The sequence below is a fragment of the Hemitrygon akajei genome, chromosome 4 (genome assembly GCF_048418815.1).
Source record: "Hemitrygon akajei chromosome 4, sHemAka1.3, whole genome shotgun sequence".
Lineage (NCBI taxonomy): Eukaryota > Metazoa > Chordata > Chondrichthyes > Myliobatiformes > Dasyatidae > Hemitrygon > Hemitrygon akajei.
Genome location: NC_133127.1, coordinates 138917093 through 139160885, shown reverse-complemented (window position 1 = coordinate 139160885; position 243793 = coordinate 138917093). Strand labels below are relative to the sequence as shown.

The 243793-nt window shown below is 40.8% G+C and overlaps 3 protein-coding genes across 6 annotated transcripts; 2 read left to right on the top strand and 1 right to left on the bottom strand.

Moving 5' to 3' along the window:
- Positions 1-357: 357 nt before the first annotated feature.
- Positions 358-28936, top strand: pcf11 (PCF11 cleavage and polyadenylation factor subunit). Its single transcript, XM_073043447.1, has 16 exons — positions 358-739; positions 5362-5487; positions 7182-7370; positions 7601-7798; positions 12918-14074; positions 15241-15421; positions 15929-16757; positions 17467-19139; positions 19599-19701; positions 20982-21098; positions 21212-21314; positions 23599-23782; positions 24068-24223; positions 25800-25892; positions 27789-27824; positions 28017-28936. Exons 1-16 carry the CDS (start codon positions 569-571, stop codon positions 28224-28226), a joined length of 5526 nt encoding a protein of 1841 aa, XP_072899548.1. The 5' UTR covers positions 358-568; the 3' UTR covers positions 28227-28936.
- A 15663-nt stretch (positions 28937-44599) lies between these two features.
- On the top strand, positions 44600-84085 carry LOC140726700 (ankyrin repeat domain-containing protein 42-like). Of its 2 annotated transcripts, XM_073043441.1 has the most exons (12): positions 44600-44687; positions 46698-46858; positions 48595-48702; positions 50456-50575; positions 51707-51842; positions 56870-57070; positions 57341-57466; positions 61816-61921; positions 67304-67473; positions 68866-68992; positions 74135-74276; positions 80141-84085. In XM_073043441.1, exons 1-12 carry the CDS (start codon positions 44660-44662, stop codon positions 80333-80335), a joined length of 1620 nt encoding a protein of 539 aa, XP_072899542.1. In that variant the 5' UTR covers positions 44600-44659; the 3' UTR covers positions 80336-84085. The 2 variants fall into 2 exon arrangements, with proteins under 2 accessions (XP_072899542.1, XP_072899543.1); XM_073043442.1 differs by lacking the exons at positions 67304-67473; positions 74135-74276; positions 80141-84085 and having other exon boundaries at positions 68866-68987.
- Positions 84086-87862: 3777 nt separating this feature from the next.
- Positions 87863-130977, bottom strand: ccdc90b (coiled-coil domain containing 90B). 3 transcript variants are annotated; one of them, XM_073043444.1, is made up of 9 exons: positions 130712-130977; positions 118584-118700; positions 112684-112787; positions 109830-109931; positions 109020-109061; positions 108863-108934; positions 104645-104698; positions 95781-95895; positions 87863-90426 (listed from the first exon to the last, which is right to left on the bottom strand). In XM_073043444.1, exons 1-9 carry the CDS (start codon positions 130815-130817, stop codon positions 90368-90370), a joined length of 771 nt encoding a protein of 256 aa, XP_072899545.1. In that variant the 5' UTR covers positions 130818-130977; the 3' UTR covers positions 87863-90367. The 3 variants fall into 3 exon arrangements, with proteins under 3 accessions (XP_072899545.1, XP_072899546.1, XP_072899547.1); XM_073043445.1 differs by lacking the exon at positions 104645-104698; XM_073043446.1 differs by lacking the exon at positions 108863-108934.
- Between the last annotated feature and the right edge of the window lie 112816 nt (positions 130978-243793).

Genomic DNA, 243793 nt, shown 5'->3' with positions numbered 1-243793 from the left:
ATGTAGTGTTTGAAAATAAACAAAGAGAACACAGTAACTTCCTGAATTCACAACGAAGATAATCACACCGAATTCCATTCTTGCAGCCGTGTTCCGGTAATCCACGTGGCCACATGATATAAACGTCAGAACACGTTCCTGTGCAAACCAGCAGCGAATCACGAGTCGAGGAATACAGCAAGACGCAGTCTTCCCGAGCAGGCACCAATCAGCTGTCGTACTTTGTGGATCGTCATAATGGTTATGCAAATTATATTGAGTCAACAAATGAAATATCACCGGTTTACGTCCGTCACGATAGCAACCAATGAATTCTGGCTGTGATCACGCCCGATTGTGACGCTTTGAATAAGTTAACTGTCCCCGCCGCCATTTTGTATTAGGAGAGGGAAAGGAGTGGATGTGTAGAGCTGTTGAGGAGAGTTACCTGTAGTTTTTGACTTGGTTTTAGAAAGGACTTCCTTACTATGCGTTCGTTTAGAGAGTAAATACGTATTTTTAAAAGGGGAGGCTTTTTTTGATATCCGTGAGGTATTAGTGAACGGAAGGAGCTTTCATTTAAAACGCAATGATGGCGGAAGACGCGGCGAAGGCGGACGCCTGTAAAGAATACCAGTCGTCGCTAGAAGATCTGACTTTCAACAGCAAACCGCACATCAACAACCTCACCATCCTGGCCGAAGAGAACCTGAAGTACTCGCCGGAAATCGTCAAGTTAATCGAAGCACAAATATTCAAGGTTTTTAAATCAGTTTTGTTTTAATTTAAAAATTTTTCGAAGAAAATTCCGAGTTTTTTAAAAAGTCTGGCTAGGAGAAGGGGCGAGACATCCGGCGGCTCGACTCGCCTCCCCGTTGCTGTTGTTGATCAAGATGGCGGCCCGGCTGTAATGCGGATTTCAGCCTCCGCCCGGTCCCTTCCAGCCGTGGCGTCGGCGGCTTTCCATTCCGCCATGTTTTTACTCCTAACCCTTCTGAATGTGTGTTTTTTATTTCTGGCTAGATCAGCGAGAGTTAGTTTTATTTTCTCGATCCGGCAGCCGCCGTGTGTCCTATCCGACATTCGCCGAAGCCTGCCCTCCCCTTCCCTCTCCCGTGTCATCCGGGTGTGACTGGCTTTGGTGGAGGGAGGGAGGGACGGCTCGCTTAACTGGTTCTGTTGCACCCGAACCGCTGTGTCGGCTACGAAATTACTTACTACCTGTTAATATATCGTGTTTTAAGTCCATATTTTCAGTGTTAGTTTATTGATTGTGTAGATTACGTATTAATAGCCGCTCAGATTACATATTGCTAGATCCTTAAATTAATTGTCTATCGTTAGATTTAGTTAAGTGGTTGGAGTTTCCTTGCCTTTTTAGTTCGCGTTAATATTTCTGACGTAGTGAGATAGTTAAGCGAAAACAAGTACGTATGTGTGGTTGGGTGCGGGTGGTTTTCTCTGTAACTGGGCCAGATCGAATATGCTTCCCTTTTTTAAAAAAAAATAAAGGATGCTAGTGATATCTTTTATCTAATGTTCTTAATGGCCTGACCTGTTTAAATGGTTATGAAAAATTGCCAATAAAGAAAATGAAATACTTTCTTTTGTCTTATTTCTTTCAGACTTACAAGGTTTTTGATTACTGTTTCAGTCATTGGTATTCTATTCAGGGGCACACTAATCACAAAACTGAATGTTGAAGGCTTAAGTATTGGGATGGCTGCCTAAAACCAAGATTAAATAAGCAATGACGGTTTCTTGTATTAGTTAATTAAAATGGGGTATATAGTTCAACTTCAGGTGGTTGAGGGGAATTCAAAATGATTTAAGCTATATACTATATAGTAATAAACATGCAAGTTCCATCCTTTAGGACAATCTTATAACACCGACGCATTAAATGAAGTCTAAATTTTAACTTGTATTGTTCTATAGTCCTGTTTTGTGACTTGAGAATGTGGAATTTCCACTTGATGAGAAAGCAAGCTTTGATAATTTATTGAAATCGCTTTGAACAGTTGCATGGATGGTGTCCGTGTGAATAATTACCATTGGCAATCAAAAGCCCATTAGGGACGTTGAAGGTCTCCAGTTTGCTCCATAATTACACAGGTTTTGGAAGAAATATATACAATCTGCTTACCAATAGTACAGCTCTATTGTAATCCAATGTAGTCAAATCACCTTAATATGGCCAAGTTAAGCATTCAGTTTCGTGACCTCCGTTATTAAGCATGTTGCTGGGTAAAATTCAGTAATGTCTGCTACTTGTACTGTTGCAGATACATTGGTAGATGCTGAAGATCTACAGTTCACACAGGTGTTCATTTTCACACGTCATTTAATGACCTCGATACCGATGGCCTGACTACCATCTCTGGTTTATTTTTGGATATTATCAGCGTTAAATTTTAGCTGCTTAAAGCCCTGATGATGTGAAGATGCTGTCTGGTCCTAATTGGAATAGCATGGCTTCTTGGAGCAAGAACTGGTGCAGCTTCCATGCTCTCAGCATAGATCACATGATCTTTTTTATTCACCCTTGTACTAAATTTAAATCTTACTGAATGAGGGAGCAGGCTCGACAGGCCAGATGCCCTCCCTACTCCTTTTGTTCTTAACTAAATTTCCACTTTTTTGAGTTGACTTGCGATCAGTGTCCTAACTATTTCTAAAAATTGCTGGTATCTTATTTGCAGCTTTGATACCAATGTTTTCTGCTTTCATATGTTCCTGCTCTCTGTTGGTCTCAGAACGCCTTGATTATTTTATTCCTCTCAACTATTCATCGATTGTGGAAACGAAATAGCCTGGCTTCCATATAAATGAATAATTTCTTTCTAGGTAGAAGAACAGCATTATCGCTGAAATTCACATGTTTTATGTTGGATGGAATTGGAGCAGATTACAATTTACAATGTAATAGTGATACTGGAATTATGATTTCCAGTAATCTGATAAAATCCACACCAAATGAAACATTGAACCAATTTATACAAGTAGCTTGGTGAATTCCAGGGTTAAAAAATGAAAATTATTTTCATTGATATTTAATAAATGAATTTCTTGGACATGAATCAAGTATGGCCTGTTCAAGAGCTGATGAAAGTAGTGTTAGTTTAAGAAGCTTCATGTCATGAAAGCAATTAAATTACATGATTGCTTTTTGAGCTCCAGATTTTCCATTTGTATAGTGTACAGCTTACTTTGATCAGATTCTGGAAAGACTTGGAGCATAAAATCTAGGTTGAAATCCTATTATTGGCTGTAACTTCAAATTCTTTTAAGGATGTCATTGCCTTTGAGTACAACTTAACAGTTCCCATAATTTACATAGCATGTTGTCCAGAACTTTATGGAACTTACATTACTCCAGGATCTGATTCCTAGAGTAATGTTGCTATAGAAATGATGCCACCTCAATTAAGCACATAATTTGTACAGTTTTATTCAGTCTGAAGTTTAACGATTGGTCAGCAATTTGAAGGCTGTCTAAATGTAAAGATGGCCTTCAATATTTAATTTGTATTCAAGTATAATTGGAATGTTCAGTTCAAACCCAAACAAAAGCAAATCCTTGTGTACTATATATATCTATTACTTTGGGAATATTATAATTACCTGTCTCCAACATTTGTTAAACCACATTTTAGCCATTAAGTGTAATAGAGATTGTTCTAATGGAGTTTCATAACGGGTTAAATGCTTCTAAGAAGTGACTAATCAATAAGATCTTTACCTTTATGTATTTGTATCTCATACAAAACACAGCTTAAAAGTGTAAACCTAAGGTTTGAATTGTGAATTGGGATAATGCTTTAGTCTTGAAGTAGTGCACTGTACATGGTTTTAAGGCATTTCAAGCAGAAGGTGACAAAATTCAATGCAATTGAGAGTACATTGAGTGGATGTAGGCTAGCATCTGTCAACAAGGATTTTGTTTTTCTAATCAATGCGGGCAAATTTGCAAAAAAAAACTGAAGCCAAACTGGCTCTGTATTTAAATTTCACGTGGCATCCATCGAATGACAATTCAACTACCACTTTGATCACAGCAGATCTAAGTATTAGCAAGTATAATGTTACCTACTGATTAAATCCATCATGTGGTGTCATCAAGTACACAGGTTTAAATTGGTATCCTGGTGTGCACTGGTGTCCATTTTCTCGTGATTTTTGATGTTTGGTGGGGAAGGCTGGAATTGCATTTAATTCTGATGTGCAAGAGTAATTTGAGTTCTACATCAAATATCAATGCTTTTTGCACAATTCAAATATATATGCTTAATGTGGTTTTGTTAAAACATTGATTTATGGTAGTAAATGGGCAGCGGGGAGACATTCAGTGTCTGTTCAGTTTAATAGGCATAGTTGAAAGTTGAATGAAATCTGGTCTTAAAGTTGACGTGATTGCAAGGAAAATGGATAAAGTTGGTTTTAAAAAATCAAGTTGGATCTTTATGCCATCACTAATGCCATGTAGTTAGCTGTGTTGATTGGCATACATTGGTATGTTCCTAAGGGAAAACAGCTGGCATTCTGTCAATTGAGAATGACATTGATATCCTAAACACTCAGATGCAATTTGACAAAGTTAAGTGCTTTCAGAATAGTCCCCAAATGTGAACAGAATAAATGGTATGTTAAACACTCACCCAAAAAATTAACTTTCTTGGTTTGGAATTGGTAATGAGTGCATTAAAAGATTGTTTTATTGTTTATAGTGCTAGTAAATGTGTATCATTAAAGTCATACCTTCGCAATTAATTCATGTATTTCCATTATCACTATTTTATGGGATTTATTAAATCCAAATATTTCATTTAACATTTAAGTTAATGTGTAATTGTTGGCTATTTGGCATTGAATTGCATCAGCGAGATGCTTAGCCTGATTTGGGTGCATAGTGTAATGTATAGAAATAGTTGGAAAATGGCCAGCTTTGCAAGCAGTTACAGTCTAAAACAATTTCTATATAAATTCATAATTAGGTTATTGAATTATAACAGGTAATTAATCTTGGAACTGCATTTTGCTGCAGTAGTTGAAGAATGACTGGCAGCTTGTATTCCATTTCCTCGCCAATGTTTCTGATGATTGGAAAACATGGAAGATCTTTGAAGCTACGTACATGGAAGCAAACAGTAAAAGGGCTATGTACACATGAATATAAATGTAGCACTCACAGACGCCATGGAACTGTTCTGAGACTGAAGAATTCCTTTTCGTGTTGACAACAACCAAATCCTAAAAAAGCTGCATTCTGGAACAGTTTACTCTTAACTGCAAATGAACCTTCCTGTGTTTGTATGTCATTGACTTTAAAAAAATTTGCTTTTATCTGTTTTCCTAATATTCTGAGTTTTCCTATTGCTGCAGGCACCAGTTTCAGAGAAGCTTCCAGTAATGTATCTCATGGATTCCATTGTGAAGAATGTTGGAGGAAGTTATATCACACTCTTTGCTCAAAACTTAGGTGTTACATTTTCTAGTGTATTTGAAAAGGTACCTATAATTTTGTCACTACTGTATATATGTATATATTTGCTTCTGTTTTGTAACTAGATAGCATTGAAGTAGCTGATGAAAGGTATGTATGTTTATGAAGCTGGAATGCATGTATGGTTTAACTTCAGATCAAGATTTACATTGTGTTGATTCACATCAGAATTGAGCTGCATTTAAAATTGTTCAGTGGCATGAAACTGGATTTGCTATAATTTGAAGGGGAATATGTAGAAATACAAGATTAGATTTTAAACATGGACAGTCTGAGATGCAATCTCTGACTGCATTGCTGAATTTCTGGTTCTGAGCACCCCCCCCCCCCCCCCAACACAAACACATTTTTTGAGTGTCCAATAATAGGCAGGTAGCCTCATGCTTACACTTGATAAGAAAAAAGACAAATTTGAATATTTCGAGGGTGTAACTTAAATGGCTTATGATACAAATAAAATTATTGTGCTTAAATTGTCTAAATTATTAACTGCAAATAAGTGTGGAATAGGGCACTCATCTATTTTTGAAAAAGTATTTGCAGATTTTAAGTGTCCGTATTTTAGAGGCTCCACATCATTGAAAAGCTGGCTGATGGTGTAGTGGCATCCACACTGAACTTTGAGGCGAATGGTTCCGGGTTTGAATCCGGCCAGCTTCTTGCACACACTCCATCTGTGCTGGGTTGAGCATCAAGCTAGCAGCTCTGCCTGTTTTTTAAAAAAAAACAGACCCATGCTAAAGAAATGGCAGATTGCTGCCTGATGTGCCACAAAGGTGCGGAGAAGGCTAAAAAGCATTGAAATTTACAGCACATTTTGGTACTTTTCCTTCATGCCATGACAGAAGGAATCTCCTTTAGTAATAGAACTAGAATTTTCCTTTTTGAGGCTGATTAAGAATTCACATTCCCTGATCATTGATAGTCTTCCCTTTCAAATCCAACCTGCAAATATACTGACATCGCCATTTCCTAAGAATTTGTTCTGAATGCAATTGCTTTTTCATGTTGAATATTATTTCTCTTGACACATTTTTGATCGTACAACTGGAAGTGGAGGTTTTTATTTTGTATTTTAAGCGGATTTTGATTTTGGTCGCAGAAATAGATCACAATTTAACAATTTAATCACTGCCAGATTTGGCATTCTGCGAGCAGTAACTGAAATTCAAATGGTGAGAAATTAACTTCCACCTCACTAATAACACTTTTGAGTGATGTCAGCAGAAACCATTGGTGTGGAATCCAATTTGAAAATTACTTTGATTATAGATGTTATTCGAATGGACAGCTTTACAAATAAAATGTTTAAAGTTTTGTACTGCAGTGTTGTCCTCGGCATTCTTCATGTGACCAAATGAAAAATGTAGTTACTAAGATTTATATTTTTGACTCTGAAGCATGTGCTTAAATTGTATAGTTTGATTTGTTGAGGCAGTGAATGATCATTGTTGTGTACCTTAGACAAAATAGCATGTTTTTGAAATAGTAATTGAGTCATTCAACAGACACCATATTAACTAAGTAACGGTGTACAAATATCCCAAGACTTGCGTCTGCTTCAGAAAGTTCATTAAAAGAAATCTCACTTTTAATGCAGCTTCCTTTAATCATTCTTTCTGATTTATTCTGATAGGTATGTTTGTAAGATTATAAAAGCCATAACACTCATAAAGTTGGATAATTATTTTGTTCTTAGGTGGATGAGAGCACTAGAAAAAGTTTGTTTAAATTGCGTTCTACGTGGGATGATATGTTTCAACTGACGAAACTTTATGCCTTAGACGTCAAAGTCAACAAAATAGATCCTGCATGGCCTATTAAGCCTTTACCACCAAATGTGAACAGTTCAAGTATTCATGTAAATCCCAAGTTTTTAAATAGATCGGTAAGTGTTAAAGGAATCTCGCCTCTTTCATAAGGAAAGCATAACATATGTTGGTCAACTTCAAGTTGGATTAATGTCCTTGGCACTATTAAACTTAATGAGCATAAATAAAGAAAATTTGCAAAATGTTTGTTGTGGTGTTTCTCTTATTTGCCAACGTTTCTTGTACCAGCTTCCTTGGAGAATTGTAGAATACCCTGGTCGTAACTTGAATTTTTCCTTCCTTGTAGCTTGAAGAACCCAGCACCTCAAGTTCCACAGTTGCTCCTGTTAATTCAGCCAAACAAAACATAGCTGAGTCACAGAAAAACATTACACAGGAGCAAGAGCAGTTTATAAGACAACAACTATTAGCAAAACAAAAGCAGTTACTTGAGTTGCAACAGAAGAAATTGGAACTGGAATTAGAACAGACAAAGGCACAACTGGTAAGTTAAAGTACTAATCACTAAATATTACATTTCAGTGGTAAATATCCATAGGGAGTGAAGGTAAGTGGAGATTACCTTTTCCACATTATGGAATTTACACTTGAAAATCTGGATATAACAACAGAAAAATCTTGGACCAGAATTTTAAAGCCTGGGATTTTAGCAGTAATGTCAGTTTTCATTGGCTGATAGCATTTAGATTTGATACTGGTCTGAGGGATTGCTAAATCTTAACAATGTCTTAAACATTGTTAGTTCTTTGTTGCATTCATTAACTGAAGGTGTGCATAGCCAAATCAGTGTTAATAATTGCATTTGGAAATTATTGATTACTTGTCTGAGATTTAGCTATCTTGTGTTGCATTACTAAGGCAGTTACCACATTCTACCAGCTCATGGGGAATGCATTGACAGTACTTCAGGTCATACATAAACAAGTTCAGTTGTGTAAATAGGCCTTGGAAAGTAATGTTGCTATTTAGCAATACAGCGTGGAGTAGGCTCTTTAAGCCTGCAACTTAATGACTCTACAACCCCGATTAACTAACCTAATCACAGGACAATTCTAAATGGCTAATTAACCTACCCTGTACGTCTTTGGACTGTCGGAGGAAGCAGGAGCACCTGGAGAAAACCCACACTTAACACAGAAGGGTGTATTGGCTCCTTAAAGTGGCACTGCAATTGAACTCCCAGCTGTAACAGTGTCACAGTAGCTATGCTTCTGTTGGCTAACATTTGGTCAAGTGAGCTTCACTATCAACAACATGAGCAATATCTTAAGGCTGTTACATCATTCATATGAATATATAAATCTTGCCATATCGGCTAAGATCCATTCTTTATCTTAGATAAATAATGGGCTGGTTTGCATCTCCCCCTCAAAGACTTGTGCATTGGGAAAAGCATGTATGCATTTAATGAGAATAATGAAAATCAAGACCCACAAAGGCACATTTAGATATAGTTTGGGGAATGATTTCACCCAGGGGCAATATTGGATGATGGGCCAATCTCCTTGCCCCAAAACAGAGTGACGGTTGACAGTTGTGCCTTAAGTGTTGATAAAATTTGTGTTATGATTTGCAAACAGTATACTATTTCATTCTACAAAATTAAATCTGGATTTTGCAGAAACTTTGTTTAAAAAAAAAATAAAGAACTTGATAAAATGAAAGCAAAACATTCTGGTAAATGAGCTGACAAATACTTGCTATACCTGGATCAAAAACATTTCTAGATATGATTTCAGGTCAATCATGAGAAAGGGTTTAAATTTTGATTCACTAAATATGACGTAGTTTAGAATGTCTAGATTTACTGGGTTATCTGGATTTCAGGATGCTTTCTAGTTATCCAATTAATGTACTAAGAAATTGAGGTGTGCTTTTTAAAAAAGAAATGCCAGGTTCTTGCAATGCTGGATATTTTGGCGCTCATCTCATTTTATTTTTAAGTACATCAATTGGATAACCAGAAAGCATCCTGAAATCTGGATACCCTGACTGTATGAGGGGCAAATAATTATACAGTTCAAGCAGATCTTGGACTATTTTAATGTTTTCTCTGCTTACAATGACTTGGTGTATTTTCCAAATAGTTGTAGCAATGTGGCAGGATTTTATCAGTTGGGAGTTGGAAAGGGATTAGTACTCAAGGATAGCATATTATAATTGGAGCAGAAGGCAAGTCATCCATTGTATGCAGTTGCAAGAAAAAGTTTGTGAACGCTTTGCAATTATCTGGTTTTCTGCATTACTCAGTGTGGACTGATCTAAGTCACAATACATAAACTAATAACATAAACAGCTGTAATTTTCATTCAATACAGTGCTTAATCATTCAGTCCAGGCTCGAAACAGTATGTATAGGTATGTGTTGCTTACCATCCACGATACATTCTGTGAAATTGGACGTTGTGCGAACATCATATTATATACTTAGCAAACCTATATGGAGTACTGTAGTGTACCTGTATTGACTAAATAGCCAAGAACTTACATTAAAACTATACTGTACACTATAATACATACACTAATTATTTATTTCATTTTAAACTTTTTAATTTTTTCACTTTTTAAACTTTTATGTAAACACTACTTGGCCTATATCACACAATTTATCAGAGGATTGGGATCATCCACATTACTGTTCTCAACTTCCTCAGTGTTCTACTTCAGGAGGTGTTGGCTTCTTCAGGAATATGTCCAGTGTTTTTTGCCAATTTTTCTTTTTCTTCATAAATTCCACCTTCATATTGTTTAATAACCTTCTGTTTCACTTCCAAATCAATACTTTTCCTTTGCCTCTTGCTGCTGCTATCACTAGGAGTGGTTTTGCTGTGTCTCGAAGTCATGATGCACTTTAATATCTTTGAAAGAAAATTAAACAGATAATGCTACTACACTTGAGATGCAATACACAAGATTGGTTACGTCTGCTATGTCATGTTCTCCGATCGGGACTACAGATGTATGTGCAATTTGATGTCCAAATGGATGTTAAGCAGTGCACACCTGTATTTCATAACTGGTAGACACCTACTTTAGCAGCAATAACTTCCATCAAATGTTTCCTGTAACTGCTGATCAGACTTGCACAATTACAAAGAAGATTTTTAGATCATCTCCATACAAAACTGTTCCAGTTAATCCATATTCCTGGATACTTGAACAGCTCTCTTCAGGTCATGCCACAGCATCTCAATTGGGTTAAAATTTGGACTGTGGTCATTCTTTAACCATGCAGTTGATTTACTTTTGTTTTGGATTATTGTCTTGTTGCATCATCAAACTTCTGTTAAGCTTCAGGTGACAGACCACTACCCTTACATCCTATAAAATGTCTTGATACAATTTTTAATTCTTTGTTCCCCCCAAACATAGTTCACTTGTGTCATCTGTCCAGAAATTGTCCCCAAAGTGTGGCACATCCAGGTGGTCTTTCGCAAACTTGAAACATGCAGCAGTGGTTTCTGGTGTTCTTCCATGAACTGATTTTAGCAAGTTCTAGAGATTTCTGCAGGTCTTCACCTTAAGTATTGCAAGTTGTGCTCTTGGTGTGATCTTTGCAGGATGGCCACTCCCAGGGAGAGTTGTGACAGTACTGAGTTTCCTTTAGTAGGTAATTTCTCCTACTGTGGTTTGAACACTCAAGTCTTTAGGAATGGTTTTGTAACTTTTTTCCACCTTCATGTGTATCTACAGTTCTTCCAAGGTCCTGAAAGTTGTTTAGATCGAGGCATGGTGCACGTAAACATCTATCTTGAAGAGCAGGCTCTGTCAGTAACCTGACTTTGTGTGTCTTCTACAACCCACGCCCCCAATCTTATCTAATTGATTGGAACACCTGACTCCAAATAGGTTTTGTAGAAGGCATCAGACCTCCAGTGGTTCATACTTTTTGGAACCTAGACCGCGATTGTTTAAATGGTGTACAATGTATTGGCTAAGTGACTTAGATGAAGATCAGATCACATTTTGAGTAATTCAGGAAACCAGGTAATCGCAAAGGGTTCACAAACATTTTCTTGCTGTACCTTGAGATCCAAGTCGGGTGTAGTTTGACCTTAACAGTTTTAATGAAGAAAGATATTAAATATACAAATTAAACTTGTATATTTAATTAAATTAAATATTATGTCAAATTGGCAGTCAGTAATTTCTCAGATACTTGTTTTCCAGTGGGATATGAGCTTGATTTCCCTCATATGCATATTTCAGAATGTACTATTGTTGAATTTGAGCATGCTACCTTGGTTACTAGTCCCTTGTTATTACATGACTGATACAAATATGGCATGATAGTGTAGAATTTGCGAGAAGATTGAATGCTTTCTCAGCCTGTCAGTTAGAAGTCCCAGTAAAATTCTGGTTATTAATATTAATTTGAGGGATATTTTTCTGAACCACCATGAAAGATTTGCACCTGAGACCATTTGTTACAGAAATAAGTGGTTGAAGTTCTTGGAAAGTGTCTTTGGGTGTCAAAGATTACAAGAATCTCTTCCTTTCAGAAAACATGGTTTCCCTTTGGCTGCACTTTCTGAGCAGAAACTTTTTATAGGCAACCCTACTTTATTTTCAATAACTAGTGTTGGATCAATGAGGCAACTATTGATCAATATAAAGTTAATTTCTCCAACATTTCAAAAACATCAGCTCAGTAAACTACCTTGCTCTCAAAAGTTATATTCATGTTTGTATTTGAAGTGTTGAGCAGTTTTTAAAGTGTGGCCAATTGTGGTGTAGCTAGTAGAGGTACCTCACTCTGGATGTCTGAAGTTTTCATGTTCCTGTGGTTGAGTGGATTTCAGGAAAGCCACATTTTCCTTCCACGTCCCAGAAAATGAGGGTTCTTGTGTAAATTACTCCATTAGAGTGGATGTGTATCATATTTGGGAGTAGTTTAATGAGAATGTGGAGGGAATGAATTCTTTAGGATAGAGTTAGTATGAAAGTTCTTGTTCATTGGTGCAGACTCAATAGTCTGCAGAGTTGAATGTTCTTGTGTCTGACTAGTCCAAGTAAAAAGTTATGATGGGAATGCTTGAGTCATCTGAAGAAAGGTTTGTCTTAAATGATTACCTGTTCAGAATACTTGCTGGATGTAACGGGCAGAACCAGTTCGTCACAAGTCTATTTTCATATGCTTCTGTTAGATTCATTTAATGTGATGCAAACTGTTAGAAAGAAACTGACATTTCCTGGACAGTTTCCTATGCAATAGGGCAATCTTAATTGTTCTAGTGAATATTTTGAATCTTGAGTTCAATACCTTTCTTGAAATTGAACACTCTTTTAAAAAGAAATTGAAATACTACATTATAGGAGTCAATGACACGGAAGCTGAAATAAGAGAATGCATGCTAAACTAGTGAGGTGGAAACAAGCTAAAATTTGAGGAAAAACTAAAATTATTTTAAAGTACTTTTTTAGAGTACATCAGTTTCTATAGTTAAAGTTAGAAGCAACCTTGGTAAAGGTTTAAGAAAAATTGTTTTAGAAACTATAAAAACACAATTACTTAATTCCATATTTTAGTTTGAAGACATAGTCTGTTACGCATGTTGATGCTCTTTTTACTTATTTCGTAATGGTACCTAATTTTATTTCAGATTGCTTCACTTGCTTCTCAACACCCCATTCCTGATTCAATGGTAAACCTTGGACATTCCAAACAACATGTACCAATTACAAAAGTTTCTCCCATGCTTGCAACGGGGTCAGCAAAGCCAACTCCAGCTGCAGTCAGACCTTTGCAACAAGAATCGGCTCAACAAGAAAGATCTCAGGCAGCACATGCCAGTGATACCAAAGCATCAAATAGAGATCCTCGCATAAATAGGCCCAGTCACCAGACAAAAGATCCTGCTAAGAAGGAAGGGCCAATGCAAACAATGAAATGTGAAAAAAATGTAAGCAAAAAAAATAGCCCAGCTAGGGTATCCTCTGAGAAGTCAGCAAATCAGGCCAGTGTATCAAAACCAGACAAAGATAAGGTCAATGACAGATCGGCCAGAAGGGAATCCAAAGTGTCGGAAGGAAAATCTAAAATGGTTTCACCAGTGAAAAATAAGTTGCCTGTTAAAAATGCTAGAAAAACGGACACTGATAAGGTAAAAGTAGAAGCTGCCAAGAGAGATCCAAGATTGCGAAAGTCTTCTCAGGATAAGACTGATGGCAAAGTAGAATCCAAAGAAAGGAGGGAAAGTACTGAGAAAAAGGTGGAGGAAGATCAAAATAAAGGAACTGAACGTAAGCCTTCAGTAAACAGAAACAGACCAATCAATGGCATTCTAGGAAATGAAAAGGATGGCAAAGAGATGGAAAGAGATAGTAAATCTGGAGGATTTAATTTTAGGTCACATCCAAGATCTTCAAGGTCACGGTCCCCAAGATCACGGTCACCTATATCACGTTCAACAAGACAAAGAAGTAGGTTGTCACCCAAAAGGCGACGTATAAGTGTTTCACCGCTTTCCAAAGTGCAAGACAAAGAAAAACTGGCAAAAAGGCCCTTGTCTGATGAGTATAAACAAAGTAGTAACTGGGAACATCGAGATCTTAGAAAGAAAGCTAATGCCAAACCAGAAGCCAGAGATTCACGGAAGCCCAAGAGGACACGAGATGAGAGGGGTCAGGAATCACAAGCTGTACGTCCTGAAAACAGAAATTCCCCCAGACGCTCCCCTGAACCAAAGGAAAATGTTGAAAACTGGCATGACCCTCCATCTGCCAAAAGGTGGAAATCTGGATGGGAGGAAGCTAAAAGGTAAGTTTGGAATGCACAGGCCCAGACTATAATCTTATTTTGATCTGTACTTTTGTTCCAGAGTTTAAATTGAAATACAAACTTCTGACCTGAACTTCACAATATGCAAAGGATACTCTTTTCACCTCTGCCCAAACTGAAGTTCTGCTCAGATTTGGAAAAATGTTACAGATATTGCTATGGTCTGTAATGTCCATCCAGACTCTGTGACTATTTTAATTGTGGCTTCTATTTCATAGTTTGTAGAACCCTTGATTATATCTGATCTTGCTCCTGAGTACCGGGACAGTCTTACACCTCACTAGCTTCCACATTGAACTGATTATCCTTAGTGATTTTTGCCATTCTCAATGAATTCTACCTTGAGATAAATGTCCCCTTCTCCCCTTTCAGAAGAATCTTAAGATTTCATTTTATGTTCACTTTCAACTGAAGATGTAGTACCTCTTTTACTGTTTACTACCATGCAATTATATGTTGGAGAAACCAAATGCACGTTTCATTGACCATTATATGGGGCAGGGCAGCTTCATTCAATTTGCAGTATGCCTGACTGCTTTTTCAACCCATACCTACTGTGACGTGTTTGGTTTCCAGCACTGTTCCATTATAGTTAAATGTCACCTTGACAGAACAGCAGCTGACCTTCCATCAGAATTGTTGCCAGGTTAAATACCAAATTTAACAATTTAGGATAATGTGCTTTCTTTGCATGTTGTAGAATGGATATACAGCTGTCCTCCCCAGGTGATGGTGTTTCAATTCCACAGATGATGCCCATGTCCAATTTTCTGGTGTTTTTCCGGAATTGTTAAAATTAAATACAAGTCAGTTTCCTTCAGATGCTATTAAACACTCTTCACCTTCACTCTTCCATTACTTAGTAGTGATACAAGATTTGGGATTGTTCTTATACATAAATTTGGGATTTTGTGTACAACCAGATTGTGCAAAATATTGGAGATACTGATGCTAGCAGGTGCCTGAAAAACTGTCATTGCTAGGCATTCACAAATTAATCTTGGTCTATTTTACAAAATGTTCCAGAGAGGGGCTTCAAATGCCTAATAAGGGGCAGAGATTGAGTTCTGTTAAAACTAGAACCAGTAAATTATTTGACATAATGTGGTTGATAATGAAGACTAATGAAAATGTTTACATTTTAGCTTGAAGCAAAAACAGGATACTCAAGTACATACAAAATATCCACATCAGAAGGAAGTTTATCCTGGAAGTAAAGGAATTCTGTCTCCTCGAACACCACGCCAGCAAAGAATGAGTGTTGATGCAAACTTACAAATCCCCAAAGAATTGACAAATGCTAGCAAGAGAGATTTACTGAAAAAAGTAAGAGTTTATTAGAAAAGTAAGAGCTGGGGTTGAGAAGCATTTTGTGGTAGAGTTATGAAGAATTAGTATCGTATAATGAGATTATGTTAGAGATTATTACTAATTCTCTTGCACATGAAAATTGAACTAGAGGAAAAAAACATTTGTAGCAGAAGCATTTATATGAAGAAAAAGTTCTTTGCTTAAAAAGATTTTGGAATGCTTAAAAAATTGGAGATCTAAATTATTTGGATCTGAAATTGGAATATTCCTTGTACCAATTGGTAACACATATTTGCGCTAGGTGCTGTTTTCTTCTCGTTTCTAAAACGTCACAATTGAATTGTAACTTCATGATAGCTTTTTTTTCATCTGATGTCAATGTTTTCACTTGCACTGAGATCTCATTTGTTCGGACAAGTTTAGTAGTAACTAAGTTTGACTGTTATTTTCATTCTTCTGATAAAATATGTTAAATGTTTTATCTAGATATTTGCACCTAATACTGTTTATTACTGGTTTTAGGCAAATCAACGACTAGCAGCTGCAGAGATAAGTTATGATGAGTTTCTTGTTGTTGCTCATCAAATCAATCAATTGTTCCAGTACCAAGAGGAAAAGAACAGGTCTGGTGATTGGCAAGCCTCCCATGTTTCTCCAAGGGGTTTTAAAACTGAACTTAAGGGAGAATCTCCAGTTAGAACCCAAGGTAAAGGTGGATCTTTATCTGAAGCAGAACTGAGCTATTTTGAGCATATGTCTAAATTAAAACGAACCAGGGTTCAATCAGAACAACTGCATGATGCAGAACCTCGTTGGAAAACAAGAGAGAGCCGTAAGGATGTATCTAGTGATCTTTCTCTTGATGTGAGAGAAGATGCCGATCAAGGAAGCAAGTCCCCAATTGTGAACAGCTACAGACATGACAATAGAGGCACTTTTCAGGAAAGGAGGCTTGGGGAGAAAAGAGAAGCAAGTGAGAGTATGCATCACACTGAAGGAAGGCATTCAGAAAGAAGAAAACCTTGCGATAAAACTATGAGACATTCTCCTATTGGTGATAATAGACAGTCACATGACAAACATTGTGACCGTGTGTCACCGCCACATCAACGCATGAGTCCTTTAGTAGATGAGCGAAACCAAAGTAACATTCGTGACAGCAAAAAACAGGTAGATGATCCTTTGCCAACTAAAAGAAATTCACCAAATCCTGAAGATCGATACAAAACCGATTCTAGCCATGGAATGAGACAGCTAGAACCAGCACGGAGCGAACATCTTAAGGATCAGCGGCAAGGAGCACATCAACCTGAAAGAGATCTCAAAGAACTTGGTCCAAGAGAAAGACCAGGTAAATTTAGAAGTGTAATTAATTGATAATCTTATTCTTGGTCACGATGTACATGTCTAGTTACTGGCAAATAATTTTAAAGTAAGCAATGGGCATCCTTCCACATGGATTTTTAAAAAATCCATCTGATACCATGGTTTTCCCTGTTGAGGTTTTTACCCTAACATTTGGGTACATGTTAAACTACATTTACTGTTTGCAACAGATTTCATGGGAGATAAAGTTGCCTCTTGTTATGTATTTCAGTGACTCTTCTGTAAATGTTTTCCTACTTGAGTCACTGGGCACGTCCAGTATATCCACAGCATCATCACACCATTATCATTCTTGAGACCAGTTGTTAACCACTGTCTACTTGTACTTATTCACTAGATGTTTGGGATGCTTATGTAAATTTGACAAAGTGTGAAGTATCAACTGGTGTACATTTTGTTATTTGAAAATTCCTGAATTTCAATTTATGTAGCACTCAATTCAACTATAGTTGGTTTGCAGTTGCACAGACATACTTGAATGACCATGAATGCTAAATAGTCAAAGCTGTGTACTGAAGTTAATCTTGCCTCAAATATAATAACTTTGAAATATATTACAAATATTAGGTTTGTAGAAGTATTTTGAATATAATTTTGACAGATGATCAATTTCACCCTGCTCTGTGATTTGTATATTAATTTGATCCAAAGTAATTTCTTATTTGTTTTATCAGATTCCAAAAGAGATGAGCCAAGGCAACGTGACCGTCATTCAGAAGAGAAATCTGCTTATGATGCACCATTGAGGGCTGCTGGACTAGTTGAAAATCAACGCACAAGATCTAGTGTACCTGAAATACCACAGAGATTTAGAGAACTAAGTGACAGACCAGGGCCAGGAAAATCTTCGTCTCTAAGAAATGTGGATAAAATTAGAAATGAACCCATTGAATCAGACAGGACATGGGTTCGTGGTCGGGATGGATCTCCAAGCTGTGACATGCACATTACTGGATCTAGGATGAGGTTGCAGGATCTCCCGGAGCAACTTGTCCAACCTGTTAATAGCTCTGACCACTCTGGTCTTTGGATTGAGGGCATTCCGGGGCAACCCGGTAAACATTTTGACGGACAGACTGGTGCATGTTTTGATGGTCCCCACAGGGGGCACCCTGCTGCATGCTTTGAATGTCCAGGTAACCTGCGTCTAGAGCAGCCCTGTGTACGCTTTGATGGTCCTGGTGGCCCACGCTCTGGGCTCCGTTTTGAAGGTGCTCGTCCAAGGCAACTCGGGCCACATTTTGATGGCCCCCGCATGGCACAGCATGGGCCACGTTTTGATGGCCCCCGCATGGGACAGCATGGGCCACGATTTGATGGCCCACACCTTGTTCAGCCTGGGGTGCGTTTTAATGGTCCACATATAGTGCAGCCTGGGGTACGGTTTGAAAATGCAGGTGGTCAGCCAGGGGTTCTGTTTGAGGGTCCACAGCCTGGTGCTCGCATTGATGGTTCACATCCTGGTCATTTTGACAACCCAGGTCGTCATCCAGGCCAGCCAAGCTCACGCTTTGGACTGCCTGCAGTTCAGCCAGGCACACAGTTGGACAATCCTGGAGGTCATCTAGGGCACCCTCGTTTTGATCCACATCCTGGGCAGCCAGCCATGCACTTTGATGTCCCACATCCAGGACAATCGTGCATACGCTTTGATAACCCTGATGGTCTTGTAGGGCAGCCACATTTGCGTTTTGATGGTCCACAATCTGGACCACCCCATATGCACTTTGATGGTCCAGGTTCACGCCTAGGGCCACCAGTTGCACGCTTTGATGGCCCACGTCCAGGTCAACTAGGTGCACGTTTCGATGGCCCTGGTGGTCATGCAGCACCATGTGGTATGCGCTTTGATGGCCCACAGATTGGGCAGCAAGGTGCACATTTTGATGGTTCAGGCAGTCATCCAGGGCAACCTGCCATTCGTTTTGATGGACCTACTGGGAGTCGTTTTGACATAATAGCTGCACAACAAGGGACACATTTTGAAAGTTCTCGTGGGCCACAGTTTGATGGAGCTCCAGTGCATCCTGATCCTAGAAACAGTGTTGTTGGTCATTTGTTTAACAGTCATCCACCAAGCTCTCAATTTCAGGGAAGAGGCCTTGATGGACAATCTGGACCCAGATTTAACATGCCTCAAGGATCTCATTTTAATGAATCTGGCATACATGGAACAACAACTTTGGCCAATCCAACCTTCATGCCAGCAGCTGGTCCTTGCTTCGATGGTCAGACACCATTACCCCGAGTGGAAGGACCACACGATCAGTACGAATCAACACGCGGGACCTTTTATAACAATAACCTTTCTTCATTACCTGAAAACTTGCCTCGCCAACAACAGCCTGTAAGTACTGGCAAATTATTATTTTTAGCTCCATTAGTTTGTGGATGAGTAAATGTATTGGGACATGTAGGTCAGAAGATCCTTGCAACATTTCTGGGTCCATATAGTGAAATTAGTTTTGAGCTGGTTTAACTTTGAGATGATTTTGGTATAGCTATGTTAGTTTATATATGTAAAGCACTAGATAACCACTGCCTATGATGCATCTGTAGATACATGAGGTGCAAACACTAAAGAGAAACTTAATAATGAGATTCTGCAGATACTGGAAATCCGAGGTCCCATGGATCTTTGGAAGTCGGGCAGCATGTATGGAAATTAGTAAATAGTTGCTTTCATGTCAAGACCTTCATCACTCAAGAAGGGGGAGGATGCCAGAAACTTGATGTTAGGCATTTTTATTCTTGATGTTCAAAGTTTTGGATAATCTAGTTTTCATCATGTGTTTTTGTTTTATAGGTTAATGCCATGACTAGTTTTCCCAGCAGTCAGATTTCATTCAGTCAAGGGCAACAGTACTTGCCATCTCAATCTTCTGTTCCGGTTACACAGATACCGCAAGGTAACACATTTTCTGCTAATAAATTAGTGACTTCAGTTTTCGATTAAATTATCATCAAATTTCTGCCTGATCTTGTACCTTGTCCTGATGTAATCAGTCTTGATCTCTATTTTGCTTTTCTCTAGTACATAGAATTGTCTTAGAATCTTGTCTGCTTGATGCACCTTTTACTATTTTTTTTGTAAGTCATTTGACTGTCTTTCTCTTTAGCTGTCAGGATATGCTGCAGTTCGCTCATTTTATTCCTATCAAATCATGCCTAGAAAACCAGTTTCGTTTCTGTTTTTTGTAGAGTGGAGAAACTTGGTGCTTCTATCACATCTTTATTTCTCAATGATAAATACAGATTCCATGTATGAGCTGGCCTGATTTATCATAATCCAACATCGGATTTTGTGCAGGAATGTTTTCAAATGTATTTATTAGAATGGACTCAATGCTGATTCTCCTGCATAATTCCATCTATTTGATTTTTTTAATGTCAGGTAGTTTCCATTAATTCCATCTTATTGACACTTTCAATTCTGTGTCCAAGTCATCAAGCCTGCCTTAGTTCATTGCAGGTCTCTGTCTTGCCTCAGGCTATTTGTTGCAAGTCCCATCCACACTTTTGACATGACAATTCTGCGTGACTGTTCTATTTCCTCTTACATTGTGCCCTCCATAAATGTTAACCTGTGGTTTTTGATGGCATACTTTTAAAATCATTTGTCTACATTGAATTACTGATTATAATTCTGTAACTCTTCAGCCTAGTGACATCTGTTCTTCTACTTTGGCCTTTGTGCTTACCAAATTTTCAATGTCCCCTGATCTGGAGAATGCCTTATGCCCAGATCTTAAGAGTATGTGTCCTATTAGTAAGTTCAGGCATGTTAAGAAAGGCAGAAGATGGACTTCCACTCGAGGAAGAAACTTTATTTAACAGGGTTGAGGAATTTGGAGGAAGTATTTAAATTGTATAACAATTAATATGCAAATAATTGTCTTGGGTTCAAGACTTGTGAATTAGAAATCTGCCTTTTGGTAACTACCGGTAGATGGAAGAAAATGTTTACATTTTAATTGCAATAAGCTCTTCAGTAAGAGAAATGAGTAACTTTAGCTTTATAGCATGAAACCTTGTACTTGAAATGACCGGTAATATTTGGCATTAATCTTATAGCAATATAAAACGTCAACTTAGTCTTTGGTTTGTCACTGTTAGATAAGTATAACAATATCTGAGGCTATTCTGTTAGCAATTACTTATTGTGTAATTAAGTGTTATACAATTGTAGGATCATCTTTTGCACCTTTGGAGAATCATTTGGGACAACTGGATGTGAATGAGCTGTTTTCAAAGCTGATTTCTACAGGAATTTTGAAGTCAAATCTAGTGGAATCCACACCAACACGTGAGTTTTTTTTTTGAACAACTGTTTTTACCTGCAAAACCTAAATTAAACCAGTAGCAAATAACTCAAAATATTGTGAATTATTTAATTAATTTGGAGTCTGATGTTTCCAGAGGGTGATTCTCAAGCTTCTGCTATTGGTGAAGATGATGAGGAGGAAGAAAATGAGGAAAACATTCCAGATCTTACCAACTTCCAGGTTGAGGAGCTGAAACAGTAAGTGATTTCTCTCTACTGATGTTGATTATAACTTTAATATCTGTAGCATCCAGTTTCTCAAAAGGATCAAAGCAATGTCTGCCAGACTCTTCAGCTAATAGTTAGATTCCTGTAAATTTCACTCATTTATTCACTGGCATTTTGGAAGGGAAGGGAGGAACTCTTAACGTAAGCAAAATGTTTGATTGGTAGACTGTTACTTGTGGATTTTACTATATTGAGCTTTTTCAGGAAGTAAGTCTTAAATTTCTTCATTATGCAATGTTTTTAATCTAGGAAAGGCTTACATCCTATTATTCCATTTAGTATTCACCATTTAAAATGGCTTTATTGTATGAGTTTTTAAACTTTGGATCTGGTGACTTCATAGAATAAATCACTATATACTGCAAGCATTTGACTATTGGTACATTGCTGCTTGAAAGTGCTTTCCAATTACTTTATACAATGTGTTGATTAGTAAAGGCCTGCATTTGTTTTAATGAGTCAGTTTAATTGAAGTGCTATGACCAAAGACCAGAAAGTGCATTGCTGTAAGCTAATACGCAGAGCAAGAACATCAGTTGCCTACAGGTTAATTAATAGGTTATTTGGCCACTGTTAACCTGTATTCCTTTGGGAGTGGAAGGAAGCACAGGGTCATAGAGATTGTGCAAATTTCACACAGATAACTCATGCAGTCAGGGTTGAACCCAGACCTCTGGCACTGCACCATTGTGCAGCCCACTAAGTAATCTCTGCATAGCATAAAACTGGAAGCAGTGTATGGTCATGAAAATATAATTGATATCAGAAATAAAGGCTAAAGGAAAATAGAGGAATCTAGGGAAGAAGTGGATAGAAGCTGTAGCTACTGGTTAAAATGTTCAGTACTATTAGCAGTTCTGGGAAACAGCTATGGGAATATTTTTTCTGAAAGTATAGGTTTGCTGGAGTGATCGCTAAACTTTCATGGATAAAATGACGTGGAAAAATTAGTCGAAGCAATCTGGTATTCTCTGAAATTAGGGTTAAAGATTGAGGAAAATGAGCACAGACTGTTCTGTTAAATGGGGCATTTAGGAATAGAGACAGGCCTTTTAGGTCTTAAATTAGGAAACAGTGATAGAAGTTTAGAACTCTTCCACGATAGGTACATAATGTAATTTCAATTGCTAATAAAGCTTAGTTGAAATGAATTAAAGGTGCATTATCATTGCACTTTCTGAAGAGGAAGGTATTGAAGAATCTTGAAGCTGTTGAACATTATCTAAAATTTAACCATTTTCTTCAGTTTCTTAACTGAATGAACAAAGATTGATACCCAACCCATTGTCCATTGTGCAGAGTAGTTTTCAAGTTGTTGCTTCCAAAATAGCTTCTGTCTTCCTACATTGTAATCGTTTAAATTTGTATATCAACTGCACTTCAGAAGGGAATCTTAGAACTGTACTGTGCAGAAGTCTTAAGGTGCATGTAAAAAAAAAATAGTAGTGAAGATTATTTCAAAAATGAAATGAAAAGTTTCTAAGTATCGGGGAAATCTTGAGCGATAAACAGGGAAAATATTATATCTATTTGATATGACCACCCTTTGCCTTTCAAACTGCATCAACTGTCATGCAGTTTTTTTAAGAATCAGTGGGTAGATTGTTCCAGGTGTCTGGGAGAACTTGCTACAGTTCCACAGACTTTGGCTGTCTTAATTTTCTTTTGTCTCCAGGTAATCTCAAACTGTCTTGATATTGAGATCAGTGCTCTGACTAGGTTGACTAAAGCTTTCCCCATACTTTAGTATGGGTATGAAGTGCTTCTGTATTTGGATATACTGTATTGTTCAGTGTAAAGTTCTCAACTTCCACTCTATTAGGAGAGGGTCTCTGGAAATGGGGTGTATGTATAGGACGTGGCTCCTTATGTTAGCATGAAAATTACATCCATGAGACACTGGACTTCTCACAAAAATGCACACATTTATAATGGATTCAGTGCTGTTGCATGAAAATATCCATAGGAATGAATTAATTTATAAACTTGACTAGTTATCCTTTGTTCTTTATGACTCATAGGAGCATTCTGATTTCTTGCTTTGTACCAGTTTAAAATACTATCAATAATCTGTGGCCCAAGTTTAAACAGGATTGGAGTGAAACAGATGCATTTGTGGATCCTACTGAAGAGTGAATGTTTAAAGTGTATATCATGTAAAAGAATTGAGCATTTGTCCCTCTATCTTTGAAAGAACTTTAAAAATCCATTTAAATATTTATTTTACATCAGTTTATTTTGCTTCCTAAAACAGACGGTATGATGGTGTTATCAGTCGCCTATACACAGGCATTCAGTGCTACTCTTGTGGAATGCGGTTCACGGCATCGCAGACTGATGTTTACGCAGACCATTTGGACTGGCATTATCGTATGAATAGAATGGAAAAGGATGTAACTAAGAAAGTAACTTACAGAAAGTGGTACTACAGTTTAACGGTAAGTTTGTTAAACAAGCAGAACCTTTCCACATTGTTTTTTTTCCATATTTGTTGATTTGCTCTTGCACTGTGGTAGTGAGGATAACTGGATCCACCCAGGCACTGAGCAGGTAGCCGGTATTGGTAATAGAGATTGAAATAAAGAACATGGTGCACAAGGTACAACCATGAAGAGAATGAACAGCTTGGAATTTCCAGGAGTTTATGGGGGGGATGGTTGGATGAAGAGAGCAGTTGAGATTTCGGGATGGTTTTTTGAAAAAAATTATTTTTACATCCACAGGACTGGATAGAATTTGAGGAAATTGCTGACCTGGAAGAACGTGCTAAAAGTCAATTCTTCGAGAAGGCCCATGAAGAAGTTGTACAAAGAACACAAGAAGCTGCAAAGGAAAAGGAATTTCAAAGTGTTCCTGCTGGACCTGCTGGAGTACATGAGGTAGGATTGGTATTGAGATGTATCTGATTAAACATAACAATTATGTCAGACTTAAATCTTTCGTAACTTGTATGAAAGCTAGGTTTTACATTTATTAATGTAACTTGAACTAAAAGCAAAACGAAATTTTAAGTGCATTACAATCTTTTACTTGATTTTTGTTGTTTTGATGACTGAAGAAATGCAGGCAAAGTTTTGAATACTGGGCCAAATGTGATGTCCCAAAAATGTCAGTTAAGTTGGTTATGTTAATTCTCTTTTTGAGAAACGTAGGCTTACCTGAAACAAGCCAGGTAAAATCTTGGCTCAGATTAATGGAGATCTGTTGGGTGTTCATTATTTGCGGTATAGAAGTGAATGTGGACAACCAGTTGCAAGACTTCCTATATATTTAACAAAAAAGGACGAAGCTTGACAAGTCGGGTAGCATCTGTGGAGGAAAATAGAATGTCACTGTTTTGGGTTGAGATCCTTCATTTAGGCTGAGAGAGATGGGGAAGATGGCCGGTATAAAGAGAGGGGAAGGGGTGGAGCAAGAGCTGGCAAGTGATGAGTCTAGGTGAGGGGTGATGAGCAGATGAAGGGAAGTGTGGACATAGGAACAGGCTGGAAGGTGATGGGTAGGGCTGCAGATAGTTGGATAAGGTAATGTGGAGCATGGTGGGAGAAGTTTAGTGATGGGGCAAATGGAGTGGCTGGATGGTGTCAAGAAATAGGATGAAGGGGGCTGGTGAAGTACAGGAGGAACTGGGTAGATCAGGAAAAGGAGGGCATCTGAAAATGGCAAATTTGGTATTCATGTTTTTAGGATGTAGACTTCCAAGGTAAAATGAGATTTTGTCCTTGTTCATGTTCAGCTTTACCATGGGAGCATAGGTCAAGAACGGGTCCAGGTGGGAATGGGAATTAAAATTAAAGGTGATCAGGACATGGGTGTATGGCAAAGCAGGCACCTTGTTTGTGTTTGGTCTCACTGAAGTTGAGAGCTGCAAGATATTTTAAATTTAAAAGATATATAAAACAGGAAAGAACAAATGAACAATTGTAATGTTTATTTGGTGGCACATTGATTGCAAATAGATGCAATTCTGTGCAGACCTAGATTCATTGGAATGAATAAAGGTGTACCCAGAATCAGAGCAACCAAGGAATTGGCATGGACCACGTCACTCCAGGGCAATGTGCCCTCTGTAAAAGTAAATATCTTGACCTGATTCTGGTGTTCAAGGTCTCTGAATTTATTCAGTCATAATGTGGCTTTCCCAATAACCCTTTTACTATAACATCAGCATTAATCCATCAGATCTAAATTACTGATTATGATTATTTCTTTTCAGTGCTTTTAGGATTCCTTTAGTTTAAATCAAATTAAAGTGATCTGAACATATTTCATTACACAAATCAAAATGTTGACAATGATCCAACCTTTCAATGGGAACATGGCCAATTGTATTCTTGCAAACCATCCCAGTTAACGTCAGGAGGTCTTTGAAAGTTTAAGCCTATCTTAATCTGAAGTTGTATTTATAAATCCTAATTTAAATAAATACTTGACAACTTTAATCTATTTTTGTAGGTCTGTGAAATTTGTCAAGAAGCTTTTGAGCAGTATTGGGATGAAGATGAAGAAGAGTGGCATCTGAAAAATGCAGTTCGTGTGGATAATACTGTAAGTTTCATTTTTTATCCACCTAACATGAATAAATGGGTAGTTATAACCATTCATACCTAATATCACTTGAAAGTAAGTTAAGGTTCCACTCTATTGATTCTGGTAGTTAATCCTACAAATTAATTGCTTTCAACACACACAAAATGCTGGTGGAACACAGCAGGCCAGGCAGCATCTACAAGGAGAAACACTGTTGACGTTTCGGGCTGAGACCCTTCGTCAGGACTAACTGAAAGGAGAGATACTAAGAGATTTGAAAGTAGTGGGGGGGGGGGGGGGGGAGGGAAAAATGCGAAATGATAGGAGAAGACCGGAGGGGGTGGGATGAAGCTAAGAGCTGGAAGGGTGATTGGCGAAAGTGATACAGAGCTGGAGATGGGAAAGGATCATGGGACGGGCGGCCTCAGGAGAAAGAAAGGTGGGGGGAGCACCAGAGATGGAGAACAGACAGAGTGATGGGCACAGAGAGAGAGAAAACAAACAACTAAATGTCAGGGATGGTATAAGAAGGGGAGGAGGGGCATTAACAGAAGTTAGAGAAGTCAATGTTCATGCCATCAGGTTGGAGGCTACCCAGCCGGTATATAAGGTGTTGTTCCTCCAACCTGAGTTTGGATTCATTTTGATAGTACAGGAGGCCATGGATAGACATATCAGAATGGGAATGGGACGTGGAATTAAAATGTGTGGCCACTGGGAGATCCTGCTTTTTCTGGCAGACCGAGCGTAGGTGTTCAGCGAAACGGTCTCCCAGTCTGCGTCGGGTCTCACCAATATACAAAAGACCACACCGAGAGCACCAGACGCAGTATACCACACCAGCTGACTCACAGGTGAAGTGTCGCCTCACCTGGAAGGACTGTCTGGGGCCCTGAATGGTGGTGAGGGAGGAAGTGTAAGGGCAGGTGTAGCACTTGTTCTGCTTACAAGGATAAGTGCCAGGAGGGAGATTGGTGGGAAGGGATGGGGAGGATGAGTGGACAAGGGAGTCGCGTAGGGAGTGATCCCTGCAGAAAGCAGAAAGGGGGCGAGGGAAAGATGTGCTTGGTGGTGGGATCCCGTTGGAAGTGGCAGAAGTTACGGAGAATTATACATTGGACCTGGAGGCTGGTGGAGTGGTAGGTGAGGACAAAGGGAACCCTATCCCCTAGTGGGGTGGTGGGCAGATGGGGTGAGGGCAGATGTGCGGGAAATGGGAGATACGCGTTTGAGAGCAGAGTTGATGGTGGAAGCCCCTTTATTATTGCCTTAGTTTATTGGATGCCTTAGAGTACTTAACTATTGGAATAATTTTGAAAAGGTAGCAGCCAATAGAAACATGTCTAGAAGTAAGAAAGCTGGGCACCTTGGATCACTGAGAAAATGTAGTTTGAAGTTTCATTTGAGAGGAAAAACTCTTGTGGGTGGAATAAAGTTCAGAACAGATATGTACTGGAGGAGAGAAAATAAAAGATCAGATTGAAAAGAGGGGAAATAATTGATAATTCCTGAAGGAATAACAGTTCGTTCAGTTTTTAAGACCAGAAAGTTTGATTATATTGCAGCTCATTACATCTTGAAGTAAATTTCTTTCCATTTTCTAATTTAATGGATGGCTATTATGTTACTTCAGTTTATAGAAATCTGAATAATATTTATGTGATGCAAATAAGTGTAAAACTAACCAATTCTGGGAATAAAGGACTTTGTAAATTTCACACCCTTGAACTTGTTTGATCTCATGATGGGTTTACACTTTTTACAAGGTCCAGCCCATCAGTGCTAATTTTGAGTGTTACATTGTCAATGATCTCAGTTCAAAATAAGTTTACTTTTGCATAGCAAGTAGCATTTATATCCGGGTAACATTTCCTAACATTTGAAATAACTAATACTTATTTCACTTCCTTTTAGACATATCATCCAGCATGTTATGAAGATTATAAAAATGTAAGTGCAGTATTTTAAGTTTATTCCATTGTACACAAATACTGTGTTTGTCTTGTGTCTTGTGCTTGATTAGAGCCTCAATAGTAAGATATTTTTAAAGTCCATGGAGTTGTTTGGTGCTGTTAATTTACAATTGATTTTTTTAAATGTTTCAGGTGAGATAAAATTAACTAATGAAAACTTCTTCTTTAGGCTTCATTTACAGATTCAACTCCATCTCCAAGTGAAGCTCCTTTAGAAAACCCACTACATTCAGTTATTAAACAGGAACAGTTGGATGGTAATAGCAAGACCTCAGATCCAGCCAACAGCTGCAAAAATACTGAGGCTGAAGGCAGCTGTGTGTTAACAGACATGAAAAATGAAAAAGATACTGCAACTGTGAAAGTGGAATCTGCCTAAGTTTTTTATGAAGTGATCTTTTTCACTTCACAGACTTATTAGAGGACAAAAGAATGGTTGGATTTGATGTATCCATTCATATGAGAGACTTACAATAGTGAAGTAATACTACCTCGTGTTACATTTAAAATCATTGGGGAAACATGCAAAACAGCAATAGTTGATTCTATCTTCAAGGAACGTCAAATTTAAACCCTCCCCATTTATTTTATATTTTATTTGAGGCAGGGATCTCAGTTGAAGTTAACTATTGAATACATTTTGGTATTTGTATGTTCAACTGCATGTGCAGTTCAGGTGTGCATTACTGTGTGAGTGCTGCATATGTGTGAATGCACTTGTGGAATGAAAATGTTGCTTTTTTGTAAGAATGTAAATTCTAATAAAATAAAATATTTTTGAAATGTTTTGTGTACAGCTGAGACAGTGTTTAAGTTAAGTTTTAAATATTTATGGTGCAATGAAAATGAATACTTTGGTTCATTTAAGAAATTTGTTAAAATTACAGGATCTGAACCATTGAGAAGGAAATAAAATTATTGATATTTACCTGACAAGGTATTTTGTTTTTTTTTATGTGGGCTCCTGCATTACAAATTGCTCTTGATTAGTAAATCTTAATTCTGCGCACCTGAAAATGAACAATGCAGTGTTGGAACTATTTGAATTAACCTTGTATGTACTAAACTAAATAAAAGAGCTGGACACAATATGTGTTTATTTATTTATGTAAATTTGAATTAAAAATCAACTAGTTAGAAAACTATTTGTTAAACTGTTCATTAATGACCAATTTGGAAAGAATATATACTGCAGTTTCCCTAATTAGTAATAGTACAATTGTCTACACCGCAATTTAATTCTGCTGTGGACTGCAGAATATTAGCGAAAATTGCCTGCCTTGAAAGTTAAGTTCATGTGGCTTAACAAAGAGGCTGGTAGTGCTGGTATTCAATACCTGATGGCATACTAATGCCATCTTTGTTTCTAAAATAGTTTTAATACTCATGTCTTCAAAAATTATTTCATTATAAATTAATGTTTGAGCAAAGTGACATTTCTACCAGCCTTTGAGAGAGGAAAAAGCTGTCTTAATGATAAGACTGTCCTAGAATTTTCTAGATCTTCATTAAATTTATTTACTGTTGGGAGACTCTGCCTGCTGTCTAATGGGGTAACACACAGATCTGTGTGGCTGCAATTAATTCTTCCTTTTCCCCAGTTTAAACTTTGTATTTTTAACTTTTATTTGTCGGATCTTGGAAATAGTTGTTACTATGTCACAATCTTTAAGAAGTAGAAAGCAGCTCCCTGAATCCAGCAATGGAAAGGGGAAAAAGTCAGAGGAAACACCAGCTTGGGCGGAGCATCTAGAAAATTTGCTGATGGCTCTCGATAAGAAGATAGACAACAACACAGTAAAACTTGATTCTGCCTCTTCTGAGATGAAGTTGTTACGAGACAGTTTTCAATTTGTGCAGGAAAACATTATTTTCCTGAATTCTGAATTTAGAGGTTGAAGTGGCAAATCGTGAAGATTTCAGCTTGCTTGGAAAAGTCCCAACGTATTGAAAGCAAGATCTCGTCAGAATAATATTCGAATTGTTGGATTGAAGGAAGGATCTGAGACGGGAGATTTATTAACTTGTTTCAATCTCTTTACGGATATTTTACCTCAACCTCCGACATCGAAAGAGCACATAGAATTTTCACTGCAACATTTTGAGATAAACCAAGGTCAGTTTTGGTTTCCTTCGTTCATTTTAAAGTTAGACCAAATCATAAAATATGCAAGGAAACGAACCTTTTAAATTTAAAGGTTCTGAGGTTTGTGTTTATGAAGATTATCCATGGGAAGTCATGGACCTGTGGTCTAAATTCGTTCCAACCATGAAGATAGCCTATGATAAGGGATTATTCCCATCACTTCAATATCCAGCCCGATTCAAAATTATTTTCCAAAGATTTGACTCCACGTGTTTTTCTGGACCCCAAAGAAGCATTGGACTATGTTAACTCTATTCCAGTTGTAGCTGAGGTTTGAATGGTTTTAGGTCTGCTGAATATTTGTTCTTTTGGAAAGAAGATGAGCTCTGAATATTTCTGATTTGCTTCATATGTCTTTTGATCGATGGACCATTTAAAGATGATGTGATGAATGACTTTTATGAAATCTGATCTACTGAGCGAATTAAGACAACGGACAGATTATTTATTTGTTTTTATCCTTTTTTTCATAAGGATAGTTTCCATAGTTCATAAGGCCTTATATAGAGTTTGGGAGTGCTTAGTCGATAGATAATTAGTTAATTAAAAAAAAGCTTTTCATTGGGCATGTCAGTTAAATGGAAAATGGTGCTGATTTTTCTTCATTAGAGATTACATAGGTATTTTTTTCCTTTGTTTAATTTTATTGTTTTGGCGTCCTTGGAGATCGTTCTTGCATTCCTCAGCTGCTTTTAAGGATTAAGTATAAATATTTCTTTCTCTGAACTTTTATGCTGGATATGGGGAGCTAAATGTTGTAGAGAAAAACTGAATAGTGCTGGCCTTTTGGCCCATGTTTTTCCTTTGCAGGGCTTTTCTATTTTAGGGCCTTACGTTGTCTTTTTTTGTAATGGGAGTAATTAAGGAAAGCTTTTTAAAACCACTGCTATAAAATGGGCAGCTCTTTTACTCTATGGGGTGGCATTTCGGCCTTTTGCCAAATTTTGGGGTGGTGGAAGGATTGGGGTTTTGATTTATAGGATTAATTGTAAGATAAATTTTAATTTTTTGTATTTTTTTCCCATTACGGAGTTCCAGAGCATGCATATTTTGTATATGGTTATACTTATCACCACCAGTTTTGATTAGTCTGCGCCGGTACGTGTGTATCTATGTGTTTTTTAAAAAAAAAAAAGGCAAACAGATAAATGTTATAAGTTGGAATGTACGTGGTTGGAATCATCCTATTAAGCGAAAGAAAATTTTTATAATCATTAATCGATTCCAACCCGATATAATTTTTGTTCAAGAAACGCATATCAAAACAGGTGCTCAAAATAGATTTTTTTAAATGTGGAAAGGCCTTCACTTTCACGCTACCTGTCAAAATAAAACAAAGGGAGTATCTAATTAAATCTAATATTATTTATCCAAGAAGTCATTGTGTCAGATATTAATGGTAGATTTTTAGTTGTTAAAAGGAACAATTTGTAATAGAAAAATTGTTCTGGTTAACCTATATGGATCTAATGTAGATGATCCTTTTTTTAAAATGTATTTGCTTTATTGCTGGATTTAAATGAATGTATGTTGTTAATGGGTGGTGATTTCAACTATTGGTTTAAATCCTTTGACAAGAGTTCAACCAATCAGCGGCTTCCGAGTCATTCTGCATCACTTAATAACTTTTTTTAATTGATTTTGGCCTGGTTGAAATTTGGAGACATTTACATCCTAATGATAGAGATTATTATTTTATTTCACATGTTAATAAAAAATATTAAAGAATCGATTGCTTTATAGTTGATTCCTGATTTTTGTCCAAAGTCCAGAAATGTGAATATGATGGTATAGCTCTCTCAGATCATGCGCCTTTTAAGTTTAGCTTTTGAATTGAGTGATGTCGCTATTACAAATTTGCCTTGGCTTTTTCCAGAAAATTTATTACAAAGTCCGAACTTTGTCAAATTTATTGAGACTCAGATAATTCTAAGATTTTTTTCTTTTTAATAATACTGGAGATGTGTCGAAATTGATTATATGGGATACATTTAAAGCATATTTGCGCGGTCAGATAATCTCCTATTCAGCTAAGCTTAAGAAACAGACAAAAATAGAGTTAGATAAGATTTCCAAACAAATTAAAGACTTGGATAATATTTATGCAGTCTCTCCTGACATTGATTTATTCACAATATAATTTATTAACTTAATCTATTGAAATAAATTTGCTTAAATTAAAAAGTCAATTTAATGTGTTTGGAGATAAAAATAATAAGCTATTAGTATCTCAATTAAAAGCAGCTAGAGCTAAAAGATAAAATTTAAAAATTCATAAGGGAGATGGTAGTTTAGCATGTAATTATGAAGGTATTAATAAAATTTCTCAAGACTTTTATATTGAGCTTTATAAATATCAGTTTCCAGTTGATTCTTCTAAAATGAATGCCTTTTTACAAAAGATCGATTTTCCTCAAATTTCTGTTGAAGATCAACAAATCCTTGACACAAAAATACAACTGCAGATGCTGTGGATCAAAGAATACGTACATGACGTATTGAATGTTGTGAAACAGTTTCACTTAACCTCATTATTAGGGGCTTCTTTACCTGTACAACTGGCCAAAATTAATTTAACTTTATATCCTGTGATTAAGCAGTCATTACGAATTTGGTTCCAGTTTTGTAACTTTTTTAATCTTAAATTTAAACTTGTTAGTTCAATTTATCAAAGTTATTTATTTAAACCTTCATTAAGAGATCCTACCTTTCTTTTTTGGAGGAATAAAGGGGTTTATTTCTTCATGGATCTCTTCCAAGATGGCCGATTGATGTCTTTTGAGAAATTAGTAACTAAATACTCTCTCATATTCACATTTTCTGCAAAATCTTCAGGTCAGATGCTGCTTACAAAAATACTTAAGTAATTTTCCATATATTCAAGATTCTGACCTGTTAAAATATTATTTTAAAAATAAATCCTTTAGTGAAGGGTTTTATTGGGAAAATTTATAATTTTATTGTTACAACAGCACAATTACTCTTCACTTAAGATTAAGCAAGATTGGGAGAGACATCTTAACATGACCCTGATAATAGATTGGTTGCAGATTTTGAAGTTGGTTGCCTTTTCTTCAATCTGTGCCAATCACTCTTTAATTCAATTTAAAATTGTACATCGTTACTATTTGACAAAGGAGAGACTGTCTAAAATGTTTCCTAATGTTGATAGTGTGACACGTAAAACTGAGACAGCCACATTGTAACATGTTTTGGTCGTGTTCTGTACTGAAACATTTCTGGAAGTCTATTTTCTCTACAATTTCTAAAGTTTTAAAAATTAATTTACAACCTAATAAATTGACAGTTTTATTTGGTTATAGTCCCTCAATATATTCATGGTAATTCTCCATCAGACCAACATGTAATTGCATTTGTTACATTATTGGCCAGAAGGGCTATTTTGTTGAAATGGAAAGATGTTTCTGCCCCTACTTTGATACAATGGTTTTCTCAGATGATGTTATGTCTTAGTTTGGAGAAAATTAGAAGTTGAACTTTCGATCCTCAATTTGATTTTTGAGAAAAGGTGGGTTTCATTCACCCACTACTATCATTTGATTTGAGTTAATATGGTCTCCTTCTGATTTTTCTTTAAGTGGATTTGAGTTGGCAGATTGATTTTTTTTTTAATGGAAGCTTGTATGATGTATAGCTCCGGGGTTGTGCTCCCAATGGGTTTTTGGTTTTTTTCAGTTAGTAGGGGTGTTTTTTTTAGTTAGTGGGGGTTCTTTATTTCCTCGTTTTTCTTTCAAAAAAATATTCTTAACACTTTTTCTCTTCTTATTGATGTATTGCTTAGCTTTGTAAATCAGTTATTTGCTAATTTAATTCCTTATTGTATATAATGACATATTGACTTAATGTATCTTTGTTAATCTACAATAATAATAATAAAAATATATTAAAATGAATAAATGTATTTACTGTCAATTTCTTTATCCCAAAAAATCTGTTGCATTTTAATCCAGTATATTCTGAAAAAAGTTGGTTAACATTAACATTTTCCTCTTCTGACATTCTGGAGAATTTGTGGTTATTCTTTGCACAAATATACTGTTAAAATAATGATATCCAGTGCTCTTAGTTCATGGAGGGCTTTACAAGACCAGCAAGCAGTATTTTAAAAGTAGCGGCATGTTCTTTTTGACTATTAGAGGAATTTAGAAATTTGTCAGAAACCTACTGGTATATAAATGCCATGAAAGCACCACAGTACACTACAAACGTGACAGACACACATTGGGTAGCCACTTTATTAGGAACACCTGCACACCTCATTTATGCGAAGTAGATAAAAGCATGCAGACGTGGCAAAAACTTAAGATATTATTCAGATCAAACATAAGAATGGGGAAGAAATGTGATCTAAGTGACTGATGGAATGATTATTGGTGCCAGACAGGATGGTTTGAGCATCTCAAACTACTGATTTTTGTGCAGAATGGTCTCGAGAGTTTGGGGAGAATGGTGTGGGAAAAACATAAAATGGTGGTTCTGTGACTGAAAGTGCCTTATTAATGAGAGGTTGAACCAGTTCAACCTGACATGAAGGTGACTGACCAAAATAGCCATAATGTTACAACAATGGTGTACAGAGCATCACTGAATGAAGAATGTCAAACTCCTCTACTAGCAGCTTGTTTGCCCTCTGAGTGAATAAGGTCCCCTTTTCAGTCTTAACACACTACCTCCAGTTCTAGTCCTGCTAAATCTCAGTTGGGGGGGGGGGGGGAAGCCTCCTTGCATTTACCCTATCCATCTATCCCTCATAATTAGGTCTTCCACTTGTCAAGCACACCGTTGCCAGAAAACAACCCATCCGATGCCAGGCTTTTTTTGATGCCATCTAAATCAGCCTTTCTCTAATTTAGAATCTCAACCCGTGGACCAGACCTGTCCTACTCTGTAATTACTTTGAAACTAATGGAATTATGATCATAGATCCAAAGCTTTTCCCTATATACACTTGTATCAACTACCCTGTCTCATTTCCCAAATAGGAGATCATGTATCACACTTACCTGTACTAATATTGATTAAGGAAACTTCCCTGAATGCATTTGACAAACTAACCCATCCAGCACTTTTACAGTATGGGAGTCCCAGTCAATATGTGAAAAGTCAAAATTACTTACTATCACAACCTTGCAAACAGCTATCTACAAATTTGCTTCTCTCAATCCTGACTATCGGGTAGTCTTTAATAAAAGAACATCAATGTGGTCATCCTGTTCTTATTCTTCAGTTCCACCCACACAGCCTCAGTAGTGAGCATTCCAGTCCATGTATGAGCACTGCTAGGACACCTTTTCCCGAATAGTAATGCAACCCCTTACAGTTTAATCCCACTGTTCTATTTTTAAAACAAAGAAACCCCAGAACATTGAGTTGCCAGTCGTGCTCCTGCAACCAAGTCTCACTAATTGCTACAATATCATAATTCAATGCGTTGCTCCATGCTCAAAGCTCATCAGCATTACCTATAATACTCACTGCATTGAAATAGAGGTAAGACAACATTATTTCCACCAAGCTCAACTTTTTGATTACTGTATTTTTTTAAATGTAGGTTTGACAACATCTTTCCCCACAACCACACCAGTATCTGCCCTGGCATTCTGGTAACTATTCCCTGTAACTCTAAACACCCATGAGCAGCACTAGCAAACCTTCCCACAAGGGTATCGATCTCTCTCCAGTTCAGGTGCAAAACCGTCCTATTTGTATAGGTCCCACCTTTCCTGGAAGAGTCTAAAGGTCCAAAAAATCTGAAGCCATCCCCCCTGCATCATCATCTTAGCCATGTGTTAAACTGTATTGCCTCACCTCATGTGGCATGGTTAGCAATCCTGAGATCACATCCTTAAAGTCCAGTCCTTTAACTTAGCATGTCCTTTAACTTAACTTAAACTCCCTGAACTCAACTTGCAGGATCTCATCACTCTTCCTATCTATGTCATTGGTATCTACATGGACCACCACCTCTGGCTGCTCACCCTCTCACTTAAGAATACTATGGACTTGATCCAAAATGTCCCTCACCCTGGCACCTGGAATACAACGTACCATCCTGGAATCTCATTCTTGTCCACAGAAACTCCTGTCTGTTCCCATAACCAACCACCTGGTTTTCTCATCTAATTCACAGGCAGATGATAGTGCTGAAGATGTGGTAACTGGTTTACAAAGAGAGGCCATGTGTAGTGTTGATAGGGCAAAACTGCAGTCAGCAGGATGAGTTGCAAAGTAAATGGCAGACAAAATTGAAAATGGTGAATACAAGCCTGAAGCTATTATATTTGAATGTGCACATTATACATAATTAATATGTAGATGAACTTGTAGCACAGTTGCAGATTGGCCTGCATGATGTTGTAGGCATTACTGAATCATGGCTGAAAGAAGGTTACAGCTGGGAGCTTAACGTCCAAGTATACATATTGTATTAAGGACAGGCAGGAAGGTAGAGGAGCCAGCATTGCTCTGTTGGTAAAAAGTGAAATCAAATCATTAGAAAGATGTGACATAGGGCCAGAAGGTGTTGAACCATTGTGGGTAGAGCTAAGGAACTGCAAAGGGTAAAAAGTTCTTGATGGAAGTTTTATACAGAGCCCCCAAACAGTAGTAAGGATGTTGCCTATAAATTACAATGGGAGGTAGAAAATGCATGCTGAAGGGGCAATGTTACAATAGTCATAGGGGATTTTAATATGCAGGTAGATTGGGAAAATTATGTTGGTGTTGGATTCCAGGCGGGGAACTTTCTAGAATGCCTATGAGCTGGCTTTTTAGAGCAGGTTGTGGTTGAGTCCGCTAGGGGACCAGCTATTTTGGATTGAGCATTGTGCAATGAACCAGAATTGTTTAGAGAGCATAAGGTAAAAGAACTCTTAGGGGAAAGTAATCATAATATGATCTAATTCATCCTGCAATTTGAGAAGAAGCTAAAGTCAGATGTATCAGTATTACAGTGGAGTAAAGGGAATTACAGAGGCATGGAAAAGGAATTGGCCAGAATTGACTGGAAGGGAACACTGGCAGGGCTGACGTTAGAACAGCAATGGTTGAAATTTCTGGAAGCAATTTGGAAGGCACAGGATATATACATCCCAAAGAGGAAGAAGTATTCTAAAGGCAAGATGATATAACAGTGGCTACCAAGAAAAGTAGAATGTAGAAGACAGAGAAGGGCATATAATAGACCAAAAATTAGTGGGAAGTTAGAGGACTGGGAAGCTTTTAAAGATCAACATACAGCAACAAAAAATGTCATCCAGGTATAGCTGGAATACGAAAGTAAGCCAGCTAATAATAGTAAAGAGGATACCAAAAGTTTCTTCAGAGACATAAAATGTACAAGAGAAGCAAGAGTGGGAATTGATGCTGGAGATGTAGTAATGGAGGCAAGGAAATGGTGGACAAACTGAATGAGTATTTTGTATCAGTCTTCATTGTGGAAGGCACTAACAGTAAAGACAAAGATCCAGATGTCAGGGGTTTATAAAGTATGTGAAGTTACCATTACTTGAGGGAAGGTTCTCTGGAAACTGAAAGGTCTGAAAGTAGATAAGTCACTTGGACTAGATGCTGTACACCCCAGAGTTCTGAAAGAGGTGGCTGAAGAGATCACGGAGGCATGAGTAATGATGTTTCAAGAATCACTAGGTTCTGGAATGGTTCCAGAAGACTGGAAAATTGCAAATGTCACACCACTCTTCAAGAAGGGAGAAAGAAGAAGAAAGGAAACTATAGGCCAGTTAGTCTGACCTCAGTGATTGGGAAGATGAAGGATGAGGTCTCAGGGTACTTGGAGGCACATGTTAAAATCGGCCATAGTCTGTATGGTTCCCTCAAGGGAAAATCTTGCCTGACAGATCTGTTGGAATTCTTTGAAGAAATAACAAGCAGGATAAACAAAGGGGAATCAGTTGATGTGTACTTGGATTTTCTGAGGGCGTTGACAAGGTGCCACACATGAGGCTGCTTAACAAGCTACGAGTCCATGGTATTACAGGAAGATTCTAGCATGGCTAAAGCAGTGGCTGATTAGTAGGATGTGAAGATTGGGAATGAAAGGAGCCTTTTCTGGTTGACTTGCAGTGTTCCCTAGTTGTGTTGGGACCAGTTTGATATATGTCAATGATTTGGATGATGGAATTGATGGCTTTGTTACAAAGTTTACAGACAATATGAAGATAGGTGGAGGAGCAGGTAATTTTGTGGAAGAAGGGAGTCCACAAGAGGACTTAAACAGATTAGTAGAATGGCAAAGAAATAGCAGATGGATTACAGTGTCAGGAAGTATATAGTCATGCACTTTGGGAGAAGAAATGAAAGGATTGACCATTTTCTAAATGGAAATAAACTGAGGTGCAAAGGGACTTGGGAGTCCTTGTGCAGGATTCCCTAAAGGTTAATTTGCAAGTTGTGTCTGTGGTGAGTAAAGCAAATGCGACGTCAGACTAGATTATAAAAGCATAGATGTAATGTTGAGACTTTGTAAAGCACTGGTGAGGTATCATCGGAAGTATTGGGAGCAGTTTTTGGTCTCTTAGAAAAGATGTGTTGAAACTTGAGAGGGTGCAAAAGAGGTTCACAAAAAATGATTCCAGGATTGAATGACTTGTTTATTATGAAGAGCATTTGATGGTTCTGGTCCTGTATTCACTAGAATTCAGAAGATTGAGAGGTGACCTCATTGAAACCTATCGACTAATGAATGGCCTTGATGGAGTGGATGTTTCCTATGGTGGGAGAGTACAAGACTAGAGGACACAGCCTGAGAATAGAGGGGCAGAGAACTGAGATGAAGAGGAATTTCTTTATACAGAGAGTGAATTTGTGGAATTCTTTGACACAGACAGTTGTGGAGCTCAAGTCTTTATGTATATTTAAGGTAGAGGTTGATAGATTCTTGGTTGGTTAGGGCATGAAGGGATACAGGAAGAAGGCAGGAGATTGGGGCTGACAGGAAAATTAGATCAGTCATGATGAAATGCTGGAGCAGGCTTGAGGGCCAAATTCTGCTCCTATATCTTATGGTCTTAAGTTCTTATACCTTGCTACATATATCACAAGTCCCTGGTATCACAAAGGTGTTTGTGGATTTACTCATGCTTTGCTTTCCTGATGGCATGGGAGAGCGTGGTTCTTGCTGACCGTAGAGTTGCCCTGAATGTTGCTTGACTGCTTGAGTTTTTCCAGATTTCTGGGAACAGGCCAGGCGGCATCTATATGGAGAAGCACTGTTGACGTTTCGGGCCGAGACCTTTACGGAGAATTATACATTGGACCTGGAGGCTGGTGGGGTGGTAGGTGAGGACAAGGGGAACCCTATCCTGAGTGGGGTGGCGGGCGGATGGGTGAGGGCAGATGAGCGGGAAATGGGAGAGTTGCATTTGAGAGCAGAGTTGATGGTGGAAGGGAAGCCCCTAAAAAAGGAAGACATCTCCTTCGTCCTGGAATGAAAAGCCTCATCCTGAGAGCAGATACGGCGGAGATGGAGGAATTGTCAGAAGGGGATAGCATTTTTGCAAGATACAGGGTGGGAAGTGGAATAGTCCAGGTAGCTGTGAGAGTCTGTAGGCTTATAGTAGCTATCAGTAGATAAACCATCTCCAGAGATGGAGACAGAAAGATCAAGAAAAGGGAGGGAGGTGTCAGAAATGGACCAGGTAAATTTGAGGGCAGGGTGAAAGTTGGAGGCAAAGTCAATGAAGTCAACGAGCTCAGCATGCTTGCAGGAGGCAGCGCCAATGCAGTCGTCGATGTAGCGAAGGAAAAGAGGGGGACAGATACCCGTATAGACTTGGAACATGGACTGTTCCACAAAGCCAACAAAAAGGCAGGCATAACTGGGACCCATACGGGTGCCCATGGCTACACCCTTGGTTTGGAGGAAGTGGGAGGAGCTAAAGGAGAAATTATTGAGAGTAAGAACTAATTCCGCTAGACGGAGGAGGGTGGTGGTAAAGGGGAATTGGTTAGGTCTGGAATCCAAAAAGAGGCAAAGAGCTTTGAGACCATCTCGGTGGGGGGTGGAGGTATATAGAGACTGAACGTCCATGGTGAAAAGAAGGTGGTGGGGGCCAGGGAACTTAAAATCATTGAAAAAATTCAAAGCGTGAGAAGTGTCACGAACATGGGTAGGAAGAGATTGAACAAGGGGGGATAAGACAGTGTCAAGGTATGCAGAAATGAGTTCAGTGGGGCAGGAGCTAGCTGAGACAATAGGTCTACCTGGACAGGCAGGTTTGTGGATCTTGGGTAGGAGGTAGAAACGGGAAGTGCGGGGTGTGGGAACTATGAGGTTGGTGGCAGTGGATGGGAGATCCCCAGAGCTGATAAGGTTGGTGATGGTATAGGAGACAATGGCCTGGTGCTCCTTAGTGGGGTCATGATCAAGGGGTAAATAAGAGGAGGTATCAGAGAGTTGGCACTGTGCCTCGGCCAGGTAGAGGTCAGTACGCCAGACAACAACAGCTCCCCCCTTATCAGCGGGTTTTATAGTGAGGTTGGGATTGGTGCGAAGGGAGCGGAGAGCAGAGCGTTCGGAAGGAGTGAGGTTGGAATTGGAACAGGGTGTGGTGAAGTCGAGATGGTTGATGTCCCGTCGGCAATTAGCAATAAAGAGATCCAGAGCAGGCAGAAGAGCAGAGCAGGTTGTCCATGAAGAGGAGGAGGGTTGAAGATGGGAGAAGGGGTCATCGCTGGGGGTAGGAGAGTCCTTGCCAAAGAAGTAAGCTCGGAGACGGAGCCGGCGGAAGAAGAGTTCAGTGTCATGGCGTTTGCAGAACTCGCTGAGGTGTGGGCGAAGGGGGACAAAGCTGAGGCCCTTACTGAGGACAGAGCGCTCTGCCTCAGAGAGTTGAAGGTCGGAGGGAATGGTAAAGACCCGGCATGGATGAGAGATGGGATCAGAGGGGGGAGGGAGGCTGGTAGTGTCGGTGGAGAGGGAAGGGTTGGGGTGAGAGGAAGAAGGATGAGGGCCCAGGAGCTGACGATGGGATCTGAGGGAAAGGGGATTGCAGAGTGGTGGTGGGGGAAGGGGAGACGGGAGACACAATCACAGCATGTGAAGACCCGGCCCAGAGTTCAAGGCTGGAGACCACTCGTCCCCCCAATCCCTTCCCAATGATCTCCCTCCTGGCACTTATCCTTGTAAATGGAACAAGTGCTACACCTGCCCTTACACTTCCTCCCTCACCACCATTCAGGGCCCCAGACAGTCCTTCCAAGTGAGGCGACATTCCACCTGTGAGTCGGCTGGTGTGATATACTGCATCCGGTGCTCCCAGTGAGTCTTTTGTATATTGGAGAGACCCGACGCAGACTGGGAGACTGTTTCGCTGAACACCTATGCTCGGTCCACCAGAGAAAGCAGGATCTCCCAGTGGCCACACATTTTAATTCCACGTCCCATTCCCATTCTGATATGTCAATCCATGGCCTCCTCTGCTGTCAAAATGAATTCAAACTCAGGTTGGAGGAACAACACCTTATATACCAGCTGGGTAGCCTCCAACCTGATGGCATGAACATTGACTTCTCTAATTTCCGTTAATGCCCCTCCTCCCCTTCTTACCCCATCCCTGACATATTTAGTTGTTTTTTCTCTCTCTCTGCCCATCACTCTGCCTGTTCTCCATCTCCCTCTGGTGCTTCCTCCCCTCCCCCTTTCTTTCTCCCGAGGCCTCCCGTCCCATGATCCTTCCCTTCTCCAGCTCTGTATCACTTTCCCCAATCACCCTTCCAGCTCTTAGCTTCATCCCACCCCCTCCCCTCTTCTCCTATCATTTCGTATTTCCCCCTCCCCCCATTACTTTCAAATCTCTTAGTATCTCTCCTTTCAGTTAGTCCTGACGAAGGGTCTTGGCCCGAAACGTTGACAGTGCTTCTCCTTATAGATGTTACCTGTCCTGCTGCGTTCCACCAGCATTTTGTGTGTGTTGTTTGAATTTCCAGCATCTGCAGATTTCCTCGTGTTTGCTCCAGATTTCTGGTTTTGCTTTAGATTTCAGCATCTGCATGGTTTTTTTTCCATCTCTCTGCTCAATGTTTTCACCCTTCAAAATTCCAAATCTATCTGGTCTATTCCCTTTCTCTCCATTTTTCACTGCAAGTGATGTAAACCACTTACTTCCCACTCTCCTTGCAAATGTTAAGCTTCCCTGAAACCAGAAATGCTGTTGTAAGGTGATTAAGCCCCAACCTTGTAGAAAATTCTTTGACAACCTTTCATACGGTGATCTCACTGTACTACATCAGTCCGTGGTTTCGCAAGCAGTCGGTGATCTCAATTCTTCAGATGCTTCTCCCTTCAGGTTCCCCAACCTCATAGACCTCATCACAAACAATCACCTCCTTTGTCAAATCCACAAGCAGGACTTGCCCTGTTGGGATATGGTCTTGGTGCTCACAAAACTCATTTCTTCTTATTTTAACTCTACCCACTGTGGTCCAGCCTCTTCCCACTTATATTTACAGTACTTTTATATCTTCTACTACATTGAATTTTTATAGATCCCTGGTCCCAGCTGGTTCACTTTCATCATGGTTGTTCAATCCCTCTGCACTTCCATCCCACACATAGAGAGCTTGAGTGGTTTCTTTCTTGAGGCTGAACTAGTTCACCATTTATACTACCCCCTACCTGGTTGAAGTTGTTCCAATGTTGAACATTTCTCCTTTGATATCATTCACTTCTTCCAAGTAAATAAGTAGTCTTTGTTACAAATAGGGGTTCTAGCTGTGCTTTTCTCTTTGTGGGATATTACAGAACATTACTTTCACTTCTACTCACACCATCAACTTCATCTCTTCTCACGTGCATTACTGATGCTTCCTGCTCGCAAGAAAATCAGTTACCAATTCCCAGCCTGCTCTCACTTTCACATACACCATCCATATCCAATCCTTCCTTAGATTTTGTCAGCTCTTTTACCTCCATTTCAGTAAATGGCTTAATAATAAGAAAACACTACAAGCCCATAAACTGCCACAACTAACTTGACAATTCTCTGTCCTTTTGACATTGCCAACTATCTGGATTCTGATAACTCACACTTGTTCCTCAATCACATTTTATTCACACGTGCACAAAGAGAACAGCATGGTCTTTGTCAGCAAACTGTTTTGAAGTTTAACACAGCAATATCATTTCTATACAAGAAATCGACTACTGGATCCAGTGGAAACTCTGTGCACGTCTGAGTCCCATCATTTGCATATTTAAGTACCAAAATAATACATAATGTATTTCAGATGCTAATAACCAACTAAATCTATGCGTTTATGGCCTGTAATACCTGTACAGTTCTGGTCACCACATTACAGAAGGATGTGATTGCATTGGAGTGTACAGAGGAGACTTGCCTGGGTGGTATATTTCAGGTAAGTGACAATCTGGATAGTCCTTGCAGTGGAGGAGGCAGAGAGATGACTTTGTAGATAAATAAATAAATAAATATTTATATTGTCTCTGCCATTTTGTTTCACAATCACACATGCCCTTCAAACTCTTTACTCACTCCCTCTCCCTGAACCCATATTCTCTTTCCCTTCTACTGGCCTCCCATTTGCTATTGTTCTTCCCCACTTTTTCCCAGGGAAAATTAACAGTCTGTCGACAAACGTTGCTCCCCTGTTCTCCCACTCCTCTTCTTCTGACTTTTAATGGCAGTTGGCAGTCCAACTTAAAGGTGCATTACCACCACCAACTGGACTGGAGTGTGGAGAGTTGGAAAATAAAACTTTAAAGTCACTTCCAAAACTTTTGAGTGAAAGTTATCAACCTCCAAAGACAGTGGTGCAGCCTCCATTTGATCTCTTTTAACCTCACATGCTCCACATTGTAACAGAATTTCTTCAGCTGTTTCATAATGACAAAACCTACAGAGTGATGTTTTCCAACAAAATACAAGGAATAATTGAGCACAGTATGCCCAAATCAAAGTCACGTCAATATAATTCCTTCCCTTCTTGTTTCACCCATTCTCCCATCAATCCAACTGTTTTATATATTCTGTAAAGGTGTCTCCCCTTATCCCAATATCCCACAAGTCTTATCCTCTAATTCTTAGCCGCACCAACTCCTTAGCTTCTGATTTGCTAAGTGGAAGATCGATATCCACAGCTGAGCTTTTTTAGCCGAACAATCAACCTGCTCATTCCCATTCACACCTCTATGTACTGGGACCCATAAGAAGAGACAAGTAAACTAATACTTTGAATATGAAATAAAGTAAATCTGCCCTACTGCTGGAACGACCCGTTTTAAGACTAATAAAACCGGGAAAGAATCTGAACAAATTACAACTTTGCAACGACAAATTTCCTCCACCCACTCTAAGACCAAAATGGTGCCAACCAAATCTGCTGTTTTTATTGATAAATGGTTAGTAAGACGTTTCTTTATCATTACCTGTATTTCAGGCACTAAAACAGCCACACCAACATTCCCAGTTAAATGATCTTTTAATCCATCAATAAAGATGGTTAACCTATCATAATAATTTTCCTTCACACAACAAAGTCAATTCAAAGGCCGTTTCCTCCGGAAATTAAAGCGTTATTTTTCGTAATTGAGCTGAGTAACACCGGAAGTTTATCCCGTTGCTAATCAATCTCCGTCTCCGCCTGGTTCATCAGGGTTGAGCACAGCAATGCCGGTAGATTCCGGCACCGCTCTAGGTAAAGTTACCCAGGGGAAATCATAGGGGTATCCGTGCGAAGTGAGGCATTGCGTTCTCTAATGCTACTGACTGGAAGCAATGTGTCCTAAATATGTTTTATGATTTGTAACGCGACGCTGTACTGGTGAAGCAACTTGCTTTTTCTTACAAGTTATTTCTTTAAGTCTCTGTTTGGACAAAGGAGGACTGAAATTACTTAATTCTCATTATCGCCGCTCATTAAAAAATTGCGTCTTTGATTAATGGTGTGATACTTTTTAAATAGCTCACTTTGCGACTTGATGTTAGATGTGGTTTATGATACACCCTTGTTGAGTTCCTCTCTTGCGTCTCGCTGCAGTTATGGATCAATGAAAATACGGGCTATTAGTATTTTAAAAACAGAAAATTCAAAAAGTGTACACGAAAGAAATAAATTGGCGGGTCCGCAGAGGGTCCTGATGAGATTTTCCAGAATGCGATGCTGAACTTCAGTTTAAAATGCGACAGTAACCACGACAGGCTTCAGAGTGCAATTTATGCGAAACGTAAAATTAATTGAATCTTCAGAGCTGTGAGACCCCGGTACAAACGGCTGCACCACTATGCAACCCTCGGATATGCGCTGGTTCAATATTGTACCTTATTTGAATATTCCCCTCTGTCTATTTTTCATATGGATTTCGTAATCCTTAACTTTAAAACCTGACTTTTGACCCAACTTCTCCAACTCAAATTAGGTTTCAAATTCAGCCCAGTTCACAGCTTGTTTCTTGCGGATGACTTAACAATTCATTCCTTCTTTTCTTACTAAATCAAGCATGACGTTATTGTTTGTTGTTTTTGAAACTAATTATTCCAGGATACTGCTAAATTGATCAATAAACTGAATGGATTTGTTACTTGAGTTAATTTCTTTTCTCCCACCTCATTTATTTCTGTGAAAATTAATAAAATCTCACTGTTGATTTGGATTTACTGCTGAATGTTTCCCTGATCTCTACATTAATATCTCTCTGCCGAATTCGGCAAGTCGGGCAGCGTTTATGGAAGGGAATGAACAGTTGGCATTTCTGGTTTAGACCCTTCAACAGGACTGGAAAGGAATGGGACAGAAGCCAAAATTTGAAGGTGGGGGAGGAAGGAGTGCAAGCTGGTAGGCGAACCCAAGTGGATGGCTGGGGGAGAGGGGTTGAAGTAAGAAAATGGGAGGCGGCAAGTGGAAGATCTAAAATGTTGACAATGAAGGAATCGAATAGGCAATTATTTTACATATAATCTGTGTTTTATAAATGCAAAGGAAATCAGTGATGTTGAAATTCTCAGTTGTTCTACTGGTGTACCAGTAGTAACACATGGTGCTCTGTTTGGGTTCCCTCCAACCTGGCTTAGCCTCTAACTTCTGGGAGATTCTGCCCTTTGCCCTTTTTATATTCCCCTGTCTGGTTTTCCCTCTCCCCTCTCACCCCTTCTCGTCTCCTTTCATCTCCTCTCCTCCTTCCCTTTCTTCCATGATCCACTGTCCTCTCCTATTACATTCCTCCTTCCTCAGCTCTTTGTGTCTTTCGCCTTTCATTCATCCCATCTACCCCCTCTCCTGGTCTCACCTATCACCTGCCAGCTGGTGTTCCTTACCTTCCCCCTCACCCTCTTCATCATCTTATTCTGGTTTCTGCCCCCTCCCCTCTGGTGATCTCAGCCCAAAACATTGCTCGTTTATTCCCCTCCATGGACGCTGCCTGACTTGCTGAGTCCCTCTTGCATTTTGTGTGTGTGTTGCTTAATATATCTCTTGTTGCGTTACTACTGCTAAAAATCCATGAGTGCCTTTACATCCTCTGCTGTTCCTCAATTATTTTCAAGCTGTTTCTGGTGCTCGTCCACCCTTCCTGAAAAGTTCTAAAGAAATGAGAGAGGCACTTGTTATTTCCTATATTTTATACGTGCCAAGGAGCCCAGTAATATTGAAATGATGTTGTTATTCTCAATTGCCATTGTGTTAATTTTATCTTCACATGTTGTTTAACAGATGCCAGGAAGAGGTGCTTCACCAGTATTCATGATGCAGTTAAAGCTGGCAACGTGGCAGAACTTGAGTCGATGGTGAAAAATGGAGCCGGCATAAATGAAGTGGATCCCATTCACAAATTTACTCCATTGCAATGGGCAGCACTCTCTGATAGTTTAGAGGTGAAACATTATTTGCCAGTGTATCAACAGATAAATGTGTGTTGAGGAGAAAATAAATCAGCCATAATTGAATAGCGCAGCATTCAGATGGGCTGAATAGTCTAATTCTGCGCCTGTGTCCTATGGCTTTAATTGAGGCACCATATAACAGCTTAGCAACAGTTTGTATATAATGGTTATGGGCTCATTTTCCTGGGTTCAGGTAAGCAGGTAATTAGATGGAGAGAGTTGCTGCCAGATGCAGGGAGTAATTGTTTTGCTGTTAATGACGGCCGGCATTGTTTAGCAGGATTGTTTCCCAGGGATACAAGAGTGTTCCATGGTCTGCTGCTCTGCATTTGGCTGACAGCAAGTTGTTTTAATCTTTCTCAAGCTGCAGTGACCTGGATGCCCTTGATTTTCAGTCCCCCTCCCCCTTCATTGTGTTCCAGAAAATCCTGTGTACCATGTTTTTATGTTTTGTAACTTCAAAACATTAAACCAATTCAAAGGAAGATATGGGAGTCTGAAATGTGAGGCTAACTTTGTGTGTTTACTTTAAGTGACACGTGCATGTATCATGTGGTAGAGTGATGATGTACCGACCGGTATGTAATTCACATATTTATACATGTAACACATAACAAATTACTTAAACAAGAATGCTTAATCAAACACTATATATAGACAGGATTACTCAAACATTATTGAAGTATTAAATACACAGCATTCCTCTCTGCTTGGCTTTAAACTCTAACTTAATGTAGCATGCATCTCAACTATATACAGAGTGTACTATATAATACAATATCATACAGGCATCCACAGCATAGTAAATTTTAAATGGTCCTATTCAGGCCTAAAAATTTAATTGCTGTGGAGGCTTTCTTACTGTTAATGCCTTTCTTGACAAAGGATGTCACTCTCAGATTCTGGGCCCTCCTCCATGGTGGTTGTAGGAGTTGACTCTGAGACTGCAGGAAGTGGTTCTGACAGCTCTGGACTCCTTTCTTCTAGTTTGTGCATCTTGATCTTGGGAAAGTGCATTTAGTTCATTCTCGAATATTCTTGGAATATTAAATGCACAACATATGGTCAGAAAGAAACTGACAGAAGTTTCAGTGAAGCCATGTGAAGATCATAAATGAAAACAAAAGAAAATGCAGAGATTGTGACTAAATGGCTAGAGATTTGGAGCTATTTAAAGTTGTCCTAAATAAGGTTAACAGTCCCATTACTACCTAGTATTACCACTCCTTATATATTTCATTCTCATCTGCCTTCTGTTATATTTATTTCTTCTCTTTTTGTCCATCTTAAAACTTATTTCAGGTCATTGTAGAAGAAATAAACATTAACTCTTCACAGATGCTGCCAGTTTTATTACTGCCACATAACCCGTTTCTTACCATATTTCACAGTAAAAGCAAGCTGATAAACTAATAGTACTTATTCTAGTATCTTGCTCATTTCCAATTACTGAGTGCCTTCTGTTTTCAGTGTTTCTGCCTAACATTGTTAAAAAGTGGAAATAAAAGCTAGTGTTACATATGTTAAATGCATTCACTGAGAAGCTGAAGATGAGTAAGAAAGTGAAAGCTTTGAGATACAGTATGATATAGAAGGTCCTGCAATAATACTTTATTTTCTCTTCAGCCAGCTTGGTATTTGTAATTAATTGTAATAATTATTCAGATCTTTGTAAATTGGTACTGTTAAAGGAGCAGGATATTTATGATCTATTTGGTATGTTGCAGTGCCTGCATTGGTTGCTGTGGCATGGTGCGGATATGACAAATGTAACTCCCAGGGGCTGGACCGCAGCCCACATTGCAGCCATTAGGGGCCATGATGCCTGTATGCAGGTAAAGTAGCTCAATTGTTTATATTCTTCGGAACTAAAATAAATAATTAAATAATTTTGGTGTTTTACAGTACTAGAGGGAGGTGACAGGTGACTAAATAGTGCAGTAGTCTTCACATTAAAATTTTCATTTCAAAATTCAACAGACTGAGGGAATGAAGGTAATATTCCTGGTCTGAATTCACGGTGGTCAGCAGCACAGGAGCGCCGCAGGGAACCGTACTCTCTCCGGTCCTGTTCACCCTGTACACATCAGACTTCCAATATAACTCGGAGTCCTGCCATTTGCAGAAGTTCGCTGATGACACGGCCATAGTGGGGTGTGTCAGGAATGGACAGGAGGAGGAGTATAGGAAACTGATACAGGACTTTGTGATATGGTGCAACTCAAACTACCTGCGTCTCAATATCACCAAGACCAAGGAGATGGTGGTGGACTTTAGGAGATCTAGGCCTCATATGGAGCCAGTGATCATTAATGGAGAATGTGTGGAGCAGGTTAAGACCTACAAGTATCTGGGAGTACAGTTAGACGAGAAGCTAGACTGGACTGCCAACACAGATGCCTTGTGCAGGAAGGCACAGAGTCGACTGTACTTCCTTAGAAGGTTGGCGTCATTCAATGTCTGTAGTGAGATGCTGAAGATGTTCTATAGGTCAGTTGTGGAGAGCGCCCTCTTCTTTGTGGTGGCGTGTTGGGGAGGAAGCATTAAGAAGAGGGACGCCTCACGTCTTAATAAGCTGGTAAGGAAGGCGGGCTCTGTCGTGGGCAAAGTACTGGAGAGTTTAACATCGGTAGCTGAGCGAAGGGCGCTGAGTAGGCTACGGTCAATTATGGATAACTCTGAACATCCTCTACATAGCACCATCCAGAGACAGAGAAGCAGTTTCAGCGACAGGTTACTATTGATGCAATGCTCCTCAGACAGGATGAAGAGGTCAATACTCCCCAATGCCATTAGGCTTTACAATTCTACCGCCAGGACTTAAGAACTTTTTAAAAGCTATTATTAATGCTTTTTGAGATAGTGATTTAGATGCATATCATATTTTTTACTGAGTTAAGTATTGTATGTAATTAGTTTTGCTACAACAAGTGTATGGGACATTGGAAAAAAGTTGAATTTCCCCATGGGGATGAATAAAGTATCTATCTATCTATCTATCTATCTATCTATCTATCTATCTATCTATCTATCTATCTATCTATCTATCTATCTATCTATCTATCTATCTATCTATCTATCTATCTATCTATCTATCTATCTATCTATCTATCTATCTATCTATCTATCTATCTATCTATCTATCTATCTATCTATCTATCTATCTATCTATCTATCTATCTATCTATCATAATAGTGCAGCATCCCTGATCTTTAAACATTGTTTATAAACAGCAACGTGGAAGATCATATAGATGCTGATAAACTTGACTTAATAGTCCTCTGTTCTTTTCCCCAGGAGGCAAATCTGGGTAACTGCAGTTATCAATACATCTTATCAGAATGAATGGTGGTCAGTGTGAAAATCCATAAATACCCACAAAATCCATCTTTTGAAATTTGGATTATGGTTTATCATTCTGAAGGATGTTCATCAAGAGTTTAACTTGCAACTCTTTGTTACCTCTCTGAGTTAGCCTCACTCCCAGAAGTGATGTTTCTCAACATTGTATCTGCGTTGTGAAGTCTGAAGATGATTTCAGGTTTTATCATGAAAGCAGTCTAAGCTGACTCTGATTTTCTCCTCAGGCCTTGATAATAAATGGTGCAAACTTAACAGTGAAGGATGATAGAGGCTGTACGCCACTGCACCTGGCTGCTTCACATGGACACTCATTCACTCTTCAGATGATTCTTCGCAGCGGTGTGGTAATTACCTGTCAGGATTGATCAATATGTTTATATTGTCATATGTATTGTCATATTGTTATATGACTGTCATATGTTGAAAGATTGGAGTGACTGGGCTTGTATACACTGGAATTTAGAAGGATGAGAGGGGATCTGATTGAAACATATAAGATTATTAAGGGATTGGACGCACTGGAGGCAGGAAGCATGTTCCCGCTGATGGGTGAGTCCAGAACTAGAGGCCACAGTTTAAGAATAAGGGGTAGGCCATTTCGAACAGAGATGCAGAAAAACTTTTTCACCCAGAGAGTGGTGGATATGTGGAATGCTCTGCCCCAGAAGGAGTGGAGGCCAAGTCTCTGGATGCATTCAAGAGAGAGTTAGATAGAGCTCTTATAGATAGCGGGGTCAAGGGATATAGGGAGAGGGCAGGAATGGGGTACTGATTGTGTATGATCAGCCGTGATCACAGTGAATGGCGGTGCTGGCTAGAAGGGCCGAATGGCCTACTCCTGCACCTACTGTCTATTGTCTATAATATTCATGTCTCAAGAGGAGGATGGGAATTTTTGGAAACTCAGTAGCATGATGGTTACATGATTGGTCTGGTTGCCTGAGGCATTCGTTTGTACCTTTGATCTAGAGATGCGAATTTGAATTCCACCATATTAATCATCAATAAATGTGAGATAATTATACATAAAACTGTGTAAAGGTGACCATGAGACAGGAACAGGTTATCATTAAAAACCCATCTTGTTGGCTATTCATTTTCAAACCTTCAGCAGGTCTCGGTGAAGTGTGGTGTTAAATCCACGGTAAGGTAGCAAGCCTCTCAGTCCGCTTGCAGTTAAGGATGGATAACAAATGTATCCTGTGAATATCAAAAATCTGAATGGAAAGACAAATTTACAGCTTAGCGATAATAATAAAAGCAGATGAAATTATTTGCTTTTGTTATTGCTGAATTCAATTTACATTGTTGAGACATTAAAATGATTGGATAATTTGAATGCTGAACAAAGTGGAAAGGCCTATATAATTTTATTTTATCATGAATTTGGGATATGAATACTCATACAACACACAGTCTGCATTTACTGATTTCGGAGCTGTAAGTCAACTTTTTTTCTATTTGTTTATACTCAGGATACTAATCCGGCCGATAAAAACAGTTGGAGAGGAGTCCACTACGCTGCCTTCCATGGAAGGCTGGGCTGCTTGCAGCTTCTGGCCAGGTGGGGAGCAGATGTGAATGAAGTGGATCAGGATGGGAACTTACCAGGTATGCAGCTGCTCTAATCTCTCAGTTGCCACTGGTAAGAAATGCTCAATTCTCACAAGTACCAATCAAATATGAAGTTATTCGACTACAATTTAATCTGTAAGGCTTTTGTTAAAAGCACATTATTTTTTATTGAGATACAGCACGGATTATGTCCTTCAAGCTGTGTCTCCCAGCAATCCCCAGATTTAATCCTAGCCTAATCATGGGACAATTTCCAATGACCAATTAACCTACCATTTGGTACATTGTTGGACTGTGACAATCTCCATTAGGAGAATCCAGCTTTTTCTATTTGATGTTCAGTGATGTGATACAGACCCTACAGCCCAGCATGAAAGTGAGCTGAAACTTAACCGGACCAGCTGCACAGGAAGTGTGGATAAGAGAGCTGGTCAAAGAATGGTAATGCTATGGGTGATTGATTCATCTCCCTCTTCTATTTGAACTGTCATTAAGTACATCACTGGCATGTACAAGTCAGAAATTATAATATCTAGCAGCAGTCAAAAATATTGATACCATATAGAACAAAATAGCTGGCTCGATAGCCTACATATTCATTTCCTCCATCACCAAGGCACTGTGACTACATCTAAAATGTACAGCGACAATTCTCCAAAGCTTCTTGACAGCGCAGCCAGACCAGTGACTTCAACCACACCTGCAGGACCTTTCCACTAGCCAGATTGCAACCACTTGGTTAGCAATGTCTAGGCAAACTGAGAGGCAAAATACAGAGAAACCAGACTAAGGAAATTTACAGCAGTCAAGAAGTAACTTTCTAACAAAATGGAATGTTGTGATTTTATTTTTTGGCATTATATTTTGTGAAAGAAGGTAAGGGGTGAGACTGTTGGTGAATGGGAGCTCCAGGTATAGCAAATTGTCTTTTATTTCATGAGTTCTTCATGAACAGTTCGGGCAGAAATGATCTGTCTACTTTCCGCCTTCTTCCTCTTTCCCTTATTCCTGCTCTTAGAGTCGTACAGTAACATAGCAAAGAAAAAGACACGTTGACCCCACTTGTCTGTACCAACATAAAGTAGTCCGTTTGGCTAATATCCCTCTATGCCCTTCCTGTCCACATACTTGTCCTATTAATATTATTATTGCACCTGTTTCCACTTCGTTTTCTGGCATCTTATTCTATGTAGGCACTACCCTCTGAATGAAGTCGGCCCATGTCCTTTTTAAGACTTTCTCTTCTCTTAAACCTTTGCCTTCTAGTTTCTGATTCAAGTTCCCTGGGAAAGAGGACAATGTGCAATCACTCTCTCTAGGTTCTTCATGATTTTATTCACCTCTATGAGATCTCCTTTCAATCTCCCACGTACCAGGTAATATAGCCCGGCCAGCCTTTCCCTCGAGTCCTCACAGCGTTCTTCTAAGCCTTCTTTGCACTTGTCTTATAATTTTAACATCAGTGGCTGATTATAGTCCATTGGACCTATTGGGACACTGAAGCCAAATTGCAGCGTTCAGATTAGGATTTGGGTACAGTACAATTGGCCTCTGCATTGCGGGGTAAGGAGGGGCATGGAAATTCAGACAGACCCTGATTAGATTTATTACAATCCACTGACCGCCACAAGTTCAAAAGAGAAGCAGTGGGCCAAACCCTCATCCAGCCATGCTTAAATCACATTAACCTAATTGCTTTGGACACACATTTACAGAGCAATCGCTCAGGCCAGGTGCAGTTTCAATTAATTTGCCATTACGTCCCACCAGTGTGCACCACCTACATATGATGTCATTATTGAGCACGTCTTTCGATTGTCAGCAAAGGGAGGGTGGGGGTGCTGAGTGACTGGAATAGAAGAGGACAAAGATCAACGTAAAAGCAGTTTGAGGTGTGAGAAAGATGGCAGTCAAGGGACCGAGAGCCAGCTTTGAAACAGAGCAGAACAAGGTGTTCATGATGAGAACAGTCCAGCCTTCGTAATGGTCAGGCTGTACAGCATTTGGTAGACCTCCATTAATCTTAACACCTGTGGTATTGAATTCTTAAGTGGCCCACCAGGGCAGTTCAACCAGACAGAGATTTTGCAGTATTAGATTAGTCATATGTACATTAAAACATAAGTGAAATGCATCGTTTGCACAAATAACCAAAACAGTCTGTGGATGTGCTGAGGGCAGCCCGCAAGTGTTGCCATGCTTCCTGTGCCAATATAACATGCCCACAGTGTTACACAGCCAATGTATGAGACAGTCACAGCAACAGCAAAACAAACCCCTTCCTAACCCCCAACCCCATCGGGGACCCCAGGTCTTCATCCTTGGGGCCTGCCGACCCAATTTCCATCCTCGGGGGTCACTGGATTGTAACATCAGGATCTGCTGACCATCCACGTGCCTCCTGACCTGCCGACTGACCTTTGGCTTCTGGACCTGTTCTGCACTGACCTCTGACTCCTGGACCCACTGAACATGGGGGGGGGGGGGTGGTGGTCAGAGACCTTTATCCTTTGGGCCCAATGATGTCTGTCCTTGTCCACGGGGATCGTTGGACCATGTTCAGCACCTGTCACCCTGACCGCCTTTCTCTGCCAGCGGTGTACTTACTCACACATCGTGTGCTGGCATGGCTTTCATCCTGTACATCAGTTTATGGGTTTATAACATTGATATAAGCTGTTTTTGTCACCCAGTAGCCACTGTTTGGATTGCCTGATTACTTCAAACATAACTGGGAGAACTCACTAACACTAAATGAAGGCTGGCAGGGCATTGTGTAATGATCTGCGTGAATCACTGCCAATATTTGCACACAGCGTTGACGGGAGTGTGACACCTGTTACTTTTGGCATTAAACTGTGCTGACATGCCACACCTGCGAAGTAGTGTGTGGGTAGAGCATAGAACATGGGAATCTACACAACATTACAGGCCCTTCGGCCCACAATGTTGTGCCAACCGTGTAACCTACTCTAGAAACTGCCTAGAATTTCCCTAGCACGTAGCCCTCTATTTTTCTAAGCTCCATGTACCTATCTAACAGGCTCGTAAAAAAAAAAAGCTATTGTATCCGCCTCCACCACCGTCGCCAACAGTGCATTCCACACACCTCCCACTCTCTGTGTGGAAAAACTTACCCCTGACATCTCCCCAGTTCCAAGCACCTTAAAACTGTGCCCCCTCGTGTTAGCCATTTCAGCTAAGGGGAAGAAGCCTTTGACTATCCACACGGTCAATGCCCCTTATCATCTTAAACACCTCTAGCAGGTCACCTCTCATCCTCCATCGCTCCAAGGAGAAAAGGCCAAGTTCACTCAATCTGTTCTCATAAGATACACCCTCCAATCCAGGCAACATCCTTGTAAATCTCCTCTGCACTCTCTCTATCATATCCACATCCTTCCTGTAGTGAGGTGACCAGAACTGAACACAATACTCCAAGTGGGGTCTGACCAGGGTCCTATATAGCTGTAACATTGCCTCCCGACTCTTGCACTCAATCCCATGGTTGATGAATGCTAACACATGCCTTCTTAACAACACTGTCCACCTGCGCAGCAGCTTTGAGTGTCCCATGGACACATATCCCAAGATCTCTCAGATTCTCCACACTGTCCAGAATCTTACCATTAATATTATATCCTGTCTTCAAATTTGACCTACCAAAGTGAACCACTTGCACTTATCTGGGATGAACTCCATCTGCCATTTCTCAGCCCAGTTGTGCATCCTATCGGTGTCCCGCTGTAAACTCTGACAGCCCTCCACACTATCCACAACAACCTTTGTGTCATCAGCAAACTTACTAACCCACCCTTCTACTTCTTCATCCAGGTTATTTATAAAAATCACAAAGAGAAGGGGTCCCAGAACAGATCCCTGTAGAACACCACTGGTCACTGAACTCCATGCAGAATATGAACCTTCTACAACCACTCTTTGGGCAAGCCAATTCTGGATCCACAAAGCAAGGTCTCCTTGCATCCCATGCCTCCTTATTTTCTGAAGGAGCCTTGCATGAGGAACCTTATCAGATACCTTACTGAAATCCATATGTACAAACGTTTGTACTGCATCCACTGCTCTACCTTCATCAATGTGTTTTGTTACATCCTCAAAGAATTCAGTCAGACTCATAAGGCATGACCTACCCTTGACAAAGCCATGCTGACTTTCGCTAATCTAATTATGTCTTTCTAAATGCTCATAAATCCTGCACCTCAGGATCTTCAACAACTTGCCCACCACTGAAGTCAGACTCACTGGTCTATAATTTCCTGGATTATCTCTACTCCCTCTCTTGAACAAGGGAACAACATTGGGGGGGGGGGGGAGTGGGAGTGTGTGTGTGTGTGTGTGTGTGTGTGTGTGTGTGTGTGTGTGTGTGTGTGTGTGTGTGTGTCTGTCTGTCTGTCTGTCTGTCTGTCTGTCTGTCTGTCTGTCTACATACGTACGTACATACTGGCACCATGAAGACAAATTCAGTCCTAGCACACAATCTGTCTCTACCTGTTTCCCTTTGATAGGAGATGCAATAGTGGATGGCAGACCAGAAACTAAAACATAACTAGTTAATGATCCCTACAAATGGTGCTGGTCCTTTGTGCTGCTGAACATGCGAGGTTTGAGAGCAAGTGTGTTGAAGTTTAAAATGTCAATGGGGGCACTGGATTTCCTTTGCTTTCCAACTGATACCAGGATGGGCCTACTCTGCAAGTTCACCTTTTTTGGTGAGGAAATGCCTCATTAATGTGGCCCTGTCAGAATTTTAAAAGATGCTATTGTTGAGGTTCAAGCCACTAAAGGCACAAAGAGGAAAAGAACTAAGAATCTGAATTTCATTGTGTAAGGCAGACAGAACTCCTGAGTGACTCACATCAGCTTTCTCAGAAAATCTCTGCCACAACCGATCCAAGTTAAATTTTGCCAAACAAAAACAACTACAGGGTTAAAATACAAAGGATCATTGCACACTTTATTACATACAGAATTGTTTCTACAATAATTTCTATCCAGTCAATAAAGTTATCTAGCTATAATGTATCTTTCTTTGCCTGTTGTAGCTCATCTTGCAGCGATGGAGGGGCATCTGCACTGCTTTAAGTTTCTGATCTGTCAAGGAGTTAGCACGACACATGTGTTGACAGCGAGGAATGACCAAGGTGAAACCCCCAACGACCTTGCAAAGAGGTTCTACAAGGACAACATAGTACAGTACATCGCAGCTGTGGAACACGAGCGGGATCACTCGGACGATGCAGAAAGTATGCAAAGCGAATGATTGATAGTAACAGTAGGCATGTGTTGCACAACGTGAGCAGAGGAAGTGTGTGTTGAGGTACTGGAACAGTGGGCGAGAGTTTGGGGATGCAGGAGCAGCTGAAGTGTGTGGATGGCTTGAGAAGGAGGAAAGTGTATGTTCTTCAGAGGAAAAAAAATCCAAACGGTAGTTGCTAAGTGGGGAAGGTGATATTTTCTGTAATGTTTAAAATCATGTTTGCAGGTAATCTTTTCCTTTTTGCTACCATTTTCAGATCTTGCATTTCCAGCTCATGTGAGTGCTTTCAAAGGAGATCTCGAGGCTCTGCGACAGCTAGTGGAATCCGGAGTTATTAACATCAATGAGCGAGATGATAAAGGCTCCACCCCCATGCATAAAGGTCAGCTTCCATCCTTTGTCCAACAATGTGATTTGTCAATAAAAATCGTTTTGGTCAATTGGTGCTTACTGCACATCATTATCACAGGGCTTTTAGTTCTGCAACCTTTATTTTGGTGCTGATTGGTGAAGGTACAAGCCTTCCAAAATACTAAACTGATCGAGAAAGTCTATTCGGCTAAAATTTGCCCACCGTTCAACAAAGTTGTCACCGAAGTAATTTGAAGGCAGCTGAGGTTGGCTGAAGTGAAAATTTTTACATGATTCTGAATGTGTGCTCTTTGAGCTTTGGGGATGTTGCTGAGGCAGAAATAATTTTGGGAGCAAGATGAAAATGATCGAAACATTACTTTGCAAACTTATTCATTTTAATTTTATCCTTTGTATCAAATAATACATGATTATTGCAGGAAGGTGCTGCTGAGATAAAAGAACAGTGTAAGTACTGAATAGAGGGGTAGGCAAAGGGGTCTGAGCAGCCCATCACATTCTCTCTCTTGTATTAGTCATTATTTTTAAGATACTAGATCATTTTTAAATTCACCTGTGGCCTAGTCATTTTCCATATCTGTAGGTATTCTAACCCTATAGACCTCCAAAGACATACATGTCTTCCTAATTTTGCGTATCACTAAATTTAATCGGTCAGCAAGTTATATTTATTAAGGCATCGTGCTTGGGTATTCCCTCTCTAAGTTCTCTTTTATAGCTTTTAAGATGTTTCCTAAAAGATATAAACAGCATAATTGATGTGAACAGGAGCATGTGCCCTACCATCCCTTCTGAAGCTAATGACCAGCTCTTTTATTTTGCTGCTATTGATGCTGTTGTCATGACACCATGTCAGTAGACTGTCTGTCTGCTTCCTGTACTCCAACTCATCGTTATTTGAGATATGTCTACTATGGAGGCATTACCTGAAAGTAGTACATAAAGTTAAATCCAGTCACGAGTGGGAAGCTGAGGGCACAGCATTCTGGGATGCCGGTGCTGAAAATAATCATGGTGGAGGTGTTACTGCCTATCCTCACTAATTACCGTCTGTTGGTCAGGAAGTCAAAGGTCCATTTGAAAAGGGAAACATTGAGTCCCAGGTCTAGGAGTTTGGAAACAAGTTTGCTTGGAATTATTGAACTGAAGGTGGAGCTGTAGTTAATAAACAGTCCAGATGCACCAAAGATGAGTGTGGGGTGCAGGAGGTGGCATCTGCTGTAGACCTGTTTCAGTATTAGTTGAAATGCAATGGGTTGTGGCTCAGAGTTCACAGTAAATTTATTTTCAAGGTACATATATGTCACCATATACTGCCCTGAGATTTATTTTCTTGCCGGCATTTGCAGTAGAACAAAGAAATGCAATAAAATCAGTGAAAAATTACACTCAAACGCCGACAAACACCCAATGTGCCAGAGGGCAAACTGTGAAAATAAAAAAGAATAATAAAAAAGTAAATAATACAGAGAATGTGAGTTGTAGAGTCCTTGAACATGGGTTGTGGAAGCAATTCATTGTTGAGGTGAATGAAGTTATCCACACTGGTTCAGGACTTATTGGCTGAAGGGCAATAACTGTTCCTGAACCTGGTGGTGTGGGACTTAAGGCCCCTGTACCTCCTTCCCAATGGCAGCAGCGAGAAGAGAGCATGACCTTGATGGTGGGGGTCTGGGAGGTTGCAGTTAAGGCATGTCATGACCAGCTTCTTGAAGCATAATATGATGGTGGGTGTAAGAGCCGATAGGTGGTAGCAATTATCTTGTTTTTTTAGTTGTCTTCTTAAAGCAGGTGGGAACCTCAGATCGAAGCAAGGAGAGGTTAGAAATATCCCTAAATACCCTTGCCAGCTGATCTGCGTAGATTCTAAGGACACAGTCAGAGATAGGGTATGTGTCATGGTTGGAGCTCTGGAGGTGGGATCCAAGAAGCAAGAATTTACCATTTCAACAGACATCATCAGCATCTCGCATTCCTTGGATAGAAGTAGTGTAGGTTAATTCTTAATTCTCTGAGATGAATTCTTCCACTATCTTTATAACAGGAGCATTTGGTTCATGTAGTAGAGTAATAACAATTTATATTTTGAAATATTTTTATTTTGATTTTGTTCAATGGAACTGATACAATGATAAAGTAAGAACAAGGTATTTTTAGCACTGCCTGACTAAAATAACTTGCAGGAACTCCATACATTTTATTACCTAACTACATGCTTCACTAATTCTTAAGAGTGATCTTAACAGAAGAAAAGACTTGCTGCTATTTGTTGCTTAAACTATTCTATACTAAATACTGAAGCGAGACGTGTATATTAATGCACAGAGACGTATATTCTTAGTGTGTGGCGTTTCAGGGTATCTGGTAAAAAAGTTGCTTGTTCTAGTAAGAAAATGAAGTATCTAAGGTCTCCTTGCAGTTGCAGAGGACCCACAGGGAAATATTTCAGAGTTTATAATTGTGGGAATAATCTGGATGTTTGTTCCATTTGGATGAACAGACAGACATACATGTTAATGATTGACGTCGATCGAGTTAAATGTGAATTACTTCCCACAGCAGCGTGAATGCTTACTTTCAGGGCTTGTGTGGCTTTTCACAAAAACTTGCTGAGAAATTCCTTCATTGGTATTGTGACCGCTGCAGAAATTAATATGATGCCATAAACATAAAGTAGGTATGCTATCAGAATTAAAAAGTGACTAAGTTATCCTTCAGTTGTACTGACCATTGGTCAACTGGCAACTCAGCAGTATGCATAGTTTTAGCCGCTGAAGCTCGGGAAAGATAGACTGGTCCTGGAGTGGATACTGTACAAATTCACAAGGATAGAGGGTTAAAAGTATCTGGGTTCTAAGTGGGCCACCAGCATTATGACAGTTTATGACTAGCACTCCCTATTGGTTGAAAGATTGAATGTTGGTATGATTGAAGTGGTTAACTAATTTGAAATGGTAGATACAAAAAAATTATTTCTTCCAGTGGGCCCATCAATGACAAGAACTAATTTCTTACGTTAGAACAAAATTACTGAGGAATTAAATCAGGTAACATAATCTCAGATGTAGGGTTACTGAAGATTTAGAATTTAGTCACATAGATGGCTGCAGGTGGTGGGTCAGTTGGAAGGTCCAAGTCTGTTTTAGATATTTCTTATGTGGAATTACTGAGGAACGTGGAATAATGGAGTTAAGGTACAGATCAGCTTTGTCAGATCCAAGCAAAGAGTACAGTTGATGTTTCAGGCCAAGACCCTTCATCAGGACTCATGAAGGTTCTCAGCCCAAAACATTGACTGTACTCTTTTCCATAGATACTACCTGGCATGCTGAGTTCCTCCAGCGTTTTGTGTGTGTTGCTTGGATTTCCACCATCTGCAGATTTTCTTTCGTTTGTCAGCTATGTGACAGAGTAGACTTGAGGGTCTGATGGGCCATTTCTTATTCCTGTACAAATTTGAGTGTGTGAGGGTGTTGTTAGAACAATTCTCTCCTCAGGTAAGTAATAGAAAGTTGAAACAAGCAGTCTATTATTTTTTGGTGCAATCATGTAACCTATCAGCATTCATACTAAACCAGATATAAATTAATTCATTTACAAAATGTACAAAGGAGGAATTTTAATTCCTGGATGAAGATCCAGTTGGATATTTGAGCTGCTGTAGGAGATTTAGTTTTTCCATTTAAGTGAACAGACCTTATTAATATGTATCAGTTATGGATATTCGGAGGCAGTTTGCTGGCTTTAGAATTACTGAGAACATGTGCTGAGAGGGTATCAGCCAGCAGGTTTATCAATAGGGATGGTTAATTAGAAAAGCATGCTGGATGAGGAAGATGGGTAGTGGGGTGGGGTAGAAAAATGTGCCTATTCTGCTAGGCCATACACAGGTAAGGTTTACTACATGACAGGGCCTCTGTGTAAATGGTAGAACCACTCATGGCTGTTCAGTAAATAGTTTAATTGGGGTTATTCCTATTTAGCAGACAGTACCATTTTATTTGCATTTTCATAATATTTTAGCTGGATATTGGGAGGCTTCACAGCTGCATGTGGAAACAGCTGGTTTTTAAAATAATTACCAGGCAGCAAAAGCAACCTTGCAAGTTTTTTGTTTTAAGTTCAACTTCTGTTGGAGTTTCTCCAAAAACTTTGCTGAAAGAGTTTTCATCTGCAGGCTATGAACAATGGGTTTCTTTATTGCTGATTTGAAAACGAATGATGTAATATACAAGAGAAAGCTGCAATAATGAAAGTATCACGAGCAACAAATAATCCTGTAACCAATTGAAATGTTTCTTTTTTCTTATTGGCTGGACTGAAATATTTCTGACTGCCACTTGCAATTCTAATTCTTAGCTGCTGGGCAAGGTCACCTTGGCTGCCTGCAATGGCTTATAGAAATGGGAGGAGACCACCATATTAAAAATGATGCTGGAGAGACACCGCTGGATGTGGCTAAGAGGTAATGAGGACAGAAACTGTACAGACAACAGTAGAGCAAACAATTAATGTTTAGAGTCAGTGACCTTTCCTCAACGTTTAAAAATTCAAAACTTACATCAAAGTTTAAGATGCAGGGGAAGTGCAGAAGGGAGGAAAGAATAAAGGGTAGAAAACAGAAGAAATTAGATGTCAATAAAGGTTCTAAGTCATCCAGGTCATTGTCTATCAAGCAGTAGTAAATCAAGGCAACTGGACTTGCTGTGTTGTCTGTGAGTTGCTCAAAGGTATAGCAATCACATGAGGGTCATTAAGAGTTGTAGAGGTAAAGAGAGGGTCATTAGTCTTATCTTTGCATGATGGAGGTGTGAACTGTTGTGGAAACACCGGGGTGGAGATGTTAGGTCTGCATTGCAAGTCTGATGGGTGGTGTCGTACCCCACTCCTCTGTTCAGGGATGGGTTTTCCAGTTTGACATAGATGGCTTCTTTAACCTCTCTTTCAAACCATCTAAGAAATTAGGTGAAAAATGTTAGTGCAAGCAATGGGAGAAGTAAAAAAACCCACAAAAATTGGGTTAGAGGAGATGTAAATGGCCATAGCAGAATCCTTAGCTGTAGTTGTTGAACTTGGTGTGGAGGATGGATGCCGTAATGTTCCTAAGGTAAGGATCAGGGGTAGTTCCTTCTTTGGAATAGCATAGGATGTGAAGGGGAGGTAAAGTGGTGTAGAGAATTGAAGTTGCAGCAAGTTTTGTTTAACTCTTGTTGGATGAGCATAGATGACCTGCATTTAATTCTCCCTAATTAGAAGAGGCCATATAGTGAGAAACAAATATTATGTAGTAAACAAATACAAATACAAATAATTTGGGAAGTGATCTTCTGGGATCGTTAAGAGTGAGGTACAGTATGAAAAGAGTGACTGTGAGAAGTCTGAATCTGCTCTGCCTCGAGGCAGCAACAGGACGAGCAGCAGCTGTGGCATTGCTGAGAGTGGGTATAAATGGAGCATCGGGTACATTGAGAATGGTCACCTTGGGAATGGCCATGTTATCCAACATGGTTTTGCTGTGGAGGATGAGTAGTGCTCAGGTAAATTTTATTATCTCTTCATATTAAACTGGCAGTGAAGGATCTGGGAGTTAGGGTAGTAGAATATAATTCCTGCACAATGTGAGAGAAGAGGGACATTTCCAATGTCCGTAACGACAATTCCTGACAGAAGTGTATCCAGCTGCAACTTCTGTCTAACAGCAGCAATTGGAGCTGTGGGTGGACTTGCAAATGGAGCATCCATATTGCAGAAGGTATCACAGATGGGATATTTAGTCAGTTTGATTTATTAGTGTGTTGTATTTTATTATGTTCAAAATTTCAAAGGAAATGTGGTATATTGCAGTCTGCTAACATACCGCATTGACGGTAGTTATAGAGCAAGCACAATCTGCTACATAGTTAAAATGGAAATGAGAAAATACACAAATGGTGTGTGGAATTATTTGTTACCACATGAAGCACATTTCAAAATTTTGTCCTGATGAAGGGCCTCAGCCCTATACGTTGACTGTTTATTCATTTCCATAGATGCCATCTGACCTGAGTCCCTCCAGCATTTTGTGTGTGTTGCTTTCAATATTTTTGTTTTACACCAGTATTTTTGCAAATTAATAGAAAAACTTTCACCATGAAAGACAACATTGTAAAAAGTGGCTTGAGTTATATCTGGAAAAATTATACATAATTAAAATTATACATAAGTACTGTCTTTGTAAATGGGATTTCAAATGATTGTAGACCTTAACTCTGAAAATCCATGGTTAATACCGTAAGATTCTAGCATAATGTAAAGAGGGGGATATAGAAATAGTTAAAACTTGTGCTTTCAGGAAACGTTAAGGGAATGGAACCTCTGCTTTACCAAACACAGCCATTTTAAGGGAACAACATGATGCTGAGAATGGAAATGCGTGTGGCTTGTAGCCTTCACTATAACCCATCATATGTTCAGCGGAGACCAAACCTGGCCAGTAGTTATGTAGATGTAGATCCTGGAAACAGGCCCTTTGGCCCACTGAATCTGTGCCAGCCATCAACCATGCATTTACACTAATCCAACCTTAGTTCCTTTTTTTCATTCTGCCCATGTTCTCATCATTTCCCCTCATATTTTACCACTCAGCTTATGCAGTAGGGACAATTTCCCTATCAACCTGCATTCTTTGAGATGCTGAAGGAAACAAGAGCACACAGAGGAAACCCATGCAGCCACAGAGTGGATGTTTAAACTCCACACAGAAAGTACCCAATGTCGGGGTCGAAAGAGTCTCTGCTGCAGCACTATGCTTTCCTCTGCACCCCAACAACACTCTGCCGCCCAGCGGCTGGGGTGTTCATTCAGTAAGACGTTGCTCTGGATCCCAGATGTATTTTTAAATGTATGGCCAAACAGAACAGGGAATGACACCTGGTCTCCAGGGAAACACTCCCCTTTTCTACCTGGAAAAAGCCACTTTCAGGTAGACCTTTCCAGACGCTGACAGTGGCAGGTGCTCATTGCAGACAAGATAATTAAGGGTTGTTATTTTGAACTGGGATTTCTGGCAGGGCCCCAGGTTGTTAGCCTCATGGTGCTTATGCTAAGGTGTGCTGCTAAATGGATTGTTACCCTGGATACAGTCAATGAAAGAAACAGCTGAGGTTACGCACAGGGAATGGGCTGCTCATTAAGCGTGTGTTTTTATGTAAAACAAATAACCATCCCCTTACTGCCAGTCTTCTGATGCAAGTTGAGCCTATGTGGATTTCCCTCTAATATAAAATCCATTTAAAAGCACTCACAGTAAACTTCTTTTGTTCCAGCAACTGTTTTGTGAAATGTAAATTGAATTGATCTGGAGGTAAAAGGAGAATATCCCAAATCCGAACATCTACCTTGTTGGAAAAAAAATTTCTGAATATTTCAGACAGCCAACTGAAATTAGAAACAGATTTTATGGTTCTACTGACCTTAAATCTGTTCTTGGTCCTTATTTTAAAAGTGTGTATCTAATAACAGATTTATGTTGCATTCGGATGTACATTTACTGCAGGTGAAATTCTCTAAAACGCAGGGATTCGTCAGATACTGGAAATCCAGAGCAACACACACAGAATGTTGGAGGAGCTCAGTGGGACAGGCAGCATCTATGGAAATGAATAAACAAATGCCAGGGCATTTCATTAGGACTGGAAGGGGGAAGACAACAGTATATAAGGGTAGGGCTGGAAGAGGGGAAGGAGCACAAGCTAGAAGTGATAGGTGAAGTCAGGTGGGTGGGAAAGGTAAAGGGCTGGAACAGAAGGAAACTGATAGGAGAGGACAGTGAATCACAGAAGAAGGAGGGGCATTAGGGGGCAGCTGAGGAGAGAGGTAAGAGGCCAAAGTGTGGAATAAAAGAAGAGGGAAGGGAGAGGAGAAAAAAAGAAAAGAAAATACCGGAAGGAGAAATCAATATACATGCTATCAGGTGGAAGCTATCCAAATGGAATACGAGGAACGGAGATAGAAATTAAAATGATTGGCCACCAGCAAATTCTGTTTTTTTTTGGAGGATGGAGCAGAGGTGCTCGACAAAGCAGTCCCGCAATTTACAATGGGTCTTACCAATATAGAGGAGGCTGCATCAGGAGTACTGGATACAGTAGACAACACCAACAGATTTTCAGGTGGAGTGTTGCCTCACCTGGAAGGATTGTTTAGGGCCCTCAATGGAGGTGAGGGAGGAGGTGAATGGGCAGGTGCAGTAGGTCTGTCATTTGAAGGGATATGTGCCAGGATGGAGATTAGTGGGGAGAGATGAATGGATAAGGGAATCACAGAGAGAGTGATCCCTGCAGAAAGCTGAGAGTGGGGGGAGGGGTAAGTAAGGCTACGTTTGCTGGTCACCTACCACCACACCAGCCCCCGTGTCCAGCACATAATTCTCCAAACTTCCACCACCTCCAACAGGATCCCACCATCAAGCACATCTTCCTCTCCAATTCCCCCACTTTCTGCTTTCTGCAGGGATCGCTCCCTATGCGACTCCCTTGTCCATTCATTTCCCCTCCCACCCACTGATCACCTCCGGTACTTACCTTTGCAAGCAGAACAAGTGCTACACCTGCCCTAAACCTCCCTCACTACCATCCAGTGCCCTAAACAGTCCTTCCAGGTGAGGTGACACTTCACCTGTGAGTCTGTCGGGGTCATTTTCGGTGCTCCTGGTGTGGCCTCCTGTACATCGGTAAGACTGGCGTAGATTAGGAGACCACTTCACTAAGCATCTGCGCTTTATCCACCAGAACAAGCGGGATCTCCCAGTCGCCACCCATTTTAATTCCACTTCCCATTCCCATTCCGATATGTCCATCCTCCTCCACTGTTGTGTTGAGGCCACACTTGGGTTGGAGGAACAACACCTTGTATTCCGTTTCGGTAGCCTCCAACCTGATGGCATGAACATCAATTTCTCAAACTTCTGTTAATGCCCTCCAACCCCCACCCCCGACTTCTCCATTTCCCATCCCCTTTTCCCTCTCTCACCTCATCTCCTTGCCCGCCCATCACCTCCCTCTGGTGCTCCTTCTCCCTTTTCTTTCTTCCACAGTCTTCTGTCCCTTTCACCAATCAGCTCCCCAGCTCTTTACTTCATCCCTCCCCCTCCAGGTTTCGCCTACCACCTGGTGGTTCTCTATCCTCTCCCCCCACCTTTTAAATCCACTCCTCAGCTTTATTTTCTGCAGTCCTGCTGAAGGATCTTGGCCTAAAACATCGACTGTACTCTTTTCCCATAGATGCTGCCTGGCCTGCTGAGTTCCTCCAGCATTTTGTGTGTATTGCTCGGATTTCAAGCATCTGCAGATTTTCTCTTGCCTGTGGTTTGGTGGTTGGATCCTATTAAAGATGGCGAAAGTTGCAGAGAATGATGTGTTGGATGTGGAGGCTCAGGAGGTGGTAGGTGAGGACAAGGGGAACTCTATCCCTGTTAAGGAGGACTTCTGTAATCCCTGTTTCCTGTACGAATGTTACTGCCTTTTCTCAGTTCCTTTGTCTCCACCTCATCCTGGGAACAGATTCAGCAAAGACGAGGGAACTGAGAAAAGGAGTAGCACTTTTTTTCAGGAAAAAAATGGGAAAAGGTATAGTTAAGATATCCATGGGAATCAGTAGGTTATAACAGATGCTAGTCAATCAGAGATGGAGACAGAGAGATCGAGAAAGGGGTAAGAGATGTCAGAGATGGACCTAGAGAATTTAAAGGGAGGGTGGAAGTTGGAGGCAAAGTTGATAAATTTGGCGAGCTTAGCATGGCACATGAAATTCACTCCTGTCTACTGGGGCCAGTTCAGCACAAACTAACCATTTAACTTGAACATTGTAGATTTTCCCAACTGGCTGCTGTTAAACTCTTGGGAGGAGGCATAGACGATGTCTCAGATGAAGAGCTGAATAAAGACAATCCCAGTTTCTTTGACCAACATGGTAGTGAGAGGAGTACGGATAATCAAGACAGCATTAACCACTGTCCTTCTCAGAGAAGGGAAGCTCGAAGTAAGTTTGTGTGTTTTGTATTAAGCAGTGGATAAATCTGCACAGTGCATGGCAACAAGAACAGAAGGAGATACAGTTCTGCACAGATTGTTGTTCTCCAAGTTCTGTGGAGGAGGTAGACAGTAGCTAAAATGAGTGTTAAACAGGGAGAAAATAAAAAAAAGTGTATAAGCAGTTTTGCCCAACTTTGTAACAAAGACCACAAAATACTTTCTGCAGGTTATATATCCTCCTCTACCTTCTTCTCATACCCACTTCTTGTCTTAGATCCTGAAATAGCTCCAGCAAGATCCAGTTTAACTCTCCACAGAGCAAACACCCAGGTGATGAGGACCCTGATTATTTTTACTCATTCCTGCGACTTGGACATCACCATCAAGCTTAGCATTGAGTTCCCATCTCTAGTTGCCCTGGAGTAACTTGTTAGGCGACTTCAGAATGAATTTAAGAGTCACCCACTTTGGTCTGAAGATTTGAATCATATACTGAAGTGGGTGAACAAAATCAGTTGCTCTGACAGCAACTTCATGGTCCCAGTTTTCATCTTAATTTTCTCCTTCAAGACCTGTTTAATTAACTGAATTTAAACTTCCAAACTATCATGAGATTTGAGTTCTTTCAGTTAGCATCTTCTGTCCATGTTTGTGGGTACTGGTGCGGTTAATTCAATGCTATTTTAATGTAACACAAGAGCGTTGAATTGACTGTCAACATGATGCACATCCCTGTTTTGGTTCAAGCAGAAGAAACATGAGAAGAGCAGTAAAACAGCATCACACAATACACAGTGGCACTAATGAACTCCTCACTGTGCCATTTCTTTCCTGTACTGAGAAATCCCAATAGCGAAAATAAAGTTTATAAGGGTCAGACACTTGAGCGCTGGGTGGAAGGTGCTGATGCTTTTTTGCTGGTGGGGGTGGTGGATCATTGCCCTGCTGTTGTTTCTGCATGGGGAGGGGGCTGTGGGGTTCTAACATCTTAACTCATTCATTCTTTGGGGCACTCCTTTGTTTTCCTGGATGTTTGTGGAGAAAAGGAATTTCAGGATGTATATTGTATACGTTTCTCTGACATTAAATATACCTATTGAAACAGATCCTTAGTAGAATACACTGAAAATGTGCCACATTAATGTATGTTTTTTGAGCTTTGCCATTAGAATCTGGCTCTGTTATCTTTTAATAGAAATTAATTTTGGTAGCTGAGTGTAATATGTAGCCTTCAATATATTATATTTGAAGTGCTAAAAGCACAGGATGAAATCTATTTATTTTTCTTAAATATTTTAAGCTCTATTTCCAATGTCGTCCCATTTTATATTCCTGCAGTAAAACACTCTAGAAAAATATTGTTCTTTCTAATAATCAATAACTCATGTTTATAATGCAGTGAGGGCATACAAGAAGATTGAGAAATTTGAGCAGTTATTGCAAATCGCCAAAAGTAACTACAAGCAACTTGGAGGTATGCTGGAAGAGGATCAGCTCCAACAAAAGGAAAAGAAAGAAGCTGAAAGGTACTTGTGTTAGTATTAATATTTGAACTGCCACTGTCAGTGGATAATGTCACTCAGTATCAGTACCAGAAAGCTATGCTGGATCTGAATTGCCTAATTAAATTACTATTTGGAAAATTTAATACTGGTTGAGCAACCCTTATTTGAAATGCTTGGGGCAGGAAATTTTTCAGATTTTGGTATATTTGTATCTGTAATGAGATACCGTGGGGATGGGACCCAAGTCTTAGCACAACATCCATTTTCATTACATATACAGCATATACGTGCATTCTGAAGGTACTTTTATATAATTGAAACCCGTTGGTTTCCTTGGCTGCGTAAGTCTAAGGAAGACAACCTCCGGCATTGGTGCCACAAAATAACAGACAGTACACTGCATACTATTAAAAGATTATATTTATGAATCTTAATTTGACTAAATGGTTAGTAAAGAAAAGAACCAAAAAAAAGGCCCATTTTAATGAAACAGTGAAATAGATTCTCCCTGATTCTCAGTCGATCTTGCCCCTGACTTCGTTAAATCATGGTCCAGCTCCAGGTTGAATCCTACAACCTCTTCTGTGTCTACCCTCTTCATCTCCTCTCAAACAAAAGCCCCAAGCCCAGTCTTGGTATCCCCTCACCAGAGAAACCTCCCCTTAACCCGACCATCCTAACTGGATGGCACACGTTTCTCCTCATCCCTTATCTTCAACAATAACCAGACAAGCTGAAAACAGAACAGACTGCTCTTACAGAGCTGCTAAATGAAATACATACAGCATAACAGTAAACATATGGACCAGGGCATTACATAATATTTTAAATAATTTTGTGCATGAAGCAGTAATGTGTACATTGAACCATCAGAAAGGTAAGCTATCACTACCTCGGCTGCCCAGGTGGACATCAGTGGCTGTTTGGCATCACCGTCATTCCTGGTACGAAATTTATGTGCTACTGGTGAACGGTCTTTGGCTTGCACTTGTCCAGCACACATATGTACTGATGCAGCTGTACAGCATGTCAGATTTATCAGCAATGATCGTGGCAAACCTATCAATGAATTTCCCTGCTGCTTCATGATCAGCATACGCTTTATCACCACAAATATTTAAAAAATTAATGCTGTGCTTTCTCCTAAATTTCTGCAGCAGCCTGCTTAATATTCACAATTACATTCAATTTCAGTTCATCATGATAGATCTTTGCCTGTTTCATGATCAGCATACTGTTAAGCAGCTTATGTTCACTCCAATGCTGATGAAACCACTTTTTCAATACACGATTGAGAGCTTCACTTTTCGCTTTATGCAGTGTTCTTCTATTTTCCCCTTGAGTTTTGTTCTTTGCATATGTGAGGTCACTTCTCAGAACTTCCCAGTGCCTTGTGGAATTTTCCACTTGTGACACTATGACAGTGCTCAAAAAGACTTCAGATTTTGTAGGTTTTTGGATTTTGGAAAACCTGCAGTGAGGTTTTCTGTCCACAGAATCTAACCAGAAGTACTGTAGATCTTAAGCAATAATTGAGTTAATGATTATTCTGGAAAGAATGAAACCTTTGTTTTAGGATTTTTAGAAACAAAGTGTCAGCTACTGTTATTTTGGCAACAGACAATTGTAATTTACTAGATTAATTTTAAACCAAAATACGAGAGGTGATTGATAAGTTTGTGGCCTAAGGTAGAAGGAGTCAATTTTAGAAAACCTAGCACATTTATTTTTCAGCATAGACCCCTCCTATATTTACACACTTAGTCCAGCGGTCGTGGAGCATACGGATCCCTTCTTTGTAGAAGTGGTCCACAGCATTCTTGCATTATGAATTTATACTTAAGTGAATTCAATTTAGCATTTTAAATAGTATGGGATTATCTGATGACTAACGTAGTTCTGTCCAACAGAAATGTGATAATAATGTTTCCCAGCCTCTTTACACAGCAGTGATTTGTAGCACTGCCAAATGACACTAACTGGGTCCAGTTTCCGCTAAAGCACTTTTTAAACACGTTAATGACTAAATGATCTGTCTTTAACTAAAAAGATGTTGATTGGGACAATTAAGTCTTCCACAAAGTGAGATCATATTGTACCAGAGGGTCCACACTGTCATACCTTAAGCACTTAGGCCACGTCAAATGTTAGTTTAGGTTACTTTGAAGAACAGAGGCACCATTTCCACACATTACGATACGAGGGGTGATTGATAAGTTCGTGGCCTCGGGTAGAAGGAGTCAATTTTAGAAAACCTAGCACATTTATTTTTCCTACATTTACACACTTAGTCCAGCAGTCGTGGAGCATACAGATCCCTTCTTTGTAGAAGTCGGTGTTTAGAACCTTCAGATTTGGTCCATGGCATGGGGTGATTGATAAGTTTGTGGCCTACGGTAGAAGGAGATGAGTTATTAACTTCAAACTTTCTGCAATGTCACTCAGAGTTGAACTGCATGTGTACGTAATGAGAGCGTCTTGGACCTCCAGGTGGTCCATAGCAGGGGTGATTGATAAGTTAATGGCCTAAGGTGGAGGGAGATGAGTCATACAGCTCTCGTTACATGCACATGCAGTTCAACTCTTTGAGTGAAAATGCAGAAAGTTTAAAGTTAATAACTCATCTCCTTCTACCGTAGGCCACAAACTTATCAATCACCCCATGCCATGGACCAAATCTGAAGGTTCTAAACACCGACTTCTACAAAGAAGGGATCTGTATGCTCCACGACTGCTGGACTAAGTGTGTAAATGTAGGAAAAATAAATGTGCTAGGTTTTCTAAAATTGACTCCTTCTACCCGAGGCCACGAACTTATCAATCACCCCTCGTATCGTAATGTGTGGAAATGGTGCCTCTGTTCTTCAAAGTAACCTAAACTAACATTTGACGTGGCCTAAGTGCTTAAGGTATGACAGTGTGGACCCTCTGGTACAATATGATCTCACTTTGTGGAAGACTTAATTGTCCCAATCAACATCTTTTTAGTTAAAGACAGATCATTTAGTCATTAACGTGTTTAAAAAGTGCTTTAGCGGAAACTGGACCCAGTTAGTGTCATTTGGCAGTGCTACAAATCACTGCTGTGTAAAGAGGCTGGGAAACATTATTATCACATTTCTGTTGGACAGAACTACGTTAGTCATCAGATAATCCCATACTATTTAAAATGCTAAATTGAATTCACTTAAGTATAAATTCATAATGCAAGAATGCTGTTCTTAGGGTTATGGGAAGATTACAATCTAGCCCTGTTTTCAAAACAAGGTTCATTTTGATGTTTTCTTAGAGTGAGCAATTAAACTGATTTATGACCTCTTTTATAAACCTACCAATTCCCACGGCTGTCTTGACTGTAGCTCTTTCCACACTGTCTCCTGTGAAAATGCTATTCCCTTTTCTCAGTTCCTTTGTCTCCGCTGCATTGTTCTCGGGATTCGGCTTTGCATTCCAGATCATCAGAGATGACCGCTTCCTTCAAAGAATGGTGTTTCCCTTCCTCCACTATTGATACTGCCCTCACCCATATCTCCTCCGTTCCCTGCACGTCCACGCTCACCCCATCTTCCCTCTGCCTTAACAGTGATAGAGGTCCTCTTGTTCTTACCTACCACCCCATGAGCCTCAGCATTCACCACGTCACCCTCCGCCATAACCAAAGGGATCCAACCACCAAACATCACCTTTACCTGCCCTCCCCCAACATTCCACAGGGATCGCTCCCTCCACGATTCCCTTGTCCATTCACCCTTCCCCACTAATCTCCCTAGCAGCACTTATCCCTGCAAGTGGCCCAAGTACTACACCTGCCAAGTCACCTCCTCCCTCACCTCCGTTCAGGGCCCAAAACGGTCCTTCCAGGTGAGTCAGAACTTCCCTTGCGAGTCTGCTAGGGTCATCAGTTGCATCCTGCACTCCCGCTGCTGCTTCCTCTACATTGGTGAGACCTATCGTAAATTGGGGGGGGCTGCTTCACTGAGCACCTCCTCTCCACCTGCCAAAGGCAGAATTTCCTGGTGGCAAAGCATTCTAATTCCGATTCCCATTCTTGTTTCGACATGTTGGTCCATGGCTTCCTCATGTGCCAAGATGAGGCCATCCTCTGGGTGGGTAGCATCCAACCGGATGGCATGAATATTGATTTGTGCTTCCAGTGAATATTTCCCTCCTCCCTTCTTCTATTCTGCTCTCTGGCTTCTTATCTCTTCTCATATGGCTATCACCTCTCCCTGGGTCTACTCTTTCTCCTACTCCTATGGTCCACACTCCTATTGGATTCCTTACACTCCAGCCCTTGACCCCTCCTATCCACCTGGATTCACCTCTCACCTTTGTGTTTCACCCCCCCCCCCCCCTCAACCTCAGCCCAAAACATCAACTTTTGTGTGTGTTGCTTTGGACTTCCAGTATCTGCAGACTTTCTCTAACTTCCGTTATTGCCCCTTCTCCCCTTCTTACACCATCCCTGATTTATTTCTCCCCCTCCTTTTTTTTCTCTTTCTGCCCATCACTCCTTGCCTGTTCTCCATCTCCCTCTTGTGCTCCCCTCCTCCTTTCTTTCTCCCTAGGTCTCCCATCCCATGATCCTTTCCCTTCTCCAGCTCTGTATCACTTTTGCCAATCACCTTTCCAGCTCTTAGCTTCACCTCACCCCCTCCGGTCTTTTCCTATCATTTTGGATTTCCCCCTCCCCCTCCTACTTTCAAATCTCTTACAATCTTTCAGTTAGTCCTGACGAAAGGTCTCAGCCCAAAATGTCGACAGTGCTTCTTCCTATAGATGCTGCCTGGCCTGCTGCATTCCACCAGCATTTTGTGTGTGATCTGCAGACTTTCTTGTGTTTGTAATCTATGACCAGTTGTAGTTGGGGTCTTGGATTTGAGATTCGTCCACACTTCCCATTCTTCCTGTCATCATTTTCCTCTACAAGGCACGGATGTTTTGTGCTGTGTTAGATGACATCAATAAGGAAAATCAGTCAGGCCTTCTGCCCACGATTGCACAGCGACACTTGCTTAGAGTTTACAGTTCACACGGTTGTTGTGGGCTTTTCAGCAGAGTTACTTCTCCCGTAACTCTAAGGATGTGCCAGAACACACTCCCGGATGTTGGGTGTGGAGCAGCACTTTAAATGGTGTGTTGGTGTAACTTGCCTTTGTCCAGGCTACTGCAGGAACTGCGGGCACAACTGGAGTATGAACGTCTACGACGCGAGAAGTTGGAGTATCAACTTGACGACTGCCACACTGAAATCTGTCATTTGAATCGATGTTTGGAGAAGATGAAGATTGCCAGCAGTTCTGTGGTGAGTGGGTTGATTGACTCATCATGATTGAAGAATCCTGGATTTTCGATTTTTGGCAAAGTACATTTAATTTTAGCAGTGAACCCAGGGAATATTCTACAATCACTCTCATCTCTTCTCTAGCACTCAGTACTTCCATTCACTTCTGAACTGAGGCTGTCATGAGACAGGGAGGCAAGTGGTTTAGGCAGAACCTAAGCCAACAGAGGAACTGAGAAGGAAAAGATTGCAGGTCTTGGAAATCTGAAATCAAAAGCAGAAAATGCTGGGGATGCTCAGCAAGTTGGGCACCATCTGTAGGGAGGGTGGAGGAATGGGAGGGAGGGGGAAGGGAGAGGGACAGTTTACGTTTCAGGTTGATGACCATTTGAACTGGAAATGCAACTAAACACCCACATTTTAAGGAGCAGAGAGAGCAAAGGGAGCTGCAGTGCTCTGCTTTTCACAACTCAAGCATGTTCTTGTGATCCCCCCCCCCCCCTTTATTTTAGGCAGATTAGTTATGGAGGTGATGAAAAACATTTCTGTCACCTGGACAAAGTTGTCATCCAAGTTGTATGCTTGGGTTCATCGTGAATGATAATGGTTTTGTTACTTTCTTCCTGCTGTTACCTTGTTCATTTCCATTCTCACCAGATGTGTAAGAACTTCATAATATAGTCATGAGAATTTGTATCATAGAGACTATTTAACTCCTATATCCATGTTGGTCAAAAGAGCTCTTCAGCCTAACAAGTTGGCCTGTAGCCTTTTCATTCCAACACAGGAAGTACACTTTCAAATACTTTCTAATGCAGTATGTTCTTTTTCCTCTACCACCCTTTTAGGCAGCAAGTTCCAGATAACCTTCACTTATGGGTGAAATACCTTCTCAACGTGTCTCTGTTCTCTGAGCCAAAGCCTGGAACTGCTGACATTGTCTGCTTAGTGTAAGCAGATTCAGATTTGTATATCTCATGTATATTGAAACATACACTGAAATGTGACATTTGTGTTAACAACCAAAACACCCAAGGATGTACTGGGGCAGCCCCACTTTGTCCCAAAAGCGATCCCTATGAACAAAAAAAGAAACCACCTAAGACTGAGCTGTGACCATGATGGAGACTGCAGCTTTCACCATCTCTGATCCTCCCCATTCACTTTAACCAGGTGCCTTATAATTTGACACAACTTAATCTCTCCTCAGCCTCCTCATTTTAGAGAAAGCAACCTTAGACTAAGTAAATATTTGTCGCTATAATATTTCAGACTGATAACATCTTTGAAAATCTCTGTACTTTTTCCAGTGCTGATTTTCCTCTCTATATTCTTTTCCAAAAGTATACTTCATGTTTTTATCCATAAAATCTATAATGATACCCCTGGGGCATGTCTACACCGATAATTCAATAGGTTCACTGACAAAATGTCAATGTCCCTAATGCTTCATCCCCAACCCTCCCATCAGTGAAAAGTGTGAAGCGCTGTTGCACTGGGTATAGCCTCTCACTTCCCATGGAGATATCGAGTTATAAAGCATGGTGGGCCTTCATCCCTCTGAGTCAGTACCAACAGTGAAGCTCCGATTTTATATCAATTCTACATTTAATTTTTCTCCACACATTCCCAAAGGCTCCCCAAATTCTGGGGCTATTTACAGTGAACAGTCTGCATGGCTTTAGGATGTGGGAGGAAAATGAAGCAGCAGGAAGAAACCCACACTGACACAGGGAGAAAGTGTAAACTCCATACCAATGGCTGCAGGTCTGGATGGAACTCTGGTCACTGGAACTGCTTCACCACTGGTGCCACTGTTTTCTCACAGAGATATTTTTCAGGGAATGGCGGTGTGCCGTGGTCTAGCAGATTGAAATTTTCAGTGGCCCATCCCTTTCAACACTGAGCACGAGTCAAATTTGGTACATTGTGACACTTTTCCTGGCCTTCAGCCCATCTGGATGCAGCCTCACACACAAGTGGCCACCAAAATGAGGGCTGAGTTTGGTAAGCTTCTTCCCTCTTTCTCTGGAGGTATGTACCCTACCTACCTACAGAAAAGATACATTTTGGATCGCCAGATGAAATGGAGGATAGCTTGGATGAATGCCGTGCTGCAGGAGTGGGGTTTGGGCCTCACCTGTGCCATGTGCAGCAACACTGACAGCACCTTACTCCTGATAATCAAGTTCCTCCTAGCATCCTGCCTCCAACACATTCCAAACTTTTGTTTCACCTTGATTATCTGCTCCAGCTAATTCTTGCTGCATGTCCCAACTCCTCCAAGCTGACTTCCCAGCACCCACAGGTAATCAAAGAGCTGGGCCTGCTGTGAAGGGACGTGGCCTCACTCAAGTTATGATTGACTCTGATTCACTGAGGCTGCTTCAAGCTGGACACATATACCAACCATCTGTGGACCCACCATGCTCTCAGCAAAATGCAGTGCTGTCGTCCGTGTGCAGGGAGGATTTGACTAAAGTGGACCTGCAACCAGGAATTGTCACTCCGCTTATTTTCATGTCTTTCTCACGATAACACATAATTTTAAAAAAACACAAGCCTTGTTTGATTCCAAATTTGATTGGTAAGCTCCCTGCTTCTCACCTCTTTTAGATCTTATAATCCACCAGTACAATGGCTGTGCTACACCTACAGTATGTAATACTATGCTTTTCCATGCCTACATAGCACTGATCCTTTTCCACAGCACTCATGGAAATAGTGGTTAGTGAATCTATTGTCTCTTTCCTTGCTTGATATATGTTTCATCTGGGGCTGGTAACTTATTTACTTCCAAGATGCTGTTTACCTCACAATCTACTTTGATACCACAAATCTGCCCATTGTCTCTGCCTGCTCCTGCCCCACTGAACTCGTCTGCATACCTCGATGTAGGTGGTTCGCCCCTTCCTGCCAACATCTATGACACTTAACATGCTCTTGATCTCCTCAAAAACTTTCAATTCCCTGGAACTGACCACTTCATCTTCACCATGGATGTCCAGTCCCTATACATTTCTATCCCTATCAAGTAAGCTTTAAAGCTTTCCACTTCTTTCTCAACTAAAGAACAAGCCAGTTCCACTCCAACACCACCCTCTGCCATCTAGCAGAAATGGTCCTCCCTCTGAATGATTTCTCCTTGGGCATCTCCAGCTTTCTCCAAACTCAAGATGTATCCGCGGGCATTTCTTCCCTTTTCAATGGCTGTGCGGAACAGTCCATGATCCAAGCCTTCCCTGGTAATGCTCCCCAATTCTTCCTGTGCTACATCGACGACTGCATTGGTGCTGCTTCATGCGCCCATGCTGAGCTTGTCAATTTCATCAGCTTTGCCTCCAACTTTCACCCTGTCGTTAAATTCACTTGTTCCATTTATGTTCCCTCCCTTCCCTTTCTCAACCTCTCTGATTTCATCTCTGAAGACAAACTGTCTACTGACAACTTTTATGAACCTACTGATTTCCACGGCTATCTTGATTATACCTCTTCCCATCCTGTCTTCTCTAGAATATTCTCTAGGCATGTTTATTTAATTTGTTAAGGAGTTGTGAAATGAATGGAGAGTAGTGCGATCATTACTGGACATCCTGGTTCTGAACTTGTGATGGAAGGAACATGTAGTGACGAAGCTGATGATAGTTAGGCCTAGGACATCACTTTAAGGGATCCTTGAGCGATGTCTTTGGGCTAAGGTAATTGACCTCCAACACCCACATGACTCGATGTACAAGTTCAGCCAGTGTTTTCTCAATGCCTATTGTTACTAGGGCCACCAACCACACTACCATACTCTTCCCATCTATTTTTGCCTTCATTGTCTTTTTGTTTGTGACGGTCTCTATTATTGTCCTCTTGCTCTCCCATATATTTATGACGTCTTTAGGATTTCCATTATTTCATTTCTTTATGCCTTCTCTTTGTAAATTTCAACTCCCGCACAGTCCATGTTTCTCTAAATCTTTTGCTGTATCAATACCTGGTAAAATTCCAATTATCACCAGACCTCTGCTTTACTAAGGTGAGAAATACCTACCGTTGCTTGCCCAGACTGCATTTTGGTAACTAGAATCACTTAGATGACCTCCTCCTACCTGTATACAGGCAGAGGCTAAAGAGCAAGGCTTCTGAGATGAGGACAACTGAGAGGTGGTCTTGGGAGGCAGAGGAGCGATTATGGGATGGCTTTGAGTCAGTGGACTGGGCCATGTTCAAGCACTCAGCTGGAGATCTTAATGCAGGGATGGCCAACCTATGGCGCATGTGCCAAAAGTGGCACATTGGATGATTAGAAGTGGCGCATTGCACCCAGTGATAATAATAAAAAAGTAAGCCTACTCATGCAAAAAGTATTAACCAAAAACCGATTTGCAGAAAAAAAAATCTAACAGGAATTCAAGTAGCTTAGAGCTAGAAATGGGTTTTACTGAGAATAAATCTAAAACTTAGCAATTATTTTTTAGCAATTTTATTATTTCGTGCACATCTTTTGGCGAATGTTATCTTTCACATTAATCTGTTTTCAATTCTAAAAAAACATTCAATGAGTCAAACTAGGAAAGAAGGACTTTTGTTCTGCAGTCGTTCCATAACTGTTCAATACATGTCTGATACTTGTTTGATCCTGAGGCGCCAGGCGTCTGCACCAGCGGTGCACCGCAGGTTTTTGCCAGTCAGTTTACAATTGACACTCGTGTGCTATGGAGTTGTGCTTTGTTCGTCCTTTGTGAACATTTGCAGTTCTGTACTTTTCGAAAATTAAGCTTTGTTTTTAAATTCAGTTACCCATCACAATGCAAAAGAAAAGCAGAAAGTGATAGTAAGCGTAAATTCAATGAACAGTGGGAAAATGAGTTCTTATTTATAGTGGGTCTGTCAGGAAAACCGTTGTGCATCGTTTGTGAAAACACTTTCTCACATAATAGAAGACATGATCTTAATAGACACTATAAAACACAACATCAGACTGAAATAGAAGGAAAACTGAAGCTAGTGCTTGGATCTGAGTTATGAAAAGAATATGTGATTAAGAAAAAGGAAGAAATCAAAAGACAAAATATATTTGTTAAAAGTCTTGTTAAGGTAAGTAATGTTTATCTTGTTTTTATATTAAATCAATATATCATGTAAAATACTAAATAATATCTACATTAACATATTTTTACAAGAATTGAATGGGGGTACAGGAGTTGTATGGCGCATCTGAACTCGTGTGAAAAAATTGACGCACGGAATGTAAAAGGTTGGCCACCCCTGTCTTAATGGATACACAGTGGTTGTAACAAACTTCATTGAAACAGCTGTAGATGAGCGTGTCCCACTAGATCATTGAGTCTTAATCAATCGCATGCCCTGGATGAACCATGAGATCTGAAATCTGCTAAGGGCCAGATCAGAGGCATTCAAGTCTGGAGACCAAGAAAGCAACAAGAGGTGCAGGTATGGTCTCTGGAAAGCCATCTTACAGGTGAAGTGGAAATTCTGGACCAAACTGGAATTGACAAGGGATGCTCGACAGCTGTGGCAGGGCTTGAATGTTATCACCTCCAACAAATTTAAATCAAGTGAGATGAGTGAGCTTCACTTCCAGATGAGCTCAATGCCTTCTGTGCTCACTTTGACCACTAGAACTAATGGTCTGATTTTAAGGACTCTTTATCTCATTATTGCTATTTATTTATATTTGCATTTGCAGTTTTTTGTCTTCTGCACTCTGGTTGATCATGATTATATTCTATAGATTTGCTGAGTATACCCTCAAGAAAATCTGTTGATGAGTTCTTTGTCTTTACTTTCTTCACCAATATTTATTAGAAATGATCATTACAAATTATACCATGTTATCTATGTCCAGCTTGAATCATTTCCTTTTGCTTCTGTAGGAAGAAAATTTTGAAGAACCATTTAAAGGGAGAAAAGCATTAAAGAATAAACAGATGCTGAGCAGTGGAGGCGTGTTTGTGCGATGCATTCCTGATAGGAGCGGCTTAAACCACAGACAGCAACACCCCAGCAAGCACTCCCCTTCCACCCAATTATCTTCCATAGGCTCGAGGTTATCGTCAACTCCAGATTAAAGGCTGGATTAAATTACACCCTATTTTTCACCTCAGAAATGACTAAATCCTGAATTTTACCATGGCTTGGATAATTTATATTAGAGTTTAAAAATAATTGAAGCATTATTTCTGTGTCAGGCTACACAATTGTTGTGTGAACATAATGAGTCAGCACTGTGAATTGTGGTAAATATTAACTTTTCAATTTGGATACAGAATAAATGGCGTAATTTCAGATTTATATATGCATAATATAACAATGATGAAAATAGCTAAATCTACACTTTTACCAATTTAATGATCATATCTACTGTAATGTTTTACTTCATAACTTCAATGCTGCAATTTTAAATGCATCTTCAAAATATTCTGTTTGGGCTGAATGTTTCTGGTTGGTTCTCATGTACAGATTCTACTGGTAAGATGAGGAAACAAACAGGGAGAATGGATACAAGGAAGAGTAAAAGTGCAGCAATGGGGGAGGAAGAGATGGAGAAGGGAGAATGAAGGGGTCTTGGGAGGAGAACTGAAAGAGGAATATTGTGACGCTTTCATAGTCACAATATTAACGTTTTTAGAAAGAGACGCAGGTGCCTTGTACCCTAACTGCAGACAGCTCGAGACAGAAGGGATTGCTTTAACAGTCACCTCAGGGACTGATCCATGAACTCAGCTGGCTGAGGGTGCGGAGGAAAATTATGCAACAGGTAAGGTTACACAAACAGGTTAAATATGTACCGGTAATTGGAAATTCAGAACTTTTAATCTGTTCTACAGTGACACCTGTTGACCAGTACTTGCTTCTGCATGCAGTCTCAGAGTCTCAGAGAAGCCCTTGAGATTTGCTGAGGCTGTTCAAAATCAAATTTTAACACTGACACCTTCAGGACTAGCACTTACAGTGGCATGCAAAAGTTTGGGCACCCCTGGTCAAAATTTCTGTACTGTGAATAGCTAAGCGAGTAAAAGATGTCCTGATTTCCAAAAGGCATTAAGTTAAAGATGACACATTTCTTTAATATTTTAAGCAAGATTACTTTTTTATTTCCATTTTTTTACAGTTTCAAAATAACACAAAAGGAAAAGAGCCTGAAGCAAAAGTTTGGGCACCCTGCATGGTCAGTACTTAGTAACACCCCCTTTGGCAAGTATCACAGCTTGTAAACACTTTCTGTAGCCAGCTAAGAGTCTTTCAATTCTTGTTTGGGGGAGTTTTGCCCATTTTTCCTTGCAAAAGGCTTCTAGTTCTGTGAGATTCTTGGGCCGTCTTGCATGCACTGCTCTTTGAGGTCTATCCAGATTTTCAATGTCGGGGGACTGTGAGGCCCATGGCAAAACCTTCAGCTTGCGCCTTTTGAGGTAGTCCATTGTGGATTTTGAGGTGTGTTTAAGATCATTATCCTTTTGTAGAAGCCATCCTCTTTTCATTGTCAGCTTTTTTTTCAGACAGTGTGATGTTTGCTTCCAGAATTTGCTGGTATTTAATTGAATTCATTCTTCCCTCTACCAGTGAAATGTTCCTCGTGCCACTGGCTGCAACACAAGCTCAAAGCATGATCAATCCACTCCTGTGCATAACAGTTGGAGAGGTGTTCTTTTCATGAAATTCTGCACCCTTTTTTCTCCAAACATACCTTTGCTCATTGCAGCCAAAAAGTTCTATTTTAACTTCATCAATCCACAGTACTTGTTTCCAAAATGCACCAGGCTTATTTAGATGTTCCTTTGCAAACTTCTGATGCTGAATTTTGTGGTGAGGACACTGGAAAGGTTTTCTTCTGATGACTCTTCCATGAAGGTCATATTTGTGCAGGTGTTGCTGCACAGTAGAACAGTGCACCACCACTCCGGAGTCTGCTAAATCTTCCTGAAGGTCTTTTGCAATCAGACAGGGGGTTTTGATTGGCCTTTCTAGCAATCCTACGAGCAGTTCTCTCAGTAAGTTTTCTTGGTCTTCCAGACCTCAACTTGACCTCCACCATTCCTGTTAACTGCCATTTCTTAATTACATTACAAACGGAGGAAACAGCTACCTGAAAATGCTTTGCTATCTTCTTATAGCCTTCTCCTGCTTTGTGGGCATCGTTTATTTTAATTTTCAGAGTGTTAGGCAGCTGCTGATTGTTGAGACAAGGTTTGAGGGGTCAGGGTGTTTATAAAGCTTTGAAATTTGCATCACCTGGCCTTTCCTAACGATGACTGTGAACAAGCCATAGCCCTAACAAGCTAATTAAGGTCTGAGACCTTGGTAAAAGTTATCTGAGAGCTCAAATCTCTTGGGGTGCCCAAACTTTTGCATGGTGCTCCTTTCCTTTTTTTCCACTCTAAAATTGTACAAAACAAAAATAATACACTAATCTTGCTTAAAATGTTGAAAAGAATGTTTCATCTTTAACTTTATGACTTTTGGAGATCAGTTCATCTTCTACTCACTTAACTATTCACAATAACAAATTTTGACCGGGGTGCCCGAATATTTGCATGCCACTAAGTACAGAACCAAGTGCATCTGGAGTGGGACAGAATCTTACAATCTTTTGGCATAGGTAAAATTTCTAGCAATAAATCACATATATTGACAATTTTCCAAAAGCTGTCTGTGAGGGACAATAAAGAGAGGGATTGAAAAAGAATATTCTATTGAATGAATGATTATTCTGTTAGTCAGTTGAGGAGCAGGGGCATGCTTTTTCCACAAGCTGATAATCCAGGTCATGAGTTAATGCAGCTCTTGTGAAAGCTATTCTACTTTAACTAATTCCAAATTATAATTTTAGACACAAACATTGGCAATACATTTATTTACAGCCTAAGTTATTTTAAGATGCTACCAAACAACAAGTACTATGGTGTCCTTATTTAAAACATAGTGTATGGTTGCCAGAGTTCTAGGCCTCATATGGAGCCAGTGATCATTAATGGAGAATGTGTGGAGCAGGTTAAGACCTACAAGTATCTGGGAGTACAGTTAGACGAGAAGCTAGACTGGACTGCCAACACAGATGCCTTGTGCAGGAAGGCACAGAGTCGACTGTACTTCCTTAGAAGGTTGGCGTCATTCAATGTCTGTAGTGAGATGCTGAAGATGTTCTATAGGTCAGTTGTGGAGAGCGCCCTCTTCTTTGTGGTGGCGTGTTGGGGAGGAAGCATTAAGAAGAGGGACGCCTCATGTCTTAATAAGCTGGTAAGGAAGGCGGGCTCTGTCGTGGGCAAAGTACTGGAGAGTATAACATCGGTAGCAGAGCGAAGGGAGCTGAGTAGGCTACGGTCAATTATGGAAAACCCTGAACATCCTCTACATAGCACCATCCAGAGACAGAGAAGCAGTTTCAGTGACAGGTTGCTATCGATGCAATGCTCCTCAGACAGGATGAAGAGATCAATACTCCCCATTGCCATTCGGCTTTACAATTCAACCGCCAGGAGTAAGATATGTTAAAGTGCCGGGGTTAGGACTCAATGTATTTAAGTAAACTACTTAAGAACTTTTTAAAAGCTATTATTAATGCTTTTTGAGAGGGTGATTTTAGATGCATATCATATTTTTACTGAGTTAAGTATTGTATGTAATTAGTTTTGCTACAATAAGTGTATGGGACATTGGAAAAAATGTTGAATTTCCCCATGGGGATGAATAAAGTATCTATCTACTTATTTGACGGGATAATTAGACAAATTTTTAAAGTCCTTACCAGTTCAGAGATTCTTTAGCAATCTGCTTTTGAACTATTAACTCTACTTTTTATTAAATAAACACACCTTTATGGATATTATGTTGGCATTGTTTATTTATTTTTTGTATCTAGAAGCTTGCTCTAATTTCTTCCACATACCTGTATTAATGTTATGCATTTTACAACAGAGATACGCTTTTCATTAGGATCAGCTTTTAGGATGTCTGTTCCAAATACACTCAGAGACCAGTTTATTAGGTACACTTTCTCATTTAATGCAAATATCTAACCAGCCAATCACATCGCAGCAACTCAATGCATAAAAGCATGCAGATATGGTCAAGAGGTTCTGTTGTTCAGACCAAGCTTCAGAATAGGGAAGAAATGTGACCTAAGTGACTTTGACCATGGAATGATTGTTGGTGCCAAACAGAGGATTTTGACAATCTTTAGAAACTGCTGATACCTGGGAATTTTACAGAGAATGTTGTGAAAAAATAAAGCATCCAGTGAGGGGCAGTTCTGTGAGTGAAAATGACTTGTTAATGAGAGAGGTCAAAGGAGAATGGCCAGACTAGTTCAAGCTGACAGGAAGATGGCAGTAACCACGTGTTATAACAGTGGTGCGCAGAAGAGCATCTCTGAATTCACAACACATTAAACCTTGAAGTGCATGGCCAGCAGCAGCAGAAGTCCAAGAATGTACTCCCGGAGGCCACTTTTAGGTACAGGAGCTACCTAATAAAGTTGCTACTGACTGTACAGACCATTGCATATTGGAGTACGAGAGGCTTCAGTTCCAAGAAAAGCTTAAAAAATTTCAAAGAAAAATGTTCTTCCCTCTTTAAGATATGATAAAACTTAAAGGAAATTATTGTTGCATGAAATATAATTTAAAATCCAAAAAATGCATTAAAAATAGTGCAAAATACAGATGTGCAATGAAAGCATATACCGGTACTTTATACTTCAAGAGGAGGATTTGTAGAGTCTTAAGCCACAGGGAGAAAGGATCTCCTGTGACATTCAGTGGAATCAGTCTGTTACTAAAGGTTCTCTGCTTGTCCCATATGTCATGGAGGGGATGAGAGGGATTGTCCATAATGTTTTGTGGCTTCTGCCCCATCCTCCTCTCAGACACAACCACCAGGGAATCCAGTTCCACCCCCAGAGCAGAACCAGCCTTCCCGATGAGCTTATCGATCTTCTTGTGTCAGCTGCTCTCACCCTGCTGCCCCAGCAGACCACAGCATAGAACAGAATACTAGCCACCACTGAGTCGTAGAACATCTGCAGCACAGTACTACAGACATTGCATCACTGGAGCCTCCCCAGGAAGTACACTTGGCTCTGTCCCTTTTTGTACTGAGCCTGTAATTTTAGTCCAGTCCAATTTATCGTCCAAGTGAGTTCCCAGGTGTTCGTAGTCCGAGACGATTTCCACATCCGTTCCTTTGATAGAGATGGGAATGCCGGGTGTTTTCACCTTCCTGAAGCCCACCACCAACTCCTTGGTCTTAGTGATGTTAAGGTGATTCACCCCACACCCCTCAATAAAGTTGTACACCACTCTCCTGTACTCAGCCTCTTGACCCCGGCTGATACAGCTCACAATGCCCAATCATCTGAAAACTCCTGCAGGTGTTAGGACTCTTGAGTTGTATCTGAACTCCGAGGTGTGGATGGGGGACAGGACAGTCCCCTGAGGTGCCCCTGTGCTGCTAACCAGAGTGTTTGATACACAGCTCTGCAGTCTCACGACTGGACAGATAGTCTGCAATCCAGGACACTAGTGGAGCATCCACCTGCATCTCTGTGAGCTTACTCCCTAGTAACATAGGTTGTATGGTGTTTAAAGCACTTTCAGTTCTTTGTTAGAATCTCTAGATAATTTTTATATGAGTTATATATTTATAAGCTTGTTTGCAACTTTGTAGGAAGAGTTTTAAAATGAATTATGGCTCTGATATTGGGCAGGTATTTTTGAAGGTGTATATATGCAGTAAGACTCCAGAAAAGCTACTTTACATCCTGACCACTGGCATTCGTTTTTTTTTGCTTTTATCAGGCCAATTGTCTGAACACAGAAAAAACACCACCTTTGTTTCCAAATGAAGTCACTGAACAGATCCCAAACAAGAGAAAATCTGCAGATGCTGGAAATCCGAGCAACACACACAAATTGCTGGAGGAACTCAGCAGGCCAGGCAGCATCTATGGAAAAGAGTACAGCTGACATTTTGGTCCGAAACCCTTCGGCAGGACTGTGTGTGTTATGTTAAACAGATCCAACCAGTTCATTTGTTTACGTGTACTTTCCCCACAAACTTTGGTTCTGTCAAGTCACAGAAAAATTTGCAAGTAAAATACTGCAGCAACCTTAAATCCAAAATAAAAACAATAAAAGGTGGAAAACACAAGAAAGGCTGCAGATGCTGGAAATCCAGAGCGATACAAACTGCTGGAGGAACTCAGCAGGCCAGGCAACATCTATGGAAATAAATAAACAGCCAATGTTTAAGGCAGAGACCCTTCATCAGGACTGAGAAGGAAAGGGGAAGATGCCAGAATAAAGATGTGGGGGGAGGGGAAAGAGGCTAGCTGGAAGGTGGTAAGTGAAGCCAAGTGGGAGGGGAAGGTCAAGGGCTGGAGAAGAAAGAATCTGAAAGGAGAGGGGAGCAGACCGTAGGAGAAAGGGAAGGAGGAGAGGACCCAGGGAAAAGTAATAGGCAGATGAGAAGTAAAAGGATGAAATACTTGGCAAATCAGGCAGCATCTAATGAGTGAGCTAAACAGATTTTCAGGTCGGGCACCCTGAGGGGAAAGGCTATTGACCTGAAGTATTAATTCTATTTCTCTCTCCACAGATTGAATTTTTTCAGAGTGTTTCCACCACTTTCAAATCTCACTAGAAAAAAATTCTCCAATCAAGTTTATGTGTTGGTTAAAAGAGATCAAGTATGCACAAGGCTGCTCTGTTTAACTATCTCAAACAACACAGCTTTCCACACAGGAACAGGGTAAACTGCATGCCAGTAGACCATTGGGATGATCTGTTTACCCAGCCTTGGTTTCCAGGGCAACTGGATGTGACCCATGGGTTATATGTCGTGCCAGCCTGGCCTACAGCTTGCCTGGATTGAAAAGTGATAGACCCTACATAGTATAACTAACAGGTGGCAGGGAAAATCAAGATAGCCCTGAAATAAAATCCACTCATATACTGAAATACTCATGTGATGACATTGATACACTTGAGCTTACAGTATTATATAAAAACTACTTGGTAAGCCTGTGATGTAGAGCCACCTGGTGGTAAGGCAGTAGAACTGTAATGTCCAATCACAACAGGGCAAGCCAGCAGTCGCAGCATTGAAAATCCTATCACTGCACATAAGTACAATGGATATCAAAGTTAATTTGAATGGAAGGATGTTACAGAGATAACGTATGGGTTTTCAAAGGTGGGGAGTTCCAGTGACTAGCCACGCACACAGCCTTACAGAATATAAATGTATATTTCTTCATTGTTTCTGAATTTGGCTGCAACACCAATGCTGATAAACTAGGATTGAATACATTAGCAAATGTGTTATGGCAGGCAGCCAATATTCCTCAAAGTTGAGAACTGAAACCATAATTATGTGTTTATATCCTAGGACATAGTGGAAAATGAATGAGAATCATGTGTGAATGTGTTACAAACCATCTCCATAGGTATAATGGCAATGACCTAAATCTCGTTATGAGAGTTTACGTACTGAGACGGAATTTACTTTGTCTATAAATGTTACAGCACACAGCTGCTCTTAGGTTCATTCATAATAATGCAAAACCATGCAACTTCAGTAAACATCTTAACAGCAGCAAATTTGAATGGAAATTCCTGTTAAATATTTGTTCTTGAATTTAGTACAGTGCACATTTTAGAACATTTTAAAGGAATATGTTGTGAAGCACTTCAGTTTATACAGTACACTATTTTTGCAAATAAAATCCCAGGAGAGAAAGCATCACAAACAATGAGAGGCAGGTGCAGAGGAACAAGGATTCTGGGAGATGTAGTGAAGAGCTTTGATGAACGCTGATCTGTGATAACTTTTCTTCATTAGCCTGAGCTCTTTAGACCTTCAGATCAATTTGAGTGAAGCTGCCTACCATTGGTCCTTGCTGAATAGAAATAAATTACATGAAAGAAATTCAGCTTCATTATGATCCTTGAGACAAGTTCATTCAAACAGGTTAAGTTGAAAATACAGAAATGCAAAAGGAGGCATTAGTAGTTTCTGTCAATCAATTGTAACAGTGGAGGCAAGGAAGCATTCAAATGTGTACTTTTCGTAAAAGAGTCTAATTAACACAATTTTGTCAGTTCCTGCCTTGGAGTGTCCAGACAATATAGCTTATCTTAGCTAGGACTGTTGTGTCATTTACAGGTCATTCTATGCCATTCTATGCACATTCACTGCACTGTCCAAATGAATAGAAATAGTGGCAGACCTGGAAATTGTGGTCTTCAATTGCTTCCTTTAATTCTTCTTCAGAGTCTGGTTTTCCTGACATTTACTATGTAAAAGGACGTGTTCAAAAGCAGCATTTATCTTGGGTGTCAAAAGTAAACGTAGTGATATGACTAACAAGAAAATCTGCAGATCCTGGGTATCTGAGCAACACACGCCTGTAATGTGCTGCAAATCTCAATGTTCTGTGTTCACACACAAAATCCTGCAGGAACTCAGCATCTAGGAAAAGAGTACAGTCAACGTTTCAGGCCGAAACTCTTCGGCAGGACTCGGTGGTATGACTGAAATACCTTCTCCACAGTGAGATGAAGATGAATCTCAGAGTTTTATACACACTTTGATAATAAAATGAGCCTTTGAAATAATTATTCCAGAAGATATTTACCGTGATAGTTTCTCCACAAACATTACTGACTTTGTTCTAAACTGTCCATTCTCTGAAGAATACAGTTTAATTGTTGCCATTTCTCAAGAGTATTACAAGTCCATTTAATAAACAAATGTCTTGCAGCAAGATAACTGGTTGTTTCAACCCATGCTGTAGTCGTTTCCATGGTTACATGGCAACTGTTGCTACATACTGGCCTATCCGTTCTTGTTATTTTCTAGTACTTTTGAAACAAAATACAAAAAAAAAATTTCTAGCTTCAGCATCACAGCTGTGCAAGATAAAACATACACAAATACCAAGGTATCCAGCCTTAATACAGCACCCACTATGCTCAACACATTTATAAGCACTTAAATAAGCTACAAAAAAAATACAATCTTGTGACAACAGCCCACTTGGGTCAGGCAACATGTTATTAATATGCAAAAACTTCACCCAGGACTTTAAAATCAGAAGTGGCAATTGTAGTATAATATAGGGAAGTGCATAGTCATGCACTTTGTCACAAGGTATAAAGGTGTGGACTATTTTCTAAATGGGAAGAAAATTCTAAATTCACAGGTGTAGAGGGAATTGGGAGTTGTCATGCAGGATTCCCTACAGGTCATCTTCCAGGATGAGTTGGCAGTAAGAAAGACAAATGCAATGTTAGCATTCATTTTGAAAATACTAAAATATGAAAGCAAGGATATAATGTTTAGGCTTTATAAGGCATTGTTTGGACCGCACGTGAGCAGTTTTGGATCCCTTATCTAAAAAAAAAGATGTGCTGGCATTGGAGAAGGTCCAGCAGAAGATCATGAGAATAATCCCAGGAATGTACGGTTTAACACATCAGCAGTGTCTGATGGCTCTGAGCACGCACTTGTTGAAGTTTAGGTGAATGTTTTTGAAACCTATGAAATATTGAAAGGTCTGGATAAAGTGGATGTGGAGAGGATGTTTCCTATAGTGGGGGAAGTCTAGGACTAGAGGGCACAGCCTTAGGATTGAAAGACATCCAAATTGAATAAAGATGAGGAAAAACTTCTTTAGCCAGAGGGTGGTGAATCTGTGGAATTCATTGCCAGAAACAACTGTGCACTGGGTATAGTTAAGGTGGAGGTTGATAGGTTCTTGATTAGTCACTGCATCAAAAGGCTGCAGGGAGAAGGCAGGAGAAGGATGGTGGAATGGCGAAGCAGACTTAACGAGCCAAATGGCCAAATTCTGCTCTGATACCTTACGGTCTTCACAGTGAGAGAGATTTGTACTCCACTGTTTTGGAATGGTCTGTAAGAACAATAATAATACTCCACTGATACCTCCTCAAATTACTGCAACTGAACAATTATGATCTCTGATGATCTCTCCCAGTCGAGGAATAATCCTAATGTATTATCGGGAATTTTTCAGGATGATTGTGAAGGGATCCATTTCAAGAATTTCTTCCGAGTCATAGCTGAAGGTCACATCTCATCTTCTATTTTTGCCACAAGCGATAAAATCCCAAGGCTATTGCTAGGCACGTGAAGACAGATGCTGAAGAAATTATAAAGGAAAAAGAAACAATTCAGTATATTTACATTTTTCTTTTAACTCCAAGTCATGTTATTTCAGATGGATGGATGGATGAAGTTTAAATGCATACTTAACTGACAGTGTTGGACGGGGTGAGAACACTGATAAACAATTTCACTAACATTAGAGCATATTATGTTTTGCTGTCTTTGATACTGTCACTGATTCCATAAATGAGAAACTGTGGAACCCTCATGAATCTGGTTACCCACAGGAACTTACACTTCACATTTGCAAACCACTACATTAATCAATGGGTCGAAGACAGAATCACTCTTAGTGAAAACTTGGTTTTAAACAGGGATATGCCATTGCCCAACATGTTATCAATCTTGCAGACACAAGGGACTGCAGTTCCTGGAATCTGCACCAACAAACAGTCTGCTGGAGGAACCCAGCCGCCATGCAGCATCTGTAGGAGAACAGGAATTATCAATGTTTGGGATTGAAACCCCCACCCAGCAGGTCTGACGTTGCATGAATTCCTCCAGCTGACTGGTGCTCGAGACTCCAGCATTTGATGATTGCAGGTCAGGCACCATGTGGAGTTCACCACAATATTGCATTTCATTTCCAAAGCACTTACTGCACGAGAATCAGAACCTACGGTGACTTCATTTCGGGACCAAGAGTAACCCAAGATGAGTAGCTGAACTACAATATGCAGGTATTACTTGTGCCTGAGTACGTTCAGAGGCCAAAGTCCACACCCTTGGTAAATATTTTACTGAAGTTTACACTCAATGCTTAAAGACAGAGGCAACTCGTGTTAAGTGGCTGTAAAAGATTTTGGAAAAAGTGAACTCTGGAAGTTTCAATCAAGTCGAAGACTACAGCACAAAACTTGTCCTTTTAACCTGCAATGCCCAACCCTTTATACAGGGAAGGGTTAGATTACAAATCTGCTTCAGTTGTGGGGTGCACATGCAATTGCAAATTGGTAAATTAAAATTCAAAACAATTTATTATTTTAATAGCTGGTTTATTCTGTTGGTTTGTCAATCTAATGCTGATGATTGTAGTAAAAGGTTTTAGTTGCATGTCAAACTATCACAACATTACTTGGTGTTCTGAACCAATGCATGGGAAACTAATATTTGAATTTTGTCACCACACATTTAATAAAAGTTTGGAAATGCATTGGCAACCTCAAGAAGTATCCCAACCTGATAAAATAATAGCCTAGGTGATATAGATTAGATTATCTTTAATCTATAAATATAATCTTCAGAATATAGAATATGGATATTTTATATATTAAAGATAAATATTGCAGCACAAAGGTCGAAGAAATTTGTTGGCCAGAAAGACCTACAGCCTAAAAATCAGTGAATTTGAATGAAGCTTAGGAGGATGGTGGCGCCTAACGGCGATTCTTTTGCTTGCACCTTCAGAAACAGCTCTATTTCTATCTTTGATGTCTCTTTTTTTCCCTTTCAAGGTTCTTTTGAAGACCCTGACCTGGAGTTACACGCTGACTTTGGTTCTTTGCAGAAATGGGGCCTGCTCTCGGGGCCTCACGACCGGATGCTTTTTGATATGCCAAGGATGCGGCCTGGAAGACAAGAGCGCATTCAGGGTGCTGGATCTTTGTGGCTCAGGAGGTGGGTGGATTCAAGGCTAGTGCTGCCGCCTGATGTATTGTGGGAGTACACTGGCTACTGGCTGTGTGCCCAGAGACCCGAGTTCTTTGGGCACAGAGCTCAGAAAAAGCGATGCAACAGACTTTTAACACCATAAATCAGCGAATTGCTTTGTTATGTCTCCCCTCTCACTGTGAAATAGGGACATCTCGTTTTCCCTTATAGGGAGAGAGAGAGCTTGTGGTATGTCGAATTACCGGGTGAATGAGTAGTCTTGGGGGTACCACAAGTCTGTGTCTTTATTGATGGTTTGCTGCTCGCTTGAGTGCTCGGTGGGGGGTGCCAACGCCTTTTTGCTGGTGGGATGGGGTTGTCACTTTGCTGCTGCTTATGCGTGGGAGAGGGGAGCTGGGGGGGGGCTTTGGGGTTCTAACATTTAACTGTCATTCATTCTTTGGGGCACTCGTTTTTGGAGATGCTTGCAAAGAAAAAGAATTTCAGGATGTATATTGTATACATTTCTCTGACATTAAATGTACCTATTGAATCAAGGACAGTGGAAGTAGAAAGACCAGTTGTCTTTGATTTTGCCATGAGGTCAAAGGAATGGAGACTGCTGTTTTGTGAAGCTGCTCTGTATCCTCCATTTTGTGAACTGGTTTTGTTCAGCTGAATCAGTGATTTAAAGTAGATATAATGATGCGCCAGGTAATCTGTTGGACTAAAGATCATTTCCAAATAACAAGTTATTTCTGAGGTTTTCTTTGGTATGATAATACATGCAGGTTTATGAAAGGCGGGGTCTGTGTCTCCCCTGAGTGAGTCAAACTGGTTACTGGTTTGGTAACTGATTTAGAATAAAGAGCCATAAATTATCAGTTGTTATTTGCGGAAGAGGGGAATAAATGGATGCTGGCTTGGACCACAGCCAATAAGATGGTGAAATAGGTCATTCTGATAACCTACAGCCAATGTGACATTTGAAATGGTAAGGAAAGAGTACAAAAGCAGAGGTTTTGAACATAAATCAGCAACCACTGCAGATGTGGAGTATCCCCTGGACACATGGAGATTAGATTGGGAACATGAGGAACACCTGGCCAATTCAGACCCCTTTCCTGGGTGTTACTTTTCTATTCCTTGACTGTTCAGGGAAACTCAGTAGGTGCACATGCAGGTATTGGGTTGTGTAAATTCACATGCTTGTGAACTAAGTCCACAACGGTACTTGCAGTAAATACAGATTCTCTCTGTGCCTAACTGATAATCATTACTAATGGATAATCCCTGTATCAGAATAGAAACTGGACAAATAACAAAGTAATGGGATATTGGTTAAATGTATAGCCCACATGTAGTGTGCGACCACGATTATATCATTACTACAAGATTAGAACCACTTTCCCCTTTAGGATAGAAAGGTACAAGAGACTGCAGAAACTGGAATCGGGAGCAAAACACAAACTGCTAGAGGAAATCAGCGAGTCAGGCAGCATCTGTGGAGGGAAATGAACATTCAACATTTTGTATCTAGCCCCTTCATCCAGTTGGTGCCTGATCTACTATATACCTCCAGCAGTTTGTTTTTATGCCCCGTTAAAATAAAACGTTTTGGCCATCACGAGCCCTGGAGCTTGACCAGGAAGTCAGAGGAAAGGAATTGCTCCTTTCTCAGAAAGCCAGTGATTCACCGGTAATGTTTGGATCAATTGGGATGACAAAGACAAATAGGCAATCTAGGGCTAAAAGCGGCAGTTCTAGTTTCGGGAATAATGTATTATATGTCTGTCACTTAATCATTTAACTCAAAAACTTCAAGCTGTCACATAAAGTGTAGCACTGATGATAATTACTAATTGTGCATGTTTTCCCAATTTATCGTTTTCAGATAAAAATGATAATCGTGGAAGAAGACCACCGACACATTGTAAAAATGGTTTGTTTCAGTGATATGGTTTTCTTGTAATTAGCCAGCAAGGGGTAAGAAATTTTCTATTTCTCGCAAGCTGCAAAGCATCTGCTGAGCAACAAGAGAATTGCAGGAGCTTGCTAGTTTTCCCCAGAAGAGTCAATTTCATGCTATAAATGCTTATGATGACAATTGAAATGGTAAGTAATCGCTGGAATGATTGAGGGTAACACTCTTGGAGAGAAGGACCAAACAAAACCAGGGTGTTCTTCATAAATTCACTTTCATCATAAACAAGAAAATAGAGATTATATAATGGATTCCAAGTAGAAAAAGACAAACCATTCTAGAAATGTAATCCTTATAGTCTAGAAGAAGCGGGAATGGGGCATGTGGTGCCAGTGGTGACCTTTCAGAAATATTTAACAATACGATAAAGATTTTAAAAATCTTACTGTTTTGAAGGAAATGGGCAACAATATGGATGGCTAAATGTAATTTATAATACAATTAATTGTCTCAGTGGCCCAGGGACAAGCCCTGCACTAGACAAATGTCATTCCTTTTACTGACTCTATGTTCCTATGTTTGTTCTATATTCCATTGTTGAAGGACAATATTTTAATATGTAAATATGATGCCACATAGGCATGGTTATTTCCTGCTCTACACAACATTAATTCTTCTTATCTCTGACCTGACCTTCACCCACCCTTTCCACCCAGGACAAATTCATAGGAGCAGATGGAAGATTGCAGCCTCAACTATTAATATTTTGGGATGAGTTGTCAGAAAATGTGAGCTCTGGTCCTTATGCAAATTCTACTTAACATTTATTTAGATACAACTGCAGTCCCAAACCCTGGATTTGCATCCTGCAATTTTTTTTTTTTTGTAAAAGAATTGCCAAAGGTGCAGTATCTTTCCCCCAGTTATACTGTTTCCAAGGACCAAATAAAAGCACATCAAAACCTTTGAACATTAATTACTACAAATCCATACAAACTTTATGTATAGAACTTCGGTGTCCCCAGTGCAGAGTCCACCAAACAGATCAATCAATCGAATGGATCAGCCAGAAATGTTTGAAAGGTCATGTAAACACTTCTGGCAAATATCATGCATAAACACCAACACATTTTGAAGAAATTCTATTACAATTAAACATTAAGAATGCTAAATTAGGTACCTTTGCACAAAGTTAATACTGGTTCCTTGATTTTCAGCTGGAAATTTATCAGTTAATACTGGAACTCATGGGTTATTAAAATAATCAGATGGCACTCTCAAAAATCTAAGTAGCTTTAGTGCACCACATCACTTTAAATATAATTTATTTAGTTGCAAAACATTTCTAAAAACTTGAGGAATAGTTACAGGAAAGTTTGTGCTTTCTTAATGGGGCTGTGCAGTATCAGGCTCCACAAGAGCCTGAATATACCAGCAGCAAGAAATATGTAAAAATGAAAATCACTCTGAAAAGGCTTGTTGTACCGATGTTAAAAAATGAGGATTGCACAGATGTTATGCTATGCAAGCAAAATGCCAAACTGTCCAAGCTAGTTACACAATGTAGTGCCCATTTTGGCCCCTTGCCAGAATGCTACAATTATATCAAACATAGCACGGCTCCTGCTGGCTTCTCAGCACAATCCGCACTAATTTGATTTGATGTAAATGATGCAATTCACTGTAAGTTTCGATATACATTTGACAACAAAAGCAAATCTCTTAATCTCTCTCTTATCATCCTCTCCCCCTGTCCTTCTCCCAAATGAAATACAGGATAGGGATCATATATTTAACCATTTCCATAATCCTACCTGCAAGATATCTCATTGTTTCCAGTTTAAGAGATTCCAACATGGTCTTAAGTGAAGCCACATCTGTGTCAATTTTTTTGTTTGTTTCAGTTATTGCACGGTCCGTGTCTGAATTCTGCAAAATAAAAAAAAACACACCAGAAATCAATCTACAGATTGCAATACTATTGTATTCCAAGGAGATTAATTTCCCATGTTCCTTGAGGAGGACTTGGTAACAGTAAGCAACTATTGGAAAACCAATTATTTGGTCATTACCTGCATTGCTAATAGCAGAGGCTTACATGACCAATGGGGTAATTGCCTGTAGTCATGTAAGCCTCTGCTATTAGCAATGGCAGGTTCTATATTACAATGGATATCTCTAAGCTCTCACCTCGGCAGTCGGAGGGACCCACCTGCTTTATGCAGGCTTCAATTATCCGGGTGCCCAAGTAGAACGTGGTAATACGTACCAATAACTATCGTCCAGTAGCACTTATGTCCACAGTGATGAGAGGTTGGAGATGAAAGATATCACCTCCAGCCAGAGAAGCAACTTAGATCTGTTCCAATTTGTCTATTGGAACAATAGATTCATACCTGATGCCATCTCCTTGGATCTTCACTCAACCCTGGAACATCTGGATAGCAAAGATGTATACATCAGGATGCTCTTTATGGACTATGGCTAGGCATTCAATACCATCGTGACTCAAGACTAATCAATAACTACCAAGACCTTGGCCTCAATACCTCCCTGTGCAATTGGATCTTCGATTTCCTCACTTGCAGACCCCAGTCAGTTTGGATTGGCAACAGCATCGCCTCCACAGTCTCCATTTGCACAGATGCACAACAAGGCTGCTACTCGACTCACCTTATTCTTGTGACTGTGAGGCTAAGCACAGCTTTAATGCCACAAGTTTGCTGATGATACCACTGTCGTTGACTGAATCAAAGGTGGTGGCAAATCAGCATAGAGGGAGATTGAAAATCTGCCTGAGTGGTACCACAACAACTACCTCTCACTCAATGTTAGCAAGACCAAAGAGCTGATTATTGGCTAAAGGGGGAGGAAAATGGAGGTCCATGAGCCAGTCCTCATCGTGGGATCAGAGGTAGAGAGTGTCAGTATCTTTAAATTCCTCAGTGTTATCATATCTGACAATCTGTCCTGGGTTCAACTCCTAGTGCTATTACAAAGAAAGCATGGCAGGGCTTCTACTTGCTTCGAAGTTTGCGAAGATTGAGAGGCATTGATCATAGACAGAGGCTTCTTCCCAGGGCTGAAATGGCTAACACAATTGGGCACAGTTTTAAGGTGCTTGGAAATAGGTACAGAGGAGATGTCAGGGTTTTTATTTTACACAGAGCGTGGTGAGTGCGTGGAAAGGGCTGCCAGCGACTGTGGTGGAGGTAGATACAATAGGGTTTTTAAGAGACTCTTGGATAGGTATGTGGAGCTTAGAAAATAGAGGGCTATGGGTAACCTGACATAATTTCTAAAGTAAGTTCATGTTCAGCACAGCATTGTGGGCTAAAGGGCTTGTATTGTGCTGTAGGTTTTCTATGTTTCTAAGCTTTGGCATGACATCTAAAAGCTTGATAAACTTTGATAGATGTGTGGTGGAGAGTATATTGACTAGTTGCATCATGGGCTAGTACAGGAGCACCAATGACCTTGAATGGAAAATCCTACAAAATCTAGTGGTTATGGCCCTGTCTATCACAGGTAAGGCCCTCCCCACCACTGAGCACATCTACAACGGATAGTACACATGACTTCTGGCGAGGGTTGCACACCATTGCAGACTTCAAAGCCAAACGTTGTGGGGCCGCCAACATCGCGGCCTCTCTACTGGATGAGCTCAATCGCTTTTATGCTCGGTTCAGTGCCGCTAACTCTGAGCCTCCGAGGAAAGCCACCGCTACAACTTGCAATCTGGCCATCTCTGAGGCTGAGGTACGCAGATGTTTCCAACGAGTGGACAGTCACAAGGCTGCAGGACCAGACGACATCCCAGAGCGAGTACTCAGGTGTGTTTACAGACATTTTTAATCTCTCCCTCTCCCAGTGTAGAGTGCCCTCCTGCTTCAAAACATCCACCATTGTTCCTCTACCTAAAAAGACCAAGGTAAAGTGTCTGAACGACTGGTGTCCTGTCGCATTCACCTCAATAATAAGCAAATGCTTTGAGAGGCTGGTCAAGGACTACATCTGCAGCACGCTACCACCCACACTGGACTCCCTGCAATTCACCTACTGATACAACCAATCGACAGACGATGAAACAGCCACAGCTCTACACACCACCCTTACACATGAGAAGAAGGATGCTTATGTGAGAATGCTATTCTTGGACTACAGTTCAGCATTCAACACCATAATTCCATCCAGGCTTGACAAGAAGCTCAGAGATCTTGGCTTGACCCTGCCTTGTGCAGCTGGATTCTGGACTTCCTGTCAGATTGCTGGCAGGTGGTAAGAGTGGGCTCCCTCAACTCCACCCCTCTGACTCTTAACACAGGGGCCCCTCAGGGCCGTGTACTAAGTCCCCTTCTTTACTCCCTGTATACCCATGACTGTGTTGCCACCCACAGCTCTAATCTGCTAATTAAATTTGCCAATGACACTACATTGATTGGCCTAATCTCAAACAATAGTGAGGTGGCCTACAGGGAAAAAGTCATCTCTCTGACACAGTGGTGCCAAGAAAACAACCTCTCCCTCAATGTTGCAAAAACAAAGGAGCTGGTTGTGGATTACAGGAGGAATGGAGACAGGCTAACCCCTATTGACATCAATGGATCTGGGGTTGAGAGGGTGAACAGCCTTAAGTTCCTTGGCAACCACATCACCGAGGACCTCACGTGGTCTGTACACATCAGCTGTGTGGTGAAAAAGGCACAACAGCGCCTCTTTCACCTCATACAGTTGAGTGTGGTGTTTGGTGGGCCCCCAAATCCTAAGAACTTTCTATAGGGACACAATTGAGAGCATCCTGACTGGCTGCATCACTGCCTGGTATGGGAATTGTACCTCCCTTAATTGCAGGACTCTGCAGAGAGTGGTCTCCGTGCATCTGTAGATGTGAACTTCCCATGATTCAGGACATTTACAAAGACAGGTGTGAAAAAAACGCCAGAAGGATCATTGGGGACCCACGTCACCCCAACCACAAACTGTTTCAACTACTACCATCCGGGAAGTGGTACCACAGCTTAAAAGCCAGGACCGACAGGCTCCAGGACAGCTTCTTCCACTAGGCCATCAGACTGATTAACTCATACTGATTTAACTGTATTTCTATGTTACACTGCCATATTTATTATAAATTACTATAATTGCACATTGCACATTTAGACAGAGACGTAACGTAAAGATTTTTAGTCCTCACATATGTGAAGGATGTAAGAAATAAAGTCAATTCAATGAACATTATTGCAGGAAAGCAGCCTCAATCATCAAAGACATCCATCCATCCAGTAATGTCCTCTTCTCGTTACTGTCATCAGGAAGAAGGTACAGGAGCCTCAGGACCCATACCATCAGGCTCTGGAACCAGAAGGGATACCTTCACTTACTCCATCACTGAACTGTTACCAAAATCTATGGACTCACTTACAAGGACTCTTTATCTCAGGTTCTTAATATTTACTCCTTATTTACATATTTATTATTTTTTTTCTCTTTTCTAGTTGCACAATTTGTTGCTTTTTGCAAATTTGTTGTTTGTCCATCATGTTGCGTACAATCTGATTTGATTCTATTGCGTTTCTTGTTATTGTGTATGCCCACAAGAAAACACATTAAATATTAAACTATATTAACTGTAATTTTTTGTATTTTCATTACTTTTTATTGGTAATTTTATTAAAACAATAAAATAATTAATATTTCACTTCCATTCCTCCAGTCCAATTCCCTCTACATTCCAGACTCCCCCAACCCAAAATTTAATTTTCACAAACACGAGGAAATCTGCAGATGCTGTAAGTTCAAGCAACACACACAAAATGCTGGTGGAACGCAGCAGGCCAGGCAGCATCTATAGGGAGAAGCAAAGTCGACGTTTCGGGCCGAGACCCTTTGTCAGGACTAACTGAAAGAAGAGATAGTAAGAGATTTGAAAGTGGGAGGGGCAGGGGGAAATCCAAAATGATAGGAGAAGGCAGGAGGGGGAGGGATGAAGCTAAGAGCTGGGAAGTTGAGTGGCAAAACGGATACAGAGCTGGAGAAGGGAAAGGATCATGGGAAGGGAGGCCTAGAGAGAAAGAAAGGGGGAGGGGAGCACCAGAGGGAGATGGAGAACAGACAAGGAGTGATTGTGAGAGGGGCAGAGAGAGAAAAAAGAGAGAGAAAAGAAAAAGGGGGGGAATAAATAAGGGATGGGGTAAGAAGGGGAGGAGGGGCATTAAGGGAAGTTAGAGAAATCTAACTTTAATTTTGATTCCTTAATTATTTTATTGGAATAAATATATGTACTCCTTAGGTTTTATTTGATTTACAGACCCAATTGTATTTTCTTCCTGTTCATTGAAGGGATTGTGAGCTTTGTAGGCTAAGCCAGCATTTAATTGCCCATCCCTAATTACCCTCGAAAAGGCTTTGGAAGCTGCCTTCTTGAATTTCTGTATTTCTTGAGCTGTGAGAGCGTGCCAGAGAGAGCAAGTATTCCAACCCAGCGCAGCTGAAAGGAACACTGATACATTTCCTGGTAAGTATGAGGTACAGCTTGCAGGTGTTCCCATACTTTTGTTGCCCTTGTCCTTCCAGAGATCGTAGAAGGTACAGTTTAAGAAGTCTTGGTGATTCACTGCAGTACATCCTATGGATGGTGCAAACTGCTGCTATTGTGTCAGTGAAGGAGTGATGAGAGCTAGGGGGCTGAATCAGAGGAACATTAGGACCACGTGTGTCCTCTCTTTCACGGAATCCTGGTTAATCCCTTCTGTACCGGATGCAGTGATTCAGATCGAAAGGTTTACTATACGACGTCAGGATAGATCTACAGAGTCTCTCAAAAGCAGAGGTGGAGGAGTATGCCTCATGATCAACACTTCTTGGTGCACAAATATATCAGTGCTCTTCCAGGTCTGCTCACCAGACCTGGAATATCTAGCAGTTAAGAGCCGTCCTTTTAACCTACTGCGGGAGATTTCTGGGATCAGTTTGGTAGCAGTATATATTCCACCTCAGGCCAATGTCAAGCAAGCTTTAGATGATCTGAGCAATGGGATCAACATGCATGAAACAGCACACCCTAACACTTTCACCATCGTTTAGGGGGATTTTAACCAGGCCAGTCTGAAAAAAAAAATCACTAAGCAATTACCATCAACAGATTACTTGCAATACCAGAGGAAACAACACATTGGACCATTGCTACACCACCATCAAGAATGCCTACCGTGCTATTCCACACCCTCACTTTGGGAAGTCTGATCACCTGGCTGTACTTCTACTCCCTGAGTATAGGCAGAGACTGAAAACCGCAGCACCAGTAGTGAGGACCAAGAGGTATGGACCAGGAGTGCCTACAGGACTGCTTTGAATTGGTGGACTGGACTGTATTCAAGGACTCATCTTCGAACCTGGATGTATGCTGCAGTTGTTACCGACTTCATTAAAACCTGTGTGGACGACTGTGCTCCTACAAAGACTTACTGCACATTCCCAAAACAAAAGCTGTGGATGAACCAGGAGGTACGTTGTCTGCTGAAGGCTAGATCTGTGGCATTCAAGTCTGGTGACCCCGGCCTGTATCAGGAAACCAGGTATGATTTGTGGAGGGTATATTTCAAGGGCGAAGAGACAATTTCGAATGAGATTGGAGGCAACATCGTATGTATGACAACTCTGGCAGGGTTTGCAGGATATTACTTCCTACAAAGCGAAACCCAATAGCATGAATGGCAGGATTGCTTCACTACCAGATGAACTCAATGCCTTCTATGCCCGCTTTGAAAGAGAGAATATAACTACAGCTATGAAGATCCCTGCTGAACCTGATGACCCTGTGATCTTTGTCTCAGAGGCTGATGTTAGGCTGTCTTTAAAGAGAGTGAACCCTCACAAGGTGGAATGTCCCGATGGAGTACCTGGTAAGGCTCTGAAAACCTGTGCCAACCAACTTGAGGGAGTACTCAAGGACATTTTCAACCTCTCACCACTACAGGCGGAAGTTCCCACTTGCTTCAAAAAGGCAATAATTATACTAGTGCCTAAGAAGAAGAATAATGTGAGCTGCCTTAATGACTATCGCCCAGTAGCACTCACATCAACAGTGATGAAATGCTTTGAGAGGTTGGTCATGACCAGACTGAACTCCTGCCTCAGCAAGGACCTGGACCCATTGCAATTTGCTTATTGCCACAATAGGTCAATGGTAGCAATCTCAATGGCTTTTTGCACAGCTTTAGACCACCTGGACAACACAAACATGTGTGTCAGGATGCTGTTCATCAAGTATAGCTCAGGATGTAATACCATCGTTCCCACAATCCTGATTGAGAAGTTACAGAACCTGGGTCTTCGTACCTCCCTCTGCAAATGGATCGACTTCCTAACTGGAAGACCACAATCTGTGCGGATTGGTGGTAACATCTCCTCCTTGCTGACGATCAACACTGGCGCATCTCAGGAGTGTGTGCTTAGCCTACTGCTCTACTCTCTATATACACATGACTGTGTGGCTAGGCAGAGCTCAAATACCATCTAGAAATTTGCTGATGATACAACCATTGTTGGTAGAATCTCAGGTGGTGACGAGAGGGCGTACAAGAGTGAGATATGCCAACTGGTGGAGTGGTGCCACAGCAACAACAACCTGGCACTCCATGTCAGTAAGATGAAAGAGCTGATTGTGGACTTCAGGAAGGGTAAGACGAAGGAACACATGCCAGTCCTCACAGAGGGATCAGAAGTGGAGAGAGTGAACAGTTTCAAGTTCCTAGGTGTCAAGATCACTGAGGACCTAACCTGGTCTCAACATATCGATGCAGTTATAAAGAAGGCAAGTCAGCGACTATACTTCATTAGGAGCTTGAAGAGATTTAGTATGTCAACAAATACACTCAAAACTTCTATAGATGTACCGTGGAGAGTATTCTGACAGGCTGCATCAATGTCTGGTATGGGGGGTCGCTACTGCACAGGACCGAAAGAAGCTGCAGGAGGTTGTAAATTCAGTCAGTTCCATCTTGGGTATTAGCCTACAAAGTACCCAGGACATCTTCAAGGAGTGGTGTCTGAGAAAGGCAGCGTCCATTATTAAGGAACGTCAGGACCCAGGGAATGCCCTTTCCTCACTGTTACCATCAGGTAGGCGGTACAGGAGCCTGAAGGCACACACTCAACGATTCAGGAACAGCTTCTTCCCCTCTGCTATCCGATTCCTAAATGGACATTGAACCCTCGAACACTACCTCGCTTTTTAAATATATATTATTTCTTTTTGCATGATTTTAAATCTATTCTATATATATATATATATATATATATATATATATATACACTGTAATTGATTTACTTATTTATTATTATTTTCTTCTATCTTATGCATTTCATTGAACTGCTGCTGCTAAGTTAACAAATTTCACGACACATGCCAGTGATAATCAAACTGATTCTGATTGCGGGTGGGTACCTATCAGATGGGCGTCTATGCCCTGCTTGGTGCCAAACTCCTTGTGCCGTTGAAGATGCATTTATCCAGGGAAGTGGAGAGTATCCCATCACTGACCTGAGACTTGCAGGTGGTGGACGTGCTTTGGGTATCTTGGGAGGCAAAATACTCAGTGCAGGATTCCCAGGCTCTGACCTCCTCTTGTTGCTACATTTTAAATGGCTATTCAAGTTCAATTTCTGCTCAATGGTACATTCCCCACCACACCACTATCCTGGATATTGATACTATGGTATTCAGTGACAGCAATTCCACTGAATGTCAGAGAGCAACTGGATTCTCTCGTTTATTATCATCTCTGCTGTGCTCAATATGTAGGAAATAATGAATAACCAACAGTGGCCAAGGGAACCAACGTTTGTAGTCTTGTTCATAATTATCATTTGAACAACAGCAACTTCTGGTAGATCTCATGTGCACTACAACTACCAAATCAAGATAAAATATGTTCCCTTAACCAATGGCATCCGAGAACTTGAAGACAGGAACAAACAAGAAATTTAATGGAAAAAACACATTGGGTGCAGTAAGAGAAATGGGAAGAGATGATTATATTGGAAGAATGGGAAGTAGTTAAAATGAAAGATTTTTAAATCAATAATTCAGTAATTTTGAAAGTTTAAGATTGCACTTTTCAAGAACAGTTGACCTATTAACAATTACCTTATATATCAGAGATTGCAGTTTAAACCCTTTTTTTTTGAGTTTAATGAACAATCAAGCTGTAGCTGTGGCATTTTCTGGACATTTACCATGTGGGGAACACATTAGAGTGGAAAATACTTCCTGAAAACTCTTCATCCAATTGAATTGATTTGTCACCTCTAGTTGGGTTCAGTTTTGATGAGACCTTATGAAGGGTCTAGGACTGAAACGCCGACTGTTTATTCACTTCCATACATGCTGACTGATCTGCCGAGTTCCTCCCACAGTCTTCGTGTGTTTCCATTTTTTATAGTTGCTTGTTGATGGTTTTATAATCGTTTCCCCCTCCCCTTCTGTTTCTATGATTTCTACCTGCTCTAATTTGCTGCAAATATTCCCTATCCTAATGAACAAAACACAATGAGGAGTATGTGGTGTTATGAGAACTGTGGGCATATTCACACCAAAGCAATCTTTAAGTTATGACAGATGTCTTCACTTCATATTCAAAGAAGTAACTTTTCATGTAATATTCTTAAAAGCACTTACCATTTCAGTAAATTCATTTTTAGATGTCATTAACTGCTTCTCTTGCTCTCTAAACTAATTGGGGGAAAAAAAGATGAATATAGGAGTGATATATTTATACTTTTTTCCTCAAATTAAAATCCTTCAGATTGACATTTGTTAGATCAATTCTTTTAAATAACTATTAATTAAATAAATAATTGTTAAATAGCTCTATTATATATTTCCACTGGTAGGCAACTGGATACCTTTCTAAAACACCTGTAAGTCCACTTTGTAAATTAGCAATGATTTTCCACCATCCATTAAACACTAAAACTGTGTTACATGATATAAATATGACCTGTTACATATTGCCCAGCCAAAATAACTGCTCACAATGTATTGTGATAATTTAAGTATATTGTATGCATGAATATTATGTCATTCTGCAATATTCTGATCAACCGAACTGTTGCCTAAATAAAGTAGGTTTTTTTGGGATCACATACATGTTTATTATAAGTATAAGATTTGATTTTTGACATTCTCTCCTTTTCGATTTGTAAACATTGAACCCTTAGTTAATTTTGAGCCTGGACCTCGGTTGACGTAGTATCGTTGTTGCTATTATATTTTGGGGAAATTTGAGATATACTGGTCTCCATTCGAAAATATTTTCACATTCAATATCGAAACCATTCATCTGTTATTGGTCAACACCAGATGCTGGAAATATAAAAGAAGATTTGAAATAACACTGAGAATAGTCAGCAGGAGGAAGTGTGTTAGCATGGATTGAAAACTGGCTGGCATGAAGAAAGCAGACAGTTGGAATAAGCAAGTCCTTTTCAAGCTGGAGGAATGTAATAGTGGAGTACCCAGTGATCAGTTCATGACCCTTATTTGTTTATGATTTGCATTCGTTACTGGGGATGGAATGAAATGTAATGGTTCCAAGTTTGCTGATCAAATGGAAATAGGTTGAAAGCCACCTTGTAATGGGGACAGTGTGGTTCCACAACAGTATACAGATGAATTGAGTGAAGGGTGAAAACCTGGTAAAATGGAGATTATGTGGTAATGTGTGAAGTCGCACACTTCAGTAAAGGGGAAATCGAAAGGTAGATTATTAACTAAACTGAGAGAGACTCCAAACGATTGAGGCTCAGGGGGATTCAGATGTTCTAGTTCATAAATCACAGGAAGTCAGAGAACAAATCCAATCAGTAGTTAAGAAGACAAATGGCATCTTGGTTTTTATTGCAAATAGGTTAAAGATTAGGGAAGTTTTATAAAATTGAGCAACGTGTTGTTGAGACTACCCTGAAGTATTGTATAAAGTTTTGGTGTCATTACTGACAAGAAAACTATAGTAGCATTGGAGGCAGCCCAAAGAAGATTCACCAGGTTAATTTCTGGGATGACAGGGTTGTCCTATCAAAAGAAACAAGACAGTAGGATCTACAGTAGAATCCTTGGAGTATAGAAGAATGAGGGGCAGCCTTATTCAAACTTACATGATCTCAAAGGAGCTTGATGGACACTTTCAAGTGGGATGTCAAGAGCAAGGAAACATAGGTACAAAACAAAGGGTTAGTTATTTAAAACTAAAATATGTTGTAATTTCATCTCTCAAAAGATAGAGAATCTCTGGAATTATCTGCATCCTAAGAGTGCTGGAGGCCAGATTCTTAGGTATATTTAAGGTAGAGATAAATTAATATTTGAAAGAGTGAGCAATTGAAGATTATAGGGAACTGGCACAGAGACCATTTGAGGCCATGATCATTCAATATAGCAGGACAGGTTTGAGAGGCCTGACAGCCTACTCTTTATTATCTTGCGCTCTTGTGACAAGTGGCGTCTCTGAAGAGAGAAATAGAATTAACACAGCAGGTCAATTACCTTTTGTCAGGAAAAGTTAGAAACTGGACGTACTATATGTGAATTGCAGAGAAGGGGCAGATGTCCAGAGAAGAAAGTGAATGCCTGCGATAGGGCGGAAGCCAAAATAGATTAAGTGACATGTTGCTGAGGGAGGGCGATGAGGGCTTGTCTGAAGAGGGTGAAAGTAGAAGGAGACCACAGAGATTAAAATAAAACATTACAGTTAGTGGAAATCTGAAATAAAAGAGAATGCATGATGTTAGGCAGCATCTGTGAAGAGAGTACAACTAGCTAACATTGTGGACTGATGATCTTTCTCCAGAACTGGTCCGTTCTATTACAAACTGCAAAGTTGGCTAGTGGATGCGTTTGGGGTTTTATGAGCTATTCTGTGTTTAGTCAGAGCATCAGATTCTGCTGGTCGATCTTACAGTGGACCTTGCTGGGGCAGCGCCAGTGATCAAAGACAAAAGAATTAGAGAAAAAAGCGGAGAGGCACACTGGTACATCAGTTCATGTTGCTCCCTTCCAGTTCCAGGGACTCGGTTTCAAAGGCTGACCCCCAGTGCTGTTTACGTGAAGTTTGCATGTTTTTCCCATGACCACTTGGGTTTCTGCTGTGGGCCCTGCTTTTGTACCGTACGCTGCAGAATACCTTCCTGCTGAAAAGGATCCTGTGGTGTAGGTAAGTGGCTAAAGAGTCAAAAAGGAGTTGATGTATGTGAAAGAGAACACATCGCAGGGAAGTGGGAAGCAAAAGAGGATGGCATTGCTCTGTTAGGTGCAACGGGATGTATAGCTACATTGCACATTTTCTTCCACAGAAGGCTGCATATATTTAAGGAAACAGATAAGTTTTAGACTCAAGAAACATCATAGGTTATGGATAAAAAGAGCAATATAGTATTGAGATACAGGATCATATTTAATGATTGTACAGGCTCCAGGGACTAAATGGTCCGTTCCTGCCCCTTTATATTTCTCCTCTGATTCATCTTTTTATGTTTTCTACAGTGATCATCTGTGATCAACAAACCCCCAATACTCCCTCTCAGCCAGAACTACTTGCATCAGTCTCTCTTTCTATGACATCATATGCATTCCCATCATCCTCTGCAACTCGAAGCTTCCGATTTCTATGTTTACCGTGTTCTGAAGAAAGGTTGTCAAGTTGTATTGCTTTTCTCTCACAATTGCAACTCGATTTTCACCTAAATTCTCTGCTAAGACGATGACAACTTAATTTGGAGTTGCTGGGCTTTCCCTGCATAACCAAATGCCCATATGAAGTTTCAAATGTATGAAAGCTGATCACTGTCATTAATCTGAAAATCTGGATGCTGGGTTAGAGTCGTTACTTGGTTCATTTTAATGAAGATGGAAGACTGCAAGAAAGAGCGGGGCAGCACAATGGTGTAGTGGTTAGCGTAATGCTATTACAGCACCTGCTATAAGATTGGGTTCCAATTCCCACCGCTGTCTATAAGGAGTTTGTACGTTCTCCTTGTGACTGTGTGGGCTTCCTCTCAGTGCTCTGATTTCAAAACAAAAGTCAAAATCAAATCAATTTTTAATTGTTTTATTCAAACCATACTTGGATACCGCTGAATGAGACAGCCTTCCTCCCGGGCCAAGGTACAAAAGTGTACACAAGCATTCAAAATAAAAAGAAAGGGAAATAAAAAGAACATAGTCATGTGAGAAAATACATTTTTAGTTCAAGACCCTGAGCGACAAGCCCTGTAAATTGATGGTTCCCGGCAGACCAGCCTGTAATTCCACCGCTCCACCAACTGAGGGCAGCACCAGCAGGCCAGGCCACCCCCAACTGAGCCTGGACACCATGGCACAACACAAGACCGAGGACTGAGGCCTCGTCCTCACTACAACCAAGGTGACACGACTGGCTCGCTGCCTGTCTACAGCAAAAAAATGTCCAACAGGGTCTTGTGATTGCGAAAGAACAGCCACTGACACATTCTACAGACGTAGGCTAGGATTCGTAAATTGTGGGCACGTTATTTTGGCGCCAGAAGCGTGCTGACACTTGCAGGCTGCTCAACACAATCCTCACTAATTTGATTTGATGCAGACAGCACATATTACTGCGTGTTTCAAAGTACATGTGACAAGTAAAGCTAATCTTTATCAATGTTTACCTCTATTCTGCCCCCTTTTCTTTCCTCATATGACACTCCCCCCTCCTTTAGTTTTTGTTGCATCTCTCAAATTTGTTGAAGCTCAATACTACACTTTCCCCATGTAAAACATGGGAAGGTGATCTATTAAATTAAAGGGAACTTTTTAAGCAATGACAGCAAACAAACATGAAATAGCTACAAGCCAACATTAGTGTCAACAATATATTACCGAGTCCATAATTCTGCTTTTCTCCAAGTTCATGTCCAGTTTTGTATCATTTCTGATTTTCTTAACTTCATCCTATAAAACCAATATTGAAATGAACACTGGCAATCAAAACCAGAAAAACATGGTCTGTACTTGTAATAGTCGAACAGTAACTTACCATTAGCTGTTGTTTCAAGTGTTCCAATTCAATTTTTATTTTCTAATGAAAAAAAGAGAGTTCCAATATGTCAAGGAAGATTTCCTTGAAGAGTAATCAAAGCACATGTCTTATTTAAATAATGATCCATATTTTGTTGAGCAGGGCCCACTGCCTGCTAATCTCTCGGAATCTCAATCGGCAAGTACTTGACCGGATCTTGCCCTGTTCACTGAGCACAGCCTAGAGACAATTGGGAAGTTCTGAATAGTGACAGAGTTCCATCCAATGTAATCAGATCGAATCAGTGAGCTGGACAAGACCTCACGCGAAACTGCTGAGAAATCCTTTGATAGGTGGCAAAGGCACACCTCTGCTTTAATCTGCCAGATATTGCATTCTTTAAATCCTTCTGACTGTCCTACATTCAAAATATTAAAATTTTCTCAACAGAAGCACGGGAAAATATTAAAACATTATAAAAAATCATAAAGGCATTTAATTAAAAAAAACTGTCCTCTTCCTGATAAGAGCCGAATCAAGTGCATAGATTCTAAGAAACACTTTAATTATCTCTCTCCTCTTAAAAAAATATTCAGCCACAAAGAGAATCACATCCAAATGATGTCAAGGACTGTCTTTAAACATTGAAAGAAGCCAGTTCCATAATCTAGGAGCTTGTTGTGGTTACACATCAAGACCTAAAGTCAGTAGTGTCAGGACACAGTATGAAGCAAGGTAAGCAAACCTTTCCAGACCCTGGTCTTAGTTCATTTAGTATTTAATTCATAGTATACGAGTGATGCTGTACTATTTGAAGTCACATCATACCTCATTTTCCATCCTCAGGCTTGAAAATTCACTTTTCTCAAGAATAACCATATCCTTTCTTATCGAGTCTAAATGGGCCATGATTTGATGCAGCATTAATTCCTGAAAGAAAGAAACATTCCATACAAGTGTTCAGTTTTGCGGACTGAAAGATGAATGAACTGGTAAGTTTCACGTTCTGCCTTGACTATAGGTGTCAGCTCCACCATGTTCAAAGATCTCATTTCCCTCCCCCATCATTCGGCATGTTCCATCACTGGAAGATCCCGGTGGTCTGGCGTTGGGCTCTTCAGACGTCTGTGATTTCTGTTCATGGGGGCCCCAGGTCTCCAGCTCCCTTGTGCTTGCCAGGGCCACAGTTCCTGTGCTCCCTTTAAATTCACCCTGGTTATATTGGCTGCCCTTCTTTGAAAACTTAGGCTCTCTTCCTTGCACATACCGCATTCACTGTGTTAGTGTGAATTTAAGAGTTAAGTTGATGTTAAGTGAATTCAAAGTTTATTGGAATATCGACAAAATTATATCAGATGGTTCAGAAAATCTGCTGACCCAGCACCACTTGTCAGATTAATGAAGTTTTACTGTATACAAGTGATCCGTAACAGAACACAGCTTTAATTAAAGGTTGACTAAATTATACCAATTGAATGGAAGATCTGTTATTGCTTTCACAGCATTCCCATGAAGATGGCACTAAGCAAAATAAAGTTTAATGGTCAGCAATGGAAAAAACATCTGATATTTGGGTGACTACAGATGACAGGTCACTGGTGGAAGTAGCTGGAGGCCAATTTTTGCAATGTGTGGGATATTACTGAATGAGATCCTTAGGACAGTGGCATCGTCCGTGAGCCAACCAACTGTATGAGAGGCATTGCTTTCATACAATAGACCAGGTGTGAGTTGTTCACTAACAAGTTTAAGTTCCTTTTATGTCATTCCTTACAGCAAATTGACATAAACTAACTAGATTAGGAGCAGGACTACATTCAGATCAGGACACAAAGGCCAGATAGAATTAATTTCCAATGAGAATATTTTAACTTTCAAGTGTAATGCCAAGAAGATTCATGTGGAATGGGGAGAGAAGGTGGGAGGAAGGAAGATGCAACTAGATTAACACAATGGTTACAGTCTTGCTGCTGTATTTCACCTCCCGACAAAAGACTCACCACAATAAGCAAAGCTCCGGTCTGAAGTGTAACAGTATATTCATCACCACTGTTGCTTACTGTATCCGTAAAAAAGCTAAACAAGGTTAGCAGTAAGCAAGACAGAAACTAAAGCAAGCTGCCAAGTGTAATTTAGTAATTCAAAACCTTGGAACCTTTACAGAAAAAAATTGAATGAAACAGCAAATTGTTCTGGAGCAGCATCAATCACAAATCTCTCCCCTCCTCCACACAACATCTCGTACAATACTGTTTTTTTTTGTTATTACTGATGCAAGGAAAACTATTATGGGGACAAGACTGGCCCAGAAATTATCACGATCTATGAGTCAGGATCACCATCACCTTCCCAAGAAATGAGACATGGTGAAATAGTGATAATCAAGGAGAAATTCAGCTTGGGGGACAGCCCCTTCAGCACACCAACCCCAAACCATTCATTTATATTCATCTTTTATTTACTTACTTATTTATTTATTGAGATGAGGTACAGTTCCGACCTGTCAAACTGCACACTACCCAGTAATCCCGATTTAATCTGAGCCTAATCAGGAGACAATTTACAATGACGAATTAACCTACCAAATGGTACGTCTTTGGACTGTGGGAGGAAACTGGAGCACCCGGAGGAAACCCACGTGGTTGCAGGGAGAACGCACAAACTCCTTTCAGGCAGTGGCGGGAACTGAACCCAGGTTGTCTGTAAGTCAGAGCACTGTGCTAACCACAGTGCTACCGTGCCACATTGCCTTTAGAATCCTTTTACCAAAATACATGTCCTCACACTTTCCTACATTAAATTATCAACGTCCTCCAGGCTCAAACATGCACCTATACCCTAGGGGCAATATACAGTGGTAATTAACCTAATTAAGTGCAACCTTTATAGTCAGTTGGGTCCTTATAATATGATATATCCAAAAGATACAACTTTGTACTTTAATACTTACAACTGTGACAACCATAGGAATAGATTCTTGAGATGATAAAGCAAAAAAAAACCCCACAGTAATCATGCTTACGTTTCTTTATCCGTTTAGGAGAAAGATTGGCACTTAAGTAGACATTGTTGTACATTAGAAACAAATGTGTGCTTGCAATGAAGCAGGGATGGAGGTGGTGAACCCGGCCACACATTCACTCGACCCAAGATTAAGGTTAACACTGCTGTCAAATGATGGAGATTGGGCCACTTATATCCACAGTATCACTGATCCAGTGAGAAGCAGTGGAACATCTGCCTTCATTAACTCCAGATAGATCAAGGAAGAGACGGAACATAAATAACAACCAAGAAATTAAAAAAACAAAATTTGAATCAGTAGATGGCAAATAAGGGAAAAGTACACAGAGAGATGCAGAGAAATAGATAGCTACAAAACACATTTTTACAGAAATCCACTCTGACTGGTTTAGTGTTACTATTCCCTGAGCCCTCAGGCTCTTGTCTCAGCATTCGTTTCCTTACTATCAATGATTTACAGGAAAAGGGGACATCAACCTGATTTGTTTTTCATTAGTTATTTTAATTAAATCTATTTTCCTCACATATTAGGAGCCAACCCTGTCCATAGTGTTTGTACATAACCACATTGAGTCACGTTCAGACTGTTCAAAATGCATTTGAACATTACAAAAGTACATCTTTAACAATCAGTTTTGAATAAATGTGATGTACCTACCTGTTTTGCTTTAGTTACCAAATCCCTGTATGTGGATTCCATATTTGCATTGGTTATATTTGCTATTATTGTAACTATAGCCTCTGCTTGCTCTTTTGAAAAACCTAGTAATAAAAAAGAGAGAATTTTAAAATAATTCCAACTAGAATAATGATTTAGACAGAACAATACACACAGAAACAGGCTCTTTGGCCTGATTTGTCCATGCCATCTAAAGTGCACACCCAAGCTGGCTCATTTGTCAGTGTTTAGCCTAAACCCCTCCAAATATTTCCCATCAAGGTACAGTACCTCCTCAAGTGGCTTTATAATTTTGTTATTATACCTGCCTCAACTACTGTCTATGGCAGCCTGTTCCATACCGTATATGCACCATTATCTATCTGAACTTGATCCACGAGTCCCTTTTAATTTTTCCCTTCTCATATTAAACCAATGCTCTCTAGTGACTTTTAGACCATAAGACACAGGAGTAGAATTAGACCATTCAACCCAGTGGGTCTACTCCACCATTCAATCATGGCTGCTTTACTTCCCCTCTCAACCCTATTATCCGGCCTTCTCCCCGTAACCTTTGATGCCGTTACTAATGAAGAACCTATCATCCTCTACTTAACTGAAGACCTGTGCCAACCAAGTGGCTGGAGGGTTTACTGATATCTTTATTTTCTCATTTCAGCAGTCTGAGATACCCACTTCCTTCAAGCAGCTCAATTATGTTGGTCCCCAAGAAGACCGAGGCAACCTGGCTCAATGACTAGTGTCCAAGAACACTTACATTTACTATAATGAAGTGCTTTGAGAGGTTGGTGATAAGAACATAAGAAATAGGAGCAGGAGTGGGCCATACGGCCCATCGAGCCTTCCCCACCATTCAATAAGATCATGGCTGATCTGTGCATAAACTCAGCTCCATCTACCTGCCTTTTCCCCATAACCCTTAATTCTCCTACTATGTAAAAATTATCTAACTGTATCTTAAATATATTTAGTGAAGAAGCCTCAACTGCTTTCCTGGGCAGAGAATTCCACAGATTCACCACTCCCTGGGCAAAACAGTTTCTCCTCATCTCCGTCCTAAATCTACTCCCCTGATTCTTCAGGCAATGTCCCCTAGTTCTAGTCTCAGCTACCAATGGAAACAACTTTTCTATTTCTATCTTACCTATCTCTTTCAAAATTTTGTATGTTTCTATAAGATCCCCTCTCGTTCTAATGAATTCCAGAGAGTACAGTCCCAGGCAATTCAATCGCTCCTCATAAGTTAACCCCTTCATCTCTGGAATCAACCTGGTGAACCTCTTCTGCACTGTCTCCAAAGCCAGTATATCCTTCTTCAAGTATGGAGACCAGAACTGCACACAGTACTTCAGGTGCAGTCTCACCAGTACCCTGTATAGTTGCAGCATGACCTCCTTGCTTTTGAATTCAATCCCTCTAGCAATGAAGGCTAACATTCTGTTTGCCTTCTTAATAACCTGTTGCACTTACAAGCCAACTTCTTACGATTCATGCACAAGCACTCCCAAGTCCCTCTGCACAATAGCATGCCGCAATCTTTCACCACTTAAAAAATAATCTGCTCTTCTATTATTCGTTCCAAAGTGGATGATCTCTCATTTACCAATGTTGTATTCCATCTGCCAGACCTTGGCCCACTCACTTAACCTATCTATATCCCTCTGCAGACTCTCCACATCCTCTGTATAATTTGCTTTTCCACTCAGTTTAGTGTCATCAGCAAATTTTGCTACGCTGCACTCAGTCCCCCTTCCAAATCATCAATGTAAATGGTAAACAGCTGCGGGCCCAGCACTGACCCCTGCAGCACCACTGACTGCCAACCGGAGAAACACCCATTTATACCAACTCTCTGCCTTCTATTGGTTAACCAATCCACCATTTACTCCAACTCCATGCATCCGTATCTTTTTTAAAAGTCTCTTGCGTGGCACCTTATCGAACGCCTTCTGGAAATCCAAGTATATGACATCCACCTGTTCCCCTCTATCCACTGCACTCATTATGTCCTCAAAGAACTCCAGTAAGTTTGCCAAACAGGACCTGCCCTTTCTGAATCCATGCTGCGTTTGTCTAATAGAACCACTCCTTTCTAAATATTTCACTATTTCTTCCTTAATGACAGCTTCAAGCATTTTCCCCAACTATAGGTGTTAAGCTAACAGGCCTACAGTTGCCCGTCTTTTGCCTACATCCTTTTTTAAAAAGTGGTGTGACATTTGCTGTCTTACAATCCGCTGGGAACTGCACAGAGTCTAGAGGATTTTGATAAATTATTACCAAGGCGTCTACTATAACCTCCACCAATTCCCTCAGCACCTTGGGATGCATCCTATCAGGACCAGCGGAATTATCTTCCTCTAGTTTGCTCATCACTATCTCTTTAGTGACAGTGATTTTATCGAGTTCCTCACCTCCCATTTCATCCATAACATCATTCTTTGGCATATTAGATGAAACATATCAACTCCTGCCCGAGAAGCAACTTGGATCCACTCTAATTTGCCTACTGTCACAACAGGTTAATGGCACATACCATTTCATTGCCTTGTCCCTCAGCCCTGGAACACCTGGACAGTGAAGATGCAAACATCAAGACGCTCTTCATTGACTACAGCTCTGTAATCGCCATTATCATCCCCTCAAAACTAATTAATAAGCTGTACGACCTAAGAATTGTTCAGATTGTCTGCCATTTCCTTGTTCCCCATTACTACTTCTCCAGCATCATTTTCCAGTAGCCTGATGTCCACTCTTGCCTCTCTTTTAATCCTTATATCTGAAAATTAATTTCTTATCCTCTTTTATATTATTGGCTGGCTTGCCTTCATATTTTATCTTTTCTCTCAAGGCTTTTTTAGTTGCCTTCTGTTCGTTTTTAAAAGCTTCCTAATCCTCCAACTTGCCACTAGTTTTTGCTCTACTGTATGCCATCTCTTCTGCTTTTATGCTGTCATTGACTTCCCTTGTCAGACACAGTTGCCTTATCTTCCCTGTAGAATACTTTTTCCTGGCGATGAACTGGTCCTGCATTTTCCAAATTACTCCCAGAAACTCCAGTCATTGCTGCTCTATGTCATCCCTGCTAGTGTCCCTTTATAATCAACCTTGCCCAGCTCCTCCCTCATGCCTCCGTAGCTACCTTTACTCAACTCCATCTGATTTTAGCTTTTTCCTCTCAAACTGCAGAGTGAATTCTATTATATTATGATACCTGCTTCTCAAGTGTTCCTTCACCTTAAGCTCCCTAATCAAATCTCCATTACACAACACCCAAATCAGAATTGCTTTTTGGTTCCCTTTCCCTAGGCTTCTCATGATTTTATACACCTCTATAAACTCACCCCCCTCCACCAGTCCACTATGCTCTAAAGAATGAAGTCTTAGCCTGCCCAGCTGCTTCCTATAACTGAGGCCCTTGAGCCCTGACAAAATTCTCGCACATCTTCTTTACACTCTTTTCAGCCGTCCTTCCTAACACAGGGTGATCAAAACTGTACACAATACTGCAAGTGCAGCCTCACTAATGTCTTGTACAACAACAACAATGTTCCATCTATTATACTCTGCATTATTGCTCAAGGCTAGCATGCAAAACACCTTTTTCACCACCCTCTCTTCATGTGATGCCCCCTACAGCAAACCATCTACCTGTAGTTCTTGACCTCTCTGTTCCACAGCAGCCCCAAGGCACTACCCTGATTGGACAATAATAGTAAAAAACACTTCAGATCCTGGAATACTAAAATAAAAGCAGAAAGTGCAGGAACCTGGGGAGTATCTCTGAAACAGAATTAGCTTGTTTATCTCCTTCCCCATTCTGACAAAATGTCTCTGAGCTGAAACATTAACTGTGTCTCTTTCCACAGATGCTGCTTGACCTAGAAAAAAATCAGGTGAGTTGCTCCCTCTCTGTTTCTCAAACAGAAGACTGTTTCACATGAGATGTCGTCCTAAACTTGGCAGTAATTTACCCATCAGCATATTGTCACTGGGTAACACAGGAAATGCAGCACCCTCCTTAAACACACACACACACACGCACACACACAAACAGACTTAGAGGCATTATTATGTATTGACTGAGGGATAACCAATGACCAGGCTACTCATCAACCTTTTCATTTCAAATGGAAACATTTTCTGCCAAGTAGACAGAATCTCATCTAACGATGCCTCTGTAGGTGATTGGTGCAATGTGGAGCCTCAGCACTTCACGACAACCTTTGTATCATAGCTCTCTAAAACTGCGAGAGATGAAGTTAGAAATCTATTCCACTTGGTCAGGAATCATAACTAACGGTGAAAATTACATTTCAGAAAGCTTTCCTAAAACAAAACTGTGTTAGTTATGCATGGTTCCATGCAGTTTTCCCAGCTTGCTGTGGAATTGGACACCATGATAGCAGGGATTTCTAGGTTCTCAGCCAGGCCTTTAGAGAAATCTACAAATATGTGATCAACAGCAGAATAATAAACTGAAATGATCCCTCAATGAAACGTGCACACCTGGGGCACAGATCATCTTCTCTGATCATAGTTTTATCCATTTGCATTAACTTAATTAAAATGTGATAAATGGATACAAGATTCAGTCTATTCACACCCTCGTCTAGAGGCATTGAGTATTTGCATTTAGATGATGCTTTCAACACATAATTGTTCCATGCACTTCATGTGCCACTACATCACAGAAGAGAAATTTTAAGGAGCACCTAAAGCTTTAGCAAAGCTGAATTTTAAGGAGATGAAGGAGACAGATTTAGTGAGGAAATTTCTGACAGCAGCCTCAACAGCTGAAGTAAAGGCATGCGCTTGCTGTTCAGGGAGATCGAAATTAATGATTGATTGTTTCCCTGTATAGAGATGATCAAGAGCAAAGATCATACAGGCTAGCATTCCCGTATTAGGATATCAAGAACAAGTATGTATCAGCTGCTACAAATGAACAGGTCAACATCCAAACCTGTCGAGCACTGGTGTTTAAAGACACAGCGGAAAGCAGATAGAAATAAATATAAATAGTAATTTTTACAGACAACCATGTCTAATCCTGATAGTAGAATGGCTTCTCCCTGTTAGAGAAAACAGATGTTAGATTATAACTTTATGGCCCATCTCATCCATGATAATCCCATTTGCCTGCATTGGCCCATTTGTTTGTACACCCATTTAAATGTCTTTTAAACATCGTGAGTGTATCTGCTGCCACCACTTCCTCCAGCAGCTTGTCCAGATATTCAGGACAAAATCTATCCTCTGATCTCCTTTAAATTTTCTTCCCTATCACTTTAAGCTTGTGACTTCAAGCTTTAGACTGCCTGTCCTGGGAACAAGATTCTGATTTTCTAGCATATCCATGCCCCTCATAATTCCAAAAACTTCTATAAATTAACCCTCAGCCTCCTCCACTCTGGTGAGATTTGATCCAGCATGTCCAATCTCTCCTTATAAGCACAGTCAATCTCTTCTGCACTTTCTTTATGCTATCATATCCTGCAGTGTGGTGGCCGGAACTGTGGACAAGTTCAGGAATTAGGGAAAATAAACTTTGGTCAGGGAGAACCAATGGTTATCAACAGAGTACCTAGCCTAATTTTTAACATGAATAAAGTTGAAAGGAAGAGTTCTAGAGGAAGAAAGAGAACATTAGAAATGATAGAGGAATGTACCAATAAAAGTATTGATGCAATTTTCCCTTCAAGATGTTTCCATAGAAAGTAAAAGAAGCCACCAAAGTTGAACTTAGAAAGCAAAACAATTGCTAAAAATCACAGAGCATAAAATTGTAATAATCAGTCCCATTGAAGAAAATAAAATCTCCAACAAATACTGCAGGTTAAACTCAGAAATGGTAAGGTACAATGCTTTCTTCTCACCATTACTTTGCAGCTCCAGGACTAAAGCGTGGGTATCAAAACACAATCTCCTCTGTTCTTGGGACAATAAATCAACCTTTGGGTCACAAACACACGATGAGGTAGCAGCAAAAAAGCCTGCAGACAGACAAAACAAATCAGCTTTAACTGCCCGTACATTTAATGTCCCTGACATCATGGTTATGAAATATCCAACCCATAGACCAGAATGGTTTATTTTGTTGCTCAAGGAAAGAGTCTACAGTACACAAACCATTTATTAAGGTACTTCCAGTTATCATAGAACAGTACAGCATGTACTACTGTGCATACATAGTATGTTGTGCCACCCTATATAAATCTACTTCATGTTTAACTCCTCCCTCCAACACAGTCCATAAACCTTTGTGTTTCTTATAACCATGTGCTTATCTATCTGTTGCCCATGGAGGAATTAAAATATGAAAGAAAACACTGAACTCGAATGAGTCAAGGACAGTGGAAGTAGACAAACCAATTGTCTTTGTTCTTGCCATGAGGTTGAGGGAATGGAGGTTGCCAATTTATGAAGCTGCACTGCATTCTTGACTTTAAAACACTGATTTTGCTTGGCTGAAAGCAAAGGCACAATGATGCACCAGGTACTCTGCTGGATTAGAGATCATTTCCAAATAAAAAGTTATTTGTGAGATGTTCTTTGGTATGATCTAACATGCAGGTTTGTGAATGGTGGGGTCTCTGTCTGCCGAGTGATTTGAGCTGGATGCTGGTCTGGTAACCAATTTGGAACAAAGAGCCATAAGTTACCAGTTGTAATTATTTGTGGAAGAGGACAATAAATTGATGCTGACTTGGACCAGAGTCAATAAGAAGGTGATATAGGCCATTCAGATGTCCTTGCTCCAACAAGAATGAAGTGCATCATTTGAATGGATAAGGAGCTTCAGATGAAAAGGCACAACGATATATTGATCACTGAACACTAGGCCCTAATTCCGGACCCAAACACTAGATATAGAAACAGTTATTATAAAGATACAATTACCTGCAAATAGGGGCTGGGATAAGGAAGCATTGATTGTCTGGCCAACAGGGAATGCCCTATTTTGGTTTTATAAATGAGAAAAGTGGTCTGAGTGAGCATTAGAACAACGCTAACAATAGAATCCATGTCCAAAGTTGTCGGCCTGGAGTCAACATAGTTACGTTGTTGTTTGTACAGGGACATTAAAGTGTGAGCTTTGATTAATTAAGAGTTGTGTAGTGAGTTTCCTGACCTAGTTTTGTTGATGATCCACACCAGGGGGTCTTGTGAAAAAGCGCTTCTTTTTAATTAAGAGTGGTGACCGTGATTTCAAAGGCCTAGTTTCGCAGCAGTTTCTCTGAGTTGAGGAGCGACCAATCAGTGAGAGGCATTCATTTAGAAAGGGGGAATACAGGTAACAGAGTGGCTGTCCTTTGAGCGGCCAATCTATGAGTGTGCCAGTTTTTAGAGTGGCTTTGGCTCATCAGGCTTGGGTGAGGCAGATAGTCTGGCAAGTTCCTCTCTCTCTCTGTTATTTGTTCATTCCTCATCTACTAGGGCATAGTATAATGAGAATGGCTCCGGGGGCAGTGTTTTGTACTGCATGTGGGATGAGGGAAGGCTGGGAGACTGGAGGTCTCCCAGATAAATACATTTGCACCAAATACCTCAAGCTACAGCTCTTGAGAGAATGTTTTGAGGAACTAGAACTGCAGCTCAATGACCTTTGACCCATATAGGAGAATTAGGAGGAGCTACAGGGAGGTAGTCACCCCAGGTTGCAGTAGACAAGTAACTGGGTGACTGTCAAGAGAAGCAGGGAAAATGCACAACCAGTGCTGAGTACACCTGTAGCTCATCCCCTCAATAATATCACTTACCACGGGTTGCCACAGTGACCGGGTCTCTGACACTGAGTTTGGTGCTGTGGCTCAGAAGAGTAGAGAGGAGAAGAGGACTACAGTGTTGAAAGGAGATTTTTAGTCAGAGGAACAGAGATGAGGTTCTGTGGGCCCAATAGACACACCCACGTGGTATGCTGCCTCCCTGGTGCCAGGAGCAGGGAAGTGTTGGATTGTGCTCGTAGCATTCTCAAGGGTGAGGGTGAGCAGCCAGAAATCTTGGGACATATTGTCACCAATGACATAGGTAGACAAGGTGAGGAGGTCCTGAAGATAGATTTTAGGGAGCTAAGTAGAAGGCTGAAAAACAGGACCTCCAGGGTAGTAATCTCTGGATTGCTGCCTGTGCCACGTGCCAGTGAAGGTAAGAACAGGACGATTTGGAGGGTGAATGCGTGGCTGAGGAACTGGTGCGGGGGGCAGGGGTTCAGGGTTATGGATCATTGAGATCTCTTCTGGGGAAGGTATGACCTATACGAAAGGAACGGGTTATACCTGAACCGGAAGCGGGTCTACTATGCTTGCGGGCAAGTTGGCCAGAGTTGTTCAGGTGGGTTTAAACGAATTTAGCAGGGGGGTGGGAACTGGAGCGGTAATGTTTAAGATGAGGTAGTTGGGTTACAAACAGAGGCAATGTGTAGTGAGACTCCTAGCAAGGAGTGGCTGATGATAGCGTAAAATTACAGTCAACAGGATGACTTGCAATGTAAAAGGTGGACAAAATCAAAAAGGGTGAATACAGGACTAAAGGTGTTATATTTGAATGCGCGCAGTATATGAACTGAGGTCGATGAGCTTGTAGCACTGTTACAGATTGGCAAGTATGATGTTATAGGCATTACTGAATCATGGCTGAGAAAAGATTATAGCTGGGAGGTTAAAGTCTAAGGATATACATTGTATTGAAAAGATAGGCAGGAAGGCAGAGGGGGGTGGTGTGGCTCTGTTGGTAAAAAATGAAATCAAATCATTAGAAAGAGGTGACATAGGGTCGGAAGGTGTTGAATCATTGTGGATAGAGCTAAGGAACTGCAAGGGTAAAAAGACCCTGATGGGAGTTCTATACAGATTCCCAAACAGGAGAAAATGTCTATCAAAGGGGCAATGTTACAATCGTCATGGGGGGATATGCAGGTACATTGAGAAAATCAGGTTGGTGTGGGACTCCAAGAGGGGGTATTTCTTGAATGCCTACACAATGGCTTTTTAGAGCAGCTCACGGTTGAGCACACTAGGGGATCAACTATTTTGGATCGGGTGTTGTCCAATGATGCGGAATTGATTAGAGAACTTATGGTGAAAGAACCCTTAGGGACAAGTGATCATAATATGATCAATGTCATTCTGATATTTGAGAAGAAGCTAAAGTCAGATGTATCAGTATTACAATGGAGTAAAGGACATTACAGAGGCACGAGAGAGGAGTTGGCCAAAATTGATTGGGAAAGAACACTGGCAGGGATGATGGCAGAGCAGCAATGTCTGGGATTTCTGGAAGCAGTTCGGGAGGCACAAGATATATACATCCCAAAGAGGAAAAAGTATTCTGTAGGCAAGATGACACAACCATATCTAACAAGGGAAGTCAAAGTCAACATAAAAGCCAAAGAGAGGGCTTATAATAGAGCAAAATTAGTGGAAAGTTAAAGGATTGGGAAGCTTTTAAGCACCAACAGAAGGCAACTAAAAGGTCATTAAGGAGGTAAAATGGAATATGAAAGTAAGCTAGCCAATTATATTAAAGAAGATACCAAAAGTTTCTTCAGATACATAATGTGTAAAAGAGAGGCAAAAGTGGATATCGGATACAGAGGCATGAGAAAGGAGTGGGCCAGAATTGGAAAATTCTGGAAAACAATGATGGAAAGGTAGTAATGGGGGACAAGGAAATGGCGGAAGAACTGAATAAGTATTTTGCATCAGGCTTCACTGTGGAAGACATTAACAGTATGGAGGAAGTTCCAGGTATCAGGGGTCATAAAGTGTGTGAAGTTACCTTTAACAGGGAGCAGGTTCTTGGGAAACTGAAATGTCTGAAGTTAGATAAGTCGGCTGGACCATATGGTATACACCCCAGGGTTCTAAAGGAGATGGCTGAAGAGATTGTGGAGGCATTAGTAATAATGTTTCAATAATCACTAGTTCTGGAAGACTGGAAAATTGCAAATGTCACCCACTCCTCAAGACGGGAGAGAGGCAGAAGAAAGGAAACTTTAGGCCAGTCAGTCTGAACTCAGTGTTGGGAAGATGTTTGAGTCGATTATTAAAAATGAAGTCTCATGGTACTTGGAGGCACATGATAAAATAGACCATAGTCAGCACAGTTTTCTCAAGGGAAAATCTTGCCTGACAAATCTGTTGGAATTCTTTGAAGAAATTACAAGCAGGATAGACAATGAAGATTTGGTTGATGTTCTGTACTTGGATTTTCAGAAGGCCTTTGACAAGGTGCCACACATGAAGTTGCTGAACAATATATGAGCCCATGATATTACAGGAAAGATTCTAGCACAGATAAAGCAGTAGCTGATTGGCAGGAGGCAAAGAGTGGGAATAAAGGGAGCCTTTTCAGGTTGGCTGCCAGTGACTAGTGGTGTTCCACAGGTGTCTATGTTGGGGCTGATTCTTATATTGACATTTGTTATATGTCAATGATTTGGATGATGGAATTGATGGCTTTGTTGCAAAGTTTGCAGATGATATGACGATAGGTGGAGTATTATGAGTATTTCTGGGCCCCTTATCTGAGAAAGGATGTGCTGAAACTGGAAAGGGTTCAAAGGAAGTTCATAAAAAAGATTCCAGGATTAAACAGCATGTCATATGAAGAGCGCTTGATGGCTCTGGGCTTGATTTCACTGGAATTCAGAAAAATAATGAAAGCTATCAAACAGTGAAAGGCCTTGATAGAGTGAATGTGGAGCAGATATTTCCTATGGTGGGGAAGTCTAAGACCAGAGGACACAGCCTCAGAATAGAGGGGCGTCCTTTTAGAACGGAGATGAGAAGAAATTTCTTTAGCCAGAGTGGTAGATCTATGGAATTCTTTGTCACAGGCAGCTGTGGAGGCCAAGTTTTTATGTATGTTTAAGGCAGAGTTTGATGGATTCTTGATTAGTCAGGGCATGAAGAGATGGGGGGGTTTGAGCGGGGGTGCGAGGTATGAGTTTGAGGCTGGAAGAAAAATGGATCAGCCGCGATGAAATGGCAGAGCAGACTCAATGGGCCAAACGGACTAATTCTGCTCTCATAGCTTATAGTCTTATGAATGGTCAACACAGCAGTCTCTTAAATGCCCCTATTCTAACAGCCTTTTACCATTAACCCCAGAAATATGCTTCAGACACCTACCACTCTGTGTGTAAAATGCCAACCTCTGACAAATGCCCTACACTTTCCTCCACTTCCCTCAATCTGATGTACTCTGGTATTATACACTCTGCCCAGGGACTAGCAGTCTACTCTATCAAGCCTCTCATGATCTTATACACATCTAGAGCCCCAAAGATAAAATCCCTAGCTGACTCAACCTCATAAGACATGTTCTCTCCTCTGCACCCTCTCTCAACCTTCCACATTCTTCTTATAATGAGATCACCAGAACTGAATGCAATACTTCAAGTCTAACTCAAGCTTTATCAAGTTGCAACATTACCTCTTGGCTCTTGAACTCAACTCCTGGACTAATGAAGGTCAATACATCAATGGCCTTCTTAACCACTCTATCTACTTGCACAGCAAGTGATCTACGGATGCGGATCTCAAGATCCCTCTGTTGCTCCACACTGCCAAGAATCCTGCCACTATCCTTGTACTTCACCTTCAAGTTTGATATTCTAAACTGTTATCACTTCATACTTTTCTGGAATGAACTCCATCTGCCATCTCCCCACCCATCTCTGTATCTTTTCTATAAACAGTTGTAGCCTAAGACAACCTTTCACACGATCCACAACACTATCAACATTTGTGTTATCTGCAGCCTTTCACTTCCTCGTTCATGTCTCATATAATAATCACAGAGTGTAGGAGGTCCCAGCACAGATACTTGTGGGACACTACTGGTCACTGTCCTCCAGGCAGAATAAACTCCATCTACCACCACCCACTGCCTTCTGTGGGAAGCCAATTCCAAATCCATGCAGAAAAAAAATAAAAAACACAAAAAGCTGGCAGAACTCAGCAGGCCAGACAGCATCTATGGGAGGAGGTAGTGATGACGTTTCCGGCTGAAACCCTTCATCAGGAGGATCTTTGTTGCCCCCAAATCCATGCAGCCAAGTTTCCCTGGATCCCATGCCTCATGATTTTCTAGATGAGCCTACCATGGGGAACTTTGTCAAAAGCCTTACTAAAATCCATACAGAGCACACCCACTGCTCTACCTACATCAATTTGTTTTGTCACCTCTTCAAAATCTCAGTTCTGGTCACCTCACTGCAGGAACGATGTGGAAAGTATAGAAAGGGTGCAGAGGAAATTTACAAGGATGTTGCCTGGATTGGGGAGCATGCCTTACGAGAATAGGCTGAGTGAATTTGGCCTTTTCTCCTTGGAGCGACAGAGGATGAGAGGTGACCTATTAGAGGTGTATAAGATAATGAGAGGCATTGATCATGTTTGTAGTCAGAGGTTTTCCCCCAGGGCTGAAATGGTTAACATGAGAGGGCACAGTTTTAAGGTGCTTGGAAGTAGGTAAAGAGAAGATGTCAGGGGTAAGTTGTTTTTTTTAATGCAGAGTGGTGAGTGTGTGGAATGGGCTGCCGGCGACTATGGTGGAAGCGGATACGATAGTATCTTTTAAGAGACTCCTGGATAGGTACATGGAGCTTAGAAAAATAGAAGGCTATGGGTAACCCTAGGTAATTTCTAAAGTAAGTCCATGTTACTTTAAAGAAAGGGCCTGTGTTGTGCTGTAGGTTTTCTATGTTTCTATGTTTAATAAGGCTCATGAGGCATGAAATGCCCCTTTAAAAACCACGTTCCTTTTCCTAATAACACTATGCTTCTCCAAATGCTTATAAGTCCTATATCTAGGAATCCACTCCATTAATTTGCCCAGCAGCAATGTGATCCTCACTGGTCTGTAATTCCCAGGATTATCCCTATTATCTTTCTTGGATAATGGAACAACATCTGCCATCCTCTAATCTTCTGGTATATTCATGTGTCCAAGGAAGACACAAAGATCATCGTCAATGGCTGGCATGTAAACAGTGGGCCACAGGGCCTGTTTCAGGACTGCATGACTCTTTCTCCTGCACTTACAGCCGGATGCATGTTTTTCCCAAGCAAATTAACAAAAGACCTGCTCTCAGGTCAAAGCCTTCAATAAAGCCGCACTAGTGTACGTGAAGCATGTCATTCTAAGGCATGTGAAACTACAGTGATGTGTGAACACAGTGAAGCAGCAAGATATAGCTTTTCTGATAAAATGTTCATTCACATAAAGGTTTTAAAAAACACAAACCCATTTGCAACGCACAAAATGCTGGAGGAACTCAGCAGGCCAGACAGGATGAAGGGTGTTGGCCCGAAACGTCGACTATTTATTCTTTTCCATTGAGGCTGCCTGTCCTGCTGAGTTTCTCCAGCGTTTTGTCTGTGTTTCTTTGGATTTTCAGCATCTGCAGATTTTCTCCTGTTTGCGAAACAAATCCATTTACTGTACTTGGCTTCTCAAAAATGAAAGGACATAATGAGCATTCTGCATCATAATGAGTACTGTGAGTATTTTGCATCAGCCTTCACTGTGGAAGACACTAGCAGTGTGCCCAATGTTGAAGGGTGTGAGGGAAGAGAAGTGAGTGTCATAACTATTACAAGGGAGAAGCTGCTCAAAAAGCTGAAAGACCCAAGGGTACATGTCATCCAGACCAGATGAACTGTACCCTAGGATTCCGAAAGAGATTGCAGTAGAGATTGTGGAGGCATTAGTGATGATCTTTCAAAAATATTGGACTCTGGCATGGTGTCAGAGGACTGGAAATTTGCAAATATCATTCCACTCTTTAAGAAAGGAGGAAGGCAGCAAAAAGGAAATTATAGACCAGTTAGCCTGACCTCAGTGGTTGGGAAGATGTAAAGAGTCAATTGTTAACGATGAGGTTATTTAGTGCTTGGTGACACACAGCAAGATAGGACAAAGTCAGCAGAATTTCTTTAAGGAAAAATCTTTTCTGATGAACCTGTTCGAATTCTTTGAGGAGATTACATGTGGGATAGATAAAGGGGATACAGTGGATGTTGTATACTTGAAATTTCAGAAGACCTTTGCCAAGGAGCCAGACATGAGGCTACTTACCAAGTTAAGATCCCATGGTATTACAGGCAAGTTACTGGTATGGTTAGAGCATTGGCTGATTGGTAGGAGGCAGCGAGTGGCAATAAAAGGATTCTCTTCTGGTTGTCTGCCAGTGACTAGTGGTGTTGGGACCGCTTCTTTTAATGCTGTATATCAATGATTTAGATGATGGAATTGATGGCTTTGTTGCCAAGTTTGCAGACAATACGAAGATTGGTGGAGGGGCCAGTAGTGTTGAGGAAACAGGTAGGCTGCAGGAGAACTTATAGACAGATTAGGAGAATGGGCAAGAAAGTGGCAAATAATGTACAATGTTGGAAAATGCATGGTCAGGCTCTTTGGTAGTAGAAATAAATGTGCAGATTAATTTCTAAATGGGGAGAAAATTCAAAAATCTGAGATGCAGAGGAACTTGGAAGTGCTTGTGCAGAACACCCTGAAGGTTAACTTGTAGGTTGAGTCAGTGGTGAGGTAGGCAAATGCCATGTTAGCATTCATTTCAAGAGATCTAAAATACAAGAGCAGGGACGTGATGCTGAAGCTTTAAAATGCACTGGTGAGGCCTCACCTTGAGGACTGTGAACAGTTCTGGGCTCCTGATCTTTGAATTGACCTAACCAGTTCCCCTCTACCACCACTCTCCTCGGAATTAGTCCTTACTCTCAATAATTTCTCCTTTGGCCCCTCCCACTTCCTCCAAACCAAAGGTGTAGCCATGGGCACCCATATGGGTCCCAGCTATGCCTGACTTTTTAGTTGGCTTTGTGGAACAGTCCATCTACCAAGCCTATATGGGTATCCGTCCCCCACTTTTCCTTCGCTACATTGACGACTGCATTGGCGCTGCCTCCTGCACATATGCTGAGCTCGTTGACTTCATTAACTTTGCCTCCAACTTTAACCCTGCCCTCAAATTTACCCGGTCCATTTCTGACACCTCCCTCCCCTTTCTTGATCTTTCTTTCTCCATCTCTGGAGACGGCCTATCTACTGATATCTACTATAAGCCTACAGACTCTCACAGCTACCTGGACTATTCCTCTTCCCACCCTGTCTCTTGCAAAACTGCCATCCCCTTCTCGCAATTCCTCTGTCTCGGCAACATTTGCTCTCAGGATGAGGCTTTTCATTTCAGGCCGAAGGAGATGTCTTCCTTTTTTAATGAAAGGGGCTTCCCTTCCTTCATCAACTCTGCTCTCAAACGCATCTCTCCCATTTCACGCACATCTGCCCTCACCCCATCCTCCCGCCACCCCACTCGGGATAGGGCTCCCCCTGTCCTCACCTATCACCCCACCAGCCTCTGGGTCCAACATATAATTCTCCGCCACCTCTAATGTGATCCCACCACCAAGCACATCTTTCCTTCCCCCCATTTCTGCTTTCTGCAGGGATCGCTCCCTACGCAACTCCCTTGTCCACTCGTTCCCCCCCCCCCCCAATCCCTTCCCACCGATCTCCCTCCCGGCACTTATCCCTGTAAGCGGAACAAGTGCTACACCTGCCTTTACACTTCCTCTCTCACCACCATTCAGGGCCCCAGACAGTCCTTCCAGGTGAGGTGACACTTCACCTGTGAGTTGGCTGAACACCTACGCTCTGTCCGCCAGAGAAAACAGGATCCCCCAGTGGCCACACATTTTAATTCCACGTCCCATTCCCATTCTGCTATGTCTATCCATGGCCTCCTCTAGTGTCAAGATGAAGCCACACCCAGGTTGGAGGAACAACACCTTATATACCAGCTGGGTAGCCTCCAACTTGATGGTATGAACATTGATTTCTCTAACTTCTGTTAATGCCCCTCCTCCCCTTCTTACCCTATCCCTTATTTATTTATTTATCTATCTCTCCTTCCCCCCCCCACCTTTTCTCTCTCTCTCTCTGCCCCTCTTACAATCACTCCTTGCCTGTTCTCCATCTCCCTCTGGTGCTCCCCTCCCCCTTTCTTTCTCCCTGGGCCTCCTGTCCCATGACCCTTCTCCAGCTCTGTATCCACAGAACCATAGAACATTACAGCACAGAAACAGGCCTTTTGGCCCTTCTTGGCTGTGCCAAACCATTTTCCTGCCTAGTCCCACTGACCTGCACCTGGACAATATCCCTCCATACACCTCTCATCCATGTACCTGTCCAAGTTTTTCTTAAATGTTAAAAGTGAGCCCACATTTACCACTTCATCTGGCAGCTCATTCCACACTCCCACCACTCTCTGTGTGAAGAAGCCCCCCCCAAAGTTCCCTTTAAACTTTTCCCCCTTCACCCTTAACCCATGTCCTCTGATTATTTTCTTCCATAGCCTCAATGGAAAAAGCCTGCTTACGTTCACTCTATCTATACCCATCATAATTTTATATACCTCTATCAAATCTCCCCTCATTCTTCTACGCTCCATGGAATAAAGTACTAACCTATTCAACCTTTCTCTGTAACTCAGTTTCTCAAATCCCGGCAACATCCTTGTAAACCCTCTCTGCACTCTTTCAACCCTATTAATATCATTCCTGTAAGGATTCCTGTAATATCCCTTTTGCAAATCAACTTTCCAGCTCTTAGCTTCATCCTTCCCCCTCCTGTCTTCTATCATTTCGGATCCCCCTCCCCATCCCACTTTCAAATCTCTTACTATCTTTTCTTTTAGTTAGTCCTGACGAAGGGTCTTGGCCCGAAACGTCGACAGCGCTTCTCCTTATAGATGCTGCCTGGCCTGCTGTGTTCCACCAGCATTTTGTGTGTGTTGCTTTGAAATGATGTGCTGTCATTGGAGAAGGTTCAGAGGAGGTTCACAAGGATGATTCCGGAATGAAAGGGTTATCATATGATGAAGGTTTGATAGCCCTGGGTCTGTACTCACTGGAACTTAGGAGGAGGGAAGATCGTTGAAAGAGCTAGACAGAGTAGATGTGGCATGGATGTTTCCCATGGTGGAGGAGCCTAAGACAAGAGGGCACAGCCTCAGGATAGAGGGGTATCCATTTAAAACAGAGATGCGGAGAAATTTCTTTAGCCAGAGGGTGGTGAATTTGTGGAATTTATTACCACAGGCAGCTGTGGAGGCCAGGTTGCTGGGTGCATTTAAGACAGAGCTTAATAGGTTCTTGATTGGACATGGCATCAAAGGTTATGGGGAGAAGGCTGGGGAGTAGTGCTGAAGAGGGAAAAAAAAAGGATCAGCCATGATTGAATAGTAGAGCAGACTCGATGGGACAAATGGCCTAATTCTGCTCCATTATGTTCTTATAAAGGAGAGCCAGTAGTACATTGATTGTTACATAAGTATCTGATTTCATTCTGGCTTTAACAGGTTCACTTATCACACATTTTTGTAACAATTCCATTAATTACATAACTGCTTTTTCAGGGGAAAACGATGAGAAGTCAATGTAATAGACTGGATGTGATAAGGGGCAAGCACCGTGGAGGGGAAAGTTCCTTTCGTTGGTTTGTCTCAGGTTTGGAGATGGTTGATTTGAGGGTGGGATTGTCACAGTGATTTTGGTCATTGGTAAAAGCGATGTGGGAGTGCAAATCAAAGTACATATTGCAAATGCCGGAAATCTGAAATTAACACAGGAAATACTGAAAACACACAGTAGGCCAGGCAGCAGCTGTGGAAAGACGTTTTGCAGGTGATGTAGTAGCTGAGCAAATTCAGGAGAAATCCTGTCACTATGAGAATGCAGGCAGACTCAAGTCACTGCGGGAATTGGTCACGCCAAAGTTCCTGAAAGATATCACTGTCTCTGTTTTTTATTGTTTTTTTAAAAATTGATATCATTCGCTAAACAAAACGCCAAATTCATTCATATCCTGTGTTAAACTTGTATTGTACTTTGGTACTTCTCTGTAAACTGAGATCGCAAAGAAAATATCCAGAGGTTCCCCGAACAAGGATCATTCAGCATTAATTTACACTCACTGCGTTTTAAGTACATTCTTGGACTTTCGGCTAATGAACGCTGCAGGTCCAGAGCTCGGAAGTTGTACGCCTCTAATAAAGTTTTACAACGTCGTATCAGCTTCATGTTCTTTCTCCCTCTCACCGCCCGCAACCCCTACGATTTATTTTCGATGGACAGTGATGTCAGGAGAGGGTAAACTACAGCTGGTGTTTTAATTAGAGTAAGTGGTGAAATCTTGTTCAACAAAATCCACACGCCTCCATTCACCCTGATGTCATTTCCACCCGTGAAACTCACAGCCTCGCGAGCTCATTGAGAAAATCCCGGCGCTCAAAATAGCATCACCTTGTGGGCTGGAGTTGTAATTACAGTCCTGTCTGAGTGGACCCAAAACACAGTGTACATTTTATTCGCATTGTACGAATATTTTTTGGTTCCTCAAATCGCCTGACTTTTACAGGAACATAATTTCACTTGATACAAAAATTCATACTTCACCAAAAGAAACTTTTATATGTGTGATTTTAAACAAGATACTTTATTTTCCGCATCTTCTCTCAGCAGCAAGAAATTAATATTGAAGCCCCCGCCACTCACACGCATTAAATAAAAGGCCGACGAGGGGGGACGCGGTCTACTGAAATTCCAGATGATAATTTGCTCATTCGGACCAATTCACAGCTGATCCCAGTCATCTCTAAATCAGTGTTTTCTGTCACCAAGAAACGCGGCTGAAATTGCCTGTTTATAACAAGGTTTAACAATATTTTTTTATTAAACAAAATATACTTCATTCAAAAATAAAATTATATACAATAAACCATTCAATGACTCTCAATCGTTTACAAATGTTTCCATTACGGTCTTTACATTTCCACACCTTTTGCCACCATGTGGCACTCTGTTATTCCATATTTACATTCCCTTGTTGAGGGGTGTACACCCCACCCCACCCCACCACCCCAAAACTCCCGCGGGAGAAGAACCCTAGACTGTGGTCCTTCCCCACCGGGCCCTTGTGGTGGCTGCACAAAGTTTCAGTGCGTCCCTCAGCACGTACTCCTGCAGCCGAGAATGTGCCAGTCGGCAGAGTCCTCCCACGGACATCTCCACGTGCTGGTAGACCATAAAGTTTCGGGCCGACCAAACAGCGTCTTTCACCGAGTTGATGATCTGCCAGCAGCACCGGATGTTGGTCTCCGTGTACATCCCCAGGAACAGCCCGTAGATTAGAGAGTCCTCTGTTACGCAACTGCTGGGGATGAACCTCGACACTGTCCCTTCCATGTGGCAAGTGAATTCGATGACGTGGGGCAGCCAATTGCAAACAGCAAGTCCCCATAATCAATAAACATACCTGAAGGGTCACTTTCACCTTGTATTCGTGTCTAAGGGAGGAATGATGTTCTGGGCACACAGAATTCACGGATGTTTTGTGGCCGGACTAACAAGCAGATATGTCTTAATCCAATCAATGTTTAAAGGCATAACAGTCCTTCTTCGCTGCATGAGCACACACAGTTTGGTTAAATCTGAAGTGGGAATGAAGCCTCAATGTCTGTAATGAGAGAGCGTTAACAATTGAACCACCTTGGAATCATTTTTGCTGGAAATAGATCTAAGGCTGTGCCAGAGTTGAATGCCCAATAATCAGTTTGGTGCAATTATTGAAGGAACTATTGACATAACCCATGTATTTCCATTCGGAGGATCAGAAAATAATAGCGATTTGACATGTGCTATGGCTGGACAATTATTCATTGATGTTTTGTACTGTATCACATTACATTGCATTTTATGCCACTACAAAATATCACATAAATCCTTGTTCTCATATCATCATGAAGACCGGCAGCGTAAAAACATACTAATCAATCTGCAGTTATCGACTTCTTATTAAATAGTGCAATATATGCTTAGGAGATTGAAGATTGTTGGACAGCTTGCACTAAAGTCTTAATGGATTTAGTCTCAGAGTAATCTTAGATCTGTGTTAAAGTTTTATGAAGTATTTACAAGATATTTTGATTTTGACAAGTGGCTGTACAGGGTATTCTCAAAAGGGGTATCAATCTTGATATATGACTATCATGGATCACAGTGTAACCAAGGACAACATTTTATGATGAAGAGTTGGAAAATTGAACTACATTCTGCTGTGTCATGACCCGTTCAGTGCACAGGGATACCATAAGTATTTAGAGGGGATTGGGGAGGGGCGCTAGAAGTTGTTTGTGGTAGGATTTGGGGGTGATTTGGAGATGTAATAATGGGACTCCTGGGTACAAAAGTCCCTGTGTTACTGGAGCTATTGCCCAGATGTTTAGCATTGCTCATATATCAGGTGGATTGTAGCAGTCACGTGGAAGAGGATGGGTCTGATCGACTTACCACAGAGAGAGGGGCTTCTCACGAGATGAGAATCAGGTAGAATATATGAACACAAGAAAATAACAGCAGGTGTAGGCTACACTCCAACTCCCTCAACCCTACCACACAACTCAAAACAATGAAGTCTGATCTGCACTAGGCCACACCTATTCTGTGCTAGTTGCTCTTAGCCCTCAATATCCTGATCTTTCAAATGGTTTTCTGCCTCCTCTTTAAATGTCCCTAATACTGATTGCTGTGTTTGTTATTGAGGGCACACCAGCACAGCAGCCTGCAGTATATTCAACTGATCTTTATTGATAATGCTGCTTGTACAATATATGAATTCCTCCCATGTGGGGTTGGCTAACTCAGTGGCTTAGGAGTATCACTATTAACTGCCATTACATCTCCCCTTTACGTACTGCTTGTCTGTAGAACTGTATTGAAATTATAGTCACTGTAATTGAGCAATTCAGTTCACTTCACCCATAGCATATAACTTATGGTCCTTAAATAAACATAGAAGAAAATTGCCTTTTTATAGCTGTCTTTCTCTTTGTTTTTAATGGTAACTCTTTCTCTTACTTTTCCTTCTTTTTTACCAATTCCTTTTTTTTAAGAATAGTGTTATTTTGTGAAATGTTTTCAACATTAGAGCTCTTTATTAAAAAACACTAAATCTAATGGAGGTCAGGGTAGACTACCTGAACACTGGGCAAAGGGAGAGGATTATTCTGCCTCTTTAGTCACTTGCACTAAGCTGTCACGCTACGGAGTATATCCCTGTGGTGGGACAGATACCCGGCCCAATCTGGGATGGGTTTCTGCAAATGTTTGAGTGGTTGGAGGACCTTGAACAGATCTCATCATAAGGATCAGGCCACTCTATTTCTTTCTCTACCATTCGTGGATTTTGAAGGCGCACGAGCTCACACCTGTTTTGCCTGATTTTACCTTGTGATGTTCTGATCACAAATGATCATGGTGCATGCTGCCATGATCCTTTGTTCCTTTGCTAGATTGGTCTGAAACCCAAACAGCTCCACCACTGCTGAGCGGCGATGTGTCTGAGATCATACATGCTCACTGTGCTGTCTCAAAACTTCTCGTTTTGTCTCAGTCTGGTAGTGAGATTGGAGAAGGGAAGGAAGAAGGGGCAGGCTTGTTCTCAGTCTCATGTCCACTGACAGCTCTGATGGACTGTAGCCGTTCGCAAGAGGTGTGGAGCAATAAGCTAGCAGTGTTTTGTAGGGTCTTTTGTCTTCAGTAAGAGACACTTAACAGTCTGCACTGTTCTTTCTGCTTCTCCATTGCCTGCGGGTACTGTGAACTGCTTGTCTGGTGTTTGAACTCATTTCCCTAGCAAAGACTTTGAGCAGCTGAATTGTGGACCGTTGCCTGACACACGAGTCTCTGGTATTCCATTGTGAGTGACTACAGCTCCCAGCTGCTGAGAATGTAGTGAGCAACTTAGACGCCTCGACATTCTGTGGGTAGTAATCCAGTGAGAAGCTCTTTTCAGCTTGAACATATTTACGCCTGCAATTTGCCATGGAAAGTCTGGGAACTCTGCGGGACAGGGAGGTTCAGCATGATTTTTGTGCATTTTTCACATTGCCTTACATAATCTCCCAGCTGCGTGCTCAGACCAGGCCACCACACGGTTTGCCTTGCTCTTAGGCAGCATTTTTTGATACCTTGATACCCCCGATGGATTTGACAGATGACTTTGGTGTGCATAGAAGCAGGAATGACAAATCTGGAGCCCTTTAAAAGCAAACCATCAAGAATGGTGAATGTCTCTTTCAAACCAGTAAGGTCTGAGTTTGTGAGCTTCTTTTGGAACAGCTAGCCATTCATACTTATGGTATTGCCTGCCCTCGCTGCAGTTTGGCCCACAAAGCTGAGCATATGCCACTGGTTTCCAAATACCACTGCAGTTTTGCATGAACACTCCCCCAAGGCCAAAGATTGAGGGATCTGCTGAGACCTTGGTTGCTTTGTTCATATCAAAGAATGTCAATGTTGGTGGAGAGATCAGCTGTGCTTTAAGTGATGAGAATGATATCTCCTGTGGTTTGTCCCAGGTCCAAACGTTACTCTGAGAGAGGAGGTCATGTTTTGTTTTTTTCTGCCAAATATGGAATGAAAAAGTAAACTGCAAATCTCTGATATATTCGCAGGTTGTTCCATGTTCCGAACTCCTGCCAGTTTATCTCAGTCTGGTTGCACTCCCTCTGAGGACAGTTGGTGGTCTGAGAACTTCACTCCAACTTTGTAAGTTCACGTTTCTTTTTGTTCAAGCGATTCCAGCCTGTTTCAGCTTCTCCAAAGCAGCTTCCACTTTTTTATCATGTTCCTCATTGAACCTCTAAAGGTTAGTATATCATCCATGTGGCAGATGACTCCTTCCAGTCTCTCCAAAATTTGGTTCATCCTCATCTGAAACAGTTCAGGGGCTGATGAGGTGCCAAAAGGGAATCTCTTGAAGGTATAGAGTCTATATGGTGTGTTAAAGGTTGTGAACTTCTGTGACTCACGAGCAAACTTAGAACCCTAAGTTTGCATCTAATTTCGTGAAGGACTTTGTTCCACCCAGTATACCCAATGTGTGCTCAATGGAGGGCAGAATAAACTTCTCCTGCCTCACTGCATTATTCAATTTTATTAGACCAACACAGATTCTCACTGTGCCATCTGGCTTGGGAACAGGAACAATGCTCGCACTGCAGTCGATAGGTCCATTCACTCTAGGTGTGATGTCGAGCAACTCCATTCTCTCAAATTCAGTTTGACTTGATCACCAATTCGACTGGTATATGCCTTGCTGTGGTCAGAGTGTAGGGTGTCACTCCTGCACTCAGTTGCATAAGGTACTCTTCTTATAGTACCCCCAGGCCTGTGAACTGTGTACTTCTCCTTCCCAACGAATATTGTTTAGCGAATCCACCCTTGCAGTGAGGTTCATCTTCTCGATGGCATGTCATCCCAGTAGTGGTGAGAAGAGATTCTGAACAACATCGACATCCTCTTTTAACTGTTTCTCGTCTTTACGGATGGAAGTAGTAAACCTTCCTTTCCCTGTGTGCTTATGTTTCTCTGACCCCATGAGGATTTTTTTTTGTTGGATTTGGCATAATGCCTGTTTCCTTCACCAGTTTTGTGAGCAGACACTTGGGGAGCTATTTGAATCTAGAGACCCAAGGAAAACTCTCTCTGCGTCTGTGGTCTCCTTTGTCCTCCTGAAGAATTGATTTTGAGTGACACTAGCTTTTATAATGGCCCTGTTAGAGTTGAATGCCCAATTGCCAGTTTGGTGCAATTATTGAAGGAATTATTGACATAACCCATGCATTTCCATTCTGAGGATCAGAAACTAATAGCAATTTGACATGTGCTATGGCTGGACAATTATTCATTGATGTTTTGTACTGTATCACATTACATTGCATTTTATGCCACTACAATATATCACATAAATCCTTGTTCTCATATCATCATGAAGACCGGCAGCATAAAAACATACTAATCAATCTGCAGTTATCGACTTCTTATTAAATAGTGCAATATATGCTTAGGAGATTGAAGATTGCTAGACAGCTTGCACTAAAGTCTTAATGGATTTAGTCTCAGAGTAATCTTAGATCTGTGTTAAAGTTTTATGAAGTATTTACAAGATATTTTGATTTTTACAAGAGGGCACACATATCGATGAGAGACCCAATGGCTGTACAGGGTATTCTCAAAAGGGGTATCAATCTTGATATATGACTATCATGGATCACAATGTAACCAAGGACAACATTTTATGATGAAGAGTTGGAAAGTTGAACTACATTCTGCTGTGTCATGACCCGTTCAGTGCACAGGGATACCATAAGTATTTAGAGGGGATTGAGGAAGGACGGTAGAAGTAGGTTGTGGTAGGATTTGGGGGTAATTTGAAGATGTAGTAATGGGACTCTTGGGTACAAAAGTCCCTGTGTTAGTGGAGCTATTCCCCAGATATTTAGCATTGTTCATGTATCAGGTGGATTGTATAATGGCCAGCTCAATTGCATTGGTGGTATTTCGCTAGCTGGACAGAGCTCTTTGACATGGAATGGAGACATGCCATAGCTCCTGCAGCTGGACATTTTACCTGCTCTTTGCTTATCTGTTTTGTTTGAGCTGAGCTCTACTGTCACCTATTACTGCAGTCTTTCTGACTGCCCTTGTTTGTACCCTTCTCTTTGTACAGCTACTAACTTTACCTCAGCATCGTTACCGTGCCTGAGTTCTGCCTGTTGCTGACAAACATTGTCACTCTGTCTGCCTATAGTAATAGCTTTCTCTAGTGTGAGATTTGCCTGCAACTGAAGTCTCTCTGACAATTTGGTATTTGGTAGCCTGAGAACAATCCTGCTCTGATTAGCTCATCTCTCAGATTTCCACATGCACAGTTGTCTGACAGGGCATACAATGATGTCATTTACACTTTCATTTGGATCCTGGTTTTTGGAGTTCAACTTTGCCTTCTCATATATCACATTTCACTTTCCTGTGAAATATTCTTTGAATTTGTCCTTCAGTCTTTTGTGTTTTTTTTTCAGAGCATCTGTCAGTTTTAATCCACCCGTGATGTCATTGGCTTTGTCACCCATGCAGTACATCAGCGTGCTTACTTGGTGCTCTTCTGAAGCCTGAGTAAGATTGCTTACAATCCTAAATCTCTCAAAGTCCCCAGGTATAGAGAAATCAAATGTCTTGGCGGACTCTATTAGGTAAACAGATGTAGGTATTGCAGGTACTTACTCCATTTTTCCTGTTTGTTTGTTTAGTTATTATTTTATTTATTTGGGCTACGAAAGTCATCTTTTCTCTCCCTGAGAGTCTGACTGACTTCTCTGTTGTGTTTGTGTCTCTGTGCAGTTCCCCAGGCTAGCCGTCCACGGATGATTACAATGTATCTACATTTGGGTGCATCTTAAAGGTGTTGCCTAGCCATCCTGGCCCTTTCTCAGCTCAGCCTCATGGTGCATACTATTTTTTTTCAACCCAGCACAGGCAGTTTAGGATGACAAGTATCTGAATATTTTTCATAGATATATGTAAACAAGTACAGTCTTACTATAAATTATTTCTTGCTGGGGATCCCCTTGGTCTGTAGCACTAATTCATCGATGTTCATCACTTCTGACAGCATGTTGTGTTAGTTATTGAGGATAGTGCAGAGCACACTACGTGGCAGCATGCTGGATACTCGATTGACTTTTTTAGATAACACTGCTTGTACAATATGTGAATTCCTCTTGTGTGGGAGTGCCTAATTCAGTGGGATAGGAAAAACTCTATTATCTACCACTACAGAGATCACAAAGCTCTAGGATAAAGAGTTCCAGAGATTTGCCATCCATTGCGAGAAGCCCCAGTGCACCTTCAGTTTAACTGAGAGTTCCCTAACTTTGTGTTTATGTCCCCTAGTTCAGGATTCTTCCACTAATGGAGACAGTGACTCTTTCATGCCCCTAAGGATCATAAGTTTCTATAAGTACACCCTCATTCTTCTAAACCCCAAGAATATGGCTCTAATTTCAGTAGGTCACAAACAAGAGAAAATCTGCAGATGCTGGAAATCCGAGCAACACACACAAAATGCTGGAGGAACTCAGCAGGCCAGGCAGCATCGATGGAAAAGAGTACAGTCGACGTTTCAGGCCGAAACCCTTTGAAACCAGTCCTGCCGAAGGGTTTTGGCCCGAAACGTCGACTGCACTTTTTTTCATAGACAACCCTCTCATCCTAGGAATTAGCCTGGTGAACCAATTTTGGACTTCCTCCCATGCCAGCAGACCTTTACTTAAATAAGGGGACCAAACTTGTGCACTGGATTACAGGTGTAACCTTACAAGTTCACTTGCCGATTGTAACAATACTTCCCTATTTCTAAACTCCAACTCTCTCGTAATACGAGCAAGATGCCATTTACTCTCCTGACACCTGCAGTCTTTATATTCCTTTCACCAAAATGCATGACCACACACTTTACTACATTAATTTCCATTTGCCAAGTTTTCACTCACTCAACCTATCTACATCCAGTAGCAAGATTCTAATGCTGCCCTCTCACCTGCTTTCCTGTCAGAGGCAAGCTTAGATACCTTACACTTTGCTCCCTTCTCTGGGTGATTGATGGATACTGCTCTATGACTTTGTGACTCTCTAAATAACGAGGGAGAGAAATGGTCTTGGGGGTCTGAATTCCAGACGGAGAAAGACATGTTTAGTCTGACTCTCCATCTTTTATGTGATAACCTGCCTTCAATCCATGCGAGCACACTTACATCAATATTTTGTACACTTGTTAAATGCTCTCTGAAAATCCAAAAGCACTACATCTACAGGGTTACCTCTATCTATGCTGCTTGCTATATCCTCAAAGAACTAGAGCAAAGTTGTCAAAGAGGATTTATCCCCCATCGACCATATTAACTTGCTTTGATTACATTCAGCTTCTCTAAATGACCAGCTATTTCTTACTTGATTCTAGATTCCAGTATCTTGTCAATCACAGTTGTTAAACCAACAAGTTTATACATAGGGGTGAGGATGGTGGATTTCACATCTACATGGTCCAATTTAATATCAGAGATTGTATACAACCTGAAATTTATACCCTTCACAGAGACAGCTATGAAACAAGAAATCTCAGTGAACATTTACTGCGAATAGTAACTTCAGAACCCCAAATTAGAAGCATAATTGAACATTTTGTATACCTTGTTGGATATTTTGACTCCTTATCTGATGACTAGTCAGCTGGGGTGTTGGAAATCATGGAACAGATAGAGAAATCTTCTGGAAATCAGCAACAGCAGGGGATAATTACAGAGAATTAGTGGCATAGCTGGAAACATGTTTAGCATTAGGGATTTAAGGATTAGGAGTAAAGCGAGTGATGGTTTTCAGATTATATTTTGAAATAGAGTCATGGAGTCGCAGAGTCATAGAAAAGTACAGCACAGAACCAGGGTCTTCAGTTTATCTAGTCCACACCAAACCATTTAAACTGCCTGATCCCATGAATCTGCACCGGCATCATAGGCCTCCATACCCCTACCTATCCAAACTTTTCCTAAACATTGAAATAGAGCTTGCAATCACCACTTGAGCTGGCAGTTCATTCCACAGTCTCGTGACTGTCTGTGTGAAGAAGTTTCCTCTCATGTTCTCCTTAAACTTTTCACCTTTCATCCTTAACCCATGACCTCTAGTTGTAGTCCCATCAACGGCTGGATTCAGGAGAGTAAATTATCGAACTATTGGGTAAGTGTACAGGGTGGACACACCAGGATAGAGATAATTTTCCTACACAACAGATATCTGCAGCAGAGGAAGTTACATTGAAGGAAATGGCTTTTGACTGTCCAAGATATTGTAAAAGTCAGAGGAAGGATTCAAACTCTCATGACAGAATGTGAAGAAAGTCTGGTTTGACACTGGACTGAGCCAACAGATTTGGGAATACCTCTGAAATATGAACAGAAAGTATGGCTCAAATAAGCTGTGAGAAAAAGTTTTAAAGAGTGAAAGCATAAGAAAGAAGCAATTTCATTTTGAACCAGTGTGGATAACTTCACTCACCTCAACACTGAACTGATTCTACAACCTGTGGACTCACTATTAAGGATTCTACAAATCATGTTCTCAATATTTGTTTATTTATTTACTTATTATTATTTGCTTCCTTTGTATTTGCACAATTAGTCTTCTTTTGCATGGTGTGTAGTTTTTTCCCCTCATTGATTCTATTATGTTTCTTTATATCTACTGTAAATGCTCTCAAGAAAATGAATATCAGTGACATATACGTACTTCAATAATAAATTTACTATGAGCATTTGCACTTTGAACTTTGAACACACTGGTACTGAAAAATAAAGATATATTCATAGAAAGGATAGGTTTTCTAAAGAAAGCCAGTGAATAAACCAGGAACAAGAATATGGATTCAATCGATAAAGTGGTGATTAAACAACAAATATTTGAATGCAGGAACTATTAAGTACAAAGTTAGAGAGTTTGAACCATTTTGTATGTGTTGTGCTAGATTTCCAGCAGAATATCTTCTGTTTATGGCTGAAGCCATATATAATGATATGGGAATAATATGTGATAGTGGCTATGATGGTGGAATTTTGCGGGTTTGCAGAACATTGTGGAAAGAACATTTATGAAGAACTTCAATATAGATGTAAAGGGACACAGAGCAGTATCAGCAAAAGATTCAGTCACAATGCCAAAATGTAGGGTTAATCCTGGATGTGCATTAAGAGAGAAATGGTGTTAAACGTCAAGAAGGAAAACAGTAATGACTTGGAGCATAATTCATGTCATTATATAGTCTAAAAATCTGCAGGCAGTTTGAAGGGGCAAATAATAATAAGATATATTAGATGTTTTCAAGTGCTTTGAGGCAAACAAAAATAAAGATTAATGTGAGGTTGTAATGCGGAACACATTAGGATTGCTTTTTAGATTCATGTTTTTAATTTGTCAAGTGTGTAGATTTAAGTGACTCTTTATAAAAGAAGACATTAATATCACAGAGGGTGACTAATCTGATTCAGCAACAACGTCAGTGATGAGAAACTAGTTATGAAAAACGTGTTATTAGTGCCATTATCAATGGAGTGAGATTGATTAGAGAAATTTAAACAATGATAGATATTTTTTTTCTCGTTTGAGAGGATTAATCCTTTGAGAATTATTAAAAGAGTAATGGGGAAGATTAGGGGAAGTTAGAGAAGTGGTTATTTTATTTATTTAGAAATATAGTGAGGAACAGGCCCTTCTGGTTCAATGAGATGTGCTGCCCAGCAACCCACCTACTTAACACTAGCCTAATCATAGGACAATTTGCCTACTAACTGGTATTTCTTTGGACTGTGGGAGGAAAGCAGTGCACCCGAAGGAAACCCACGCAGTGGCGAAGAGAACGTGCAAATTCCTTACAGATGGAATTGAATTCTGATCTCTGGAACTCCCTGAGCTGTAATAGTGTTGTGCTAACCACTACACTACCATGGCGACCCGCTTGTTATACTTATATAGGGGGTGATGTATGTAGTAATTATTCTCTCATGGAAAACTGAAACAAATTTGTAGAGGATGATGCAGGATCAACTTTCAGAGAATCGAAGACTGTAATTAATACTTCCAGGATTGAGCATGCACCAGATTTTTTTTATTGAGAGAAATATAATATTGTAAACAAATTACCTACAAAAAGTTTGAAAAAGCTGTTCCATTGTTGACCAGCTGTCTGAAAGCATTTAATCACAACTACTCCAATTATGATCCTGCCAAAATTGGCAAAAGATCTTTGTGTAGACATTGGGGAGGATAAAACAGCATTTAACAACATGTGGGGCAGTCTGCCAGTGGTTACACACAGGATGACTCCTGCCAAGGAGCATTGAGATCTTAAAGCATTGCAATGATGCAGTGCCTGCTCAGTTATATGAATGAATTTACAAATTACTCTATGCACTCAGCATGTACTGGGCTATTAATTCGTTTACCAGCTCAGCAGTGGACAGAATTTCATTAGTCTCTTGCTGCAATTACTGACTAACTGCAAAACTCAAAGTCAGTCTGCATACATAAAAAGGGAAGTTTTCTACAGGGTGGAGCCCACTGACTGCATTCGCTGCCCATGCTCAGTCTTCCTGGCTGTGACAGCAGCAACATTCTAAGAGGCAACCGGCCTCAATCACTTTAATGTGGCCCTGCTTAAAAAGTCCTCTGGACATCTTAGGCCTCAGATCTTAATTTCATGAGAGATGAAACTGACGAAGTTTCTCGAAGGTCATTGACTGACATTGAACTGACCCTGTTTGTTCTCACCCTCATGTTATCCCTGTCTTTTGCAAGCCATGAGTCTCCCAATGACTCTTAGGCAGCATTAGTGGTCTTCCTTTAGTCAGCTATGGTTATGTTACTCATTCTAAACCATAGTGACTAATGTTTCTGACTGACTTCATTGGCCAACAACGTCAACTCTTTAGTACTGGTAGTATTCAACTGACCTAAACTGAGCACACGTGGCCACCTTAACCATGGTCACATCATTTTCAAGAGGAGTTGGCATATAGAAAAATTGTACCTTTCCATCATTTGGATTGATAGGGCTTACTCTGGAGTTAGGGTATATAACAAATATTTACTTCACCTGCAACCAATCTTCAGACATGATCGTGAATTGCAGATTGAATTAAAAATGCAGCCCTGACCAATAGTTCTCCAGGAGCTGTGCACTGGATTTGACTGCAAAACAGGCAATGCAGATTAACATTAATTTTGGGTGTCTGGAGTGTGGGTGTGAAGAAGAAGGTGTGTGAAAACAATATGTAATTCAAAGGAAGCATTGTAGATGCATTCTAACTATAGAATTGTACTACTGTTACCTTTCATCTTTAGCATATAAAAATGTCATGTAATATTGGGTCAGGAGGCCTCTTCCTCCAAGAGAGTCTCATTTAGTTGAGTAAAGCAGTTCTGTATCTATTCTTTCAGTGTCTCTCTGCTGATTTTGTTCACATTACAACATGTATGATAAAGTTTTTTTTCCATGACATTCTGTGTTAGGCCATATTACTGCATAGTTACTACTGTAGTGTTTTGGTCCTCCCATTAATCAGGACGTCCTGGCCAGACGACATTCAAACACTGACCAGCGTGATTGATCATTGTCATTGTTGGATTTTGCTGGGATTTCAAAGCAACACACACAAAATGCTGGAGGAACTCATCAGGACAGGCAGCATCTATGGAAAAGCGTAAACAGTTAACGCTTTGGGCTGACAGCCTTCATCAGGACTGGAAAGGAAGAGAAGAAATCAAAATAAGAAGTTGAAGGGAGGGGAGGAAGAAATACAAGATGGTCGGTGATAGGTGAAACTCGGAGAGGGGGAGGGGGTGAAGTAAAGAGCTGGAAAGATGACTTATAAAAGAGGTACAGGGCTGGGGAAAGGGGAATCTGATAGGAGAGGACAGAGACCTCTTAGCTGTGCAGGGATTTACTGTATACAGTGATCAAATAGTGATGAGATGATGATCATTTTTCAGAATAGCAGAACTTTCCATAGATTCATACAGTTGTATTGCACAGAAAGGAGCCCTTCAGCCCAGTCTAATCATGCCAGCCCTTCACTATCCCACTTGCTTGCATTAGGACTAGATCCTCTATTCTTGCTTATTTAGTGCCTCTAGCAGCATGTTCCAGACATCAATAACTCTTTGTGTAAAATCCCCATTATCACACATTCCTTTCACCTTAATCTTACACTCGGTGGCCACTTTATGAGGTACACCTGCTCATTAATGCAAATATCTAATCAACAAATCATATGGCACCAACTCAATGCATAAAGGCATGCAGATATGGTCAGTTGTTGTTCAGAATGGGGAAAAACTGTGACCTCAATGACTTTGACCGTGGAATGATTGTTGGTGTCAGACAGGGTGGTTTCAGTATCTCAGAAACTGCTGATCTCCTGGGATTTTCACTTACACCAGTCTCTAGTGTTCACAGAGGATCAAAAAACAATAAAGAAACATCCAGTGAGCGGCAGTTCTGTGGGTGAAAATGACTTGTTAATGAGATAGGCCAGAGGAGAGACCAGACTGGTTCATGTTCAAAGGAAGGGAGTAGCAACTCAAGTAACCTCACATTAGAACAGTGGTATGCAGAAGAGCATCTCTGAACACACAACATGTCGAACATTAAAGTGGATGAGTTACACCAGCAGAAGGTGTACATTTGGTGGCCACTTTATTACAGGAAGTACCTAATAAAGTGGCCATTGAGTATATGTGCCATTACATATTGGAGTAACAAATCTTGTAGGTTTCAGTTCCAAAAAAAACTTGAAACATTTCCAAAGAAAAATACACTTCTCTCTTTTAGTTCTTTGGTAGATAATTTTTATATAATGTGCATACTTTTACAAGTTTATTTGGAACGTATTTTTGTGAATCAGGAAGATTTTTAAAATATGAATATAATAATACATTACAACATGCAGAAGAACGCACAACTCCTCAAACTCGGAAGTGGGTGGGATGGGCTACAGCAGCAGAAGACCATGAATATACACTTAGTGGCCTCCTTATTAGGTTCAGGAGATGCTTGTCAGCCTGATTTATTTCAAAGAGTGCAAGCCCAGGCTTTCCTATTTCAGCCCATGACTGAAGTTCTCCAATCCAGGTGGATCTCTGATGCATTCTCTACGCTTTATAAAGTTCCATTTTACTTGCATACTGCTAGAGGACTGCGGTTTTCATGTAGATATAATTCTGATTCTGTTTAACTGTTAAAGCAAAATTGCATTAGATGATGCACGCAAATGTATTGTAACTACCATTTCTATCGATTCCAATTCTCTCTTGGTCATGAAGTCACAACTGATGAGATAGAAAGATGACTATAATAGTCAAGTAACTTAATGCCCTTGTCAACCAGGACTAAACCTGAGAGGACTTATTCCAGATAGACCTTGTATCCTTATGTCCACTTCAACTACTCAGCTTGTAAAGGTTGGGGTTAGTCTTAGAATAATTGTCCCCACAGATGAGGTATGTCAATAGTTTGGATTAGGCATTCATTCAAAGGGTCAATTTCTGCTGTTGTTTATGATCACCAGTCCAAAGTTAGGAGTAAGTTTTAATTGGTGGATTCAGCGATGCTACCAAAACATCTTGGCAGATTGGACAACATCATGGTTTGCAAACTTTGCATTCTTTCTGCAGGCCTTAGCTCCAGTTGTAGTGATGCTCTCTCTAATACGTTGGCTGACATGATTCACTGTCTACATATACACATGTGAAAACTGGCTTCAACTTAGGACCAAATTGTCTTTACCAACACATAACAGTGGGTTCATCAGAGCTGAATTTTAAAGCCATAAGAAAATTTCAGTATTAGGTAGTTACTTTAAGTAACTCACCAGATTGATTTGATAGAATAAAACTGTGGTACTTGCAGAATGTGCGCTTTCTGCATCAGAACTGTGGGACATCAGTTATCTGAGAAGATCAGAGAAACTGGAAGTGTTTTCCTTGGAGTTTGAGGTTTGTACTGCAATGCAGTGATGAGAGAATGCTGCACTATTTGAGGACTGCTCATTCAGTCAGGGACCTTGACCACAACCCAAGGCTTCATCTCCCTTTCCAGATGATAGTACTGGAAAGAAGAAGCCTTGCTTCTTTTCAGTCAAAAAAGTGAATATTCTACGCTGCAAAATGTAATCTGAAATCCATTACCTGAAAGGTTTGTGCAAGTAAATTTAATAACAACTTCAGATATATACCTTAAAAGGAAAATAATTGTAGGGTTTTATAAAACTGGAATAATTAAAGGCATTAAGGACTGGTTTATTCAGTATGGACAAATGGATTTCTGAGTGACGTACGACTCCATTGATTTTAATTAACTATAGATTCATTCTCAAATAGTATTTTGTCACATATGCCTGATACTGTCAATCTAGCAAAGGTCTGCAATACCACTTTATCTCCTAAGTGGGGTGCTGGCTGACCTTATGCAGAGTCTAGAGTATAACAACAGTTCTTGTGCATTACCTATTTACAAAAGAAATTAGGAACCTATGGCTGAGTCTCACTACTTTTCCTAGTTTACTGGTGCCAGAATATAATTAGCAAGCACACTTATTCAATTCAGTAATCTAATTCAATCACAGGAATCTTGAGATGGAGGAAAAGCATGCTCTTAAGATTAGATAAGGACATTTAAAGATTTCTTACTGGATATTGAAAAAGGGCATGCAGCCTGCTGACTAAAATTGTGTCTGCAAAGCCATGGTTACAGAAGTGTAGACATCTTATTGCATCCTTTCTCCTTATTGAAGCTTGAGTGACTATTACCATCCTTGATAAGTAGTTTTGCTTTACAAGTGATTGAAGTGGCTGAGCAGTATTGTTCAGATAACTTATAGGCCAACCTTGAGAAACTGTCTGTATGGTGAAATTGTGAACATCACAGATGAAAAGGTTAGCCTTCACTTAATGAGAAATCCATGTTTGCTTTGCAAACTTTCAGGTTAACCTTTTATGTTAGACTTGACACTTGAGAAAAGGCAGTTTGATGAAGTTGACAATTGCAATGTCAAAAATATTGCTAAGTGAAAAAGCTGATGTTGTTCATGAAAACAAGAACATTGAAAAAAGATATATCTGGCTTTAATACTAAAGAAATGATAAATAAATTCCCAATAATTTGATCGCAGATTGGTTAACTATCTGACAAATGTTCATTTTGTAAATAGAATGTAAATCAATATGTTATTATTGATGCACCATCAATAATTCACTCTGAGACGTAAGAAGCGAGGTATCGGCTTTTATTGACTGGAAGAATGAACAACACTACATCCTGGAGAATGAGGCCGGGCTCAGGCCTCAATCGCCTTTATACAGGGGTCTGTGGGAGGAGCCACAGGAGCAGTCAGCAGGGGTCTGTGGGAGGAGCCACAGGAGCAGTCCAGACAGGTATATGTAGTTCACCACATTCACCCCCCCTTTGTTTTAAAAAGAGTCCCCAGGTGGCGAAGTTTCTTACAAGTATATTTACAGGTTAAGTCTATCAGGTGGTCGAATCTGTCGCTGCGATCTACGTAGCTCCGGCTGCGATTGCACAGGTGCCGGAGGTTGTGCTGGTTCTGGATTAACTGGAGGTGTCAGGGATCCCTCACGTGTGTGCGAGGCGCCCGGAATATACGCGTACGAGAGCGTCGTGAGGAGTCTGTGTGGGGCACGGTGTGCGCGGTGTCACCTCGGGTACAGGGTTCATAGTTACCGTGGAGTGTACAGGGTAGTGGTCTGCTGCTCCTGCGGGCGCCAGGTCGCGGACAGAGACCGTGTCCTCCCGCCCATCAGGCAAGACCACGTAGGCATACTGGGGGTTAGCATGCAAAAGGTGAACCGTCTCGACCAGCGGGGAGTATTTATTACTCCTCACATGTTTCCGGAGCAGCACTGGCCCCGGGGACGTCAGCCAAACTGGTAGGGTGGTCCCAGTGACAGACTTCCTGGGAAAAGAGAATAGGCGTTCGTGAGGGGCGGCATTGGTGGACGTACATAACAGGGAGCGGATAGAGTGGAGTGCCTCAGGGAGGACCTCCTGCCATCGAGAGACCGGCAACCCTTTTGACTTAAGGGCTAAAAGTGTGGCCTTCCATACCGTGGCATTCTCCCTCTCCACCTGTCCATTCCCCCGGGGATTGTAACTCGTGGTTCGACTAGTAGCAATGCCCCTAGCTAGCAGGTACCGGCGCAGCTCGTCACTCATAAAGAAGGACCCTCTATCACTGTGGATATAGCAGGGATATCCGAACAGAGTGAAGAGCTGGCGCAGGGCTTTTATGACGGACATGGTAGTGGTGTCGGGGCAGGGAATGGCAAAGGGGAATCGCGAGTACTCGTCAATAATATTGAGAAAATAGCATTGCGGTCGGTGGAGGGAAGGGGGCCCTTAAAGTCAACACTCAGTCGCTCAAAAGGGCGGGTGGCCTTGACAAGTTGCGCCGTGTCAGGACGGTAGAAGTGCGGTTTGCACTCAGTGCAGATTTGGCAGTCCCTGGTCATCGTCCTGATGTCCTCCAGGGAGTACGGCAGGTTCCGGGCTTTCACGAAATGGTAAAATCGGGTGACCCCCGGATGGCAAAGATGTGCATGAAGGGCATACAGCTGGTCGAGCTGTGCGCTAGCACACGTTCCCTGGGATAGGGCATCAGGGGGCTCATTGAGTCTGCCAGGCCGGGACAGGATATCATAATTGTAGGTGGAGAGTTCTATTCTCCACCGCAAAATTTTATCATTTTTGATTTTGCCCTGCTGTTGGTTGCTGAACATGAATGCAACCGAGCACTGGTCGGTCAGCAAGGTGAACCTTTTGCCGGCAAGATAGTGCCTCCAGTGCCTAATAGCTTCCACTATGGCCTGGGCTTCTTTCTCCACCGCGGAGTGCCGAAGTTCAGAGCCTTGAAGGGTACAAGAAAAGAATGCTACTGGCCTGCCTGCCTGACTGAGGGTAGCAGCAAGCGCGAAATCGGAGGCGTCACTCTCTACTTGGAAGGGAATGGTCTCGTCCACCGCATGCATCGTTGCTTTGGCAATGTCCCCTTTAATGCAGCTGAAGGCCGCGCAGGCCTCAGCAGAGAGGGGAAAAGTGGTAGACTTGACCAGGGGGCGGGCCTTGTCTGCGTAATGGGGGACCCATTGGGCGTAATAGGAAAAAAAAACCCAGGCACCGTCTGAGGGCTTTGAGAGTGGTGGGAAGAGGGAGTTCTAACGGGGGCGCATACGGTCGGGGTCAGGGCCAATGACCCCATTTTCCACAAGATACCCAAGGATAGCGAGTCAGGTGGTTCTGAACACACACTTGTCCTTGTTATAAGTAAGGTTCAAAGCTTTGGCCACTTGGAAAAATCGTTGGAGGTTGGTGTTGTGATCCGATCAGTCGCGCCACAGATGGTGATGTTATCTAGATAGGAAATGTGGCCTTCAGTTTGTACTGGTCCACCATCCGGTCCATTTCCCTCTGGAAGACTGAGACACCATTGGTGACACCAAATGGGATGCGTAGGAAGTGATAGAGCCTGCCGCCTGCCTCGAAGGCGGTGTAGGGGCGGTCCTCTGGGCGGATGGGGAGCTGGTGATAAGCGGATTTCAGAGCTATTGTCGAGTACACCTTGTACTGAGCTATCTGGTTGACCATATCCGCGATGCGGGGTAGGGGGTACGCGTCAAGCTGCGTGAACCTATTGATGGTCTGACTATAGTCCACAACCATCCTATTTTTCTGCCCAGTCCGAACAGCAACCACCTGGGACCGCCAAGGGCTTGTGCTTGGCTCGATGATCCCCTCCCCGAGCAGCCGCTGCACCTCCGACTGAATGAAGGCCCTGTCCCCCACGCTGTACCTCCTGCTTTTAGTCGCCACCGGTTTACAGTCAGGGGTCAGGTTGGCGAACAGCGGTGGGGGAGGGATCTTGAGGGTGGAGAGGCTGCAAGTAGTGTCAGTAGCACAGCTATCGGCATGGTGCTGGGCGGGACGTGTGGTTCGGTGTGTATGTGTGTGCGGTAACGGGGTATATGGCGAAGTCCCACCAAACTGAGGATTCCTGACAGTGAGTGGTGGGAGGGGACCGTCATATGCCACAGTCACACTTTCGAGGTGGCTCTGGAAGTCCAGCCCCAATAGCACAGGTGCGCACAGTTGAGGCATGACCAGGAACGCAAAGTTCCAATATTCTGTGCCCTGCACCTCCAATGTCGCTACACAACCCACCCGGATGTCTGTGGAATGCGACCCGGAAGCCAAGGTGATCCTGTGACTTACCGGCCGTGTCACGAGTCCACAGCGTTGCACTGTGTCCCTGGTCAATAAAACTCTCAGTGCTGCCTGTGTCAAACAGTCCTGTGTCCCTCCACCAGGATGTCCATCATTGACCTTGCGAGCTGGTGCGGAGCGCTTTGGTCGAGGGTTACGGTGGCCAGAGTTGAAATGCCATCTTGGTGTCCGGTAAACACCGGCGAGTTGGGGGCGGGGCATGGTGACGCCGGCAAAGATGGCCGCCCACATCCGGGCATGCAAGATGGCGGCCCCCACGTCTCACACGGGTAGGTAGGGGCAGGGCATGGTGACGCCGGCAAAGATGGCCGCCCACATCCGGGCATGGAAGATGGCGGCCCCCATGTCTCAAACGCAGCGCTGCTCGACCCCGCACGCAGTTTAGACTTACAGGCTCTGGCGAAATGGCCCAGTTTTCTGCAACTGGAGCAGGTCGCTTCTCGAGCTGGGCAACAGATTCGAGGATGTTTCTCAAGCCCACAGAAATAACACAGCTTTCACTTGGTCGAGTTCAGGGAGTGCGTGGAACCGCGACTGGCAGCGGCGTTGGCGAATTCGCTCGCGGGAACCGGTGGCGGCGGGATCAGAGGTGTCCATGGAACCGGCGGGGAATCGCGCGGCTGGACAGCGTCAGCCTTGTGCAGAGCAGCCTCCAGCGTGTCAGCCGTCTCGATCACCGAGCTTAAGGTAAGATCAGCATTTTCCAGCAGCCGCTGGCGCACATGCACTGACCTAATTCCGGTCACAAAGGCGTCTTGTACCAAGAGTTCTGCATGCTGTTCTGCCGTGAGCATTTTGCAGTCACAAGTCCGCACGAGTGCCTGTAGAGCTCGGAGAAATTCGCCGGACGACTCCGCAGGGCGCTGTTTGCGCATGGCCAAGCGATGTCTGGCATAGACGGCATTCACCGGCTGCAGGTACTGTCTTTTGAGGGCGTCAAGCGCCCCTTCGTAGGTCGAGAGGTCCCTGATGAATGAATAAACTTTTGGGGCGACTCTCGAGAGGAGAATTCTGTGCCTAACAGCGGGGTCAGTTGCACAAACCTCCTCCAAGTATGATTGGAAGCATGCAAGCCAGAGTTCAAAGGCAAGAGCTGCTTCAGGGTCTTGGGGGTCCAAATCCAATCTTTCCAGACGTAAAACGGTTTCCATGTTTTAACTTCCAGTCAATAAAATTGATGCACCATCAATAACTCACTCTGAGACGTAAGAAGCGAGATATCGGCTTTTATTGACTGGAAGAATGAACAACACTACATCCTGGAGAATGAGGCCGGGCTCAGGCCTCAATCGCCTTTATACAGGGGTCTGTGGGAGGAGTCACAGGAGCAGTCCAGACAGGTATATGTAGTTCACCACAATTATTTGCAACATTAATGCATTTCTGTACATTTCTTAAGGTATGAATGTGCATTGCATGTGTATCTTTTGACTTGATCAGCACGAACCAAAACAAATGACTAAAATTTACATGATTGCATTCCAGTCCCACTTATGTGAATGCCATCTGGTATCAAGGTGCTATTAAGTAGACAGGGGAAGACTGCAAATGTTCAGTGCAAGAACAAAGCAGCAGAAATTAAACAAAAACTATTCAATCATTTCAATCTACATGGCGGCATTAGTGTATAAACCGGTAAATAAACCCTTACAGGGTTCTTTTGAAGACCCTGACTTGGAGTTACACATTGAGGGAATGGGACCCGCTCTCGGAGTTTCACGACTGGCCGTTGTTCTGCACACCAAGCGCTTGGCCTAAGAGCTCCATTAGCCTTCGGAGGCCCGGGATCTCGTGGCTCTGGAGATGGGGATTGGAGATCGGTGCCTCTGCAGGAGATCAGTGTGTCATTGGAGATGTAAAAGCCCTGGCTGTCTGCCCAGAGACCCAAGATGTATGCGTTTCTCTGACATTAAATGTCCCTTTGAAAACTTTGAAATCTTCGAAATAGAACAGCTTTAAAAAAATCCAGTTGTCCTCTATGACTATCTGGAGCTCCTGGTTGCAAGCCATTTTATTTCCCTTCCCATTCCCACACTGACCCGTCTGCCCTCCTCAGCCTCCTCCAGTCCTGGGTGAGGTCACAGCCAAACTCAACAAATGGCACCTTATATTCCTGAGTTGTCTACAACCTAATGATATGAATATTGAATTCTCTGATTTCAGGTAACCCACCCACCTCTGTGCCTTTCTCTTTTTGTCTCTCTTTGGGTCTATTTAGGTCCTCTCGCACACTTTATCTTTCTTCCAAGCCCCACCCTCCTCAAATCCCTTCTCCCACCATATTTCTCTCCCCCATGTACTTCAACTGCCCATCACACACAACCATCACCCACTGTCTCCCCTTTTCCCCTTGTTCCTATCTGCCCACCCCATCTCCCTTATTAAGTTCGACCAGCATTCTTTTCTTTATCAGATTCTGTCATCTGCAGCCAGTTGCCACCTCTATCTATCACCTTTGATTCTCTGTTAGTATCTCCACCCATCCCTCCTTCAGATAACTTCATCTGAATACCTCACTAATTCCCCCTCCACCAACCCCTAGAACCATAGAACATTACAGCACAGAAACAGGCCTTTTGGCCCTTCTTGGCTGTGCTGAACCATTTTTCTGCCTAGTCCCACTGACCTGCACCTAGACCATATCCCTCCATACACCTCTCATCCATGTACCTGTCCAAGTTTTTCTTAAATGTTAAAAGTGAGCCCACATTCACCACTTCAACTGGCAGCTATTTTCCACACTCCCACTACTCTCTCTGTGAAGAAGCTCCCCCTAATGTTCCCTTTAAACTTTTCGCTTTTCACCCTTAACGCATGTCCTCTGATTTTTTTCTCCCCTTGCCTCAGTGGAAAAAGCCTGCTTGCATTCACTCTATCTATACCCATCATAATTTTATATACCTCTATCAAATCTCCCCTCATTTTTCTACGCTCCAGGGAATAAAGTCCTAACCTATTCAACCTTTCTCTGTAACTCAGTTTCTCAACTCCCTCGCTGGAGTTCATCTATTGCTTACCAACTCTTACCTCACCCTTACCTTACCTCACCTCACCTGTTTACACGGGTTATCTGCCCTCAACTATTTCAATCCAGAAGATGAGCCTCAACCTGAAACATTGACTGTCCATTTCCTCTACAGATGCTGCCTGGTCTGAGTTCCTCCAGCAACTCTTTTTTATTTTCTCCAGAGTCAAGAATCTGCAGTCTCTTGTGTCTCCATCTTAATTTCAAAAAGACATTTAGTTCTGAAAAGGAATGTTTTGTGCTTTCATTTCCATGATGTATGCTGGTGACAATTCTCTTGCTTTTAAATTGTAGTTAGCTACTGCTGCATCTCAATTGATTGTTCGGTCTTTTAGAGAATAGAATTGCAAGCTCACAATTATGCAGTCAAATGTAAATGGCCTTTTCAATAAAATTAGTGCCCGCTAATTTCTCAGCAGTGATCACTTCTGGAATATAGGATGCTATAAGGCAATCATACTAATTTGTAGGTGGCTGGGAACTCGAAAAATCCCAAGTTTTTTGGGAAGAATACTTTCCATGAAACGTTTGTAGTTCACACACTGGGGGATAAATCACTGCCCAGATTTAAAGCACTTTTATTGTTCATTTAATAGTAAGGTTAAAGGTTGGTTATTTTTTTCAGAAATAACCCAGAAAATAATAACTCATGACATGATTTTACAGCAGTGAAATGGCTTGCCAGTACAAACGTTTGAATTTTGTAAGCATGGTTGGTAGACCTCATGGACTTGATGGGCTGGATAATCTATTACTGTACTTTCAGACTTTTATGATTCTATATGAAGACTTGTTTGGAAAACTAAATGACTGCTCAAGTTATTCATGTGTTAGACTGAAGTTGATCAGACAGAAATAAAAATAAAGTAAAATGAATGGTCAGATTCAGACACTATCAGCACCTATATTTGATAATATTCTTTCTTAACCTCTCATTCAATGTTAGCAAGATCAAGGAGCTGATTATTGACTTCAGGAGGAGGAAATCGAAGATCCATGAGCCATTCCTCATCAGGAGATCGGTGGTGGAGAAGGTCAGCAAATTTACATTCCTGGGTGTTATCATTTCAGAGGACCTGTCTTGGATCCAGCACTGCCATTATGAAGAAAGCACAGCAGCACTTCTACTTCCTTAGAAGTTTGTAAAGATTCAGCATGACATCTAAAACTTTGACAAACTTCTATAGATGTGTGGTGGTATATTGACTGCTTGCTTCACAGCCTGGTATGGAGACACCAATGCCCTTGCATAGAAAATCCAACAAAAGGTGCTGGATACAGCCCAGAGTAAAGCGCTCCCCACTACTGAGCACATCTACATGGACTGCTATCCCAGGAAAGCAGCATCCATTAACAAGGACCCCCACTATCCAAGCCATACTTTCTTCTTGCTGCTGCCATCAGGAAAAAAAAGTATAGGAGTCTCAAGGCTCACACCACCAGGTTCAGGAACAGTTATTACCCCTGAACCATCAGGCTCTTGAACCAGAGGGGATAACTTCACTTGCCCCATCACCGAACTGTTCCCACAACCTATGGACTCACTTTCAAGGATTCTTCATTACAATATTTACTGCTTACTTAGTTTACTATTAATATTATTATTTTATTTGTCTATTGTACTTACAGTCTGTTGTCCTTTGCAGATTGGTAGTTTGTCCATCCTGTTGGGTATGGTCTTCATTGATTCTATTGTGTTTCTTTCATTTACTATGTATGCCCACAAGAAAATGAATTTCAGGGTTGCATATGGTGATGTATGTATGTACATTGATTTACTTTGAACTTTGAACTTTCCTATTTTTTAGCCATAAACTTTCTAAGATGAGGGTGAACTTTAAATGAAGCAACTGTATGCTGTCTACACCCAGTATGACAACATTTCCACTTGCATTGAAGGTCATTGCTGTCATTTATTGCTTTCAGAAACTTCTCTCAATTCTTTAATAGCTGTCTTCTCTCTGCAACATCTTTCCTCTTTGGTTTAGATTCATATAGCATCTTTAATTGGCACTTTGTCTTAATAACTTGCTGAGATCTTAAAAGATTATAAAGAAATACCAGTTTACCCAGGAACCAGAATGAAAAGTGATTTCTGCTTTAGTTGCCATATCACTGGATTATATAAAATCAAGATGGGTTGTTATAACATATTTCACCTTGTGTGATTTCTACCAAAACCTTGATGAATCGCTTGATTATAGAGGATCTACACAGCAAGTTTTCATGATTCATGAACTTTCTCAAATATCCCCTGCCTGAGCACTCTGAACTGATTCAGCTGTTTACAGGAGGTCAGGGCCAAAATTGTGCATTATTAGCAACTGGGGGAAATCATCAACATAATTCCATCATTCTTTGTGCGTTGCATGTTCTGACCTTTCGCTGATACTTCCTTGGGCACAGTGGACAAATCATTTTGGTAAATTGATTCTCCTAATTCTCCCTGTCACAGTGGAGTCAGAGGGGTAAATTGTCAGCTTTCTAGTTGAAAGCAAAAGTTATCATTGTACATGCGTTGCCTTCATCAAAAACTCTTTACTGTTCAATTTTAAACTTCCCAAACATCTTGCACATCGTTTGCTATGAGGATGCCAATGCCTAAGCAGCAACTGGAAATCTGCTCCGTATTATGAACTAAAGTTGAGCTACTGATCTCACCATACACCACTACTTATTTGATGGTCATTCTAGATTGTGGTTAATTGTGAACCCCAGGTTAATAAGTGCAAGTGACTTTGGCCAAGACACTACTGTGAGGGACTCCAGCAGCAATGTTCTGGGACTGGCGTAGCTGTCCTCTGACAAACACATCTTTACTGCGGTTTCAATCAGTTGTAATTCTCCCAGTTTTTCTATTCTGTGGAATGTTACCAAGGCATCATATAGTTAAATACCTCTTCAATGTTAAGACAATGGTTTATATCTCTCTTTCCGAGGTCAGCTCTTTTGTCCACGCTTAAATGTGTCCTGGCGTCTGGTTGCTGGTGAGTGAGGGATATTCAATTGCACTGTCATTGATAGAGTCATAGAGTCAAACAACATGGAAGCAGGCCCTTTGTCCCTCTGATCACATCCTGACCAACGATACCTTTCACTGTTCCATTGATAATTAGGATAAAATAATGAGGCAATAATTGTCTATACATGCTTTCCTTGCACAGGAGATTCCCGGATAGGGCTCTATTTTGTAGGGCAAACATATGTGTCGTGGCTGCCCAGAACTGCTCATGATGAAGGTGTAGCTAATGCCTAATCATCAACACTGTGGGTTGGCACAGTAGCACAGCTGGTGGAACTGCTGCCCCACTGGCTTTGATCCTAACCTCCAATGTTCTCTGTGTGGAGTTTGCACATTTTCTCTATGACCAAAGATGTGCAGACCATTAAGTTAATTGTTTCCCATAAATTCTCGCAGTTTATAGGTGAGTGGTGGTATCTGGATGGAGTTGGTGAGAATATGGGAAGATTAAAATAAACTTAAGGTTGATGGCCTGCATGGATTTAGTGGGCTGAGGGGCCTGTGTTTATGTTATGCAAATTTAGGAGTATGACCCCAAATTGTTCTTGCTATATCCTGTGTACCCAGTCATTCCTTTGTATCATATAGAGTGAAGCAGGTTGACCAAAGGCTGAGTTTTAAAATGATTGAAACGTTAATTCATTTAAATCAGAATAACAAGACTGCATATCAATTAAGTGGAAGAAATCTGAATGCACTTCAATGCAAACGCTTTTAAATTATCAGTAGCCCACATCCTTTATATATAAGATTCAACTTCTTCCAATTCATGTGGACTAAATTTGACCAACAATCTCAATGACTATTTTTTTTTAAACATTTCAGACTGGTATGGATAATAATGTTTGTACGTCAAAGTGCTTCTGCTCCTGTGAGGCTCTCTGAAATCTGAATATATTGTAAGCTTGGTTGCTATGGTGACTGCCTTCGGATTCAGTTGCTTTAAAGCGCTCTGATAGGTACTAAAATGGCTCCAAGTCTGCTCATTGCAGCTTTATATTGCAGAATGATTAAAATGGATGAACACCTGTACAAATCGGCTGCGAATCTCTACTGAGCAGCAATGCTCAAGTGAGGCTGGAACTACGCTCCTCCATTGAATACTGCAACAACCGTAGACTGAGAAAAGGTCATTCAGTATGCAGCACCGGTTCTCTGAGAAACTTTTGTCACAAAGAGGAAGCCTGCCACTGCTTGAGAGCAGAACTCTGGAAACGGGAGTGAGGACTCAGAAGAGAAAGCCAGCCAGTTAAAGGGGTTGAAGACAGATGAGGAATTGTATAATGGTTGTGTAGTAAAATGGTAACTGCCTCTAGTGTGTAGATGAGTGGTAGAACTCAAGTGAGTTGATGGCAATATAGGGAGAAGAAAATGCGATTAATATAAGAGTTAGAATAAATGGGTACTTAGTGTTTGGCACAGACTCCTGGACTGAAAGCCAGTTTCCATGATGAAGGACTGTGTGACTGCAACTCAGCAAAGTGTGACGGCCAACAGACAATCACTATATGGCTGCATTAATCCATGGAAAGAAGTTGTGATCATTCCTGCAATTTCCTGGGTCCACTACCAAATTCTCCGTGATAGTCCAGGAAATCAATTAGGAAGTATTTGTTTCCCATGCTGGGAATGAGTAATCAGTGGCCTACCCATTCCCACCAGCGGTCAAAAATTCTGGTTAATTTTATTATACACTAAAACCGAAACAATTTCGTAGGGAGACACAAACAAGAGAGATTCCGCAAATGCTGGAAATCCAGAGCAACACACACAAAGTGCTGGATGAGCTCAGTCGGCATTTCGGGCCATGACCCTTCATCAAGGCGCCTGGTGAGGGTCTCAGCACAGAACATTGACTGTTTATTCTTTTCCACTGATGCTGAGTTCCACCAACAATTTCATTGGGGTTTATTAATGTCGAGGTGTCAATTGCACTGTCAACCCGGAAATATTGTTACTGAATTTGAAGATGACAAAAATTTTACATTTTGAATAACATTTTTGCTTTGCCCTGATTTTCAAGAGAATACTGAAATTTGCAGGTGTAATGAATTATATCACAGAGATCCATGACAGATTTGTAGAATACAATATTAGACACTGGAAAAAAAACTATCAAAAGAGTGATTATGCTGACAGCTGGTCCTCATCATGTTATGACAAGTTTCAATACAAATTTGACGATGCTCCAAAGGTACTTCATTGGCTATAAAGAGAATTGGACAGCCTGAGGTTATGAAAGCCACAATAAAACATCATGTCTTTCTCCTCTCCTTTCACCAGCTGTCTCTGAGGACGTTTTCAAGATCAGTCAATTGCAATTACAACAATGAGATGCCTTACAATAGTAATTTTCACAGGCTTCTCTCAGGGCTCAAGCATTGGCAGAAGTAGTGTAGATGTTGATTATCGTCTCACTTTTGAGTCAAAGATCTGAGTATAACTTCTAGGTGTTATCTGGCCGCAGTATTGAGGAAGCGCTGCACTGTCGGAACTACCGTTGTTTGCTTCGGACATTTTAATTTGCCTTTCTGAATGAAGAAATGCCAAATGTAAGTCATTTCACATAGTTTGTGGACTGTCAGACCAGGGAAAATAAGACACTGGATCTGCTATTGCAACATTAAGGGCGCATATGGTGCTAGAGCCCTTCCCCCTCTTGGTAGATCTGTTCATGAGCTGGTGTACCTTCAGCATTTGTATAAACCTGTGAGGAAATGGACACAGGAAGTCAAAGAGGCCCTACAAGGCTGCTTCACAGGGATTGACTGGGCTGTGCTCTGTAGTCCAGACGGAGACGACGTTGATGGATGTCAGACTGCATTATAGGGAACATCAGCTTCTGTGTGGATAATGCTGTTCCAACAAGGACTGTACGCTCTTTCCCAAACAAAAAAACCTTGGGTCACCGAAGACTTCAAAGCCATACGGAACAGGAAGAAGAGGGCATTCAGATGGCGATAGGGAGGAGATGAGGCTGGTTCAGAGGGAACTGAGGGAGAAGATCGTCCAGGGCAAGGACTGCTACAGGAGGAAGCTGGAGAGGAAACTACATCAGAACAACACAAGGATGTGTGAAATGATATGAAAACGATCACAAGCTACAAAAAAGACCAGAGACCACAGGTGATTGAAGGGGACTGGGACAGGGATAACACGTTAAACTGGTTTTTCAACAGATTTGATGAGGAGGCTTCTATTTACCCCTCTATAACCTATCCGCCCCCCAGCTCCTCCCCTCTCACCCACCGTCTCTCCCCAGGGACACTGGACATCCAACACCACTGTCACCTGGATTGAGCAGGTAACGAGAGAGCTCAGCAGGCTTCACCCAGGCAACGCTGTGGGACCAGACGGCATCAGCCCACGGGTACTCAAGGTGTGTGCTGCTCAACTGGGTACAGTCTTTCAGTACATCCTTAATCTCTGCGGGTCCCTGTGCTGTGGAAAACATCCTGCCTGGTTCTAGCACTCAAGAAGACGTGTCCCATCTACAGGTAGATCTGTCTATGGTGACTACAGACCAGTGGCAGTGACCTCGCATGTTATGAAGTCATTAGAAAGACTGGGCCTGACACACCTCCGACCATCGTAAATCCATCACTGAAGCCCCTACTGTTTGCTTACCAACCACATATTGGAGTCAAGGATGCCATTATCTTCCTACTTCAACGGGCTTACACCTAACTGGATGAGCCAGGCAGCTCTGTGAGAATCATGTTCTTTGATTTCTCCAGTGCTTTTAACACCGTACGACCTGCTTTACTAGGGAGTAAGCTCATAGAGAAGCAGATGGATGCTCCACTAGTGTCCTGGATTACAGACTACCTGTCCAGTCAGCCACAGTATGTGAGACTGCAGAGTGTGTCAGACACTCTGGTTAGCAGCACAGGGGCACCTCAGGGGACTGTCCTGTCCCCCATCCACACCTCAGAGTTCAGATACAACTCAGAGTCCTGACACCTGCAGAAGTTTTCAGATGATTGGGCATTGTGAGCTGTATCAGCCGGGGTCAAGAGATTGAGTACAGGAGAGTGGTGTACAACTTTATTGAGTGGTGTGGGGTGAATCACCTTAACATCACTAAGACCAAGGAGTTGGTGGTGGACTTCAGGAAGGTGAAAACACCCGGCATTCCCATCTTTATCAAAGGAACGGATGTGGAAATCGGCTGGGACTACAAGTACCTGGGAACTCACTTGGACAATAAACTGGACTGGATTAAAATTACAGGCTCAGTACAAGAAGGGACAGAGCCAAGTGTACTTCCTGGGGAGGCTCCAGTGATGCAATGTCTGCAGTACTGTGCTGCAGATGTTCTACGACTCAGTGGTGGCTAGTATTCTGTTCTACGCTGTGGTCTGCTGGGGCAGCAGGGTGAGAGCAGCTGACACAAGAAGATCGATAAGCTCATCGGGAAGGCTGGTTCTGCTCTGGGGGTGGAACTGGATTCCCTGGTGGTTGAGTCTGAGAGGAGGATGGGGCAGAAGCCACGAAACATTATGGACAATCCCTCTCATCCCCTGCATGACATATGGGACAAGCAGAGAACCTTTAGTAACAGACTGATTCCACTGAGGTGCACCACTGAATGTCACAGGATATCCTTTCTCCCTGTGGCTTAAGACTCTACAAATCCTCCGCTTGAAGTATAAAGTATATGCTTTCATTGCACATCTGTATTTTGCACTATTACTTTTTATTGCACATTTTGGAATTTTTTGTATCTCAATGCTCATGTTTTGTATTTCAAACTATATATTTCTGACTGAACAATTTGGCAACAATAATTTCCTTTGGGATAAATAAAGTTTTATCCTATCTTAGCTTATCTTATGGAGTAGGTGCTGCACTATCCGAACTACCATTGTTTGCATCAGATGTTTTTATTTGCCTTTCTGAATGAAGAAATTCTAAATGTTAGTAAGTGCTTTTTTCATAGATTTTATTTGATAATAGGTTACTGGATATAAATTAGGTAGTCAGTAATAAATTTCAAGATGAAGGTATTGTTGGCTAATGTCTACAATCATTTTGTGGTAGAGCAGATGAATGGGTGTAGATGACAATACATTGCTGGGGAAATAGTGCAGTAAAACACATATTCATCATCATTTAAATTTAAACCATAAACCATGGTTGAAATAAAAGACCGAAGTCTGATTAGTTAAAAGCCAGTCATGTTTGGTGTAAAATTCAAAAACATGAGGTTTTTAAGCAATTAGCAATTTCAGAGATCTTTACTTGACACTTCAGCTATTATACAGACGCTTCTTTGTTAATTGCAAAAGTGAGATGTAAAAGTCATAAATTTCTCCTGCCGTCATAAGCAATTAATGCACACATAAATCCACCAAAAACAAAACAAAGGAAAACAATTGATAGGATGTAGGTATGTGGAACATATTGCTGAAAAAGGGATCTTAGTTATAAAATGGAGATAGCAAGAGACATCAGAATGATTTGTTTAGATACTCTCGGTACTCTCTGTCTACAAAAATAATTTCATGAACTTTAAGAGTGTGAGATATAAAAATAGCAGATCAAATGGCAATGAAGAACTGATAGCATATTTCCAATTCAAGATGGCCTATAATTTGGAGGGGAACTTGTTCTCATACGTTTGCCTTTTTAATGGTAAAGTCATGCGTGCCGGTGTTCGCTCATTGCTGCCCTCTGTTGCTCGCTCGGTGCTGCACTCTGCTATTCACTCGGTTCTACCTTCCCGTGTTTGCTCAGTGGAAGAACAAGCTGGACCAGGACAACTCAGGGACTTGGATTATATATCTTTTTCTCTTTGCGACTGCATGTTTTTCTGAAATCATTACCATATGCACTATTTCTGCTATGAATAGTACAAATAGTACGTTTTTGTACTATTTGTACAAGATGTTGTCTGCTGTTGGTAATGTATTGTGTACCTTGGCCCTAGAGGAATGCTGTTTTGTTTTGGCTATATCCATGTATGCTTGAATGATAAACTTGAACTTATTTAGCAAGTGCTGTTGGAGTAGCCTAGGGAAGGAACTGCAATAATTTAGTAGAGGATACACGTGGCTGTTGAGGGAATAAATGTTCAAGGTGGTTGATGGGTGCCAAGCATGCAAGCTAGTTTGTCCTGCTTCTTGAGAGATGTTGGCGCTGTACTTATCTGGATCAGTGGGAAATATTGCATTATGCTCTTGCCTTTGCTTTGTGGATAGTGGAAAGGTTTCAGGGTATCACCTGCTGCAGCATACTGAGATTCTGACCAAGGTATCTATCTGGTTGGTTCAGTTGAGTTTCTGGTTAATGATGACTTCATGATACTGATGCTTGTGGAGTCAGTGTTGGTAACACTGTTAAACATAAAGAGTTATGATTAAATTCTCTCTTGGTGGAAATAGTCATTGAATGAGAGTTTGGTGATATGACTATTACTTGCTACATGTTAGCCATGGCCTAATGTTGCCTAATTCTTGCTGTATGCTTTAACAAATTGGTTCATTTACAAACACCCCATTTCTGAACTTGTGATAGGAGGAAGGTAATTGATAAAGCAGCCAAAGATGGTTTGCTCTGAGAAATTTGTGCAGTGATGTTTTGGGACTAGGAAGATTACCCTCCAACAACCACAACAATCTTCCTATGTGCGAAGTAAGACTATAACTATCTTTGGATGCCCACTAAGTTCAGTTTTATCAGGGCCCCTTCATGCCACAGCTAGTCAATAAGATTCAAGTTAAAGCACTTTCACGGCAACTCTGAAATTCAGCCATTTGGCTCAAGTTTGGAGCAAGACTGTGATTCAGTCCTGGAGCTAAGTAGACCTGGTGAAACCAAACTGGAAATCGATGAGTTGATTATTGGTGATTAAATGCTGCTTGATGATACCTTCTATCAGTTTTCTGATGATTAGAGTGAACTGATAGGGCTGTAATTAACTGGATTAGATATGACCTTTTTAAAAAAATAAATTGGATTTAATTGGGCAATTTTCCAGATGGTTGGGCAATGCCTTTGTTGCAACTCTGCTTGAATAGTTTGGTCAGCTGCACAGTGAGTTCTGTAGCATAGCTTTTAGGCACTGTAGTGGTGTTGCATGGTCCCTTAACCTCTGCTGAATCCACTTCTCAGCCATTCCTTGTTTGCCCATGGAATGGGTTGAACTGGCTAAGAGCATATTGCTGTAAGGATAGGGAACTCAGGCAAAAGTAAGATGGATTAGCTCTTTCTCAGTTCTGTCAACATAAATGTGAATGCTCAGAAATGGGGATTCTTTTAAATTATCCACCACCATGCACACTTAGATGTGATTGAAAAACATAACTTCAGTCTAATACATTGGCCACTTAGCTCAGCTTATTTTGCAGATTTTTTTGTAGTTCTCTTTTGCTAGCATATTATTTTTCAGTATGCCTGGTGTTGTTCCCTACAAGGCCTTCCGCACTTCTTATTGAAGGAGTGGTAAACCCTTGGCTTGGTGGTAATGCTAAAATGAGGGATATACGGTACTGGACAATCAGGTTATAAGCTGAAGCTAAATACATTTTTGCTGGTACTGATGGTGCACAAAGTCCTGTGGATGCCCATTTGTGAGCGGCGAGGTCGGTTCTGAGCCTATCCCATTTAGTATGACTGCAATGTAATACAGTGTGGTGGGAGATATCCTCAGTGTTGTGACCAGTATGTATTGATCATTTCTGCCAATGCCATCATAGAGAGACTCATCTGCCACAGGTAGATTTATCTGTTGGGCTGGTTCACTCACTGCCAGCCTTGCAGATCTGTTTTTCAGAACTCTCTAGTTCAGAAAACTTCCTGTTTATTCTTAGTAACTTCACGATTGAAATGCAAGATCAAGGGGTCTAAACAGCTGTGCATTGCAGAACCGTAGCTTCAAAGCATATAAGCATTTTAGCCCGAGCCTATGTCTTTGCTAAATGGCAGTGAATATAAATGAGAGGAATCTGAGCAAAGTCATAGAATTCTTCAGATCCAGCACCACTAGCTGCTCTGTTAATGTTGTACTTGCTTGGACTGTCTGTGTTATTAGAGTGCGTGTTGTGCAACTGTCACAATAACAGAATAAGTTGAGCGAAAAGCTTTCAATCATCATTGATTTGCACCATGAATCAAAGTTCAAAGTTCAAGGTAAATTTAATATCTAAGTACATATATGTCACAAAATACAATCCTGAGGTTCATTTTCTTGTGGGTGACTCAAAAAATCCATATTAGAATAATACCCATAATTGAATCAATGAAAGACCACATTAACTTGGAAAAGACAGCAAACTGTGCAAATGTAATAATAATAATAATAATAATAATAATAACAATAATAAAAATTAAAAATAAACAAACAAACAAACAAATAGATAGATAAATAAGCAATAACTATCAAGAACGAGATGAAGAGTTCTTGAAAGCGAGACTATTGGTTGTGGGAACATTTCAATGATGGGGCAATTGAAGTTGAGTGAAGTTATTCCCTTTGGTTCAAGAGCCTGATGGTTGAGGAGTAATAACTGTCCCTGAACTTGGTGGTGTGAGTCCTGAGTTGCTGACATTGGTTGCTGTTATGGCACCACAGCCAGATTTTCATTCTCTCTCCTACGAGACAGTGGTGTTGTCAACAAACTTGAATATGGCATTGGGGCTCTGATTAGACACAGCAGTCATAAGAGTAAAGCCAATATAGCAGGGGGTTAAGCACTCAGCCTTGTGGTGCGCCTGTGCTGATGCAGATTGTCGAGGAGATGTTGTTGCCAATCCAATCTGACTGGAATCTGCAAGTAAGAAAATCAAGGATTCAATTGCACAAGGAGGTATTGAGGCCAAGGTCTTGAAGCTTATTGATTAGTTTTGAGGATACTATGCTATTGGATGCTGATCTGTTTTGATAAGGAGCATCCAGATGTATGCATCTTTGCTTTCCAAATATTAATGTTGCAGCTATATTGGACCCTGGTCAGACCCCACTTGGAGTACTGTGCTCAGTTCTGGTTGCCTCACTACAGGAAGGATGTGGAAGCCATAGAAAGGGTGCAGAGGAGATTTACAAGGACGTTGCCTGGATTGGGGAGCATGCCTTATGAAAACAGGTTGAGTGAACGCGGCCTTTTCTTCTTGGAGTGACGGAGGATGAGAGGTGACCTGATAGAGGTGTATAAAATGATGAGAGGCATTGATCATGTGGATAGTCAGAGGCTTTTTCCCAGGGCTGAAATGGCTGCCACAAGGGGGCACAGGTATAAGGTGCTGGGGAGTAGGTACAGAGGAGATGTCAGGGGTAAGTTTTTTACACAGAGAGTGGTGAGTGTGTGGAATGGGCTGCCGGTAACAGTGGTGGAGGCGGATACGATAGGGTTTATTAAGAGATTTTTGGATAGGTACATGGCGTTTAGAAAAATAGAGGGCTATGGGTAACCCTAGTAATTTCTAAGGTAGGGACATGTTCGACATAACTTTGTGGGCCGAAGGGCCTGTATTGTGCTGTAGGTTTTCTATGTTTCTATGATATTCCAGGATTGAATGAAGAACCAGTGAGATGGCATCTGCTGTGGGCCTGTTGCTCCAGTAGGCAAGTTGGAGTGGATCCAATTCGCTTCTCAGGCAGGAGTTGATATGTGACACGGCACATAATGATGATGCTGTAACTGCAGCGAAAATCCTTTCAAATTAGAATGTCATTGTTGTTTAAAATCTGACAATGATTCTCCTAATATTGAACTCTTCAAAGGATTAGTGTTAGCATGTATCGGGATAATTTTCCACTGCTGATGTTAAGAGGAAAATGGTTAATATGCTCCTAAATGCAGTATCTGTTCATTGTTCAGTTATAAGTAGCAAAGACTGGCAATGTTGCTCCTTCATTGCAAAATTAAAAGCATGAAATAATCAGCTTTCACTCATTTTATATTTGTTTGTTGCAATCTTAGTCCATTCATTACAATAAATCATTCTTTCAGAACTCAAGAATAGGACAAACTCTGGGCCAACAGATCTTTCTGATATTATTATCAATGTGAGAAAGTTTGATAAAGTTTAAATTTGTTTTCATTAAATTTCTGTATAAATTTTGTTATGTACATCTTTGTTAAAAAAGTTGCCACGCACACCTGCTTTGAACTTTCCCCCTCTCACCTTAAATACTTTTCCTCTGGTATTCGACATTTGTTTCCTGGGGAAAAATTACTAACATTATATATTTAGCAACATGGGTGATGCAGCATTTAACAGAAGATCCCACTAGCGACTCTCTTTAAAAAACTCAGAAATTACTAACAAGAGAAAATCTGCAGATGCTGGAAATACAAGCAACACACACAAAATTCTGGAGGAACTCAGCAGGGCAGATGGCATCTGTGGAAAAGAGTAAACAGTCCTAAATTACTTGCAGGTTTGGAATTGATTGATTTGTAAAGTGTTGGTTAGAGTGAGATACCTGGCAGAGATGATTATGATGGGTTAATTACAGTCATAGGCCAGCTATAACCCTCCATTCCTTTCCTGTCCATATACCTATCCAATTTCACTTTAAATGACAATATCGAACCTGCTTCTACCACTTCTACTGGAAGCTCGTTCCACACAGCTACCACTCTCAGAGTAAAGAAGTTCCCCCTTGTGTTACCCCTAATCTTTTGCCCCCTAACTCTCAACTCATGTCCTCTTGTTTGAATCTCCCCCACTCTCAATGGAAAAAGCCTATCAATCTTTAAGGAATCCTGCACAAGGACTCCTAAGTCCCTTTGCACCTCTGAGTTTTGAACTTTCACCCATCTAGAAATCATCTGTGTCTACACCTTTATTCTTCCTACCAAATGTGCATGACCATATACTTCTCTACACTATATTCCATCTGCTATTTCTTTTCCCATTCTGCCATTCTGTCCAAGACTCATTTCTTCCTGAACACTACAGGCTCTTCCAACTATCTTGGTATCATCCGCAAACTTAGCCACAAAACTATCAATTCCATCATCCAAATCGTTGACATATAATGTGAAAAGAAGCAATCGCAATACCAACCCCTGTGGAACACCACTAGTCACTGGCAGCCAACCAGCATAGGCCCCCTTTATTCCCACACTTTGCCTCCTGCCTGTCAGCAGATCTTCCATCTATGCTCATATCTTTCCTGTAATATCATATGCTCTTTTCTTGATAAGCAGCCTCCTGTGCAGCACCTTGTCAAAGGACTCCTGAAAATCCAAGTAAACAACATCCACTGACTCTCCTTTGTCTCTCCGGCCTGTTGTTTACTCAAAGAATTCCAACAGATTTGCTAGGCAAGATTTCCCCATAAGGAAGCCATGCTGACTTCAGTTTAGTTTATTTTGTGCCTCCAAGAACCCCTAAACTTCCTCCTTAATAATGGAATTCAACACCTTCCCAACCACTGAATTTAGGCTAAATGGCCAAATATTTCCTTTCTTCTGTCTCCCTCACTTTTTAAAGAGTGGAGTGGCATTTGCAATTCTCCAGACCTCCAGAACCATTCCAGAATCTAGTGACTCTTGAAATATCATTACTAAAACCTCCACAATTTCTTCAGCTATCTCTTTCAGAACCCTGGGGTGTAGTTCATCTGATCCAGGTGACTTACCTACCTTCAGACCTTCCAGCTTCCATAGCATCTTCTCCTTAGTAATAGCAACTGCACTCACCTCTGGCCCCTGCCTCTCTTGAATTTCTTGCATATTGCTAATGTGTACTACAGTGAAGACTGACATAAAATACTTATTTCTTTCTCCCATTACTACCTGTCCAGTGTCATTTTCCAGTATCTATTCTTGACTATATTTTCTCTTTATATATCTGAAAACCTTTTTGTAGCTTTGATATTATTGGCTAGCTTACCTTCATATTTCATCTGTTCTCTCCGTATGTCTTACTTAGTTGTCCTCTGTTGGTTTTAGAAGCTTCCCAATCTACTATCTTCCCACTAATTTCTGTTGTATTATGTGCCCTCTCTTTTCCTTTTATGTTGTCACTGACTTCTCTTGTCAGCCACGGTTGCCACATCCTCCCTTTAGAATACTTCTTCATCTTTGGGATGTATCTATCCTGTGCCTTCTGAATTACCCTCAGAAACTCCAGCCATTGCTGTTCATCCCTGCTATTGTCCTCTTCCACTCAACTTTGGCCAGCTCCTCTCTCATGCTTCTGTAATTCCCTTTACGCTACTGTAATAATGATATGTATAATTTTATCTTCTCCCTCTCAAACCCTTCCCAACAGCTCTAGAAAATCTGCCCACAAGGATATTTGGCCCCTTCAGGCTCAGATTATAACCTATCCTTTTTATACTGGTCATACCTTACCCAGAAGAGATCCCAATGATCCAGAAATCTGAAAATCTGCTCGCTACACTACTTTCTCATCTGCACTATCATCCTATCTCTGCCCTGACTAGAAAATGGTACTAAGAGTAATCCAGAGATTACTACAGTACAGGTCTGGCTCTTTATTGGCTTCCCTAGCTCCTGATACTCACTGTGCAAGACCTCTTCCCCCTTTCTACCTATGTCATTGGTGCCAGCATGTGCCACAACCTTTGCCTGCTGACCCTCCCTCTTGAGGATCTTCTGCAGCTGCTCGGAGACCTCCTGGACCCTAGCAACTGGGAGGCAACACACAATCATGACTTCTCTTTCACGGCCACAGAATCTGCTGTCCGTGGCCCAAAGTATTGAGTTTCCTATAACTATTGTTCTGCCTGACTTTCCCCTTCTTTGCTGAGCCTAAGAGCCGGCCACAGTGTCACTGGCATGGCTGCTCCTGTTGTGGCTGATAGGTCAATTGCACCCCCCCAGTAGTATCCAAAGGGGTACACTTATTGCCGAGGGGAATGGGCACAGGGGAACCTTGCCCTGACTGCTTACTCCCCTTACTTCTCCTGGTGGTCACCCATCTTCTATCTGAAGTCTGCACTCTGGGTGTGACCACCTCACTTTTTAGCTCTGGATGGTCCCGAGTGCATCCAACTCCAGCTCCTGTTCCTTGATCTTGTCAGTCAGGATCTGAGGTTGCATGCACTTCCTGCAGATGTAGTCAGTCATCAGGGACACCTTTAGGTACCCTGAAATCCCACATCTCGCAGGAGGAGCATTCTACTGCCTGAATACCATCCAGCCTACACTTGTTATACCTCTGACTTCTCAAACTTACGTTCTAGCCTGCACTTGTTCTCGCCCAAGCTTGTCGAGCCAAAGCCCAACCACTCTAACAATGGTCACTCTGCTTAAACCTTGTTTCTTCTTAATGGCCCTTCCAGGTTGCTATTAACTGAAGCAATCTCCTGCTTCACAGGCAAATCCTGAAGGACCCAGCTTGCTTTTAAAAACTGGCATGCAAAGTCCATAAGGAACAGTCTGCAACGCACTCCCATTCCGCAGATTTAGATAACATTCTTATCCTTTTATTTAATGACTAACTGCCTGGTTGTCTATCTTTCAGTCTTCATTCTGGGAAACAAAGCTATCAGCCCAGACGCAGTGAGAACTGGCCTCCTCAAGTAAATCCTGCTTCTATCTGGATCTGAAATAGCCTCGCAGTGGTGACTCTCCAAATTCACTGCAATCTGCTATATGGTACACAATCTGGTACTCCAATAAGTTCAGACCCAGCAAGCGGCTGTGCAGCAAGAAGAGAATCAGAAGGTGAACTGTAATGATCCAATCTTTGATCAAACAGTCAGTGAGCAGCCAATTGGATTGAGTTTTCAATGACAAAATCCTAATTTCACATTTCGCTATAACTCTCATTTTATTTCCCCCCTGCTGCTGTTTGTTGCATGTCTACTTGACTATCACAAGAAGATAACACCCATCACCAAGTTGTGGTTATACACCCAACCATAACAAAAGCAAAGTGAGATCAATTACTCAGCATTATGCCTGTCTTCTGCACAGTTACCTCCCTTCACCACACCCCAACCCCCATTGTCTTCAGCAGAGAAATTTGCGACTGGCAGTAGCTAGGATCGCAGGTGGCTCTGCGGCCATTCCTGGGCACAAAATCATTTTTAGACCTTGGGTTTGTTACATGAACTTAGTTCTTGAAATTACAAAATACTTCATCCATCAAAGGGATGATATCAATGAAAAATTAAATCTCGGTTTGTAAGAAATGCAACATATAATTTAAGCTTTTGTGAAACATCTTGGAAGGTTTTACTAATTAAAATGACTTTGTAGAGGCACATCCTTATTGGAATCTTTAAGTGTTTTTCTGAGATATTTCTGGATCTCACCTTTTTGGTCTGATTTTTTTTTCTTTACATTTCATTGTTTAGTGTAAAGTTCTTTGTCTGGTAATCTATACCATTACAGGACAAAGCTATGAAATACCAGCCTTTAAGGAAATGTTATCTCCTTAAATGTAACATTAGGTATGATATTCCGAGAGAAACACAAGTTAAACTTGGATGTCATTTTTGTTTTGCAATGAATTTCAGCAGCTTAGTTGTTAAGTGCATCTGAAGTGCTTTTAGACCTTCCTGATAGATGTAGTAATGTGTTTCCTAACTGCTTTCTTTCAACAAAATATAGAAAGAAGTAAATTAAATCAATAAAAGTTTAATACAACAATATTTCCCCTTAACTCCACATGTAATGTTCCATCAGCTAAACTGTGATACCAGCAAACATATTAGAAGCCGAGTATTTTTAAATTAAGATGTGTTAGAGCCTTGAAATGCATTATAATGTATATGTTCAAATCAAGTTTCTTACAGAGTTAAACTTTAGATTTCTAGGAATTTGTTTTGTGGAGCAACATTACTAGATCAGATTAAAATGATGGCAGCCCTTGTGTCTATTAACTCAATTGATGATGTGATTTTCATGAATTGATTTGATCTCTTGTAATAAGTACATTTATTTCCTGTCAATGCAAATATCGGTTACATGTATATGTAGCAATATTTTTATTAACTTGTGAGTTCACAGCTTGTTTATACTTGTGGTTTATAAGATACTCAATTATTATTGAAATATTAAATACACATTGCAGATGTATTAATATTGGGGTCAATGAAGGGGCTGAGAATCTAATGGTTTAGTCAGACCATCCAGGGTAAAGAAGGAACTCTGTTTCCAGGGCACTGAATATAGGTAAACGAGGGTACAGATAGTGTTCCCAGTCCAGATGGACAGTGACTGAATAGTGGGAGAAAACAAACAGATGAAGCGTCACTGTGTGAAGTGTACCATTTTCTCACTCCTTCAATGGTGCCTAATCTGCTGAGTGCTTCTAGAATGTTTATTTCAGGTTTTCCTGATTTTGCATTTGGGTGTTGAAGCACTGGATGAAGCAAGGAAAGGTCAGCACTATTCTCAAGCCAGGGCATTAAAACTGCTCAATGTTTCCTGATAGATAGTGCATGGCGTTGATGGGCAGAGTGGGTTGGATGGATGCTGAATATCATGAGGGTATCTGGCATCAGGTGCAAATTCAAAACACAAGCAGAAGATAATTTGGAAGCCGGGTAGGAAAGCCAGAGCTGAGAGTAGATGATAAAAACCTGCTTAGACCACTTTTACTTTTTAATTCCTCACTCAGCACCAGTCACCGATTCCTTTGTTCCTTGCTGAGTGAATATCTGTCAATATTTTTGCTGTATATCTGGTCAGAACATGAAGAATGCAGGTCCTTATACCAAGTCCTCTGTTCACTTCATCACATTCTCTCTTTCTTATCATTACAACTTAAATTTTCCAGAAAAATTAGATTTGACTCCATTTGATATTTTCAGTGCTGCCTGGTCTCAAATCACTAATGAACAGAAGATTGGTGGCAGTCTTTCATGAGTATGATAGGCTAATGAGTTTTATATATGAGTATATATTAAAAAATGTCACTGTACTTTGGGAGCCTGATGAAATTTTAGCAATCTAATTACCAATTGACTGCCATAGGGTGTATAATTCACAGTTGGCTTGACTCACTTTTAAAATCCAAGTTGAATAACAAGATCTAGATTAAGAAATGCTTGTCTGAAGTACTTACTGATAAGTACAGCTAATGGAAATAAATTCCACCCGCTTTGAGTAATGACTGTAGACTTTTCCATTCCAATGTTATCGCCTGTTAAAGTAAATGAAATGAATTGTAGTGATAGCGGACCAGCTATGTTTTTCTTTTGTCTTTTGTCCTCTCTCTCCATTTATGACTGTAGCTTGAACATGATGAGATAGAAATAGGGTATTTATTCATAGATCTTTAATGCAAGAGATCCTGTGGATGCTGGTAACCCAGAGCAACACACATAAAATGGTGGAAGGATTCAGCAGGCCAGGCAGCGTCTAAGGAGATGTTTTGGGGTGCCCTTTGTTTCCAGTCCTGACGAAGGGTTTCAGCCTGTAAAGTCCATAGACGCTGCCTGTCTTAGTTCTTCCAACATTTTGTGTGTGTCACTCACAAATGCTTTCTTGCCTCTACCTTACTAATGCTTCCTTCTTTTAAAACATGTTTGTATTCCTTAGTTGTTCATTCACTGAAGTTACTATCTCAAACTTAGCCTCCAACCTGACGGCATGAACATCGATGTCTCAAACTTCTGGTAATGACCCCCACCCCCACTTACCATGCCTATTACCCTCTCTCACCCATCCCCTTGTCCGCTCATCACCTCCCTCTGGTGATCCTCCTCCCTCTTCTTTCGCCATGGCCTTCTGTCCTCTCCTATCGGACTCCCCCCTTCTCCAGCCCTGTACCTCTTTCACCAACTTCCCAGCTCTTTACTTCATCCCTCCTCCTCCTGGTTTCACCTATCACCATGTGGTTCTCTCTCCCCTCCCCCCACCTTTCAAATCTACTCCTCAGCTTTTTTTCTCCAGTCCTGCCGAAGGGTTTCGGCCTGAAATGTCGACTGTCCTTTTTTTCCACAGATGCAGCCTGGCCTGCTGAGTTCCTCCAGCATTTTGTGTGTGCTGCCTGATACAATTTAGTTATTAGTTTTCTGTACTGTTCACACCTCTTCTTGGTGATACTCGGCTCCCAACTTGGTATCAGCCAGGAAGCTCGAAACAGTATCTCTAATTTTATTTAAGTATGTAATATGTAGTAGAGATTTTGGTGCTGACCCATAGAATACCACAGTGCATCTTCCAACAACCCAGACATCCTCTTCTACATCGTGCTCATGCTCCATCTCTTGCAGCATGTGATATGGATTTTAACTTAATTTGGATTGCGTATTTAATAATTTCAGTTTATAGTTCCATTTGATTAAAGCATCAAATAACACCAAATTATCAACAACTGTAGCTACTTGCTTATGAAAAAGGTAAGAATTTGGAAGAAGAATGGAGCAAACAAGCTCTACTATAAATCTGGTTGCCCAAAGTCAGACAAAGTCACTCTGGTCTTCCTGATGTGCAGAAATATTCTAGGCAATGTTGGTACCTGTACAGAGAAATATTTAGAACCAGTTAGAATTTGTGACCTTGATGTTTGCTTTTCCTAAACAGCAGATGACACCTGTGTGACTGCACCTGATTTATGAAAGTTAATGGCCAGTCTCCAGTTGCAGTAATGTTTCATTACTGACCAGTTTGGAGAATTTTCAGTGATTGTGTCGGCTCTTACAGCCTGCTGTATCGACGATTGAATGAAATTTCTTATTTATCAGTGCCCTTGTTTGGATATTGAGTCCTTTTTGCCATAATCCCCTGGAATTGAGGGCAACATTTTAAAACTCCATTTCTGATTTCAGAGTAATTGAAGATGTCAGTGTATTTTCTTTCTAATAAGAGGCAGCTCTTGCACACCAATTACGGCATAGTCTGGAGAATAAATGGGGATATTCATTAAAGAACTCTTCTGCTTCTACTCTTCTTGTACAATTACATTAATTTTAGTTTGCACATTTTCCCAATAAATGTTCAAGATTTACTTCTCCTCCCCACCATTGAGCACATCTACATGGAGTGAAAGCAGCATCCGTTATCAATGACGGCAACCAGCCAGGCCATGCTCTCTGCTCGCTGTGCCTTGGGAAGGAAGTTCTGGAACATCACCAGGTTCAGGAATAGTTCAACCATCAGGCTCCTGAACCAGTGTGGATAACTTCACTCACCTCAACTCTGAACGAATTCTGCAACCTATGGACTCACTTTCATAGACTCTACAACTCATAGTCTTAGTATTTATTTATTTATTTGTTTGTTTATTTGCACAGTTTCTTCTTTTGCACATTGGTTACTTAGATTGTGTGTAAATTTTCATTGATTCTATGTTCTACTGTAAATGCCTGCAAGAAAATGAATGTAAAGGCAGTGTATGGTGACATATATGTACTTTGATAATAGATTTTACCTTGAACTTCGAAGACTAAGATTTTAATGTATCAAGTAATTGCATTTCTAATCTAATTTAACAGCATATACCAAAGTCATAGTCTCAGAAAAGGGAATGACTGTTTAGAACTGAGTTGTGGAGAATGAAAACCAAAACCTGAAGATGCTGGAAGTCTGAGATAAAAACAGGAACTACTAGAAACACCCAGCAGTTCAGCAGCCTCTGTGTAATGAATTCAGATGAAGAGGTTTCATTCTGGAACCTTGACCTTGTTATCACTTTTCACAGATGTATCCTGTCCTGATAAATGTTTATCTGTTGATTTCAATAACATTAACAAGTCTCCATGATTATACTGTATCTTCACCTCAGACTTTTGCAGAATATGCCAAATTAGGTCACAGGATTAAGATGAATGATAAGGTGCCATTAATTGGGTTTGAAATATTTGCTTATAAACGTATTTGATTTCTCTAATTGTTAAATTTAACACCTGATCTACTCTCATCCATCATGGAACTGTTCACTCCTGTAATTGGCTAAATTATGGCCCCCAGAAGTACTCACAGAGTTCAAATTAATCTAATATTAACGTGGTTTCCTAACTATCTCAAAAAGAACAGAGCAGTGGGTAGATTATTGGATTGCTCATTATTGATGCAGCCATAATAGAGTCCTTGGGCTGTAGTGCTCACTTTCATAATGAGGATTTCAGTAATGTATCCACCTTCGTGTTGTTTTAGAGATACTTGGAGTTAAGAACATTAAAGACCATGACAGGCTTGCACCAAGCTCTCATTTGCCTTTTCACTATAATCTCTTCTGAGTTATAAGATGGCCAAAGTTACAAAAGACTGAGAAACAGCTGAGAGGACCGTAGGGGGTCTCCCTACCATCCTTCGGGGACATTTACCAGGAGCGCCGCATACTCAGGACCCACCCATCCATGCAGCATCCTCTTTGACTTTCTACCATCAGGCAGGAACCTCTGATGCATAAAAACAAGAACGGTCAGGGTGGGAAACAGTTTCATCCCTCAGACTACTGGGCTTCTGAACTCCCTGTCGCTTTGCATCCGAAGCGTCACTGGTTAATCTGTTCTGTACCTTACAACATTTAATTTATGCACTTCAGTTTGTTATTTATGTGTAATTCATATGTAGATTATATCCTTACTTTCATAAGTTATCGTGTGTTATGTGTGTTTTGTGTACTATTGTGCTTTACACCCTGGATCGGAGAAACATTGTCTTGTTTTTATATATATTATGTGGTTATACATGTTATACACATGTATATAGTTAAATGACAATAAACTTGACTTGACTTGTCCCTCCATGCAGTACACATTGGATCTCCAAAGCAGCTCAAGGGTGATTCAGGCAGTGGAAGTTTGATCTGGGAATTCTGTGTGTCTAAGCAGGTTATGGATATTCAGACGGTGATCTTCAATAGTAATAGCAGAGAAGTATCATTTGCCCTATATTTTATTCCACATTTAGACACTTCCTTTATTAACTGTAACACTGAAGAGAACAAGCTGAAAGGTCTGGACAACACCAATGAAGTTGCAAAAATGCTCACAATATATGGATTTCATAGGCCTGAATACAAAACAATATTGGCCTTAAATTTGTGTTTCATTTTGGTTCAGAAATGAGCTGCTGGCAGCGTTCTGTTTGCAGTTCAGAATGTTCCAGACATCTCCCCCGAGAGATGGGGAAGGTAGGAACACGCTGAGATCAGACACCAGCACATCTGACCTCCTGTTCTGCCTTTCGACCAATCCAGAGGTGGAATCAGTTAGGCAGAATAGAGCCAACGGCTTTTTGAAAGGGGTCCCTGAAAATTTAAGTGCATATAGCTATTTTAAGTTACTTTTAATGTTTTAATTAATCTGTATCAGATATATAGAATACAAATACAATTTTAGTTTATTAGGTTTCATTTTTTAGTTGTCTTCACCTGTTTCAATTGATTTTAAATTACTCTGGTCATCATAGTAAGCACAAGCTGCTAAAAGGCCATCGGAGTGACCCAGGGCCAGGGCCTCAAGTTACACAGCTAAGGCCCAGTTGCTAGCTGTGCATTGCTCCACTTCTCAGGATGACTGGAACATGGAACCTCTTGGATGAAAGGTTATTCTATCTGTGTGTGTTATGAACTAAGTCATACATAAAAAATATGTTTCCTCAGAGTTGTCAGATCCTCGTGGGTAAATGATGTCACTGCAGGAATATTTACTTTTTCATGACTTATGCCTGAAGATATATTTAGATTGATTGCAGACTTATCAAAATAGATCGGTCAGGCAAAGGTCAAGCTGCCCTTCACAAAAATATCACTCAAATAAAAATACTTCTATGTCTTTCTATTATATTATCCAAATTGGTTTGTATTTGAATGTCACTCTTCAGAAGCTTGACCTTTGTAGAGAGTCGTAGGGGGATCTCTGACATTTTTGCAGCAGGGAGCAGGGAGCAAACTTTGTGTCATATGACAGATTGCTTAATGCGGTACAGATAAGTACTGCTTATTCTGTTTAGAAGCTGGTTCGCTACTTCCTTTACAGCTATCATTGCTAGCTGCTACCTTGACATTTTCAGTCTTATTGTTCATATATTGTTTCTAATAGGTTAAAAACATTTATTTACACACATTCCCATATTGTGCATTCTTTTTCCAAGCCTGCTCTCTTTTCAATAGATACAAGAGAGTCGCCAGTTGGTACACACCAGCCTAATGCAATTTACACTAATGTGTATGAGCCATACAGATAGATTTAACAACTTTCTCAAGAGCTAGGGATTAGCACCTTGCTAACATATCCATATCGTGAATCAATAAACAGAAGAAAAGGGTGTGCTAGTTATTACAAATAGTTCTTACCGTTCTGAAATTTCAGACTAAATTCAATAATCTTGCCCTTGTGGAGTCAACGTTATGACTGCAGCACAGCTGACCTGACCCTTCTCCTCATTCGCTTTGCAAACCCCTACCATACAATTTCACACAGTTCATTCAACTGAAGGCTTTTTTGTTGCATCCATTTTGTGGGGTAGGGCCTGACCTGAGGTAGCAGCATCTTAGTAGGACTGGTCTGATGGCCTTTGAATGCTATTGTAATGTTGAGGCAACAGATGGGAAGTGCTTCCAGCATAATGCAGGAACTTCACTGTGCTCAACTGCCAATGTTGCAATGGAACAGGAGATCAGGTGCACCTGCACGCGGTCTGTTGTGTAGTTTGAATGCGCGTAGCAGTGCAGAGAAGCAAAGCTGTGTCCTGCGGTGCAGAAGCTGGACATGTAAAAAAGGAAATACAGAGTTGAAAATGTGCATACAGTATAGCTCAATCTGATTCTTTGTATCTAGTAATGATTTCATCATAATCAAATACAAAATAGAAAGCTATTATTAATCTTAAATTACACTCAAAAATTATTATTATGAATAATTACTAACATTTAGATGATTATTCGCTAATGTTCTAAAGCAAACAGGACAGTTAACCATTGAACTGAAGGAAAGATACAGGGCTATACTCACTATTGTGTGTGTGCAAGCCATTGTGTTCTTACTGAAGAATTGCATTAAGTATCATCGTTACATCAAAATACCAGAGATGCAAAAGAAAAGATACAATACCATGAAATACATGAACAGATATAGAATAGAGAGATATGTAAAGTGTGTAGGCAGATGTGATAAGTGAGGCTGGCGTTGTCATCAGTGCAGACACGGTGAGCTGACAGGTCGGTGCTGTACTGTTCGATGTAAACCTTTTTTTAATTGCTTCCAATGCATTAACATCCTTCCTTAATTAGGAAAGCAACATAATTTATGAAATCAGGTTGAAGGTTCTTCAGTGTCATGTTTGAAAGTAACAAAACACAGCATGAAACAGTGTTAATATGAAAAGATAAAAGCTTAATTTGGAGTTAGTTTCAATGTAAGAAATGTTATTTTAAACATAGCACAAAGCTCGAATATCAAATATTAGAACATAATGTAGACATAGAACAGTACAACACCTCTGGTCCACAGTGTGGTCCCAACCTTCTAACCTATTTTAAGATGAATCTAACCTTTCCCTCCCACATAGCCCTCCATTTTTCTTTCACACATGTGCCTATCTAGGAGTCTATCTGCTTTTTGAAAAGTGCTGAAGATCTGTCCATCATCCAGAGCTGGAGAAGAATGAGGATAAAGTCTACATGGACAGACAAATACATCAAGAAACCAAGTGGAGATGACACATACCGCACTTCAAATCCTTCAGAGTCATGATGACAAAATTCATCCCATTTCAGAGGATCAAGCTTCAACACAGAAAGCAGATGAAGATATGGAGAAGGCAGGAGATGAATAACTAACCCAACTGAGCAAGAACACCATAGTTCAGCAACAGGTTCTGGGAGAAACACAGCCAATTTGACATTGCACAGTGCATTGACCCAATAAATGGAAGACTTTTGCTAAGCTACAAAATTGCAACAGTTATTTAGGATGTTTTATTTTCTCTTTTGTTTTTCATTATTTTGAAGGAATGATCTAACATACATGTAATCCCTAACATTGATTTTTAGTAATCATTGTTACTTAGAGTTGTTTAACTTTAAGAATGGTGTCACTGCTGTCTGGTTTTAATGTTATTTGGTGCAGAATTTGCAGAAAGCTGTTACTATGGAAGAAAACTACAATTAACAGAGCTGCTCTAAGATTATTTTTCACCAAATTAATAAAGTAATTTTGTTCAATTACTTAACTATTTTTGCACCACCTTAGAGAGAGTCCTTATTTCCCCTTTAACTGTAAGTTTAAAAAACCTTCATAAATCTAGACTATTTTCTTTAAAAATGCTTGAAGTATCCTTGCACCATATTTTATGTGGTTAATGAAAAAGGAGCCAGGAGAAATTGTGCTTTGGCATAATATCACCCAGTAATATAACAAAGAATTATGTCCAGTGGAGTTGATTAATATTGAAATTTCTATAATTTTAATACCTTTCACCGTCACCAGATTGCACTCAATGGTTATCAGAGTTGGTAATGAGGCAAATTACATTTCTTCTCTCTTGGGTTGATTGCATTATTTTGATAAATTCTTACAGGCTCCAGAATGTTTCCATGAAGGCTGGTGGTGTTGTGAATAGTGTAGAAGAATGTTACAACAGGACCTCAGAAGGAGTCAGAACTGGGCTGGGAAGTGGCAGATAGGGTTTAATCTGTAAAAGTGTGATGTGATACACTTTGAAAGGTTGAACTTGAAGGCAGAGTACAAGGTTAATGGCTGGATTCTTAGTAGTGTGGAGGAACAGAGGGATCTTAGGGTCCAGGTCCATAGATACTTCAAAGCTGCCACATAAGTTGACAGGGTGGTTAAATAGGATATGGTGAATTGGCCCTCACTGGTCAGGTAATGGTGCAGCTCTATAAAACTCTGGTTAGACTACACTTGGAGTATTGTGTTCAATTCTGGTCCCTTCATTATACAGTAGGAAGGATGTGGCAGCTTCACAGAAAGTGCCAAGGAGATTTACCAGGGAGCCACCTGGATTAATGAGCATGTCTTATGAGGTCAGAATAAGCAAGCTGGGACTTTCATCTTTGGAGCACAGGGGGATGAGAGGTGACATGATAGAGGAATGTACGATAAGAGGCATAGAATAGATACCAGCACCTTTTTCCCAGGGTGGAAATGGCTAATATGAAGAGTCATAATTTTAAGGTTATTGGAGCAAAGTATGTGGGGGATGTCAGAGGTAGGTTTTTTTTACATAGAGCGGTAGGTGTACAGAACATGCTGCCAAGGGTTGTGGTAGAGGCATGTACATTATCTACAAATATTTTCCTGGAAAGAACAGTTTTATGGGCAAATAGATATTGTATAGAAATAGATATTGCAGCTTCATTTATGTGATGAATGTTAGTAAACATTAAGTTCTACTGTTCCAAAGACTGTACCTTAGTGTGGCTTTCCTATGATAATCCATGATATGCTTTATTGTGTCAATCAATGTTGTATTTTTTTTAACCACAGGTATTTGCTGTTCACAAGTAAAGAAGATGGTCTCAAATTCGTGTTTTCAAAAAAATACAAATTTCACTATTTCTCTTGAAACATGAAATTACTGATCAATTCTCTATTTTTTAGATAAAAACGTGAGGACTAGTTGCCATATCAGAAATTATAAATCAGAAGTCTGTATTTAAAAACTGAACCAGACAAAAATTTAATTGCCATCTCTCAGTAATAACCATTATTTATTCCAGGGCTCATGAATGACTGCAACTCTTCATAAAGGTCACCTATGTCAAGCCAACAAATTTAATAAAGATAGAAAGATTGATGACATGCTTCCAGGTTGAAGAAAACTGATTGATGGCCTGAATTTGACTTTGCTCAGACCTTTGACACAGTGGTCTGTAGACTCACAATTAGGTTTTAACTGATACTTTTGGACAGATGATCTGTTATGTGAATTGAAATTTTTATGATAGGTTAATCATATTGAACTTTTTGGTTTAAAAATGTGTGGCTATTAATTTGAGCCATAACATTGCTAGGAATTGCAACTCTTTCATGTTAGGCATTTTAGTGTCAGTTTCAGACCCCCAAGCAAGGCGAGGCAAACCCAGTTCTGCCTTCATTTTGCTGACACCACAAAAAGCTTCATCTTAACCTTGGGAAGAACTCACATTTACATCAGGGGACACTCAGTTTCCTTATTCATCATCGGCTGGCTCGGTAGGTGAGATTAATGAATCAGGAAAAGTTTCGTGCTATTGGGAATGGATTAAATCTGTTCATGAGAACCCGAGAACAGCTATTCATGCCAATGGTTTGGCCTAGATTATAAACTCACAGGGATTGTGTCAAATTCGTCAAAATTTACTTATGCTTCTAGAAAAGAGAATAAGAGAGAAACAATACTTCTGATTTGACACCGATGATCTTGTTTTAAACCTATGTGGCAATTGCCTAATACTCTGGCTTAATAATCTTCAGTTCAGAACACTATTTGCTTGCAGTTATTGTTTGCATGATTTGTTGTTTTATCTCTGCACATTGGATGTTCGATGGTATTCTTTTTTTTAAGGATTCTTTTGGATTTCTTTGTTTCGTGGCTGCCTTTTAGGAGACGAATCTAAAGTTTGTGCAATATATACATACTTGGATAATAAATGGACTTTGAACTTCTGAAATTTGAACTGCTATAATGAGAAAATGAAGTATTTTACCCAGATATTTTCATGCACAGTTTGGCAGGATATAGATACAGAGAAATCTGGTCACTTGGCTGAAACAAGAATCATTCTGCCAATTCCACTTATCCCTGATGGCCCAGGGTGATCAGGATGGTGCTGGTGAAAGTCGGCTATCAAGGTAGGATCCAGATTACCATGAAGGAATCTAGCTTCTTTCTTCTGGGCCATATCCCTCCCGATCCATAAGGTACTGCCTTTTACCTCAAACAATGCAGATGTCCAAAAGTCTCCAGACTGTGTAGGCAGGTTGAGCCTTAACTGTCCTGGGAGGCTTGGGAACTGGAGCCAATGGGCTGGTATTCAAGGGCTTGAGGTGGGACACATAGAATGTGGAGGGAAGCCATATGGTGCTTGGGAGTTGGAGATGATAGGTAATTGTCACAGGATTTTGAATGGACTGTTGTAACGAGGGGTTAATTTTCTGGTTGAGAGCCAGATCCACTGACCGGGAAGGAGGGTTGGCCTGGTCTCAGTGATGCTATCAATTGGCCAACAATGTCTCTCTTATTTTAAACCATTTCTGGCAACATCTCTGGACCATTTGGTCAGCTGATGAAACCCCACCTCTGCTTCTTGTTCCAGGAACAGCAGAGGTCAGTACCCAAACTGACATTCAAAAGTGGACATCCTGATAGATGATTGCTGAAGTGTGTTGTGTGCAAGCTCTCCCCATATCAGCTTGTCACTCCAGCTGGTTGACAGCTGAGTATCCTCTCTAGGTCCTCATTGACCCTCTGCATTTACCCATTGGTCTGCAGATGGAACCCTGATGACAGACTGGCAGAAGTCCCAATGAGCTCACAAAATTTGTTCCAACATCTAGAGGCAAACTGGGGCCCACAATGTCCTGGGGAAAACTGTGAATCCTCAAGACATGCTGTAACATTAACTTGGTGGTTTCTGAAGCCAATGGTGGATTGGCCAGGGGTACGAAGCAGCAAGCCTTGGAGAATCAATCTACAACCACCAGTGACAAAAACCATAAGAATGTGGGACCTAGAGTGAATAGGAATGGGGAGAGGATGAAGCAGACTTTAAGGCTGTGCTTGTGTTTCTTTATTTCCTGTGCAGACATCACACGCTAAGACATATTTCAGGACATCTTTAGTTAGGCCTGGCCACCAATAATGTCTCTTGATGAACTCAAGGGTGGGAACTGGATTTGAAACGTGTTCCCAGTTGAGCACCTCTGAAGGAACAGGTTTGGGAACAAATACATCCGGGAGGACCATAACCAGGGTCTGCATGTTGCTCATGGGTTCGGTGTATTATCAAGCCTACATTCCAGGGACGTCACGTGATGACGTAGGATTGAGACGCTGGAACCCAGCTCTCCCATAAAAAGTTAATAAATTAATGTTTAAATGAAGAAAAGTTAGTCAATACTTTCTAAAAGTTACTTATAAACTACTCCGGATTGTGTCAAGCTATGCCTCAAAGACAGAAGATGAAGAAAACTAATACCGGGAAGACTACGTAAGTTGGAACAGGAGCAAGGCCCACGTCTACCAAAGAACCGCGGTCTCAGGTACATTATACCACCGGCGATATGGAACAGGAAACTGCGGCAACATCGGCCATTTCTAAAGGAAAAGACCAACGAGAACTGCGCAAACGTGAAGGAAGGAACATGCGCAAATGGGAGCAACCAGAACTACAAAGCCCAGTTACCACTGCAACTGAAAGTGATAGCGAATCGGAGGGAGAGTCAGATTCTCCGGAAAGATCAGACGAAGAGGGAGATAAAAGTTCTTCTGGAAATATAGAAAAGACTTTGAGGCAAATAATGCGTAAATTAGACGCATTAAAAGTAATTAAAAGTAATCAAAAAGTACTCAAAAAAATGACAAATATGGAGATTATGCTTGATAAAATGACAGACAGGAAAAAATGGAAAAGAGAATTATGGACTTGGAAACTAAAACAGAAGACATGGTTGAAAGAATGGACAAAATAGAAAATGAAAATACTGCTTGGACATCAGAAAGAAAACAATTTATGGAAAAAATTGATAAGCTTGAAAATTTTAGTAGATGAAATAATATTAAAATTGTTGGACTTAAAGAAGATATAGAAGGAGAAGATCCAATAAATTTTTTTCAAAAATGGATCCCTGAAAAATTGGAAATGGAAAGAGAAATTCCAATTGAGATTGAAAGGGCTCATAGATCCTTAAGGTCAAGACCTCAAGCTGATCAAAATCCACGATCAATTTTGATAAAATGCTTAAGATACCAAGACAAAGAAAAGATCCTGAAGGCGGCTGTCCAAAGTGCCAAAAATAGAAACGGGCCATTGATGATAGAAGGGAAACCAGTTCTTTTTTATCCTGATATAAGTTACAACCTTTTGAAGAGAAAGAAGGAATTTAACCCAGCGATAAAAGCCTTATGGGAAAAGGGTTATAAATTTACAATGCGTCATCCAGCAACACTGATAATTTTTTTGGAGGAGGGAATTTTTTTTTTTTCTGATTATCGAAAAGCGGAGGAGTTCGTACAAAAACTTTCACCTATTGACTAATTACACATAGAGGCTTCCAAACGTAATGGATTAAAGATGAAGATAGAGTCAACGAACAGAAGTGATGGACATTTATGGATATTATAGAAGAGAAAAGCAAAATTTTAGAAATACTAAGTGAGAATAGTATTTTTTTTTCTTCTTATATATACACTTTTTTATGTTGCGGGGGGGTTGGGGAGCTTTGGATCGGTTACTACGGGATTCACGTGTGTAATCATGGCGATTGCCATGACCCGTACAACAGAGGGGGGTAATGTTGTGTTTTTTTTCACAACATTAGTAGGGGGGTATTTTGTTTTTTTCTTTATATTCTGTTTTTCTTCTACCTTTTTGCCTGGATGATTGGTGGGGACACACATAGCAACATGGAGATTTTTATAAAAATTTCCCAGGATACCACGAAAGTTGAAAGATTAGGTATTATTATAGATTGGAGTAATATAATTAAAAAAAGAGTAATCTACTGAATTTTTTAAGTTTTAATGTTAATGGGCTTAATGGGCCAGTAAAAAGAAAAAGAATTTTAACATATATTAAAAAAATGAAAACAGATATAACTTTTTTACAAGAAACTCATTTAACAGACATAGAACATCAGAAATTAAAAAGAGACTGGGTTGGAAATGTTATTGCAGCTTCATTTAATTCAAAGGCGAGAGGAGTTGCAATTTTGGTTAACAAAAATTTACCAATTAAAATACAAAACATATTAATTGATTCGGCGGGGAGATATCTAATTATACACTGTCAAATTTTTTCAGAACTATGGACCCTTATGAACATTTATGCACCAAATGAAAATGATGTAAAATTCATACAGGAGGACTTTTTGAATTTGGCTAATGCACATGATAAAATATTAATAGGCGGAGATTTTAACTTTTGTCTAGATCCAGTTTTAGATAGATCAACAAAGGTTGTTACAAAATCAAAAGCAGTAAAATTAACTCTATCATTGATGAAAGACTTAAATTTGATTGATATATGGAGAAGAATTAATCCAAAAGAAAGAGATTATTCATTTTATTCAAATAGACATAAAACATATTCAAGGATAGATTTTTTCCTATTATCAACGAATATTCAAGATAGAGTGAAAAATGTGGAATATAAAGCAAGAATATTGTCAGATCATTCTCCTTTAATAATGACAATGATAATGATAGATAAAGAGGAATCAATTTATAGGTGGAGATTTAATTCAATATTATTAAAACGTCAAGATTTTTGTGATTTTATGAAAAAACAGATTCAGTTCTTTTTAGATATAAATTCACATTCAGTTGATGATAAATTTATAGTGTGGGAAGCAATGAAGGCATATTTGAGAGGTCAGATAATAAGTTATACTTCTAAAATTAAGAAGGAATATATGATAGAAATAGATCAATTGGAAAAAGAGATTACAAAATTAGAAAAAGAATCCCAAAGAAATATGACAGAAGAAAAACGAAGACAACTTATTAACAAGAAGTTACAATATAATACACTCCAAACATATCAAACAGAAAAAGCAATTATGAGAACTAAACAAAGATATTATGAACTAGGTGAAAGATCACATAAGGTTCTTGCATGGCAGTTAAAAACAGACCAGACTTCTAAAACAATAAATGCAATTCGAACAAGAGTAAATAAAATTACTTATAAACCTTTAGAAATTAATGAAGCTTTTAAGAATTTTTATTCTGAAATCAGAATCACAATTGTGATTAAATCAGAATCACAAAATGACAATGTCAAGATAGAAAGGTTTTTATCACAAATAACTCTTCCAAAATTAAATACGGAAGAACAGAAGGGATTAGATATGCCTTTTACATTGAAAGAGGTCGAAGAAGCCCTAGGATCATTTCAAAGTAATAAATCTCCAGGAGAAGATGGTTTTCCGCCTGAATTCTATAAAAAGTTTAAAGATTTATTAATTCCTCCTTTTATGGAGTTAATACACCAAGTGGAAAGAACGCATAAACTTCCAGAATCTTTTTCAACAACTATTTTAATAGTATTGCCAAAAAAAGATAGAGATCTTTTAAAGCCAACATCATATAGACCTATTTCTTTATTAAACACTGATTATAAAATAATAGCAAAAATCTTATCTAATAGATTATCTAAATGCTTACCAAAATTAGTACATATGGATCAAACAGGATTTATTAAAAATAGACAATCGGCAGATAATGTAACTCGCTTATTTAATATAATTCATTTAGCGCAGAAGAGGGAGGAAATGAGCGTGGCAGTTGCTTTAGATGCAGAAAAAGCATTTGATAGATTGGAATGGGATTTTTTATTTAAGGTATTGGAAAAATATGGATTAGGAGTATCTTTTATAAAATGGATTAAAACCTTAAATACTAATCCCAAAGCTAAAGTAGTGACAAATGGTCAAATTTCAACACCATTTCAGTTAACAAGGTCAACTAGGCAAGGTTGTCCATTATCCCCTGCTTTATTTGTGTTGGCGATAGAGCCATTAGCTGAATTGATTAGAATGGACCCAGATATTAAGGGTTTCAGAGTTAATCAGGAAGAATACAAGATTAACTTATTTGCTGATGATGTTCTGCTTTATCTAACAAACCCATTGCACTCGTTGCGTAAATTATCCTATAGATTAGAAGAATATGGGAAAATATCAGGTTATAAAATAAATTGGGATAAAAGTGAAATTTTACCTCTTACTAAAGGAGATTATAATCAATGTCGATTAATAACCCAATTTAGATGGCTGGCAAATGGTATAAAATATTTAGGTATAAGAGTTGATAATGACATAAAGAACTTATACAAATTAAATTATTTACCACTATTGAAAAAAATTCAAGAAGATCTTGATAAATGGATGGTATTACCAATAACATTAGTAGGTAGAGTAAATACCATAAAAATGAATATATTCCCTAGATTACAATACTTATTTCAATCACTACCAATACAATTACCCCAGAAGCTTTTTCAAGAGCTAAATAAATATGTGAGGAAGTTTCTTTGGAAAGGTAAGATGTCAAGAATATCGTTGGAAAAATTGACATGGAAATTTGAGCTAGGAGGGTTACAACTTCCAAACTTTAAGAATTATTATAAAGCAAATCAACTTAGATTTATTGCATCTTTTTTTGAGAAAGATAAACCGGCATGGATTAGAATAGAACTAGATAAAATAGGAGAAAACACACCAGAAGATTTTATATATAAATGGGAATCTAAATGGATACGGGAAAAGAAAGAATCTCCTATATTAAAACATTTGATTGATTTATGGAATAAGATAAATGTTGACAATAAGACAAAGAAATCCTTATTAGCAAAGAGATCTTTAATTCAAAATAGACTTATTCCTTTTACAATGGATAATCAACTTTTATATAACTGGTTTCAAAAAGGGATTAGATATATAGGAGATTGTTTTGAAGGAGGTATATTAATGTCATTCGATCAATTAAAGAATAAATATAAAGTATCAAACAACACTCTTTTTTGTTACTTTCAACTAAGGGCTTATTTAAGAGAAAAATTAGGTCAAACAATGTTATTACCGAAATCCAATGAAATAGAAACTTTAATTCAAAAAGGAAAGATTAAAAAATTTCTTGTATGTATAATTTGATTCAAAAACAGGCAATTAAACAAGGAGTCCATAAGTCAAGACAAAAATGGGAAAGTGATTTGAATATTAAAATTGAAGAAAAAAATTGGTCAAGACTATGTCTTGAGAGTATGACAAATACAATAAATGTCCGATTAAGATTAGTGCAATACAATTTTTTACATCAATTATATATTACACCACAAAAAATAAATAAATTAAACCCAAATTTATCTGATCAGTGTTTCCGATGTAACCAAGAAATTGGTACTTTTTTACATTCTACTTGGTCTTGTTCTAAAATTCAACCTTTTTGGACAAATTTAAGAGTTTTATTGGAACAAATTATTGGAATACAACTTCCACATAATCCAATATTACTTTTATTAGGTGATATTGAAGGGATAAAACCGATATCCAAATTGAATAAATATCAGAAAGAATTTATAAAAATTGCATTGGCAGTAGCCAAAAAAGCTATTGCAGTTACTTGGAAATCGGATACATATTTAAGTATAGATCGTTGGAAGAAAGAAATTTATGGCTGTATTCCACTTGAAAAAATTACTTATAATTTAAGAGATAAATATGAAACATTCTTGAAAATTTGGCACCCTTATTTACAAAAGATAGGATTAAATATATAGGTGCTCCGAAGATGAAATAATTGGTTACTTGGGGAAATAAATAAATATATATACTAAAGTTATTACGAACTCCATGGAGCATGTGGGGATCCTCCAATATCCAGGCATTCCTTTTTTTCCCTTTCTTTCTTTCTTTCTTTCTTTCTTTCTTTCTTTCTTTCTTTCTTTCTTTCTTTCTTTCTTTCTTTCTTCTTTTTTTCTATAGGGATGTTAGGGGGGAGGGGTTAAGGGGAGGGGGGATGGGTAACACATATTTTCTTTTTCACACACTTTTATTCTGTAACTATTTGAAAACACAATAAAAAAAGTTAACAAAAAAAAGCCTACATTCCAGCGGATGGGCTCCGGAGCTGGGAATTATAGTTGAAGAATTCGCTTTTCCATTAGGTGCTTCAAACTGTTAAGAGAAGTCATCTTGTTTTTGATTTTTTGATTCTGGGTGGTGATAAGGAAGTTGAACCTATTAAAGAAGAGGGACCAGTGTTCCTGCCTGGAATCCAGACTCTTCGCATCCCGGATGTAGGCTAGGTTTCTGTAGTTGCTTAGACCACTCCAACCAGTGACTCCACTCCTGCAGTGCCAGTTTAGCAGCCAACAATTCCCGATTCCTGATGTCATAGTTTGGCTCCGTGGGAGAAAAAAATCTTGAATAGAAGTGACAGGGATGCAGGTTATGGTTTGAGGCAGGTTTTTGGACAAAATGGCCTCTTCTCTCATGTCTGATGCATTGACCTGCACAATGAAAGGTAAGTCTGGGTCCAGTGGAACTATGACAGGTGTGGAGGAGAACCTTTGTTTTAGCTCCCAAAAGCTGCCTCAATCTCTAGGGTCCATTGGAAGGGCCCAGTAGATTTCCTGGTGAGGTTGCTGAGCAGTGTCACCACTGAACTGACATTGTGGATGAACCGTCCGTAAAACTTGTTAAGACCTAGAAACCGCTGGAGTTGTTTCACAGACGCGGGTTGTGGCCAATTGTAAACGGCCAGGTTCTTATCAGGGTCCACTTGTAGGTTGCCATAACAAGCCCAAGGAAGGAGACTGTGGCTGCATGGAATTTGCTCTTCTCGAGCTTGATGAACAGTTGATTCTTGAGAAACTGTAGCAGAACCTGCTGGGCGTGTTCTTGAGTGAGCCAGGAGAAAATGAGCATGTCGTCTAAGCAGACAAACCAGAAGTGGTGTATCATCTCCTGGAGCACGTCGTTGATGAAGGCTTGAAATACCACTGGAGTGTTTCTCAGCCCGAAAGGCATGGTTCAGTATTCGAAGTGGCCCGTAGATGTGTTTATGCTGTTTTCCATTCATCTCACCCACAAATATGGGTTAGGGTGCAGAGGCTACAGAAAACCAATTGGGTAAATATTGTAACTCCCTGGAGACCCCCAAAGGCCATGTTCATGATTTTAATTAACCCTCTTTAGTCTATACTGGGCCTTCATCCATCATCCTTCTTGGTGGTGAAGAAAAATCTAGTCCCAACGAGTGATGTGAATGGTTGAATAAACCCAGACGCTGGAGCTTCTTGGATGTAGTCCTCCATGGCTTTTCTCTCTGGTGCTGATAGACAGTAGAGCTGTCCCTGGGGAGGACTTCCAGTAGAAGAGGTAGACGCAGGTTCGGTATTGTCATTTAAAGTAAAATTGGATAGGTATATGGACAGGAAAGGAATGGAGGGTTATGGGCTGAGTGCAGGCCAGTGGGACTAGGTGAGAGTAAGCATTCGGCACAAACTAGAAGGGCCGAGATGGCCTGTTTCCGTGCTGTAATTGTTATATGGTTATATGGACAGATATCTTGTAGCAGATAGATGATGCAGTGAGGTGGTAGAGTGGTGGCCTTTTTCTTGCTGAAGACCTTCAGCAGGTCTAAATATTCTGGATGTACTCTCGACAAATCAGATGCACTGGAGTTAGATGTGGTAATTTTGGAAGCATGTTGGAAGTTGTCTCAGAAGTTAACTTAGGAGGTGACTCAGATGGTGTCTTAGGCCCCTTTTGGAGGCTTTTTCTTTTGCTCTGGGTTGACCATCCCAGAACAATGGCAGTAGTCCACTTGGCTCCCGGGTTGCGGGAAGACAGCCAGGGATGCTACAGAATGAATGGGATGGAGCTGCATTGATTCCACCTGCTGGTCAATCTTGAGCTTGAGTGGGGATGTTTGGTGGTTGACCTGCCTCAGCACCAAAGGTCTCCCAGCCAGGGCCATGGCAATAAGCCACTGGTTGAGACCCTAAAATGGGATTTCAATCTTCTGGCCAGTCCAAGATAAAAAAAATTGCTGCTGCACCAAGGTCAATGGGAAATGTTTTTGTCTCCCCATGAAAATGGCATGGGAAACACCACTCTGGAGGGAGCTGAATTGGATCTGAGGTTAGCATCATCACAGCCCTCCCTGTGTTGGATGGTCCTGGGAGTTTCCTGACAGCTCAGGACAGAGGACTGATAATGACTGGCCTCTTCACAGCTCCTCCTCCTCCTTCTTCTTTCTCTTTTACCTTGAGTGACCCTTATCCAGCCAATCTGCATAGGCTCCTTGAAGGCAGGGATTGATGACTGTTGAAGAGGAGTCCTTGCCTGGGGAATAGGAGAGGATGGAGGATAGTCAGGGAAAGGGTCTCTTTGGAATAATCCCCTTCATGTACCCCTTCTTTCTGCTAATCGGTTATCGTGTCAAATCACCAGGTCCAGAAGACTTTCTAGATCCTCCACTGGGTCTCGAGCCACAAGGGTATCCTTTACTTCATCACAAAGTCCCTTATGGAATAAAGAAGTTCTGCTTCCATATTCCAACCACTCTCTGCAGCCAAGGTACTAAATTCTATGGAATAATTGGCCACAGACCGATTTCCCCTTTCGCAAGTTGAGGAGATTTATCACACACCCATCCGATGGGGTGACAGAACATCCTCCTGAAAGCCTCTGAAAAGAGCTCTGCACAGATGGACAAACCCTTCTCCCAGAGGGCAGTGGCCCTGGCAAGGGCTCTTCCAGTAAGTAGCAAGATGATATAGGCTATCTTACTGCATTTTTGCGGGAACTTGGATGGCTGTAACTTGAAAGCCAAGGAGCATTGTACTAGGAATCCTCAGCATACTTCAGGGTTACTGTCGTACCGCTCAGGAGCCGGTGTGTGCACAATCCCTCACGAATATTGGCTGAGTCTCCAGCTTGAACATGCCTGGAACTGGTAGTTGTCCTGGCCAAACTCAGATCCTGCCTACGGAAGTTGGAGAATTTCTGAAGAGGATCTCAAAGTTCAAAGTAAATTTATTATCAAAGTACTTATATGTAACCATATACAGCCCTGAGATTCATTTTCCTGTGGGCATACTCAGAAAGTCTATAGAATAATACACATAACAGGATCAACGAAAGATCAACCGGAGTGCAGAAGACAACAAGTTGTGCAATGCAAATGTAAATAAAAAGCAATAAATAATGAGAACATGAGATAGCAAGATGAAGAGTCCTTCAAGTGAGATCATTGGTCGTGGAAACATCTCAATGGGTGGGCAAGCAAGTGTAGTTATCCTCTCTTGTTCAAGAGCCTGAATGTTGAGGGTAGTAACTGTTCTTGAACCTAAAGGTGTGGTTCCTGAGGCACCTGTACCCTCTACTTGATGGCAGCACTGAGAAAAGAGCATGGCCTGGGTGCTAGGGATCTGTGTTGATGGACGCTACTTTCCTACGGCAGCATTTCATGCAGATGTGCTCAGTGGTGGGGAGAGCTTTACCTGTGATGTACTCAACCAAATCCACTACATTTTTAAAGATTTTCCATTCAACGCCATTGATGTTTCCATACTAGAACACGATGCTGCTAGTCAATGTACTGTTCACTATATGTCTTTAGAGGTTTGTCGAAGTTTTAGATGTCATGCTGACTCTGCAGATTCCTAAGGAAGTAGAGGCACAGCCGTACTCTCTTCACAATTGCACCTACTGTATGATCTGGATCCTCTGAAATAGTAACACGTAGGAATTTAAAGTTGCAAGCCTTCTCCAACTCTCAACCTCCCATGAGAACTGGATCATGGACCTCTGGTTTCCCTCTCCTGAAGTCTATAATCAGTTTCTTGGTCTTGCTTACATTGAGCGAGAGATTGTTGTTTTGACACCACTCAGCTAAATTTTCAATCTGTCTCCTGAATGCTGATTAATCATCACTTTTGATTTGGCCTACAGCAGTGGAGTCATCAACAAACTTGAATATGGCATTGGAGCTCTGCTTAGCCACACAGTCATAGAAGTAAAGTGAGTAGATTAGGGTGCTAAGCACAGCCTCATGGTGCATCTGTGCTGATGATGACTGTGGAGAAGATGTTACCAATCTGGACTGACTGTGCTGTACAAGTGAGGAAATCCAGGATCCAATTGCAGAAGGAGGTATTGAGGCCAAGGTCATGGAGCTTGTTGATCAGATTTGCAAGGATGATAACATTGAATGCTGAGCTGTATTTGATAAACAGCATACTTATGATCTCAGGACCATAAGATATAGGAGCAGATTTAGGCCATTTGGCCCAATGACTCTGCTCTGCTATTCAATCATGCTGATCCTTTTTTCCCCTCCTCACCCCCACTCGCTGGGTTCTTCCTGTAACCTTTGATGCCATGTCCAATCAAGAAACTATCAAGCGCTGCCTTAAATACACCCAATGACCTGGCCTCCACAGCTGCCAGTGGTAATAACATCCACAAATTCACCAACCTTTGGTGAAAGAAATTTCTCAGTATCTCTCTTTTAAATGGACACCCCTCTATCCTGAAGCTGTGCCTTCTTGTCCTAGACTCTCCCACCATGGGAAATCTCTTTTTCATATCTACTCTGTCTAGGCCTTTCAACATTCAAAAGGTTTCAATGAGATACCCCTCATCCTTCCAAATTACAACAAATAAACCCAGAACTATCAAATGTTCCTTGTATGATAACTCTTTCATTTCCAGAATTATCCTTGTGAACCTCCTCTGAATCCTTTCCAATGCCAGCACATCTTTTCTTAGATGAGAAGTCTAAAACTGTTCACAATACTCAAGGCGAGGCCTCACCAGTGCCTCATAAAGCCTCAACATCACGCCCTGCTTTTGTAATCTAGACCTCTTGAAATGAATGCTAACATTGCATTTGCCTTCCTCACCACCGACTCTACCTGTAAGTTAAAACCCTTAAGGGTGTTTTGCACACAAAGTCTATTTGCACCTTAGATTTTTGGATTTTTTTCACATTTAGAAAATAGTCTGCAGATTTATTTCTACTACCAAAGTGCATGACCATGAATTTTCCAACATTATATTTCATTTGCCACTCTCTTGCCATTCTTCTAATCTGTCTAAGTCCTCTGCATTCTACCTGTTTTCTCAACACTACCTGCCCCTCCACCAAACTTCGTATCATCTGCAAACTTGGCAACTGTGCCATCTATTCCATCTTCCAAATCATTGATATACAGTATAAAAAGATGCATTCCCAACTTCGACCCCTGTCGTACACCACTAGTGACTGACAACCAACTAACAAAGAATCATTTTATTCCCACTCGTAGTCTCCTACCAATCAGCCAATGTTCTAACCATGGCAGCAACTTGCTTATAACACCAAGAGCTCTTAACTTGGTAAGCAATCTCATGTGTGGCACCTTGTCAAAGGCCTTCTGAAAGTCCAAATGTACAACATCCACTGCATCCCCTTTATCTATCTTGCATGAAATCACCTTAAAGAATTCCAACACGTTTTGCAGTCACAAAACCATGCTGACTTTGTCCTGTCTTCTCCTGTGTCACCAAGTACTCCATAACCTCATCCATAGAAATTGACCCCAACATCTTCCCAACCACTGAGGTCAGGGTAACTGGTCTATAATTTCCTTTCTGCCACCTTCCTCCTTTCTTAAAGAGTGGAGTGACATTCGGAATTTTCCAGTCCTCTGGTACCATGCCGGAGTCCAATGATTTTTGAAAGATCATTACTAATGCCTCCATAATCTCTACTGCTATCTCTTTCAGAACCCTAGACTGTAGTTCATCTCGTCTGGGTGACTTATGCACCCTTAGGTCTTTCAACTTTTTCAGCACCTTTCCCCTTGTAATAGTAACAACACTGACTTCTCTTCCCTCACACCCTTCAACATCTGGCACACTACTAGTGTCTTCCACGGTGAAGACTGATGCAAAATACTTATTTAGTTCATCTGCCACCTCCTAGTCCCCCGCTATTATTTCTCCTGCCTCATTTTCTAGTGGTCCTATTTCCACCTCATCTCTCTTTTGTTTTTGACATATTTGAAAAAGCTTTTACTATCCACCTTGATATTGTTTGCTAGCTCGCTTTCATCTTTTCCCTCCTAATGATTCTTTTAGTTGCTCTCTGTAGGATTTTATAAGCTTCCCAACCCTCTATCTTCCCACTAATTTTTGGTTTGTTGTATGCTCTCTCTTTTGCTTTTATGTTAGCTTTGACTGCCCTTGTCAGTCACAGTTGTACTATTTTGCGATTTGAGTATTTCTTTGTATTTGGAATACATCTGTCTTGCACCTTCCTCATTTTCCCTAGAAACTTATGCCATTGCTGCTCTGCTCTCATCCCTGCCAACATCCCCTTACTTTGGCCAACTCCTCTCTCATACCACTGTAATTTCTTTTACTCCACAGAAATACTGCTGTGTCAGACTTTACTTTCTCTATATCTTTATGTATTCATCTATGTTTCAACACCAGCCTCTCAAAACACTTCATCACTGTTGACTGAAGCGCAACTGGGCGATAGCCATTAAGGCAGTTCACCACGAGCATTTGGCGATTGGTATAATGGAAGCCTGTTTGAAACAGTTGGGTAGAAAACACTGCCAATGTGAGGGGTTAAAGAACTCAGTGAACATACCAACCAGTTGGTCAGCACAGGTCTTTAGTATGTGGCCAGGTACCCCTTCCTGTCTGGATTCACACTCTTGAAGGCAGCTGTACGTCAGCTTCAGATAGCAAGATCATAGGATTATTGGAAGATTTGGAGGTTCATGATGGTTCCTCCATATTCTGATGTAAGTTGACACATGCTGACGCATCTCCTGAAGCATGTTGTCATGTCTGCCTACATTTGCTATCTTATAGGCCAATGTGGTTCACAGACCATTCACACTTGGCTGGCTTCATGATGGCTCAATCGTATATAATGAGAGGGCTATGCATGGTGGTGAACCCGAGTGCAGAATACGTTCAGGAACAGGGGCTCCCAATCTTTTTTTATGCCATAGACCAATTCAATTAAGCAGGGCCTGTGAACACCAGGTTAGGAAGCCATAGTCCGGAATTAACTCAGACTCAACTCAAAATCAACAAAACTACGCAAATGAAATGCAAAGACAAAATCACAAACAGTAATACTAGAAATCAAACTCCTACGATCGAGCACTGAGTGCTCAGCATGAGGCCTTTAAGTACAGTCTTTCCACGAAGGAATGTGGCAGACAATAATTGGCATTTTGAGTCTTAAGAAACAGCGGCAGCTAACCATACTCCAGGGAATTGGAGTGCTGAAACTTGGATGCCTGCCACTGTTCAGTCAGGAAAGAATGAGGATTGTTGTTCACCCATGAAACTGGAGAAAGCAATAAAGAAGAGAAATGGTGTGAATGTAAGAAATTCTTTATACTCTGTTTTCATGATGGACTTACAGGATAGACTTAGTTACCTTTGAGAAGGTAGTGGTGAACTACTGTCTTCAATGGATGCTCCCTCTCTGGTGCATGTACCCTCCTGATGCTGATGGGTGTGGAATTCCAGAATTTTAACCTAGTGATGACAATGGATTGATGATATGTGGGGAACATTGAGGTATTGATGTTCCATGCATTACAATCCCTGTTCTTGGCAATGGAGGTCAATGGTTTTGGTTGGTGCCTCCAGATTAGTCTAGCTGAGTTGGTGCACTCACTTCAACTGAGGAGTGCCAGGTGTGGAATTGAGTTTAAGAGTCGAGAGGTAATGCTACAGCTTTATAGGACCTTGGTCAGACCCCACTTGGAGGACTGTGCTCAGTTCTCGTCACCTCACTACAGGAAGGACATGGAAACTATAGAAAGGGTGCAGAGAAGATTTACAAGGATGTTGCCTGGATTGGGGAGCATGCCCTATGAGAATAGGTTGAGTGAACTCAGCCTTTTCTCCTTGGAGCAACAGAGGATGAGAGGTGACCTGATAGAGGTGTATAAGATGATGAGAGGCATTGATCCTGTGGATAGTCAGAGGCTTTTTTCCTAGGGCTGAAATGGCTAGCACGAGAGGGCACAGTTTTAAGGTGCTTGGAAGTAGTTACAGAGGAGATGTCAGGGGCAAGTTTTTTTATGCAGAGGGTGGTGGGTGTGTGGAATGGGCTGCTAAGAGACTCCCAGATGGGTACATGGAGTTTAGAAAAATAGAGGGCTATGGGTAATGCTAGGTAATTTCAAAAGTAAGTACATGTTTGGCCTGTATTGTGTTGTAGGTGTTCTATGTTTCTATGGAAGAAATAGAGGTTTGGCATGGTGGGAGAGTTGCCAGTAAACTGGAAATTCCAGGAGTTAAGTTCAGCTGTAATGAAGGAATGGAGATAAATTTCTAAATCAGGATACCGTGGGATTTGAAGAAGAACATACAGATGGTAATAACAACACACACAAAATGCTGGTGGAACACAGCTGGCCAGGCAGCATCTATAAGGACGAAGGGTCTCGGCCCGAAACATTGACAGTGCTTCTCCTCATAGATGCTGCCTGGCCTGCTGTGTTCCACCAGCATTTTGTGTGTGTTGTTTGAATTTCCAGCATCTGCAGATTTCCTTGTGTTTGCTCTTTATACAGATGGTAGTGTTTCCTTATAAGACCATAAGGCCATAAAACAGAGGAGCAGAATTAGGCCATTCAATCCATCATCTGCCCTGCCATTCCATCATGGCTGATTTATTATTCCTCTCAATCCTATTCTCCTGACTTCTCCCCCCAATTAACTTTTGACACCCTTACTAATCAAGAACATATCAACTTCTGCTTTAACCATACCCAATAACTTGGGTAATAACTTCCTCCTCATTTCTGTTCTAAAGGGATGTCTCCCTACTCTGAGGCTGTACCCCTGGTCCTATATTCCCCCGCTATAGGAAATATCCTCTCCACTTCCATTCTATCTAGGCCTTTCAACATTTGATAGGTTTCAATGAAATCCCCCCTCCCCATTCTTCTAAATTCCAGCAAGTGCAGTGTCAGAGCCAGCCAATGTTCTTCATACATTAACCCCTTCATTCCCAGAATCATTCTTGTGAATCTTCACTGGACCCTGTACAATGCCAACACATCTTTTCTTAGATAAGGGACCCAAAACAGTGCCATAGCAGCATAATAGTTATCACAATGCTGTTACAGCTCAGCGTGTTGGAGCCTGGTGTTCACTTCTGATGTTTGCAAAGTAAGAACATAGATAGAGTTCTCTTGCTCCTTAAACTTTCACCCCACCAACCTCCACACTCAGCACACCATTCTTCACCAGCCACAACGTGAGTACACTACTAGCCACCTCTCCCACCCCTTCTGCTTTCTGTATTGACCACTTTTTATATGACTCCCTTGTTTACTTATCTTCCCCACATATTCCTGCCCCTCCCCAGGTGCTTTTTGCTGCAACGGTGGGAGGTGTAACCATTGTACTTACATCTCCTCTATCACCTCTACCCACTGACCCAAACAGCCCTTTCAGGTAAGGCAGAGACCTGATCTATTGCATTTAGTGCTCTCATTGTGGCCTTGTGTATATCAGTGAGACCGAGTGCAGTCTGGGCAACCCTTTTGCCGAGCACCTGTGCTCTGTCTGCGAAGACCACCTGGAACTCTAAGTTGCAAACCATTTCAACTAACCTTCCCACTCCCACACCAACGTGTGTCCTCGGCCTTCAATGCCAGGGAGAGGCCAAACACATATTGGCACATCCTATTCTGCCTGGTATTCTACAATCCAATGACGATATTTACCTATACTCTTCCAAAGTTATGATTCAACGGTTTATTATTTAAAATATAAAAACAATATCAACCACTATTTTCTCCTAACTGGCAGATGACACTGGAGTGAAAGAACCGTCAAGTGCATTTTACAACCACCAAACTAATTTAAACTGTAAGCAGAGAAGGTGCTTTTAACAAACCACTGCCTATGCCGACACATAAATTCTGTAGCCTGCGTAATGAAGGTTTGTATTCACTGTCATATGAAAGTACTAAATACTTAAGTGGTCTTAAATTTTCCCTCCACACTTTGCATAGATTTAAAAAATTTCTGATGTCCGATTTGTAGAATGTTTTACCTGTTTTAGATATGATGTGAGATTCCATGTTTGACCTTGTATTGTCATTTATGCTGCCAAGAATTCGGGTAGCCAATCGGGTATTCCTCAGCACTATGAAGAGCATAATCTGACAAGTATAAAAAAGACATCCAACTTAAACTCAGCCCAGTCAACATAATTTCAAGTCATGATTGGATTCAGGGCTCTATCATCTTTTTTTTCTCTCATGGGCTATTCCTCTGGATTAACAATGTCCTGTTCCAGTTCTGTGTGTTGTGAACTGCTTATTATAGCGAATGATGGTCCTCAGACACTGCAACAGGTGGGGAAGGAGGTGCTTGATAGGATAAACAGCTGGGTAGTTATGGTGATATTCTCCTGTGGTTTACACCGGGCTTCTGTGTGATCTCGACGAAAATTGTAGTGCCAATCTAAATGCTCCTCCAATTTAATTGAACCAGCACCTGGGATTCCAATATGTTGATGCTCTCTATTCAAAAAGACTTAATGGGCATTTAGCAACCTTTTCTCTGCTCCACCTGTTAATTTCTAGTTGTAGTGGGGTTTGTATTGGAACGTTAGCTTGGGAGTTGGGATTCAGGCATGTGAAGAACATTTACTTAATGGTTTTAGTTAGGGGCTCAATGCTGCAAAGCTAGGAATATTAGCTTGAGAGAGAGAATGCTAACCATGATTCCTGTATTTGGCCAGTAGATTTGGAGGATTTTGCAGAGACAGCATAGCTGGTTCCTTTCCAGCACACTCAGAAGGCAAAGTGCATAACTCAGATGGGGATAGAAGGGCAAATGTCCATATTGATTGGTACACCATGAGCTATCACCGACTGTCTGCCAGATCCAGCTCAAACCGCATCATCAAGTTAGTTGATAAGACAACAGTTGGCCTCATCAGCAAGAATGATGAGTTGGCACACAGAGAAGGGGTAGGGATGCTTCTCAAATGGAGTGAGAAAAACAACCTGAGTTCAACATGGACAAGACAAAAGAGATGATTGTGGGCTTCAGGAAGGTCCAGAGCCGTCATTCCCCATTTCACATCAATGGCTCTGCCATGGACAGAGTGAAGAGCACAAAGCTGCTCGGTGTGCACATAACTGACGGACCCACAACACCTCACCACTAGTCAAGAAGGCACAGCAGCATCTACCCTTTCTGATGAGACTGAGGCGTGCAAGTCTCCCTGCCACTATTTTAACAACTTTCTACAGGAGCACCATCAAGAGTGTCCTGTCCAGGTTAATGATGTAACCTTGCTTTCCATGAATATGCCATCAGATTGGGTCTAGTATGTCCATTGGTTAAGTTATTTGGAGGATATGAGATGGAGAAGAGTTTCTGGGGTGGCCACATTTGAGAAATACACTCCACAGTTCTTTTCTATAGATAGAGAGTAGGTATTTGTGAGGACAAAAAAAAGGGCCATGTATGCTGGATCATACTGCTTTCCGCATTTTTCTTGCTCAGAAAAACAGAAGAGGTGCCTGGGGTGATTGTCTTTCTGATTTTCCATCTTCCCCCACCTTGTCTGCTATTTACTTATTCCTGGGACTATTAATGTGATGTGAGGTGAATTGCCTGCGAAAATATAAATCACAAATTCTATGATGTATGGTGAAGCATCAGCACATTTGTTTGATTACATTTAATTAATTGCCATTTAGACTTCATCTAAAGAAAAATAATGTAATATACATACTATATATTCAAAATGAATTATTCTAGCAGTTAGATTTGTGGTAGACTTATTTTGTTTTTGAGACCAAGACATTTATGGTTACTAGATTTATAGAAAAGAATAGGTCTGTTAGATAATGGGATGCTCAAATATTGAGTTAACAACCTGTTTGCATAGCAATAGTTACTAAGCAACCAGCAATTTATATTGAGTATTAGTGTACACATTTTGCTCAGATATTTTTCAATTCCATTATCAGGATCAATATAAAATACATAGAAGTCTGTTAACAAAATGTAATGAAATTTTCGGCTTTTAATGTTAAAATGTGTATTACATATTTGAAGTAGCATTACATAATGTAGAAAAGGACAAAATCAAATGTGAATGCAGCTAAATTAGCAGCTGATTTTGAGGGATTTATAGTCAAGTATGTTCATTTATGTAATGTCAGTAATTTGTGTAGGGTGAAGCAAATCCTGTTCATTCACTTACTGGTCATGCAACAGATCACCAAAGTCCCAAGTAATTACCGTAGGCTTGGTCTTGCAAAGGGGACACATTTAGCAGTTTGACAATCACTGAGTTAACTGGAAAAACCAAATTTTTGCCTACAATTTTTAATTCAGTTTGATGGGGATGCATAAAAAAGTCTATAATCTTAATTTTCAGTGTGAACAAACTATGTACTTGTTATTCATCTTTCTCGACCAAGACTGATGTATAGCAGATGGCTGTGACAATGGGCTGAAACTTGCTAAGAAATGTCAACAGTTCCATCCGTAGCTACTGACAATTTTCCACATAATTGCCATCAAATTCATGACCGTACTCCAACTTTGGAGAAGCTGTTTCCTGAAACTGAACTTCATTAGACCAGGAACTGGAATAATAAAGGGGAGAGACGGCTGCAAGAACTTGTGTAAGTATATATAATTTATATTTTTTGCATTATTTGTATTTACATAGATGTACTTTCCAGTTTTATTTCAATTGTATTAATTTTTAATAAGTTTGATTAATTGTGAATGCTTCTGAATGTTCATTTGTTTTGCATTATCTTCCAGGGTTGAACCCATCTCCAGATATACCCAGTATAGAACAAGTTATACTGTATGTAAAGCATACTCATTTAAATAATGCTTCAATAGATTGCTGGGCGGGAAGGTGGGGTGAACTATACATAGAAAACAAATACTTTAGGATAGTTTAGCTCATCTAACTTCCTCCTCTGTGGATTACATGTAATTTGTTGTTTGCTGATTCAGAACTCCTATTCCCTGCCGTTCTCCAGTTTAGAATCACAATTAAAACAATTGATAGATTTGCCTACTTAGTTGCGTTTCTCAGTGGCATTTTTATTAGCTGCTTTCTTCAGATTTTTTATTAGAAGATTGACTTTTATTTCTTCATATTTATAAATATCAATTTCAATTTAATCAATAATTGTGAGTCCAAAATATCATGCGCTATTGATACACTTGAAGTGCAGATAGATATACTGTTTCCTTCAGCTTTACCAAAAGTATACAATGAAAGCACATTTCCTGAGGGAAAAGGTTCTCACAATTTGATCAGAATGTTAAGATCAAAAAGGCTACACATTTAGCAAAATCTGTGGTAAGATGAAAGGATAAATGTTCTTCTGCTTTGAGCTTGGGGAATATGGCGCAGATGAAAAGTTTCTGCAAACCAATTATATCATGTCCTGGATTTTTTTTTTGGATTCTTCAGGGTCTGGAAATGTTCACTGTATGTTCCAGTGAAGTACAAGTATTCTAATGAGGAAGGAGGAAATATTCTTGAATTGCCTTGATTTTCTGCCTAGGTAGAACTACTGCAGAGGTGATTGTATAAAGCTGGTGTTATGACCTGAGCCCAGATTCCTGCTGACCAGTGAGCCACAGCAAGGATGAAGATAGTTAAAATAAGATTTTTACTTAGATTTTGTTACCTAATATCTGCAAGGCATTTTGGGGGACTTTTTGGCTATTGTTTTGAAATCTGGAAAAGTCCAAAGCTACTTGATGGTTATTTCTATGTTCCAGTTAGTTCCCATAGATTATTTCCCTAAATTGACCTAAATGGTTGTTACTGCTGGATGCTCAGCATGAAAATTCTCATGTATAAGCAAGGGAACCTAGGGATATGAGGGCAGTGCTAGAAATTGTCATTAACGTGAGAGATTGACCATGACCTTGACGAAGGGCAAGGTTGGATTGACTGGTTGTCTAGCCTACCTCTCATCCTATTTCCTGCAGTGTTCCTGTTCCTATCTTCTAGTATTAAACAAATCTGCAGAACATTTGATGCACAAAAGCCTTCCAAGTATCAACTCATACTTTGATCCCTCACAACCAGTGTCATTTGAAGTCCCCTTAAAGATACAGCCCAGCCATTTACCTCCTCACAGTGCAGCAGTTCTGGCTTTGTCCTCCTGCCAGTTCAGATTTTGCAAGCAGATACGCTGGACTTTTGTCAGACGCATGGAAGACTACTTTCTAATATGCAGATTGGGGTTTTATGATATAAGTGATGTTCATGCATTATTAGATGAACTCATGGTGCAGGATCCAACAAGATAAACTGGCCAGTGCTTGTCATTTACAAAAAGGGAAGTTATCAGAATCAATATTAATATTACTGGCATATGTCATGAAGTTTGTTGTTTGCTGCGGCAGGACTTTGTAATTCATTGCAATAAAAATATAAATTACAGTAAGTATATATTAACTAAATCAAATAAATAATGCAAAAAGTGAGGGAAAATGCAGAGCAAATGTTCATGGATTCATTATCCATTCAGAAATCTGATGGTGGAGGGAAAGAACGAATTCACTCAATGACTGTTATGCTGCTGGTGTTCAGGGCAGCAATGAAGGTCCTCTGTCCTTGGTGGTGTTCGGGCTTCCTTCAGCATACCAATGGCTTCCTCTCAGTTTTCACTACTGTCAGCCATGCTGGTGGAGACTCAGGAACATTGTCGCACACAGGTGTAGAAACATTCTTCATTGCTTTTTCCATAGCTGTTTTGTTTGACCAGTGAGGGTTGTTAGCCCTGAGCTGAACCTCAAACCTGGAGGACCAGTGGACCACTCTTAGCCTGGCTTCTACTCTTTGACCTGTTTGGCATGGGTGACAGTACCAAACGCCAAGGCATGAAGCCCTGACTACAGCCAACATAGCTCTCTGTGTCATTGAAGCTTTCAAAACATGACAAGGTTGTGGTCCTTTACAAAGGGAGGTGAAGAAGCTGTTCTGAAATGTTGAGTGTGTGTCTTCAGGCTCCTGTACCTCTTCCTTGATGGTAACACTGAGAAGAGGGCATGTTCTGGTGATGGGGGTCCTTAATGATGGACGCTACCTTTTGGAGGCAACGCCTTTCGAAGGTGTCTTGGATGCTGAGGGGGGCGAGTGGCCATGACGGTGAGTTTACAACTTTCTGTAGCTTTTTCTGATCCTGTACAGTGGCCCCTTCATATCAGACAGCAATGTAACTAGTTAGAATGTTCCCTATGGTACATCTGTAGAAATTTGCAAGTGTCTTTGGTGACATGCCAAATCTCCTCAAAGCCCTAATGAAACATATCCACTGTTGTGCCTTCTTTGTAACTGCGTCAATACGTTGGGCCTAGGAAAGATCCTCAGAGATGTTGACACTCAGGAACTTGAAACTGCTCACCCTTTTCACTTCTGATCCCTCGATGAGGACTGGTGTGTGCTCCCTCAACTTCCCCTTTTTGAAGTCCACAATCAATTCCTTGGTCTTACTGACGAGTGCAAAGTTGTTGCTGTGACACCACTCAACCAGTTAGAACTACAAATAGAACATAAGAAAATGGAGGAGGGGTAAGCCATTTAAGCCTGCCCTGCCACTTAAATAATCTCGGGTGATCTACCCCAGGGCTTGCGTTTGGTTCTGTGCCAGTTCCCCAAAGCCCACTATGTAAGAGGTTGAATCGCTCCAAGTACCAAGCCGCTTTGGTGAGATTGAGAGTGGCTTTGGGCTGGGAGGCCCAGGATCCAGGTCCTGGACCATGGTACTACCTGATGCTTGGACAATTTGAGCAACAGCTCAGATAGACTGGAAGCCCAAGTGTCTGGTACGGAGGCATAGGTCAGGCTGATTTCACTCGCTCTCCTGTGAATGTTTATTCCTTTCTCTGTGGCACTAAGGCTGTGAAATGATCCAGCTGCTGTGCGTTTCTGCTCCACTGGTGTGATGAATTAAGGACCAAGGCTTGGGCCTACTCTGAGCTCTGGAAGCTGACCTAGGACTCAGTCTGAGACAGAATGCTGTAGGCTTACTTCTATTGTTTATACAATGTTTTTTTTTTCTCTCTCTCATTCTCTGCACAGTGTTTTTTTTTAGTGTTCTTTAATTGGGTTATTTGAGTTTCTTGCTTTGTGGTTGCCTGTAAACAGATAAATTTCAAGGTGTACAATTTATACATTCTTTGATAATTGTGCTTTGAACCTTTTTGAGTAAGAAGGCATTATTGCATTTTGGGATGAGTTTACCTACTAATGTTTAGCATGGCACTGTTTACTGCACAATAAACAAGTTCTCTTTGGTGAAATCGGAGGGCGGGAGGGGCGCGGGAGTAGATATAGGAACAGGTGCTGCTTCATTGAGGACTTGGTTTTCCAAATTTGCAAAGGAGGTGTCATCTGAAGTCTCTGCACCCCACTGGACAGGAGCTCCCTGATTCCAATTCATGAAGGAGAAGTGTCAGCTGATTGATACAGGTATAAAATGCAGGCTGATTAATATTGTTTACATTACCTGAGATAACATGAGGTGAAAAAATTGAAAGAGGAAATGGATTTCACTGCCGAGGGCCATGCAGAGCCTACCCTGGTTCTACATTGCCAATCTTGCTTTGAGATGCCACTGTCAGAACCTCTCTACAGCTGGTAATTGTGCATTCTTAATGCTGAGCTAGTTGTGTGTGCCACCACTGCACCCACTTACAACCACGCAGCAGAGTAAAAGACCTGTAGAAATTTTCTCCGCCATTCCATTCTCTGAATAACTCAGAGTAACATTGATAATGCTGACAGCTGGAGAAAAATGCTGCAAACAACTTACCGTAGATTCCGGATTTTAAGTCGCTACTTTTTTCCCACATTTTGAACAGCTTTGAACTTTGCGGCCTTTAATCCGGAGCGGCTAATACATGATTTTTTTCATGCTGCCTCGTAAACATTTTGCCTCATAACAGTAGACCAATAAAATTGATGAGTAGTTCACAGAGGTCCAATGAAATTGTACGATAAATCAAGCGCACTTTCACAATTAAATTATTGTAAATCAGTCATTTGTACTCACCCTCATCAACATGGAAAACACTCGAAGCATTGTGCTGCCTTATGGCAGTTATTTAGTTTATAATATTTTCGCTTAGTAATTCATTTTCTAGTTAAAGTTAGAAGAGTTTTAACTATATTTGTTTTCTGTACTACATCGCGGGATGCTATGACGTCACACCCGGTTTCGCGGTGTCTTGTGGGAAAAATGCCAGTTTGCGATAAACGGAAAGGGGGGGAGCGCATTACGCGAGCGGTTTTGGATCTGAGCGAACGCTGCTTTTAAGTTAAAGGCGATCAATAACTTTTCCTGGTAGGCTGCAGTATATATATATTTTTACCAGTCGTTAGGAGATATTGGAATGTTGTTCAGTAAAGAAGTATACGCAACGTATATTTAAAAGTAGCCGCGTTACGGGCACGGTTCGAAAAAAAGCATTTGCAATATGTATTTGTTTTTGTTACCATATGGATTTAATTAAAAGTTAAAAAATCCTCACGTGTAATATCTTTCTGTGTAAATATCTCATATTACAACGTGGGACACCTGCGGCCGAAAATCCGGTGCGGCCTAAAATCCGGTGCGGCCTTTACAATTAAAAAATTGATTTTATTTCTAAAATTAGAGCCAGCAGCTTTTAATCAGGTGCGCTCTGTAGTCCGGAATCTACGGTAATCATTCCATGTGTATTACTTGGCTAACATGCCATGAAATTAACAGCAAATCTCAGGCTCCAGCAGTTCTAGAATCACATTCAAGAAGAAAAAGAAATGTAAAAGACATAAAAGAAGCAAAATATATTGTTTCTTGGCCTATCTGAATGATGTCAACTGTGGAAGCATTGTACACAGGTGCCATCTTGACTGGAGATGGCCTTTTTGATTGCTGCTGGGATCGTTTTGTCTGCTGCTGTCCCCAAAAATGTTACCAAGATTTTCTGTGTTTTGGATATGGACTTTTTTCCAGTCTTATAGTTCTTTATATTTTGTGTTTTTCGTCCAATATATCTTGTCTTTTTTGTATGGGGGGGGGGTATTTAGAAGTTGATGCACCTGTTACATTTTTGTTTGTTCTTTTCTGTGGGGAGGAGGAATTTTGTGGTTGATATTCATGTGTCATTCTTCCTTGGTTTTATAATCAACTGGAGAAGAATTTCAAAGTTATATACTTTGATAATAAATGAACCTTTGAAGATCACTATCCAGGTGATAGCGTGTGGTGCTTTTCCATGGGGATTACTTTACTAAGTTACTGTTCCTTCAAGGTCTGTAGTTTGTGTATGCAAGCAAATAATCTGACAGCAGGCTTTCGGATGTTTGTAGTCAGTGAAGCCTTGGGTGTGAGAGGTCTGCTGCTGCTGGGGTCGTCTGTTTTGATCTCACTAGCATTCTAATGTCATTCAGATGCAAACTGGAGGAATAGAAATACAGCAGCAACATAATAGGTTTTCACCAAAACAGATAAATCATCTGCAAATGGAATATCTTATCAGTTACAAAGTTGATGGGTTATTAGACAGTCCTTAACTTTGTACAGAATTGCTGCCATTGATCTCTGAAAATTGTGGAAGTCTGAGCTTCCAAGTCAAAAGTCTCTAGCATTTGCCAAGCTGATTGGCAATGGTTTCTTGACTGCCTCCCACTATTGCAAACTTCATGAAATCCAAAGGGGAAGTGCAAATAACTGTAGGTTTCCCTATATTAAACAAGGAAATCTGATCTCGAACTTGCAACAATATTGACTTGGTATAAAAGGCTCTTTGCTGCACTAAGTTTAATTAGCTGATTTATAGAAACATAGAAAACCTACCACAAAGTTGTGCCGAACATGTCCCTACCTTAGAAGTGACTAGGCCTGTGGTGGAGGTGGCTACGATAGGGTCTTTTAAGAGACTCCTGGATAGGTACATGGAACTTAGAAAAATAGTGGGCTATGGATAACCCTAGATAATTTCTAAAGTAAGGGCATGTTCAGCACAGCTTTGTGGGCCAAAGGGCCTGTATTGTGCTGTAGGCTTGCTATGTTTCTATGTTTCTAATTTTTTTTGCAGAACAGGTAAGAGTAGATTTGACAAGACTGGAGAGTTCAGATGGCTATCTGTATAGCAGAAGATATGGGCCATTATGTGCACATTATATATCTTTAAGATTAAAGATAAAAGAATCCTTATTACATATTCCTGTAAAGGATGTGATTTAAAATGTGTTCCTTACCTGAGCAATGCAGAACATACAGAGAAAGATGAAGAAACAAGAAAGGTTGTTAGCAAGTGTGTGCTTAACCTACAAATGTTCCCCTGTCATACATGTTTACTTCTATAACTGTGGTGACATCCGTTAGTCTCGTGAGACCATGGATCTGTGCCTGGAATGGGTTCCAGGGTGCGGGCCTGGGCAAGGCTGTATGGAAGACCGGCTGTTGCCCATGCAACAAGTCTCCCTCTCCACAACACCGATGTTGTCCAAGAGGAGGGCAAGGGCCGTTACAGCTTGACACCAGTGTTGTCACAGGAGTTGTCAGAATGAGGTTGAAGGCAACGTTAGACTGGGACTCCAACTTAGGGACTCCAGCTCTGGATTTGTCCTCAGGGTTTACTCCCAAAGCCTTTCTCATGAGTGGGTATGGCCGCAAGGCAGCAGAGGTTTGAAATCAGAGTTTTCCCTCTCTTAGATGGACTGCCTTCCCAGGCTGATGAGCTCCATCTACCCGAACTTCTATAACACTCCTTTATATACATCACTGCCAGTCAAACGGAAAGCAACAAGCAGCTATACAAAAGCCAAATATTGTGGGTATTGGATGTCATTTTCATCATAGGCAAAATGGCACTAACAGCTGACTGATTAGGACTTTGGAAGTAATCAACAAATTTTTTTCAGGTATAGTCAGTGTTGCTCTAACAGCTCACAGAAAAATTAACGTGTAATGTATTAGTCTCTGAAGATAAAAGCACTTAGCTGAATTTAAAACTTTCATAGATGGTTAGAAAAGCTGCAGCAACATTAAAACACTCTTACAAGTGATTAATTCAGTAAAGTAACAGCATAATATGCCTTCAGCTATTTCCGATGCTTGCCTAGAAACGCTTGAGCAAACTACACAAATTAGGCCATGAGACCAAATCACATTAGAACAGATTTAGGCCATTCAGCAACAGACATATAACACTGGAGGAACTCAGAAGGTCAGGCAGCATCTACTCCACCGTTCCATCATGGACGATATATTTTTCCCTCTCAACCCAACTCTCCTGCTTTCTCCCGTAAACCTTGATGCCCTTACTAATCAAGAACCTCCACTTTAAATTTATCCAATGACTTGGCACCCACTTTCCACTCCTTCAGAATCATTCCAGAATCTGGTGATTTTTGAATGATCACTACTCATGCCTCCATAATTTCTTCAGCAACCTTTTTCAGAACCCTAGGATGTAGTTCATCTGACCCAAGTACTTATCTACCTTCAGACCTTTCAGCATCCCAAGCAACTTCTCCTTAGTAATATTGAGTATACTCACTTCTGCCCTGACTCTCTCGAATTTCTGGCATGCTGCTGGTGTCTCCCACAGTGAGCACTGATGTGCTCAGTTCATCTATGAACATATTCAGTTCATCTACCATTTCGTTATTCCCTATTACTACCTTACCAGGGTTATTTTCTAGTGATCCAATATCCACATTTGTCTCTCTTTTGCTCTCTATGATATATGAAAAAACTTACGGTATCCTCTGTTATATTATTGGCAAGCTTACCTTTGTATTTCATCTTTTCTCTCTTTTCTGTCTTTCTCATGGGCCTGCATTTGGCCATATCCCTAAACCTTTCCTGGCCTTGTATCTATCCAAATGTCTTTTATATGTTGAAATCATAAGTGCCTCTGAAACCTCTTGCAGCTTGTCTCACATAGTCATCACCATCTGTGTGGAAAAACTTACCCCTCAGATAGCTTTTAAACTTTCATGTTCTCATGTTAAACCTATGCCCTCTAGTTTTAGATTCCTTTATCCTGAGAAAAGAACTTTGAATATCTACCCTATGTCTCTCATAATTTTGATAAAATTCTATAAGGTCACTTCCCTGCTTAATTTGCTCTGGAGAAAACTGTCCCTGCCTTTCCAACCATTCTGAAAATGCAAGTCCTCCAATCCAGGCAACATTCCTGTGTCTCTTTTCTACACCCTCTCAGTTTAATCATATTTTTCCTATAGTGCAGCAATACTCCAAGTGTGGTCAAACCAAGTACAAATGCATCATGACATTCCTCTTCCATATTCAATGTTTTAATAGGCAAAGACAAACATGCCATAATATTTTTCCCCATTTTCTACCTGTGCTAACATTTCAAGTAAATATGTACTTATATCCAAATGTCTTGCCATTCAATTCCCCAAGGCCATAGCATTCACTAATGTGTTGTGACCTGGGTTAACTTGCCAAAATACATCACTTGTATTTGTCTGAGTTAAGTTCGATCAACCATTTCCTTGCTCACATCTCCAGTTTATCACTATCTTATTGTAACCTTAGACAATCATATTTACTCTCCACGATACCAACAATTTTGGTGTCATCTTCAAACTTACTCATCATGCCACCAACATTCTTTTCAAGCCTTCCAGACCTAAAGTTCTAAATACTATAGCTCTATTGATGATGATAGATGGACAGCATATTACAAACATGAGAAAGTCAGCAGATGCTGGAAATCCAAAGCAACACACACAAAATGCGGGAGGAACTCAGCAGCTATGGAAAAGAGTAAACACTTGACATCTTGGCCCTAAATGTCTACTGCTTACTTTTTTCCATAGATGCTGCCCGACCTTCTGAGTTCCTCCAGTGTTTTATGTCTGTTGCTACATGTTCTCTTCACATAAAATTATTACTAGATATTTCTTCCAAAGAAAATTAATTAAGAGCTGCTCTTGGAAATATGGCTTTACATAGCCATGAGCCATCTTCATTTCCTCTATTTGGCATAAATTTACCACAAGCTGAACTCATTATCAAAGTCAAATGGTTTACCACCTATCATTAAATGGTTAAATGTCCATTTCCGGATTCTATTTAGAGCCTTGAATTAATATTACCATTAAATTATCATGCAAGATTGTAGGAAGTGATATATTTACTGTTCAGCAAAAAGTTGTATGGCTATTGCACAATGTATTGCAGAATGGGGACACTTCAGCCCTTTGTGTTAGAGTTAGGATAGATTTATATAACTTCCATCCTTCTTCTAAGTGTCATTAATTCTGTTTTCATGTCATTGGGTACAGTCTATATCAGGAATCTATTAATAATTTTAGAATATGAATGTAAGGTTATAACTCAGGGATTCCCATCCCCTTTTATGCCATGGGACCCTACCATTAACCAAGGGGTCTGTGGACAGCATAAACTTGATGATCACATGATGGTATAAAGCACTCAGGCATTGTTAAAAGGAAGGTTCTTGTATTTTATTGTCAATTGTTCATAATTTAATAAGAATTTAGTCTGTGATGTGTAACTACAATCGAAAGATTTCACAGATTGTTAGTTTATTAAAGTAACCTACGGCATTTTGACAATTGCACATTAATGATTTTCCTTGGCTTCAAGATCTTTGACCATTTGTACAAATGCACTTAGCATCTGGCACAAGCTGATGAGTGTGCCTTTATCTGCCCAAAATTTAATATCTAAGTGTGTAGTTGAATCTGGGGTCAGTTGATGAGAATATAGGGAGAATAAAACAAAATGGGATTTGTTGTTACACGAACAAAGTCACCGGAGAGACACTGAAGCTAGCGGATGTAGAGGTGTTTTATTTAACAAAATGAGGCACTCTTATAGAAAGAGGCTTGTTTAGCCCAATATTACATTACGTTTTATATGCCAAACAACAGTGCAATTCTATAGTTACAATGCTTCCTTTGGATTACATTTTTTTTTCACACACTTCCTTCTTTGCAGCATCGTCTGGTTTTCAGTCCACTGGTGTCCACAGCTCCAGTAAAACTACACCCTAGCAGGCTCTCCTCTTGTCCCTTCTGTACAAAAATGAATTTGTTCCAGGGAACAAAGGCCAAACTTTAAGGAGGATCTGATCAAATAGGACAGCAAAAATGCCCTGTACTTTGGAACCCCTTCACACATGACCTATCATGTGCTTCTACATCTACACTATCATCCCTAATGGCTACCTACAACTCTCTCAGCAGATACTGTTCTAGAAATTTGACCAAGTCTTTAAGATACAGCTTCATCAGTCGCATGCCTCCTTCCCTACTGGCCGATTGCAGTTTAATCACATTCTTTACCTTCACCCCTTCATGTATCAGGCTCACAGGCAACAGTTCACACTCCATGACATGACCAAAGATTTTCAGAATCTTGATGAGTAGTCTCTTGGACCCTCTCATCGATGTACTGGAGGGGTTGGGGTGGTCTCTATTTGGATGACAGTAAGGACCTCACCCAAGTGGCACCCCCCTCTTGACTGTCTAGTCGATTGCTGGCCCAACCACTGATAGGGCATCGTGGTCTGCCATGCCATCAAAGTTGTGGAATCTGATGTCTCTGCTGTAACTCAGATCCCTTCCCATCTATTTTTCACAAAAGTTTTTCTATACTGAGCTATACAACTAACCATCTGCCTTCAGCAACCAGCCTTCATTCCAGAATACTGTAACCATTATACTTTGACATGCTATTCATGGCTTGCTGTCATACTCTCTCATTGTCCTCTGCTGTGAGTCTGCTTCTATTGGCTGTGGTCAGGTCTGGTGCAGTCGGCTGGCGTTAAGCACTTGGGTTCTCTGCAATGACACTGTTACTGGGTACACTTGAATCTCTTGCTCTGTCTGTGAGGGTGACAAGAAGGTGGGTCATATGGTTTAAGCTGGGTCCATTGTTTCCACTGACTGCCTTGCCAGGATTGTACATCAACACAGGTTTCATTCATCCAGACCACCATCAGTGGTTCAATCCACCTGAGGGTGAAACCTGTCTTTTCAACCAGCTCTCTTACCATGACTTGGTCACCTGGCTGTGAGAGGACTATCTTCTCTCCCTCTGGCTCTCTCTGATCAACAATATGTTGCTGCTTTGTTCAATTTCTCAATGTGTTACCCTGGTTACAGTGGTCATATCTCCATGTAATCTTACTATCTTGGCATATGTAGTTGCTTCCTGAACACTTGTAATTTCTATTGCTTCTTGTTGTTCCACTGCCCTCCTCACACTGATATCTGCTGACTCATTCCCTTACTGCTCCTTACTTATCCTCTTTCTGGTGAGTCTTTGCTTAAATCACTGCAATCTCCTCAGGCAACTGCATTACTTCCAACAACTCCTGACCGTGCTTGGCCCCTACACTTGCGACCTCATGACATGATTGCCACACATTGCCCTGCCTCTCCTCCCTGCTTGGGGCTGCTGTCTGTCTGTGGGTCACACACGTTCACTGTCCCTGTCTCGTCCATGTTACTTCTACTTTTCTGTAGTCCGGTTTACCTCCTTTGTTTAGTTTATCTCCTTCCTCTGGTCCATCTCACAGGCCAGTGAGACAATTGCGGAGAAGGTTGATCCCACTGCTGTCCCCAAATCTAAAACTTCCTGGTGGGCTGAGCTCAGGCCTTCCTTCAGCATGTTCAGGAAGACTGGGTCATCCCTCCCTGGGTTATCCAATCTTGAATATCCTCATACACTTGACATTTACATTCAGGCTCATCAGCTCTCTGAACCACTGACATTATCATTCCCCAGTTACTCTCAACATCCCCCAGTTGCTGTCTCACATCTCCCTTAAAGAAGTGATACATCACTTCATTGCTGGCATTCCTATTCAATGCCTATGTACCACCCTGCATCCTCGGTGCCATACTGTCCCACATATTCCTCAGGCACTTTGCTTTTATCAAAGCATGTATATCTTTCAATCATTTCCTTGAGCTTGCTCCAGAATTCTGCATTCCTGTGGGTTACCTTAAGTGAGGGCAACTCTGACAAAATGAGTTGCTTCTCCCTGGAGGTGAAAGGGTTATGGATGGTCATAATCAAAGTCAAAGGCTGGCTCTTGTCATCAGTGTTCTCGCCATGATGTTGCTTGACCTCAATCAATGCCATCCCAATGGATATATCTGGGGATAACCTCTCCCTCAAATATCTCCACACTAATTCCCACATTATGCAAAATATAAATGATGGATAAAAATTAAACAGTACACACTTAAAAACAGCAGAGAATGTGCTTTGCAATGTGCGTCTGGAACTCGTAATGCCTGTTGTATTCCTTTGTATTTAAAATAGTTATACCAAGGCTACAGACATATTGTTAAAAACCCACAAACATATTAGTAAATGCGCCTGCCACTACACAGTTCCCCGAACGAGTAAACACGCATGTCCAGAATGGTCAGTAGCCACCTTTGCAACTGGTGGCCCTGTCTCATCAAATTAACACATATTCTAAATGTTTAGTCTCTTATATAAACACACATGCATGCACACTCATCACACTGCTCCTATATCTACTAGTTCAGCTCTCTGCCGTGTTCATGATACCTTATGCTCCCATGGCCACTGACCAAACAGATTCAAGTGTGTGTACTAATTTTAACTATACTCACCCTCTTAGACTGCTGAGATTGCTGGCCACAAGTTGGGTTATGAAGGTATCCCAGGCGAGCCCCCAAATATTGTAATGTGAAGAAAGTCACCTGAGAGACACCGAAGTTACTGGATACAGAAGTTGTTTATTAAACAAAATGAGACACTCCTGGAGAAAGAGGCCTATTTGACCCAATATAACATGACATTTTATATGCTAAAGATCAAAGGTAAGAGTAGGTCATTTCTGTCTTGAATTGCCTTTATTTTTCACATACCTGCAGACCCCCAAAATGAATGTTAATCAGTGTTGTCTGATTTTCAATCAATTGGTGTCCACAGCTTCAGGAAAACTGTATCTCAGGGTTGCATTTTAAACTTAATTTATAATCCACATTCATGTCTGAAGAATGGCTGCTGTTGAACTTAATATTTGTTATATACCCTATCTCCAGAATATGCTCAAAACAGAATTAATGTGGAATTAGTGTAAATGGATGTTTGGTGATCAATATACATTGGCAGACCAAAAGGCCTTTTTCTGTATTGTAATGTTTCATTAACATCAAATGATAACTGAGTACTATTAGTATAAAATTGTACTGGTACAATTTTATACAGAGCAACACTCAAAAATAGTAGTGGTGTAAACATTTTAAACCACTTTTTATAATGCACTTTACACTGCAAGTATAAGCTGGGATTTATGTACCAATGGGCATTTTATTCCATATCTGTACTTCTAACTTTAATTTAAATTATTCTTATTCTGTTTGTTGTATGCAGTGCCAAAACACCACAGCAGTTGCCCAATACATGTAAATATATATGGTGAGTAAAACTGATCCTTGAAATATTTCATATTTCATATTTCTGATCTATTATATTTCAAACTTTTGAAAACAATAATTGCTATTCTTGCATTAACTCCCAACAAAAAGGTGAATCTTGAACAATGGATGCATGGTACCACTTCCAAAGGAGGTTTTTCGTCAGTTAGTACCTTGTGAAACTCAGGACTGGAATTATTGGACATCCAATTATTGGCATCAGGAGATAACATCAATAGCTTTGTATTCATAACATATTAAACTCACACTTGTTTCACAAAAATTTTTCATATTCTTATTAATGTCATTGAGATGCAGTTTCCAATGCCACCTGTCTACAAAATGCTCCCCTTTTTTGAAATCAAAAATTACAAGAAACAGTCTTCAATCTGAATAATGAATCATTTGTCATCTTGTATTTTAAATGTTGGCATATTTTTAAGTTCAAAGCTCAAAGTACATTTATTATCAAAGTATGTATACTATATACAACCTTGAGACTCGCCTCCTTCCAGGCAGCCACAAAACAAAGAAACCCAATAGAACCCTTCAAAAAAGCAAGACCATCAAACACTGAAAGTGCAAAAGAAAAATAACAAATCATGCAAACGATAAAAAGGCAGAAACTACAATTCAGAACTAAAGTTCACAAAAGTGAGATTACAGCCACAGACCCAATCATCACTGCAGCTGGTTCAGGAGCCCGTTAGTTGCAGGCCACAGCCTCAGTTCAGTGCAGAAATTAGTAATCCTCATCTTTGTTGAAGTTTCAGTAAGTCTTATCTTGTGATTGAATATTATCAGTTTTGAACATGCAGACATAAGAAATAGATCAGGGGTTTCTTTGTATCTTGGCCAGAAAGCTCTAAGCTCAAGTACTATTCCAGAGACGTTTGAATGTAAATTTAGTGCTGGACTAAAGGAGTGCTGCACTTTTGGACATGCAAGCTTTCAGGTTAAATGTTAGGTCAGGGATCTGTCTACTGTCTCAGTGGGCATCAAGATTCCTTTGCTAGTTTAAAGTAGAGTTGAGATTATCCTATCCACATGTATGCCTCAATCAACATTACTGAACCTCGGTCATTAGTGACTGAACCTCATTGGCTGAAAGAATACCAAATAAACCCAAGTCTATTCTGTCCTATTTTGTAATCAAATACTCATGGCATTATCAGCACACAACAAGTTAATGCTGGTAGGAACTTATGCATGAAGCATAAAGACAGAAGTGACAGATAGGAACCTGTGAAAAAAATCTGCCTTTTAGCAGAGTGCTCTGTGCAGTGACCTGTAATCCAAAGTGTGAGACAGTGAGGAAGAAGCAAGAAACAGGTGTTAGTCTGATCTACCACAGTAATTAGGAAAGTCATTTAACAAGCTGTCAAATTTACAGGCACAGTTATATCAAATGCATCATGGAAATTAACATTCTTAATCTGATATCTATATTCTTAAAAGAAGTTATTATAGAAATTGCCTAATATTCAAATAAAACTGTAGTATAGATCTTATTAATAGATTTCAATGCAAACAAAAACATTTTCATTAAAGCATCTAGTTCAGTTTCTGATGAGCAGGATATAAACTGTTTCCTCTGAGGGAAACTGCTCTGATATTTCCTATACCTATTGCTGTTGACCTCAAATATAATATCTTAATTGCAGTTCAACCTATATAATTGCTTTAGTTTGGACATATTGATATAGGTCAATTATTCCTAATGCAAGTCAATCCAAGAGTGAAAGTAGCATCAATTTTCTGCTAGGTCAATAAAACCTATTCGCATTTTTTTCATATACTTTTGTAGCTTCATGGTTGTCCCATTCTGCTCGACAACCACATTTGGCACCACTTTAATTAAATTCATCAGCAGATGGTTTTTCTGTGCTGTCTGCCAATTGCAACCATGATATTCCACCACTGAGAGGATGTAGGTTTTGTAGGAAATTGAAATTTCAGTTTGTGACAGCAGGGCTGTGGCTTTGTGAAGGTGTCTATTTACCTACCACGGTGATGCTAATAAATGCAGCTGGATATCCAAGAAAGTAGTAACAATGTGGAATGATATTCCACTATTATCAGTGGCATTTGATAAGATATGGGGATGATAAGAAAAGAAGGTGGGAATGTGGTGGCCAATATCCATAGGTAAAACATCTCTGCCTCACTCCACCATTGCAGGTAGTCCAATGAACCAATGTGCATCCATTACTGAGAACAGAGCATTTCACATTCTGAAACGGTCTTGCTTTATGGAAATAGAGGCAATTTTGTGCTGCCAGTCCCCATGCTCCAGAAACTGGAACCTCATCTCACAGAAGCATTTTAGACCCATGGAACTGTTGAAGTTTCCATCCCATTAATGTGGAACATGATTTTAGGGTTGAAGAGCCAAGAAAGAATGTGCCTAACTTCAACACATTTACTTAATGTTTTAACATTATTTCATACTAATTACTTTGCATAATCACCCAAATATAATGTTAGTTAACATACTCTAGCAGCAGAGGTAAAAGAGCCTGTGAGAAATCATCTCTGCTTGACAACACTAAATTAGCTTTATTGTCTCTTAAAGAATATAAGAGCATAAAGAAAACAGGAGCAGGATTCAACCTTTTTAGCCCTTTGAACCTGCACCACTTTTCTTCAAGAATATCACTTCAGCACCATTTTCTAGCACCATTCTCTTAACTCTCAGTGTCCAGAAACCCACTGTTCATTGTTTTGAGGAAACACAGTGACCTAACCTTACAATCTCCAGGGCAGAAAATTCCAAATGTTTTTCGCCCTCTGAGTGAAGTAATTTTTCCTCATCTAAGTCCTAAACGTCATACTCTAAATTCTACAACCATGTTCACAGCCCTATTCTCTCTACATGTAACAGTCAAACTTTATAAAAATCTGTACGTTTTGATAAGATCTTCTCTCATTTTTCTAAACTCTAGAGAATGTAGCCTATTCAATCTCTTCTCATATAGCAAGCCTGCTATCCCTAAATCCAGCCTAGTGAATCTTCATTGAACTCTTCCTATGGACATCTGCTATTTCCCAAATGGAATGACCTTGAGAGGCAGTATACAATACCCTTATGCACCTAAATAACATATGTGGCACTTAATGAATTTAAGAGAAATAAGGTAGATATATCTCTAAAATCAAGCTGCATAGGGGATCAAGATAACAATGGATTTATTGGTCTATCATTTCCTTTCAAAATAATTTTGATTCTTCAGAGATACATTAATACCAGCCATTCTAAGATTTAATGTTCAAATGTGAACACTGTTGGGAAATTGCATTAACTGGACATTTCTTAGTTGTTCTGCAAAGGTGGTGGTTTATCTTCATCTTGAATCATTTCAGTTATCAATTTTGTTCTACAGGGATTGTTTATATACATTTAATATTGAAGTTGGGAGGGCATGTGTGAGGCCTTTCTTGGAGTACAGTACTGTGTTCAGTTTTGGATATCCTACTATAGAAAAATTGTTACTAAATTGGAAAGAGTACAGAAATAAAACTTTGAGGATCCTACCAGGGCTTGAGGGACTGAGTTGTAATGAGAGATTGGGCAAGCTAGGACTTTATCCCTAGAGTGCAGGAGACTGAGAGGTGATCTTATAGATGTGTATTAAATATTCAGGGGGACAGGAAGAGTGAATGCACTCTAACTTGACTCCCCATATTTGGGATATCAAATACTAGAGGGCATAGGTTTAAGGTGAGAAGGAAAAATTTAAGAGGAACTTGAAAGGGCAACTTTATTACACAAAGGTTGGTATCTTTTTGGGATCAGCAGCCAGAGGAAATGGTTGAGGCATGTACAATAGCAATTTTTAAACAGCAGTTGGATGCATACATGGGCTTTGAAAGGCTTAGAAGGTCAAATAGACCAAAAGCTGGTAAATGGGGCTAGCTTGGATAGGACACCTTGGTTGCATGGTTCAAGTTTATTTATTATGTACCTACCAAAACATATAGTGAAATGCATCTCTGGCATTAACGACTAGCAAAGGTGCAATTGTGTTGAAGGGCTCATCTCTGTGCTGTGTGACTCTATGACACTGACTCTGCAACAGAGTACCTCCATTATTTGTCACCACCTTCCAATATTATCATTCTCCAAAAATTTTGCGTTCTTCCAATTTTGTCCTCAAGTTATTTTGTTCTGTCTTAGATCTCATGACATTTATATCCCCTTCCCTAAAATAACAGTGCCAGTTGAAGTTTGTTCTACTCATCTGAACGAGCATCTTCAGTTTTGTGAGGGAAGGGGAGATTGTTTCTTATTATAGTCTAATAACTGCATGGACAATTTGTGCAGTTTTCCCAATTTTGGCTAGATTCTGTTCCTAATTGTTAGAATATAAATGTTATCAGCAGTGGGATTTATTTTATCCCCAATGTGAAGTTCCTATATCAGCAGTGTTTGCTACTTCAAAAGCTGCATTTGTAGTTCTGTTTTAATCAGATGGTGTTTATTACAAGAAAAGCTGAAAGTGCTGAGAAAGCTCAGCAGGTCTTGTAGTGACAACCCAACGTATGTTCAAAGAACAACTTTGCATCTGGGCACGTTAGAGCTTGCTGGACTCAAAACTGTATTCTAACAACTTCAGATAACTTTTTCTTTCCTTTTATTGGTATCAGGACTAGATATTTTTGTTTGTCATTCCTTTCTCCCTTTTCTTTTCATTTATATATTCTGTGTGCTATGGTTTGTCCTAGGAAATGGACTATAAAGCAGCCTCCAAGCTTCACAATATTATTACACAATGAAAGGTACTTAGCTGTCTGTTTAGTAGATACTGTACAAGATTTTATTGTATTACAACTTTTACTTTGCTCTCCTCCATCTTCTGTCCTACTTTAACTAATTTATTTTCTCTCTTTTTCCATTCTGATGAGACATGATTATGAAAGGTAACTTGAAATGCTAACTGTTTCTCTTTCACAGATGCTGACTGATCTGCGGAGTTTTTCCAGTATTTTTTGTTTTTATTTCAGGTATTCCAGTATCTGCAGTTTATTTTTTTTAAAAAATCAATTTATGGGACTTGCTGTAAATTTTTCCCTTTCCTTCAGTTTGTTCTATAGTTTTTGTAATCCTTTGATCAATGGTTCACATCATACTCTGTCAAATCCTAAATTTGGAAATTTGATCAATTAACATTAGATAATTCTCTTTAGACTAGGCTGTGCAAGTGACCATTTATGATAACCAGTTGTACCTGGTCCTTCTGATTTTGTGTCTGACTATTTCCCAGTGTCTGACCAACAGCATTCATCATCTATTTCTGTCTTTCCTAATGTGAACTGGAGCCAATAGTTGAACCTACGACCATTGTGGAACAGTGTCACTACAACTAAGAGCACACTGTGTCAGGTCATTGCTTTTTTTTATCAATTAAAGGGAAATTCTGTATTGGGAACCTTGACTGAGCAGTTCAAGTTCACTACAGACTTTCCAGAGTCAACAGACTTTGGTAAATGATCAGAGGTGTTTTTCAGCAGTGCTTAGCTGCTGAGCTACTCATGCAATAGGTCCTCATTTATAATACTTCTCTCAGCATTGGTTTGGCCACTCTGGGAGGATTGGAGGTTTCAAGATGGGAGGCAGATGTATGACTATTGACTAGAAGTTTATTTCCTAGGAGTCTTTGTAGCTGCACATTATACCTGTACTTCTCTAATGAACTCATACACCCAGGGTTACCACAACTGTCATCACCGAGATAAGTGAACTGTTGCAGGAAGAGCTTTGGTGTTGCTCTGGTGCCTTGCCTGCTCAACAGGTTGGATTTGGAGAGGATTCTTCCCCTAGTGGTTTATCAGGTTACATCTCAGAATAATTGAATCCTTGATTCAGTTACTGAATGGCTCATTGCAATTATTTTCACTGCTCTGCAGGTCAAAATGATGATTATTGTGGCAGGAAAAAACTGTCTATGGGGTTTTTCTCCACGGTAAGATTCCCATAACTGAGTCAGCCAGAGGCATCTACTGTTGCCTCCGCCTCGACTTCCCACCATCACATGGTCTCCCTTCTGGCATTTATCTCAGTTGAGAATGAGCAATATTCTTTCTCTGGTTGATCTTTCATTGATCCTTTTACCATTGCTATTCTATTGATTTGCAGAGTATGCCCACAGGTAAATAAACCTCAGGATTGAATATGGTGATATATATGTGCTTTGATATTAAAATTTACTTTGAACTTTGAAGTCTAGGGCTCACACTCACACCCTGGAGTTTGGCTCTTCCATGGTGAGTTGTTGCTGTCTGATGCCACGGACTGAGTGTTGTGCAGACCATTGTTTAAAGTCATGTTCAACCAACCCCGATCCCATCTAGAAATGCATATGTCCTATTATGGAATGACTTATTGGTATAATGTTGTTCCTTTCACATTTCTTTTTCAACAAACATATGATTATTTTTGTGTCTGAAACTCATGTGCAACAGCTTAATGCTCCAAAATTAGTCCCTACTCAATTTCTGAGTAGTATTTTAGTCTGCTTTCTGGACTGTCATGTAGAACTGTTACGTTGATTTTACTTACATCACAGAATTTACATTAGTCATTCAAATCCAACTTTATGTTGTTATGATCCCAGCCCCCTCCTTTGTGAGAATCGCAAAAGCCCTAGTGAAGGGGGGGGGGGGTCAATGACCCAAGAGAAGAGAAAGATACGTGTGGTGTCCCTCGTTTCACGGTGAGGCAAAAGCTGGCGACTGTGGTCATTGTCTCGTGGAGACACCTTTTGTGAATTGGGAACTGTACTATGTGTATACCCTCAGGGCAACGTGGGTGGAGAGACGGAGAGAGATTGCATCATCCCAACCTGATTGACATCTGAGACCCCGTGAGTTCAGTTAAAAGAGGGGTTGTAAAGACGGCCCCCCAGACGCACCAGAAGACACGCTAGAAATCCTGTGACAGCGTTTAATAGCGACAACCGGTGGGGGGCTCATGTGCGTCCTTTCCTTGCCTGGGATTGGCGACCTCAGCACGGAAGAATGGCTTTAGCTACAGGAGAGGCCACAAGTGAACGGCCACCTCCCCAACGAGACTCCGATGGATCGAACTCATAAAGGTTGGGAAACCCGCCGGGTAACTGTTCCATTCTATACCTATCTCTCTCTCTCTCCAACAAAGTGCACCACCACGACACCCAAAAGACGGCAGCTGGTGGAACTGCAGTGACCTCGAGAGACTGTTATATTTACATTGGACAAAATATTACCCCTAGACAACGATAGAGCTTATTTCTTATTGATTATTACTATACCTGCGCTTTAGATTGAGTATTGACGACGTATGTTATCTGAATGTTTGTATTAACCTTACTTTTGTGCCCCTTTATAAATAAAAACTTCTAAAAGATTGTGCCATCAGACTTCAACGGACCTCTCTATCTTTGCTGGTAAGTGATCCAGTTACGGGATACATAACAACTTGGGATTCTCGTCTTGGGATTTGACACCAAATTGGGAGGCCAGTGAATCGGGCTTGTAAGTCCAAACTTGGATCTGGTTGCGCAGGTAGCCAGACGGGAAACCAGCAAAGATGGACGTGGGTGAATTTATGAAAAACCCGACTGTGGAGGCGCTAGAGGCGGCCACCAAATCAGACTTGTTAAATTTGGGGAAGGGATTGAACCTCACAGAAGTGAGGTCATCCATGAAAAAGCGGGAGGTGCGAGGGGCCATAACTCAGTATTACATTGGGAAGAATGTGTTCGAAGCTGAGGTATTGGAAAATATCCCTGAAAAAGTACCAGCTAGTGGGATGGATCAGCTAGAGTTGGAGAAATTAAGGTTGGAACATGAATTTAAAATAAAGCAGCTGGAAGTAGCTGAGAGAGAGAATGAAAGGGCCGAGAAAGAAAGGGAGCAGGCGTTCCACATAAAGGAGTTAGAGGTGAAAAAAGAGCAGGACCAAGCTGAGAGGCAAAGACAGCATGAAATTCAGCTAAAAGAGCTAGAAGTAGCTGAGAAAGAGAAGGAACGAGCCGAAAAGCAAAGAGAGTATGAGGAGAAACAGAAACAGAGGGAACATGACTTGGAGATGGAGAAGTTAAAGAAAGAGCGAAGAGATCTAGGGTTAGATCGAGAGGAGAGGTTTAATGTTAGTCGGGAGTTGAGGGTAGTACCTCCATTCGAAGAGTCGGATGTTGATAGTTATTTCTTGCTTTTTGAAAAGGTGGCAGTAAATCAGAAGTGGCCCAAAGAGCAGTGGGTGGCGTTGTTACAAAGTGTGTTAAAAGGGAAGGCACAACGAGCATATGCGACGTTGTCCATCGAGGAGGGGGAAGCGGAGAATTATGCCAAAGTAAAGGAGGCCATTCTCCGGAGTTACGAGCTAGTACCTGAAGCTTATAGACAAAGGTTCAGAAATTTACGGAAAGGGTGGAATCAAACGTATACCGAGTTAGCCCATGAAAAGGGTGTGCTCTTGGACCGTTGGTGCACCACGGAACAGGTGGACGGGGTTTATGGGCGTATCAGGGAGTTATTTTTGATTGAGGAATTAAAAGGGTGTGTTCTGCAGGAGATCCGGATGTATTTGAATGAGAAGGCGAATAAGTCCATCTCAGAAATTGCTAGGTTCGCAGATGAATATGCCCTAACCCACAGGACAAAGTTTTCCTCGCCAAAAGGTTACCCGAGAGACCGTGGGAATGACCGAGAAAGTTTGCCGGCTGAGGCAGAGGTCCCGCCGGGAGCTAGTGGTAAGGTTGAGGGGGAAAGGCCAGGCGGCCCAAGATTTCCGGGCTTGACCTGTTTTAATTGTGGGAAGGGAGGACATATTGCCTCCAGGTGCTTTGCTCCGAGAAAGGAGCCAGAAAAAGGGAAAGTAGCAGTCCCTATCGGGTGTACCGTGGTAATCAGTAAATCGACGAGAGAGCCCCGAGTAGACAGAGTACGAGAAGGGTCAGAGACTTGGCTGTCACCCGGAACCGTGTCCGTGAAGGGGGGAGACCCACCCATTCCCGTCCGAATCTGGCGAGACACCGGGGCGGAGCTGTCGTTGATCCGCCGTGAGATACTAGATTTCGGTCAGAGAAGGGGAATGGTCGCCGTGAAGGGGATAGGTATAAGAATAGAAATGGTGCCCCTACATCAGGTAATTATGGATTGTGAGCTGGTATCTGGACCAGTCAAAATAGGGGTGCCATCAGAATTCCCGAGAACTGACGCGGACGTCCTCCTCGGAAATGATTTAGCCGGGGGGCAGGTTTGGACAAGGGTGACATGGCCCAAACAGCCTGTGAGGATTGCAGCCCTGCCCCTCGCATCTCCAGTCTGTACCACAGGCACGAGCATTCGCAGCCTGTCGAGAAAGGCAGCTGAGAAAGCGAGCAGTTTAAATCTGGCCAGTATTGATTTAGCCGAGACGGTCCTACCGACCCTGTACCACGGGGGTTCTGAGGGTGGTAAACCGAAGAGTAGTAAAGTGAAAGGGGTTAAAGGAGAGGAGCTAGATCTGCCCTTAGCGAAGAGTAAGGTCCTAGAGGTAGGAAATAAAAATGAGAAACGGAAAAAGCTGTTAAAAGGTCCAGAGTTGGACATGGATGATCTGTTGGGGGTGGCAGCCCTGTTTGAAGAAGTTGAGAGTTATCAAGGTGTTCCCGATAATGAGATGAAGGCAGTCCTAGATGAAAAGGATGCCATTACCTTGGAGAGGTCTGCTGGGTTGGCAGATGAGGTTGTTTCAGCCCGTGGGGTTGAGTTTACTCCGGAAGGGAGTTGCCCAGAGAGGAACTGGGAGGATCAGGGGAATTTAGACTTTGAAAAGGGTACGGGTATTGAAAGCCTGGAAGAGGCAGATGTCCCGTTTGAGTGTGTCCAAGATGTGGATGCACGTGGTACTGAACCTAGTAATGGAGCTCAGAAAAAGTCTGAGGTATTTGATTCAGTTGAAAAGGAATGCAGTCCCTGTGAGTCAGATGGACTGGGTTCAGTGAAGACAGGGTTAACCCTGGTAATTGGGGAAAGGGAGGGTTCCCAGGTGTTTGTACACAAAGGGGTGGTGAACCTTAAAGTGGAACTCGACCATGGGGGGGATAAACATTATTATTAAGGGAACGGAGAGTTTGTAGTTCCCAAATCGAATGAAGAAAATTTAAAGTTTAGATTGGTGTCAGAAGAAGCAACCAGGCTACAGAAACGATGGCTTGGTAACGCGGTGCCTGCGCATCAATTACAGGTTGATTTGGAATGTAAAGGTGCCCCACACGCTGTTGTTATTCAAGAGAGTGCTGTGAAAAAGCCGAATTTTAAATGCGGCCTGAGGGAAAGGTTTGAACTGAAACCCATCAGCCTGCACGGTCTTGACAAAAGGGTTAGCTACCTGTGTAACATTAAAGAATTGAGTGGAAATTCACACGATGATTTAAGTTTGGGACACGGTGTTGAGAGAATAACCCTTATGGAACGGAAAGGCGGGAGAGTACCTCGCCAAATTACCCAGGTCCCCCACGTAGGAACTCACCGGAAAAGAGGTGACGGTTAATGGGGGCACCATTTTTAAATAGAAAACTGGCTGTACGGGATTTTGACAAAACATGTGAATAACAAAGACAACCCCCTTGGAACCCTGCCTGTTGAAATCTGATGCTACCAGCCTTTAGTCAGGGACAAGATGTTACCGTATTAAAGGAAGTGCCACTGTAATTGTTAACTGTTTAGATGCTGAAAAATGTATGACGGTACAGCTCTGTAGTTAAAAGAAAAGCTTTTGTACTATGTTAGATCCTAAAACCCTGTAAGACTCTGTACCACTCCGTTTTAACCGCTGGTAAAAACGTTTTTAAGAGGGGAGGTGTTATGATCCCAGCCCCCTCCTTTGTGAGAATCACAAGAGCCCTAGTGAAGGGGGGGGGTCAATGACCCAAGAGAAGAGAGAGATACGTGCGGTGTCCCTCATTTCACGGCAAGGCAAAAGCTGGCGACTGTGGTCATTGTCTCTTGGAGACACCTTTTGTGAATTGGGAACTGTACTACGTGTATACCCTCAGGGCAACGTGGGTGGAGAGACGGAGGGAGATTGCATCATCCCAACCTGATTGACATCTGAGACCCCGTGAGTTCAGTTAAAAGAGGGGTTGTAAAGACGGCCCCTCAGACGCACCAGAAGACACGCTAGAAATCCTGTGACAGCGTTTAATAGCGACAGCCGGTGGGGGGCTCGTGTGCGTCCTTTCCTTGCCTGGGATTGGCGACCTCACCACAGAAGAACGGCTTTAGCTACAGGAGAGGCCACAAGTGAACGGCCACCCCCCAACGAGACTCCGACGGATCGAACTCATAAAGGTTGGAAAACCCGCCGGGTAACTGTTCCATTCTATACCTATCTCTCTCTCTCTCTCCAACAAAGTGCACCACCGCGACACCCAAAAGACGGCAGCTGGTGGAACTGCAGTGACCTCGAGAGACTGTTATATTTACATCGGACAAAATATTACCCCTAGACAATGATAGAGCTTATTTCTTATTGATTGTTACTATACCTGCGCTTTAGATTGAGTATTGACGACGTATGTTATCTGAATGTTTGTATTGACCTTACTTTTGTGCCCCTTTATAAATAAAAACTTCTAAAAGATAGTGCCATCAGACTTCAACGAACCTCTCTGTCTTTGCTGGTAAGTGATCCAGTTACGGGATACGTAACAATATTATCGAGTAAACTATACAATTCACTTTATAATAATATTTGAATCTCTTATCAAATTGATTTTGTATTTTTCATTTTTAGGCTTCACATGCTTCACACTGTAACACAGTTGAAAGAAGAGGGATGGCTTCTGATCCCTTGGGATTTTCTTTTGTTTTGATGAATATCTAACAATCATTCTGGAGTGTTGCAGCTTGAAATTATCTTGGGTTTTGTGCTCCAGCTCTTTTTTTTCAGCATGGATTAGATAATTTTGCCATGTACAGAATTTGTAGTTATTGAGCCATTATTTTTAACATAGTGTGCCAAGGCTTTTATTTTACAAGGATTCTGTGTTTCCTGTCATTTCTTCTGTAAAAATACATCAAACTGAAATAAAAACATGTTTTTATTGCTCTAATGTCATTACCCTATTAGCTAGCTTCATCATTTCATTAAACCTTAAAATGTGCTCTAGGGGGAATATAGTGATAAAAATGATTTTTTATTGGTCAGGAGTAGCAATAATAATAAATAAATCTGAAACGTTAACTGATACCAAGCTCTACATGTCTGCCAGAAATGATCAGATTTTCCCATTATTATTTCAATATAACCAACTTCTAGGTATCTTCTGATCTGCAGGAAATATATATTAATGTACATATTTTAGTGTTGTAGATTTTTTTGGACACTAGTTCTCTATTCAATCATTTTTAAATGATCATCAGCCTCATTGTACCAAGATTAAAGTATGACTGGAAAGAATCTGTTGACAGCATTCTAAAATTGTTTTTAGGGATCTGTGTATTCTTGTGAGGCCATTCCTTAGAACCCCTGAGGAAATGTGATGACCTATCCTTTTGAATATCTGTGGTGCTTCTGGCAAAGGGACGTTTGCGGTGTTCCAGCATTTAGGCTCTGACACTGAAGAAATGATGATACATTTCTATGTCCATATGGTAGCAATTTGGAGCGGAACATGTATCTTGGTTGTTCATGGCATTATCCTCATTTTAAATAAAATTAATCAGAATCTGCTTTTAATTAATAATCCTACAAAGGCAAATATAACTCATCTCAGAAACGTGAATAGTACACACAAACATAAGAAATAGGAGCAGGAGTAGGCCATCTGGCCCATCGAGCCTGTTCCACCATTCAATAGTGATCTGGCCAGGAACTCATCTCCACCTACCTGCCTTTCCCCACAATCTTTAATTCCCCTACTATGCAAAAATCTATCCAACCTTGTCTTAAATATATTAGCCTCCATTGCTTCATTGGTGAATTCCACAGATTTGCCAGTCTCTGGGAAAAACAGTTCCTCCTCATTTCTGTTCTATTTCTGTCCTATTTTGAGGCTATGTCTCCTAGCTGTAGTCTCACCTATCAGTGAAACAACTGTCCTGCCTCTATCTTATCTACCCTTTTCATAATTTTATATGTTTCTATAAGATCTCCTCTCATTCTTCTGAATTCCAGTGAGTACAGTTCCAGGTGACTCATTCTCTCCTCCTAGTCTAACCCCCTCATCTCTGAATCAACCTGGTGAAGTTCCTCTGCACTGCCTCCAAAGCCAGTATATCCTTCCTCAAGTAAGGAGACCAGAACTGCATGCAATACTCCAGATGCGGCCTCACCAGTACCCTGTACAGTTGCAGCATAACCTCCCTGCTCTTAAATTCAATCCCCCTAGTAATGAAGGCCAATATCCCATTTGCCTTCTTGATAGCCTGCTGCACCTGCAAACCAAACTTCTATGATTCATGCACAAGTTCTCCCAGGTCCCTCTGCACAGTATAATTGTACTATCTATTTTGAGTACTAAAAGGTACTTGTAACAAGAAACAATGGTCAGGTTTTCCATTTTCACTGAAGAAATTCTATCTAATTGGATGTTAGTGAGCAGTTGTTTTCTGCAGGACTCTGTTCTGGAACTCCTGCTCTTTGAAAGTTTTATAAGTGACTTGGATGAGATATTGGAAGGCTAAGTTCAGTTCACAGATTACACGAAGATTAGTGTTGTAGGTTACAATGGGACATTGATAGGATGCAGAGCTGGGCTGAGAAGTAGCAGATGGAGTTCAGTCAGGAAAAGTGTGAAGTGATACACTTTGGAAGGTCAAATTTGAAGGTGAACCACAGGGTTAATGGTAGGAGTTTTAGCAGTGTAGGAAAACAGTGGGACCTTGGGGTCCACATCTATAGATCCCTCAAAGTTGCCATACAAGTTAATAGGCTGGTTAATATGGTGTATGTTTTATTGGATCTGTGCAGTGTGGTACTTTACTATGTTCCAAATAGTAAATGTGATGTGACTGCACTTTGGTAAGCATTTATTCTGCTTCTTTCAAAATTCTCTTGGTCTTTTTCTTCATCTTTTTCCTCTTTGCTTCTCCCTGTCTCACACACTTTCCGTGTTTGCAGTGCTCAGATGCGGCACCTAGATCATTGTGTCATTGGCCTCAAGTATTTAACACACCAGGATATAACACAATGTTTTCCTGTGCCCTGTTTTCTTTATTATCCATTGGGTTAGGTAATTCTATCCAATAAATGACTAACTATTTGTGGAAGTAGCTTTTCCAGAAATGATAGATTTTTGGGCAGTGCTCAAGGATAAGCCCCCTCCCCACCTCCGAGGCTGTAGCAACATAAGAGCTGGATGAAATGAAGAAAGAGATGACATCTTGACCTTGGCTGCAATTGTCCTCAAAACAGATTATGAGCAATGGCAGTGCACGTGTGGTCACTGGTGTACTTCAATCAGTTGAGGGATCTCCAGTGATGTTTTGATTTGTGTGAAATAGCCTTTAAAAAAAGAAACATGAACTTTCTTCCTTCAGATGTCTTGTCCACATTCTAATGGATGCTAGACAGGTCATGTGAGAAGAGCATTTTCCTGCTGCAAGTCAAACAAATTTTGCCAAACTGCATGTTAAATCCTATCTTTTAAGAATGTTTAACAGAAGTAATTATGTTTGGAGAATGGAGGTGATCCTGCCATCTGGCATTTGTTCTTATATTGTGGGGAGAGGGGGTGATGGGAAAATCACAAAAGAATTACAAACACAAACCAAAATCACATGCTGCTCAATGTACCTCAAGGCTGAGAGTGGTAACTCAGTTCAGTAGATAGTGCAAAAAAAAATTGTGAAAATGGAATATCTTTGCTTTCAGAGATCATTGGTATATTTTGGGTCTGCTTGAAGAATGTTAAAACTTGACCTGTAAGTTCCACAGATGTTAACTGCTTTCTGGGTTTGAAGCTGCCATGTTAGAACCATAGAACCATAGAACATTACAGCACAGAAACAGGCCCTCAGCCCTTCTTGGCTGTACCAAACCAAGCAGGCTGGTTATACACAGGCTGGCTCAGAAAAACTAGAGGCTCCCGCAAATTTAAGGGAGAATGAAGGGAAAGTATTGGGGTGAGAAGAGTTAACGCGGCATTTGTTTTCCAGAAGACAACGATCAACAATCCTTCTGCTCTCCCCCACCCAACACTGGCAGATGACCAGGCTCGAAGAGTGATACCATTTAGTTCTCAGATGGAGGGGGTGGGTGAGTTAGAGTTTGCAGTTCTTACATCCCTTGATTTTTACAGATTTCTTAAAATTAAAAAACAGGCAATTATTTTTACATAATAAGTCATGTTCTGCATGGGTTGACTCAATTAACGGCCAGTTCACTATTATCACGTACTCTTTTTACATTGTAATTTATTTACAAAGGTCATAAAATATAACAGTTTGGTCCTATTTTTCCTGTTAAATAATTAAAACAAGAGGGACACATAAAACACGTGTAAATGTGTCTAATTTCTTGGCATGTACTGTCTGCTGAGTCAAACCAAAATTGTCTGTACCATATTCTATTAAAAATTCCATCCACATGATTTCAAAGTTTCATAACAAATTAAGTTAACTCCACACAGCAATATCATTGTAAGTTGGACACGATGATAGCAGGAGAAGAGCTTTCATAATAAAAGGTAAGGGCTCAGGTAGAATATGTTTTTGGCGAAGCCTGGTCTTTTGTTTGAAAACAACAAAAACACTGCCTTAAACATCAGATCAGCATGTCTTGTGGCAATGACTCACTGAAAGTTCATTTATTCAACCTGACATGAATTAGACAAAACAATAAAGACAAAGTCTGATGTCACAGTAATTTTGCGAACAAAGTGGTTGGACAATAATCTCTAGTGTGCGTAGAACTTCACAGAAAATAAGATTACTTGACAAATTGTCATTATTTGAAAATACAAAGAAACAGTACTGAAGAATCTACAATGAGATGAGAAACTAATGGGACAGATTTCACCACCATTAATGGTCACTAATGTCCTTCAGGGACGGAAATTGATTTTTCTTCCCAAATCTGCTTTATATTTTACCCAAGAATACGTACACGACACTGGAAGAACTCAGCAGGTCAGGCAGCATTTGTGAGAAAAGAATAGCCAACGTTTTGGGCCGAGACCCTTCATCAGGAAACAGTTTTAGCCATTTTTATCCATTTTTGTAGCAAACCAATTGACTCTCTATTGTCCTGTGAAGTGTCCTAACAAGCCACTCAGTTATTTTTAACTTTTACTTTAAGACATTAAAAAAACTTTAAACTGGACTGATGTCTAAATTTGGGAAACTACTCCATATACTAGTCAAGCAAGCACCTAATGTGGCTGTCATTGCAGAAACAACCTCACAGACATGTCAAAGTTTCATCCAGTGCTTGGGTGCATGATCCCCAACCATAAGGATAGATGCACCAGCAGTGTCTGTGCAATGGTATAGAGATGGGAGGGAGTAACTCCAGCAGCCCTCAACACTAACTCCAAATCTCATGACATCAGATCAAAGCTGGACGAGGAAACCTTTTCATTATTACAATTCTTTTGGCCTGACTGAAATGAGCACCAGCATAGACTGAGTGGAAGACTTCAATACCTATCACCAGCAGTGACTGAATTGGTTTGTCCTGAAGAAAATAGTTGCTAGATTGGGTATTTGACAGACAGTGAACAAACCAACATGAGGGGTAAATCTTATTCTTACCAATCTACCTGTCGTGTCTATCCATGACGACGTTTGACCACTGCATTGAACTTGTGAAGACAGATCTCACCTTCCTATCAAGGATGCCCAGCTTATTTTGTGGCATGGTACAAAATTGGGACAGGATAAAGGGGATAGAGTTTGGCACGGTGTCTGTAGTGTTGGTTTCTATGAAAAGTGGTTGTTCAATTGGTCTGTAGAGAAGTTCTTGCTACTAATACTGCAGTCCCCAAATGTTTGACCAGAGTGTGCAGCAGTTCCTGCAATTTATACAGCAGTTCTTTGATGCTTATGAGGATTTGGCAATGTTGATCAGGAGATATATGATGTCTGACTTCTCTATCTAGAGTGATGCCAATAGTCTGCTGACTTCTGTGATGGTATTGGGTTCACTGTATGCAAAGTCCTAAACTCAGAAGCAGATTTTAACCCCCATTTGATGTCATGCCCTTGGGAGCACTTTGACTTTGGTTCTTAGTGGGAATGGGACCCGCTCTCAGGGCCTCATGATTGGCTGCTTTTTGATATCCCAAAGGGGCAGACCAGAAGACTAGTGAGCCTTCAGGGTGTCAGATTTTCATGGCTCTGGAGGCAGGCTGATTTAAGGCTGGTGCCGCCGACTGATGCGTCACAGGAGAACAAGTAGGCTGGAAGCAGTGGGCTTGCTGCTGGCCGTGTGCCGAGAGGCACAGAGCTTGGAAAAAGTGATGCAACAGACGTTTAGCACCATAAATCTGTGAGTTGTTTTGTTATGTCTCCCCTGTGAAATGGGGGCACCTCTTTTTCCCTTATTAGAGAGAGAGAGCCTGTGGAAGTTGAATACCGGGAGAATGAGTAGTCTTTGGGGTACTGCAAATCCGTGTCTTTATTGATGCTTTGCTGCACGCTTGAGTGCTCAGTGGAGGGCGCTGATGCTTTCTTTGTTGGTGGGGGGGGGGAGGGGTGGATCGTTGCCTTGCTACTGCATGTGCGCGGGAGGGGGATCTGGGGAGGGGCTTTGGGGTTCTAACGTTTAGCTGTCATTCATTCTTTGGGGCACTCCTCTGTTTACGTGGATGTTGGCAAAGTAAAAGAATTTCAGGAAGTATATTGTATGTATTTCTCTAACATTAAATGTACATATTGAAACCTACTTTTCAAAGACTAGCTTACTTCCATGTTTACCCTCTGCAGTGAGGTCTAGCTGCTAATACCCATTATTTCAGTGGCGGGTTCCCCCTCCCTAACAAAGAGGAGAAACTTTCAGCTAACAGAGTAGTTTAAACACAGTTTATTTTTTATCTAATGATGCACATTTAAATAGTTCTTAACACATATTTAAAATTCACAGGGTATTCCCAAACCCAGGTACAAATCTTACAAACTAAACAAATCCATTGCATTGCAGAAACCAAAGATTGAGGAATAAATTCTGGGTTTTCTTTCCGACACCCCATCTTTCTGTCATTTTCCGTGCCATTCCTAACAATCCTCAATGATTTCTAACATTTATATTGTTTTGCTACTGACTGACATTATTTGCTTGTGATGTTTTTCAGATAACTTTTGCTGGGACAAAGTAATTCACACAGATGGTCTAAAACGGTGGCTCCTAGCCCAGGGTCCATGGACCCCTTGCTTAACGGTATTGGTCCATGTCACAAAAAAGGTTGGGAATCCCTAATTCAACAGCTCTGCAGACAGAGATTCCAGACACCTAAATTTAATGATATGAGGTCCGTCTCTCTGAGACACAAATATCCCAGCTGCTGATTGATCAATTATATCTGTAACCATGTTTGATGTGCTAGTGACAAAATACATCTGGTACAGAGCCTTCCTTGATCTCTATCACAATGATGCAAATTACTAAGCTGCAGTTGCCTATTTAACGTAGGTCAATTAACATAACCCCATTGTTTTATTTTTAGCTGATGCATACGAGAATGTCTCATGGTCATTTCACTTTGCAAACCATATCCCGTCAGCAGCCAGCCCTCTGGTGCGAGCCAGCAGCTGCGCTCTGTAGACAGTGCTGTTCGCTTGTAAAGCTGTTCTTCTAACTTCAGACTTATTATTGCTTGCAATTTACATGAAGAACTGAAGATTACTTCTTTTTTCCAACATGAAGCTGAGCAGGGGATATTGGTTAGAAACTTAACTTTGTCACAAACAACTCTGATGCTTTGGAAAGGTCATGCTGCTGTGCTAGAAAGCTGAGGTTAGCAATAAGGCTCGAAGGCCCTGGAAAGTGAATGTCCATCATACTTCAAGTTTTGCTGTTTCAATGTTACAATTATTTTATAACTGAGCATTTGTAAGTCCATTTCACTGCGTAAATGCAGATAAACAGAACAATATTTTGAATACATTTCTCAATTGTATCCAAAAGAGACTCTCAGTTCCACATATAAAGGACAGGCCTTGCCTAGGCATAGAAACGCTATATCTTTCCTTCTATTGCAGAGCTGGTATGAAAATTATGAGGGTTGGGATGCTGTGGAAACAGTCGATTGTTGAGACAGCCAGAGAAATGTAAGGAGGATTAGGCTGGGAAAACTATGCCAAAGAGTATAATTCTGATTTGATTGGTTAATGGGGGTAATATGAAACAGATGTTTATTATATACACAAATGAAGGCATTCTCATATATTTTATTATTATTGCTCCCTCTAAGTCCACATACATCTGCCCTCACTCTATTGTAAGTGTCCAGCGGGGTCCCAGTCCTGGAGCAGGGACGAAGATGCCAGAAAGACAACAGGAGAGCTAATGGGAAGTGATAAACTGATGAAACTGAAACATATGAGAGTCTGCATGCTAAACGACAGAAGCAGCATGCGTTAGGCAGAGCTACATGATCCCACAGATTAGATCAAATGAAATCTCTGCAGACCTGCCAAATCCTGTTGTGAATAGTCACAAATCAAATAGAGAGCTTAGGCGAAGAGGAGGCTTCATGATGTCATGTGTGGTTAGCTCCACAGAAGTTAGGCTGCCTCACTTAGAGGGGGAATGTTTTGTGGCTGGAGCAGGCAGTAGATTTCAGTGAGGGTGACATCACAAAATATCTTAAACGTGCGAAGTCTGCAGATGCTGAATATCCAGAGCAGCACACACAAAATGCTGGAGGAACTCAGCAGGGCAGGCAGCATCTGTGGAAAAGAATAAACAGCCAGCATTTTGGGCTGAGACCCTTCTTCAGGACTGAAAAGGAAAGGGGAAGATGCCAGAATAAAAAAGTAGGGAGAGGGGAAGGAAGCTAGCTGGAAGGTGATAGGTGAAAGTCTAGGTGGGTGGGAAAGGTCAAGAGCCGGAGAAGAATGAATTTTATAGGAGAGGGGAGTAGACCATAGGAGAAAAGGAATTGGAACTAAATGTTTGGCGACAAACATCTGCATACATCCATGCTTACCCCATCCCCCTGCCACATTAATAGTCTTGCCCTTACCTACCACCCCCTCCACCTCTACGTTCAACAAATTAGCCTCCATAACTTCTGCCATCTCCAAAGGGATCCTACTACTAAACCTACATTTACCTACCCCACTCTCCACTTTCCACAGGAAACACTCCTTCCATGATTCCCTTGTCCATTATTCCCTGTCCACTAATCTCCCCCCAGGCACTCATCTCTGCAAGCGGCCTAAGTACCACACCTACCCATTCACCTCCTCCCTCACCTCCATTCAGAGCCCCAAGCAACCCTTCCAAGTGAGGCAACAGGTCATCTACGAATCTGCTGGGAATGTGCCCAGTGTGCCCAACACAACCTCCTCTACATTAGTGAGACCCGTTGTAAATTGGGGGCGTGCTTCGTTGAGCACCTCCACACCACCCGCCACAAGTGGGACTTCCTGGTGGCCAAGCATTTAAATTCTGATTCCCATTCCAGTTCTAACATGTCGACCCATGGCCTCCTCTTGTGCGAAAATGAGACCTCCCACAGGGTGAGAGAGCAACACCTTATATTCTGTCAGGGTACCGACCAACCTGATGGCATGAATATCAATTTCTCCTTCCGGTAAGCAAATTACCCACCCTGACTTTTTACTTTGGTTCACCTGCCTATTACTTCACCTTGGGTCCCTCCTCCTTCCTTTTCTCCTATGGTCCACTCTTTTCTCCTATCAGGTTCTTTCATCTCCAGTCCTTGACCTTTCCCACCCACCTGGGTCCCTCTATCTAGCTACCTCTTTCCCTCCCCCTAGCTCTTTTCTCTGGCACCTTTCCCTTCCTTTTCAGTCCTGAAGAAGAATCTTGGCCCGACACATCGACTGTAAATTGTTTTTTGTAGGTGCTGCCTGACCTGCTGAATTCCTCCAGCTTTTTGCATGATTTGCTTCAAGAAACATCTTATGTTGTTCATCAGTGAAGTTCAGGTAGGAACGTTTCACCTTGAATATCTTGGTTGAGAAATTTCTGCTGACCTCTTCTCTCCTCTCCCCTGTCTCCTTCTCTATTCACGGGTACTGATCTCAGAATTGCAATCTGTGTCATATACTAGTTAAAATAGGAATAGCAGTAGAGCTGAGATAAACATGTGGGTTGAGCGGTAGGGAGGGGTTAGACCATAAGACAAGACATAGGAGCAGAATTAGGCCATTCAGCTCTGCCATTCCATCATGGCTGATCCCAGATCCCACTCAGCCCCTTACACCTGCCTTCTCTTCATATCCTGTGATGCCTTGACCGATTAGAAAACTATCAACTTCTGCCTTAAATATACCCATGGACTTGGCCTCCACTGCAGTCTGTGGCAGAGCATTCCACAGATTCACTACTCCCTGTCTGGAAAAATTGCTCCTTACCTCTCTTCTAAAAGATCGTCCCTTCAATTTTGATGCTGTGCCCTCTAGTTCTGGATGCCCCACCATAGGAAACATCCTCTCCACATGCACCCTATCTAGTCCTACCAGCATTCGGTAGGTTTCAATAAGAATCTCCCCCACCCCCCCGATTCTTCTAAATTCCAATGAGTATAGGCCCAAAGCTGCCAATGCTCATCATATGTTAACCCCTTCATTCCCAGAATCATCCTTGTGAACTTCCTCGGGACTCTCTCCAATGGCAACAAATCCCCAGGGCCAGATGGTCTGCATCCCAGAGTGCTTAAGGAAGTAGCCCAAGAAATAGTGGATGCATTAGTGATAATTTTTCAAAACTCCTTAGATTCTGGATTAGTTCCTGAGGATTGGAGGGTGGCTAATGTAACCCCACTTTTTAAAAAAGGAGGGAGAGAAAAACCGGGGAATTATAGACCGGTTAGTCTGACATCGGTGGTGGGGAAAATGCTAGAGTCGGTTATCAAAGATGTGATAACAGCACATTTGGAAAGAGGTGAAATCATCGGACAAAGTCAGCATGAATTTGTGAAAGGAAAATCATGTCTGACGAATCTTATAGAATTTTTTGAAGATGTAACTAGTAGAGTGGATAGGGGAGAGCCAGTGGATGTGGTATATTTAGATTTTCAAAAGGCTTTTGACAAGGTCCCACACAGGAGATTAGTGTGCAAACTTAAAGCACACGGTATTGGGGGTATGGTATTGATGTGGATAGAGAATTGGTTGGCAGACAGGAAGCAAAGAGTGGGAGTAAACAGGACCTTTTCAGAATGGCAGGCAGTGACTAGTGGAGTACTGCAGGGCTCTGTGCTGGGACCCCAGTTGTTTGCGATATATATTAATAATTTAGACGAGGGAATTAAATGCAGCATCTCCAAGTTTGCGGATGACACGAAGCTGGGCGGCGGTGTTAGCTGTGAGGAGGATGCTAAGAGGATGCAGGGTGACTTGGATAGGTTAGGTGAGTGGGCAAATTCATGGCAGATGCAATTTAGTGTGGATAAATGTGAGGTTATCCACTTTGGTTGCAAGAACAGGAAAACAGATTATTATCTGAATGGTGGCCGATTAGGAAAAGGGGAGGTGCAACGAGACCTGGCTGTCATTGTACACCAGTCATTGAAGGTGGGCATGCAGGTACAGCAGGCGGTGAAAAAGGCAAATGGTATGTTGGCATTAATAGCAAAAGGATTTGAGTACAGGAGCAGGGAGGTTCTACTGCAGTTGTACAAGGCCTTGGTGAGACCGCACCTAGAATATTGTGTGCAGTTTTGGTCCCCTAATCTGAGGAAAGACATTCTTGCCATAGAGGGAGTACAAAGAAGGTTCACCAGATTGATTCCTGGGATGGCAGGACTTTCATATGAAGAAAGACTGGATCGACGAGGCTTATACTCACTAGAATTTAGAAGATTGAGGGGGGATCTTATTGAAACGTATAAAATTCTAAAGGGATTGGACAGGCTAGATGCAGGAAGATTGTTTCCGGTGTTGGGGAAGTCCAGAACGAGGGGTCACAGTTTAAGGATAAAGGGGAAGCCTTTTAAGACCGAGATGAGGAAAAACTTCTTCACACAGAGAGTGGTGAATCTGTGGAATTCTCTGCCACAGGAAACAGTTGAGGCTGGTTCATTGGCTATATTTAAGAGGAAGTTAGATATGGCCCTTGTGGCTAAAGGGATCAGTGGGTATGGAGAGAAAGCAGGTACAGGGTTCTGAGTTGGATGATCAGCCATGATCATACTGAATGGCGGTGCAGGCCCAAAGGGCCGAATGGCCTACTCCTGCACCTATTTTCTATGTTTTTATCCTTTCTAAGGTATGAGGCCCAGAACTGTTGACAATACTCCAAGTGCAGCCTGACTAGTGTCTTATGAAAGTCAGCATTATCTCTTTGCTTTTATATTTTATTCCCCTTGAAATGAATGCCAACATTGCATTTGCCTTCTTTACCACAGACTCGACCTGTAAATTAACCTTCTGGGAGTCTTGCACAAGGAATCCTAAGTCCCTCTGCACCTCTGACGTTTGAACCTTCTCCCCATTTAGATAATAGTTTGCACTATGTTCCTTTTATCAGAATACATTACCTTACATTTCCCAACACTGTATTCCATCTGCCACTTTTTTGCCAGTCTTCCAATTTGTATAAGTTCTGCTGCAACTGCATTGCTTCCTCAGCACTACCTACCTAACCCCCCAACTATCTTCATATCATTCGCAAACTTTGCCACAAAGCTATCAATTCCATTGACAAACAATGTGAAAAGTAGCAGTCCCAATACTGACCTCTGAGGAACACCATTAGTCACTGGTAGCCAACCAGGAAAGGTTCCCTTTTATTCTCCCTCACTGTGTCCTGCCTGTCAGCCATTTCTCTATCCATGCCAGTATCTTTCCTGTAATGCCATAGGATTTTATCTTGTTAAGCAGACACATGTGTGGCACCTTATCAAATGCCTTCTGAAAATCTCAGTAAGTGACATCCACTGCCTCTCCTTTGTCCACCCTGCTTGTTACTTCCTCGAAGAATTTGAATTGACTTAATTTCTTACATCCTTCATATACATGAGGAGTAAAAGTCTTTATGTTACGTCTCCGTCTAAATGTGCAATGTGCACTTTATAGTAATTTATAATAAATAGTATGTACAACATGACAGTCAATAATGTAGAAATACAATTGTATCAGAATGAATTAATCAGTCTGATGGCCTGGTGGAAGAAACTGTCCCGGAGCCTGTTGGTCTTGGCTTTTATGTTGTGGTACCATTTCCTGGATGGTAGCAGCTGGAACAGTTTGTGGTTGGGGTAACTCGGGTCCCCAATGATCCTTCGGCCTTTTTTACACACCTATCTTTGTAAATGTCCTGAATAGTGGCAAGTTCACATCTACAGATGCGCTGGGCTCTAATAGATTTACATAATGGAGCTCTAATAGATTTGTCAGCCAAGATTTCCCTTTCAGAAACCATGCTAACTTTGACGTATTTTATCATTAGTCTCCAAGTACCATGAAACCTCATCCTTACTAATGGACTCCAACATTTTCCCAACCACTAAGGTTAGGCTAACTGGCCTATAATTTCCTTTCTTTTGCCTTCCTCCCTTCTTAAAGAATGCAGTGACATTTGCAATCTTCTAGTCCTCCAGGACCATGCCAGAAGCAAGTGATTCTTGAAAAATCATGACAAATGCATCGGCTATCTCTTCAGCAACCTCTCTCAGGACTCTGGGATGTCATCCATTTGGTCCAGGTGACTTATCTACCTTAAGTCCCTTCAGTTTGCCTAGCACTTTTTCCTTTGTAATAGCAATGGCACTCACTTCCGCTCCCTGACACTCACGGACTTCTGGCATTGTGCTAGTGTCTTCTACAGTGAAGGCAGATGCAAAGAATCCATTAAGTTCATCTACCATTTCTTTGTCCCCCATTACTACCTCACTAGCATCATTTTCCAATGACCCAATATCAACTCTCATCTCTCTTTTACTCTCTATATAACTGAAAAAAATGTTTGGAATCTTGCTTTATATTTGCTAGTTTGCCGTCATATTTCATCTTTTCTCTCCTTTTAGCTTTTTTAGTTGCCTTTTGTTGGATTTTAAAAGCTTCCCATCATCCAACTTGCACTCAATTTTGTTACATTATATGCTTTTTCCTTGGCTTTTATGTAGTCCTTAACTTCCCTTGTCAGCCATAGTTGCCTACCTTTGCTATTTGAGAACAACTTCTGTAGGGTATATCTATCCTGCACCTTGTGAACTATTTCCAGAAACTTCAGCCATTTCCGCTGTGCCGTCATCCCTGCCACTGTCCTCCTCCAATCCAATTTGGTGGGGTTATCTATATCTATAGGCCACTAAAAAATAACATTACAGGAAATAAACTAAGAAATATTTGATGCATGTAAAAATGAAATGATCATCACCGAGGGAAAATTTAATTGGCTCATACTGTAGAATGGATGAATCAAGTTGTTTGGGGCAGTTTTGAGGAGGATTTCATGGAATGCATCTATGAAAGCTTTCTTGAACAGCATGCCAATAAACCTACAGGGGAGATAAGAGATGGGTAAAATCGATAACCCTGTAGTTAAAGATCTTCTTGGAAAAAGTGATCACAGTATGATTCAATTTCTCATACAACTGGAGGGTGCAATAGTTTGATCTAAAACCAGCATATTTTGCTGAAACAAGGGAAACTACAATGGGATGAGGAAGGAGCTGGCTAGCTTAGGCTGGCCAGTTGAGTAACAATGTTCAAAGAGATTTTTCACTGTGCTCAACAAAAGCATATTCCAGTTAAAAGCAAGAGCATTAAGCGCAGAGAGAGCCAGTCTTGGATAACAGAGGAAATAAAAGAAGGTATTGCATTAAAAGCTCATGCACACAAAGTCACCAGGAGTAGAAGAAAATTGGAAGAAAATGGAAAAGCTTTAAAGCAACAAAAAACCCCACTGAGCAAGCAATAAAGGAATAGAAGATAGACTATGAAATATAAAATATAAAAACAGATAGTAAAAGCTTTTTAAAGTGTTATAAAATAGAAAAGGGAGGGGGGGCTAAAGTGAATGTAAATTCCTTGGAAGATGAGAAGGGGGAATTAATATTTGGCAATGTGAATATGGTTGAGTCATTGAATGACTATATTATGTCGATCTTTACATTAGAGGACACAAATATACATGACAGAGAGAAAAGTTATGAATGCAACAGGAGGTGAACACCTCAATATCATTGTTGTTACTAAAGAAGTAGTAATGTGTAAACCAGTGGGATTAAAGGTAGACAAGTCCCCTGGCTCCGATGGGATGCATCCAAATGATGGGTACCAAAAGAAATGGCAGAAGTTGTAATAGATGTGCTTGTGATATTTTACCAAAATTCTCTGGAGTCTGAGCAGGACCTGACCGATTGGAAGTCAACAAATGTCACAACACTGTTAGGATGTAGGAAAAAGGTGAGTAAGTTCAGGCCAGTTAGCTTAACATTTGTAGTTGGGAAAATGCTTGAAACTATCATTAAGAGCAAAATAGTGAGTCATCTGGATAGAAGTGGTTCAGCCGGACACAAGTCATGTTTGGCAAACTTACTGGAGTTCTTTGTGGGTATAATGAGCACTGTGAATACAGGGGGACAGGTGGATTTTGTTTACTCGGAGTTCTGGAAGACATCCAATAAGGTGCCACATGAAAGACTTGTCCATAAGGATGCATGGGCAATGTATGGACATATGGTAATAATGGGGGTAATGTATTAGCAGGGATAGAGCATTGAGAGGCTTGGTTAAGCAATAGAAGGCATAGAGTTGGGATAAATCTGTGCTTCTCTGATTGGATGTCAGTGATGAGTGGAGTTCCACAGGGGCGGTGCTGGACCTACAACTGTTCACAATATACATTAATTATATTGAAAAGTGGTCTGAGTGCAATGTATCTAAGTTTCCTGATAACACAAAATTGAGTGGAAAAGCAAATTGTGCAGAGAATGTGGAGGGTCTGCAGAAAGATTTGGATAGATTAATTGAGTTGCAAATGCAGTACAACACTGGTAAATGCAAGGTCAAGGAAGATCAGATTATTATTTACATGGTGAAAGATTGCAGTATGTTGTTGGGCAGAGGGACTTGGGAGTGCGTGTTTATGAATCACAATAGGGTGTTTTGCAAGTGAAATAGATTATCAAGAAGGTAATTGGAATGTTAGCCTTCTTTGCCAGAGGGATTGAATTTAAGAGAAGAAAGGTTATGCTTCAACTGTATAGGACACTGGTGAGATCACACCTAGAGTGCTGTGTACAGTTTTGGTCTCCTTACTAGAGGAAATACAAACGTTTGTATTTTCTGGCTCTGAAGATGGTGCACCAGGTTGATTTTGGAGATGAAGGTGTTGTCTTTGAGAAAGATTGAGTTGCTGGAATTCAGAAGAATGAGAGGGGGTTTTATTGGAACATATAAACATTTTGAAAGGGATAGATAGAGGCAGAAAAATTATTTCCACAGCCTAGTGATTCTCCAGATTTGGGGGAATAGATTTAGGATGGAGATGAGGAGAAACTGCTTTTCCCAGAGAAAAGTGAATCGGAGAATTATCAGTCTAGAGAAGCAGTAGAGGCTAACTCACTAAATACATTTAAGGCATAGTTAGATAGATTTTTGCGTAGTAGGGGAATTAAGGATTATGGGGGAAATGCAGGTAGGTGGAGATGGGTCTATTGCCAGATCAGCCATGATCTTAATGAATGGCAGAGCAGACTTGATGGGCCAGATGGGCTACTCCTGCTCCAATTCCTTATGTTCTTATGTTCTTCCTCCATTCCCTCTCTCTTCTAGTAGTTCATTCCATTCTGTGTGCCTCTACACCTGCTCATGCTGTGCTCTGAGGAGAGGCTCACAGACAAAGCTTACCTTGGAGTAACATGTCTGTGCTTTAACTCAAAGAAGCTCCCTTTAGAAACTGTCAAAAGCCTTCATATAGATTTTGCAAATTTGAAGGACTACAAAAATCTCTAAGCTCTCGTTTCTTTTAAGAGACAGTAGAAATCAACCAGCAACAAACCTGAGAGTAGTGAGCCATGAGAAATTATTATCCTGTATGGAAGGCTGCACGCTGGCATCAGCATTGGCATAACTGGCCTGTCCAGCATGATGCCA

Bases quoted from the DNA above. Each gene is read 5' to 3' on its own strand.
- pcf11 (XM_073043447.1), top strand. From the start codon at position 569: ATGATGGCGGAAGACGCGGCGAAGGCGGACGCCTGTAAAGAATACCAG. The intron at 16,758-17,466 runs GTAAATTTAGAA...TTGTTTTATCAG, and splicing joins TGGTCCAAGAGAAAGACCAG to ATTCCAAAAGAGATGAGCCA. The intron at 23,783-24,067 runs GTAAGTTTGTTA...TTACATCCACAG, and splicing joins AGTGGTACTACAGTTTAACG to GACTGGATAGAATTTGAGGA.
- LOC140726700 (XM_073043441.1), top strand. From the start codon at position 44,660: ATGCCGGTAGATTCCGGCACCGCTCTAG. The intron at 57,071-57,340 runs GTATGCAAAGCG...TACCATTTTCAG, and splicing joins TCACTCGGACGATGCAGAAA to ATCTTGCATTTCCAGCTCAT. The intron at 67,474-68,865 runs GTAAGTTTGTGT...TTTATAATGCAG, and splicing joins TCAGAGAAGGGAAGCTCGAA to TGAGGGCATACAAGAAGATT.
- ccdc90b (XM_073043444.1), bottom strand. From the start codon at position 130,817: ATGAAGCTGATACGACGTTGTAAAACTTTATTAGAGGCGTACAACTTC. The intron at 118,701-130,711 runs GTGAGTGTAAAT...GTCTGTCTGCAG, and splicing joins AAGAATGTACTTAAAACGCA to GCTTTTTTGCTGCTACCTCA. The intron at 104,699-108,862 runs GTAATATATTGT...TCCCCCAATTAG, and splicing joins AAAGCAGAATTATGGACTCG to TTTAGAGAGCAAGAGAAGCA.